The sequence below is a fragment of the Lissotriton vulgaris genome, chromosome 5 (assembly GCF_964263255.1).
Source record: "Lissotriton vulgaris chromosome 5, aLisVul1.2, whole genome shotgun sequence".
In the NCBI taxonomy this organism is placed as follows: domain Eukaryota; kingdom Metazoa; phylum Chordata; class Amphibia; order Caudata; family Salamandridae; genus Lissotriton; species Lissotriton vulgaris.
In genome coordinates this window covers 1938218443-1938506800 of record NC_141693.1, presented here as the reverse complement: position 1 = coordinate 1938506800, position 288358 = coordinate 1938218443, and the positions used below count along the sequence as shown (strand labels likewise).

The following is a 288358-nucleotide window of genomic DNA, read 5'->3' as shown; positions in this document are numbered from 1 at the left end:
TGTTCCTAAGTAGCTAATCTTAGCCGTTGGGCGATCGTACAATGAGCGAACCCATTCAAGATATTGCCCATGAATACCTTGCGTCTTCACCACCGCCCACAAGTACTCCCACCCCACTCGGTCAAATGCTTTTTCTGCATCTAACATAACCATGCCGAGTGGGGTGAGAGTAGTCGAGGCGACATCGAACGCTGTGATGGCTGTATTAATGTGTGCGGTAGTGTCTCTCCCCATCACAGACCCATGTTGTTGCATATTGACAAGTTCCGGCATTATAGAAGTCAAGCGATTTGACAACATTTTTGCGAAAATTTTAGCATCCGCATTAATCAGCGAAATTGGCCGGTATGAGCTACATTCATCAGGAGCTTTATTTTTTTTAAGAAAAAAGACGATCTTAGCTGTTTTCCATGATGTGGGGGCCTTTTCTGATTCCCCAATAATTTCTATTACTAACTCTAAAAAAAGTAGTTCTTGGGGGCATATTTTATAGAGTTCAATAGGTAGGCAATCCTCTCCGGCTGCCTTTCCCGAGGGTAGGGATAAAAAAGCAGTTTTTATTTCTGCAGCTGTTATTTTAGTATTAAGATGTTTTAAAGCTTCATTATCTCGATGGGTAGGCATGTATTTATTAGGGTTTTGGGAAATTCTATCTTTTGTGGGGGTTATTTCCGGAGTGTAAAGGTTCCGATAATATTTTGCAAATTGATCTAAAATCTGGTCTGATTGATTGTAATTGCGTAGATCTGAACCTTTAATTGTTTTAATCGTTGTTCTAGCTTTTTTGTCCGCCACTTTGTATGCTAATGCTTTGCCGATTCTATCCCCTCCTTCGTATTGTGCCAACTGATATTTGTGGATTTTGGCACTGTATCTCTCTATTAGTGTCTTTTTGACTGATGTCTGTAATTTCAGTAAATTCATTCTTATCTCATTCACATTAGCTTTCCCCTGCTTAAGGGCCTCAACTAATTGTTCTTCCGCTGATAATATGTTAGAGGTAGTTGCCTTTATATCTCTCTTAGTTTCCGCGTTCTTTCTGAATATATACTGTTGGACGAAGCCCCTTATGCTACATTTACAAGCATCCCACACTATATTAATAATTGCAGAATTAATATTCAGTTCAATGAATTCTCTGATATGTTTTTGTAGTTTCAGGACAAATTGAAGATCTGTAAATAAGTATCTGGGAAATGTAAAATGTCGAGCCATTCGCTTCTGATCCGTAATATCAAATTCTAACAATATAGGATTGTGGTCTGATGTGACTCTCGGGCAAAGTTCTATTTTACATTTGTCCAAAATTCGGTCAGCTGCCCACACCATATCAATTTGGGAACACACTTTATGAGGTGCCGAATAGGACGTGTACCCAGCAGGGCTAGGATGTTTGAAACGCCAGACATCTCTCAAATTATGTAGCATACCGAGTTCTATAATAGAAGCTCTAACTTTACGCATCCTAGTTGAGGTACCTTGCCTTGTATAGTCTACCCTATCTTCCATCACACAATTAAAATCCCCCATAACCATTAATTCCCCCTCCCAATCCAATAATTCTATATTTAGTTGTTCATACAGCTTACGTTCATCTGTGTTAGGCCCGTACACCAGACAAAATACATATTTCTTGTGTTCAATTTGCCCCTGAGCGATTGCCCACCTCCCCGTGTATCAGATGCAGTTCTAATAATTTCCATCATGAATTGTTTATGTTTTAAAATAGCTACCCCCTGAATAGATGCCCCTAGAGTTGAGCATTCAACTAACTCATAACCCATCTGGGTCAGAAGCTTCCTATCTTGATGCCCAATATGGGTTTCTGAAAGTAGTGCCAAGTGTGGTTTATACATGCTCAGTTCTTCCTGTACAAGTCTCCTCTTCTGTTTACTATTGAGACCAGCTACATTCAATATCATGCATCTAATCAAAGACATATCTTATCATCACTAATTTAGCTCTCCTCTGTACAAAAAGTTTATTGAAAAAAAATCTTAATTTTGTTGTATCGTACCATTATTTCTTCTTGAAATAAAGTTTTCCCCATTTTAAGCCCACCCCTACTCAAAACCCCCCATTTACCTACCCGGAAGCCTCCCTCTATTTTCTGCTGCCGCTGGAGGGGCAGCCAGCCAGAGAGAATTTCCCAGGAACCCCAACCCTCCGTATTTTACTCATACGCAAAGATCAGTAACCACAAAAAGAAAAAAGGAGAAAGAAGACAAGAAAGTGCCCTAATAGATTATAGAAAGCCCTATCAAATTAAACTTAATTTATTAAGTTTTTGAACCCATTTTTGCAAGACATTGCTCAGCTTCTTTTAAATCATTAAAAAAATATGTATGCCCGGATTTTATGACTTTGAGGCAAGCAGGTTCCTGAAGATAAGCAGTTGCCCCCAAAGACTTAAAGGGGTCAATCAAATTACGTAACCCCATCTCTTATCCATGGTAACCTTACTCAGGTCAGATTTTACAAAAAAGGTTAGATTATCAATTGTCACAGGATTGTTCGGTCTAGCTTTAATTGAAACTGCTTGTCTTAGCAAATAGTTGCCAAAGTAAATCAGCAAATGCCTTGGGTATTTACTCTCCTTATTTCTGGAGATCATGGGCAATCTGTGTACTCGCTGGAGTTGAGAGTCCCAGTCCCAGTCAGATAAGTCTGGGAATGCCCTTTGGAGTAGTTTGACCAAATAGGCCCTCGCATCTGAACCCTCTGAACCTTCGGGTATCCCAAAAAGTCTCAGGTTCTGCCGTCTCTGCCTATTTTCAAGGTCTTCCACTTTGTTCTGTAGGGCCCGATGTCTTCGTTGTGCTGACCTGTTGAAACCATAGTGGTCGCCAAAGTTTCCTTACTCTTCTATATCCTTTGTTACGCCGTTCAGTTTATTTGTTACTTCAGGCAAACAGCTATGTATTTTACTGTTATCCTCCCTTAACTGTAGAAAGTGTTCTTGAACCTCTTGACGGTGTACCATTAAGGTTCTTAAAATTATATCCAAGGTCGAATCATTGGTAGAATCATTGGTAGAAGCAGTGAGAGGGTTAAGGGGTGCAGTGGACACATCAAATACCACCAGTGCCATAGATATAGCCTAACCATGGGGGGAGGTAGGTAAAGAAGATTTCTCTTTCTGGCGAGGTGTGTTATCAGCAGTAGAAAATATAAGAGCAGGGGGGTAACAGGAGTGATAGCAATTGAGGACGCCACCATTGAGTCTAATTCAGGGTCAAATAGCCCCCCGTTATTCAACGTTATATTCTGAGGGTTCTGAAAGGTTTGAAAATGTTTAGAGTGATCCCCCGTTAAGCTCAGCAGCAGATTCTTAACACCCCTTTTGACTTGAATCCACTTGCGCAGCGGACTCTGGTCTTTGATTTGTTTCCCTCCAGTGAGGGTTGGTATTAATGTTGTGAGTAAAACTGAAGGATTCATATTTTTCCCCTCTTTCTTTGCTTTACTTTTTGCCTTCCCCGATTTTCTTGAGCCCGAGGATTTACTACCCTTTGTTTGTAGAGCATTATGTTCTGTATCCTCCTCTGCATCCTCTGCATCTCCCCCCTCCACATACTCCTCATATTCGTCGTTGGAGTTGTTCTCTTGTAGAAGCTACAACTATCTATTCTCTTGTCGACCGCAGTCATATCATGTACCTGTAAAGCTTGAGGAGAAGCTAGCGTCGCTGTGGGGGATGCTACATTACTGACAGACTTGACAGTGTCTATTGTAAAAAGTCCCTCTAAGTTAAGTTAATCAGCCAGCACCAGATTCACAACCGTAGAATCTTCCACAAGCGGCACATTTAACTTCTCTTTACTCACATTAGCTGCGTTAGCTGCATTGCTAGCCAGAGAGTTATTAATATCCAGCTCCCCCCCTGCTTTTACATAGACGTCGATATTGCTGGCTCCCTGTACACCTGCCTTGTTAATGGCTTTATTATTAGAACTATTAGGTTTATCATCAAGCAAGTCTTCGTCAACATCTTTATCTTTGTCTTTATTTTTATAGATTAACACAATGGATTTATCTTTTAGCATAATTGGGGGAGGATGAATTGCTTGCGGTTTACCAACTTGTTTCTCCGTAATACCAGTTTTCTCCAAGACATTCAAGTTGGAGCGCGGTATCTTTGCCACCACTGCTGGGGATATTGGTTTGAATGTCAGTACACCCCCTTCTTCGGCTCCTGCCCCAGCTCCTTCCTTCAGAGGAGTGCCTCTGGTCGTTCTGTTCTTTCTCGGCGCATTCTTAGGCGCCATTGCGCTGCTGCACTTCCTTCTTTCTTCGCGGCAATGTTACCTCTCGTGCTCCTAACGTATTTGCCGGAGCCGGGGCCAAAAGCCAAAAGCCTGAAACAGACCACCCTCAGCCGGTCAATCACTGTCTGTACACCCGCGTACACACCAAAACAAACAGCGTTACCGGCTAACAACCAATTCACTGCGGCTGCTGCTGCCGTCCTCTTTCCTCCAGCCCTCTGCGTCTCCTCTTCTCCACGCCTTTTCACAAGCCTCGAGTCCTCAAACCGGCTCCTGGCTACAGCACAACCTCCACACTGCAGGTGCGTTCCGCTTTAAAATCTTGAGAACCACCACAGCGGTAAATGTAACAGCCAGTATCAATTCGTATAGAAGAGATATTCAGTGAAGGCCATATTGCCGTCTGACTGTCTGACTTGCGAGTTGGATACAATACTTGCATACAACAAGTGACCATTGACGACCATTAACCAGATAAACATTTCCTGGCACCATTCCACAGCAGCTGTGATCATTCAACATAACGTAACTGCCATTGGATAGCTGCCTGAAAACGGGTTCTATCAGTGTGGAGGGAGTACCGTGCAGGTGGCATGAAAGGTTATTAGCAGAACCGTCACAGGCTCCGTGTAAATTAATACCCTGGCACAGAAGTGTACCACTTAGTGAATTTTTACAGTTTTTCCCACTAAGAAATACTTCTTTCCCCTTATTCCAACATGTGTGTGTATATGGTAAGGTCTATTTTGACTTAATGTATTCTTTACACAACCTTTCATACAGGCCTTCTGGTATATGCTGTAGACAATACTGAAACTGGAAAATCATCACTGGAATCATGATGGTGCCATGAATTATCCATTCTACTGCAGGTTTCTCAGAAACTGTCAATGGTAATCTTTCCAGTTTTTCAACGCTCAGCACCGTATAGTCTGCTCCTCTTTGTGCCAAAGAGATTTGTTTATCTGTAAGGTTAAACCCAGTAAACAATAACGTTGTGTTGATAAGCCTCCATAGCACGTAGCCTGAACGCAGATTTTGTAATGTCCAGCCTAGCTGCATTATAGAACGTAATTTAGACTGGCCGTGTTGTAACATTAGCAAGTCTTGTTCCATTATGTCAATTGCAGAGGATACAATGCTGTCCAATGAATATATTCTGGATGACAGAGTAGTTAACCCATTGTCCACTACAGAGAGAGCTTTCTCCAAGTTAATACCATCAATTTCTCGTATTCTTTCTGCAGTTTCTAATTGTGTTATTTTCCAAGCTTCGTTGTACGCAGCATATATACCGGTGTATATGAAACATTTTTGCCATGGTTTGCGAGGTCCCAATAAGACATCTTGCAAATCATTGCTTTCTTTAAGTAAAGTCAAGTGTTGTTTAATTTCTGGAAGTGTAGAAGTTTTCAGCCATTCAAGGCATAGTTTCCCTACACTATATGTTGTTACTATCCCTGGATGTTGTCTCTGGGAGTATCTTGGATCTGGCCTGTTAAGAATTAAACCCTGTGTTTTGTTCAAGAATCTATCTTGACAGGTATTGGTGTATGTGGGCCAGATTAACCTTTTTTTCCAATCAGGACTAGTTCTATTCAATTTGAAAACATATTGTACGTCTATCTCCCCTTCTGGTGTTTTGTTATTTTCAGGTATGGGCTTTGGTATAGACGGTTTATTTAAATCTTTTATTTTTGCTATGCCAAGACAAGAGGTTTGTTGCACAGTGTCATTTAAAAACATTATTTGTTCAGGTATAATGCAGGCTCTAAATAAAGCTTCCAAATCTTGCACCTGCCATTCTTTTGTGCCCAAGACAGTTTTTGTCTCAATGTTGTCTTTCCAGAATTCGTAACCCAATGTAGACAACTTAGCATAAAAGTTTGCAGAATAAATTTGTTTGGTATTGGTCAACATTGTTTACAAACATGTCTTATTTACATTTTTGAAATAAAAAGTTTCTGGATCTGTAACATTAAACCCTAAGAAGTAGGGAAACTTTTCATAAAATGTTTTAGAGCTGCCTTTTTGTGGTGTTGGACAGTGTTCCCATTGATTATACATAAAAACATTTCTAGGGCTTGCAGATTTGTGCAAATAGTGATGACCAAAATGGTTAAAACAATACATTTGTTCATAGTCTGATGACCATTCTAAATAGTCATGTTCAGTATATTTCGCAGACATTTCTAAATCTGACATCATATTATTAATTGTCTTAAAGTCCCAATCACCAGAGAATGTGCTGGGTGTTACAAAGTCATTCAAAGAAACCTTGAACTGATGTGGAATCCTCAGCATCTCTACCGGGCCATATATATCATAATCAATTCTATCCCATGCTATACCTCCTGGTATATGGATGGCTGTGATGTTTACTGATGACAGTTCACTTTTTTTCAACATGTGATGATTTGTGCGGTTTTAGGACCAAGTTCATTTTCTGACTTGCTTTGTCCATTGTACTGTATTTTCCATCTATCATTAGTCCCAGGCTTAAAACCAATATTAGCCAGAGCAGGAGGAAAAAATGCACCTAAACCAATCCAAAATTCAGTCTATGGTGAAACCAGATATATTATTTCAAGTTCATGAAAAAGTTCTGTCGCTTTTACTTTGAGAGTTTTCTTTGTTGTTGTATCTTCAGGTTCACTTGGATCCTCCGAAAAGTTATCAAAGTTGATGAAATATCCAGATGCAGTTCTGTCAATTGTTTGAATGGCATTGGGGTTTGTTGAAATCACTGGAACTGATTTCTCCTTTGTCATGTTAGTGTATTCAGGTGCTACATCATTGTAGACGGGTGTTTCTGGTCAAACAGATATTTGGGTCTCAAGAGGCACAAGTTCCATTGCATTGTTGCATAGTCCTTCTTTTCTTACCTCAGGTTTATCAAAGATGATAAGTCTTTCAATTTGAACCTCTTGGATTGTAGCAAGATTTTGCTGTCTGCTACATCTTGGGAGTCCACTTGGCCTACTACTTATTATTGGCCACATGTTGTGGTTTTACCAGGTCGATGAACACGACTCTGTTCTCCTTTTTACCAGCAAGGGGCAGTAGTACTAATGATCTCGTTCCTTGTATTCTCAAGACAGGTACTGCTTTTCTGTAAGAAGGCCCAAATTCCTTCTTCACTGCTATCTTTTCCCTGACTAGATTCCCAATCTTTGGAATCCAGACAGGTCTTGCTGGGACAGGGGGTTTATCTTCAGTGGCTGTTGGCTTTTGTGTTGTATTACTCAGACATCTTCTTGTTTCATTTAAGTCCTGTAAGACAGCCAAACAATCTTTGACATCAAAGGGTTTCTGTTCTACCACTGAGGTCTGACAATCGAGATCCTCGATCATCATTCTTGTACCAAATAGTAGCTTATAAGGAGTGATTCCCCCGAGAGAATTTCTTGGCAGATTGTTAAGACTACGTTTGACCATTATTAGATGTTTGACCCACCCATCACCAGAACCTAATACCTTTGCTGTTATGGATTGCTTTATGTCACAGTTTTTTCTTTCCACTACTGCATTACCCTCAGGGTGGAAGGGACTAGAATACTGCAATGCAACGCCCAAACTAACCATGGCCTCCTTGTAAGCTCAGAATGTAGCGTGCCGATTGCGTGTATGCCGATAAAGACTTGCAAATCCTTTATAACAGTTCTGGCGTCAGCCGAGCGCTGGGGCCATAACCAAATAAATCTTGTCCTAGTAGTTGTGGGACAACAATTGTCTGTAGGGACCCATGCGGGTAGATAGCCTAATGCTGTCTAACAGAGGTGTCTGTATCTGGCTGGCTACTCTATAGTCAGGTGTCTGGGGCGGTTTATTTCTGCGATCTCTGTTGCAGTCTGGGCAATTAATTGCAAAATTGTATACATGAACTCCCAGTCTCTGCCACCAGTACATCTTTTCTAACTCTATTAAAGATTTCAAGATCCCTTGATGTCTCAGACCCTCTCCCATATGTGATTCTTGAATCAAGTAAGCTCTCCGCTTCCTGTTTGGAATTACTCTGTCCCCCACTCCAGGGATTTGAGCAAAAGGAACGGAGTTTGCATCAATTATGTATGTATTACCGAGTGGATACTTTAGAGGTAACGCTGCATGATTGCCATCCATTGAGGCTTTTACTGCTAATAGCGTTTCACCATCTATCGTTCTTTTTGAGCGTTTAATTGTAGCTACGGAAGCCGCTTGCACAGCCGACTTTGCGGCTTTATCAGCCAATGAATTCCCAGCAACGTGAACGCCATCACGTTGATGACTCCGTGTATGTATCACGTGAGTATTTTGTAGTTCTTTCTGTAAAAGAACTACTTGTTCCCAAAGCAACTTATGCTTGATTGTGCCAACTTTAGCGTCTTTGAATTAGTTTTGAACCCAGTTCTGCAGATACTCATTGTAAGATTGGACGCAGTAATACGAATCGCACACTATAAGTGTGGGAAATTCGCGATCGGTATTTTCAAGGACCATCTTGAAAGCCTGTAGCTCAGCTCGCTGAGCTGTACAGTCTCCGAGTGATTGAGTTTTTGTGACAATAGGTCTAAATTTGCCTTTGCGCCTTCGCGCCAGCGACCTTTAACAATTGCGCACGCAGCACTATAGGCTTGTTTACCCCCAATTGCGGGCTGTGCTGATCCATCTATATATATTATACAGCTGTAATGTTCAAGAGGAAGAATTTCGGTCAGCAGAGGACATTCGTGTTCATATTGGAGAAATTCTTGTGTCTTTAGACTAGGGTCAAAAAAGTATTAAACGTCTGTTGCAGTAAGAGAGTTAACCCATTGTATCCATCTCGGATGTAAAGCTTTCAAATTAGTAATGCTTGCTCTTGTCACTGCCTCTAAGGCAGGTACAGGTGTAACAATCATTATGTGTTTACCCTGTGTAAGAGCTCTCTCTTTTGCTACAGCAGTTTGTACCACTGTCAGAATTTTCTCTGTAGAAGTGAACTTCATTTCTGCTTGTGTGTACAGTGTGATTTGTAAGCTATTGGTACCGTTTCTCCTTCATTAAAGGATAGGTACGTGAATCCGCATCTTCCTGGGATGATTCGGATTACAAGTTTGCACACGTTTTCGCGTGTGTCTAGTTTAGTTTTTGCTAACATGTCTGTTTGGACTGAACGCAAAATTTATGTGTGTGTTTGAGTCCAATGTGTTGGTTTAAAATCAGGTTTGATTAATTCGTAGAGAGGTTTAACCCTCTCTGCGTAATTCAGAACATAAGTTCTTTCAAAATTCAGGAAACCTAGAATTGACTGTAAGTTTTTCAGCGTCTTTGGAGGTTGGAGCAGCGCACATTTCTCTAGAAAGTTTGCTGCTAGGCTTTTGCCTCCACTTGACAACTGATAGCCCAAGAATATGACATTGAGGTGGGTAATTCTTGATTTTTTTAAATTTAATTCATACCCCTCAGAAGCGAACCCAAGTGCTTGTCCAAGTCGTCATCTGTAAGATAGATGTCAACGACATAAGATAATGCCTCATCATCGTACGTTTGGAGTACTCTTGCTGAAAATAACCCTGGGCTATTCTTGAATCCTTGGGGGAGACGACAAAATTGTCGATGTGTCCCCAAAATTGAGAAAGCGGTCAAATGCCTGCTTTCTGGTGCAATATTTTGACAGAAAAATCCATTTGAAATATCTAATGTTGTTTTATATTTTTTGCGCACAATGTTATTCATCAGTGCTGCACTGTGTGAGTTTTGCACTGAAAATGTTATGCAACAAGAGTTTAAGTGTCTGTAATCCAATACTAGACGATATGAATTGTCTGGTTTGGATACAGGAAACAAAGGTTTGTTCATAGACGAGGTGCATGTTTCAATCACCCCTTGGTATTCAAGTTGATTTAAAATCTCCCTGACCTGTTTGTTCGCTTCTTGCTTAACTGGGTACTGCCTTGATTAATTCTTGGAGGTTAGTGGAAGTATCCATGCCGTATTTGGGCAGTCTGTATAGTTTAGGCCAAATATGGTAATGATTTCTATGCCTATATAAGGAAATGTTAAAGTATACCTATATAAGGGCATGAATCGGGAAATTTATACTAGGGCACGAGATTCATTTACAACGGTGTAAAAATGACAAAATGAGGCAACACTTATCACAAAATGTGCCACATAACGCTGCAGAATTTGTTTTTTCTTGACGCATAATTTAGTCAACACTGCTGTATAATTTGGTCCTCCTCTGCCGCATAATTCCAATGGCCCTGGCTAGTAGTCAACCAAGAGGCTAGTAAATTGTCATTGTAAATTGTAAATTGTTGTGTCTTGTAAAGCGCACTGCTACCCGTAGGCCTCGTAGCGCTATAGACCGCTGGGGAACCCGTCCTGGCTTTCCCTGTGAGATAGTCCCTCCTGGGGGTCTCCAAGGTGAAACCAGGCATCCCCGGCGTTTGTGTGGGGCCGTTGTGGAGATGAGGCAAGCTAATGCCCAGAGTTGCCGAGTGTGCTCCCTGGTCGGAGTAGGCACCGATGCGAGAATTATCAGTCCGCTGATCCTGGTCCAAGACCCTGCCGCGTCGGGAATCGAACCCTGGTCCCGGGCCGTTCTCTGCACTCGGGTCTGCCGCCTCTAACCAGTGAGCCACACCTCTCCACTGTCATGTGACCCCTCTAAGATTTTTATAACATATGGAGCAACATTAAAGTGTATTAAAACATATAAAAGTGAAGTTTTTGTAAAGGGCACATCTTAAGTTGAGGCTTTTTTTAAGGTACTCTTCAAAGAGACAATAGAAGACATGGAGGCACAGTGAATTAAGGCAATTGCCTAGGGTAAAACAGTTTTTTTCTGACAGGTAAACTGTGCTTGAAACCAGGTTTCCTGGTTTTACATGTACAATTTAGCAACTAAATGAAGGGGAAGTAGGTTTGTAACTGAGGTGGCGCGAGTGGCAGAATCCACAAGAAGTGTTGACCCAAAGTTCCAAGAGGACGTTTTCCAGAACCAGAGCTCAGCATCTGGGTCTGGCCTTCAATGACTCTTCTACCTCTAGAAAAATAACTGTTGGCATTTCCAAAAGGCTGACATTTTGTTGTAGGATCAGCTTCGATAACCATCATTTAAATTACACCTGAAAACTCACTTGACAACTATCAAGGATAAGGTGAATTACTTAGTGTCCAGGGATACATTATCCTGTAATCACATAGCTCACACTACGCTCACACAGGTTCTCTAGTTATCCTCCGGTCACACAGACTCACCTTTTACTTTCCCCATTAACTCACAAGAACACATTGGTCACAGAGTTCCCACATGGGCACACCGCTCACCCAGAGTTCCCATACGGGCACACCGCTCTCCCTGCACTCACACCTCTTACCCTGCTCTAATATGGCTTATCTTATGGTCTTTTCACTGCATATATGTTTACTTGACTCCTATAAATATGCCATTTTGTGGATACTCAACAAGTGCATATTTGTGTCTCAATGTATAATCATTCTTAGACCCGGCTTCCTGGGCACCAGGGCACTCAGGAGTTACTGCACTCCAATCGCATCAATTGGAGTGTTCCCTCACTGCTGTCCTGGGGCCTCAGTACTAGTGGACCCAAAACTGGATAACCAAGTACTCCTCTCCAGCACTTGACTCTCGCAGGGTAGCGAGAGAGAGCAGTCCAAGGCTTACTCAAGGAGGTGAGGTGGGGTTAAACATTCAGAATACAGTGCGCACCCTACTACCAGATGATAAAATCAATGTTCAGTCAGTGCTTTACTTTTTATAAAGCAAAAGTACTTTAATACACACAAGAGAATTATATTACACATGAAACTACGATAAACAGTGAAAACCAGAGGCCACACAACCCTCTGGGCCAAATTTCTGACTCTAATAAGTATTATAGCACCTGGACGTCAAGCTCTATAAAACACAGTTAACATGAAGACACACAAATTGCATCTTACAGACCATGTTGCCCAGGGCTGTTCTCATTTGCTAGAGCCTTGATACCAATGTTTGAATTGAAAGGATATTGTTTCAGCATATGGTGTGAAGTTAAAGGTTGTTGCCCCATAACGCCCACCCAAAGCAACAGAAGTGCCCTCTCTTCCTGAGTGAAGACATGCTCTAATGGCATCAGGGATCTGATCACAAGTGCCTGATGTCTTGGCACGGTTTACTGGAGTCCCACTAGTCCAGAAGCCACTGGCTAGCTGTAGGAGCGTAGTGCTGGACAGAGTGCTAGTTCACCCTGGTACCCCCAGATATCACATAAAGAACGGTGGGGGCTGGCCCCTATTCCCCAGCTTCTTGTACATGCTCTCACAGCGCAGGGTAGGAGTTGAGGGAAAGCGATCTCACCTTCAAGAACTGGGATCGAACGTCCCCTTCTCTGGCACCCTTGATGCGCTGCAAGCTTCCTTTCCCGTCGGCTCCCTTGATGTGCTGCATGCTTCCTTTCCTCCTAACGCAGCTGTCTGCAATTTCCTTGTTCAAACCTCCAGCTCTTCAAGCCTTAAAGAAACAGCTGGCCTTGGCACATTCCTTTGCGGCAGAGTACATCAGTCAAAGAGTAAAGTTCCTCAAATTCCAGACGCAGTGGGCAAGTGTCTTATCTTGCCTTCACACCGCAGGTCACTGCTGGCTTCCTTTGGAGAGACATGGTGTGCCACCTCTACAGTCATAGACCAGTCTTGAGCAACAGCTGACCACTCAAGCCAGACTTCTATAAGCTCTGATTGATAGGGTGGGGTCCAATCAGAGGGTCTGCTACTTTTGCATCCTGATTACACCTCCAATCACAAACCATTCATGGCGTGTTCAATGCCTGACCAAAGCATGCACAGAATAAATAACGGGTCCCCTTATACCAACCCATGCTATTCCCTAAAGAGGAATTTTAATTAACTCCAGACCAGGAAGCACTGACTGGGTGTCCTCTTAGCACAGTAAGTGCAGCTAAACCCAGATGAGAGCTGAGGTTTTACCCCAGCCCACCAGGCCTCCCCAAGGAAACAGACCAGCTCACATTACACACAATGGCTTAACTCACCATTCTTCCCCAGTAATCCCACTGGCTCTCAAACACACGTCAGGTAGACAAAGGCAACAGGACCCCAGGCAAGGGATAGACTGCACACACTGGGCTAGTGACTCTCCTCTTCTGACTATCGATTTATTGCTGCCACCACTGTCAGTCACCCACAGCCTGGGTAGAGAGGGCAGTAGCCACTTTCTGATAAATAGAGGTGTACTAGGCATGCCCACTTGACCTCAGAACCAAGATCTGGGGTCTCAATCCAAGTAAACAGGGAGGCCCTCAGTGGGCAAGTATGATTGTCCTGCTCACTGAGGTAGGGATCTAGAAACCATACAGTAGCTTTGGAGCGACTTGCCTGGAGATTAGCATAATGCAGGGGAAGCCCTCTCTCCAGAGACATGCAGAAGACTTCCCGTCCCAACAATCATTGATATAAATATACATTATTTCCAATCATTGTCCAATTCTACACAGTGCACAGCTGCAGGAATAGCCGCTCCTCGCCCTCTAAATGGTGAGTAGCTTGGATGTTTTGTTTTGTTTTCTCCACAAGAATCATGAATTGGTAGCAAGGAAAGCTGACTGCAGCCAGTAACGTTTACTCTCCTTCTGACGTGGTGGCTGCCTTGCTCAAGGAAGACCTGCTATATATCCTGGAGATTTTACCTACAGGCTATAGAGCTGAGAGTAGCCACAAGTCCTTATCATGGGGCAGAAGATTTGAATAGAGAGAGCTGGTGAGGGGCCTTCTGACCTAAAAGAGGCCTTAAAGTGACACCGGCTCCGCTTGAACATTTCATAGGAAAAAGGGTCCGCTATCCATAATACCTGAAGTGGTAGTACCTTAGAACATCATGATTCCTTGGCAGTACAACTGACGGCCTCTTCACCACTGGCCCTTACTGTTTGGAGGGTAAACCTGCATTACGTCCCACCAACCAATTTCACTCTCTTGCATCCCTTCCCCTTGCTCAACCACATTTCCAGCAGCTCACAACAGTTTACCAGATAACAAAACAGAAAAACATCTACAGACCCTCATCTACAGACCCCCAGGATCCCGCACACAATTCAGCGAAGACATCACCGACTTCATCAGCCCACACGCCCTCCCCTCCGCCGACTACATCCTCCTCGGGGACCTCAACTTCCACCAGGAGAACAACAACGACCGCAACACCACCACCCTGCTGGACAACCTCGCCAACCTTGGGCTCAAGCAACTGGTCAACACCCCCACCCACTACGCCGGCCACATGCTTGATCCAGTCTTCTCATCCAGCAAGCACATCACCTTCAGCCACTCCACAGGACTTCACTGGACCGACCACAGCTGCGTCCACTTCAGCTTCAGAAGAACCACGACCCACCACCACCCGCAACAGGTTCCCCACAGGAGCTGGAGCAAGATCACTGCCAAACAGCTCACCACCTCCCTCAGTCAGAACCCACCCACCAGCACAACGGACCCCACCGAAGCAGCACGCAACCTCACAAAGTGGCTGTCCGACTGCGCTGACGACCTCGCGCCACTTAAGAAACCTACCAGCAGACCCAGAGGCAAGAAAGCCTCCTGGTTCACCGACGAACTCAAGGACTCCAAGAAGAACTGCTGCACCCTCAAGAAAGCCTGGCTCCTAGACCAGACCACAGACAACATGACCGCCCTCAAACACGCCACCCGCAAGCACCACCAGCTTATCCGCACTATCAAGAAGAAATCACTGAAGGAACGACTGGACAACAACACCCACGACAGCAAGGAACTCTTCAACATCGTCAAGGAGTTCTCCAACCCCAGCACCGGCAACAACGACATCACTCCTTCACAAGACCTCTGCGACTCTCTCGCCTCGTTCTTCCACCGCAAGATCGCCGACATCCACAACAGCTTCAGCGCACCATCAACGCACCCAACCGTCGAACCAACGCCCTCCACCACCACCCTCTGCACCTGGACCACGGTGACCACCGAAGACACAGCCCTCACGATGAACACCATCCACTCCGGATCTCCGACCGACCCCTGCCCCCGCCACGTCTTCAACAATGCAGACTCCATCATCGCACCCCAACTGCGGGACATCATCAACGCCTCCTTCAGCACCGCCACCTTCCCGGAGAGCTGGAAGCACGCCGAGCTCAGCGCCCTACTGAAGAAACCAACAGCGGATCCCACCGACCTCAAGAACTTTCGCCCCATCTCGCTCCTCCCCTTCCCTGCCAAAGTCATCGAGAAGACCGTCAACAGACAGCTTGCAGCCTTCCTCGAGACAAACGGATCCCTCAATCCCTCGCAGTCTGGTTTTCGAGCCAACCACAGCACCGAGACCGCCCTCATCGCAGCCACCGACGACATCAGAACCCTGCTGGACAACGGGGAAACAGCGGCCCTCATCCTCCTGGACCTCTCTGCAGCGTTCGACACCGTCTGCCACCGCACCCTAGTTCAATGCCTCAGCAACATCGGTATCCAAGAGAAGGCACTGGAGTGGATCATCTCATTCCATACCGGCAGAACTCAGAGAATGCGCCTCCCCCCGTTCCGTTCCGAGGCCACCGAAGTCATCTGCGGCGTACCGCAAGGATCTTCACTCAGCCCCACCCTCTTCAATATCTACATGAGACCTCTCGCAGCCATCGCACGCCAGCACAACCTCAACATCATCTCCTACGCCGACGACACCCAGCTGATCCTCTCCCTCACCAACGACCCTGCCACCGCCAGAACCAACCTACACGAAGGGATGAAAGAAGTAGCCGAGTGGATGAAGAACAGCCGAGACAAGACGGAAGTCCTCATCCTTGGATCATCACCCTCTGCCTGGGACGACTCCTGGTGGCCCCCGGCCCTGGGCAGTGCACCCAAACCAACGGACCACGCATGCAGCCTGGGCTTCATCCTGGACTCTTCCCTCTCGATGACCAGACAAGTCAACGCCGTCTCCTCATCGTGCTTCAACACCCTCCGCATGCTCCGCAAGATCTTCCGATGGATCCCGACCGAGACCAGGAAGACGGTCACCCAGGCACTCGTCACCAGCTGACTGGACTACGGAAACACCCTCTACGCCGGAACCACAGCCAAGATACAGAAAAGACTCCAACGCATCCAGAACGCCTCCGCCCGTCTCATCCTGAACATCCCCCGACGCAGCCACATCTCCGGCCACCTGAAGGACCTGCACTGGCTCCCCGTCAGCAAGAGGATCACGTTCAGGCTCCTCACTCACGCACACAAATCCCTCCACAACCTGGGACCCAAGTACCTCAACGACCGCCTGACCTTCTACACGCCCACCTGCCAGCTACGTTCGACAAGCCTCGCCTTCGCCGCCATACCACGCATCCAAAGAGCCACCGCTGGTGGCAGATCCTTCTCCTACCTGGCGGCCAAGACATGGAACTCCCTCCCCATCCATCTCGCCTTCAGGACACAACTCAAGAACTGGCTGTTCGAGCAATAGCAGACCCCTTCCCCCAAGCGCCTTGAGTTGAGACCCTGCCAGGTGAGTAGCGCGCTATACAAGTGTTATGATTGATTGATTGATCAAGGCTTCATCAATGTTGCAAATTCTTGTGGGCCAGCATAATTGCCCGCATACACATGTCCTCAAGACTAGCTCTGCAGTCAATCCAGTCATAACAGTCAAAAACACATTAAATATAGGTGAATTTCGGTGTTAGTACCACAGCTCAGATAGAGAATTCCTTCCCGAATATTCCTATATCTAGTTCACCCTTATCACCCTACCGGACGCCATTCTCACACATTGCTCCACAAGACTCTGGCAATCCTTATATCATTGAAATCTGGTTCCCCGTCTGACCCTTGTTTGGCCAGGCTGTTAACCTCTTTTTCCGAGGTAGTTAATCCAAAAGTTAATACTCTCATTAATATGCCTCTTCAGACTGCCACTGTTCCCCTGGATTGGAACAGGCCAAACTTCTGCCTCTGTTGAAAAAGCCATCTTTGGACCCTTCCATTACAGTTAGGTACTGCCCTGTCTCCCTTCTTCCGGACGTGGCGAAAGTTTGCGAGAAAGCTGTTAACAAACAGCTTTCCAATTTTGTTGAAACATCTGGCTTGCTCCATTCAGCCCAATCAGGGTTTAGGACCACCTATAGCATAGGGACGGCCTTGTTGAAATCTCAGAAGCTATTGGAGAGATTTGGATGCTGGTGGCAGAGTGGCGCTGATTTTATTAGACCTCTCTGCCGCCTTTGATACGTTGCCAAACTTCCAGCTACTGTCCCGTCTCTCGGACATTGGTGTCTCTGGATTAGCCTGGAATTGGTTTAAATCATCCCTTGAAGATAGATCGCAGCATTGCCTTCAATGGATCGTGTGCACGAGGGGCGATTGCCCCTCGGGAGCGAGCTGCAATAAGAAATACCATATGGTGCTGCGAGCGGCAGCCCCATATGGTAATAATTATCGCTGCTGACTCCCGCGAGGGAATCGGCAAGCCCCCTTCCCCTGCTGCCATGCAAGGAGCTCTTGCGCGCCCTTGTTTTTAGCACTAAAATGGATTCGCACTGCTTCAGGGAGCATCAGTATCCCAGTTTGGTGAGATGCAGCCAGATCAAGGTGTGCACCACCAGCCCGATTCCCTTCTGCAGCCCAGGGAGCAGTGACTGTAGCTCATCCCACCCCTCGTAGGGGAGCTGTTGCCAAGGGACGGTGCGGCGCCAGGTTTAGCTTAGTGTAGTAGCAGGTACTGCCCCGGTTACCTACCGGTAATCTTCATTACTCCGAGTCCTAGTCTTCCTCGCCACAGTAATTACTAACGAGAATCCTGCTCCCACAAAAACTCCAAGCAAAAGTTAACATACTAGTCTCCCTATCCCTCCAACATGGCCCCCAGTGGCAACCACCAATCACGTAAAAGGATACAAGATCAACATCACGACCTGTAAACCAAAGCCGCATACATGAAGCTGCAACAAAGGGCCGGGAGGGAAGGGAAACTATACTGTGGCGAGGAAGACTAGGACTCGGAGTAATGAAGATTACCGGTAAGTAACCGGGGCATTACCTCCTCGTCTGTCTTCCTCGCCACAGTAATTACTACTGAGCAGATACCAAAGCAAAATCAGCTTCATGGATAGGAAATATAGCCCACACACGGAAGGCAGTAAAACAAAAAACATCAGTGACAACAAGGAGAGACATACACCTCAAGAAACCTCTGAACACAGACCCAAAGAGGCAATGGCAACAGAAGCACCAACCACAAGCTGGTAATGAGAAACGTAGGCATCAGGGGAAGACCAAGAGGTCGACCCGCAAAACACTCATGGAAACAACCGGAAAGGCGGTCCAAGAAACCGCAACAAAACTAGTAGAACGCCCCCGAAACGAACGAGAGGAAACCACTGACTGAAACAGACACCAAAAGGAGAGCCACACAAAACCACTGAATGAGAGCGGAAGAGATGGCAACAGACCCCGATGGAGCAGTCAAAATGACAAACAAGAGGTCACCACAGAAAAGCAGCCGTGCGAGACAAGGAAAAAACCAAGGCAAGCCACCGAACTAAAAACGTGCAAAGGAGTCAACAGGAAGCATCACCTCCACCAACTGACTAATAAGAGCACAAGCAGGCACAAAAGAAGGAAGAGCATGCAAGAGCACCGAAACATTCACAACGCCAAAAACAGCAAGTCCCCCTACTCCAATTGACCAAAGGGAACCCCGTGCAATGCACCCAACATCAAAGGAAGGCCCCACAGGGAGGAGATAACTCAGGACAAGGGCGTAGAAGTGCCAGAGATGCGAAAGACGAGCCGCCAAAAGGCCCCCCATACACAAAAGGGAGACCAAGAAAAAGCTCCAAAGGTAGCCCATATGAACGTTGAGGGGAGAAAGGGCCAAGCCCAACCAACACTGACCCCCCCCAAAAATATCCAGGACCCGAGCAGGAGCCAAACCATAGTGCGACCCCAAAAGCAAAGGAGACCCAATGCGGAGTGGAAGACAACAAGCAGAGGGGCGCCTGCAACTCCAAATGAACAATCATACAGGAACAGGGAACACAGCACAAGATCCAACCCAGAAGGAACACGAACCGGAACACCGGAAGAGGAACCAGAGGGCCCAACAAATGGATATGAAAGGAACGGCAACGCCCAACCCGGACGCAACTCCGCCACCAACAACAGAGAAAAACACGGGGCGAAGCCAACCCGGAACCTCCAGAGGCACCAAAGCCCCACCACAACAAAACCTCAGCACAATCGGTGGAATCATGGGAACCAGAGGCAGGCATACAACAGGCCCCTCGGCCACCGGAAGGACATCACAACCATCCTCCAAGCCTATGGAAAAGGCATAAATGCGCAGAAACAACGCAATGTGGCATGGACCGAAGACGCAAACAAGTCCACCCAAATCACCTCCTCAACGGCTGGAATAACATCCAGAACAGAGAAAAAGAACACAAGGAGGGAAAGATCCCGTACAGACAGCCCGTCATCACACTACCCCGGCACGGGAGAGAAACCGCAGACAGGGAGGCCAAACATGACCCCGTCCAGGAACAATGGAGGCGATAGAGGAAACAGATGGAACGAACATCGCATCCCCCCAAAGGGAGAAGCAGAACACGACACATGAGAGTCCGTCCGGACACCAACACGGTGAACCTCCATCAAGGCAGTAAATGCCAAGTGACCCAACCGTACAGCCTTCAGCTCCCTGCAAACAGAGCCACCGACCGCCAGCCTTGTATCCAAGAACCGTCCAGAGTAGCCCCCCCAGGGCAACAGACAGGCACACGCAGTGACCATCCGGGAGGGAACAAACAGAAATGGACGACATTCAAACAGATGACTGAAACCCAGCCACCAACCTAGGACCCCCCAACAAGTAGGCGGACAGGAAATCCGGACCCCCAACCAAAGTCACACCGGAAGGCAAGTCCCTGACACCAGAGACTGAAAACAGACGTCAGAGGCAATGACAGTGCAAGATGCCTAAACACCAAACCCAACAGCGCCTCCAAGGGAGCCCCAATGTACATCCGATCCATAGAAGGAACCAGGAAGCAAGAGAAACCGTGACCCACGAGGACCAGGTAACTCTCACGGACATGGACCATTGCCCACTGTAAAGCAGGGTTTGAAAAAGCGCCACTGTATGACACCCTGACAGCAGTAGCAGGATTCGAACCCATGACCTGTGAGAACCTTTACCACCACAGGTACAAGACTCACCAGTGAGCTATAGCTCTTGGGTCAGAGAAAAAAGAAGCAGACCCAACCAAACAACCAGGGAAGGAAGAGCACAATCCCCCTTCCATGAAAAAGCCCAACCGGAGGTGCCAGAACCGCAGCAAAGGCACGAGGGGAGAAACACAGTCCAAAGGGCATACCAATACGAGAGGCCAAAAGGACAGGGGCATGGAGAGAAGCATCCCGCCAAACGAAGGAATCCAGAAACCCAATGAATGAGCAGAGGCAGGAACACCTGCAAGGACACCAACTGGAAGTAGACCGGGTAAAAACATCAAACCAACCAAGGCAGATCCACCACCGGACATAGGCTTCCATGAGACATCCCATCTGGGGGAGACAGCAGGATAACAAGGAGAAAACCTGTCAACACCACCAGGAGAGCCCAGTAGACTGACACAGTCTGCATCCAGTCAACCACAAAGAGAGACAGCCGACCTCCCACAGGAACCACACCTGGAGCAACCTGCGGAAGTAGAAGAGGAGGAAGAGGTGGCAGGTAACGGGGACCAGTCAGAGGAAGAAGTACCCCAGCCACGCCCAAGATCACGAAAGACAGAGGAGCCCGCCCACGACGAGCAGGAGCAAGTGCAGAATCACAGATCAGAACCACCAAGTGAGTACCAAAAAGCGAACACCAGAAAGAGAAAGGCACAGAACCAAAACTCCCAGTGCAGCAACGGCCCACCAAGACCAGAACCACAACAGGCGACAGCTCCCAGCATCTGGCATCACCAGACAGCTGCCCAACTAGGCACCAACTCAGCGCAACCGGCAACCTCCGAGAACAATTGAGAATAGGCGTGGAACAGGTCAGAACGGGCACAGGCCCAAGGCGTCAAAGGAAATGAAAGAAAGAAACTGCCCCCATCATCCCATCAGGCCGAGAGTGAGAAAACGACCACGCCCATTCAACAGAAGCAAGAAAACCAACGGGAAAATCCAGCAAGGGAGAAGGGTTCCTCAGAACCGGGGGAAAATATGTTAAACAACACCAATCCATGTAGCCTCCAACACCTTCAAAACAGAAGAGGAGAGAGGCAACGACACAGGCTCCTTACGACGCAAAGAAAGGAGAGACCACCACATCCACCACGGACACGGAAAGCAACAGTTTGGAACGAATGTGCAAAAGAAAATCACCAAGACCAGCACCCCCAAAAAAACGACCCACAAGACCCACATCCCCGCCCCAACAAGACAAAGGAGAAACCAGGGCCACAACCGGCCGTATAAGAGGGAAGAACCCAGGCCACATCATCCAAAACGGTTGGAAAAAGTGAGTTCTGATGGTTTTAACTGCTTGTTGTTTTCAGTTTCAGTTTTATTTATTTATGATTATGGAACTCACTTGAGATCCACATAAAAGATAAGATATTACATTCAAACAAATCTAAATAAAAGCTATTACATTTACATAGGGTAAGATATTAAAAAATATACAAAGTGAAACTGAACTTTGAAGTCACCACTTGATACAGATTCAAAAAGCATTAAAAAAAATTATGCAATTTAAAACAAAACATTTCATTGGGGGGGTTGTTCATAGCTACAATGAAAGCAGAAGCAGACAGAATATTCAATTGGAGACAGATGGGTCTTAACCACTTATGCTTATGCGACATTAAAGCTGGGCAAACAAAAATGACATGGAGCAAATCCTAATCTTTCATATAGCAGAAATCACATACAGCTGATGAACCATACCATTTAGATAAGAGAGATTTCAAAGGAAGTAAGTCCTGTCTTAATAAAAATAGTAGACGCCTAACACAATGAGGAATGTTTCAGTGAACATAACGTTGCGCGTACTTTACCAGACAGGAATCGATAACTGGAGTGGTACCTTTTTTCACAATACGAAACTCTCTATCCAGTCTAAACCCTAATTCCCAAGAAGCAGACTTCAGGAGGGTTTTTAGCTGATATGGCGATAAAGAAAATAAAACAGCTTTATCTAGTTGAAGTTGGCTCACAGCATATCTAAAAAAAAATTGAATTAGAGAATGATCATTAAGATTTCCCAGCAGCTCAGTTTTTATAAGATGTCTTAATGTGCCAGGCTCACCCATAACCAGGTAAAAGACCCAGCGCACACTCCCTGCTAGACCTTGAACCCAGCTACTGCGTAAACCAAATTCCAGTCTAAAAGCAGCTGTTGAACTAGCTATGTTGACAGATAAAAGGCTACGTAGGATTTTACCTTCAGAGGAGTTCAAGAAGCTCCAACTTTTTATATCAATTAACTCCATTCCGTAAAGTAAAGAGGCAGGAATTTTTGCTCTATATACATCCAGCAATATCAAAAAATGCCTTCTGCCTGTGGCCTTATATAAAGACACCAAACTCTTTCCCTGAACTATAGCTTTCCGGATGTTATTAGCTATGTGGGCTTTTTCACTTAAATTGCTCACAACAATTTTGCCAAGAAAAATATAAGATTTCACTATTTCCAATTTTTGGCCCCCCACGGTCCAATGAAAGTTCGCATATTTAAAATTCTTCCTGCCCGACAAACACATCACTTTACTTTTTGCGATATTTATCAGCAAATGATGTGTTTCTGCGTACTTGTGTAAGGCATGCAGGCGATTATTCAACCCTTTAGGCGTTAGGTCAAGAATCAAAATGTCGTCAGTATACATTAGACATACGATTGGGGAGCCCCCCAGATTCGGAGCGATACCTGTGCTTGCAGACAGAACCTGGGGTAAATCAGCAATATAAAGGGAAAACAGCAAAGGAGCCAATAGGCAACCCTGCTTTAACCCACTGGCTGTAATAATAGTTCTAGATAGTCCTCTTTCCCCACCCAACAACACTCTGCACCAGGTATCTGAATGCAAGGCACGGACTAATCTAATGAGAAAAGATGGCATCCCTAGGTCGAATAACTTTCCCCACAGCAATGTTCTATCCACTTTATCGAAAGCTGTGGAGAAATCGATAAAGGCGCCATAAACTCGCCCTCCACGAACCTTAACATATTTCTCCGTTATAACCTGGAGAGCAGTCAGATTATCTAAGGTATTTGGATATTTGGATATTTGGAGGGGTATTTATAGAGCGCAGCGTTCGCTCCGGAAGGAGCATCATGGCGCTGTAAGTCCTTGAAACCAGATCGCAGAGTGAAAGGAAGAGGGGGCTAGATGGCCGCTTTTGTCCAGTCGTCGGAGAGATTAAAAATCCACGTTTTGAGGAGCTTCCTAAAAGGCTTCTCGAGAGTCTGAAGTCTAAGATGCCTAGGCATGCTGTTCCAGGCTCTAATAGCCAGAGTGCTGAGGGTTTTTCCGCCTTTAGACTTCAGATTGAATTTGGTGGAGGTCATGAAGTTTTCTTGTGAGGATCTGAGGGAGCGACACGGATTATAATGAGGGAAGCGTCTGGACAAATAGGACGGACCAGATTTGTTAAAGGCTCAGAAAGCTACGGTGAGAATCTTGAAGAGTATTCTCTTGTGCAAGGGGAGCCAATGTAAGGTTTTAAGGGCTGCAGAAATTGAGGATTTGCGTGGAAGTTTTAAGACAAGGCGGGCAGCAGTGTGCAGAACACTTTGAAGTTTCGAGAGGGTGGACTTTTTGGTCCCTGCCAGAAGGCCATTGCAGTAGTCTACTCGTGAGAGTATAAGGGCTACCGCAACAGTCTTTCTGGAGTCGAGAGGGAGAAAGTCAAAACACTTTCTCAGGGACTTAATTATGCCGAAGCATTTTCCTGCTACGGTCGAGACGTGGAGATCGAAAGAGAGTTCGGAATCGAAGAGGACCCCGAGGTTTCTGGCCGATGAGACTGTCTGAGGAGGAGCTGCAGAGTTGTCAGGCCACCACAGGGCAGGGCAGAAAGAGGCATTCTTTCCAATGGGGAGGATCTCGGTTTTATTTGAGTTGCAGCGGAGGTGGTTAGCGTCCATCCATTGAAAGACTGCTGTTAGGCAGTGTTTAAGATTGAGCTCTGCCTTGTTGGAATTGTCGTCTAGGGGGATGATAAGCTGAGTATCGTCGGCATAGGAGGTGACGGTTATGCCGAACGATTCTATAAGGGTAAGAAGAGGGATGAGATAAATGTTGAAGAGGAGGGGACTTAGGATGGAACCTTGAGGAACTCTGGAGGACACCTTTTTCTCATTGGGTTTTTTTTTTTTTTTTTTTTTTTGTGTAAGACCTTTATTAACATAAAGTAGAATACACAGCATGAGCCTACAACCCGGAGGCCGGCTCGCCACTTTACTATGTTCGTGTAATTCAATCGTAGGTAGACATAAAATCAACATGTGACCGTCAGTTAAAACAGTTTTGTACGTTCCAAACAGGGCTCGTATTCTACAATCGACATGAGTCTTACATTTTATAATTTTATCAACCAAACTTCAACTTCCCCAACTTAAGACCACTCATTGCTCTCATACACTTCCTATACAGTGAGCAAAACAATGTTTCGGAATTTCCCCAGGCAGCCTTCGGGCGTCGCAACTATCACAGCAGTTTTTGCAATCCAGTGTCACACGTACATCAACTAATCCTCCCCATTGTCCTGTAGTGAATTCAGGTAGTCCGATAAAAAGCACCATATATCCTTAGGCCTCGATTTCGCAGGCAAGTCCTCCTCATATGTTTGAAGTTTATCCCTACAAGTCGACATGTTATGCAGCCATACTTTTGTAGTCGGCACTCTGCGGCTGTGCCAGCATTGCGCCACCTGCCTTTTGGCTAAAAGTAGTGCGATAGCACAGAATTTACGTTTCAGCGCTCTGAATTGGGGTACAATACCGAGCAGACAGATCTGTGGTGTGCAGTGTACCTCATCTTCCAACATGACTGAGAGCGCGGCAGTGACCTCCTCCCAGTAATTCGCCACTCTCTCACATTTCCATGCTAAATGTACAAAGTCTGCCCCATCCCTGTTGCAGCGCTTACATTTGTCGTCCTCTTGAAGCATATATCTGCGCATTTTCACCGGTGTGTAATAGCTTTGGTGAATGAACTTGAAATGAATAATTCTCAGGTTCCCGTTTGGTGTTAGTATCTGTGTCAGTGCGCATGAATTGTACCATTCTACCTCTGTTAGTGGAGTATATAGTAGTGCATCCCATCTTTCCTTCGCTTTAAGTGTGTGGCCTGCTATTTCGGATTGTGCAGCAGTGTACAGCCTAGATACCAAGTGAGACAGATCGCTCGTGGTGATCAGCAGTTGCAATGGTGCTAGAGTTTCCGGCTCCTCAGGGAATGAAGGGTAATGTTCTTTTAATGCCCTTGTCAATCTGTAATATGTGAAGCGGAACATAAGAGTTTGATTTTGAATATAGTCCAAGTTATCAAGTTCTATGAATGTGCCTCCCTGATATACGTCGCCCATTTTGTCGATCCCAGCTCTAGACAGCAGCGACATCCCCACCTTCTCGCTAGTGACCGATAAGGCCTGATGGTGTTGTAGTGGCATGTTCGGTGCATATAACGGGGTTTTGTGAGCCAGTCGCCCTATTGTATTCCATGCCTTGATCGTGGTGTCCACTGTGTTGATGTCCTTTGAGTGGAGCGGAGGTCTCTTGTGTGACAATATCGCAGATAGGGGTACTGGATGGGCATCTCCCTCTTCAATGGCCACGTGTGTGATGTAGGGGACCTCATGGTACCAGTATGCTGCGTACTGTGCCTGGGCACATAGGTAATATAGGAGAAAATCAGGCACCCCGAATCCGCCTTTTGCTATCGGGAGCGTTAGTGTCTGTAGTTCAATGCGCGCCTGTTTTCCCGCCCAGATCAAGGTTAGTACCAGGGATTTTATGCGTCGAAAGACCTCCCGTGTAGGCGTGATGGGTATGTTGTTGAAAAGATATAACAACTTGGGCAAGATGTTCATTTTGACGATCGCTATTCTATCAGCTATTGACAATGGCAAATGTATCCAACGACGGACCTTATCATCCAGTTTGGTGAGTACTACTCCATAATTCGCACGCATTACTTCGTCTGGGTCCCTGTGGAACATGACTCCTAGGTAGCGAATCGGTTCCTGCTGCCACGCTAGTGGATAGTCTATTGCAAAGGGATTGGTGGAATCGGTGAGGGGTATGAGTGAGGATTTCGACCAATTTATCGCCAACCCCGAGTGGCCCCCAAATCGGATGTACTCCCTGAGGAGCGGGTTCAGATGAATTTCCGGATCACGAACATAGAGCAACATGTCATCAGCGTAAAGCGAAATGTGCAGTGGTCTAGACACAAATTGCAGCGCCGATTCCTTGTAATTTTGATGCACTATGCACGCCAACGGCTCTAACGCTAGTGCAAAAAGCAGGGGGGACAGGGGGCATCCCTGTCTCGTTCCCCGCCCAATGTCAAATGGGGCTGAAACGTACCCATTGATCCGGACCCTTGCACACGGTTTGGTGTACAGTAAAGAAATCCACTGGACAAATCTTTTAGGAAAACCCATCCTATTAAGGACGGTCAACATATAACGCCATTCGATTGAATCGAACGCTTTGGCGGCGTCAAGCATGACAGCTACAGCTTTGACCGAGGGTTTTAGATAGTGCGCCAAAGCAAACAAGGACCTTGTGTTATGCGAGGTGGATCTTGTGGGAACAAACCCCGCTTGGTCCGGGAGCACTAGGCGTGTCATCAGAGGGGACAATCTGACAGCCAGCAACTTTGCAAGTATTTTCGAGTCCACGTTTATTAGGGTTAGGGGTCTGTAGGAGTCGCAGTTTTCCGGATCTTTGGCTGGTTTGAGGAGTGCAATGATCATGGCTTCCCGCAGAGTGGGGGGGAGCATTGACCCTTCAAAGGAGGTGCCATACATGTCTACCAAATATGGGGCAATGATATCCGCAAATTTCTTGTAAAATTCGGATGTGTACCCGTCCGGGCCCGGTGCCTTACCATTTGGGAGCGAGGCTATCACCTCAGTTACTTCCTCGACCGTGATGGGCCGTGCCAGATATTCCCTATGGGCATCTGATAGCCAGCCAATCGCTACATCATGAAGGTATTCATATGTTTCTTCAGTAGTAGCCGTTGGTTGAGATTGATATAGCGTGCTGTAAGAATTTACAAAACATTTGACTATGTCTGCAGAGTGCGTTTGAACTATACCCGCTTCTGACTTGATCCGGAGTATCGCTGGGTGCCCCCTCCCTTCACATATTTTCCTTGCCAATACTCGCCCTGGCCTGCCCCCTTCTCCAAAGGCCCTGGCTGCATGTTTGCGATCTAGATACTTGGTTTCCGACGTCAAGAAATCAGCATGTTCTGTGTGTAAGTCGCACAATTTGGGAAGTAACGATATGTCCTGTGTGTTTTCGTATTGTAATTCCAGGTCCCTCATCAGACTTTCGCAGCGGCGTATCTGGCTTCTGATATCTTTGAGTACCCCTATGGTAGTGCTAATGCAGACGCCCCTGACCGTGGCCTTAAAGGCTTCCCAGAGAAGACAAGGGTCGTCAGTAGTTTGAGAGTTGTTAGCGAAGTAGTCCTTGATCGCCCTCGTCAGGGTGTCGACATATATAGGGTCCGTGAGGGCCTGTGAGTTAAAGCGCCTTTTTCTCATTGGGTTGGAAGGAGCCAAGGGTGACGGTTTGGTACCTATCGCTGAGAAAAGATCTAATCCATGATAGGGCTGAGTTGGTGATGCCGATGTCCATAAGTCTATTGATCAGGATGGAGTGGGAAATGGTATCGAATGCTGCCGTGAGGTCAAGAAGGATCAGGATAGCCTTCTTCCTTTGATCTTGAAGGATTTTGATGGTATCGGTCAGTTCGATTAGGGCGGTTTCCGTTGAGTGTTTAGACCGGAACCCGGATTGCTGGGGATGAAGTAGGTTGTGGGAATCCAGAAAGGTCTTGAGCTCTTTGTGAACTAACTGTTCTGTTATTTTACCCAGAGCGGGTAGCAGGGTGATGGGACGGAGGTTGGTCAAGTCCGTTGGGGGTTTGTTCGCCTTTTTCATAAGTGGCTTAACCACGCCTTTTTTCCAAGAGAGGGGGACAAAGCCGGAATTGAGGGATAGGTTGATTATTTCATTGATGATGGGGTTGACTTCATCAATGATGAGGAGGAGAATCTTGGGGGGACAGGGGTCGGAGGGGGAGCCTGATTTGCAGGAAAGGATCGCTTCTCTGGTCTGAGTCAGAGTCACCGGGGTGAAGTTTTTGAGACTATTAGCGGTCAGGCACGGTTGGTCCGGATCCGGGATTAAGTGTGCTGGAGGGGGAGGGGGGAAGTTTTTTTGAATGGAAGTGATTTTTTCATCGAAGTAGTCGGAAATCTTGTCACATAGCTCTTGAGATGGGGGGATTTCAGGTTGGAGAGCTTTGGGGTTGGTGAAGGTTTTTACTATTGTGAAAAGGGTTTTTTGCTTTTGGCTGGCTTCTTTAATGGCGTTTACGTAATAAGTTCTCTTAGCTAATTTGATGGTGGAAAGATAGTTTTTCCTCTGTAGAATATAAGTGCTACGGTCGCTATTATCGTAGGATCTGCGCCATTTACGTTCCGCTTTCCTGCAGAGTAGATGTGCGGCTGCTAGGTCAGGCGTGTACCAGGGGGCTTTGATTTTAGTTTTCTTCAAAGTACTGTCCTGTTGATTGGGTGGGCATCGTTTAGTAATTTCTTGTGAGAGCCAGTTGTTAAGGCGAACTGCATCTCTATCGATGTTACCGGAGAGAGAGGGGGCATTGGTTGGGGAAAAGGGATGAAGAATAAGATTTTTCTGGACAGTTTTCCAATTTATGGAGTGGGCGTGTTGAAGAGTGCGTTTTTTGCTGGTAGGAGGGTGACAGCTGGAGATATGGAAGGGGATCAGACAATGATCAGTCCAAATCAGAGGTATGGGGGGCAGGGTGGTGATGGACGGGAAGTTGGAGCAAACACCGTCCAAGGTGTGGCCAAGGGAGTGGGTAGGCAGCTTGACGCTTTGTTGTAGATTAAAGATATCCAGTGTCTGCAGGAAGTTTCTAGTGTGAGAGTCGGCTGAGGTCTCGAGGTGCAGGTTGAAATCTCCCAGGAGGGTAAAGTGTGGGTAACGGAGTAAGAAGTGTCCAAGAGCGTCGTTTAGGGAGTCGAGGAATTTGGCAGCATTGCCGGGAGGGCGGTAGATCAGGCCACCGGAGAGGGAGAAAGCTTGACTGAGTTTGATGGAAAAACCTAGTCCCTCTGTATCAGTGAGGGGGTCAAGGCAGAAGGTGTGGCAGCTAAAGGTGTTCCTCAGAATAATTGCAACACCTCCTCCTCTACCTTTCTGTCTATCCTGTCTATGGAAGGAGTAACCCAGGGGGAGGGCAACGGCTATGTCGGGGTTACTGTCTTCAGTGAGCCAGGTTTCAGTGATCATGAGACAATCAAGGTCATGGTCAATGATAAGGTCGTGGATGTCCTGACTATGTTTGCACATCGACCTGGCGTTTATCAGGCCACCTATAAAGAGGGGTCGCTGAGTTTTGGGGGAGATTGGCCGCTCGGAATCGAAGTTGAGTGTCCAGCGACATTTATTGCAGCTGGTGGAGCCGAGTACTTTTGACAGATCAAACTTACAGGGGCAGCCGAATCCGCCTCAGAGTTGGCGAAGGTCGTTGGGAGCATACCTGATGATAAGAGGGATTTGGGCAGGGGTTCCTGCGCCTGGCGCGGTCTTGGCGCGGACGGGTGCAGACGGGCTTGCCTTAGGTGCGCCTTTGGCGCGCAAACGGCGCTCCCGCTGCGCTCGTCCGCTGCGCTTCCGGTGACAGCACATGATGTAGGCGGCAAAGGGGGCGTGGCCTCCTTTGGGGCGGCAAAGGTACCGTGCTTTTGCCTAAAACCAGTTTGTTCATAAGGTAAAATTTTGGCCATAGATACCCAATCGTTGATTAATTTAGAAAGACATTTTGCAAAGACCTTGCCGATAGCATCTAATAGAGCAATTTGGCGATAATTTTGCGGTAGATCTCTAGCCCCTTTTTTTAAAAAGAGGGACTAGTATGCTCCCTTACCAAGACGTAGGAACGGTTCCACTAATAAAGCAAAATTTAAACACTGGGTAAAGGATTTTACTCCATAATTCGCTCTGTTGTTTTAAAACAGAAATAGGGGTCCCGTCCGGACCCATCGCGCCAGAAGAGCGCATGCCCTTGATTGCTAATTCAATATGCTTTTCGGACGGTGAATCATATGGAAGAATGTCCCCATAAAGCGAGTCCTTATCCTGTTGCAAGCCATTACTGCTATACAATTGCTCAATATATTGAACCCAAGTCTGTTCGTCAATAGCAATAGGCGTGGGACAGGATCTAGAACTGCAACCCTCGCCAATTAATGACCAGAATGTCCTGGCTTGACCCTTATTGGAGGATTCCCGGAGTTTAATCCATAGAGAATCTTCCTTATCTCTTTTTAATCTAGCCTTCAACCTTGATCTCCTTCTTTTTAACAGGGCTAATTTATGGTGCCTTTCCTGGTTAAATAATAAATATTGACCCCTTATCAATTTATTTATTTCAATATTTAATTGCCGAAGGGTTTGGGGAGTACTGTATGTTTTTTAATAGGAGGGACTTTCTTTGCTGTTGAGGTTACTAATTCCAAAAAATCTAAAAAACCTAGGAGTTCCCTCCCGTCCCATTGGGACAAATTTGCTACGGTAGATACCAAGGTACTCAGCAAACTCTCAAAACCCCCAGAATTCCAGTAACATTTCCCTGACTTGGCTCCAAAGTACACCAGATTAGTATCCATATGCCAGGGATCCGACAAAGGATGCTTGAGAGTAACTGTGACGGTCAACACCTTATGGTCGCTCAGTTCAGAATTAACAACCAAAACATCCTTCAGAAAAGAAAAGGAGCTATCTGCTACTACATAATCAATAATTGATTCTCTATTTTTTGATTTATGTGTAAAAGCTGCAGGGATGTCAGAGGGGAGCCTACCATTTATTTCTAAACAATTTACCTTAGAAAGACCTTCCAAAATTAATTTCCCTCTTTTGTTGGACTTAATATTCGCCGGGAACTGAGCTTGAGGAATATGGAGAGATTCTTCCCTAAGCTTATTCCTGAATAAATCAAGGCCACAATTAGAAATTTTACAGTTGAAGTCCCCTAATAACAATATATGTGGAGGGGATGGAACATCCATAAGTTTGGATATAAAGGAAAAAAGCGACTTTAGGCCAACATTAAAACAAGCGTCAGGTGGAATATAAGTGTTCATTAGAATAAGCGATTTATTTGGACCATCCTTCACCAAATTTTCCAAAGTTATTGCCTGGAACAATTTATTTGGCTCTAGAAAATGAGAGAAATTCCAATTAATCTTATTGGAAAGTAAACATGCTATTCCACCCTTCGCGTGTCCTCTCCTACAGGGAGATGCACTACCATCTAAAACAAAATACTCTTTTTTGATCATTAGTTTTCCTTCCACCCAGGTCTCCTGAAGACAAATAACGTCAGCTTCTAGGGATTGTAAAAATAACAGTTTTTCCAGACTATTCTTCAAACCAGCAATATTCCAAGAAATCATTTTCAAATCTGTGTTAAAAATGTAGATGCGGTTTAAGGGAAGAGGTGGATTCGCTTGAAAGAACGCCAGGCAACTCCATTTGGATGTATCATCCATCAAAACTGGTTTAGAAGGAGGAGGGTTTTTATAAAGTACTTGTCGTTTGTTTTTTGATACACAAATTTTTAAATCCTCAGTTTTAGCTGAGGACCAATCTGTAGAAGCCGGATTTACTCCGTGGAACAATGACAAGTTATTGAACAGTTTGTCACCCTGTTCCTCAATGTAGAAAGGGGTAACATCTATCCCTCTAATTTGTAATCCTTCTGCCCAGTGAAAAATATGATTTAATACCAGTTTAGAATGAAATGTAACCCTGGCAGTTTTCCCCAAGGTGGAATTCGAAAGCGATACCAGATCGGAGGTTTGAATTAATTTTAAACTTTCGATCTCACAGAAATATTTAAGAAGTGCTGATCTATTTAAGATAAGATCGGTATCAAAAAGAGGAATAAAATCTAAAAAGGCGGCGTCTACACTTTCTTTCTCCCGAATGGACAAAATGGGGGCAGGCTCACTTACAGGAAAATTCTGAAATAGCATAGCCAAAGGATTAAGGGTTGGAGGTAAAACATTTACGGAAAAGGTCGGTTCGACAGGTCGAGGGTAACTCGAAGGTCCTGCAGAATCAATAATAATGTTCACATGATCTCCTTTGGGTACACCAGATGTGTCATCAAATGAGTTAAGAGACAACTCTTTCGGGCAGGATTGTTCTAGCGAGGCCTGTAAGTTATTTTCAAAATTAAGTTTCCTCTGTCTTTTTTTATAAAATCTTCGGACAGGTTTCCTTTTTTTTTCTCTATTCTTTTTTTGCTTTATAGGAGCTACCTTGTCATCATTATTTGGGGGATCAATACGTGCCTTTTTTTCTTTTTTTGTATGCAAGGTAAATATAGGAAATACAGGGAGCATTTCCATGTTTTGCATGTCGACTGAGTCTGTCAAGGGTTCTATCACTTCATCAAGGATGGAAATGCAATTACCTCCAAATGACACTACATTGTCGACAATGAGACCCGCCGGAATGGCCGCTAACTTATTTCCAATCCCACCTTCGGGAACGAGATTCGAGTCTAATTGAACTGGGTCTGAAATTTCCATTTCCTTTATTAGCCTCTTGTCTTTACTTAAGTTCACCAATAAGTTGTCAGACTCAAGATGCGACCCGGGAACGGACCCACCTTTGTTAAGTAATAGCACCCTAAGGATTTGGGTTACCGTATCCAGGATGCAATCAGAGCCTCCAACAAATTTTTCCAATAAGCGTAGAATGAATGAAAGCAAGTCTTCTAAGGAAGACAAGGACTTTGAAATTAAGTTATCATTGCCAATCGGAGAACTTGGAAGGATGTTATTCAAATTAGTTCCAGGGCTAGAGGTGAGGTTAAGGTGAGCTAAGGAAAAATCTAATTTATTAGAAGGAGTGCTGCTAAAGAGATGGAGGCTAGGGATTGGAGGAACTTCATTAGCATTTGTATTGACCATAGTTTTAGCATGAACGAATTCTGAGTGCCTCTTTCAGGACACTAAGTCAATATCAGGTAATGTAAAATCACCCTCCGGAATTACGGGGGTGTGAGATAAGCCAGGCGAGGCTTTGTGTTCCTCCTTAGACAAATGTGTTGGATTAAGCACTGTTGAATCAGATAATTTTAAGAAAATGTCATTAGAGGTTTTTAAATTAATACAATCAGGAGCCCCAAAAGGGAGCTCCATTTTTCCTCTGCAAATCTATCAAAACGAGAGGGAGACCTCCCACTATGTCAGAGGAGGGTTTCCCAAGATTGAGCGTTAAGGATAACATCAATCCGATTGAGGTTCCCTTATCAGGGAGAGTAACTGCCTCTGACTCTTTGCCCGTTAATTCATCTGGATTTGTGGTATCCGACACTACTCTATCCTTCCCCCTTTCCCATAAACTATATAGTTGACATTGACCTTTCAATTGCAGGGAAGAATTAATTTTATCCCGCAGGGGATTCGATTTCGTTTTAGAACCTGACCTCCCCACTAATACTCGACCTGAACAGAGATTTTTTGCAGTCATATTAAAGAAAAAGCAAAAGAGCACAACAAAACATACAAAGCAATACTATATTACTCTTAACCAGGAATAGGATAAGTTCAATGAACAGAAAAAGTAAAACAAAAGACAAAGGGACGGGGCCCAGCCCAGCCAACTTCAGCCTCTGACGGCCGCAGACGGTCCCGCCCTTGTCCTGGGCTTCTCCCGGGACGCTCCCGCACGCTCCCGCGCAGCGGAGAAGGGATTTGCTGTTTATAGAAAATTGGTTGATGGGGGTGTGGCAATCAGGGAGAGCAGCCCAGGTGTCTTCGGTCTGGTCAGCTGGGGCTCCTGGGAGATGGAGTCCCAGTACCAATCACTCGCAGCCCTGACCCTCCAAACGCCCACAGCAGTCTTTCAGAGCTTCCTTGCACCAGCAGCCAAGGTAAGCTAGCGCCACGTAGCGGAACCCGCGAAGCGGGTCCGGCGAGGTGTAGCGTTTCAAGGGAGAACGATGCACAGGATAACAGCAGTGCTCCAACAGCAGCAAGGGTCCAGTCCAAGCAGAGAACAAAATGGGGTCCCACGCAGGTAAGGAAATCCGGAGACTTTTTAGCAGTGTTGATGGGGGCGTGGTAATCAGGGAGAGCGGCCCAGGTGTCTCGGGTCTGGTCAGCTGGGGCTCCTGGGAGATGGAGTCCCAGTACCAATCACTCACAGCCCTGACGCTCAAAACGCCCACAGCAGTCTTTCAGAGCTTCCTTGCACCAGCAGCCAAAGTAAGCTTGCGCCCCGAAGCGGGTCCGGCAAGGTGTAGCGTTTCAAGGGAGAACGATTCACAGGATAACAGCGGTGCTCCAACAGCAGCAAGGGTCCAGTCCAAGCAGAGAACAAAATGGGGTCCTACGCAGGTAAGGAAATCCGGAGACTTTTTAGCAGTGTTGATGGGGGTGTGGCAATCAGGGAGAGCGGCCCAGGTGTCTCGGGTCTGGTCAGCTGGGGCTCCTGGGAGATGGAGTCCCAGTACCAATCACTCGCAGCCCTGACGCTCCAAACGCCCAGAGCAGTCTTTCAGAGCTTCCTTGCACCAGCAGCCAAAGTAAGCTAGCGCTGCGAAGCGGGACCCGCGAAGCGGGTCTGGCGAGGTGTAGCGTTTCAAGGGAGAACGATACACAGGATAACAGCGGTGCTCCAACAGCAGCAAGGGTCCAGTCCAAGCAGAAAACAAAATGGGGTCCCACGCAGGTAAGGAAATCCGGAGACTTTTTAGCAGTGTTGATGGGGGCGTGGCAATCAGGGAGAGCGGCCCAGGTGTCTCGGGTGTGGTCAGCTGGGGCTCCTGGGAGATGGAGTCCCAGTACCAATCACTCGCAGCCCTGACGCTCCAAACGCCCACAGCAGTCTTTCAGAGCTTCCTTGCACCAGCAGCCAAAGTAAGCGAGCGCGCGAAGCGGGACCCACGAAGCGGGTCCAGTGAGGTGTAGCGTTTCAAGGGAGAACGATGCACAGGATAACAGCGGTGCTCCAACAGCAGCAAGGGTCCAGTCCAAGCAGAGAACAAAATGGGGTCCCACGCAGGTAAGGAAATCCAGAGACTTTTTAGCAGTGTTGATGGGGGCGTGGCAATCAGAGAGAGCGGCCCAGGTGTCTCGGGTCTGGTCAGCTGGGGCTCCTGGGAGATGGAGTCCCAGTACCAATCACTCGCAGCCCTGACGCTCCAAACGCCCACAGCAGTCTTTCAGAGCTTCCTTGCACCAGCAGCCAAAGTAAGCTTGCGCCGCAAAGCGGGACCCGCAAAGCGGGTCCGGCGAGGTGTAGCGTTTCAAGGGAGAACGATGCACAGGATAACAGTGGTGCTCCAACAGCAGCAAGGGTCCAGTCCAAGCAGAGAACAAAATGGGTTACTGCTTGTAAATATGCCCCCTACTAGCAAGGGACGACTGTGGCCTAAGCAGAGCTTCAGACTTTCACAGATTGACACAACCCGCAGTTCACTACTATAAACTGATAGTTTCTCCACGGGACAGTGTATGTCAGGCCAGGGTTCAGTGATATTTTCCTGCGTTGCGCACGAGTCATAAAATATTCAAATAGGGCCCCTAGTCTAGTCTCTCTCTCTTTCCCCATGAGTCGAGAAACCACAGAAGACTCGGACTGGACCCACGTTCCCTTGCTGCTTGCGTGTGCTACAACCATTAAACTTCACTGCACACGTGATACACAATTATCTGCATGAAGTGGTATAAATAAATTAAAAAACACAATCTATTACATTTTAGTCCATGAACTGACATCCCGCAGCTTGGTGAGCAATGTTTACTTTTGGGGAAATAAAAGTGAAACTTCAATTCATTTGAATGTGATGTTTGGCTTTAGAAGTGAATGCTCCATCGAAAGCCACAGCTGCGCACATTTAAGACCGGGGAAGTTCGTGATTGAATGGATGACTGTCGATCAATTGTAAGAAACGCATATGACACACAAGACCAACACCACCGATTCTAGGTGTTGCCAGTCAATGGGGTGAAACCTGCAAACGACGACAATCATACATCGATCTATTGGAAGAGTATGTTAACACCCCCAAACTGCTAGCGTCAGCGAACACTCACCGTGATGTCATATACCCCTGTCTTCCTAAATCTTCATCTTAGACTGAGAATCTGACACATGCAGTGGGTGTCTAGGGGGTCCAGGGCAAGCGGGGCCTCCGTGGTGCTGCAAGCAAGTAAACAGGGTTCAGGTGGCCGATGGACTTCCGGGCGCCGGTGCCACTGCACCTGCTGTACCTGCTGCATCGCTGTTAGTCCCTGGCTAACTTGTTGATGGAAGAACTTTGTTTAGTGGGGTGAAGTTTGAGGAAAATAGGGCACAATATATTGTACGTATTTTAACTTAGCACTGACAAGGCAGTTTATGTAATTTGGCCCATCGCAGGTTTCCATTGGCAAGGATAGTAGGGAAACCCTCTTTTACAATTGTATACATTTCTGCCGTGCCCCCGACTAATTAAAACATTTTTGTTTTACAAAAAGTGGCTAAATAGCTAATAAGATATGCGCTCTATTAATACATGTATTTTGTTTCTTGGAGGCACAGTTGTGCAGCACTTGCATTCAGTTTATTGTTCAAGGCCCAGATTCCATCAGCTCCCACACACGGAAAGGATTAATTGGATCCTATGACTAATGATGCCCTTGCCTCTTGTGGATAAATGTTTGGGTGGAAATTTCTGGGCCTCGGTGCTACAATTGTCAGGGCCCAATTGTGTTGTGGCACATTCCTCACGAAAGGCATCACCCAAGAGCCATTGTATGGGTAAGTATAGAGGAAAAGTGGAGGACGTAAGGGCACAGTCCTCCACTTTTCCTCTATACTTGCCCTTGCCTCTTGGCCTTTCTTTTATCAGAACTATGCAGAGGCTCCTTTATTTTAAACTTTCAAAGAAGCTGTGTCGACCAAGCAACAGCCCGTATATTCTTCACTTGCAGGATGTATCAAATTTCTTTTTATTCTTGACCTGAAATTGAACTACAGCCCTAAAGTCCTTCTCCTGTGTCCCTCTCCCCAATGGGGTCCTACAGCTGTACAAGTCAAGATGTCACGAGACATTCAACAAGCATTTGCAATGCAATATGTCTTGCATGTACGAGAGTTTAACCCATTGGAATTGTACATGCCAATGCCTTTTATTTATGTTTTAAAAACAAAAACACAAATAAAAGGCATTGTCATTTACAATGCCAATAGCTCAAGCTCACGTAATTGCGAGACCTATTGCATTGAAAATGCTCGTGTTTTCTGTTTGTGAGACCATGATCTGCAGCATTTATGGTATGGCTGCAGTGCATCGGAAACTTAAGTGTATCAACTGCATTTAATTTGTTGTTTGGACACTAGACCATTGGTTACAAAACAAAGAACTGTATGGTATCGGTTGTGAAGGAGGCAGGTTTGCTCCATATTTCTAAGGAGTTTATGAGGTAGGGGATTCGCTCATGCTCTGAGGTGGGGGACTAGTGGTTATATTCCTAGGTTAATGGGAGTATGGTGGATGGCTCAAGGTGGTAGGGCACATGGCTTGTCTCCAGTACATCACGCCCCTTGTATATATGCGGTGACGTGGAGGGGACAACCCATGTCTGCTGGCCCAAGGAGGTGGGGGGCTGGGGGAGGACACAGGCCCTCAGGGAAACCTGTCGTCTGTGTGTGCTGTGTAGTTTTTGAGGTATGTATCCCAGGCATCCCAGACAGTGTGGTCTCTCGCCCTGTGCCAGTGGCAGCAGTGCCATGTTGAGATTTCCGCTTTTTCCCACTTAAGTAGAAGGGACTGGGTATTTTAAAGCCATTGCTATACACGATTTTACGAATATACGCCAGGTTTATGAATTTAATGACACATTTGTTCTTATATGTGCACGGTAGGATCCCCAAGACACATTGCAGAGGATCAGTGGGTACAACCCAGCCTGTGGCGTCCAGCTAAAACTGCCTGATCTCCGGGCAGACCATATGGCAAGACTGTTCCCGGGAAAATACTGTAGATACATGAGGGAGTGAGATAGGTTTGATGCGGATGGTTAAATTGAGGGAACCTCAGGTGGGGGTTCATGGACACCGTACAAACACATTCCAGGGCAACAGACCGTTAGATCATGGTCCTTGGACGGGGCCAATTTGTATTTGAGGGTAGAGAAACTTGTGATACAGTCACCCAGCAATGCTTTATATGTCGCTTTAGTTGCCCATCTATCATTAAATTGAACAAGCATTGGCATAGCCAATGGGTCTCGCCTTTGGGGCCTTATAAGTGTTTAGCCATGCAACAGTTCATGTTGTTGTACCAATGATATTGTGCTGGATAACTAAATACTTATAAGGTCCCACAGGCGAGACCTATTGGCTATGTCAATGCTTGTTTTTCTTTTACTCTCATTACAAAGGACATATAGTATATACTACTGCATTATCTTATGACAGATTACTTACCAATGTGATCAAAAATAAAGCTTGAAAAAAAACATTTAAGGGATGAGAAGCTTTCTCAATGGGCGCATGACATTTTCCAATGTCATCAGGTGGAAGATCCTTCGACTTAAGATCCGGGCTCGCACCCTCCGGAATTCCGAAGTCATTCCAATTTGAGTTCCATGTAGGTGTTTTTGCAGTATCCTCTAGAGTTGAGCTAGCCCATTATTATCAAATGTGTAATAATGTGGAGAGTTTCCTTCATCTATGTCATTTGGAACATGAAGAGCCCCTGAAGGCCCTAGTCATTCATCTTCTGAAAAAGACACATCCCCATTAGAGTGTGTGGATAGTCTGAAGGGTAAAGCATATTTGTTTAAACACTTCAGGGCCTTCCCATTTCTAACATGCCCGCATCTTTACATTACAAAGATAGCCCAGGCGCTTTAGGCTTGAGCTCTGCCATTCCTGTAGCTACATGCTGTAGTAAACTTATACTCCTCGCAACATGGCCACCTTTGGTCACTAGACCTTTCTCTATGTTCACACCTCTTAAGCTTCCCAGTATACCTATGTGCATGATGGTCTGGTCAGCTGGCGAGGTGTAGTGCTCTGCTGTATCTTAATAAACCTATCCTGTAACTTAACTAGAAGTATGCTGAGATTCATCTACAACACATGCCAATCATTCAGTCACCCCCACGCTGTCCCAACTTGCCATACTGGGTATAAAAGGAGAAAGTTGACATCTTGGAACCTCTGTAATGCATCAGCATTATCTTTGTGACATCAGGTCGCTGCTGATGCACTGTGCAGGCTCCAGCTTGCAGATATAGGGCCATATTTAGATCTCAGCGGATGGAATACTCTGTCACAAATCAGATGGATATCCCGCCCACCGTATTACGATCTCTACAGGATATAATGTGATCGCAATATGGCAGACTGGATCTCTGTCACGTTTGTTGAGGAGTATTCTCCTCTGCCAAGATCTAAATTGGGCTCTTCGGATGAAATTCGAAATGGAGCATTGAAAGCAGATGAGCTGAAGCAGGACCCGAGCGAGCAGCTGAGGGCGAGTAGAAAAAAATGTGCTTCAGTAAAAGGAGAATCTGCATGGGGTGAGTGTGTGTGTAGCAGTGAACATTAATGTGAGTATGAGTGAGTGTAAGAGTTAATGACAGTAACACAGATTGAGACAGCAAGTGAAAATGGACATATGAGACAGTGGGTGAAAATATGATTGAAACATTGTGAGAATATGAGTGAGAATGAGAATTTCAGTGACACAATATGAGGCTGTGTAAGACAGTGAGAGTATTTAAGAGTTTATGTGCATTATACTTGTAAGACAGTCACCGGCTGTGGCATACTGGAGGCAAGTTGGCTTATGTAGGCACCCATGGCAACTTGCTGGAGCTGGCTTATTGAAGGTAGAGAGTTGGTACCTGTGGCGAAATGCAAACCCTGGCATACTGGAGATAACTTTTCATATAAGGGTGTACAACCATGTCATATTGGTAGGGTTAGGAAGAGGGCAACCATGAAAAACAGCTGGCCTTAAAATTCTGGAGGTCAATTTTAGGTCGAGTTTACTCGAACCTATTACTGTTAAACCAAAAGATTCCTAACAGGCGGATTTCAAACAGTTCACGAGAAAAAAATCACGTGACAAGCTCCTCATGCACGAGCTTGCCCGAGCCTTCCCCCTGCCAGCAGCATTTCTCCTGCACTCGGCCCACCCCTCTCCCTCTCCATATGGTGCGCTCTGCCTCAGGCCAGCATCTCTCCTCCCATAATTATTCATTCACTGCAGGACCTGCATCTCCTCACCCTTCCTCCCAGTCCCCACAAGCAGGCAGCAGCTTCAAAGTGATATGCTTCCCCGCCCACTGCTTCACACTTCACGGCCTGGCGGCCGTGACTCGCATTTCTCCTTCCCGCTCCCCATAGTAATGCCAAGAGCTTGTTTTTATTTTTATTTCCCGTGCTTCCTCTGCCCTCTTTAACGTGCCATGTGAAATAATAGAGGAAGATCGGTTTTTGAAGTAATAATGTGAACTCGTGCAGTGCTTTAACCACGACACTGTTGTTATGTGCATACCCATCTTGAAATGCACAGGAATCCACTGACACCATCGTGAATATTATATTACAGGAAGCCGCCTGCTTTCAATACCCGAGGCGCCATCTGGATTGCGATCACTTTTACTTTTGTTGCTCGACTTTGTTCCCGGGCATGTCTCGTAAGTCCGCGACTGACGCATTGCACGTCCCCAGTCCGAGAGCTCGTTTGCCAGGGCTTCCCAGCAGGATCGGGTTACTGCGCCCATGGAAAGCATTACCCATGCTGACAGCCAATCGATTTGCCCATTCCCCTAAATGCCTGCGTCAAAAACGCCATCATGCACCTCAGAGTCATTGCTGCGCCGCACTCTGACAAGAGTGTTCAGACGCGCCTCGCGCTGGCTCCTGGGACCCGTGCCGGGGTCGTACCATGCTGCTCTCAACTATACTGTTACTCTGAGCTCACTACAAAACCCCACACACACAACCCCACACCACACACAACCCCACACACAACACCCCTCCACACACAACCCCTCCACACACACAACCTCTCCACACACAACACCCCTCCACACACACAACCCCACACACACAACCCCCACACACAACCCCCCAAACACACATACAACCCCACATACACAACCCCCCACACACACACACAACCCCCCACACACAACCCCACACACACACCAGATGCACACAAGCACACACAACCCCAAACACAACACACACCCACAAACACACATAACCCCAAACACAACACACACACACCATCACACACACAACCACACACACACAACCACAACCACACACACAACCACAACCACACACACAGCTATCTATCTATCTATCTATCTATCTATCTATCTATCTATCTATCTATCTATCTATCTATCTATCTATCACACTCACTCTATCTCTCTATCGCCCTCACTCTATCTATCGTCCTCACTCTATCTATCTATTGCCCTCAGTTTATCTATCTATCTATCGCCCTCACTCTATCTGTCTATATATTGCCCTCACTCTATCTATCTATCGCCCTCACTCTATCTATCTACCAATCTATCTATCTGTCTGTCTGTCTATCTATCACCCTCACTCTATCTATCGCCCTCACTCTATCTATCGCCCTCACTCTATCTATCGCCCTCACTCTATCGCCCTTCCTCTATCTATTGCCCTCACTCTATCTATCGCCCTCACTCTATCTATTGCACTCTATCTATCGCACCACCACAGCATCACTCAGCACCACCGCAGCATCACTCAGGGGCACCACAGCATCACTCAGGGGCACCACAACATCACTATGCGCTACCACAGCATCACTGAACGCCACAGCATCACTCAGCCCCACCACAGCATCAATCTGTGCAACCATTCAACAACAACTGGTTCAAATATGTTCTCTCAATGTTTCAAACTTTATTACAAATGTCACAAAAAAAGTCAATATTTAACTTCTGTTCTTGGATTTTCATCACAATAAAATACACTGAACATAATCTTTACAACAGTTATTTACAAAAGTTTAAGCTATTGCCATTATAAATTACAATAACTTTTATTTAAGTATTAATTATTAAAAAAATAATAAAAACCATTGTTATTTGCAATATCAATACATCTAAGTCACGTAAATACAACACATATTGCATTACAAATGCTATAGGTGTCACATTTGCGAAAGTTATAACTATTGGCATTGTAAATGACAAAGCTATTAATTTCGCTATTTTCAAAACCAACATATAAATAAAAAATTGTCATTTACAATACCAATAGCTCAAACTTTCCTAATGCAAGACCTATTGCATTGCAAATGCTTGTTGACATGAGTCATCCATTGTATATGGGTGGCATCAATGGCAACATCCTTGACCTGGCATGCTGCAGGAAATTCTTAGCATAAGGGGCACCTATGGCATTCAGGGGGCATACATGACAACATTCTGGCACTGAAACAAAGGAAGTAAATTGTGACATATTGGGGGAATCCATACCACATTTTTAAAAATAAATGGGGTGACCTCGTGAGCATCAGGTTTAATTTGTAAATCATGAACGCCCCTGAACATTTAATGAATGTCCTTTCAGAGGCCATGACTTCGGCAGATTTATATGAAAATTGTGCTTTAAAATGCCTTATTGAACCCATTTCCTCAAACTTTTATCAGCGTGGAAAACCCCCTTTTACACTTCTATAAGAAGTCAGGCTCTCTCACTTTGCTAGAATTCAGTAAAGTATTACACCCCACACCTTTACTAGTCACTGCTGAACTTGTAGCAGACACACATACATTATGGAAAATGTTTTCTGACTCCTAAAACGGGATTCCGAATTGATACCAATTCAGTACACAGAAGGGCTGTTTTGTATGCATCCCTCCCAAATACCAAATCGGTACCTTATATATCAATGTTTTTCTGCCATAATTCAGGGAGAAAACATTGAACATTTAGCAGGGTGGTGTGCAACTCAGCTGCAAAAGGGAATGGTCTCCCCCCTGTGAACATTAAAAAAAAAGGTTTGTTGAGGAGTAGGCAGTGGTCCCTTGCCAGCCCAAACTTTAAAAAAACATTTGCTACATTTAATTAATCAATCATAGCATTTGTAAAGCGCACTACATACCCGTGAGTGTCTCAAGGCGCTGGGGGGAGCGGGGGTGGGGGTGCTGCTACTGTTCGAAGAGCCAGGTCTTGAGGAGTCTCCTAAAGGTTAGAAGGTCTTCGGTCTGCCGTAGGTGGGAGAATAATCTGCCACCCGCGGTCATTCTTCGGATGCGGGGGACGGTGGCGAGGGCATGGTCTGCGGAGTGGAGATGGTGGGCGGGGGTGTAGAGGCTGAGTCGTCTGTTGAGGAACGCTGGTCCGGTGTTGTGGAGTGCCTTGTGTGCGTGGGTGAGGAGCTTGAAGGTTATCCTCTTGTTGATGGGGAGCCAGTGCAGGTATTTCAGGTGGGGTGTGATGTGGCTGCGGCGGGAGATGTCAAGGATCAGGCGTGCTGAAGCATTCTGGATGCGCTGGAGTCATTTCAGGAGTTGGCCGGGGCTCCTGCGTAGAGTGCGTTGCCGTAGTCCAGTCTGCTGCTGACGAGGGCCAGGGTGACCATCCTTCTACTTTAAGCCGGGATCCACTTGAAGATCCTGCGAAGCATGCGGAGGGTGTTGAAGCAGGAGGAGGAGACTGTGTTGACCTGCTTTGTCATGGAGAGTGTGGAGTCGAGGATGACCCCTAGGTTTCGTGCATGGTTGGTGGGTGTAGGGGGTGCAGCCGAGGATGAGGACCTCTGTCTTGTCCGAGTTCAGCTTCAGTCAGCTGTTCCTCATCCAGTTGGCGATAGCCTTCATTCCTTCGTGGAAGTTGGTTTTGGCGGTCCTTGGTGAGCGAGAGGATCAGCTGGGTGTTGTCGGCATAGGAGATGATGTTTAGGTCGTGCTGTTGGGCAGCGTGGGCGAGTGGTACCATGTAGACGTTGAACAACGTTGGGCTGAGAGAGGAGCCTTGGGGTACGCCGCAGATGATCTCAGTGGCTTCGGAGCGGAAGGGGGGGAGGCGGACGCTCTGGGTTCTCCCGGAGAGGAAGGAGGTGGTCCAGTCCAGGGCCTTCTCTTGGATTCCGGCATTGTGGAGGCGCGCTCTTAGTGTGCGGTGGCAGACTGTGTCGAAAGCGGCTGACAGGTCCAGGAGGATGAGGGCCGCGGTTTCTCCGTTGTCGGGCAGGTTCCTAATGTCGTCAGTGGCAGCGATGAGGGCAGTTTCGGTGCAGTGGTTGCTGCGGAACCCTTACTGGGATGGGTCCAGGATGTTGTTCTCTTCAAGGTAGCTGATCAGTTGTAGGTTGACAGCCTTTTTGATGACCTTCGCCGGGAACGGAAGCAGGGAGATGGGTCGGAAGTTCTTGAGGTCCTTGGGGTCCGCCTTGGGTTTCTTTAGTAGGGCGTTGATCTCTGCGTGCTTCCAGCTCTCCGGGAAGGTCGCTGTCTCGAAGGAGATGTTGATGGTTTTCGGGAGGTGGGGTGCAATGGTGCTGCTGGCTTTGTTGTAGATGTGATGTGGGCAGGGGTCTTCCGGGGATTCGGTGTCAGGGTTGGCTCCACAGAATACGGTTGTAGTATATAATGGTCCACCTCCAAACGTCACAAACACTCTAGTTGTAAATACACAGAGTATTTGAGCCATTATGCGAGGGAAAAAAGGGAAGGGAAAGGGAAGGGACAGCAGGGAAAAGGAGAAAACCTGAAACGACAAAGCATACACTTAGAAACAAAGCATATAATATCAGGCTACTCTCGTATGGTCTCACTAGATGATCTAATATACCTGCTAAAGAAGGAAACATAAACTTCAGTTGAAATCCTCCTCATTCACCACCAGTCTTGGCTTTGTTTCGCCTAGTGAAACATAAACAATACTCAGAATTCACACATAAACACATATGCCCTACACCTGTGTAATATGAAGACAACCCTCCAGCATACCATGACAAGAGTAAGAGTATTGCGTTGTAAAAAGGATTCTGGTAGTAGTTCCAAATAGTAAATGAAAAGCAAATTGATCCTTTTCGAGGAGAAGAAAGAAAAACAATCGTAAACACCTGGCTTTACAGAAACGGTGGTGTAGGGAGCAAGAACCACAACACTCCGCTCTGATAATGTTAGAGATAAAGACTTCTCTTATTTCAATCAGTATAAGGTTCCAGTACATATGGAAATAGAAAACCACAACGAAAGAACAGCACTATCTCAGTGCGGAACAATAGATCCTGGAATAAAGAACATGGTAATGAGGAGACCTTACCCCCAGCACTCCGCTTCCTCAAATACTGTTTAGGCAAGAATTGTACCACACTGTAGCGCGTAGTTGCGACCACTACGGCGCTCTGCTGGTATCCACAGAAATTAGAAATGCCCAGAAAAGTAGAATCCAAATATGCTCCTAAAAGTTATATTATCACTTTTAAGAACGGAGCAGAACGGCAACGCGTAGCTTACACCAATGCCAAAAGACGGAAATACTCTCCACACGGCAGCGCGCTCCGTAGCAGATGAGTCAGAAAGCGAAAGCCCCAGTCCTACCTCGAGTCGGAGAACCAGACGGCAGCTTCTCGTCATCTGAAGCCGGGAATCAAGGCGACGTGCAGGGAGCTTCCCTATGAGCAGGCAACGACTGAAGTCCCAAAGAATTACACGCAACAGGAAGCGTGTCGTGCATACCAATAATACCTCCCCTCCGCCGAGGAGTTTGGGAGATGTAGTCAATACATGTTTCCTCGCCTTTCTATAGTGCGTGGACCCATGAACTAGCACACACAGCATTGTAGGCGCAACACCTGAAATCCTTTTACAAAAGGGGGGGGGGGTGGTGATGAACAGAGTGTCTGAATTGAGCAGACCACTCTTACCCAGTCCAAAGATCAGGGCTTGATCCATCACCGTTATTTATCTCACTGCCCCATCCCAGCTCAGAACCTGGCTATATGCAAATCAGTCTGTCCCTGGCCCAGTGCATCATGGGAACAGGGCAGACTAAACTACCAAGCCAATTCTTTACCAGAAAGGAGCCAAGCTACCGGGGACCGGTTTCTGGCATTTCAGCCTCTTCGGCCCGGCTTGCTTGAATCCTGATGGAGCAGTGAGAAAGGGACTCATGTCTGAGTATACCCTGCCACACCTATAGTGGCCAAAATCGATTTACAAAAGGGGGTGGTGATGAACAGAGTGTCTGAATTGAGCAGACCACTCTTACCCAGTCCAAAGATCAGGGCTTGATCCATCACCGTTATTTATCTCACTGCCCCATCCCAGCTCAGAACCTGGCTATATGCAAATCAGTCTGTCCCTGGCCCAGTGCATCATGGGAACAGGGCAGACTAAACTACCAAGCCAATTCTTTACCAGAAAGGAGCCAAGCTACCGGGGACCGGTTTCTGGCATTTCAGCCTCTTCGGCCCGGCTTGCTTGAATCCTGATGGAGCAGTGAGAAAGGGACTCATGTCTGAGTATACCCTGCCACACCTATAGTGGCCAAAATCGATTTACAAAAGGGGGTGGTGATGAACAGAGTGTCTGAATTGAGCAGACCACTCTTACCCAGTCCAAAGATCAGGGCTTGATCCATCACCGTTATTTATCTCACTGCCCCATCCCAGCTCAGAACCTGGCTATATGCAAATCAGTCTGTCCCTGGCCCAGTGCATCATGGGAACAGGGCAGACTAAACTACCAAGCCAATTCTTTACCAGAAAGGAGCCAAGCTACCGGGGACCGGTTTCTGGCATTTCAGCCTCTTCGGCCCGGCTTGCTTGAATCCTGATGGAGCAGTGAGAAAGGGACTCATGTCTGAGTATACCCTGCCACACCTATAGTGGCCAAAATCGATTTACAAAAGGGGGTGGTGATGAACAGAGTGTCTGAATTGAGCAGACCACTCTTACCCAGTCCAAAGATCAGGGCTTGATCCATCACCGTTATTTATCTCACTGCCCCATCCCAGCTCAGAACCTGGCTATATGCAAATCAGTCTGTCCCTGGCCCAGTGCATCATGGGAACAGGGCAGACTAAACTACCAAGCCAATTCTTTACCAGAAAGGAGCCAAGCTACCGGGGACCGGTTTCTGGCATTTCAGCCTCTTCGGCCCGGCTTGCTTGAATCCTGATGGAGACGTGAAGTCATGTGAAAGTGATTGTGAAGAGTACGTATCTGCAGACCTTTTTGACGTCGATACGGCCTTCTAGGTATGCTCTCACAATGACACTTGTTTCTCACTATTTTGCACGGAATGGCTAGCATGTAGGATGAAAGAGCCGCGCACGTTTAGAACACTTTAGCCAAGATATAGAGCATGTGTCATTGCTTGCTTTAGAGATACACTACGGTTATCTCGTCCCAATACGTAATCTTCACAATCACTTTCACATGACTTCACGTCTTTACAATAAATTGGTAATATCCACCATAACTCCGACACGGATGTGTTGTGGTTGCACGAATGAGACGAATTTAATGAAATGAAACAATCACCATATGTTCACTGCAGGAGGAAGCTGTACTGCATGTGTATTACGGCCATATACTATGGTCTTGTATGTATATCCATCTGATCTAAGAACATGCTAGACGCTACCTATTTGTTTGTTTCAGCCCTGATGAATTGCAAAGGCGATGAAACACGTGTCGGCTGGCTGTAATCTCCATTAAAGACTCCAAGATTTACTCATCTTTTGGATCTCTTGTACTTCTGTCATAATTGGTGTTTGATTTATGTAAATTGTTACTGAACAATCTGTATACTCACATGAGAGTGCTTCGGCAAATTGTAAAGTATTTAGCAGTAGTTGTCTCTACTCTAGGGAGTGGTTTAGGTTTGTCCACTCGCCGAATAGCACCTAAGATACCTACAATAAACAGAATCGTATGCGTATAAACTGGCAGTGCACCCATCAGAACTGAGTTAAAAACCTTTCCTTTCTAGTCTTTGATGAACCAGCTGGCTCTCTTGCTGGTGTGGGTGTTTGGGGGTTTCTTGAGCGGGGCGTGGGTGTTGGCGCAGTCGTTGATCCATTGTTTGAGGCTGTGGGCTGCAGCATCTGGCTCGGTTGGGTCTGCTAGTGGGTTCTGGGCGAGGGCGGTGGTTAGCTGGTCCTCGGTGATCTTGCCCCAGATGCGGCGAGGCATCTGCTGGGTGGGGTGGTGTGTGGTGGGTTTCCGGAAGGTGAAGTGGATGCAGCGGTGGTCGGTCCAGTGGAGTTCGGTGGTGCGGTCAAAGAAGACGTGGCTGCTCGCTGAGAATATGGGGTCAACCATGTGGCCAACGGAGTGTGTGGGTGCTGTGACGAGTTGTCTGAGTCCGAGGTTGCCGATCAGGGTGGAGGAGTTGGCATCGTTGTTGTTATCGAGGTGGAAGTTCAGGTCCTCGAGGAGGATGTAGTCAATGGAGGTGAGGGCGTGTGTGCTGACGAGGTCGGTGATGGGGTCACAGAACTGCGGTCGGGGTCCTGGAGGTCTGTAGATGAGGGTGCCTCTGAGGGTAGTGTTGGGGTCGGTGTGGATCTGGAAGTGCAGGTGTTCGGCTGAGGGTGTCGTTGGCGTGTGTCGAGATTTTGAGAGTATTTCTGTGGACGATGGCAATTCCTCCTCCTATTCCTTTGGTGCGGTCATTGCGGGTGATCTTGTAGCCTTCTGGGATGGCTATGGCGATGTCAGGTGCTGAGGAGGGGGTCAGCCAGGTCTCAGTCAGGAAGGCGACGTCTGGGGCGTTGGTGTTGAGTAGATCCCAGAGTTCGACGGCGTGTTTGCGGGCGGAGCGGGTGTTGAGCAGGATATATCTGAGGAAGTTGGTTTCCATGTTGGGTGGGTTGGCGGGCCGGATGCTGGTGAAGCTGCAGTTCTGGCAGGAGAAGGGTACTTGGGTGCGTTTCGGGGCGGCCAGGCAGCAGGTGCGAGATCGTCCGGCGTTGAGTGCGTGTAGAGTGCTGGAGTCGTAGCGGTGGCGGGTGTCCTGGTGTGTGCGGGGTCCAGGGTTCCTGGCGCTGGGCGCGGTCCTGGCGCAGACGGGCCCAGACGGGCTTGCCTTAGGCGTGCCATCAGCGCGCCAGCGGCGCGGCCGTGCAGGGTCCGGCAAATATGGGGAGGTGGGACGGAGGAGCAGCTGGGAGGCAGGAGAAGCGTATGGGCAGTGGTCAGAGGGGCGGGCCGTAGGGGACACAGCGGCGGGGGAGACGAGTGGCACAGAAGGCAAAAATGGGGCACAGGAGGGGGAAAACAGTGGCACAGAAGGCAAAAAACGGGGCAAGAGGAGGGGGAAACAGTGGCACAGAAGGCAAAAAACGGGACACAAGAGGGGGAAAACAGTGGCACAGAAGGCAAAACACGGGGCACAACAAGGGGGTAAACAGTGGCACAGAAGGCAATAAAAATGGGGCACCAAAACGGAAGAAACACACTTACCAGCGAGACCTCAGCAGCGGCAGGGGCACACAGGCAGAGCTGTGCGGAGGGGGAGCACAGCTCCTGGAAGGGTCAAGGGTCGCTGTCCTCACTGCGCTGCGTCCGTCCTATATGGGGAGGTGGGAGGGAGCAGCGAATGGGCAGTGGGCAGTCAAGGGGGTGGGGCCGCAGGGGACACAGCGGCTGGGGAAACGAGTGGCACAGAAGGCAAAAATGTGGCACAGGAGGGGGAAAACAGTGGCACAGAAGGCAAAACAGGGGGCACAAGAGGGGGCAAAACAGTGGCACAGAAGGCAAAAAACGGGGCATAAGTGTGCGCAAAATAGTGGCACAGAAGGCAAAAAAACTGGGGACAAGGAGGGGGAAAACAGTGGCACAGAAGGCAAAAAAAAGGGAAAAAGAAGGGGGAAAACAGTGGTACAGAAGGCAGAAAACGGGGTACAAGAGGGGGCAAAACAGTGGCACAGAAGGCAAAAAAACGGGGGACAAGGAGGGGGAAAAGAGAAGCACAGAAGGCAAAAAACTGGGCACACGAGGTGGCAAAACAGTGGCATATTTAAAAGCAATTACAGACATGGTGGTCTGCTGACCCCTCCAGGCCACCATCCTTATGATGGTCTTCAATCATAGGGAGTTGCAATTTGCCACTTACCTCATTAATCATCATCATCAATGAACTATGTTGGTTTGCTGTGCAATAAAAGTGCATAATACAAGATAATAAATATACCTAAAACATTATAATATCAATTTCAACTCATTGCAGTATAAATATGTCAAATAATCATTCTACATCAATTGTTAGAATGCTACCATAATACTCAGAAAAAGAACATGAAACAAAACCACAAGAAAAGTCCTTAAAAGTGGGCTCATTGAGGGTCCACTATGTCACAAGAATTATCAGAGTCATTGCCTAGTCTGTGGAGCACAGATATACTCATTGAGATAGATAAAATAAACTGTGCACTATGATAATAAAGTATCATTTGTAAAACATAAAACCTCAATATTATTTTGCTTATGGATTTCTTCTAGCAGTACTTGCCCTATTATTGACTACTTTATTTACTATGTTCATTTCTGCATTTGAACCTTATTTAAGTTTTTAAAGACCCTAAGAGTTCATTGGAACATTAAGAAGGCATAAAACAATTACATGCAAGTTAAGATCCTTTTAGAATTTAAAAACATTTGGTAATTAAAATGTGCAGTCATAAAACGTAATCCATTACTTTCTTATCGCCCAAACATAATATCAAAATCGAAAGCCATAGCTGCATAAGGCCTGGCTTTCAATTCCTACTTCCAGAGTTCATATGAGATCTCAGTCCCTTATCCTATGAGCCTTTTCCAAAACACATCATATAGAGAAAAGAAATCGGAATACTATTGCATGATGGGAACCATATTTCAGAACTCTGAGCGCCTCGAGGTGGTTAGACATCCATATGTTCCTACAGATCTACACTATCAAAGTTTGTCTTTCCCATCTATAAACGGGACAAAAGAAAAAAGTGTGTGCCTCAGTTTCTTCTGCTGCTCCACTGGTGGGACATTTCCGATCAGTTTCCCTTGCCCAGGCACTAGTAAAGGTGTGCAAGGGAGCAAACCATGCCGGAACTGCAAATATAGCCTCCTGGCTAGTGCTGGTTGAATCTCCTCCAGAAAATTCTCATATCTATAGACATATTTAATCTGTATAAAATTCCTAGTTAGGGTGCGTGTACTTGAACTCATCGTGAAAGAGGAAAGTCTTGAGTCCCTGTAACAAGTACAACCAGTTTCTTCCTGGAGATCACAGAAGAGACTACTAAAGGGTTTTCCCATAGAGAAGACAATCCTATGCTAGTGATACTAACCCTGAGATGGGAAAACAGGGAAGACCTTTAGCCACTGCTATATCTAGAAGTTTTTCTAATGCTTGCCTATATGGGGTCAACTCAGGGGTCGACCAGATTCTCCTCCAAAAGAGGAGAAGTCTTAGGGCAATGACCTTTGAGATTTGAGTCAGCCCTAGGTCTAATTGGAGCGGAGTCAGGGAAGTACTAGGGGGAAGATTCACTAGGTCCCTAATACATTTTTTTTCTACAGATGCGATTTCTTGAGTAATTTTATGTTCCCATAGCTCTGCCTTCTAAGTAATGGCTCCCAGGGATTGGGTTTTGTAAATTTCCAACAGGGGGCTGAGAAGCTTTAAAGAAGATGACCTGTAAACCTCAGCCAGTCCACCTGTGTACGGTGCTAATTCCAACCTCTGTTTTCCTATGTGAAATCCCCAATAGATGTGCTCATTGAGAGTGATCCCCAGGTACTCAAAGATGGTGACCCTCTCCAATGGTATTCCATTCAGCACAGGAATGGTCCTGGAGGAGGGTGCAGAATTAAAAAACACAAGTTTTGTTTTAGCAGCGTTAATCTCGAGGCCCTGGCCAATACAAAAGGTATCGAAGCCATTGAGTATCCTTTGGATCCCCATGGGAGATTTTGAGAGAAGGAGGGTATCATCGGTGAACATCAGTGCTGGGATTTTGGTTGAGCAGATCTTAGGAGCGTTGTTGCCACGTACCCAGTTCAAGGTATAAACCAGCCCATTAATGTACAGACAAATGAGGGTAGGAGACACAGCTCTGTCGGACGCCTCTAGTTACTGGAAATGATTCAGAAGCTTTCCAAATTTCCCACATCGAATCTGTGCAAAGTTCTTCTCATGCAACCGCCTAAGAATATTACAGAGGTAAGTAGGGACCCCCATAATAGACATAACAGACCAGAGTTTAGTCTTGGGAACTAGGTCAAAGGCAGATTTTAGATCTACAAAGATAATGCAACAAACTACCACCTTCAAGCAGTAGAGGAGTAGGAGGCGGAATACCTGATTAATGGTGGAAGTTTGGTTTCTAAAACCTGCTTGTAAGGTACTGAGGGCATCGTGGGCTTCTATACACTCAGATCTAGGATAATCCTTGGAAAGACCTTCTGCATCACATCTATAAGGCTAATGGGCCTAGAATTTCCCGGTAAGAGCGGTGACCCTTTCTTGTGCACAGAGTTTATTTCAGCACCAGACCATGTTTCGGGGATAGGCACACCTCCCAGTCCAGCATTGAAGATAACTATAGCAAGTAGGGGCCCCACACTTCGAATTCTGAGAGATATAGATACCCAGGGATTTTTTCAATACCTTGCTGGGGGCTATCTTAGAAATGGTTTTGCATACTTCCTCAAGGGAGACAATAAGAGAGGTTTCGTTATCCCTTGTAGAATCCCAGTCCCAGTCTGATGTTTTCCGATCTGTATTTTTGTTCACCTCTTTCTCAGGGCGATCCTGGGCATCATAGTGAAAGGGGATAGGAGCACACTGCTGACACGTCTCAGCGTCATTACCTCGTTGTATCTTGGTCGATGTAGTACAATGTTTTGTGCTCAGTACAAAGTTCGAAATATTAATAAGCTAATGCCATACATTTGTAGCGAATCTCTAGACACAAGTTGCTCGACATGCTGCCACTCAATTTTTCAGGCACAATTCCACACCAGGCATGCAGAGGTTCCCAAGCTTGTCAGCTCAAGCGGCTCATGGGAGCATCTTGGTCGATGTAGTACAATGTTTCCAGGGCATCATAAAGAGAGCGGAAGTGGCCCTTCCAAACGTCGGCCACGATGTTTGGCTCTAGATTGTTTCTCCCTTTCTGGTTACCAAAGGTGACTATATTCCAAAATGCGCTAGGATCTTTGGATTTGAGTGCCTCTAAGAGAGACTCCGTTCAGCAATATCCCATTGTATTTTGGCCTGTTTAATAGCATCCTTGTACTGGCTCTAGCACTAGAAATCTGGGTTTTATCCTTAGATTTTATTGCAAGTACCAAGCTAGATTTAGCTTTTCTACAGTGCCCATTGTACCAAGTTCGAATGATCTGTTTGTGCTCTCCAGATCTTACTTCTTGATTAAAGAGGTCCCTCAGTGTGGATACGCAGCCTCAATGAGTCACACCATTTTCTTATGCCTGGTTTCTAGATTCAGTATCTCCATGCAGACACTCAAGTCTTCCTTAGTGGTCCTCATGATTTTATAAATGGTTGAAATAGAATTTGGGGACCCCTTTATTTCATCCTAGGTGATACGTCTCCATGACGTCGTCAGGCGAAGTCTAGGGTCAGATGGATCCCTTTTTTTCCATGTGTATACCCTACTTGGGATAGCAGATCTTATGCCAAGACATTATGATTGCTATCACTGCGTGTTATAATAGCAAAGTCTGAAACCAAGGCCCACATTTTTGTATCCACGAGGATATAATCAATTATGGACTCGGACCTGACCAGTTAAACTTAGGGTGGACGTGTTTGTCGGATGGTGTACGCCCATTACAAGCCTGAACTGACTGGTTCAGTGTAAGAGCATAAATCTGCAGTGCTAAAGGAGAACACGTAATGCCAAATGGTTCAAATTGGCAATTATAATCACCTCCTATAATCTTAAACTCGTGCCTAGGGAGGGAGGATAGCATGATTGATAGTCGCTCCACTACCGGGGATTCATGACCCCTACTGACAGCTCTTGAATATACATTAACCAAAGCAGATCTTTCAGAGGTGAATTCCAGAATGACACACAATAAGTCAGGGGGCCCAGTCTCAAACACCCTTGCCGAGCAACTTAGGTAGGTGACAATCCATATTGTCAAACCCCCTAAAGGTCTACCTCTCCCTCCAGTCAGAGCAGGTTTGGAGAAGGCAGCATAGCCAGAGCACCTTAATTCCTCCATAGACCAGGTTTCCTGGAATAGCACTAAGTCATAGTTGTCTATAAATGCCCCCCAGTCACAGCAATTTAACTTAGTCCTAAGCCCTACCATTTTCCAGGAATGCAATTTTAATGGTATTTGTCAGGGTTTTGACAATGTCAGAGCCCCGTCAACGTTTGGCTTTCGCTTATCTGCACAGGGCAGGCATCACTTATTCTTGGGGCCAAGGGCGCTGCTCGAGTCTGCAGCCCCCTGGTTCGCACCAGCCCTTACGGTCACCCTTCACCCCTTTTCTCTCTCTTCCATGCTAGGAAGACCCTCGTTTCAGAACAAGGTAACACAGGAGTTAGGTTAGGACTTCCATCTGGCCCTTCTCCACCCAAGATGCAACCCAACTGTGCTGCGGACAAGCTACTGACAGAAGATGCTCATTCTCAGGACAGGGTAGCACAGGAATTAGGTTAGGACGTCCGTCAGGCCCTTCTCCACCCATGATGCAACCCAGCTGTGCTACAGACAAAGCTACTATTTGTTCAACCCCGGTTTGATGACACACCCGACCTGGAGCATCAAGCTCTCTCAACAACCAATCCTGATGGAGATCTTCTTGTAGGGTCGTGAGAGTCATGGGCTCCACTGTATCCTCCACAGTATCAGGGAGTCAATCAACTTCATCTAAGGCCTCATATCTCTTGTATACAGGTACAGCATGATTGCGTGGCTCGTATGTATAAATTGGATGGGGGCGGAATTAGAAATACGGATCAAGGGGCGGACATTAGAATGATGGAATCTACCTGAAGGAAGTCTATAAAAAAGCCTAAAGGAAGAATAGACATAACTGAGTTCTGCTGCTGCTTGCATAGATCACAAGAAAATAAGTCCATTACCAATTGTGGATCCCTAAACTTGATGTCAATACAGGCCCCAAAATGGTCGTTAGGACTTTTCCCAATCCAGCAAACCCTGCGAGTTAAAATGATGTCCCCTGCTCTGGAAAGGGGAAGGTCTCTATTCCTCACGAGCCAGTCTAAACATTTATTTTTGATTTCCTCCTGTGATTCTTTTCGATTGCTATACAATTCTGGGACTCCAGTTTATACCGCAACATAGGGGCATGATGCAGGAGATAAGTTTATAATAGGTAGCTGGGGAACTGTTCGGGCACCCTGTGTAATTTACTAATAGAGCTATCAATTTGCCACTTACCTCATTAATATTCATGAGGTAGGTGGAATTGCGAAACACGACAGTTTTGAACTTTTAGAACCACATACAGTCTATTGATCTGCTCTTAAAATTCTTTACTGGGCGCAATTTGCAACCAGCTATTTGTAACTCTGGCCCTGGGACTGCAGCCTGAATGCAAAAACACACCCGAACCTCTGTCTGCAGCCTCCGTGAAAACTGTCAGGCCCTTCATCCAGAGATGTAAGCATACACAGGCAGAGCAAGACTTGCACCCATGATACCGACACACACACACATTCCCACACACACGTAAGTGAAAAAGGACATGCAACCTCCGTGCACACACGCAACCCACAGCTTGCTAACAAACAGATACGTGAATCTCAGGAAGATATATATGAATTCAAAATTTTATTTTTTTCGAGATTTTATTGTTTCATAGCAATAATTATCGTCATAATATATTATTCCAATCTTCATAAATACACATTACAAAGAAAAACCAGACAGCGCAAGAATAGACTTTGAAAGAAAAGCATAATAATGAGAATGAAGTAGAGATAAATACGTTTTCAGTCCTTGCTGTCCTTCGGAATCGATGTTTAAATACTGCTGGTTCTCAGTTTTCTTCTGAAAAGGCCCCTCTCTTTGTAGAGTTCTCTTACACTCAAGTACCGGGAGGCTGTCAGTAATAATTTGGGCACCTTGATACAGCACTTACCTTGTATCAACGCCAGACACCCAGAGGCTTCCCCTCTCCTACGCAAGAGGAAGGTGTCAACACCTCAACACTTAGAGCTCTACCTGAGCTACCATCAACACCCTGAGCTCCGGATGTCCTACCCTGGTGGAGGGTGTTAAAACCCTTGGCACTCACAGATCTCTGTGCCCTACCTACACTGGAGGAGTGTGTCTACACTAGAAGGGTGAATCAACACCCAGAGTTTCCCCTTTACTGCACAAGAGGGCTATTCCAACAACTGAACAGCCAGAGCTCTCCCTCTCCTACAATAGTACAGATCGATGTCTGTGTCTCACTTGTGTCTACGCCGGAGGAGTGTGTCTACACTGCAGAGGTGTGCCAACTCCTCTAGCATCCAGAGAGCCTTCGTCCTACAGACGTCTCTATGTCCCACACTGGGGCAGCACCTCTATCCATGTCATCTCAGAGTCTGGAAGAGGCTGTCTTTATCGCTCTCATACACCGCTCCTCTATTCCCCTGCAGAGCGTTTATTTGTTCCTCTCTATGACTGACTTTCTTCTTCCTACAAAAGCATCAGCCTAACAAAATCCAAATCCCCAGTGTAGTAGATTTACAACACAATTCTACTGATCAACAAAAAATCCACATTGTTTCAAGAAACAAGGGTACTACACTTCCTGTCCAGGCTTCCTATCGTCAAAAAAAGGATTCTGCAATAAATCATGGCCGTCCTCCATACAAGAGGGGCTTTGGCACAAGTCTTTTCAATTTCTTTGGCTAAATCCCTGGTTGGTAACAAAACTTGCGAAGTTGATTATTTGGCTACATCAGAGAGATTGCTTTGGGGAATTATGCACATATGGACATCCATCCATGCCATGAAGAACAGGATATTGAGCGAGCTGTCTGTCTCTCATGGGCCTAATAGGAAAGGGCAGATGTCAAGTTCTCAAACATGAGCGGTCCATCTATGTCATGGGGAGTTTTAAACATAGCAGACGTGTCATGGATAGTAGCGATGCTGGGAACCTCTATTTATGGGCCCGATTTAGAACATGGCTGCAAGGAAGCACCTTGGAGAAACAGCTGTTGGCCGGTGTTCCCGGACCCACAATTACACAGTCTGCAAACCCCATACCCAGTGAATCAAGGTTCTGAGACACAGGGCCCAATTTGACCAGATGAAATAAGACACCAACGGAAAGGTTGTGGCAAAGCTCCAGCTATGGGAATGAGCACAGCCCACCCACTCTAGTACCCTGCAGCAACAGCCCTGGGCATTGGCAGATCCCAGGGATGGCTTCACCCTACAACCCCTCATTCTGCAAGCAGGAACTGTAGCAGGCCTTACACAGAGCTCCGAGGCACACAGGGTCTCCAAGGGCAGGCAGGACAGGACAGAGAGTAGCCAACACCCCCAGGTGGTAACTGGGTGAGGATTTGGGCCCAGTATTCATCCGTGAAAAGTGAAAAAACAGTATGTCTGGGACAGCATACTATCCCTTATTCTTAGAGCAATAACTCAGAATACCCATATTTAGGTATTTGAAACTGGGCGGAAACAGTAATTCCATCCACACTGTATTTCTACACACAAATTTGCCTCACTTGTAATCAGGCCCTTATTTGTAAGTTGTGCTGCTGTGAGGGGTGTCCCTTCCGCTATATTTCAAGTGCTTTATAGTCAATGGCACACTAAATATTTGGACTAAGTACCCTGTCCACCAAACTCTAATAAGGCCCATAGTCATTAGAAAAGCTAACCTTTGTCTTGAGCTCTTGAGGTTTTAGGATCTTGGTGCATGTAATGGATGTCTGGAACAAGCCAGGCCAATGTAACCAGAGATAGTGGTTTAAGATGAATTCCTTTCATGTTAAAGGATGCTATGCAGGCACTGTTTATAAAACCCCTGTAATGCTCAGAAATGTATTTAATCACGTAGGCCTTGGATAGTAAGATTGTTGTATCTAGTTTAATTGAAAAATGTATCAATGTTAGGGGAACTTTGTGATCAATTTACTCTTTCTTGCCTTTAACACTGAAAGCTTTGCCTATGTCATGGTGCCCCAAGAGTGAGGAACTTAAGTCTGGCATGGGACCTAGGGCTTTGACCGGGATGTCTGTACAACGGAATTTTCCTTTGTCAACATGCTGACCACATGCAAAGAGCAAGTATGCTGGGATTTTTTTCCTGTGGCTTGGTGACCTATGTCATTAGAAGGTCTGATGTTAGCACTAATATATTCTGGGTTGTAGGAGTTGCACTTTGTCAAGGTATCATCTTACATTTGGAAGAATTATACATGCCTGGGAAAACTTTGGTCGTGCCAACAGACTGGCCTGTATAATTGACTTTGGGACCTTGCATGATTTACCTGTGCATTTGAGATTTGTGCTGTTGGGATGTCGCACTGTGTCATAATGGAGAAGTGGGATTTCAAACATTCGCAACTGGAAGGGCTTTATCTTGAGGAGTTTGCTCTGTGCCAAACTGGTTTTTAGATGGTGCGTGATATCTTTGTGTAGACATTTGTCAATGAAAGGTCATTGCAAGGCATAAAGACCTGTGACTGGCCTATTGCACGTCATTATCATGGGTCAAATCCTGTGACATAGAGGCTTGAAATGTCAGTAGCTTTATCCTGGAAGACTTGACTGTGCCACAGATACTTAGAGGAGTTTGGAGGACGTGTTGTTGAGATTCAAGTTATGTCGACATCATGGATGAGTAGTATATTTGGGGTATTCTCTGTCGTACAAACCTGATTCCTGCTGAACTCTGTCTTTCAAAGAAGCAAGAGGCTCTGGGACATTGTGGAGATCTATTCATCTCTTGGTTAGGGATGGCTGTACCAGTGCATCTCAGACCTCGACATCCTCTTTGGCCAGCTGAAAGACTACCCACAGCACATTACAGAACCACTTCCTGACGGCCATGGTGAAGAGTTGGTAGAAGGAAAATCCCGGTGTCTGTACATAAATAACTGGAATTCAAAGGCTTCTTGACACTGCTTCTTACAGAGCACAATCCATTTCTCCATGAACAGTTGCGATTACGAGGCCCAACTGCTCCAGCAAACTGGTGTGGTAACTGTAAATCCTCAATTTAGGCAAATTGTTCAAAAGTATTATTGCAGGTGGGTAGAAAATCTCTCACCCCTCAATACCTCCTGAGAATGCAAACCCAAGAAAGCAGTTCTTACTTTTTTCATTATAACATTAGAGCTCCATCAGAATTGATTTGAAGATTTTTAGCTAAACAAGTTTAAAATGTTGCTTCAAAAATACAATGTTTGGCCTTATTGTTATCAAACTGTTCTTAAGGGAATACTCCCACCAAACCCTCCAAACTAGAATCAGAATAGTGTACTTTGCTTGATTTGTGCTTTTTATATGGATTTAGGAGTTTCGATCTTCAGGCTAATCTCTTCAAATGAGCAAACTGGCCAATTAGCCAACCAATGACTTCTTCATACTGTTGTTTAGAACTCCTCACTCCTTTACTTTTTAACAGCTGTACCCTCCTCAACAGAACTTCCCAGCTCGAATTGCTGCAGTAGAGTATGGTGGGTTGTAGAACACGTACCTCGTTGTTCAGGCCAAAGGAGAAGTGATGTGAAAGGAAAAGAAGGGAGCTGGATAGGAGATCAGCTACATTTTTTCTACTCCACAGCTAGGCTGTAGGTCACTAACCTCTGCGGGCAGAGAATAAATACTTCACGTACAACCAAACAGACTGTGAGGGAAGATTATTCCGATGAGAGAAATGAACAATAGAAAATTGATTCATATTTTGAACTAAAAGGACGTATTCTTCTCTCCCCTCAGCTGTCCCCAAAACACTTAGAAATTGTCTTTTCAAGCTAATACTAAAGATATAATAATAGTAATAATTATAATATAATAATAGTAATAATAATTATAATAATAGTGATAATAATACTTCTTAATCACAGGCATCCATTGCATTGTGCCTTAAAGAAGAGGACCAAAGAGCAGAAGGGTCGAGCGTTGAGGAGAACTTAGTAAACAGGTCCATTAGAAACCATGTAGATAGTAGGAGAGTTTTGGAGGTGAGAAATTTCCCTGTGAGATTCTGGAGACAAGGGTGGGGCCCTAATGTCCCTGACATCCTGCAGCTAGGGATCAAACTCGACGTCATGGTGCTGAGCTGCAATAATGATGACCACGGCCAGTATGGTGCAAAGAACCATGGCTGCGATGCCGACGGCCAGGCTGATGAAAGAGAAGTTGCGAGCCTCACGGGAGGCAATCTCAGCGGATATGATGTCTCCACGGGCAATGGCTGTTCTCACCTACGATAAAAAAAAAACAGTTACATGATGGACTACAAACTACTATTCACTACTTACGTTCTTGTGCAGAGCCGGACAGAGCAAAGTTTCAGTTTATGGAACTCTGCTCCGCCCGATGTTTCTGCACCAAGTTTTCCTGCGAGCAAGAAAACAGGATACAATTTTATTACTAAGAAAGAAATCGCTTCAAGTTTCGGATGCAATAGCAACCAGTTCTTGTCCCCGACCCAACTTGAATCATTCCCCGTCACTGAAGTGGAAGTCCCAAAGTATAACTAGAAAGCAGTAGAGTGTAACACGTAGCCTAGAAGAGCTAGAAACATTCACATCAGTATCTTATCCACATCACATCAGTAACCTATCCACATCATTTAATAAGAACAAACTCTATCACCCTCTAGAGTCTAGAACATTCCCTTCGGATTCTTCACTCCCCCAGATTTTCAAGCACTATACTGTTGTTTTTATCACAACTAAGAATAAGGAACGCCTGACAGGGAAGAGGGCAAGTTGCATGTGAATGAATGAAAGATACCAATACTGGAGAACTACATTTACACATAACTTATTTTCTTCTCCATTATTGGATCTTTCATTAATTCACATGCGTGAATCAGAATAGCAAGCTGTTAAAACACATGCACAATAATTCTTGGGTACTCTAACTGATAGTGATACTCTTGATTCTTGTTTCTGATATATATTAATTGTTTTTACCATACTTAATTTATTTGTCTGATTCTGGCGGGCTACCTTTGTTACAGATGTCTCTTTTACAACGTATGCTTGCCTACTATATTTTGATTGTTTTATCCTATATCAATTGTATCACTGACACTTGTATTGTGTATCTTCATTTGTTTTTTCATAATAATAAAATTCTTTGAAATGAAAAAAATAAAAACACATGCACAATAATGATCACTATGACAAAATAGGGAATGGTAGAAAAATAAAATAACCAAAGGCTCAGCTTGTTGGAATAAATGCTTGACCCACAGGTGCTGACTCCAGGCAGTAGTGTTGTGTAAACATGTGTTTGTTCTTCCATGTTGCCACGCTACAGATGACTTCAAGATATACGCCAGCGAAAAGAGAGGTTGTCGTACAGTTACCTCTGGTAGAGTGTGCTACTACCTTGGCTGACAAAGGTCTTCAACTCTTTTGGCGACAAAACTGGACAGCAACTGAAATCCATCAAACTATACTTGGCTTGGAAAGTGGAAAACCCTTATGGTGGTTATCATATGCAACCAGCAACTGCTCCGATTTCCTGAATTGTCTTGTTCGGTGTAAATAGAATTTCAGGCATCTTTTAACATCGAATGTATGTAAAGATCTTTCTGTTGTATCCTGTGTATTCTGAAAGAATGTAATCAGGACAATTGGTTCATTTAACGCCTTAACCTCGGCGGCAATTCCGCTGCGGTGCGGGCGCTCAGATGAGTGGGCGGGGCTGCGTCGGCCGTTGGCAGCACTGGGAAAAGAGAGCTCCCGTCGGCCAACTGCCGACGGGAGCACGGAAGGGGTTAAATGAAAATCAGCAAGAACTTTAGAGATGAATCTAGGATTGGTTCATAAACTCACACTAGCTTTGTGAATGGGAGCCTTCTTATGTTGGGAGAGCACTGTATTGAGCTGTCAAGATGGAGGAGGCTGCTTTATTCAATCAATCAATCAATCAATCAATGATCTTGTGGGCCTCAAGGTGCTGAGGGGGGGTTGGATCTGCTGTTCAGTTGATGAGCCAGGTCTTGAGGTCCATCCTGAATTGGAGTAGCGATTGTGATTGCCTGAGGTGCAGAGGCAGTGATTTCCAGGTCTTTGCAGCGAGCTAGGAGAAGGAGCTTCCTCCAGCTGTGGTCTTGTGGATCTGTGAGATAGTGGCCAGGGCCAGTTGGGCAGAGTGGATATGTATGTATGTATGTATGTATTGGCATTTATATAGCGCACTACTTACCCGTAGGGTCCCAAGGCGCTTCGACCGCTGCGAAACCCTTCCTGGCTTCCCTGAGAGATGGTCCCTTAATGGTTATCTCCAGGGTGAGACCAGGCATCCCCGGCGGTCTGGTGGGGCCGTTAGTGAAGATGAGGCAAGCTAATGCCCAGAGTTGCCGAGTGTGATCGCTGATCAGAGTGGGCACCGAGGCGAGAGAATTATCGAGTCCGCTGACCCTGGTCCAGAAACCTGCCGCGCCGGGAATCGAACCCTGGTCCCGGGCCGTCCTCTGCTCTCGGGTCTGCCGCCTCTAACCAGTGAGCCACACTACTTCACTATGTCTGGTGGGAGTGTAGAAGGAGAGGCGGTGATTGAGGTATGCTTGTCCGCTGTTGTGCAGGGCTTTGAAGGCGTGCATGAGGAGCTTCAAGGTAATCCTTTTGTTGATAGGTAGCCAGTAGAGGTCTCTCAATTGGCTGGTGATGTGGCTGCGGCGTGGGATGTTCAGGGTGAGTCTGGCGGAGGAGCTCTGGATATTCTGCAGGTTCTTTTGAAGTTTCTGGGTGGTGCCATCGTAAAGTGAGTTGCCATAATCGAGTCTGCTGCTGACGAGCACATGGGGGAATGTTTTCCTGGTCTGAGTGGGGATCCACTTGAGGATCTTACGAAGCAGGCAGAGCATGTGGAAGCAGGAGGATGAAACGCGTTGATTTGGCGGTTCATTTAGATTGAGGAGTCCAGGATGATGTTGAGGTTCTGTGATTGGTCAGTGGGTGTGGGGAGGGAAGACTCAGGAAAGACCCATCATAAATGGTTTGGCAATCCTACTAGACCATAAATATGGTGAACCAGACAATTTTCTAAATCTTGAATTTGTAGCTCAGGGCACTTTAACTGAAGAATGAACCTAACCTAACTTTGCTAAGTGCAGTACATAGGGAATATGTTTCAGAGGAGCTGACATAAGGCACATTTTTATTTTTAGCATCACAAACAGAAACGCTTCCATTTAGGCTTTTATGTTGTGTTGGTAGAAACAGCTCTAGCTTTCACAACCATTTCTCTAGAGACGTGGAATGAACAAGCTTGGAAACTCATAGTATTCTGCATCCAGGCTGAGAAGTGCAAGGATGTCGGGTGCGTATGAAGTACCTGGTGTGGTACTTTGTCAATAAAGTGTGTACAAGTTTCAGTCGATTAAGTTTTCAGAGAACAAATGTTGTCTGGGATATTTGAGGTTGATTAAAATTATTCAGCACTGTACTTTCTTCAATCTTGCTGAGAAGTCTTGGGAGCAATGGGTTCCAGGGAATAGAGTAGGCAAAGATCCCAGACCATCTGATCGAAAAACACGTTCCCCAACGACCCAGGCTGTGGGTGCCAACTTGTGTAGAACCAGCATTTATGATTTTGCTGAGTCGTAAACAGATCTAGATTTTACCTACCCTTAAGATTGATGTGTTGCCTACAATTTCTTAATTGAGCTCCCATTCATGACAGAGGTTGTTGGTTCTGCTGCACTTATCTGCTATAACATTGCTTGTTCCTAGAACATGCTCCACTTTGATCGTTACTTTGTGCTGCAGACCCCACTTCCAAATATCTAGGAACCTCTGGGCAGAGCTTGAAATGTTGTACCTCGCCTTGCTTGTTGATATAAGCATGTGGTATTCAATGTGCGGATTAATACTGATGATCCTTTTATCCTGGGTAGAGAAGACTGCACAGTTAATGCCATAGCCCTGAGTTTCAATACATTTGTATGTAGTTTCATATGATGCAGATCCATTTCCGACAGATTCTTACATCCTGTAAGTGAGCCTTTCACCCTTCCTGGAAGCGTCTCTTTAAACAATAAAATTGGCTATCTGAGGTAGGATACTTAATCCTGTTGACATGTTTAGGTCTTTCGTCCACCACGGTAGAGAAACTCTTATGTTCGAAGTGATTTGGATTATATTGTTGAATTAGCCTTGAGTTTGAAGCCATTGTTTGTCTAACTCTTCCTGTAAAGACCGCATTCTGAGATGGCAAAATGGGACCAGAGAAATGCAAGACCTCATCATCCATATAGGCAACCTGAAACAGACTTTCTTTTCAGTAATTTTGTGCTAGGAGACTGACCCTGGATTGCCTTTCCTCTGTCAAGTATCCTTGGTTTTGAATTGTATCCAGAACTGTTCCTACGAAAATTATCTTTCTTGATGGACTGAGCAACAGCGTTTGTGGATTGAGAGTAGGGCCCACTTTGCTGAATAGTGTCAGACAGGCTCTTGTTCCCTTTCGTTGCCTGTCGATCAGTTGGCACTTTTATCAATCAATAGTCGAGGTAAGGGAATACCTGAAATCCTTTCTGTCTTAGATGAGCTGCTACTGGAGTTTGGCATTTTCTAAAAATGCAGTGAGCTGATTTCAGAACCAAAAGCGAGAACTTTGAATTGGTAATGGTGCTGGCCACCCTGAATCATACGTTCTTGCAGTGAATTTGGTGACCTGAAATATGGAATCAGAATCGTGGAGCTTCAATGTTGTCATATAATCTCCATGAATGAAAAAGTGAAGGATGTCTCGAAGAGTAACCATGGCAAATAATTGCTTTCTTTTGATTAATTTCCATGGATCCAAAATGAGTCACCATTCTCCTCTTTTCTTTCTTATCAAAAATAACCAGGAATAGAAACCCATTCCTTTCTGGCTATGGGGTACTCTTTCTATTGCTCCCTTAAGCACCATGGTTACCATTTCCCACTGAAGCAAGTGAAGATGAGGTGGAGATGCTCCCCTTAAGGTAGTCTTTGAGGTATGGCTGTAGGTGATTAGATCCAAAACCCACCTGTCTGATGTTATTGATTTCCAATAGATGTAAATAAGTTGTGATCGGACACCCACTTGGTGCTGGGACTGAGAAAGTGTAACTGGCACAATCATTTTGCCACTGTTTTCAGCTAGTGTCCTGATATGGCTATGGATGACATCCTACTCTGTAAAAGAGCAGCCCTCTTCCTTCTGTTCCTCGAAAAGGCATTCCGCTCATTTGCAATATGCCTAATGATCTTGCTGTATCCATGCCTGTCACTTTCGCCTGTAGGGCATCGGCCATGTGTTTGCCAAATAATGGTTCCCCATCATATGGCATGCTCAAGATTTTACTTTGGACTTCTGGTCTGAATGAAGTGGCTTTCAGCCATGGCTGTCTGCAGACAACAGCCACTACTGATAGCTGACGAAAACCTGTTTATGCGATGTCTATAGCACGGTCTATCATCTCAGATGAAGGGATTTCACCTTTTTGTAAGATCTTTTTTGAGTCCACTTTTGCATGCTCAGGAAAGTGATCTATGTATGTAGCAAATGTATGACACATTTGTCTGCCATATCGACGAGAATATCCAACAAATTGTCAACTCTAACAGCAGTTGCCAACATGGTGGAAAAACATTTTGTTATGTTCTCCGACCACCGGACTTCTCTATTCGGCGATGCTGAAATGGGTGTGGACGGATTTTTGGAGCGGCATTGAGCTGTTTGCGCTATTACTGAGTCTGGTTTTGGATGGACTAATAAACATGATGCTGAGGAGGCCTCATTGGTTATGTTGGAGATACAGTCTTAGCAGGTTCTGGGAATCTTTTATGGCAATCCTGCAACATACTTTGTAAATCATTTACCAAAGTTATTGACACATGAACCATGCCTTCTTGGAGCTGGTGAGGAATATAATGTTGGTATTGGTGTAAATATTGAATAGGCCTTACAACATATTGTGCTCAAGAGGAATAATAATATTCTTCAAAGTATTCCTTTTCTTCTTCTTCCTGCTATTTGATATTTAGCTCAGAAGGACTATGTGCTGCTCTAAATGGTCCTTCGTCCACTGAATCTTCCTCATCCAAAACATGGTTTGGTGGGAGTGGTGAGACTTTCCTTGGCGATGTATGTTCAGGCTTTCTGTCTCAGAGTGCATTTTATTCCTCGCCGATTGTGTGGTCGAAGATAGCATTGATTATGCCATCAACGACATAATCAGAGCTTTAACCATCGGCAGAGTTACCATTTCCATTGTTGACTGCGTTGTTGGCGGTTTCTATGTTGACAATGCTACCGGTATAATAGTAGTTATCATAGATGTTACTCACGATGTTGTTGGCGTCTGTCGACAACTTTAGAGGTGGTTTGCTAGTTGCAGTTAACCACATGCGCGCTGCTCTTATTCTGCTTGTATGCTGACTTTTTAAAAAACGCACTTTACATGACGAGCTGGGCTCGTCATCAGTGTGCGAGGAGGCTACACCATGACGAGCCCAGCTCGTCATCAGCCTCGAAGGGGTTAAGGCAAATGTTTCGGTCAACAGCACTGAGAAAGGCTTCTTAAAATGTAATGGCAGATTTGGGGAAGGAGTGGTAGGGTGAGATATTATTTTCTCTGAGGAGACTTTCCCTTTTTATGTTTCTGAGAGAATTCACCTGTTGTCCTTTGCTCTCCTGATGACCCATGATATGTCTTTTTTTAATGCCTTCTTTGCTGATTCCAGGGGCATTTGATCTTTATGAGGCCTCATTTGTGTCTTTGAGAAATCCTCACCATCCTCCTTAGAAAGTGGAGCTTTAGATTTTAGTTTTTGGAGCCAAATAAGAAGCCTCCCAGTCCTTTAACGTATGTGAAGAATGGAGACAGTATATGCATTCCATGTGAGGATCTTCTGACGGGGGACTTTCCTTTCCACATATTCCACAAGGTCTGAAAAGTCCTTTTTGTGCTGATTCGGACATCCTGAATAGTCAGGTCTTTGGTTGATGTTAGGCTACAGTTGGAATTCTTGAAGATAAGGCCTTTATTTATGAAAATCGGAAACAAACTAAGCAGAGCTCATGGAGTTTCAATTCACATGCTGTGTGGGAGAAAATATGAGGGAGTAAAGCCTCTGAAGGAAGTGTTCTAGAGGGTGCTGCCACATGATTGGCTGGAGTTTAGTTCTTATTAAAGAATGTGAATAAGTTACTACAGTGAATGTTTCTAGGCTATGTGTTACACTGTATTGCTTTCTAATTATACTGTGGGACTCACGGGGAATGATTCAAGCGTTTGAATGTATGAAAGATCCAATGGTAACCCAAGTTAGCTTCTGAAAACAAACCAGCTCTTGGTGATGAAAAGGTAAATTAGACTCTGAGTAGGATGATACAGTTTTTCTACTGTACATTATAGGAAGATACTGCTTTTCTAGTGTATCTGGTAGTGTAGATCTAACAATTACAGGCTATTGTCCCGCACTTATCAATGTTACCCAGGAGGGATAATCAGCTCCTTAAAAGCGAAACACAGTGTTTAGGTTTAAGGAAACTGCTGGAAGCCTGGATCGCTGCATACAATTGATACTGAAGGTCAAACAGGTGCTGGAATTCACAAAGAGACTTTAGATACAAATGAGACTGTGGTCTTCATGTACATGAATACTGCTGACCACTTGGCTTGAATGTTGTATACCAGAATCTACTGACTGTTGGCGGGCAAAAGGAACTTTCAGTTTCTTAGGTGAGTGGAACCCCACAATTCAAGAATGGCTGTCTCTCAACCATGCAGCGCTCCATTCTAGGCTCAATTTACTCCCATGACTGGAGATATTTTTGGGTCACCTGGCTGAGCAGAGAATGCTAAACAATTTTTTAGACACTACAATCTTTGCACAATGCTCCATCTAAGGAACTTAGACATTTACTGTGGACTCACAAGCATGCAGACAGCATTCACCTGGAGCTCAGTGAGATATAGAGAGAAACAGATACATACCAAGGGGAAAAGGCAGGCAGTGAGTGAGCATGGAAAAATGAAAAGGGTAGAGTGGGCTTGGGTGTGCTCACCTGGACAGCCTTGATGATGGCGATGATGCCAGTAGGCCAGAAGCAGCAGATGGTGGTGAGCACAGCGATGGGTAGGTAGTCGTGAGGTGCTCTCCGTGGTTCCAACACCCCAATTCCGGGGTGCATCTGGCCAGGCGCAATTCCAGGTTGGCCTGCTATGTTCCCTCCTTGGTACTGCTACCAGATCGGAAAAAGAATTACAGCTCATCAAATATTACAGAATCAGCAAGCATGCATCTGATATCAAGCTACAACTGAAGCCAACTTCCCTAGAATCCCTTGAAAAAGGAAGGATAGTAAAAAAAAAACAAGTTACTTACCTGTACACTATGGTTCTCCAGTTTTCATATCTTTTATAGATTCATATGCTTGAATCTTCCCCGTTGTCATGGTGGGACATACATGGTAACAGTAGAAATAGCAATATTAAAACATCACAATAGACCTCCATAGAACAGAAAACTTGCTTAAGTAACCTTTCAACCTTATGTTATAACATCCAAAGTTCAGCGAGTCACAGCAGAGACCTCAGAGTTCCCTTTCCCTGCAGATCCACCCTACCTAAGATTTCGAGCACAAGTGAATAGGTATACAAAACTCTGAGGTAACCGGTGAGCCTAATCGGGGAGGAGGGAGGGTTGCATGTGAATCTATAAACGATATCAATACTGAAGAACCACAGTGTACAGGTTAGTAACTTGTTTTTTCTCCAGTATTGTATCGTGCATAGATTCACATGCTTGAATCCAACCAGTAAGCAATATATATACAATAACAGAAAAAGAAAGTTGGCGGGTAGGCAAACTATCCCACCATGAAGTAAAATTGAAACATCAGAAAACCAAGAAGAGAAAGAAGAAAAATACTTAAACCGTCAGTAAAGGCATACAGTTGTACAACCACATGGAAGTATAGAAATAACAACAAGTACGTAAATAACAAAAAAGGGCTAAAAGCCACCTACCTTAAGCAAAGAGGTATCAAAGTGCAGCTTGTCCAACAGCAATATCTGCCTTCTCCCAACTATCGAGGCAGTAATGCTTCGTTAATTTTTGAGCATTCGCCCACGTTGCCGCCCTGCATATGTCAGGAAGGGATGATCTTGCAAACAGGTCCGAGGAAGTCGCCACTTTCCTAGTTGGGTGAGCTTACACTTTTGTAGAAAGTGGGTGGCCATCCTTAGAAGACAATCGTTGAAGTGACCCAACGAGCAATGCTGGCCCGTGTTAAGGCTTGGCCTTTCCTAGGTGTTGAGAAAGAGATCAGTAACTGAGAGGATTTACAGAAGAACTTTGGTCTTTGCAGATAACATTTTAAACAATGTTTAATATCCAGTGACTGCAACGCCGTTTCGACTGCTTAGGAAAGATAGTTAGTAAGACAATCGGCTCATTGAGGTGGTAAGTTATAAGCTATAAAAGAAGTGTTAGCGCGTAGGATAACCCTGTCCAGCAAAAGTGAAGATATGGTTCTTTCATAGTGAAAGCTTGGATTTCACTGATACGTCTGGCTGACGTAGTGACAAGAGTAAAGCCACCTTCCATGAAAGAAACTTCAATTTGCATTTGCTTAATGGTTCAAATGGAGGACACATCAGCTACGACAGGACTGTATTTAATTGCCACAGTGCTGGAGGAGGTTTAACAGGCAGAAAAGCTCTAGGGAGGTCTTTCATAAATTCTTTGAGCAGTCGTTTAGACCACATCAAAGCTTGATCCGAACATCTTCTATATCTAGAAATTGAACAAGATGAGCCTTTATGGAAAAGTCTTGACTTGGCTAGGTGCAGGAGATAAGGCAGCACCTGCTCCGGAGATGATGAAAAAGGATGGAATGCTTGAGAGAAACACCAAGCAAAGAATCTCTTCCATTTAGCTGTGTAATATTTCAGCGTGGAAGGAGCTCGAGACTTCTCTAGTATCGAAGAACACTCCTTAGAAAGTCTCAAATCCCCAAATTCAGCATGGTGAGGAGCCACGCCGAGAAATGAAAATAGGGAATTGGTGGATCAATCACTTGGCCCTGGTTCATTCAGAGAAGATCCTCCTTCGTAAGAGAATCAGCGCACACTCTGAAAAGTGATTTAATCGGTGTACCAGAATTGTCTTGCCCATCAGGGAGCAATAAGAATGAGCCGACACGGCTCCTACTTAATTTTCTGAAGTACTCGAGGAATGAGTGGAAACGAGGGAAAGACGTAGGTCAACGTTCCCGTCAAAGGAAACTGGAAGGCATCTCCCCACGATGATGAGGATTCCTGCTTGTGAAAAGAGGACACTTTTTGTTGAGGAACGTAGCAAACAGATCTAATGTTGGGTAACCCCAGAATTGGAAGACCACCTGCAGGTGTTGATCATTCAGCTCCCATTCGTGACATTGTTTGAAGACCCTGCTGAGAGAGTTGGCCTTCTCGCTGTGGACACCCGGCACGTGCTCCACTCGCAAGGAGATGTGGTTGGCAAGGAGCCCTTTCCATATCTGTTGAGCAAGACGGGAAAGCGCTCAAGATCTCGTGCCACCTTGCTTTCGAAGGTAAAACATTGTTGTAGTATTGTCCATCCTGACGAGTACTGACAAACTCTTGATCTGAGGCAGGAAGGCTTTCAGGTCCAGGAATACTGCCTTGAGTTTCAGAATGTGTATGTGGCACTCCGAGTCCTGTTTGGACCACTTGCTGTGAACCTGTAATTCTTGAAGGTAAGCCCCTATCCGTCCATTGACGCATCCAAGCTCATCACCAGCTGCGGAACAGTGTGAATGAAAGAGAGACCTTGCAAAAGGTTTTCCTTGACCATCCGCCAGCCATTGCGGCTCTCATTGCTGCTGAAACGTGAACCTTGACCCTGAATAAAACTTGAGACTGAATCCACTGTGCATCAAGTTGCTCCTGCAGCAGTCATATGCAGAGACAGCAATTGGGGATTTGAGGCATGCAAGAGAACATCATCCCCAGCATGGACTTGTATTGTCTCACAGAAAAACTTTTTTGTTGAAAGAAGCTTTTTCGTATTCTGAATACGCAATATTCTCTCTCGAGTGGGAAAGGCCTTGCCGAGATCCATGTCGAGACGTGCATCCAGAAAAATCAGCAATTTGGCTGGAATAATGGACTCCTGTTTTTTTTTTGATGACGAAGAAGTGAGAATAAAACACCAGATTTTGTTGGATATGGGGTACTTTCTCAATGGCCTGCTTGGGAAGAAGCAATTGTATCTCCTTTATGAGATCTGGAAGACGAAGCAGCTGAACTTTCCATTAAAGAAGTACATTTGGAGGAGGCTAAATTATTTCCAGGGGGTGACCGTGCTGGAAGATGTCTAGTACCCATTTGTCTCAAGAAATGGAGCTCCATTTCAGAAAGGATGTGGAGAAGACGGCATTGTGGCGTGACACTATGGTGGCAGGGACCTGATGAACTTCATTGCCTCCTATTGGAGTCTTGGGACTTTCCAGCAGATTGCTGCCTCATGCGTCCCTCGAATAAGACTGAGCAGAGTTGGATTGAAAAGACTGGTTGTACGGCTGGTAGGTATTCTGCGAATATGGCTGATAGCGCTGTTGAAATTGCGGACAGGGTAAGAACTGCCCCGAACATTACTCCGAAAGCACTGAAAATGGCGCTGCTGGAGACTGCCTAAGTCCTTGGACATAACTGTGCCCGTTTTCCGGATTGTAGCGTCTCGTCTATGTGCTAACCAAACAAGCACTCTCCATCAAATGTCAAGAACTTTGGCTTGAACCTCTAAACAAAAGGTGGTTGCCTTTAGCCATCCCTGGCAAAGCAGAACCACTGCTCCTGCCATTTGGCAAAATGCAGTAGAGGAAACGTCCATGGCAATTTCAATGAGCTCCGAAGATGCTCTTTCTCCTTCCAACAAAATGTCCTAAGCCTCTTTCCTTTTTATCATCCGGGAGATACTCCAACAGAGCAGAGATGTCTGTCATATCTACCTAGAATGGCCACAGCTTTAGAGGCTCTAATGGAGGTGGCCGCCAACGCAGAGAACCTCTTACCAATATTGTTGAGGCGACGCCCCTCCTTGTCAGGAGCTGTGCACGGAGACAATGGATTCTTGACTCTTCTTTGTGCTACCTGCATGATGACAGAATCTGTCCTCAGATGACAAATGAGGCATGCGGCCAGATTGGTTGTCAGGAGCCTTGAATTTTTAAGCCAGTTTTGGAATTACAGCTGGAAGGGAAGCAGGTGTTTTCAATAGTTTCAGTCCTTCTGGCCATAGAAAATGAACTTATAAGGATTGCCCTTACAGACCATTGGGTGCCTGGCTTAAGATCGTACAGGAAACATTCAGTTTGTTTAGCCAGCATTGGCAAGTCAAAATGTTTGGAGGCACGCTCCAAAAGATCATGAAATCCCCCAATATCTGCAGGAGGGGAATCCGCAGAAGGAGGGATAGGAGATGGTGGCATGGGGGCTACATAGTCATACCATTCATCATGGCCGTCTGTGTCCGTATGTATTTCTCCTTCCTCTGTCTGTTGTTGTTCAGCATCTTGGGTATCCTCTGTGATGACTATATGGGGAGGGAGAACTATTTACGTGGTGTATTTGGGAGTGCTTTGGCCAGGGAGAACACTAGGAACCTATTGAGGAGGTAAAGGCCTCTGAGGAGCATTTGCGTCCAGGAAATGTCTGTAATAATCATCAATCATATGACGGAGATCCGATACCAAAGAAACTGGAACGTTCACCGATGGCTCTCTAAAATGATGACGCTGCTACTTTCAATTATCATAAGGGTAACGCTCCTGGAATGAATCCGTACGCTGCATAGCAGAAGTATCTCTCTCCGCAAAAGAATATTCTCCTGCCAAGTAAGAAGATGCATCATTGTCCTCAATGTCGTAATCATCAAAATCTTGGCACTTGATCCTTAACTGTGAAGGACTGTACCCAGGGCCAAACAAACCTTCATTCTCTGACTCTTGGAAGCCCAAAAAGTGAGCAGGGAGCAAAGGAGACATCTTGGAGAAATCCTGAATTTCCTTGGGCTGAAGGAGGCTAATTTTTTCCTCCGTCGAGAGTCCCATCGACGGGCTTGGCGACAGTGCCATCGCCAATGTGATTGTCTGTGACACCATCAACATTGTGCAGGCAATCTTCGTCTGAGGGGCCGTCATCATCAGAATCGTCGACGGACCACTGGTGAAATTCTCATTGATGGAGAAGGCCTTGTGGACAATGACATCGTCGTTCCCGTCTGCTGTAATCCCACCGACATTACAGCCGTCGAAGTCTTGACTGTCGTTGTAGGTGCCGTCGCCGTCGAGGGCGTCAAAGGTGCTGAAACCTTAGATTTGCTTGAGGAGCCTTGAATCCTGAACGACGAGGCCATCAATGTGCGAGAATCCTGACCACTGACAAGAGTCAGAGAAGCAGAAGCTGGAGCTGAAGACGACTTTGAAGTCTCTATCTGAGGTTTTTTGTGGTGTTTCACCTCAGATTTGTCCTGGGACTTGGATCTCTTGGAGTCCCCATGATGGGAAGAGGAACTGTCTTCCTTTCTTTTCCATGAGGAAGAATGGGTCTTTTCCTCAGGTTCAGACTTCGAGTCTGAAGCAGCCTTCCTCTTCTGAAGCCAGAGTAGTAGCCTACCCTCCATGTCCTTGAGAGTTTTAGCTGAAAAAGTGTGACAATATTTGCATTCCCTAAGTTTGTGGTCAGGGTAGAGGCAATATAGGCCAGTTTGTGGGGGTCTTCAGAGAACAGCCTACACTTCCCCCAGGTCTTACAGGGGCTAAACAGCCCTTTTTAGGCTCTGACATCTCAACTAGAGGGAAAGGTAGACATATTTAAGTCCAAAAATACCCTGAAAGTGGCAAAAGGTGGGACTGGAGGGCAAATGTTGAAGATAGAATACTGTAACTGAGCAGAGCTCAGAGAGACTCCCCATCACACGACGTACTGTAAGAAATCTGAAGTATGGTGGCCCTGCAGGGGAAGGAAACGCTAAGGTCTCTGCTCGTTACCCCAGTTCTCCCTATAAAAATTGTACCTCACTTGTGTGGGTGGATCAAGTAGCAGTGACAGGCAAAGGTCCAAAACGTACTGTGGAAACTGCAAAATGACCTATCATAAAATGACCTCGTTTTGTGGGGGTGGGAACCCAGGTTTTTGGCCCGGGGCTCAAGGCCATCTAGGGAAACCTACTAAACCCACACATTTCTGAAAACTAGACACCCTGGGGGTGGGGTGGGGGGGGGGTCCTGTGAGGTATGGCCTGCTTGGGTCCCCCAATGTTTCCCTCCCCAGAATCTACTGCAGACCTCCAATTTAGCTGAAAAATCACTCTTTCCATACGTTTTTGTGTGGGATCACCATGCCGGCCCAAATGTTCTACCACCTAGCGTTCCCCCTGTTTTCCCGAGTAAAATGATACCTCACTTGTGTGGGTGGGCCATAGGCCTGTGACTGGGAAGAGCCAAAAACATAATGATTAAAAGTATAGCACCACAAATTCTAAGCATTAAAAAAAAAATTTACATCCGCTTTTAGCGGATTCTGCATTGGACAGCCACAAAAGAGAGGTATCATTTTACTCAGTAGACCAAGGGGAAGGCTACGTGGTAGGACACAGGGCTACTGCCCCCATCTGCACCGGGGTGGGAGAGGGGGGGTGGAATGGGGTGGGGGGCAGAAAGACTGAATTTGCCAAAAATGAATATGGGAGGAGTGAAGGCCCTTGCCCAAGGGGCAGCTCCCACCTTCCTGGTACTTAGTGGGTGGATGCCTGCCTGGGGATCGCCATCCTGAGGCAATCCCCAAGCAGGAACCCACTAGGGAGCGGTACCATTGGAAAAGGGAGGTTCTCTCCTTTCCAACGATACCTCTCCTGACTTTCTACATGCTCAGGTGCCTGATATAGCCCCCTGAGCACGTAGAAAGCGAAACTGATATGAACCAAGAAGAAACTGAAATGAGCCTCTTGGCTCAGTTCAGTTTCGGTTTCAATGAAATGACGTCAGCACGACATGCGCGCTGATCATCATTTCAGGAAAACAAAGCAGACAGCCTCTGGAGCAGGTGAAGCTCTACCCTAGCTCCTGAGGCTGTTTGGGGTAAAGGGAATGATTCCCTGTGCAAGGACGGCCAGGGGCGTTCAACGCACATGAGCACTGGTGCGTTGGACGGCCCCCGGCCGTCCGACGCACCAAAGGGGTTAACAACTCAGCTTTCTTCTGTTACCAATGCTCAATTGATCAATTGCTGCATTCACATGGAGAGGCCAAAATTGATTGGCATGGGTAGTGGCAGGCAATATTCTGTTGCTGGCTTTGCAATTGGTTAAGCGAGAGTGCACAAGAATGAAGTCTGGTCTATGTACCATGACCTTTGCTACTTTAATCTGATGCTCACTGGATCCAGGTTCTGTATTGGCATCATATTAATGCACTTGCCTGTTCATGGTAACATATTCTGCATTTCAGAACCCCTTCATCTCTTGTTACAAAGATGTGTTGCTGGTGACCCATTAATCCCTTTTCTGCTTCTGACGGCCAACAGCCGTTGCGCGCAATGCCTCCGTAGTACTGCGCATGTCCGTTGGCCGCCGAGGCCCGCCCACTGCGCTAAACCGCCGCACCATGGCGGTATTGCCGCCGCGGTTAAGCGGTTAACAGCAATTAATGTAAACAAAAGCATACAATATGTTGGTTCCTTCTCATCCGGTGGCTTATTTTGCCTCAGTTGCTGAAAAGTGACATATCCAAGGAAAGCATGACTGCCTACAGTGTGGTTCAGCTGGAGCGATCTGGCACTGCTAATTCTCAGTTCCAGAGAGAAGCATATACTGTGCAGCAAAGAAGGCACTGACACCATTTTCAAGTGGGGCTTGGTGCATTTAGAAGCCAAGGGGAGAATGAGCCTTGAGAGAGCACAACTGCCTTCAGGTGACCATTCACTAGAGAGCAAGCAGTTGGAATTCCCCTCCACACAATGACACTCTACTAAACGCCACACAACTCCACTTTATGCCACTCCACTTTACCCACTCCTCTCTATGCCATGATACTCTACTACACTTGTACCTACTGTACACCACTCCGCGCCACTCCACTCAGTGCCACGCTACTCTAGGCTACTTAACCCTACACCACTCCACTCCATTCCAATCTACGCCACTCCACTCTACGCCACTATGCTCTATGCCACTCCACTACCCATTCTACACCACTCTGCTCCACTCTAACGCTGCACTACTTCAGTCTACTCTAGGGCACTCTACTATACGCTACTCCACTCTCAACCTCTCAACTCCATGCTACTCTGTGCTTACCGCTGTACAACATGGCTAAAAGACATTGGCAAAACCAATAGCCCTTGCATAGGCAAAAACCTAGTTCAAACTACTAGTTGTACAAAAATAACACTTTAAATAAGTAATTCACAATGCAGTGATATAACGTGCATCTTAGCATCAAAGGTTCCACGTTAAAGAACAGTAGATGTTGTGGCACCCAGTATAATGTGTTGCATGGCTAAATGCTTATAAGGTCCCAAAAGCGAGACCTATTGGCTATGCCAATGCTTGTTCTTTTTGCATTTGGATCTGGATTTTTTTACCTGCAACAAAATTTTGTGTGAATTTGGTGTCTAAATTGCTAATTAGTCCCATTGTAGGGAACAAAGACATTAAGGATGACTTGTTAGATGTTAATTGGACTAGTGCATAATATTAAATTAAGGCATATTCACGTACTACTTGAAATTGTAGCTTTAATTGCCGATTATTTGTAAGCACAAACATAGTGGAGAAGTGTGGCTCACTGTTTAGAGGAGGCAGACCTGGAAGCAGAGATCAGCCCGGGACCAGGGTTCAATTCCCGGCTTGGCGGGGTCTTGAGTCCTAAAATGTCCATGGACTCGACAATTCTCACTCCGGTGCCTACTCGATTCACGGGTTCACACTCTGCAACTCTGGGCAATAGCTAGCTTAATCTCCACAACGGCCCCTCGCGGTGGGATGCCTGGCTTTCACCTTGCGGATACCCTGCTGGGGTTATCTCACAGGGGAATACCAGGATGGGTTCCCTAAGCAAGCGCTTAGAAACCGCTCGGTGATTTACGCTATATAAATTCCTGTACATTTACATTTACATATCCTCCTTCGCGACTAGCGTTCTTGCTGCAACCAGTAAAATCATATTGCCTCTCTGGAGATTTTCACAATTCCATAAAAAAAATCTAATAACTTTCACCTAATTCCTCTTCCCTTTGCCAGTCCTTCTTCTTTATATGTGAGCGACTTCTCTGAACGAAAAATGTGAAGTGGAGGGGGAAGGGGTCAGAAATAGAAATGATCTAGAAATATATATGAGGTGGGGAGAGAAGTGAAGTAATTAAAGCAAGATGAGATAGCCAGATGGAAAAATAAGGAGAGGTAGAAGAAAGAAGATCTGGGTAGAGAAAGACAAGTAGAGAAAAATGTATGGTTTTCAAGTGTGGTAGAGAGTAGGAAATGTAGAGAGAGAGGCAGAGAAGTGCAATACTCCAATGGTTGAGGTAGACGTAATGTAGAAAAAAGAGATTTAGAGCATGGTAAACACAGCAAGAGGTAAAGCGGGGCTAAGAGACTTGAGGAAAAAAAGAGATTAAATTAGAGAGACAGCAAAATGATAAGAAGTAATGGACAAAAAGGTAAGGTAAATTGAGAACTGGGGAAGAAGGAAAGGCGGGGAGAGGGGTTAAGGGTAGACAGATACATTTGTAGAGACAATAGGGAAATTTGAGAGACATACATGAAACAGAGAAAAAGAGGTGAGGCTTATACAGAAGTACAACATTCTGAATGAGAAAAAGAGGAAGCAATGATGAAGCAGGGAGATCTGTAAAAAAAGAGTTTGCGAGGGATAGTTGAGGAGAAAGGGGGTGTGGAATAAAGAAAGAGGCCCAGAGAGAGATGTGTGTGTGTGTGAAAATAGAGATAGAGAGGGAGAAACACACCTGTTGATGAAAGAGAAAAAGAGATGGAGAAACAAAGGCAGCCAGAAAGCTGCATGATATTCAGAGAGGTGAATGAACCAGTGGTAGAATGAGAGAAAGAGGAGGTGGAGAAGTGAGGTGAGGTAGTGAACTAACTGTGAGGAAAATTGAGAGGTCAGGTAGTGAGAGAGAGAGGCTGAGGAGGTACAAAGAAGTGAGGTAGTGGGGAAGATGTATGGTAGAGAGAGGAATGAGATGGAAAAGTCAGGTGCGGCAGAGTGGTACGGTAGATCAAGGGCTGAGAGAGAAGTAGAAAAGGGCATGGTAGCATAGACTTGGAGAGAGAGATGGGTGCGGTAAAGATAGGAATTAGGTTCTCTGAGAAGTGAAGTAGATAGAGAATACATTCAGGGAGGTCACATAGAAAATGTGCAGAAAGATAAGAGGTAGAGAGAGAGGGGTCGAGAGTGATATTGACATAGACACAGACAGTGATAGAGAGAGGCGCAATGTCCTGTAAAAGAGGTAGAGACAAATCTGACAGAGGTTTTTTGGGTATATTGACAAGTGTTAGGGAGATAAAGGTGAGGTAGAGCTGAGATAGAGAGAAAAGATGAAGGTACGTAGAGAAGTGGAGATAGACAGGGAGGTTGAGACAAAGTTGCGGTAGATGATGTGAGGTGAAGAAAGGAGAAAGAAATGCCACAAAGCCTGAGAAAAGCCACAGACTGCCTGAGAGTTTGAGGGTTAAAGCTGGGCAGGTCAGGCATGTACACAAAGGAGCAGATTCATTTTTTTAGCACAACTCAGGTCAACACCCAGCCTACTAAAAGTACCAAGGTAAAAGGTAGGCATAAATCCCGGACCATCTGTAAAAAAAGGCACTCCTCCACAATCCTGGATGAGGATGTGAACTTGAATAGGACTGGCATTTGTGGTTTCGCTTGTTGCAAAGAGATTTAGAGCTGGTTTGCCCCAGAAAGAGAAGGTTCTATTTAGTGCTGACTGATCTAACTCCTTTTCGTGGAGGATGTTTTCAATTCTGCTAACATGTCTGCTAAGAGATTGCTAATCCCGGGAACATGTTCGGCTCAAAGAGTTATTCTGTGTGTTGTACTCCGGATTGAGATTTCCTGAGCTTCCTTGAAAAGCACAAGTGATTTGGGGCCAGATGTAGGTGGCCAAATACCGGTCGGTAACGGCCGACTTCGGCCGTTACAGACCGGTATTTGGAGTTTCAGATGTAGGGGGCCTTAAAAATTACTGATTCGGTAAATTTACCGAATCGGTAAATTTACCGATTCTGTAAATTACGGAATCAGTAAATTTACCGAATCGGTAATTTGAGATGTAGGTCGCACTGAAAACAGTGCCACAGGGCCTTAAGGATTCATTATTTACCACCAACTATTAGTTGGTGGTAAATAACGAATACCTTTGTATATGCAAATCTGTGCATGTACACCTCTGCCATGTGGCCTAAGGGCATGTATGTGTGTCACATGGTACACAAGCCTGAATCAGGGGTGCAACAGGGTGTCCAAGTGACACCCTGCCACCCTTGACTATTCAGTAATTTTACCGAATCGGTATTTACCGATTCGGTAATTGCCATTGATTCCTATAGGAATCAATGGCAATTACTGAATCGGTAAATACCGATTCGGTAATTACCGAATTTTAACGATTCGGTAATGGTTACCGAATATTTACCTACATGGCATTTACCGATTTGTAAATACCGAATCGGTAAAATTCGGTATTTACGAATCAGTAAATGCCATTTACCTACATCTGGCCCCTAGTTCCTCGTTGTTCATTAGTATTTCATGCTGCAGTATTGTCTGGGAGAAATAACCCCGAAAACCCTGCTATAATTGGCAGGAAAGCTTGGAGACTGAGTTAGATTGCTTTGAGCTCCAGGCGATTGATATGTATGCCCTTTTGAAACAGAGACCACTTTCCTAGAATTTAAAGATTCTGTAGATGACTGCCCCAGCTCTCCAGGGAGCCGTCCACAGTTTTTACTAAGTGAGGTATTTGAGGTAAGAACGTGAGGCCCTCTGACAGGTTGGAGGTCAGGGACCACTAGGCAATAGCTTCCATCATACCTAGCGTGAAGTTCACCAGGTCCTTGAACGATCCTTTAGTTCGAATCTATTTTTTTTGTAGCTGTTCCTGTAAGGCTCACATTTTCAGGTGTGCAAGAGGGATCATTCTGATTGCTGAGGACATCATGCCCAGAAGCTAACTGAACAGATGCATTGAAATGTTTTTGTTTTTTTAATAGTTTAATAGCCAGTTCCTAATAGTTGAATAGCCATTACCTAGAGCCTCGTTGCTTGACCTGGGATTGAAAGGTTTTGTCTTGGGCAGTGTCTAGTGTTGCGGAGGAGTGGATGATCTTTAATAATTCACATGGAGACCTAGTTTGTGAAACAACATAAGGCAAGCTTGTGTGACCCTGGACACTTGACATGCCGTTGGTGCTTTTATCAACCACTTGTTGAGGTAGGGGAATACCTGATAACCGTCCTTCCTGAAAAAGCTGCCAGAGGTGCTAGGCAGTAGGTAAGTAAGTAAGTAAGTAGTAAGTAAATTTCTTTATTGTTCGGTTAATTAAAACCATTACAATTTGTGACATGCTACAGCATTTAAAACAGAATTCTTAAAATATTAGCGAGGAAATAAATAGGAAAAGGAAAAGGAAGGAGTTAAAAGAAGGGTTTACTTTATAAAGTAGGTAAAAATCGAGGGAGTTTATTTGAAGACAAATGGGAGAACTTTGATGTGTGGATGGAGATGCAGACATATGAAATATGAATCCTGTACATTTAGAGCTGTCATGTGGTGTAGGATAGGGTGACCATGCAAAAGTACTGTTTCCGGAACAATATTGTTTAATTTGCGGAGTGGTATGATGGATCACCACTCCCCTGTTTTCAAATCTATGAAGTAAAACAAGAATAGAAGCCCGTTGTTTGCTGAGAATGTGGGTCTTTCTCTATAGAACCGTTAGTTAGCATGGCTAGCACTTCTTTCCAAAGTAGATGGAGATGAGGTGGGTGCCCTCATTTTGGTGGAGTGGTGGGCGGAATCTGGGTGAAACCTAAAGCCTGACCATATGTGATGAGATCTTGGAATCTTGGAATTTATTTTTTTCCACATGATGGCATAAGCAGCACTAGAATGTTGTCACTGTAGATAAGCTAGCACATGAGCTGCTGAGAGGATTGATAACTCTGATACCTCTGCTATCCTCCTTGATAAGTATAAGTGTCTCTTTTGTGGGTCCCCCTGAAGGGTGTTTCTTTCGAAATTGTAATGTGCCCAAAAATCTTGTGGTGGTAGAGTCAGCCTTGACTGATTGCAAGGCGTTTTTGATGTGTCGCCATGGTAAGGTAAAACTAGTAGATATATTGGCAACTCAGGTTCTAAATGTTGTGGCCTTGAACAAACCATGATGAACCTGCCAGTTGTGGGAATCCTATCTATATCTATAGTGCAATCCATGATATTCCTATCAAGACGTTTTGCCCCCCTGCAGAAACTTGTTTTTTGTTTCTGCCCTTTTTGTCATCCGGGAGAAATTCTATGTATTTGGCAATGTCTGACCACATCTGGTGGTCATACCTACCTCATAGTGTCAGTGAATTGGCAGCCCATACAGTAGCATGGTACGTAGTTGAGAACCTCTCCCCAATGGTATCGAGGTGTCTGCTTTTCTGGTCATCGCTTTCCATAATTGTAATTCCTACCGGATATATCAACAATTGGAATACGTCTCACAGCCTATTTAAAATCATAAAGAAAACAAACTGATTGCTTGTTTGCTATTTGAAGTTGGAAGAATTTGGCCACTCGTTCCCAAGGGTATGGTAATCAGCAAAAATCATCTGATGGGGAATCCACTGGCTGTGGTACTCAATGACTACATCATATATGTTCATCAGCACCACAATACTAGTCTTCTACGATGCCTCTATTTAACGACTGGCCCATAATGGTTCATCTGCACCACAATAGTATCCTCCACACAATGGTACCTTTTGACAGTGACTGTAGTGCATCAGTCACCTGCTCCATAATATCAGCCCAACTGCCCTATAGAATGGGGCTTGCACTCAATCGCTGTGGGTTGCAGTTTAATCTGCACCAGAAAACCATCCCACTACTCCACACAACGGGGTCCAGGTTCATCTATGGCATACCATCACTCCAATATTCTGCACAAACATCTTGTAATTATGTATTGCTTACATTCATTTACAGAACTAAGTCAGTCCGCTGTACCAAGAATTGATGCCTGTGCTCAATTACCTTCCTGTGTAGGTTCATATGTGTATCAATAGCCAACCTAGTGCCCAAAGAGATAGTGCTCGTCTCTCAATTTTTTTTATTTTGTTTACTTATAAGCACCCTTCAGCTTATAATGAGACGAGAAAATGCAGATGACCATCACTGATGGTGATCGCAAAGACAGATGGTCAAGGGGCCTCAGAGCACTGCCAATGTCTGTGAGGTTGGATTTGCACAGATGTTGGGGCAGAAAAATGTCCTGCATGGTGACAGATGTGCATCCTGCCCCAAATACCCTACCTGCATGGATATCTGGACCCTTGGTAATCATTTCTGGTCGGAGGCAGACAAAGATCATGAATGTGCGCCATGACCAAGGGCTGTCTCATGGTAATGCAGCTGTGGACTGTGCACAGCTCTTGATGGTAACTGGGGAGTGAGTAGTGTTTTGTTCATGATAAAGAGACCTGGGTACGGTATATTATTTGGTTAGCAAATGGAACCCCCATCCCAGAATATTGGCGTGGTGCCGAAATCCTTCCTATCTTTAAATAAGGGGATCGTTCCTGCCCCAGCAATTATAGGCCGATTAGCCTTATTGATTCCATACAAAAGATTACCGCAAGAGTGCTGAGCAGGATACAGGAGTGGATTGAAATCAAAGATATATTATCCCCCTTCAGGCAGAATTTCGTTCTTATATAAGCACCATTGACCAAGTTTTCCGGTTTTTATTAATTTATTGGCGTATTGTTGTAATAGCAGGTGGTACCATCTATGCAGCCTTTGTTGACCTTAAGTCAGCTTTTGATATGGTCCAGCGTAAGAAGCTATGGGAAGTATTGCATCACCTAGGGATGCAAGCAGAACGTTTATCTATGGTGTGCGATTGCACAAGGACAATTTTGCAGAAGTCCGATGGGGCACCCAGGGAGATCCCCACGATTTCCGGTTTCCAAAGGGGTGCGGCAAGGGTGTGTCCTAGCGCCGAACTTATTTTCATTATTTATTAATGGGGTTGTAAATTATTTTCTCACACACCCAACAGATGCTCCATCCCCTGCAGGGCACCAAAATACAGTTACTTATGTTTGCGGACGACACCCTGATTATTTTGAAGACACAGGCAGAGCTAGTTAGGGCACTTAGGCGATTTGAGGTGTTCTGCCAAGACCACGACCAAGTGGTTAACGTAGACAAGACAAAATGTATGGTCTTACACAAGCACAATGTAGTCAAAGGGAGGGTAGCCATGAATGGGAAACAACTAGAACAAGAAACAAAACCCACAACAGTTAGAAAGAGGGTCCAAGGGATGCTTTGGATTAATAAAATCTCTGAGGAAATTCTTTGACTTCCTCCCAATAGCAGCCAGAAAGTCAGTCGCGGTAGCCCTTTTACTTTCCCGACTTGACTACTGTAACGGCCTTATGGCCGGAGTGAAAAAATCTACCCTCAGAAAGTTGCAGAGCTTACAACATGCTGCAGCCCGACTGGTTCTACAACTCCCCAGAAGGTCATCTGCGTCTGCAGCCCTGAATTCACTTCACTGGATGCCACTGCACAAAAGAATCTTTTTTAAACTGCTTCTTACAGTCCATAAAACCATGCAAAACACAGGACCCCGTTACTTTGTAAACCGTTTCCAGCGCTATAACCCTTCGCGTTGCTTGAGATCCTCTGGGACTAACCTGGTTCAGATTCCCAGATTTAAATATAAGACCAGAGGAGGAAAATCTTTCAATGTTCTAGCGGCCAAAGCCTGGAACACTCTACCCGCCGACCTTAGAGCCATAGACAATGAGAACAATTTCAGAAAACTTCTCAAGACATGGGTCTACAAATTATCAGACTCCTCTGTCCTGGCTGCCATTTAGTTCTCTCTTCCATTCATTCCACTCTCCCAGCTATTTTTCTGCTGCTTGCCCAGCGCCATGATGCTCCCTTGGGAGCGAACGCTTGCGCTATACAAATGCCCAAAAATATCAAATATATCAAATATAGTTTAAAGACCCACACCTGATTTTATCCCCAGCTCCTACTTAATGTACAAAATACGAAACACAGGGGGTCTACCAGCTAAATACTAGAGCTGCACTGTTGTGACCGAGTCCACAGGATCTCAGAGTGTATATATCACATAGACAGCGTATTTCTGAAAAGAGGAGGAAAGAAGGGTGAACACTACATGCATCGAAGAGACCGGTACATCATAGGTTATTCGTACATGGCAAACCAGTCCATAACAATTAATATAGGGTTTCCATCAAATAGACTCAATGATCAGTCCTATCATTTGGCCAAACCCTGGTGCATATAGGGCTGGTCCCCCGATCATTGGGACAAAAACACTGCACCTTATTGCTTTTTGAGGGTTTGGTCCACCAAAATAAACAAACCGTCCATGATGACAGATCTTTTGATGGTAAAGTATACAGGTGCAACAAGAAAAACAGTGACTTAAAATAGGATGGAATGTCCTCCTTCTAACAAATTTATTCAGCGGACAAGACACGCCTCATAATTAAAAAAACAGAACAGTGCAAAAAAGACAGTAACAAATATCTGCCTAAAAATGGGCCAACATGTTTCTGCCTGACGGGTGTTCAATCCCTTGGCATTCATCAGGGCCTCTGCTCTTATAATAGTTGCACTCCTAGTAGTGAAATAAAGAAATCACCACCATCACCAGAGAAATAAAGTAAAATAAAATTGGTTGAATACGGTACAACCTGTAGCAACCATGGACTTTCACCCTCCGATTCACTTTGACTACTGTGAATTCCTTAATGGTAGGAGAATGGACCTCACCTCACCTGGACTCTGCTCAGGTAATAGGAGGCCCCGCACTTTCCGTCGGTGCCTCAAGCTTCCATCTGAGGCTTGGGGAACCCAGGTTGTACCTGCACTGTTCTGGTTTTTTAATTAGGAGGCGTGTCTTGTCCGCTGAATAAATTTGTTAGAAGGAGGACATTCCATCCTATTTTAAGTCACTGTTTTTCTTGTTGCACCTGTATACTTTACCATCAAAAGATCAGTCATCATGGACGGTTTGTTTATTTTGGTGGACCAAATCCTCAAACAGCAATAAGGTGCGGTGTTGTTTGTCCCAATGATCAGGGGACCAGCCCTATATGCACCAGGGTTTGGCCAAATGATAGGACTGATCATTGAGTCTATTTGATGGAAACCCTATATAAATTGTTTTGGACTGGTCAGCCATGTACGAATAACCTATGATGTACCGGTCTCTTCGATGCATGTAGTGTTCACCCTTCTTTCCTCCTCTTTTCAGAAATACGCTGTCTATACGCTGTCTATGTGATACATACACTCTGAGATCCTGTGGACTCGGTCGCGACAGTGCAGCTCTAGTATTTAGCTGGTAGACCCCCTGTGTTTCGTATGTTGTACAAACAACTAGAACAGACAGACATGTTTGCATACTTAGGGATTACCCTGAGCAGAAAATTGGAAGCCTCACATAGATCTTAAACACAGTCAACTAGCCGGGGTCCTATTAAAATAATTCAATCTCTCCCATACCAAGCCCATAGGTCCAGCAATTAAGATTTATAACACCAAGATTAGGTCCTCTGCAATGTTTGGTGCAGAGCTTTGGGGCTTCAATGACCTCCCTCCTTTAGTACTTGGCCAGAATAAATTTATGAGAGCTCTGACTGGACTACCACAAAGCACCCCACTAATGCCTCTGCTATCCGACTTGGGCTGCAATTTGCTGGTGGAGGAAGTACGATTCAGGCCAGTAGCGTTTTGGCGCCGATTGTGGTCCACCCCAGAACCAACACATTATGCAAAGGCAGGGAAAGATGTAGTAGATGCAGGTAAATCATGTAAGGTTGTCTTGCTCAAAAGGGTTAAGACTATGCTGGTAGATATGGGCATGGGTCACCTACGGGAGGACCCGGCTGGCAACCAGCTTCCATCAAAAAAAGAATTTAAGGAGGCATATTGGTTGATGGTTAAGGCAGACCAAATACATTCCACAAAGGCAAATTCACCGGCAGGTCTGTTTCTGGAGCATAAGATTGTTCCCAAATATGAAAACTTTTGGGATTTCATAACTATACCCAGTGGTAGGAGACTATGGGCCAGATGTAGGTGAGGGACATTTACCGATTCGAAAATACCGAATTTTACCGATTCGGTATTTTAGAATCGGTAAATGCTATGTGGGGAAAAATTTGGTAAGTATTATCGAATTGTTAAGATTCGGTATACCGATTCGGTATTCCCCATTCATTCCTATGGGCCTGGAAGCCCATAGGAATGAATGGGAATTACCGAATCGGTACATACCGATTCGGTAAAAGGGGGAAAACATTGAAGGGTGGCAGGGTGTCACTTTGACACCCTGTTGCACCCCTCAATTGTGCAAATTCGGTAATTTCGGCTGTTACCGAACGGTATTAGGCTTCCTACATCTGGCCCTATATTTCCAATTTAGAGTTGGCAGCCTCCTGGTCAATTTTCATACTAGAAAATGGTCTGGTATGAGCAACAGCAAATGTTTGTGCTGTAAAAAGCAGGATGAAACGGTATCACATATCTTATTTGTTTGTCCAGTATATAAAATCCCCCGTAAAAAATGGTTAAAACTAATCTGCTTCAATATGGGCACACGGTCGAGCGCCACAGCTTTGCGCATCCTTATGATCAACACCAATGAGCCATATGTAATAGCTATTGCTAAATTTTTAAGTTGGTCTTGGAGAATTTGCGCAAAGTTTCCCAAAAAGCAGATGACCGGGCCTACAGGTAATACTGAGGAAGACTCATCCCCTGTTAGGGATTCAGCATGAAAGCCCATAAGAGATATCCTAGAAGCATCAGAGTTTGAGAAATGATAAAAAGTAACAACACATTTTTTTTTAAGAGCTTTATCAATTTTAATGGTTAATGTTTTTGCTTTTTATTAATGAATTTTAAATTGTATTGTCCATTGAAAATTTGAATAGTATTGTCAATTTATGAATTGGTATTTCATTTACTGGGAATGTTGATGACAAAAATTGTTTTAAATGTTGGTATTATTGGACATTGCATTTAATGGCAGTTGTCCTCTATGATTAATTTAATCGATATTAAGCATGAATTGATCTGAGTATTGTTGCTTCTAATGCACCATTGCATTGTTTGAAAGTTGTACTTCCAAACATCTCAGGTGTTTGTTTGACACATGAATACATGATTCTACTTGAAGACAAAGGGATAGGGTGATGACTAATAGGCAGCTGAAAGAGTGCCCATTTAGTATAAAGGCCGCTCTTTTCCTCTGTGTCTGTACGGCATGGCACCACATTAAACACAACGGTGTGCATTATTCCTTCATTGTCTACTAATAAATGCTCGATCCCTCTCTAAAAACAAGCATCACATCTACGACCTTCTCACCAATGCAAAACCAGACATACTATTCATAACCGAATCATGGTTGGGAGAGGATATGGCTCCAGTCCTGCATGAAGCCATTCCTCTAGGCTATCAAATAATCACCCAAAATCGTATAGCCAAAAAAGGAGGTGGTCTAGTTGTTGTATTCAGGCAAACAATACATATCACTAAAGTTGACAACATCTCCATAAAGAATTGTGAGGCTCTTCTAACAAGATGCAATCCTACACAGTCTTCCACCTGTAACTTCCTGCTCCTTTACAGACCTCCACCTAGCAAGGCAACATTCCCAAACGCACTTCTAGACACAGTTTCAAACCTGATAACAATACACTCCAACCTATGCGTTCTGGGTGACCTTAACATTTGGTTTGATAAAACCAATATGACATATCCAAAAACAATAATCACCGGCCTAGACCCATTGAACCTGCATCGGATTGTCCCCAATCGACACACACCGCTGGACATATCCTAGATGTCATTTTTGCTAAAACTGAACTAGTTACCTTTCAAACTATAACTCCAGTCACATGGTCTGAGCACCACTTGCTTGCTTTCCAACATAAAATAACGCTAAGCGACTCACCTAAAACTACCTTACATCCATCCACCTATCGGTCGTGGAACAAACTCAATTTGGAACACTTGGAAACACAACTAACATCCGGTATAAATCTGGAAACCATAAATTCTGTTCATAATCTATATGAGTGGCTACAGGAAGCTTTTGACATCCTGATACCACTCAAAACCACACAACAGAACAAAAGAAAAAAAGCACCTTGGAGAAACATAGAAATAAAAGACATAAAACAACAAATTAAAAAGCTGCAACGTACCTGGCTCAAAACAAACGCCAAACAAGACAAACTTCACCTACAGAAAATGAACAGATTATATAAATCGGCTATCAAAAAAGCGAAGAAAAGGTACTATTCAGACAGAATTCAAAACGCTAAATGTGCAAATAAAGAATTCTATAAAATACTCAATGAATTTCGAAAACCAAAGTGCCTTGAAGGAACTCATCCTGTTACTCAAGATTTCACAGACAAACTGGCAAATCATTACACGGACAAAGCAGACACGATGGACTCGTACTTACAACAGAAACAAAGCACCAGCACTAACCCTTGTACAAAACAACTATCCAAGAATGCTCTAATCAAGTCTCTCCGTTCCTTCCAACACATCTCACACGATGAACTTATGGACCTGGTCAAACCAAGCAGGCCTGCCGGCTGCCCTTCTGACCCCTGTCCGCCACAAACTTTCAAGACAATTATTTTAACATCTGCTGCCTTTCCAGTAAGAAGAATCATCAACGATTCCTTAACTACTGGAATATTTCCAGAAGAACTCAAAAAGTCATACATATACGCCCTCTACTGAAGAAAAGAAACTTGGACCCGCTGAACCCTGACAACTACAGACCCATTACAAATGGACCTTTCCTGGGCAAACTGATAGAAAGAGCAGCGTTCGCCCAGATGTCACAATTCATCGAAGAGAATGACATACTTTCAGATTTCCAAACATGATTCCGTCCTGGAAGAGGCACTGAATCTGCCCTCCTTGCTATCTGGGATGATCTTAAGAATACAGTTGACCGCAACAGGGTTGCTGCACTACTCCTCTTGGACCTCTAGCTGCCTTTGACACGGTTGACTATGATACTCTGAAACAAAGACTTTAAGAAGCCGGCATAGAGGGAACTGCTCTAGACTGGATCGCGTCCTACCTTCGAAACAGAGCTAATGTCATCCACACCCCACCTTTCTCGTCCAAACTGTACTCAACAAAAGCAGGGGTCCCTCAAGGTTCTATCATCTTGCCCATGCTTTTCAACATCTACATGAAGTCTTTACCAGTACTGATCAATACATTTCACCTCACGTGCTACAACTATGCAGATGACACGCAAATACTCCTTCAACTGGAATGCCCCAAAGACATTGGAAAATCACCAATTTTCAGCTGTCTCAGAGCCGTGGATTAGTGGATGACTTGGAGCCATCTAAATACTCACGTGTGGCGATTGGAAAAATTACAATCCGCTTGCCGCATGGCCTGATGAACTGGGATCACTGCCTAAAGTATCAAGGAAGTAAGAAACCTCGGAATGACCATGGACTCCAAGCTGTCGATGAATGTCCAAGTGGATAAACTAGCACGATCAAGTTTTGCTACTATAAAAATGCTGCAACAAATTTTCCCTCATTTGGGATTTCCACACAAGGTCCAAGCTACCATCTCCCTTGTTCTATCCAAACTCGATTACGCCAATAGCCTCTACCACGGATCACCTTTAACAAAAATGAAAAGACTACAACAGATTCAGAACTCGGCTGCCAGACTACTCTTGCATATCGAACCACGAGACCACATCTCCCTTGCCTTGAAAGCCCTGCATTGGTTACCGGTTACAAGAAGATCCACATTCAAGCTGCTTTGTATTACCCACAAAGCAATACATGGAATAGGACCACTCTTCATCAGGAATAAAATCACCAAACACATTCAACAAAGGAACCTCCGCTCTAAAGGAGCATCTCGACTCAAAATCCCACCATACAAGAAAGAAACCATGGGTGGCACATCCTTCTCTGTTCAAGCAGTAAAACTATGAACTCTTTACCCCCCAACGTAAGATCCACCGACAACCACTGTATCTTCAGAAAACTACTCAAGATCTGGCTCTTCCCCACATAAGCACCATACGGAAAAAGAAATTGACAGCAAAGCCCTCTGTATATAAGCATTTGTTTTCAATATAGATATGTACCTATCTTTGTGTGTTACTTTATAAAACATGTAAAATAATGATGCTGTTAAGAGAAAATAAAAAATAAAATAATAATAATAATAATAATATTCATCAATAAATAAAAATCATCTTTGGTCTACATGTACATACTTCCATTGTGCATATATGTACCTTCCGTGTACTTGGATCTGTGTGTCTGTTACTTTTCTCCTGAAAAAGCATATCCAATGCACTACCCTATATCTCATCCTGTGCCTCTATCAATATATGTAATTTAAATATACTTACTTCCTTTATGTATCTATATACTTTCAATGTACTTATGGATCTATATATTTATCACTTTCTTCTAATTTAGCATTTCCAATGCACTAGCCTATACTTCGCTCTATATATTTTCTAGCCCAACCTTCTGACTCATCTCAAACTTATTTCTACTACTCCTTCTAATGCACTACCCTATCTCTCATCCTATACATCTATCAATATATCCTCTACATCCACTCTCTCATTTATCCCAAACCCCATACCACTACTATGATCTCCAAAATAACCCTTTCTAACTCTCTCCTGCTCTACCCCTCCATGCATCATCTGTCACCTCTTTTTACTACACCGATCCCCTAAAACAAACCTTTCTAAACTCTCCCCTCTGGCTCCTTCCCTCCAAAACTCCTTTTTACTCATCCAAAAGCCTCTTCCTACTGCTAAGACCTTAAAAAAAAAATCCTTCACTCTTTTATCCCTCCACAATCTTTTTCAATCAAAATTAACAGACTAACATGTTCACTTCTCAAATTCCATATTCAACTATACTAATATACTGCCCAAATAACGGAATAACATATCTACTACTCAAATTACTTCATATTTATACTATACTAATTTTCAACACTAATCCTTTATAGGTTCTGGAGTGGCGTGCTACTCGCCAGAAAAGCGCTTCAACACCTATCATGGGTAACAAGTGCTATATGAATTATTATTATTATTATTATTTATTTTTGTAGAGCGCGTAGTCACCCTGAAGTATCCCAGCGCTAGGAACCCTATCTCTTCAGTTCAGCGGGCCGAGGGCAAAGCGAAAAGATGGGGGGGCAGAAGATCAGTGTTATGGGTAAGCATGAATCATTGGGGAAAAAGATGAGTCTTGAGCCGCTTCCTGAAGCGAAGGTATTGTGGTTCGAGTCGCAGGTCGCGGGGGAGCGAGTTCCAAAGGCGTGCAGTTTGGACTGAGAAACGTCTTCCTCCTGAGCGGGCTTTCTTGAATCTGGGGGTGGTGATGAAATTTTCTGTGTCCGAACGGAGGGATCTTGTGGATTTATAGGGTGTGATGAGTTTACTGAGAACAGGGGGGCCTTGATTTTGTAGTAGTTTTTGGGCTAGGCACAAGGCCTTGAATTTGACCCGCTCCCTTATGGGAAGCCAGTGGAGGAGTTTTAGAGCAGGTTTAGCGGAGGTTCTGGCAGGGGTATTTGTGATAATCCGGGCCGCAGTATTCTGGATTCTCTGAAGCTTGTTAAGGGTCGCTTCAGGAGCGCCTAGATAAATCACATTGCTATAATCAAGCCTCGAAAGTATTAGGCCTTGAATTAGCAATTTTTGGGAGTTAAAGGGCAAGAGGGGCAGGACTTTCCTCAGAGATTTCAGGAGCCCGAAGCAGGTCCCGGCTACTTTCTTTGCCTGCACAGTGAATGAGAGGTCAGTGTCGAGTCACACACCCAGACTTTTTACTTCTTCTTTTGGATCAGGGGGAGGGCCCAGACAAGTTGGCCAGATGTTCGGGGAGAGTGTGAGCCCTTTCGGGCCGAGGAGCAGAACTTCAGTTTTCGTCCCGTTTAGTTTTAGGGCTGAATTGTTCATCCAACAGTGGACCTGCGTAAGGCAGTTAAATAGGTCTGCTGATTGTTGTCTGGGGTGAGACAGAGACACCACTAGTTGTGTGTCGTCAGCATAGCTGACGACGCTCACTCCGAAAGGGGTGATGACCTCCTCCAATGTGGACATATAGATATTAAATAATGTGGGGCTCAGGGAGGAGCCCTGAGGCACACCACATTGGAGGGGAATTTCGGAGGAGCAGGCGTTCTTCTCCCAGATCTGATAGGTCCGTTGAGCTAGAAAGGATGAGAGCCAGGATAGGGCCGAGCCTTCCACACCAACTCTCTTAAGTCTTTTGATGAGCAGTTGGTGGTTGACGGTATCGAATGCCGCACTTAGGTCGAGGAGGATCACTGCCACTGATCCTCCCCCGTCCAATAGTGCTCTGCCTTCCTCTACCGCTGCCAGGAGGGCGATGTCAGTGCCCTGCCCTGGACGAAAGCCCGTCTGGGAACTTTTTAGCTTATTGTTGACCTCCAGGAACTGAGAGAGTTTCCTATTAACCAGTTTTTCAGCAATCTTGCTGACTCCTGGGAGTAGGGAGATGGGCCTGTAATTAGCCAGATTTTCGGGGTCGAGGGAAGGTTTCTTTAATAGAGCTTTTACGACGGCCGTCTTCCAGCTCGGGGGTACAACTCCCTGTTGGAGTGAGATGTTGATCAGATAAGTCAGAGGGGGAATAATCGTGGGGGCTACCTCCTTGAGGATCCGGAGTGGGGCGGGGTCTCTGGGCGATCCGCTCTTTATGGATTGTAGCGTGTTTCCTACTTCTTCAGTTGTAACTTGACCCCAAGAAGAGAGACAGGTAGGTGTTAGGGAGTACGGGAGATCGTTTTCTTCACACGGATTCGCGAGGGGGATTGAATCAAGAATTGTTTGAATTTTATCATGGAAGAAATTAGCCAATTGTTGGCATTTTTCCTGATCAGCTTTAGGATCAGTGGGGTGCCTCGGTCCCGGTTCTGGGGTTTTCAGAAGCTCTTTAAGGATGGTGTAAGATTCCTTACTGGAGCATCCCGCTTTCTCTATTCTCTCCTGGAAGAAAGCGCTTTTAGTTTTTCGAATAGCGGTTTTATAGATTAGAAGGGAGGTAGAATATATGTCTTTATTAGTTTCCGATTTGTTTTTTCTCCAAGAGCGTTCCGTTCTCTTGCACTCTTGGCGCAGGGCTTTAAGCTCTGGGGTGTACCATAGAGCAGAGGATAGTCTTTTGGGATGTTTAAAGGTCGCAGTTTTGGGGAGAAGTGTATCTAGAGAAGAGGTAATCCACTCATTAAACTGCTTGTCAGCCGTGGCAGGATCGGTGGAGAGCTCTGGGATGGAGTCTGCAAGGGCGGCGGCCCATTCCCCAGGTATGAGTTTACGCCACCGTCTGTCGGTTACCTGAATTTTAGTTGTTAGGGGGTTCGTGGTGGATATTTCCCAGGAGATAGGGAACAGAAAATGGTCCGTCCATGGAAGGGTCACGGGTGGTCTGGTGGAAATAGTTGCTACATTAGTGAGGATGGGATCCAATAGGTGTCCCTTCTCATGGGTAGGCTCGTTGTTGACCAGTCGGATATTGAGTGACATTAGGTCTTGCCGGAGGTCAGAGGCTATTCGGTCCGTAGGGTCCATGAAGTGGAGGTTTAGGTCACCTAGCATAAGGAAGTTGGAGGTAGAAGATGCTAGTTGTGACACTGATTCGATGACGGCATTAATGAAATTCCCAGGAGCACCTGGGGGGCGATAGATCAGTAGCCCTGACAGGGAGTGAGCTGGGGAGGTTAGTTGTGACACTGATTCGATGACGGCATTAATGAAATTCCCAGGAGCACCTGGGGGCGATAGATCAGTAGCCCTGACAGGGAGTGAGCTGGGGAGGTTTGGATGGAGAATTGACAGCTTTCGCAATCCTCGATATGGGCGTTGGAGGTTCTACAAGTAAATTGTTCCCTGAAGATTATAGCTACCCCTCCTCCCCTCCCTTTGGGTCTGTGTAAGGCTTGGCAGAGGTACCCTGGGGGAAGGGCCGTGACGATGTCCGAGTCGGAGCTATCTGATAGCCATGTTTCCGTTAAAAACAGTAGATCGAAATCCTGATCTTGGATTAACAGGTTGGTTTCGAGCGCATGTTTAGGAAGGGAGCGGCAGTTAAGAAGTCCTATCTTCAATCCGGGATTTGTTGAGCTCAAGGGAGTCGGATTGCAGCGCATACAATTAGAGAAGGGTTTACCTTCAATATGCGTGTGGTAGCAGGCAAGGACTTTCTTAGGTTGGAATGCGCGGAGCGCGTCTCCAGTATACACCATGCGGTCATGAGGGCCATCTGGCAGAGTCACTGGGCCTGGGTCCGTCTGGGCCCGGACGGGCTTGCCTTTGGCGCGCCTTCAGCGCGCCCGCTGCGCCCGTCCGCTGCGCTCCCTGAACTGACACATTATTTATGGGCGAAAAAAGGGGTGTTGGCAAGAAGTGGGCGTGGCCACCCGAAGGGGGCGTGTCCTAGTCTCCTCGCGGCCGGTGATGGCGGCGTGCGAGTGGGTTCTGTGTCACACAGCGTTCAGATCGACTGTTTCAAGTGATACAGGTCAGTGCAGGGGGAGGGCGCAAAGTGGGTTAAAAACACAAGTTTCACACAATTTTAAAAGCAAAATCAATTTCAGTGCTAAGCGTCGCTCCCGGCTTCCGCCTCAGGAGATTAGGGTAAAGTGCAGCTCTGGTAGTCAGAGCGCGCTTTTATATGTTTTGGCAAGAAGTGGGCGTGGCCACCCGAAGGGGTCGTGTCCTAGTCTCCTCGCGGCCGGTGATGGCGGCGTGCGAGTGGGTTCTGTGTCACACAGCGTTCAGATCGGCTGTTTCAAGTGATACAGGTCAGTGCAGGGGGAGGGCGCAAAGTGGGTTAAAAACACAAGTTTCACACAATTTTAAAAGCAAAATCAATTTCAGTGCTAAGCGTCGCTCCCGGCTTCCGACTCAGGAGATTAGGGTAAAGTGCAACTCTGGTAGTCAGAGCGCGCTTTTATATGTTTTGGCAAGAAGTGGGCGTGGCCACCCGAAGGGGGCGTGTCCTAGTCTCCTCGCGGCCGGTGATGGCGGCGTGCGAGTGGGTTCTGTGTCACACAGCGTTCAGATCGGCTGTTTCAAGTGATACAGGTCAGTGCAGGGGGGAGGGCGCAAAGTATGTTAAAAACACAAGTTTCACACAATTTTAAAAGCAAAATCAATTTCAGTGCTAAGCGTCGCTCCCGGCTTCCGCCTCAGGAGATTGGGGTAAAGTGCAGCTCTGGTAGTCAGAGCGCGCTTTTATATGTTTTGGCAAGAAGTGGGCGTGGCCACCCGAAGGGGGCGTGTCCTAGTCTCCTCGCGGCCGGTGATGGCGGCGTGCGAGTGGGTTCTGTGTCACACAGCGTTCAGATCGGCTGTTTCAAGTGATACAGGTCAGTGCAGGGGGGAGGGCGCAAAGTGGGTTAAAAACACAAGTTTCACACAATTTTAAAAGCAAAATCAATTTCAGTGCTAAGCGTCGCTCCCGGCTTCCGCCTCAGGAGATTAGGGTAAAAATGCACATTTTTCTTCCCCTTTTATCAATCCGCTATCCTTCTTACTCCAAGTAACAGACTAATATCCACCACTGAAATTACCTCATATTTCACCATATTAATTCACCACTAATCCTTTATAGGCTTCCTGAATAGCATGTGTCAACAAGCGAGCGATAAATAAATACAAACCTTTGTCCTCCTCTATCCTTCTGCTATCATTCCAAATCCAAATAACTGACTAACCTATCCACCACTTAAAATGTACTTGCATGTTTCACTATACTAATTCAACCCTAATCCTCTATGGGTTCCCGGAGTAGCGTGCTACCCGCCGAAAAATTGCTTTGACGCCTCGTCAGGGGTAGTAAGCGCTATATAAATGCAATTACAAAATACAATCTAAGAAGCTGTTCAGCCCATAATGTTTCAGCAAGCACATAAAACCCGAATGTAGCACTTAAGGATGATTTAACTTATCCAGGATGCTAATCATCTTAACTTGACTTCACATTATTGTATACATTTACATATCCTGTAAGTTAACACAAGCCTGCGTTCAATAAAGTTGCAAAAAACATGTATCTACCAAACAACGTGCATGCGGTCTCAATTATGAAGTGCCTGATATCGGACCAACTCAAAAGCGCATAAGTCGCTGTGCTATGCATCTATTTATGCGTTTCAGTGCTATGGCTACGCGATGAATCCATGAGTCACACATGAGCAGGGGGCTCTATGTCTCAGCAGCATCGGGCTCCAGGCCACAGGGTATAGGAAACTTCTGGCGAGGATCCCCTGGAAGCTGCTTTACTACACAATAGACCTCGGGTCGCTGACAGCTGCAGGGGCCAACCCAAAAGAGTCTGATGAGGTAGCCCTGTGTGGTAAAGGAAGATGCACAGTCCAACTGTGTAAGTAGATAATCCTTTATTGTAGGTTGCTTCTAGGATAGGTAAGTAGGAGAAGATAGGAAGTATAGATAAAACCCGCAGCTAGGGGGCTGCATCTGTATCTTCTATCTTCACCTTCTTACCTATCCTGGAACCAAGCTACAATAAAGGATTACTCAACTATTAAGCTGGACTCTGTATCACACTTTTTACCACACTCTGCTCAGTAGGACTCCCCATTCTTTGAAGCCATATTCCATACCTCTGAAGCCTTGGTTTCTCATCTTGAGCGAGTACCAACTTTAATACAATGTAAGATAGTATTATGGGCACCAGGGCCAGTCATACGACCTGCTTTCAAGATAGCATTCAGCTATTTTATTCATCAATGTCTTTACACTTCCTTCTACTAAAGACGCTCACCTGGCAAACAAGCTTAAATGTCAGGTCTATGAATGGCTTGGTCGCTAAGGGGCCGCACTTTTCAAAAGACCTTGTAAACCTCTTGGTCTCCAAAGCAAGCAGCAATCAGGATACTCTAACTGGAGATTCTGCTTGATCCCCCTCCCCCCTGTTTTTAACCTGAACTCAGCACCTATCACCGCTGAGATGCAGCTGCTAGGTGGAGGCAACCCAGACTCCTAGTTTTGCTTTACACTACTTTTCTTCTATAAAGAACTGTGTTACTGCAAAAACTGAATACAATATATAATTTTGTGGGAACGGGAGGAGATCTGGGCTGCTGATTTTAAAACAGGGGAAGTAGGTTCGAGTACCGCGTCTGCTTAACATCCCGTGATTTTGGACAAATCAATTCATCTCCCCATGCCTTAAAAAATAAAAAATACAGTCCCTGTCTAATCATATGGTGTTCATGTAAAGCGCTCCAATGCTCTTAGGCCGTGTTGGCATTATGTGAAATACACATAAATAAAGTGAGGGATGAGAGAAGGGAGACAGCGGGGATGGGGATTTGAGGGATGCTCTACGGAGCCCATCCCCAAAAGTGACAGAGAGGAAGAGAAATAACTGACGGAATCTGGCTCGGTACATCCATACAGATTGCATAAATTAAATATGGTGAGTTCCAATTAAAATAAGTGGTTTGAGCCTGGAATGGGGGTTCTTTAGCTGTATGCAAATGAGGCGGTAACTATCACTCATTGGAAATAAATCTGATGGATTGAAATGTTACATGAACAGGTAGACCTTTTATTTGGAGTGCGAATAATAGGGAGAAGATCTTATAGGTCTAAGGGGGAGGAATCATTAAGATCAATAGTGAACTAAATAGGATTGCAGGAGGTTATTGATAATAAGGAATGTGCTTGTCCTATTCTAAATATGTGGAAATTCTAAACCAAACTAACATAATAGACTATTGAGATTAGATTATAATTAGGATCCCGAGACCACCTTTCAGGGGTTACTTGTGTTTGGAATCCTCAAGAATATAGACTGTTATATGGGCAGGTGTATTGTTGCTTGTACAGATACGGTTCAGAATGGCATGTAGACAGGCTTCCCTATGTAGATTGATGATGTTTTAGTAGAGATTTATCGTGTATACCAGTTTTTTGGATTGTAATTTCAACTCTTTTTTATTTTTACAGCCCTGATGATGTCCCAGATGGGACGAAACACGTAGGTTGTGGAAAATTTGTGTTAACGTTGCAAGATTTATTTGTACAAGTATTGTGACTACCCTCATGGTGAATTTCTTCATCAAATTGAATGAAATACAATAAACAGAACTGAACAAATTCAAGAAGGAAGCTTGCTTGGAACTTTTTCTGTTCATTTCACATTTGCATGACTATATGATGCGTGATAACCTATATACTTAGACGCTCCTTCTATTTGTATTCATATTTGTATCTGAGTGGCTTTCACGGTGGGTCACTTGAAGTTGAGCGCCAGAGCAGTGATTTAATAGACTAATGGTTGATATTTGGTGTAATATCCTACTGTGCACACCTTTGTAGTACCCTCATCGTGTCATTATCTTTTTGAAACATTATATGAAATACACATAAATAAAGTGAGGGAAGAGTGAAGGGAGACAGCGGGGATGGTGATTTGAGGGATGCTCTACGGAGCCCATCCCCAAAAGTGACAGAGAGGAAGAGAAATAACTGACAGAATCTGGCTTGGTACATCCATACAGATCCATTACCACAACAGTGATGGAACGTTTCTCAAGTCTAATGACCCACACACTGTGTCTAAGGGTCTAACCACAAACCTACATTAAAGAAATAAAATAGCAACACTGGTGACACAATTAAAGCAGCACATGTTACACTCACTGCAAGGCCAGATAAGTGAAAATCCTCAATGAGTAGGTGGAGCTTAAACAGAGAAAACAAGCTCACTGTTCAGTGAATACCCATATTTCTTCATTGTTAGCTCTATACCAGGAATCCCGTCTCGGGTAAAAACTCCAAGACGACAAGTTATAAGGCAGAGGTATTTGCACTTTGAAATAGGTGCAATTTATGCACCCCCTAAAGACAGCACCCCTCGGCAGAAGGGGTGCTACAGTTTGTGCGTAACATGTGACTAGGCCCTAAAACACCCTCCTGCCTTCTGTGTGCAGTATCGTGTGCTAGAAATGTCATTAAGAATAAAATAAATGAAATGTGTTCTATCATGGGCTGGTGCTGTGCCCATCCAATCTATGAGGGGTCCCTTCACTGAATTAGGGCTCTGCCAGCAAAAGCTGGAGATCACATGTAACCAATCGAGAAGCTAAGCAGCGCCTCTTTGAGCTGCAGGTTTCCATGTGTTTGATCCGCAGCTTCATCTTCGAGATGATCAAGGGAGAAGTTTTGCTTGCCATTTCATGCAAGCTGGCAAATGCTGGTTGAGGATGTCCATTTTCCTTAGTGTGTGAAAATAGCTCAGCAGACTCGTTTAGAATGTAACTCTCCGCCGTGGCTTCCACAGATTACACACTGTAAAACTGTTCTAGTGTTTACTGTAAAGGATTGAAGAGACTGATTACTAAGTGCAGTAATCATTAATAAGTCAAAATTACAATGCCAACCAAAGGCCCAGCAAATCATTATGGGGCGAGATTCTAGAGTATAGTGAATATTATAGTATTAGCTCTCAGCTGAGCAGGAGAGCCTGCCCCTTGAGGAATGTTTTGATATTGGATACTATAGTATTCACTGCATTCTCGAAAGCGTCCCATATTGCTTTGCATGGCCTGTGGTTGGGATTGTATTTTTGCCCATAACTGTGCTTGGGGTGGTCCTAGGAGGATGGGACCACCACCGAATAATTTCAGCATGATGTGCTCTTTCTGTTGAAAGCATGTGCTTGGTTCTCTCCCTAGGTTAGAGAGAACCCCAAAATCATCACATCTCCCACTGCTTGCTACATTTTCATTTTCACCTTTGAGAGATGACTATATGCATTTTAGCATGTCAAGATATAATTATTTATTGTTTAATTAAAGGCACTCTTTGATATATTTACATTTTTGTGACATGACTATATGTATTTTAGCATTTAAAGATAGTTATTTGTGAGGGGGCGCTAGAGGTCGCCAAGCAAGACGGCCGCACTGCTGTGAGCCTCTGCGTGACCGGGAATATATCCGCCTAATATCTGCTGCATCCTGCGCCTAAACTTCCCTGAGAAGCCAGTGGGGCCTACCTGTGTGCATACTGAATGGCCTGAATTGACTTACTGTAGCGCTGGACCGCCATTTGAGGTGTGACCGGCCCCCTATGTTCCCTCGTGGCGAGGACCGAAAATGGCGACTGCTGGACACAGATGAGCTGTGGTGGATCGGAGCTCCTAGCTGCCTGCGGGATCCCGTCGAGGGCTCAGCGGGGTGGATTGTTGACCCGCCGGCGTGCGGTAGCAGCTTCGGAGAGGGAGGTGTGCCTGGAGCCCTCCCTTATACATCTTGTGCGGCGGCCCGTCGGGATCCCTGCTGCCCACTAGTGGAGCTGAGGGGGCGTCCTGGTGCTTCACTGGCCTGATTGGCGCGGAGCGGATCTCCTGGTGCCGCAGGTACGGCGGCGGGCTGCGGCGAGCCCCGCGAGGAGGCCTGGCGGAGAGGAGCCCTGAGAAGGTGTGGCGGGGAACTCAGCTCGGCTGGATGGCAGCGCCCGTCGGTGTTAAACACGTTGAGTGGGTGGGCCTGCACTCGGTTTGGGCTGCGGAGGTGGAATCGGGCCCGGTGCTAGGCCGTGTCTCACTTGCTGGGTCTGGTACGGGGTAGAGGACATTAAGGAGCTTAGGGCTTGCGGCAGCTGGGGAGGACGAGTCGGCGGGCCCACTGTGCCTTGGGCCTTTCTGCCAATAGACGCTGCAATTGTTCAAGACCTCAGTGAAGCTGGGGTGTCAGCGGAGCCCCCGAGACGGCTCTATTGTGTGTTGCAACTACGTTGGATTTGGAGGTTCCCGGCGGCTTACCTGCTTACTGCACCTTCCCCAATCACTGCACTATTCCCTTCGTGGGCGAAACCGAGGTGGTGTATCCCTGACAAACCTGTACATTGCAAACTCTGGGAGGATACAACTGGTGCCGAAATAGCGCTACAACACACCCTACTGTTGCCTGCCGGTAGGGGGGACTGTCCTTCATGAGCAAGGTGAGGCGAGCAGCACTACTAGATTGCCTCACTCCCACTTGAGCCACGGTGCTGTGAGTGCTGCCACCATCATTCTTTGTAGGTGTATGAGTCAGCGGTGAGGCCTAAGTACTAGCTAATACTACCTCCTCATTGTGAGACCCTGAAAGGTGCGCCCCGATCAAGCCCTTGTGTTAAGTTTGGTTCATATAGCGCCATCTCACTCTCTCCTAGCTCCTGTCGCTGCGTTGGCTGGCGCTTCGCGATCTGAGACAATGGGCCGATCAGATAGGACACAACCTAAACTAACATTTGAAACCCGGCGCGTCCCTAAGACCCCACAAAAACCCGCCTCGGACTCTGAGGGTGATGCGGTGTCGGATGGGCCTCCCGCCCTTGGGGCTACACTGGCTGCCATGCAGCGGACGTTACAATCCATAGAAGGCAATATGACGGCGGCCAGTCACAGACTGGATCACATGTCATCGCAGTTGGAAAAACAAAACGCGCGCATGGGCGAGGTGGAGCAGAGGGTCTCTGCTGCAGAAGATGGTCTGTCCACAGTTACAGACAAGGCCCTAAATATGGAGAAGGTCCTCTCGCTCATACAGGCAAAGAATGAGGATTTGGAGGCGCGGTCCCGACGCAATAACATCCGCGTTATGGGACTGCCGGAATCCACAAATGTGGGGAAAATGGAGACCTATAAGGATTGCCTCATTACAGATATTTTTTGGCACGGAACATCTCTCCCCTATGTTTATTGTAGAGCGCGCCCACAGTTCGCTGGCTGCCCGCCCGGGAGCACCTCCTCGTCCTATACTTGCTTGGATTTTAAACTATAGAGACAGGGACACGATTTTGCGATTGGCGAGAGAGAAGGGAGCCACAGAACATCAGAGGAACTTCCTTGCCTTTTTTCCTGATTTTACTGTGGCAGTGCAGGCTGCGCGCAGGGAGTTCGCCGCTGTGAGACAGCTTTTGCGCTCAGAGGAGGTCTCCTATGCAATGCTATACCCTGCCCGCCTGCGCATTGGCGCGGCTTCGGACAATAAGATTTTTTCTTCACCTAAGGCTGCTATGGATTATGCAAAGAAGTTGAAGCAGAGGAAGCGGGCCTCTGCGGAGGCAACGGGAGGGGAGGAACTAGAAGACGCTGAGGGCTGAGGGTTCTTCCTGGTGGGTAATTATGACGACTGCACTAGCGACTGGTAGAACTTTGGGACACTGTGCACGTCAAACTGTTTGAAAGCTTCCATTAGCTGCCCGTCCTAGATGTAGTTCTATTTCTTGCTTTCTGGGGGGTGGACTGCTACAGGCGCAGTGGCTCTGAAACTGCAATAGATGCCAGGAATGTTATATACTTGCTGTCACTGGTGCACCTTTTGGCGACTCTGACTGTTCCACCCTTTGCATATTGCCTGCTCCGCAACACAAAACCAAATGTGAAAGTTACTGAGGGATTCATGCCTGTCTAGACCTGTGTTGTTCATTATAGAGTATGAGTCTTTTGAATTATAACATGAAGCTGTGATCACAAGACACCTAATACCGAGGTGCTGGATGTGCTAAAATGTCCCCCCGGTCAACTCCTGCTACCCCTGAGAAATGCGCATCTGCGCCCCCTTCATATCGGTGTACCCCGACTTCTGTTCTCGGTTGCGGGCGCTGGGATGGGGGGTTCGGGGGGGGGGCTGCTAGGTTGGGATTGGAGGTGGCTTTGGCATAGTTGGGGTGCTGAAGTGGGAGGGGGGCGGAATGGGATGTGTTGGGGGGGATGAATGTTGGTTGATTGCTACCAGGTGTACAGTTCGGATCAGGGAACTTCGTTGCGCTCTGAGAATGTATTAAACTAGTACTCTTATCCGCCTCTTATTACGTCTACCATCGGATAATGGGTAGTTCCCTTAAATTTGCCACTTGGAATGTGCGCGGGCTGAACTCCCAGCGGAAGATCCGGATGGTGCTTGCAGGACTGGATAGAATGGGTGTTGGGATTGGAGGTGGCTTTGGCATAGTTGGGGTGCTGAAGTGGGTGGGGGGTGGGAGTGGATGCGTTGGGGGGATGATTGTTGGTTGATTGCTACCAGGTGTACAGTTCGGATCAGGGAAGTTCGTTGCGCTCTGAGAATGTATTAAACTAGTACTCTTATCCGCCTCTTATTACGTCTACCATCGGATAATGGGTAGTTCCCTTAAATTTGCCACTTGGAATGTGCGCAGGCTGAACTCCCCGCGGAAGATCCGGATGGTGCTTGCAGGACTGGATAGAATGGGTGTGCAGATGGCTTTCCTTCAAGAAACCCATTTGACCTCTGCCTCGGCACGTAATGTTGGAGCCCGGTGGGATGGTGTGCGAGCTTCATCCTCCTATTCCTCGTTTGCTAGAGGTGTACTCACATTAGTGAAGAAGGGGGTTCCCTTAATTGAAATACAGACTGAATCGGATGACTGTGGACGATGTGTGATACTTCATGGTGGACTGGGAGGCGAGATTGTGCTGTTAGTGAACATCTATGGGCTGAATGTGGATGACCCGGCCTTTTTTTCTGACGTGTGTCGTAGGATTCAGCGGTTTCCACGAGCTGAAATTATATGGGGTGGCGAGTTCAATGTGTATTTGGATGCGTTTAAGGATAGACAGGGAGAGAGTGACGTCCGACAGAAAAATGCATCCGAATTGCTGTGGCACTTGATAGATGCTGGACAAGTGCAAGATGTGTGGAGACTGCGTCATCCAGATGCGCATGAGAGTTTGTGTGTGTCTTCGGGGTGCGGGTCGTGGTCGCGCATTGACTAATGGTTGATTTCAGAGGGGGTGTATCCTTGGGTTCAGAGTGTGTGTCATGTGGCCAGGACGCTCTCCGATCATTCTCCTGTGCTTCTGGAATTGACATTGCCGGACGGTGGGGCCCTGCCGTTTGCCTGGCGCCTTCAGCCATCTGAATTGAAGGAACTGGTGTTCAAACACACTATAGAAGAAGCGATAGGCCATTACTTCATGGAGAATGAAGGCACAGTGGAAAGTGCCGGCGTCTTGTGGGAGGCCTTTAAGGTCACCATAAGGGGGGCTTGCACAGGAGCTCAGGCGGGTGTGTTGCGGGATATTAGACGCCGGATACGCAAGCTAGCAATGGAGATCAGAGAGCTGGAGCGAGCCTTTGACGCGGACCCGTCTGCAGATAAGCTTGCTCAAATTCGAGAACTTGTTTCGGAACATAATGACACTGTAGACCAGGAATTGCGGCACTGCTCTCGGCGTCAGGTGGCAAGATATTATGGGGAAGGTGGACGGCCGAGCCGTTCCCTCGCTCAGAAGCTGAGAGAGCCCCTAAGCCAGGAACCCATCCATGAGCTCATTGATGATGCGGGAACGGCACGCCACTCAGCTGACGACTTGTGCGAGGTTGTCTTGCAGTTCTACACTGATCTCTATGCTGCCCGGGAGTCTCCTTCTGATGAGGCAACACATGCTTACCTTGATGATGTGGCACTGGGTTGGTTGTCTGATGCGCATTGTGAATATTTGGTGCAACCGTTCGGGGAGGAGGATGTGCGAGACGCTTTAATGGCCCTACCTACCTGCAAGTCTGCCGGACTGGATGGGCTGCCTAGTGAATTTTATAAAAAGTTTGCAACACTTCTGGATCCCCGGCTGCTGGAGGTATTTGCGGAGGCATATGACAATGGGCATCTTCCGCCGTCACTCCGCGAGGCCTTACTGGTCACACTACTGAAACCAGACAAACCCCCTAATCAATCCGGTTCGTACAGACCACTGTCCATCATCACATAATTTACATACACTATTCTCCACACTGCACTATTTTGAGCCTGACTTCCAGGCTGTGGCTGTGTTACTCGACGCAGCTAAGGCCTTTGATTCTGTGCATTGGTCCTACATGTTCGCGGTCCTGACTCGAATGGGATTTCCCCCCTTCTTCCTCCAGTGGATTTGAGTTCTTTATAGTGGACCGGTTGCCAGTGTTAGGGCTAATGGCAGGGTCTTGCCCTTATTTCCGATTGGAAGAGGCACCCGACAAGGCTGCCCCCTATCACCGATACTCTTTGCCTTGATAATCGAGCCCCTGGCGTGCAAGCTTCGTCAAAAGCATTCGGCTGCGGCCTTGAGATTCCGGCAGCGCCCCTTGATCGTGTCACTGTATGCGGACGACATGCTTCTGTACGTTCGGGAGCCCTCCACATATCTATCTCCGCTTCTGAGGGAATATGTCCAATTTGAAAGATTTTCGGGTTTGGGCATAAACTGGTCCAAATCCGTGGTTTTTCCTCTAACGGAGCGCACAAAGGAGGTTGACATGGATTTCCCCCTGACATGGGCTACGGATCCAGTAAAGTATCTTGGGGTACTGATCCATAGAGACCCTGCAGTGGTGGTCGCAGAGAACCATGGCCGCGCCGTTATGCGCATACTGGAACAAACTGAGAGGTGGGCACGTCTTCCCTTGTCACTGGCAGATAGGATCGCGGTCGTTAAGATGGTGTTCCTGCCTAAATTACTGTATTTTTTCATCAATGTCCCCATCAGGCTGAATCTAGCTTTCTTTCAGACGCTGCAGTCAGCTCTACTTACATTTATATGGGGAGGCAAGCAAGCACGATGCCGCTGGGATCTCCTAGTGCAACCGTTCGACAGGGGAGGCTTTGAAGCCCCGGATATCTGCTTGTATTACCTTTGTGCACAGGCGCATTTTGCGCATTACTGGCATTTCCCGCAGCGCTTCCAGCCACATGTGGCGATTGAAACAGACGCGGTTTGCCCTATCCCTGCGCAAGCTATGGTTCTGTCAGGCGGGTCGGGTGGGCCTCGCAAGGAAATTAGCCCTGCCTGGTGTACATCCTGGGCGTGGAAGACTCTGGCTGCTAGGGTTCTGCTCTCAAATCTTTATGCTCCCCTCCTGCCTTTGGCTTCGCACCCGGGAATCTCGGCTGCGAGAGAGCCCACTGCCTTGAAGGAGCTCTCGGCTGCCGGTATAGTACGTATGGGTGATCTATTCGCTGGAGGTCGTTTCAAAACTTTGGAGGTAGCCCAACAAGGTGTCAATCGACCCTTTATGTTTAGATTCATGTTTATCCGCGTTCGGCAGGCAATGCTGGAGGTTTACCCGGGCTTTCCGGAGGAACCTGTAACCCTCAGGGCCTTGCAGGTGATGCTGACGGGTACGAGCCGTAAAGGGCTCATAACTCGCCTCTACCATGCATCTCAAAGAAAAACAGAGTTTGATGACCATCTGTCGCGTCAACGATGGCAAACGGCGCTGGGCTCCCCGCTCCCGATGGAAACATGGTCGGCTTGTTGTCAACTCACAGGGCGCTTGACTGCCAATTGTAATCTCAGGATTATCCACTTTAAGTTTCTCCATCAAATATATTTTACCCCACTACAATTCCATAGGTATGGTCTGCGTGAGTCTGCACGGTGTGTCAGATGTGGAGTTGAGGATGCGGATTTTCTCTACGTGGCTTGGCTGTGTGGGAAAGTGTCGGAGTTCTGGACTGCGGTGGCTCGCATATTATCAGAGGTGGTACTGGAGCGAGTTGAGTGTACCCCTGAATTGTGTCTGCTAGGTTATGTCAATGGCCTAAAGCCCGCTAACCGCCGCCTCGTGGCGATTGCCACTTTGCTGGCAAAACGTGCTGTGGCAAAGAGGTGGGAGCACGCTCGGCTCCCACGGTCAAACTGTGGCTTACTGATCTGTCATACTGTAGGCACCAGTTGCTGGCTTACAGGGAGGAAATACCTGAGGCTTCACGCCCGAAGGACTTCTGGAGCCCCTTGACGACATACATGCTTGCACACCCTGACCTGCTTGGGGGGGGGAGCGGCTCGACGCATGGGTCGCTGTGCACACTGTTTTGGCTGTATCACGGATTACAGTCATTCTACATTGTAAGCTCTGTGTGCTATACTGTGTTGGCATTAGGATACTACTCACCGTCCACTCTTTCTAATGAAAAGCGCATGCATGGACGGAACTGCCTTGAGGAGAAGGCTTTGCAGTGTTGGTACAGCCTGGTAGATGGGATGGGGGAGGGAGGGGCGGGGGGAGAGTTGGGTGTTTTCTCTGCAATTTAGTAAAGCCTGTATATGCCACAAATTGACTAACTGTGCCTCTACAATGTACGGATTTACAATGTATTGTGGAAATGATAAACATACGTTTTGTAGCTGTATGCTGTATGTTGTACTCTTGTGTTGCTAATAAAACTTTATAAATAATTTTTTTTTTAAAAGATAGTTATTTGTCGTCCCATAATGCTTTGCAGGGCCTTTGGTTGGGATTGTATTTTTGTCCATAACTGTGCTTGGGGTTGGACCACCCAGGATGGGACCACCACCAATCATTCAGCATGATGTGCTATTTGTGTTCAAAGCATCTGCATGGTTCTCTCCCTAGGTTAGTGAGGGCACCAAAATCATCACCTCTTTCACTGCTTGCTATATTTTCATTTTCACTTTTGTGAGATGACTACATGCATTTTTGCATGTAATGATAGAGATGCTTGTTGTTTTATCAAGGGTATGTGAGGTTTCTGTTTTATTAATTTGGTGAGGCGTAACAGAGTTCAGGGAGTTTTTTATCAATTCAGCAGAATTCCGTGGAGTGGTACTCCGCCAACTATGACCACCCTTAACGAACTGTCACATTCTTGCAGAGTTGCATTTGAAGGACACACTTGTGTATTACTATTCCAAAGGCTGCAACATGTATAACTAACTTTGAAGTAATTAAACTTTGAATTCGAACTTTGCTAAAAGACTGTAGAATTGCTCTTTAAATTCCAAGATTATCCTATGACAGAATAGGAAGAACTCTAAAGTCAGAGCTCAGTTTGCAGATGATATGCGTACGGTATTCAGTTTCGATACTTGTTACAAGAATGGCCCAGTGAGGAATCACAGACTTTGAATGTGTGTTAACTACTTGCAGTCGAACAGGACTCCAGTAGAAACTCCAAATCATCTGCCATAGAAAATGAATATTGACAAAGCTTGAGGTACTGATCCTACTTGGAGAAAGAAGTGTGGAGGAAGGTATTTGCAAGACACTAGTATGTCACCCAAGGACCCAAGTTACGCAGATGTCATTCCAACAAGTTAAATACAATACAGTTAAGCCAGTCAGTAAAGGTATCTCTTACTGCCTTTAGACAACTATCTACACCGAGTGGATGAGTGGTAAAGTCCAGTGTGTCTGTTTTTCCTCTTATCCCATTTCCCTTTCCTGGCTGTCTCTATTGTCCCTCATATTCCTGTAAATACTAGTAGGGGAGATGAGAGAGAAGAGTGCATATTTCAGCTAAATTTCAAGTGCAAGGTTAGTGCTTTATGACAACTGCTCTACTTTAACTGAAGACCTCTTGGGCTATTCAATTCAGTCCCCTTGACAATGGAACCCAGCTGCTTCTCCAACTGCTTACTTTCAGCCTCTTTTAGTCAGCACACCCCCAGTCCCACTGGCTTCGAAAAAGGAAAGTCAGGGGATAATCCGTCCAGTCTATTACAGGCCACTCTCCTGCCCTCAGAAACGGTTGATCCTACCCCCCCCCCCCATTCTGTCTTGTCCTGGTGAAGCCACACTCACCGTCCCTCCTGGATATACTGGCACATAGGCGGTGCAGGGCTGCAGCTGGACCTGGTAGCCGGAATGCATGTACCCGCCCCCGGGTAGCGTTCCCCCTTGGGTCTGGACAACATAGCCTTGTGGATTGCCATTAAACTGGGTCTCTTGCACGTATTCTCGGTTGTCAGGCCGGGGTAGGGTAGCAGAGCTCGACTGTTGTGGGGGGTCGTTGTAGCCTGGAATTACACCATTGCAGGGCCCCTCTGGCTGGACAGGGTTATATGGAGGAGGAGACGTGTGGGGTGCCCCTTCTGGTAATCCTAAAAAACAAAAACAAAAAAACAGAATTACAAATTAAGTCAACAAATTGCATGATCAGATAATAACATTAAGACCCATTCATATGCTTGATGTTAATCCCTGTACACAAGGGTTGGTGAAAAGAGCTAGGACCGAAATTAAACCATAGCGCAGGAGACACTGCTGAGACTGGGGTTGCTATCTACAGCAGCCCTGGTAGACTCCAAGAACAGGAGGGAAGGGCAGACAGATGCAGTTGATGTATTGACATCTAGGGAACAGTTACTCAATAAGTTGCTGGACTGGGCCTGCAGCCTGTCTCCCTGCCACATGGGTTCAAGAGTCGATCTATCTGAGGTGTCCTTAAACAGCGATTTTTAGCTGCCACCCTGAGAAATATACTAGATGAAATTAAGTTATTCCCGCTACAGAGACAAAGAGGCAGACTATACTAAAGTAACAACAGCGGAGAGTGCACTGTGCTGTCCTTGGCAGGCAGAAGCTAGGCATGGATGCTGCAGTAATTCCCAGTGGTCAGTGGTCAGAGTATGGTTCAAGGGAATGTCCCAGAGTGGCTCTGCAGCCTACCTCTCTTCCACAGGGGGAAGTCTGAGGGCCTCTGGTATTTAGCGAAATGAGTAGGCAGGCGCTACTCACAGAAGGGTGGCAAAAGCACTACACTGTACTCGACAAAACACAAAATGCTCCCCGCCTCTCCTGTGGAGTCCCTAACTGCTCTCGGAGGTACCATACAAGTGGCAATGGTCCGTAAAGACAACTTGCGGCCTGCATTTATGTAGAAAGAAAATGTGGGTGGTTATGACATCTATTAGAGAAGACTGGGAGAGGTCAGGGAAAGCTGCTTTGCTAATGCCTCCTCTTCCCTAACGTGGCCAACTTTAAACCAGCGCAGACGACGCAAGTATAGAGTGAGGGGTCTGACACTGATTCATATCTGTTAGGTCAAGAGCTGGAGGATGGCAGCATGGTGGATATAGGGTTTTTGGTTTTATTTTTTAAGACACATGTACTTCAACTTTCTGACTACAGCTGGAAAGGCAGAATAACAAGCAATAATCTGCAAATGACCTTCTTGTCCTTGCCTGCATCTAAACCCCTCTAAGGGCCTCAGTATGAGTCGTCAAGAAGGGTATCCCTGAGATTACATGGTGTAGAAACACGCGTGGTGAAACCCATGAGGCTCCGGGCCAGAGGTAAAGTGCAAAGCTAATGCCCACCCGATTCTCTTCCAGCAGTTCGGAGCATGCAAAGCTCTCCAAGGCAGCCTTGTAGCTTCAATGCCACAACCTCCCCACCCTGTTGGTGACCTGCAGTAACCTATCCTCCCTCAGATTTACCACCTGTTTAAATTAGGTGGCAAATCTGATCAGTAAAGCCACCAGCATGGACAAAACATGCTTTTTCTGAACCAGTAATTCCCGTTCCCGGAAGTAATTCCCAATTCCGGTGATTTCAACTCGAGATAAATGGAGGTTGGAGGGGTAACTCAACCCAGAAATGGTAATTCCAGTTCCGGTATCTCCCCTTTCAACCTCTACGTACTTCAAAACAGAGTTCCTAATGTTTAATAAAAGAGATCTGCTGGTGAAAAAGGACGGTGAGCACTTGAAAGATGTCAGAGAGACAAGTAGTATTGCTGCTAATAGTTACCTCGATCATGCAAGTTATATGCACATACATGACACGGTCAAAGGCTACACAGTTGAATACATAGGTGACTGGCAGTACAAAAGGCACACTAGGCAGAACAGCCAGGGCGAGTAACCACAAAACTGCACGCAGCAAAATTGAAAAAGGCAGGGGAATAAAAGCACACAGGTAAAGATGATCAAGATATGCAAACCAACAGGCCTGCCCCAGGAAACATTACGTTACAAGTCAGGAAGGCCAACCTCCCCATCCTTAAGCATGACAAAGAAGCAAAACATTAGCACCAGGTAATCCGACTCGATCATCGAAACAAACATTTGATTACTTCTTCGACGCACTGGAAGAAATGACACAAAGATAATCAAATATCTATAATACCTAGCAGGAGATGGGGTCAAAGGGGCATTCAAGAAGTACTCCCCAAGAAGTTCGATCTGACAGCCAATATGCACTATGAAAGGTACACTTATAGCAAAGCAAGCAAGACAACAGCCAGCCCCGGACAAATGATGCACAAATTCGCAAAGAGGATGGAAACCCTTAAAGACCCACAGTGACCATCTGCAGTGTCACTGTGTCTATCTGTGGTCTTTTGGTATTAATCTACGGAGTCATGATGTCCTTGTATGCAGCATCATGGCATCCATAGGCGGTGTCAGGGCGACCAATGGGAAGGCAGCTGGGCGCTGCTCTGGGGCCCGGCCAGTTCTAAAGGAACTGGAAGAGGAGTCAGTCCGAGACAGTGGGACCCTGCGGGCCCCAGGGGGGGGGGCGTCGGGTCTTTCCTTCTGTCGCTGGCTACATAGTAAATAAAAAACAACCTCTGAAGTGGCAGACAGCAAGAGCAAAGAGTGTGTGCTGTTACTAATGCATTGCGTGGCATGAGGTAGTGTGTGCAGTGCACCTGACCTGAGCGGTAATATACCCCAGGCTGTGCTGGAACACCTACATTCCTGGCTGTACTGTCACATTGCATAAACATATTCTGTGTAATCAATGCTGCGCGCTCGCTCCTCTCAGTACAACTGCACTGCAGGCCTGGGCTGGCACTGCAGCTATTTGTAAATAAATAAAAAACTAAAAATAAAGCTGCATCATCAATATTTCATTGTACTCATAGGATTCAAGAGTGTAATATAGAACAGTGAAGTGATAGGGAACTTGTTTTTATGAAAAGGGTGGTAAATGTAGGTTACAGCCTATCAGCAGGATTGGTGGCAAATATCTGCACAAAGAAACATCAGCTGTATATGAGTTGTTATTTTGCAGTTTTATATAGAACGATTTTGGGCCAAGAGCTTTAGAGCGCTTTACATGAACTCCAGATTACATTATGCAAGGTGAGATTTTTTTTTTCTTGTAGGCTAGGAGAGATTAAGTGATTTGCCCAGAAATTGCAGGATATTCAACCAATGTCAAGACACGCACCTGGGGCTAGATGTAGGTAGGAAAGATTTACCAAATTTAAATTGACGAATTTTACCGATTCGGTAATTTAAAATCGGTAAATCAATGGGTCCGACATGTAGGTATTCCAGATGTGCTGGAATACCGAATCGGATGAAGCCCATAGGAATGAATGGGCATTACCGATTCGGTATTTACCGAATCGGTAAATACCGAATTTCACAAGGGTGCAGGGGGTGTCACTTTGACACCCTCTGGCACCCTCAAAACAGGCACGGGTGCCATGTGGCAGGCATACCTGCCCTAAGGGCAGGTCTGCCTGTCACATGGCATAGGTGTGCATGCACACATGTGCATGCACACCGGAATCGGTATTTTACCATCAAATTGGATTTGATGATAAAATACTGATTCGTTAAGGCTCCTGGGACTCTGAAGAGTCCCACCTACATATGGGTGGCTCCGAATCGGTAAATTTACCGATTTTTTATTTTACCAAATCGGTAAAATTACCGATTCGGTAATTTTACCGATTCGGTAAAATAATGCCCCCTACATGCCAAATTTTGTATACCGGTCGGTAACGGCCGAAAATACCGATTTTCTGCCGTTACCGACCGACCTACATCTGGCCCCTGGTTCCCAAAATTCTAAATTGGCAGCTCTCTGAGCTCCGGCCATTAAGCTACATCTCCTCCCAATTTATAAGGCTGTTAATCTTACCTCGTTTTCCCATTACTTGGATCTGTGTAACACTGTGGCATCTAGTGTCAACCGATCTGCCCATTTCAAGTCTGTTCAAGACTCCCACACACCAGGGGCATAAAGCAAAATGACCCCCGCCCCCACCCTGCAAACTGGGCCCCGGAATCTCCAATATCTCACATATCTACATAGGCTTTTGGCTACATGGTTACCCAACGCGCCGCTGTCCCACACTCCTTAATTGCACATTTGCGTTCCTATAGCTATTCGTCTGATGATCAACATTCCTGGCTTTAAACATCACACTGTCGCATATCTGTAATAATCTGAGGCCAGCAATTGGGAACAGAAAAGATGATTCACTCAAACGGATTGTGCTTAACAGAAAGCAAATTTAAACAAGCATTTACAATGCAATGGTCTAGGCATTATTAAAGGTAGAGCTATTGCCATTGCTCATGACTTTTTTTTTATTTCTTTTTTTTAATCATAAATAAATGGTATTGTCATTTACATTGCCAATAGCTTAATCGTTAAATAAATGGCATTGTCATTTACAATGCCAATAGCTTAATCGCTCGCATATGCATGACGTATTGCATTTACACCCACAGAGCCACACACACAAAGCCACCCACACACATATACAGAGCCACCCACACAGAGTCATTCACATAGAGCCACCTACACAGAGCCACCCTCACACAGACAGAGCCACCCACACATAGAGCCACCTACAAAAAAAGCTATCCACACAGAGCCACACACACACAACCACACACACACACACACACACAGAGCCACGCAAACACACACACACAGAGCCACGCACACACACACAGAGCCACGCACACACACACACACAGAGCCACGCACACACACACAGAGCCACGCACACACAGAGCCACGCACACACACACAGAGCCACGCACACACACACACAGAGCCACGCACACATGCACAGAGCCACGCGCACACACAGAGCCACGCGCACACAAACAGAGCCACGCGCACACACTCACAGAGCCACACGCACACACACAGAGCCACGCGTGCACACACACAGAGCCACGCGCACACACACAGAGCCACGCGCACACACACAGAGCCACGCGCACACACACAGAGCCACGCGCACACACACAGCCACGCACACACACATACAGAGCCATGCACACACAGACAGCCACGCACACACAGACAGCCACGCACACACACAGAGCCACGCACACACATACAGAGCCACGCACACACATACAGAGCCCCGCACACACACACAGAGCCACGCACACACACACAGAGCCACGCACACACACACACACAGAGCCACGCACACACACACAGAGCCACGCACACACACACACAGACAGAGCCACACACAGACAGAGCCACGCACAGACAGAGCCACGCACAGACAGAGCCACGCACACACACAGACAACATAAATGCAGTGTGTATGTGTTAGCTGATCACTGCATAAGTGAGTTAAAGAATGTGTTGAGGGTTTCACTTAACTCATTCAGCTGTAGTGCTTTAGGGACTAATTCTACTTGGAAGAGGTTTGATAACGTTCTTTCGACCCCCAAAAGAAACGTTTTGCTCATTTGTGGGACCAATAAACGCTATTGCTATCTACACAATATAGATTTTTCACAAAAACTACAAAGCTGCTGGTTTTCAGTTCGTCAGAAAATGTGCAGTTCAAGTTTTGCCAGGCAGGAATGTGCTTGTGCCCTCCGTTGTGCTGTGTGACTCTAAAAGGGGACGGAAGTGGTACTCACGGTGGTTGTCGGTGTTCTCCAGGACTATTTCTGCCAGCACGAAGGCCCCTTCCTCCACGGTGTAGAGCAGCATGGTGGCGGCCCGCAGCTGGTCGCTGGTCGTCAGGTCCCTCCACGCACCCACGGCCTGCAGCTGCAGGAGGTCGTTTACCAACTCCACCATGGCTTGCGGAGCAGAGGAAACAGGATGACAAAAGTCCGGTGGGCCAGCACGGGCTGTCAGACATCTACTAAAACATACTGTGTGAAAGGCAAGAAAACGAGCCGAGAGGTGTTTCCTTACCTTCAGTTTCTCTGAGCGCTGCAGCAGAAAGAGGGGGAGGAGGAAGAAGGTAGATGGAGGGTGCGGGCTGAGCTGGCGGTCTCCGGCTCTCACGTCATGGCCATCCTGCGGCAACAACCAGTGAAGGCAGGCTCACAAGGAAGAGGGTGCGGAGGGCGGAGGGCAAATGGCACACGGCAGCTGCGGGGATCACCAGTCTACAGGCAGTTGTCTTGCATTCCCACAGGTGCCCAGCTGTCCTCTTTCTCAGGCTGTGTAGCCTTTGAATCCCAGAGGCTCTCAAATCAACTGGTCCGTGTGGCTCTCAAACCTTCCAACGCCACAGCCCGGGATCCATACAACCCCGTGAGTTATCAAACCATCAGATCCCGGAGGCTTTCAAGTCTTCCAATCAGCGTCCTCCTCACCTTCCAGTTCCTGTAGCCGTATATTTTCGAATCTCAGTAGCTCTCGAATCCTCCTGTCCCGGTCCCGTCGAGCAGTCCGACCCCGGTGACTCGGGTCTGCAGCCCGCCTGCCCTGCTGTCTATTGTTCCCGCCCTGCGCCCCTAGAATGCTAACCAGGGCACCGCCGGAGCAGGGAGAAGCCATTCTCCTTCACAGAACTGCTGAGCTCAGCGCTTTGCTTCCCGGGGTGTTTATTTTGTACAAAATCGCTGATCCTGTAAAGTGTCGAGAAACATCTGGGAATTGGCGCGAATAGAGAGATGGTGTTGTCACTTGTGCAGCTTTCTATGCCCTGGCTTCGCGCTGACTATGCAGGCTCTCTCTGGCTCACAAACACGAGCAGCTTCCGACCCGGGCAGGCTGTCACTCACTCTCTCTCACTCTAACAGAAATCTCCACGCACAGGTATTCTGAAGCTCACATACAACTCTCTAGTGCTCCCACTGGCCTCAGTCTCTCATTCTCTCACACGCAGATAATCAGACGCTGTATCTCACTCGGCTCTCCCGACAGAGGCCGTCTTTACTGTCGACCATAACTTTAACCAAAGAGGCTGCCTGCCACTTTCCAACACAATATCTACATTTGAGGAACGCAACATGAATAATTTTATAACTGGGTCCAGTGTCCCCTTCACCCTCCTGGGCTCAATGCCACTGCATCTGCAAAAAAAAAAAATGGCGGCCTCAAGCTTCCGAAATTTTCAGAATCTGGAGCGTGTTTTGGCATTCTGAGTGACGGATGACGTCACAGGCGGAAAGAACGCCAAAAACACGCCCCCGAATCCGAAAGAGGCGTTGCTTGATTGGAGTGATGCCCCTCTCCTCCAATGGCTGGCCTCTGTTTAGGAAGCCAGCCAATGGAGGAGAGGTGGAGGAAAGAGGTGGGTTCAAGCCCCGTCTCAAAAACGTTAAATCTCCGACCTAAGACTGCGCAAGCGCAGCCTTTAGGTCCTCGACCTAAAAACTCGCACTTTGATATAAGCAACAGTGAAAGAAATTAGCATGAGGCTGAATTCTAAATGAATACAAAGCTAGACAGTGTGCTTTTGCTTTCCAATGTTGTACAAGCAACAGATGAAGAACTTACAGGCTGTAGCGATGGCCAGGAAGAGCAAGAGGACAGTCTGGACAGTTATTTATTTATGCGTTTTTCTATAGCGCGGACTTTACCCGAAGGCATCAGAGCGCTTCACAATAGGAATAGAACTGATAGGAGAAAATTACAAGTGAAAAAATTACAAAAGCAGACGTTTAATTATGAGGTAAAAGTGACAATTGTGAGCAAAGCAAACAAAATACGTGAGGTAGCAAAAAAGTGTGCAGGAGGTATTAGTGTGCCATTCTTACTGCAGTCTCGTGGTTCTCTACTTCAGCTTCCTCCTGTGAGGTGCTCCTCTCCCTATTCCCGCTCGAGGAGTTCTCGCCTACCCAGCTTGCAAGCCGCCAGCCATCATCAATAAATAATCTCCCTGAACTCTTAGTGAGGCTGGGACGGCAGGGTAGGGGGCCAACAACGGTCGGAGCGAGCGACTGGACGTGACGTCACTAACGCGGCGGGCGGGACTTAGGCCGCGTTGCACTGCAGCTTGCACTCCTGACCTGTGGTAACTGCAGCATGCAGGCACAGACGCACAGTGCAAACGAGGGACTTTCAATTACATTGCCAAAAGTAAGTCCTGTGTTTGTGTGCATTGTGCATGAGGCGGGCCTACAGCCTCCAGCTACAGAAGCAAAAGCTGCTGAAGCAGGTCACCCGGTCTGGTCACGTCACAAAACTTCTAGGCGGCCGCAACGGGCCTCAAGACAGTGCCGGCCCGGGCTGCCGCTTGAAACGAGTTGGCCATGACAGTGTGAAATAAACTGATGTGATCTACCAAGCGGAGTGCCGGAGTAATCTTTTTCTCGTGTAAAATATATATATATATATATATACTACTATTATAAAGTAAGTACTGGGAACCTTTGAGGCGGGTAAACTCGGGAACCTCAGCGCCAATCCAAACACCCAATACATCATTGGAATTGGCAGGGTCTGCAGAGTGACATAGGCTATATACCCCAAAAAAATATACTTTGTTTAAAAAATATACCTTACAAAAAAAAGTAGTCCCTTGGAAGTAGCGCCGGAGGATACTACCATTGCTGTTGTTTTGTGTTGTCCTCTGGGCGCTGGGCGCTGCTTGCTGACCCCCCTCGGCGCTTTACAATGGATGTACTCTCTGTCTTGGATCCCCTGACTGGATGGAAAGTTTTACGGTAGGCGTCCACTGTCATATTCGTGTTTCTGTTTACGTGCAACCCCCTTAAAAACGGCGTTTAAGTTCCTGCTCGGACGTGAAACTGAGCGTTTGGTGCCACGGCAAACAGCTCGCCAAATACATCGCCGATGGGAGGAATGCGGGGGTTACATAGCTGCCAAGGTTTCAGATAGCCATGTGTGACATTTTTAAAATGTCAGTGAAATTATAAGTGACATTCTAACGACTATGAGTGACACTTTTCTGCGAGCAAAAATCATCCAATGAAGACTAGGGAAACTTTTAAATTCAGAAATTACAGCCATTTGAGCAACAAGAAACTGCAAGAACTTCTTGAAATTGCTTCGGAGCACCAGAAATGGAAGGACACTAACCTTAGTTGCAACGGACCCCCCCCCCTCGCCCCCACCCCCCACCAAGTGCAGAGAGAACTCAGCGAGAGCCAGCCTGGCTGGTAAAACTGACACGCACTGACCCCCAATCTGTGAAGATAAAAGTTAGTCAGGGGCACCCATGATAAGGATGAGGAGGCAGAGCAGCCCTGCAGCCAGGCCTACAGATTTACTGTGATTAAATCAGATCTGCACTTGCAGATAAACCAGGCTTACTCAGAAGGGTGGATAAGACAGAGGTGCTCTGCCTGCAGATTTTAAACAATATTGATTGTATGTGACTGAAATAATTTATTCAGAGATGATCTACTACTGTGCGTGCTGCGGCGGCAAGTAAGTTCTGTTCCGGACAGGGACTCTGAGGAATGACGCTAACCTAGTCACCCACCTCCCCCCACACCCACAGTCCTCCCCCGCACCGGGCCCCAGTGCAGACGCAGAGAGAACCCTGCCCTGCCTGGTAAAACTGTCACGTACTGAGTCAGGAAGGATGACAGGGCAGCCCTGCCTGCGGATGCTAACTCTGAACATGAGAAGGGACAGGGAGGGGGCCTCTGAGGAATCACGCTACCCCCTCCCCCGCCCTCCAAGTGTCCACGTGGGATATCTGATGAGCTCCATTTTCACCCCCCAGATCTTTTATTTAATTTTAGTTCCACAGATGCGAACGACAGGAGGGGCAGGCTGGTTATAGTCACCCCGGGGCCAACCTGGAGGAACGCATGTAAATCAGGGCAGAATGTTCTTTAAGGGCAGCCACACCCTGACCCACAAATAATCACTTACGCCCGCACACACTTTATACCCAGTGCCCAGAGCAGAGAGAGCCCTGCCTGGTAAAACTGTCACGCAGTGACCCTGCCTTTAATATAATACCTTACTGCTGCCCTAAGATCAATGATGTGAGTCAGACAGAGCAGCCCTGCGGCCCGCCTGCATTTACTGTGATAAATCACAGTGATCAGACTGCAGATAAACCAGGAGGCTCGCTGACTCAGGAAGGATTATGAGACAGATCAGCCCTGCAGATGCTACTGTGTGTTAAATCATTTTTCAGATGACTCATCGTGCAGTATAAAACACTTACTAGACGAGTTCAGAGACTCGGAAACCTGCCGCACAGCGCTGCAGCACTGTGACTGCACTGCTGCATGATGCACTCTGCAGCAGCACTTGCAGTCTTCATCTTCTTCTCCCCCCAGACACTGCAGGTTGCTGACTCACTCATCCCCCGCTTGGCCGCAGTAATTTGCGCCACCCATGATCACCGATGCCTCTTGCATGGCGGGCGGCCATGACGAGAGTCACTCACTGTCCTGTGTCGGCGGTGAGTGAAATTAATTCAATTTTTCACTGGGTCCGGTCGGTCAGTCGCTCTTACACTCGGCGAGGAGGATTCGACTGATTCAGATTGAATACCCCGCTGTTCTGCCTCACTTCCTCTTCCTCAGACGTGAGGGCACTGGGGGTCACATCCGGATTTAAAAAACCTGGGCGCCCTGGTAGGCCATAATGACTGACAACCAGTAGCATCGTGGACTGAGAGGGCAGGACCCACCTCCCCCCACCCCTGTCGGTAATTGGCAGAAGTGTGAGTCAAAGGAATGCGGCGCCAGCCAGGCGCACGCACAGGTTGGGAAGATTTGTTACTTAATTGCGCTCTCCAGAGCTGAGCGAGGAAGGATCTTTAACTATTTATTTAACGCAGCCCAGCAAGCAAGCTGCTGACAGCACGTCTCTCTGAGCACTAGAGCCGGTGCACAGGTGCCGCTGGTGGCGCGCGCTGGCCAGTGGCAAAATGCGTAACAATGCATTTCAGTGCGGTGATGCGGATCACCGCACTGAAATGCGTGAGTGTCACACCTGTTGCGTGATACTTGGCAGGACTGGGGTTATTATTTACGTCTTCCATGACAGCCCATGGGCTGCAGTCAGGGCTCGGAGCATGATGTTCTGTTGCTCCCTTGAAAACATGTTTGCAAGAAAGGGCAACTTTCCAACCTTCCGAACAGAGGAAGTGCTTAACGCAGAGCAGTCCCGCTGCCTTTGTTACAAGGTGGAAAGTTATAGTCTGTCTCTGGAGTAGCGGTGACCTCGTGCGCCCGTAAATGCCGCTCTGTTGGTTGTGTCAGTACCGTATCATGGCAGGTGTGAGTAGATTACCATTTCTGTTTGTTTCCTGACTTTCTTATACTTGTGGTTTTGCATGTCCTAATGTAAAACGGGAATGGGAACTACAACCCCCATAATACAACTTTTAACAAAATGACCGAGATACTCACGTGCGCCAGGTGAAAACATGGGCTCCGTCTGCGTAATAATTTACAGTTTGTGGTATTTTTCATTGTTTGGGACAGTTATGCTGTGCACATTGCTTTCTGTCGATGGTTCAAAGGCTGCCATCCAGAGGCGCAACTAAAGCTAAATTTCGGGGGATGGCGGGCTAAAAAAAAATTCGGGGAGGAAAAGTAACGCGCCGTTCAGCGGGAGGAGAGCGGAAGAGAGCGGCGGCGACAGTGGGTCCGTGGGGCTGAGACGGCCCCAGAGGAAGAGGCGAGGTAAGCGACGCCCCTCGTTTAAAAAGGCTATTTTGACCGAGCTACACAAACCCGACAGCAGAGACCATAAATAACTGAGTACACATATTCGAGGGCAGTTTGTCGTGTGTGGTGCACGTTTATTAATACTCCAAGTCGCCGACTGCTGCAGGCCAGAGTGGAGGATGCAGCCTCATTGGGGATTGGTAACTCCTAACGTGGTGTCAGAGAGAGTGAGGAACCAATAGTTGGCCTTCCGTTCGTGCCTTCTATGAGCCGACAAGCACACAGTAGGATGACGCGAGGTAAGGGAGTTCCTGCTACCTGGAAGCCTCATTGCCCCCGGACAACGTCGGGACGGGCTGCTAGTATATATATATATATATATATATATATATATACACACACATGTATGTTAGGGCAACTGTGTTTTTTGGGTGTAGGGTGGGACTGCGAGTTTTTGAGTGGCAAAGGTATTTTTACAGTTTACGCTGGGTATGGGCTTATGGGTGGCAAGAGTTTCTTTAGGGTGGGTAGGGTTTTTTGGGTGGTAAGGGTATTTTTATGGTGGGTATGGGTTTTTGAGTGGGAAGGGAATTTTTAGGGTGGGTATGGGTTTTTAGGTGGCAAGGGTATTTTTAGGGTTCAGGGTAAGTATGTGTTTTTGGGTGGCAAGAGTAATTTTAGGGTTTAGGTTGGGAATGGGTTTATGTGTGGAAGGGCATTTTTAGGGTTTGGGGTAGGTATGGGTTTAGGGTTGTGGGTTACTAAGGTGATATATATATATAAAGGAAACAATCTTTACAATGCAGTCATCACATCGCACTACATTTACAAGGCAGTCATTGGATTGCAACATCCTTTACAACGCATGTCACTACAACGCAACCATTACATTGAATGTAATTACAACGCATGTCACTAGAATGCAGACAATACATTGCATGTCATTACAACGAATAGTACCCTATTTTTTCACCCTCCTGGAGTTAGAATAGTAACTTTTACCCCTACACTATCCAACACTTACCCTACTGTTGCATCCCCTGGAGTTAGAATAGTAATTTTTACCCCTACACTATCCCGGTCGCCGGGCTCGCAAATCCGGCAGCCCTCCCCGCGGCGCAGCAATGTGACCCTGACCTGCCATCCTCGACTCTATCCTTGATTGACTTGCGCAGTGCCCCTGGACCCGCGGACACTCTTCGACGTGCATTCTCAGACACTGATCTCTCCAGAAGCCCGTTGCTCCGCGGCCCTGATGACGACTCAGACTCATGATCCAGGGCAACTCAGTCTTCCTGTATCTTGATTCGCGACCCGGGGCCCTGGTCCATGTCTGAAGAACCATGCACTGATTCCAGCCAGAACTTGTGACCTGCATCGGCTCCGGCTCCCCTGGCCTGGTGGCCAGGGGCATCAGCTCTTTCCTGCGACACCCTGGCGGTGCAGGCCTGTTTCTAGACATATCATCCGTCTTCCTTCTCATTTACCGTTGTGATATTCCTTGTCTGACACTGTTGTTCTGTATCCTGCACCATGGAGGGGGGTCCTCCCTATTGGTACCTTGGTCATATTTCCTGCCCCAAGCTAACCGTTTTAGCTTAGCATCCATCCCCTGAGTGGGGTGTTTTCTGTTGTGGGGTTGCTTTTAGGGCGACAGATGCTTCTTGTTTTGAAGTGTAGGGTGGGGGGTGTTGGGGGGTGTGGGTGGTCCGTTGACTCTCTTACGTTGGTTGTTTCTGTTCTATTTTTGGCCGCCCTTTGTCCTGACTATAGCTCGCCATTGTTCGGCCAGTGTTACTACCACACATGAGTGGAGGGTTGTAGCTCTCCTTCCGAATCCACTGCAGTTGTCTGCTCTCTGTCCCCATGCTCATCCTCCTCTTCACCCGCTTTGTTATTCCCTCCTCCCCCCCGCTGCTGGTCCCTGCCATTACTGCTACTATGCTGGCATTGGCCCGGTTCCCCCTGACCCTGCGCGAAGTGCCCCCTCTTCCTCTCCTGGAGCCCTCCTTTGGAGGCCCTCGGCTGGTCCCTGCCCCCGTCCCCATCGATGGCCTGCACGCTGACTAGACCCTTCCACGTTCTCTCCTGGAACGTTAATGGTCTCCTAGACCGCATTAAGCGAGCGGCCATCCTCGGGGCGGCCCGTCACTACGAGGCGGACGCCTTTCTTCTCCAGGAGACCCACCTCCTAGGCACGCAATGCGATTTCCTGGCCCGCTGTGGGTTGGCGACGGTCTGGCACTCGGGCTTCACGCGTGGGTCCCGTGGGGTGGCAATTATCCTCCGTAAAAGCTTGCCGTTCACCCTAACCCGGGCCACCACTGATCCTCAGGGCCGATTTGTGGTGGTGTCGGGCGTGTTGGAAGGCTGTCCCTTGAACATCCTGTGTCTGTATGTCCCGTCAGCTCTTCATCAACCGACGCTCCGCTGCCTTACGGGCGTTATTTCTGCCCTTCGCGAGGTTTGACGGTGGTGGGGGGAGACTTTAACGCCGACTTGAACCCTTCCTGCGATGCGACCGGGACCCCCACTGTCACCCGGGTGGCCTTGGCTTAGGCCCTATCGGGATAGGCCTCTGCCCTGGGGCTGTGCGATGCGTGGCGAGTCTGGAACCCTCGCAAGGTGCAATTCACCCACACATCGGCCGCCCACCACACTCAGTCCCGTATCGACCTTCTTTTCCTCCCGGCCACTGATTGCCACCTCGTCTCCGGAGTGACTATTTTGCCCCGAGGGCTATCCGACCACTCTCCTGTCTCCCTCCGCCTTGGCTCGCCCCAAGTGGGCCCGCAAGCGGTCTGGCGTCTCAATGCCTGGTTCCTACAGGACACTTTAATGGGGTGGGCTTGCCGAATCACCCTGACAGCTTTGAGGACTCAGTACGAGGCTCTAGGACCCTGCAGGAACTCTCAATCCATCCCCCCCCCTCTTCTCATCCACAGCAGACGGACTTTAGCGGGGGCGAATACGGGTTTGGCTCCCGCATGGAGGAAGACTGTACCTGGCCCTTTAATTCCCAGTCAGAGGATGAGTGGGCGGGATTTCAAGACGACGTGCTGCCGTCAAATACGGAAGTGCCGGAAGACCAGGTGTGCTTGTTTACCCAGTGAGGAGAGAACGTGGAGGGACGGAGAGAAGAGGAGCAGAGCGATCGGAGGAATACAGAAGCAGAGTCAAGAAGAACGGAGGGAGTTGCGAGAGGAGGAGAGGCACCTGCGACGGAGGTTACGCCAGGAGGCCAACGTCAAGTTCAAGTTCAAAGATATGTATAACGCATTACTCACCCAGACGGTCTCAAGGCGCTTGGGGGTTGGGGGGGTGAGCCGCCCTGCCACACACCGGGGGAGGTGTGTGGCTAGCCCAGGTGCGTAACAAGATCAAGGGCTGGGTGGGACGGAAGGGCGGTTCTATTGTATGATAGTGGTATCCCCTTGTCCCGGTTCCCTTTTCCCGGGCACTACGCCTCCTTGCACTTGTATATAGTTGCCGTTCACGGGTTATTGCTATTCCTCACTCCCTTCCCGTACATCAGCTCAGTAGAGAACTCTGATCTCATGAGTTGCTTTCTTTTGTCTATTTTGTCCTGAGAGCCGAAAGCAAAGACGGACCCTGACGAACGAAAGCACTGACGAAGCCCGGACGGCTACCGGAGGACTGATATAACCAAGCCCCGGAGTTGGAGGACCACCCGGAGCCGCTCCCCATGTAGAACTGTCCCTACCAGGAAAACATGTACGGACTACCTTTTTGCATCAATAAAGCCCTCATTAACTAAGACCCGACTATTGCCCATCACTCCTGTGCCCCTTGCGACTGTGCCCGTTACAGACACGGAGCTGGTGGACTCGCTGGAGCAGGAATTGTCATATTACTTTTCAACTAACAATGGATCAGTTCCGTCGCCTGGCACCCTGTGGGAAGCCGGCAAGGCCGTGATACGCGGGGTGGCGAGGGGGTTCGTGCATGCTAAGCGTGCGGACCGGCTTGCCCTCCTTGTTGACCTGGAATCCAAGGCGAGGCGAATGGAGGAGGACCAGACGCTCCTTGGTCGCGGAGACCCCACTAGGCAACTTGCGCTGATTCACTAGGAAATCCGACAGATCTCCCTGGATTCTGCCCAAATGCTGTGGCGCTCCTCGGTGGCGCGGGTTTACGGGTGGGGGATAAAAATGGGAAGCTCCTCCACAATCTTGTCTCCTACCCCAAGGTCCATCGGGTCATTCCGGAGATCCGTGCGGCGGATGGTTCCCTGCACACTAAGTCGGGGGCCATAGCAGGCGTCTTTGTCCAATTATACACGACCCTCTATGCGAGGCAGCCTGCCGGTGCCTCCTTGGCCTCCCTGCTGGAGGAGACAGGTGCCAGGCTACCCTCTCTGCCGCAGGAGTCCAGGGACTCCCTGGATCGGCCTTTTACCCTGGAGGAGGTGCTCGATGCTATTCCCCTTCTGCATTCCGGCAAGACACCTGGCCCTGACGGCTTCCAACAGGAATACTATGCCGCGTTTCGGGACACCCTTGCCCCTCATCTCTTGGCCCTTTCCGTCATGTGGCGGATACTGGCTTCTTCCCCTCCGAATCCGACCTGGCCACGATTGTGGTCATCCCCAAATCCCATCCCCCCTCGGTGGCTTGTGCGGACTACAGCCCGATCTCCCTTATCAACTCCGAAATCAAGTTGTATGCCACCATCTTGCCCGAAAACTCAAACCTCTCTTGTCGGATCTGGTCCATCCAGACCAATGTGGCTTCATGCCAGCCAGAGGCACCCGTCACTGTATCAGGCGCCTCCACTTGGCCCTGGCTCACCGTGCTCGACTCTCCCCCTATCTAGCCCTCCTCTTCTTGGATTTTGAAAAGGCCTTCGACACAGTGGGCTGGGACTACCTCCAGGAGGTTTTGGCAGAGATGGGCTTCGGCCCAGTTTTTCACCGGTTTGTCGGAGTTCTTTATGCTGCCCCCGCGCCCGGGTGCTAGTGAATGGGGTGCTCTCGGAGACCTTCCCGATTCGTCCCCTTTCGCCTCTTTTATTCGCACTAGCGATGGAGCCCCTGGCTGTCGTCATCCGTCATGACCCCCTCATCTGTGGGTGGGCATGGAATGAGAGCCACGTCGATAAAATTGCCCTGTACGCTGACGATGTGGTTTTCTACCTGGCTGATCCAGCGACCTCGGGTCCCCAGAGCCTGCTGTCCCTGGCAGCCTTTCACCGAGTCTCGGGCCTCCGACTTAACGCCACCAAGTCTACACTGGTCCCGCACCACCCATCCAGGGACTGCTTCGACTGGCAGTCTGACATTCCCCTACGGCACTATTCAGTCAAATATCTGGGGCTATGTGTAACCTTGTTGCCAGAGCTTGAATGAGGATGAGAGCAGCCTGATTTCACTAGGTGCCGCTCTCCTGTTATTTTAAACCTGTAATTTTTAAACCTGCACACTTGCACTAAAACCTAGCTACTGCGCACTTGCACTGTACCTAATATCTTGATTGTGGCTCCGAGGCCCCGGTCCAACACGGCTTGTGCCGATTGTTTGGAGGGCTACACCGGTCGTCCCAGAAACATTCTCACTTCCGGCGGATGCCGAAAGTAGCGCTCCAGTCTCTCGACTGCCCCAGTCTACAAAGGGCGGAGAGACCGGAGCAGGCAAGTGGATGAGAGCAGCCTGATTTCACTAGGTGCCGCTCTCCTGTTATTTTAAACTTGTAATTTTTAAACCTGCACACTTGCACTAAAACCTAGCTACTGCGCACTTGCACTGTACCTAATACCGTGATTGTGGCTCCGAGGCCCCGGTCCAACACGGCTTGTGCCGATTGTTTGGAGGGCTACACCAGACGTCCCAGAAACATTCTCACTTCCGGCGGATGCCGAAAGTAGCGCTCCAGTCTCTCGACTGCCCCAGTCTACAAAGGGCGGAGAGCAAGCGCAAGCGCAGCGGACACGCGCAGCAGGCGCGCCGGCGGCATGCCGAAGGCGCGTCAAAGGCAAGCCCGTCTGCGCCCGTCCGCGCCTTGACCGCCCCTAGGGCCATAAACCTTGATCCTTTGGCCCCTACTCCCATCTACACCCATCAAGCCCTTCTTGACTTACGTCCTCCATTCACTTGCTTGGATTGCATCTACAATCCACATGAGCCTCTTTACCATCTTAAAGCCTGTACTCACTGTCGATTCAAATTAGAGGCCCCTCAAGCAACACAAGCCTATACCTTGTCCCCAAAAACCAGTCCCTCAACTATTAAAGCTTCTTTTATTTATTTATTTATTTTATTTATTTTAGCAATTTTTAAAGCGCAAACAAATACCCCTGAGGGTGTCTCGGCGCTAATTCACAGAACTCACTAGAGGGTGTCAGGGGAGTCTAGACAGATGAGTAGGAGGAAGAAAATAGCCATGTCTTGAGGCTTCTCTTATAAATGCTAGATCTCTTCGTAAGCATAAAGAGGAAATTGCCGATTTCATCTGCACTGAAAAATTGGATATACTGTTTATAACAGAAACGTGGACTACTCCAGCATCCGAACCCGATCTCCTGATAGCTACACCTGAGGGTTACAATATCCATAGGCAGGACAGACTATTAAGAACTGGAGGAGGGATCGCCATAATATACCGAAGTCAGCTCAAAACCATTGTTAATCCCTTACCTCTCCCTATATGTGAGGCCCTGCAGTTCTCTATACTCCTCGGTCCGTCCCAACGTTTCAAAGGGGTTCTTCTATACCGACCCCCAGGAAGCAAAAGCCAATTTCTCGCCACTTTTCTAGAAATGATGGAATCCCTTGCCATTGAAAACACCTCCACTATTTTAGGCGATTTTAACTTTCCTTTGGAAGATGGGACAAATAATGATACCAACACCCTTTATTACCGACCTGGAATCACTCGGTCTTACTCAACGGATTACAAATAGCACACACGAAGCAGGGCATACCCTTGATGGGCTATTTACTAATGACAAGAACCTACACATTACGGAAATCATTCCATTGGGATGGACTGATCACCATGCAGTCGTATTCACTATTCCATCCTTCCCCTCGCCCCATAAGGAACTTAACTTTCGACCTATTAAAACGTTTAGATCCTGGAAGAATATTGATTATAAACAACTCCATGAATTGCTGTCTGCTTCCGTAACTAATCTGCCTCCAGATCCTAATGACGCAGGTACAGAATATACGAGTTGGCTTACTCAGACCCTAAACAAACTGGCACCTACCATAACTAGTTCAAAAAATCGGAGTACCCCATCGGCACCCTGGTACTCAGAAGAACTAAGATTGCAGAGACAACTCTGTCGTAACAAAGAAAGACATTGGAGAAAAACCTACTCCAATCAAGACAAGGAAAACTATAAGAGAGAAATGTCTATATACAAGTCCCTTATCCATCATGCCAAAACTTCTTATTATTCGTCACAAATTGAGCAGGCCAAGAATTCAAATAAAGAACTTTACAGAGTAGTAACCAGATTATCACATTTACCTCCACAAACTACTCCTAAACCGACTCAGGCATTCTGTAACAACCTAGCCACATTTTTCTATGATAAGGTAAATAACATCTATGCCAAATTTTCACAAGAAGCTCAGTCGTACCCCTGTCCTAACCCCGCCCCCACCAATCACCCCACTTTTTCACAATTTCACAAAGTCAACCCTATTCAAGTCGTCGAAACCATGAAAATCATCAAATCAGGATCAGCCAAGGACCCGTGTCCAGTCTCCATTCTCCTTCCCATTTCAGATCTTGTTGCACTCCAACTTGCTAACATGTTCAACATCATGTTTAGCACTGGAGTCTACCCCGCAATCTGGAAGGATACTATTCTCAAACCCCTTCTCAAAAAACCCCACCTTGACCAGGAGGACACCAATAACTATCATCCAATAGCCAGTCTGCCATTTCCAGCAAAATCAGTCGAAAAATTGATGAATTTCCAAATATGACAATACATAGAACAATACTCTCTAGTGGACGATAGCCAATTCAGCTTCCGCAAACTTCATAGTACTGAGACCGCACTCATCAAATCTACCGATGAGATTAGGAAAGCACTTGATCAAGGAGGAGCGGCGGTCCTTATCTTGCTGGATCTCACCGCGGCTTTTGACACGGTCGATCACAATATCTTGATGCCATTGGCATCCAAGCCAAAGCTAAAGATCTTATAAGAGCCTTCCTAACAGGCCGTACTCAGACCGTTCAGTTAGACACATTTTCATCAGAACAACTGACCTTACCCTGTGGTGTTCCTCAAGGCTCGTCCCTTAGTCCAACCCTATTTAATATCTACGTCACTGATCTGGCAAGGGTAATTAAGGACTGGGGGATGAGCCTAACATCCTATGCTGACGACACCCAGCTGGTTCTCACCATTAAGGAAGACGGAGGAAAAATAGCTGCCAGTTTCCAACAGGGCATGCTAGCCATCAGTCACTGGATGTCAGCTAACTGTCTTAAATTAAACTCTAACAAAACAGAGGTCATGACTTTTGGCAAACTCACTCCTTCATGGTCAGATGCATGGTGGCCTACTAATCTAGGCCCCCCCTCCCCCTGTCACCAAGGTTAAAAACCTTGGTATAACCTTAGATAATACGCTCTCCTATTCAGCCCATGTCAATATTACTGTGTCATCTTCCTTCTTTAAACTGAAAGCTATAAAAAAGATTCTTCCATTTCTTCCCCCCAACTCTGGTAAAACCCTGGTCACCTCATTTGTTATGTCCTCAGAGGACTATTGTAATGGACTTTTAATGAATGCCCAAAAGAAGGTCATTAAAAGGTTACAATCTATACAAAACGCCGCGGCCAGACTACTTTCCGGCACCCCCAAATTCAAATCCATTGCTAAAACTATAAAAAACTATCACTGGCTCACAGTCAACAACAGGATAAAATTCAAAGCACGTTTCATGTCCCCAATCGATCACTTCGCTCCATGAACAACTTCACCATGACAGTCCCTCGCACCAGAACAGTTGCATGGGGAGATCGCAGCTTCCACATTGCAACCGCTAAACTGGAATTCTCTTGATCTAGAGACCAGGTCTGTTCCTACTCTTATCATTTTCAGAAGAAAAATTAAAACATGGCTCTTTGATCAATAAATCAATCCTTCTCTCCTTCCTTTCTGCCTCATCCATAGCGCCGAGACGCCCTCGGGCAATTGTTCGCGCTCAACAAATTCCATAAATAAATAAATAAATGGGCACTGAACGTCGCCCCCCTGGTTCTCTGAATGAAGTCCGACCTCAAGCGATGGCAGACGCTCCCACTTAACCCCCTAGGAAGAAGTGCGTTGTTTAAAATGATTGTCCTACCGCACCTTCTCTACGTGCTGCAGAATACTTCCGTCCACATCCCCCGCGCCTGGTTCCGTGAACTGGATGGGTATCTGACCCGCTTTCTGTGGGGAAGCGGTCGATCGCGCATCTCGCTGGCACACGCCTGTGTCCCCCCATACGACGGAGGCCTAGGGGTGACTCATCTCTTCCTCTACTACATTGCCTTTAGACTCCTTGTCATCCATGACTGGTACGCAGGCGGCTGGTCCGACCCAGCTTACCGAGTGGAGCTCGAGAAGATGGACTTCCCGCAGATCCAGGCCCTCCTCTATGGCGTTCCTGTGCCACATTCCATGGCACCCATTACAAGGTCGGTCTTTATGGCGTGGCGCACCGCTCTGCGCTACACGGACTGCAACCGGAAACTCACCAGGCAAACGCCCCTGTGGCATGGCACCTGGCTCCGGGAGGTGGCGGCGCTGACTGGCTACCGCCGGTGGGACTTGGTGAGCGTATCGGTGCTGGGGGATGTTTGGGTGGGGGATCACATCCGGGCCTTTGCAGACCTACAGCGGAATCATGCCCTTTCCCACACCCAGCACTTTCGGTACCTCCATTTGCGCCACGCGCTCCAAACTCATCTCCCTTCCCCAATCTCCCTTCCGGAATTCCGTCCGCTGGAGGCCCAGGTGATGATGGGGGACCTGGGGAGGGGATCTCCTGTATCTATCGCCACTTACTTAATAATAGCCCTGCATCCCTAGACGCGCTGCGCGCTCGCTGGGAGGGATGGGTGGGACCCCTGGAGGAGGTGGACTGGAGGTATGCCCTTATGGCGCCCAGAACCCTGACTACCTCCGCAAAAATCCGGTTGGTCCAGACCTACTATCTTCACGCGGCTTACCTCTCCCCTGACCGCCTCTGCCGGGCCCGCTTGCGTCCTACCCCGGACTGCGCGAGGTGTGGTTTTGCACCAGCAGACTTCTATCATGTGGTATGGCTCTGCCCTAGGCTGGCACAATTCTGGAGGGGGGTGGAACGGGAGCTAACGCGTGCCCTGGGATGGGAGGTTCCCCACGAGCCGACTCGACTCCTCCTGGGGGTCTTCGACGGCCTAGATAGCTCCGGGGCGGACAAGCGCCTCCTTGGGGCGGCGCTGGTGGTGGCCAAAAGAGACATAGCAAGCCACTGGTCGCGGCCTGATCCGCCCACTGTGGGGAAATGGAGGAGAGGGGTCGACTGGTGCGGCACCCAGGAGGAGGCCCTGTTTGAAGCTAAAGGGGCTTCGGACCTGTTTCACAGGATCTGGGGGAAATGGTTTAATTTATTACCACCATGATTAAAGCTCTGTTGTCTGTTCTTAACCTTGTCTTAACCCTGTAACCCTGAATATGGACCGGCATGTCAAGACCCGCCTCTCAATTGCTCCCTTTGCACTTCCCACGCTACCGGTATGTGTCCTTTGATGGGGAAAAGAGAGGATTCATTGACCCACTTTGTCCATTCTAAGCTAGGGCACTTGCTCAATATATGAGTTTGGCCTACGCTTCATTAATGAAAGTTGTTCACCAGAGGAGAGCTTTAAACCGGCCTTCAATGGCAGAGGGGCAAATTCAATAATCGATTATACTCTCCTATCTTCTAGGCATCGATCACTTGCTGCCTCCTGGGAGACACTTGATGTCGCCATGAGTGACTACTATCCAATCTCTTTCTGCATTAAAATAGAGGGCCTTGAAGCTAGTAATAAAGCCTCATACCATACTCCAATTAGTTTAGCAAGCATTAATGGCTATACCATTAAATGGGCCAAAGTGGATCCTAATCTGTTCATGCAAACATTAGTCAGGAATGTGTATGACCAACTTCTAACTTGCCTTTCCCCAACAGAAGGATATTGTCAAGTTTTGGATGCATTTCGTAAAATTACAAAGGAAATAAAAAAACAGCTGACTAAACAATACAAAACCCAGAAAAATAAACCTAAGGGCTGGTTTGATAAAAATTGTACCTGGGCACATCAAAAATTGAAATCTGCATTACAGGAAGATCCTAGATCCATGGAGCAAGTTAGACTTAACCGGAGAGCATACCGGGCTGCCATAGCTAGAAGAAAAAAAGAGTTAAAAGTTGAGATATGGCAGAACCTTCACGAGGCATGCCTAGCAAACAATAACATAGCCTTTTGGAGAGCAGTGAATTCCCCGTTTTTAATGGTTAAAGAAACAGATTCCATTGACATGGATATTCCTGGTGACACCTGGGTTAAGCATTTTTCTAAAATATATAATAACAAATGCGTACCCGTGTTAAATAATTCTATTGACGACCATGTGAGGTCACAGGTAGAGACAGATCGAGGAGAAATTTTCCTCCCTAGGGGTGGTATTTGAACACATGGAGGTCATAAGGGCAAGTGAGGACAGCTCTGCAGGGAAAGCACAGGGACCAGATGGGGTACCAATTGATTTGTATAAATTTGAGCTAGCACTCTGGTCTCCGTTGCTTACAAATGTCCTAAATCATGCAAATCATTCTGGCTTTATTGCTACCTGATCGGAAGCAGTGGTAATACCCATTTTTAGGTTTTGACTAGCGATGCATGCGTACGAAGTACGCATGTGCTAGGAAAAAAACTAATGAGTATGGTATGGGGGCTGGGAATTCGCCACCGTCTTTCATTGGCTAGCTCCATAAATGGAGGCTAGCCATTGAAAGACTTCTCTGTCCGTCAATCCCCGACCAGATTCGGGGGCGTTCCCGAGAATTTTTGGCTTTTGGCGACGTCATGCTACGTCAGCCAAAAGCCGGGAACGCCCCTGGATCTGGTCCGGCATTGCCGGCACCTGCCTTCCTGCTCGGGACGATTGTACAAAAGTCGCTCGATAGCCCCTCCCTCCCGCTCCGTGGCAGCCCGTTTCCCTCCCTCTCCTCAGGCCGACCAGCCGAAGGAAGCAGCCGTCCGCCTCCAGCCAGGGCTGCGCTGGGATTGGCCCAGCCGGCCGAGCCTCCGCCACGTCATTGGGAGGAGGAGTGGAGAGCAGGAAGCAAGAGATCTGCCGGAAGATGTCCAGGTGAGTGCTTTGTTTTTTTGTTTATTGCTTTGTCCGTGTGTGTCTGTTCCCGCTGTCAGTGTGTGGCCGTTCCCGACCCCCCTCCCGCTCTCCGTGCCTTTCCGCCCCCCCCTCCGTTTACCTCGTGCCATATTCAAACAGGGTTGTTAGCCAGGTTGTGTCACCGAAACTTATTTGCTACAATGAGCGCTGCACGGAGAACCCACAAAGGGTTAATTAACTGCGTGGGCTGCGAGCCCTGCACACCAGACCCAGAAGGCATCACATAACAGCAGAAGGCACAACAAATTATTCTTATGCATCAGAAGTACCACAGGAGAAAATAGCATTTTACGGCATTGTGCCAGGACTGCTGAAAACCCCGAGTGCCAGACACGGCAGTGCGCTGCAGCGGAAAAACGCGGCCTTTGGGCTTAAAAACAGCAGCAAAAACCGGAGCCCCGGAGAGGCTGCAAGCACTGGGCTGCAAACCCGCCTGCAGACATGCAGGACACCGGAGCAATGCACGGCACCGGCTAATGCACGCAGCCATGGCGGCGAGGAATGTGCTAGAAGGACCGAGGCAGCACGGACACCGCTAGAAGGACCGAGGCTCCACGGACAGCGCTAGAAGACCGAGGCGGCACGGACAGCGCTAGAAGACCGAGGCGGCACAGACAGCGCTAGAAGGCTTGTAGGGAGGGGCGAGGCAGCTGCGAGCCTGGCCCAGGCTGTCGCTGCAGGCGAGCCTGGGAACCGCAGTACGCGGCCTACTCCACGGCTTGGCGCTGCCTACTGCACACATCTGGAAAGGATTGCAGGGTCTCCCTCCCTCCTCACGGCTCTGTCATCACAGCTAGAAGCGCTCTTCTGCAAGTGTCAGGAACTTTCTCCCACAAGCATCACCTCATACTGCGCCTCTGTCCCCACGCCCACTCCACGAAAGAACAAGCTTTTTAGCACAGCGTGCCCAAACGATGCATCGCAGACAGCTCAGCGGGGGCATGCGCCTGCTGAACACATCGGAGTGTCGCAGGCAGATCACACAACCTAATACCAGCGGGACAGACCGCTCAGTGTAGGAATGCACCCATGCACGCCGGACACCTGCAATATACAGCTGGCTACTCCACTGCCCCTCTTCACCCAACCAAGCTGTCCTACCTGTCAGCCAAGTAAGACCAGCTGTTGTCTCGATAGTCCAGTTCTGAGGACATTGATTTAATTAACGTAGGCTTTTACACACCTTGATGTTTTGAATGACACAATCCCTTTGCTGGCTGTTGAGTTCCTTTACCCTCAGAACATGAACCTCCAGCACTCCTACTTGAAGCATGCAGAGAATACAGCATACTGACAAGCTTCCTGTAACAAAAGTCCCAGCTAAAAGAAAGCCACTCATCCTGCCCAGGCTTTGAAACATCTTTAAAATCACATCAGACATACAGGTAAATATCTACTGCAGAAGGGAACTGATCTCAACAATACGTTTTAACATGTGATATTTCCATTTATTGAGCTGTATGTTCCAAATTGGGTCAATAAATAGTTGAACACTAAGCATTTTTCATTTCATGCTAAAGTACCAGAGAAGGACATATTAATCCACTGGAGAAATAGAGCTATTTATAACCAGACAAACTAGCTTCAAAGCAAAACTCCCCAACTTGACCAAATCTTTTATTCTTATCCAAATCTCCCAGCCTGCCCACTCCCAGCATGCCCACTCCCAGCCTGCCCCCTCCCTGCCCTTTCCCAGCCTGTCCTCTTCCAGCCTGCCCTCTCCCAGCCTGTCCCCTCCATGACCTTTCCCAGCCTGTCCTCTCCCAGCTTGTCCACTTCCAGCCTGCCCTCTCCCAACCTGCCCTCTCCCAGCCTGTCCCCTCCCTGCCCTCTCCCAGCCTGTCCCCTCCCTGCCCTCTCCCAGCCTGTCCTCTCCCTGCCTGTTGTCGTGCCCCGGTGGCAGCAGACAAGAGCGTGCACTGCGTCCCCGAAGTAACAGTCCTAAAGCAAGCAAGAAGTACGCCCCCCTCCCACCAATCCCTGTTAGGTAGTGGAAACTGTCCAAACTGGGGAGCAGACAGCCCCTCTCACCTTTCGGCCTGGTACCACTGCACCAGCCGCACTACTTCCCTACGGACCGTTCTCCACTTCAGCCCGGTCTAAATTACAATTCCTGCTTGTGACTCTTTTGCCTGCTTGTGCTTGTTTTTGTGACCCTGTTGCCTGCTTGTGCCTCCGTGTGCCCCTGTTGCCTGCTTGTGCCTCCGTGTGCCCCTGTTGCCTGCTTGTGCCTCCGTTTTCGTGCCCCTGTCGCCTGCTTGTGCCTCAGTTTTCGTGCCCCTGTCGCCTGCTTGTGCCTCTGTGTGCCCCTGTCGCCTGCTTGTGCCTCCGTGTGCCCCTGTTGCCTGCTTGTGCCTCCGGGTGCCCCTGTTGACTGCTTGTGCCTCCGTGTGCCCCTGTTGCCTGCTTGTGCCTCCGTTTTCGTGCCCCTGTTGCCTGCTTGTGCTTCCGTGTGCCCCTGTTGCCTGCTTCTGCCTCCGTGTGCCCCTGTTGCCTGCTTGTGCCTCCGTGTGCCCCTGTTGCCTGCTTGTGCCTCCGTGTGTCACTGTTGCCTGCTTGTGCTGTGTGGGTGTCTGTGGAAGGCTCTGTGTGGGTGTGTGTGTGGAGAGCTTTGTGTGGCTGTGTGTGTGGGGGGCTCTGTGTGGCTGTGTGTTTGTGGGGCTCTGTGTGGCTGTGTTTGTGGGGGGCGCTGTGTGTGTGGGGGGCTGTGTGTGGGTGTGTGTGTGGGGGGGCTCTGTGTGTGTTTGTGTGTGTCATTTGCGAGAGATAAAGCTAGTGGCATTGTAAATGACAATGCCATTTATGTTAAAAAAAACATAAATAAAAATAATGTCAAGAGCAATGCCAATAGCTCTAACTTTAACAAAGGCAAAACCATTGCATTGTAAATGCTTGTTAAAAATGGGAACAGGAATAACCCCGCATGTTATCGCCCAATTTCCCTCCTGGACGCCTTGCTGTAGGTGGCGGGAAGGATAATCCTTAGCAGGTTGCAGGAATGGGCAGAAGAAAAGGACATTATCACTAATCTACAATACGGCTTCCGTACCGGGAAGGGTACAATAGAACAAGGCTTAAATCTAGCACTGTTAATTGCCAAATATACAGAGGCTAAGAAGGAAAGCCTGTACATAACATTTGTGGATTTGGGTCCCGCGTTCGATTGTGTGGATCACGCCATGTTGTGGGACACGTTAAGAGACTTGGGCGTGGACCAACAGATCTTAACATTTATCAGGGAGTTGTATAGGGATGCCGAAGCCAGAGTACGCTGTGGGGTAGGGGGTGTGTGCTCTGATAAATTTAAAATCAAAAGAGGTGTGAGACAAGGCTGCATTTTAGCTCCTTTTCTCTTCACACTATATATCAATACTGTGGGTCAACACCTCAAGGAGTTTCAGTATGACTACCCAGCCGTGGGAGGGAAGTCAATCCACATCCTTCTGTATGCCGATGACGCTCCCATAATGTCAAGCACTGTCATCGGCCTACAGAGGGTTGTAACTGAATTCTCTGACTACATGGGCGCCCGCGGTTTAATAATAAATGTCTCAAAAACGTACTCCATGACATGTAGTACCCTGAAAAAAACAAGTAAAGCTATTTATTTGGGAACAAATAGGATTGAAAACACTAGCAGTTTTTCCTATTTAGGAGTAACCTTTGACAGCAGAGGGAGTTGGAAAGAGGCAGTGTGTACAAGAAAACTGGCCCTTAACAGAGCAAATGGTGCCTTGATCAACTTCTCAAGAAAATTAGGTTGGAGACCAGTGCGGGAACTTATTCAGATTTATAAAGCCAAGTGCGTTCCGACTGGTACATATGTATGTATGCATGTATGTATAACACACTTATAAAGCGCATTCTGTCACCCAACGTGCATCCTGGCGCTGAGATCAAGCAGATCCTGAAGCACGGTCAAAGAAGAGTCAAAAAGAAATTACCTTGACCTAGGAAACAGATGAGTTTTTAGTACTTTTTTAAAAGAAAGAAAGTCTCCTGAGCATCTGAGCGACAGTGGCAGATCATTCCACAGCTTAGATGCCATGAAGCCAAAGGAGCGGCCACCCATTCGCTTTCTCCGAAACTTAGGAACAACAGCCAAATAGGCAGAGGCAGATCGGAGAGATCTTGTAGGGGTGTACCAAGTAAACATCTCCTGTAAGGGCAGCGGTCCCGAACCATGCAAAGCCCGGAAAACCAGGCATAACGCCTTGAATTCGATCCGCTGAGGGATGGGGAGCCAATGCAAGTCTCTAAGAGCTGCGGAAGACGAGTCAAGACGACGACGGGAGAGTGCTAACTTAGCCGCAAAATTCTGCACTAGTTGTAGCTTACCTATCACCGTAACAGGTGCCCCCAGAAGCAGTGCGTTGCAGTAATCTAGTCTGCTTAGAATGATACTGCGCACTACTTCTGGTCTAGCATGGGCAGGGAGCAGAGGGAGAATCTTCCTAAGGGAACGCAACAAACCCATACAGGTAGATACTGTTTTGTCAACGAAACCATCCAGTTGAAGATTAGGTTCCATTGTCACTCCCAGATTCCGAACCGAAGTGGCTGCTGCTGCCGTGCCCTGAAAGGAGGGGGGCCAGAAGTCCTGTGGTAGAGGTCGAGGGACCCGGTTCACTGAGCAGTGCAGCACCTCTGTCTTTGAGCTGTTAAATTGCAGCGAGTTGTTACTCAGCCATGTTGCCGTGGAGACCATCCAATGGTAAAAGGTCTCCCGAGACACTGCGTTCTCCCCTTCGAAGGAGAAAATAAGCTGGGTGTCGTCAGCATAATTGGTGACTGAAATGCTGAACGATTTCATTAACTTGACCAGGGGGTGGAGGTAAAGATTAAAAAGAATAGGGCTGATGGCCGAGCCCTGGGGTACTCCCTGGCCGACCCTTTTGATGGTGGACTTAAAGGGGGGCAGGGCAACCACCTGATGTCTATAGGCCAAGTTTGAAACAAGCCAATCGCGGGCCAAGTCCATCACACCAACCTCCTCCAGTCTCCTGGTCAGGATGGCATGACTGACCGTATCGAACGCTGCCGACATGTCGAGCAGCACTAAAAAGGCTGCTCGTCCATGGTCGGCACGCGAACGAAGGTCACTCAAGACAGTCACCAGAGCTGATTCGGTTCCATGCGCTGGTCTGAAACCGGCTGGCTTGTGGGGATTGGTCAAAACAGACCAGATTCATTGTATCGAAAATAACTTTATACGCTACTTACTGGCTGCACCTAACTCAATGCCCAATTATTTAGGACATGAGGAAGTGGGGTTATCGTTTATTGAAGACATTATTAAATCTTCCCCACTCCTCTTATGGCACAAAATTTGGGTGACCCCTGAAACATCACTAAATAGAGATGTGGTGCGAGACTGCCTTTCGCTAGAAGGAGCAGCAAAAATCACATGGCTCAACTACATCAAAGATATGTCATCAGAGCTAGGGCATAAAGAATACTTAGAAAACCCAATCTGTTTAGAAAAAGTATCAAAACGTACCCTAAAAAGATCTATCTTGGAACGCCTAAATAAAAAAAGGTGGCATATCGAAAAAGGGAAGCAAATTGCCAAGGCGAATCAGTTACTGATCTTCCCACATAGGGATACAACCCTATCTATTGTTAGAATCCAGCCCCTACTCAAGAATGTTGCTGACCAGGTTTCGGGTGGATACCTTTTTTCGCTTGGTGACTTTTCCCAAATGTAACGACTGGTCCACGTATCTTGAGAAGTGTCCTTGTGACGAATTATCACTTCAGACTAATATCCACTGCATCTTGTTTTGTAAATTTTATGTTACCCCCAGGAAAAGGTTTTTAGTGCAAATCCTAAGGCACTGGGGTATCAGAGGGTGTAGAGCAGCTTTCTCTAGGTTGAAACAACTGGAATCGGAATTTGTGATAAAAACGGTTTCCTCTTATCTTAGGATTCTCATTGCCTTGTAAATACGGGTATTCCATGTATAGTGATTTGGATCTGTATCCTGATATAGGGGAGAGAACATGATTGATGAACTATATGAATTATTCTCTTTCTTTTCACGTCATGAACTGTGTTTGTAACTTTTAAATGTTCTTAATATTTTAAATGAATGTTTTTATATTGTGCTTTTATGATTTTATAACAAAAATCGAATAAAGGTAAATTTTGACTTTGACTTTGACTATACCCCTACACCCATACTTACCTTATCCAAACATTAAAAAATAAACATGCTTTTACCATTCATGCATTTAAAACGAAATTCGTTGTAAATGTATGCGTAAATGTAATGCCATGTGTTATAATGGCATTGCGGAGTCATGGTACTTTCGTAATGAAAGTATGCAGAGTGATGGTATGCGGAAAGAAAGTTACGGAATAATGGGTGTTTACCCTCCCCCGGTAAGTACATTGGTGGCACGGCGGCCCACATCTCCAGCAACATACTCATATTTTTTCAACACCCATTTGAAAAATGCACAGGTCTCTCTCATTGATGGCCAGCACCGACATACACTTTTAGACACACCTCCCGCCACAAGTTCTAGAATTGCGAACTTTAGAGCTGGGGAGCTACGTTCGAATCTCGGCATCAGCTCAACAGCCTGTGATTCCAGGCAAATCGCTTTGTCTCCCTGTGCCTACCACAAATGAATGTGTTCTTCTGTAATGTAAATTGTGCTCATGCCATGTTGTCGAGTTCGCGCTATATAATATTGCAAGGAAAAATAAAGTAGGGAAACTCGAGTTCAGTTCGACTTCTGCTGGTGTTCGAATTCCCTCTTGGTACTTTCTGATCCACAGCGTCTTTGGTAAGCTAATTTTTTGGTTGTATGTTTCCCTCAGCGTTTTTAGTGTGTGTGCTGTTCGGTCCCCATCTTATATCACTGTTTTTTCAGGGAGACTTCAAATATTCAATAGTTTGTCCAGCGCTCTGTCGAATATCAGCAGCCATCAATTGAGATAAGTTTTGATGCTGGTAGTTTTATGCACTCATCATTGCATCATTTTAGTTAGCATTTCCTTTTTTCGATTTTCATAGGAGTGTGGTTCCTTTGCCTGTGCCTGTGACTGAGTCCTCTCATCGTTGAGCTGCTAGTAAGATTAGTTTATTACAGTCACTCACTGTTTAATAATAGCACTCCTACGGTATGGCATTTCTGATTTTCGTCATTTGCTTTGCAGATCGATTGGCCATTTTTTTATTATTAAACTAGCCCCTCTTGCAGGCGCTTGGTGCTCTTTGTTTTAGGAAGGCTCAGCATTAGTGTCAGCGTTTTTTCCATTTTTCTTTTTTCTTTTGTGTGGTTTATGGTGGTTGGCTCTTATTTGGATGCTAGTTTGTTTTGCCTTATACTTTCTCTGTGCACTTGTCTATTCGAGTCCACACATGTCGTATGTTGTTTGCACGCGCGCTTACATGTCACGCTTTCATTTTGCTTGGGAGTTTGGTTGGCACTATCACAGTTCTTTCCTCTAAGAATTTTGAGCCCATGTACTGTGTATATATATCATTTTTGAATACCGTTACATTAATGATGACAGATTCCCCTGATGAAGGGCTAACCTGTAATGCCCGAAATGCATTGGGATTTTTAAAGACTTAGTATGCTGAATTGAAGCATTTCTCATCTTGATTTTGTGAAAATCTACATTGAAGATGGTGAATAAATTTCACTTGGAAACCTTCGCCATTTGGACATTTGAGTGCTATGTTTCTTCTGAAGCTTCGTGATTACATGGTTTACTTTTGATAATCTTGTATAAGAATGAACACTTATGTTTAAATTCATTTGTAAATATTGTTGAAACACAATTTTGCGACAACTCCTGTAGTGCATTGGGTTTCCAGATAGACATCTGGGTTCACATTTTTTGTTAATTTTCTAAAACTGGCATTTTCAGAATTGAGTTTTAAAATCCGACTTTACCATGAATTTGAATTTTAAACGCTGATTCCAGAGACACCAGACTTAAAGGGCTTAACCCTTCCCAATTGGAAATGACACATAAAATGTAACCCCAATGTTATCCTATGGGAGAGACAGGCCTTGCAGTAGTAAAAAATGACTTTGAGAGTTTTTCACTACAAGGATATGTAAACGTAAATGTACATGCCCTGCCTTTTAAGCACATTTCACCCTGCCGTCTAGATAATCCAGGGCCTACCTTAGGGGTGACGAATATGTACAAAAAGTGAAGGCTTGTGCCTGGTAAAAGGTTTATTTTGCCAGGTTGACAAGGTAGTTTTAGAAACGTGGAGTATTATGTGGTGATGCTGTTTAGGCTTCACCATGCAATGCCCGTACAATACACCAAAAATGGTCCTTGGAGTCACAATAATACATTCTTAGTTTAGTCCTGTAAAAGTGGCAAAGAGAAGTCATCCTTTAGTAGAGGAACATGTATTAAGCATTTCAGAGTTCAAACATGGACGATAAGAAATTGACACGAGTCGATAGAAATCCAACACCAATTTATAACAATAAAGCAGATTGCTATATTAATTAGGACACCAAAATTAACGAGATCAGATCCATATTACTTAATTTATTGGTTTTAGAAGAAACATAAATCACAGCAATTCACTACTGCAGAACTTTTGTAATGCGATCAATGGAACATAGTGATAGTGACAATCGGTCACTTGCAGGTTGAGTTGCATGGAACCTAAGGAGGGTAAATGTGTTGCATGTCACAGGTCCAAGAAATGACAATCAGTTCGATTTGACCTGGTTGGGGAAGCCTGGGTGCAGAGTTGTCCTGGCTGTCCTTTGTGCTGAAGTGGGAGCCACAGGAGAGCTGATTTTACCGCCTACACGGTGCTGGGGGGAATAGGGTGCAAAAAGTCAACAATGAAACTACTGCTGATGTCAGATGAAGGTTTTGCAGAATTCCCTCGAGGTGCAGCGTAGAGTAAAGGGGGTAGTGGCAACCAACAAGCCTTGGAAGTGGTAAGCACTGCAGAAGGTAAATTAGACATCAGTAGGTCCTGGGCAACACAGTAGCCCCCCAAAACTTTGTGGTGGTCAGGACTATACTTCCCACAATGCACTGGACCATCTATATGTGGGTGATTCCTCAGAGGCCCCGATGGCCAGCGATTCTTCAGTTCTGGCCAGTTGTTTTTACCTGCGGTTGCAAGAGGCTACTGCTACTAGGCCAGGGGAATCTGGTGATGCCTTTGGCTCTCAAAGGGGTCCCTCTGTCAGGGGCAACAGACCTTTGGTTCAGGGCGAGTATCATACCTTTGGTTTGTGCAGCTCCTGTCAGGAGTCAGAAACAAAGGCCTGGACAGTAAAGAGGTCACACCTCCCTCCCTGACAGGGCACTATACCAAAAAAATCATTTATCAGTCTATGGAGCACTATTTCAAAATTTCTAATGCTTAAGTGGCACGTATTGTATGAACTGAGCATCTGTTTTGTTCCCAGCATGTATTTTGTTCTGTAAGAGTATAGACATGATTTTAAAAATGTTTTATTATGCTATAAATTTATGTTACATAGTGGTATCAGCAGTAACAGGAGCTGTTTGTTACAAGTTCGTCGTTCAGTTCAGGCCAGCTGTTTTTACTTGCGGTTGCAGGAGGCTAGTTCCACTAGTCCAGGGGAATCTGGTGATGCCCTTGACTCTCAAATGGGTCCCTCTATCAGGGAGAACCGAGCTCTGGTCCAGGGCGAGTATCACATCTTTGGTTTGTGCAGCTCCTGTTGTAGCACACATAGGTCTCTTATTTTGTCCTTGTTACAAGTCAGATAGACTGTCGTTCTAGGGTCAGGTATAGCCCTTAAACCCTAGATTTACGGGTGTTAGGGGTGTGGGTGCAAGTGGCCAATGGACTACTAGCTACAGCAGGTAGGCAGCCCCTGAGGTGACAACATATGGAGGTATATGTCACCTTTTCTACCGAGTACCCACTATTCTACCACTTTTAAAAATGACAGAAGACCATGACAGAAGACTTCCTTAGCTGTACAGATCTGGCAGCCCACCCTAGAGGTGTGGCTAGCCTTCTGGGGGTTTACACCTCCTGAATATCTCTTTTTACTACCTGCCCGACTGCAAATGTGCCTGGGGACAGGGCTGTTTCCTCCTTTGGGATGCAGCCTGGTTGCATATCACAAGCAGTGTATCTTTTAAAGCTCACTGACTTGATGTGCCAATTCACTAACCATTCTGTCAGGGAGGGAGGTGTGACCTCCTTCCTGTCCGGGCCTTTGTTTCTGACTTGTGGCAGGGGTTCAGTTATATGTCTCTTGGTGGTTGCTGCCAGGGCACAGGAAAGACTGGGGCAACCTCGAAGGTAGCCACTTGGGTGCATGCCACACCGTCCTGGACATAAGGTTTGTGTCAGGGGTGATGAGGCACGTTTTTTTATAGCAAACACTGCATATTAGGCGGTGCCATAATAAAGCTGTCATCTTCAGATTTGCCTGTTTGCCAGCCCATTTTATCCTATGGACCGTCTATCACTTATAGTGTCCTTCAATGGTACAGGCCATTACAGGAATATATAAGCTTGCACTTAAATGTCCACACCTTTAATATAATGCATCCTGCCTCCTGGGCTCAGGAGGCTTTCTTTAGGGGTGACTGGCATATATTAAAAATAGTGCATTGACTACCACACATGGTGCTCCTGCAGTCTGCAATGGCAGGCCTGCTGTCTGTAGTTTACTTGTGTTACCCAGGGTGGCACAAACAGTCCTTCAGGTCCTGGTGACCCTATTAAAACAGCCATGCCCTGGTACCACTGGAACCATATACTTTGGACTTATAAGGGAGTTTATGTCCTTTGCCAATTGGAGATACCAATTCACACATATCAGTTGTAGGGAGGGAGCACTGGCACTGGGGCCTGGGCAGCAGGCTCTAGTGCACTTTCAGAGTCATAACCATCAGCATTGGGGCTACAAGAGGGGGCTGGGTGACCATACAAAAAGGTCATTTTCCTTCAGCAGTGTAAACTGAAAACACAGACTCTGCAAATGCAGGCCTGGGACTGGGATATGGTTAAACGACTACTTATGTGGGTGGCACAATCAGTGTTGCAGGCCCACTAGTAGCATTTCATTTACAGGCCCTGGGTACATGTATTACTACTTTACTAGGAACTTTTAAATAAATTAAATATGCCGATTTGGGAAGAACCAATATTACCATGTTTAGGGGTGGAGCACAAGCACTTTAGCACTGGTTAGCAGTGGTAAAGTGTGCAAAGTCCTAAAACTAGCAAAACAAGGTCAGAAAAGAGGAGGTGGAAGGCAAAAAGTTGAAGGGATGACCACCCTAAGGCTGTCAGGAATAACACTTCATATAATTTTCAACACATCACTCACAGAGAAATATCTAACATGGTTAAAAAACACAAGAGAAGAGAAACCAAGTGAACCGAGACTCTAAATAATTCAAAATAATTTTTAAACAATCCTCACATGGACAGCACCATAGTCTAGATTTTTAGAAGTATAACTAACACAAACATCTCATTAACAAGAACGGAAGGTAGCTGTCACGGAACAAAGATAAAGAACTTTAAGGAAATTAATAATCTAGATAGGCTGCTGTGTCATAAAACGCACGTGGTAGAAGAGAGATAATCTACAAAATCACAGGGGCTCCTCCAACAAATATTACAAAAATGGAAAAAACAGAAGATTAAAGAACACTTTGAAAAGCAAACACAGAGTAGAGTCAATATGCAATCACTACAATTCTTCAATAAAAGAGACGGAATCCTGGGAAATCTGTGACATTTTTAAATACTAGAGTGAAACAAGAGAGCTGCACTATACCAAATATCAGTCAATGGAGAACTATTTCAAAATGCTAATGCATAAGTGGCACGTATTATAAGAACTGGGCATGTGTTTTATTCCCAGCATGTATTTTTTTCTGTAAGAGTATGGAAGTGTTTTAAATGTTTTTATTATACTGTAAATGTATGTTACATAGTGGTAACAGCAGTAACAGGAGCTTTTTGTTACAAGTTAGTCTTTTGTGGCTGGTAAACGTTAAGTGAGGTGTCTGCCTGTAGTTTTTTTTTTGCTTTTTGAAGTTTTCTTTTTCTAACTCCGGAGATTCCTTAACAAGACATGCAAGTTGTTAGCATGTATGATTTTACCACTCATGTTTTACAATGATTATATATATATTTTATGCATGTATGATTTCTTTTTTACTTTTTTAGGATGCCCCTCACCCCTTTTCTTTTTTTGTCAAACATTTTAGGTTTTTTAGGCTAACCCACCCAAACTCCTTTTTTTAAAATCTATTGAATCCATTTGCCTGCCCTTGAAATCTAAAAAAACGTTTACTTACTATTACCCACTCTTAAATTCTAAAAAACCCTTCCTACCCCATACATAGCCCTGAACCCTAAAAACCATTTCTACTACCTCCTACCATTCCCCCTACCCAACCCCGAAGACCAAGTTACTTGCCTTCAGTAACACTTTTTCTAATAGAGACTATCTAACCGTAGGATATTGTCCAGGTGTCAGACTGGATCCGGAAATTCTTAAGCAGTACCTCTGAGTTCCACATCTGCACCCGATGGCTCTGATCCTAGTCCAAGTGGCTCACCGGTCCCAACAAGGTTCACTAGCGCTCCAGAGCCCGAGTCCACCATGAGCTGACCTCTCCTGGACTACTCAACATCACCTGCACGGAGATCCCCCCCAACCACGACCTGCTCCGGTTAGCCGTTAGCGACACCAAAAGGAACCCCTGCACCTGTCCGTCCTGGGCCTTGGTAAAGAGGACAAAAGGTGTCCCTACGTACTCGATCATCGCACCTTACCTCTGCAGCTGTAGGTTTTCTTCGACCGTCCTCCGGGTCTGAGCATGCAGCCTGTTTCCGACATTGCCTGTCTCCATTGCTTTACATTGGGCCCCTAATGCTGTATTGGCACCCTGCACCCGGGCCAACCCTGTGCCACTGGTGGTGTAGTGTTGATGCTGCTTTGGGCCCAGTCCAGTGCTTGCTTCAGCCCCCAAAGCTGCTGCTACTTGCCTGCAAGCAGCCTGTGACTGACTGCCCCAATCCCCAATGATTTTCTTTGAGCACCCAACCTCGAATGAGCACCCTGCACCTGGCCCCCCATGCGGCTGGTGGTGTACTGTTGGTGCAGAACTGAACCTTGCCCAATACTGACCTTAACATCTGAAGATTGGTCTTGTAAGTTGCTGTATGCCTATGTATGCTAAATGTTTTCTTTCTCCCATAGGTTAACATTGCAAAGTCGGAAAATTGCACTAACTGTTCATTTTTTAAACTGAAAAGTATTTTTGTTGAAAAATGTACCCACGACAAAGTTCTGTGGTTCTGCAAAATAAATATAATCAAGTATTACCTCTGCAGATGTTATCCTAGGCATTACCTTAGCAGAGAACGGACGCTGACTGCTAGAAGGAGAAATGTCAGACGGCATGTTTGTCCTGAGGATACACCCTATGAATTAACTCGAGGGTCGAAATGCCAACTGCATTTTTTAGGATTGACCGATCGTTCATATGGTGTACAGTAACCTAGGACAGTATCTGGGATAGTTTATTTATTGTAAATTCGAAGACATCCCTTTGTATATATAGATGATTATAAACAATGCACTTCACTTAACTTTTTGAGCAGAGCGCTGTATGCACTTTACTTAATTTTGATGATGTTCATATCATTGTTTAGGAATAAACAGAGCATTACCTGTGGATAATGTAGAGTGAATTTTGGTAGGGTTTACACATAGACTGAAAGAGACCCATGGAAATATTGTTGTTGTATTATATACTGTACCCCGGTTCTAAGAGGGCATAACGGGTTGGTCCAGTATATTTGTACGTCTTTAGCGTGCAGAAAATAGTTCAAGTTCAAGTTCATGGATTTATATAGCACACTACTCACCCAGAGGGTCTCAAGGCGCTTGGGGAAGGGGGGTTCAATTTTTGTCGAATAGCCAGGTTTTAAGTTCTTTTCTGAAGGAGATGTGGTTTTGAGTAAGGCGGAGGTGAGTGGGGAGTGAGTTCCAGGTCTTGGCCGCCAGGAAGGAGAAGGATCTGCCACCCATGGTGGATTTTCGGATGCGCGGGACAGCGGCGAGGGCTTGATTGGACGATCTGAGTTGGCGGGTGGGTGTGTAGAAGGACAGTCGAGTGTTGAGGCATTCGGGTCCTAGTTTGTAGAGGGCCTTGTGTGCGTGGGTGAGAAGACGGAATGTAATTCTCTTGTTGACAGGAAGCCAGTGGAGGTCTTTTAGGTGTCCGGTGATGTGATCTTGGCGAGGGATGTCCAATATGAGTCTCGCTGATGCGTGTTGGATGCGTTGGAGTTTTTTCTGTAATTTTGCTGTGATTCCGGCGTATAGTGTGTTACCATAATCCAGTCGACTCGTGACCAGTGCGTGGGTGACGGTTTTTCTTGTTTTGAGGGGGATCCAGCGGAAGATCTTTTTGAGAATACGAAGTACGTTGAAGCAGGAAGATGAGACTGCGTTGACTTGAGTGGACATCGAGAGAGAGGAGTCTAGGATGAAGCCCAGGTTGCGTGCGTGGTCTGTGGGTGTGGGTGCTGTGCCCAGAGCGGAAGGCCACCAAGAGTCGTCCCAGGCAGAGGGGGAAGATCCTAGGATGAGCACCTCCGTTTTGTCTGAGTTGAGTTTTAGGCGGCTGTGTTTCATCCATTCGGCTACTTCTTTCATGCCTTCGTGAAGATTGGTTTTGGCGGTGTTAGGGTCTTTGGTGAGGGAAAGGATCAACTGGGTGTCGTCGGCGTAAGAGATGATGTTAAGGTTGTGTTGACGCGCGATGGAGGCGAGTGGACTCATGTAAACGTTGAAGAGGGTGGGACTGAGTGATGATCCTTGTAAATGTAAATGTAAATGTGCTTCGATTTATGTAGCGCGCTTTAACCCAGGGGCCTCAAGGCGCTTGCTTAGGGAACCCGTCCTGGTATTCCCCTGTCAGATACCCCGGCCAGGTATCCACAAGGTGAAAGCCAGGCATCCCGCAGCGAGGGGCCGTTGTGGAGATTAAGCAAGCTATTGCCCAGAGTCGCAGAGTGTGACCCCGTGAGTCGAGTAGGCACCGGAGCGAGAATTGTCGACTCCGTGGAATTTTGAGCCCGAGACCCGCCGAGGCGGGGAATCGAACCCTGGTCCACGGCCGATCTCAGCTTCCGGGTCTGCCGCCTCTAACCACTGAGCCACGCTTCTCCACTCAACTCCACAGATGACTTCAGTGGCCTCTGAGTTGAATGGGGGAAGTCGGACTCTTTGAGTTCTCCCAGCGAGGAACGAGATGATCCAGTCCAAGGCTTTTCCTTGTATGCCGATGTTGCTGAGGCGTTGTATAAGGGTGCTGTGGCAGACTGTGTCGAAAGCGGCGGAGAGGTCGAGTAGAATGAGGCCACTGTTTCTCCGTTATCCAGTAGTGTTCGGATGTCGTCTGTCGCTGCAATGAGGGCGGTTTCGGTGCTGTGTTTGGCTCGAAATCCGGACTGAGAGGGATCGAGTGAGTTGTTGGATTCAAGGAAGGCGGCGAGCTGGCTGTTGATGGCTTTCTCAATGACTTTGGCGGGGAAGGGGAGGAGGGATATGGGTCGGTAGTTTTTAAGTTCAGAGGGGTCTGCTGTGGGTTTCTTCAAGAGGGCGCTGAGTTCGGCGTGTTTCCAGCTTTCTGGGAAGGTGGCAGAGTTGAACGAGCAGTTGATGACATCACGGAGATGGGGTGCGATGATGGAGTCAGCTTTGTTGAAGATGTGGTGGGGGCAGGGGTCGGTTGGCGAGCCAGAGTGGATTGAGTTCATTAGGCGGATGGTGTCTTCGGTGGTGATTGGGTTCCAGGCGCTGAGGTTGTTGGTTGGCGGTGTGGGATCTGAGGGGGGTGGGGAGGGTTGTTCGCAGGGAGTGTTCTCAAAGCTGTTGTGAATGTCGGCAATTTTGTTGTAGAAGAAGGAGGATAACGCATCGCAGAGGTCTTGGGAGGGAGTGATGTTGTTAGATGCTACGGCGGGGTTGGTGAATTCTTTGACGATGTTGAAAAGTTCCTTGCTGTTGTGGGCGTTGTTGTCGAGACGATCCTTGAATGCTGATTTCTTGGTGGATCTAAGCAGTTGGTGGTGTTTGCGGGTGGCTGCCTTGAGGGTGGCCATGTTGTCGGTGGTTGGGTTTTTTCTCCATGTTTTCTCTAGGGTGCGGCATAGCTTCTTGGATTTTTTAAGGTCATCATTGAACCAGGGAGCCTTTTTGCTGCCTGAATTGATCTGGTGCTTTTTCAGGGGTGCTAATTCGTCAGCGCTGTGGGCGATCCATTGCTTGAGTTTGGTGGCCGCTTGGTTTGGGTCCAATGAAAGGGTGCGAGGGTTTTGGTTGAGTGATGTGAGGAGTTGGTCGGAGGTGATTTTGTTCCAGTTTCTCTGAGGAATAGGTTGTGGGCGGTTGTGGGTCAAGGTGGTTTTGTAGCTGAAGTGAACACAGCTGTGGTCCGTCCAATGGAGAGCTGTGGTACGGTCGAAGGAAATGTGCTTGCTGGAGGTGAAGATAGGGTCGAGCGTTTGCCCGGCTACATGGGTGGGGGTGTCGACAAGTTGTTTGAGTCCGAGATTGGCCAGGTTGTCCAGAAGGGAGTTGGTGTTGCTGTTGTGTTTGTTTTCAAGGTGGAAGTTGAGGTCTCCTAATAGAATGTAGTTCTCGGAGGTGAGGGCATGTGGGCTGATGAAGTCAGTGATGTCATCGCTGAATTGAGTGCGGGTTACTGGAGGCCTGTAGATGAGGGTGCCTCTAAGTGTGGTCCTAGGGTCGGTGTGGATCTGGAAGTGGAGATGTTCGGCGGTTGCAAGATTATCGTCAGAGCTGGTCGTGATTTTGATGGAGTTCCTGTGGATGATGGCGATGCCTCCTCCTGATTGGTTGGTGCGGTCTTTTCGGAAGATCTTGTAAGCGTCCGGTATGGCTATAGCGATGTCGGGTGCTGATGATGTGTTCATCCATGTTTCTGTAAGGAAGGCGATGTCCGGTGACGCAGTGTCGAGTAGGTCCCAGAGTTCAGTGGCGTGTCTGTGGACCGAGCGGGTGTTCAGCAGGAAGCACTTCAGGTGGTTAGAGTCGGAGCTGTGTTTGGAGGAAGTGGATTTGGTGAGGGTCCTGAAGCAGGAGAACTTGCAGGTGTGACAGGCGAATGGGCCGTGGGTACGTCCTGGGGTGGCTTTGCAGCATTGTGGTGTGCGTCTGGGGTTGAGGGCAAGGAGAGTTGCGGCATCATATGTGAATCTAGTGGGCTGGGTACGGCGGGGGCCAGGGGGTCTGGCACTGGGCGCGGTCCAGGGGTAGACGGGCTTACTTTTGGCGCACCTTCGGCGCGACCGCTGCGCGTAGGTCCATCTGTCTTAAATGGAGAGTGGAGGGGGGCGGAGCGTGGGAGGGTCAGCTGGGAGGCGGGAGCGGGGAGGAGCCACGGGCCACGAGTGACCAAACAACAAAATGGAATGCCAGAAAGCGAAACTGGGGCACAGTTACACGACGCGACCACAATGAGGAGGCTAAAATAAACAAACAAACCAATGCAGCGCAACTTCTAATAAATGAAAAATGAAAATGCGATGCAACGATACCAGGCGCTGTATTCGCTTCGAGGCGCTAGTAGGCGAAGTCGGGAGCAATCACGATACCAGGCGCTATGATAGCTTCGAGGCGCTTGTGGGCGAAGTCAGGAGCAATCTCTGAGGCAGGTAATGGGTAGGTGAGTCAGGGATTGTGAGGAGCGACCGCTACGGAGCTAGTCCAGCTGGTCAAAATAATGAGCACTAACTGGAATTGGAACATTTAGGTTTATCTTTCAAGAATAAATTATTGCTAAAACAAAGGTGAGTGCCAGCGGATTTATGCAACTCCAGCATTTACCACATAATTATGGATTTTTACCAAATTATTTGCCCTATTTGCAGATTTCACAAAAATGCTGTTTTTAGCTTAAATGGATAACACCCAGAAAACAGTGCAGCATGATTTGCATATTTGCCACGTATTCTTTTTTTAAAAATAATTTATTTATTGGTGTTTCCAGAAAAAGGAAAGGAAAAAACACAAACAAAACAGTGACCGTCACAGGCATTATCAAATTACATAGTGTGGACATTGCGCTTATTCTTGTCTTACATTTCGTCAGCATCACGAGTTGCATGTACATGACATCAATAGCATAGCTTCCCCCGGGCCCACCCACTGAACGTATGTGGAACTGAAGTCAAGGCCAACTTCCATAGATCATAGCCCCCCTCCCCTTCCATTCTGTCAAATGAGTCCACTCACTCCCCGATTTTGCAAAATATATCATCTCAGGTTGCGTCCGAGTCAGACGCCACATCATTTATTACATCTCCCTCAATTCCCAGTGTCGTGTCTCCCTCGTCTGCGCTTTCAGCTTGTCGGGCCAGTCTGTGTTCCATAAAGCATGCCCAAAAGTTTTTAGGTCTGTTCCTGGGTGATAATAGTTCACTATAGAGTCTTGACTGCGTGCAGAAGTACAGCATTTCCCTCGACCACTGTTGTAAACTAGGGGGAGGGCCTCTCATCCATCTCATTGCAATGCACCTCTTGGCTATCAAGAAGGCCATGTCAACCAGCCGCCTATTCTCAGGGCGCAGGGGCTTGGAATATCCCAATCATGTGAATAATGGGTCAGGTGTCAGTTGCAGCCCCGTCGTGCTATTAACCTCCCCATACACTGAGCTCCAGAAAGCTTGTATCTCCGGGCAGTGCCATGTTACGTGTATGAAATCCGCCACCATCGCCCTACGTCTCTCACATGTAGGAGTGTCACGCAGCTTGTATCTGTGGAGCCGCTCTGGCGTGTAATAGACTCAGGTATTTGAAGTGGACTAGCCTGTGTCTGCCGTTCAATGAAATACGCTTGGTGCTGGAGCAACAATACCGCCATGTCTCCTCATCTAGCTCTCATTGCATATCAGCCTGCCAGGCAAGTCGCGGCTTAGCATAGTCTGCTGTTCTTTCCGCCAGTGTTATAGAATATAGCCTAGCTATCAGTTTGACAGGTGATTTGGCATCACCACATATTCGAAGACCGCAACCTTTTGTGACTCCTCCATCTCTTCTCCCAAAAGCGCCCTCAACGCGTGCCTGACTCTGTGATACTGAAATTGCCCCAGCAGGTGCCCTCTCTCTGTACCTGTCCGCACCTGCTCCCATGTGTGCGCCGTCCCGTCCTCAAACAAATCGCCCATTGTGTGTATATTCAGTTCTTTCAGCGTCTGTTTCACTGCCTTTTCCCGGCATGGGGTTAGCCAATAGGCTCACTCAATCGTTGCCGTCGGGGCGTATAGCACGCTGCACGCCTGAGCCTCCATGAGGTGAGGCCAGGCGTGCACCACTGCGTTCAGGGAGTCAAGGTACCCAGTCCTACTGTCTCTCGGAAGAGTCAGCAATGCCGGCAGCGGTGTGGGGTCAGCCACTATCGCCTCCATACGGACGTGGGGTATGTCCCTCGGGCCATGCATCCAATGGAATGCTGGTGCTGCCTGTGCCGCACTGTAGTAGAGCTCCAGGTCCAGAGCGTTCAAGCATCCTGCCCCATAGGGCCGGACGAGGATAGACCAAGCGACCCTGGGTTGCCCATGCCAGACGAACCATAAGGGTACGGAACCGTACAAAAAAGTGTTTTGAAAGTACCATGGGTATGTTAAAAAACAGAAAGAGAAGTCAAGGCAGGACCACCATCTTCATCAAGGCCACTCTCCCTAGAAGGGACAAGGGCAGCGTTATCCATCTTTCTACATCATTGGTCCATTGTATGGGGTATTCTGGGTCGAACCTCCTCGTGGCCGGGGTAACGGGAAACATCAGAGACTTTTGACGTGTATGCCGGATAGGGAACTAAACATCACTACCTCCCGCAAGACCGTCGGCAAATGAGTTTCCGGCTCTCTTACGTAGATTAGCATGTCATCCGCGTATATGGATACGTATTCGCGGAGTGCACAGGCCAAAGGTTCCGCCACCAGCGCATATAAAATGGGAAACAGCGGGCAGCCCTGCCTCGTGCCCCGCCTTATTCCTATTGGTCTGGTGACCTGCGAGTCCACCCGTATCCGAGTCGTTGGGAAGGTATATAGTGTAGTCAGGAGATCCAGGAAAAGCTGACCCACCCCCATGCGTCTCAACACTTGCTGTAAGAAGGGACACTCGACAGAGTCGAAGGCCTTCTCCATGTCCAGGAAGACCGCCACCGCGGGGACCTCCGGGCGCGTGTGTTGAAAGGCTGCAAACACCGTTCTAAGATTATATGTAAAGTTACGTTCCGGCACGAAGCCAGCCTGTTCCGGGGCTACCAGTTTAGAAACCATAGGGCGCAATCGGTTGGCTATCAGCTTAGCGAAAATCTTCGCATCTACATTCAGCAATGAGAGCGGCCGATACGAGGCGCACTCACTCGGACTCTTGCCTGGTTTAAGGATGGTCACTATTATCGCCTCGCGCATCGTGGGCGGCATGGAGCCCGTCACCGCCATGTCCTCAAAGAGGGCCAGCAGCCTGGGAAGCAGTAGGTCCAGGAAGGCCTTATAAAAGGCCACCGTGATGCCGTCACTCCCAGGTGCCTTACCAGACTGCAGGGTAGAGAGAGCGCCAATACGATCTCCTCCCTTTCTATAGGTCGCACTAGGTAAGTGCGGTCCACATCCGTGAGCCACGGCAGTTTGATGTGAGTTAAGTAATCAAGAATGCGTTCTTCAGGCGCCTGATCTCTAGAGGCGTATAGGTCAGTATAATATTTCTCGAACCGTTCCGCCACTTGCTCGTTGGTGAGCAGGTCCCCCGAGTCCCCGCACCTCATCTCCGGCACCCCCCCTGCTTTCTTACCACATTTTATCAGCTGTGCCAGCACCGCAACCGGCCGTTCACCCTCCCCATATACTCTGGCAGTGACGTATTTTCCTTAATGTTTCACCTCCCGGTCTGCTCGTTATATTCCCTCAAAGTGTCCGTGAGTTCTCTAGTTATGGTGTCGGTGTGATCGTGCAATTGTCGATTCTCAAGGTCACAAAGCTTAGCCTCAAGCGTCTGTATTCTATTCCTAATGGATTTTAAAACCCCAGAGTGTTTGGCTATGGTGACCCCCCTTATGTAGAGTTTGAACGCCTCCCAAATGTTTTGTATCGAGGGAAACTGAGCCGTCATTGGCTTAGAAAAAAGACTCAATAGCTGTAGCTAACTCCTCTTTAAAGGCGTTGTCCAACAATGAGTAGGGCGGGAAACGCCACATGAATGGCGGGATTCGCTTCTCCGGCGCTGCTATGGAGCTCAGGACTGGAGAGTGGTCTGAATACATGCGGGGTAAAACCTCACACCTTTGTATGGCCAAGGTCAGGTATTGAGTGGCAAGCCAATAGTCTATGCGCGTATGTATAGTGTATTGCGCTGAGTACTGCGTGTACCGTCCCTGTGTGGGGAATCTGTGGCGCCAGACGTCTAGCAAGCCCAGGTGCTCCATATGTGTTTCCAGTGCCCTAGCAGCAGCAGCAGGTCATTTACTGGGCCCGTCCGACCTGTCCAAGTGGGGGTCTCTTGTCATGTTGAAGTCCCCGCCCCAAATCAGTTCACCCTCAGCAAAAGACGTAATCCTAGCCGATATTTCAGAGTAAAACTCCGGGTTATCATAATTGGGCCCATACATATTAACAACGCATAGCTTCAATCCCTTTCCCCTGCAGCTTGTGATCCTGTATCTACCCTCCCCATCTGTTGCCAAGGGTTTCCAAGTTAAGCGCGCTTTTTGGTTCAACCATGTAAGTACCCCTCTAACATGTGACGTGAAACCTGCAGAGTGGATATTACCTGACAGTCCCCTGTAATGGAGCATGCGACTGTCAGTGGGTAAATGCGTCTCCTGCAGCAGGGCTATATCAACATCATGCCTATATGGAACCTCTAGAAAAGATAGTCCACCCCTTTGATGTGCGTATCGTTACCTACGCCGACGACACCCAATTGGTGGTCTCTTTGGGCCACTCTGAGGGATCGTCCACCACCTTAGGTCCCTGTCCAGAGGCTGTTGCTAGGTGGATGCAATCCTCCTGTCTTAAACTTAACGGGGAGAAGACAGAGATTATGCTGTTGGACAACCCTCCCCCGTCTGCCCAAGCATCCATCTGGCCCCCCTGTCTCGGCCCGCCTCCCCCCCCCCCCAAACCTCAGATAAAGAGCCTCGGAATCTGGCTTGACAAAGCGCTTGACTTTTCGGTCCAAGCCACCAAAACTGCCTCTACATGTATTGGGCTGATGAAAACGCTCCGCAAAGTGCTCCCTTTGCTCCCATTCCAGGCGAAGAGGATCATGGTCCAGGCCCTGATACTCTCCCGCCTGGATTATGGAAATGCCCTATACATAGGAGCCCCGGCAGCAGTGACCAATAGGCTCCAAGTCACGCAAAACTGTGCCGCCCGACTACTGTATAACATTCCCCGCTGGCAGTCAGCTAAGAAATCTCTAAAAGAACTTCACTGGCTCCCAGTACTGGCGCCAGAGTGCAGTTCAAGGCCATGTGCATTCTGCACAAACCTTTTCATCGCACTGGCCCTGTAATCCTGCACCCCATAGTTGCGCTTTATGCCCCGTCTAGAGCCCTGCGCTCTAGCTCATTACATCTAGCAACTACTACTAAAATCAACAAAGCCCGCTGGGGCGGTCGTTCCTTTTCCCATACTGCGGCCAGGCTTTGGAACTCTCTCCCGCTCTCCCTTCGAGAGAATAGTAACCATATGTCCTTCAGAAAGGCCTTAAAAACTAATTTGTTCGCAAATGCGTGTTGATCTACCCTGAGCTCGCCACAAGCAATCAGTCAAAAGTGCTGCGAGGCCTCCGGGTAGTTATGCGCTATATAAGTGCAGTTTTTCATTTCATTTCATGCCTAGCTTGGTACTGTAAAACTTTTTTGACATTCCTAAGGTCGTTTAGGCCTCTAATGTTCCACGTAGCCAGGGTCAGCTTATCTAATGGCGCTCCGTGACTACATGTGTCAGAGAAAAACCAAAGGAAATGATGGATGGAGCGTTGACAATACAAGCACTCACCCCCAGTCAACTTATCTGGGTTTAATCCATCACCGTTCTTTAGCCCACTCTGCCACCCCAGTTCAGACAAGGCCATATGCAAATCAGTCTGACCCTGTGCCTCATGGAGACAGTCCAGCCCGAACTGCCGAGCCATGCTTTCCCTGGACCGGAAACAAGCGACCGAGGACCGGTTTCTGGCATTTCAGCCGTCTTCAGCCCGGCTTGCTTGAATCCAGTGGCAAAGTGAGCAAGGGACTCACATCCGAGCATACCCTGCCAACTTATGGCGAACAAAAAAAAACTAAAGGAAATGATGGACGGAGCGTTGACAATACAAGCACTCACCCCCAGTCAACTGATCTGGGTTTAATCCATCACTGTTCTTTAGCCCACTCTGCCACCCCAGTTCAGACATGGCCATATGCAAATCAGTCTGACCCTGTGCCTCATGGGAACAGTCCAGCCCGAACTGCCAAGTCATGCCTTCCCTGGACCGGAAACAAGCTACCAAGGACCGGTTTCTGGCATTTCAGCCGTCTTCAGCCCGGCTTGCTTGAATCCAGTGGCAAAGTGAGCAAGGGACTCACTTCTGAGCATACCCTGCCAACTTATGGCGAACAAAGAAAAACCAAAGGAAAATATGGACGGAGCGTTGACAATACAAGCACTCACCCCCAGTCAACTGATCTGGGTTTAATCCATCACTGTTCTTTAGCCCACTCTGCCACCCCAGTTCAGACATGGCCATATGCAAATCAGTCTGACCCTGTGCCTCATGGGAACAGTCCAGCCCGAACTGCCAAGCCATGCCTTCCCTGGACCGGAAACAAGCTACTGAGGACCGGTTTCTGGCATTTCAGCCGTCTTCAGCCCGGCTTGCTTGAATCCAGTGGCAAAGTGAGCAAGGGACTCAAGTCTGAGCATACCCTGCCAACTTATGGCGAACAAAGAAAAACCAATGGAAATGATGGACGGAGCATTGACAATACAAGCACTCACCCCAGTCAACTGATCTGTGTCAGATGTCATCCTTCCTCTAGCTCTCGCCATAGTGCGTCATGTGTCCCTAATTCCGCTGTGACCGGCCTATGTAACGAAATACAATCAAGACATACAACACCCCAACAATCCACATGTCTCTTTCTCCATCCCCCATCGGCACAACTCCCCTCCCACCCACTCCCGCCCATGCTTGCCCAACCCCAACTAGGCCGCAAAACTACCATCCCCTCCCTTCCCTCCTGTGACCCCCACTCACAGCAATCAACAATCCCCCCCCCCACATACGCACAACACCTTCACCAACCAAGTTCTGCGGTATACACTGTTGGGCAGAGGTAGCAAGCCCAATGCAAGTTCAATATAGAAAGGTGAGAAAGCTTGCATGCAATGTGCCAAACCCCCTCCCCCCCCCCCACTCCTCCCGTCCCAATGAACTTGTGTTTTGGGCTCGCCTTCATATCAACACTCAGCGGTACTTACCCTGCCAGACACTGCAAACAATCACCCATGGTCTGCAGCCAAGCCAGCAAAGCCAACATAGCCCAATGTGAACAGTGTCCCTGAAAAAACAACATTACTGTGGCCCATGAGAATGTTTTCAGTCCTGGTCCTCGAGCACACTCTCCGCCTCCGCAGGGTCTCTGTGCGGGGAACCCCTCGACTCCTTCCTCCAATCCTTCAGTGCTCGTTGTAATGCTTTGGGATCCGTGAATATAAAGGATTTCCCTTGTCTGTTAATTCGCAGCTTCGCCGGGTACAACATAGCGTAGTCAGTTCCAATGTCCCTCAACTGCCTCTTCATCGGAAGGAATTGTCGTCGTACCTCTTGCACTCCAGCAGTGAAATATGGAAATATGGAAATGGTGGAGCCCTCATACTGCAAGGGTTTCTTCTCCCTTGCCAGGCGGAGCGCCGTGTCCCGGTCTCTATAATTTAACAATTTTGCTATTATAGGTCTTGGTGGGGCCCCTGGTTTAGGTCTTGGTCCTAAGGAGCGGTGCGCTCTCTCCACAACGAACATCTCGGAAAACGCTGTGTCACCTAACAGTGTCTTGAGAAGCTTCTCTATGTATAGTTCCAAGTTGCCCATCTGTGTGGACTCCGGCAGGCCTATAATTCGTAGGTTGCAGCGTTGAGACCTAGCCTCTAAATCTTCCGTCTTATCCATCAGTGCCTGCATGGCTTTGGCCATCTGCTTACTCTCCGAGTCCAGGGTCGTCTGGGCCTCCTCCACCTCCGTGATACGTAGCTCCGCCATGTCTACTCGCTCCGCTTGTTTGTCTAGACTCTCTGCTATGCGGTCCATACGATAAGTTAAAGCGTCCATCTTGGTACTTAACGACACTATGCTGCCCTGAAGGCCCGTTTCCATGGCAATGAGTAGCCCTCTGATGTCCTGCGGGGTAGCCTCTTCCGTCTGTTCGCTCTGTTCACCGCCGTGTCCATGCTGCTCTCTCCGGCTTAGCACTGCGTGCTGTATGCACTCATGCAAGGCCCAGCACCTCCACGGGACGTCGCAAGGCCTTCAGCGGCCCTCCACGGTCGGGCCCTGCTTCGCCGGGGGAGCGCACCTGATCCCGCTCCTCCTCCTCCTCCTTCTCCAGCATACAGTACCGCAGCCTTCTCGCGTCCCCCCAGGGCTCCGCTCCTCTCCCAGTTTCCAGCTCTGCTCCGGGCCCGCCGTCGCCCCCCGCGGGTCCCCGGTCACATTGTATCCGGCAGTCCCTGTCGGATCCGGGCTCTCACTTACTCAAGGTCGCGGATCTCTCCCACGTCCCACCGCTGTAGGCCACAAGTGTAGTTACCGGCCCCAGGAGACCAGCAGGCGGGCCGGGTTCTCGCTGTATCGTTTCCCGCTGTCTTCCGCCCACGGAATCGGTTTATGGTTTTGTTCTGCTATCAGCTTTTGCCCAGGATATTTTAACGGATAAGAGGCGAGACGGGGGAGTTCGCAGGCTATGCGGCCATCATAGTTGCTGGCTAGCTCCGCCCCCTTTGCCACGTATTCTAGACCACCTTGAGGCATCATTTATATTATCTTGTTGCTTAATCTTAGTGCTCCTGACAACGGTAAAGCAGAGTGGTCTAGGGGTTGTCATTAAGATGTAGAAAACCTTAAAAAATTTTCAGCTATTTCACAGTTACCTTTGAAATATGGACTACATTTTGTGCACCAAAAACACTCAAACATGTAATATATAGCTTCAAGGTATGTAGATGTGTATTTAAGAATAATAAATCTATACTTATATGTATTTACCTTTACAATACTGTGGAAGAATATATGCTGGCAACAATATGAATAGAACAATATTTTTGTACTCAGACTTCTGATATTCCACTGAGATTAACCAGTTTCCCCTCCCCAATATCAGTCAATAAGTGAATATGTTAGGAAAGCAACTGTGTTCATCACAATAGATCTTTTGTCGGTCTATCACCTGGCTGTATAGCATCCTTCCTCCTTCAGCTTGAAAGCATTTATTACACCAGATGGTCTACTAATTTAGGAAGATGCTTTTTGGCCTAGAGTCGGAGGCAGCTGTGTTTCAAAGGATGATGAGAGAGTTATTTGGAGAGATGGAAGGAGTGTTTCTTTCAATATTATGTTTCAGTCCATGGATGAACTGTGGAAGAACATTTAAGAAGGGTGTGGGAGGTTCTAAAAGACACAGCTTTAACTGTTAGTAGGGTAAATGCAAATGTCTGGTCACTTCAACTTAGTACTCAGGTCAGGCTATGAAACGCAAGGGTATTAAGTCTAAGGTTGATTTGATGAATGCAACAGTCAATGTGCCAAAATCTTTATAGCAAAGAAAGTCTGTATTGGCATTGCAAGATTTTATACAAAACAGTAAATATTAGGGGGGGAATGTAAGAGGTGGAGCACCTTTGAATGCAATGAGACTTATCAATTGAAGTTTGGGGAGGGAGGGGGTGCTGGAGTGCCAACTGCAAGATGGCAGGTTCTGCGGGCTGGACAAACAATCCACCAATTATCCTGCAGTCAGAACGGCCATCGCAGCAGGAAAACATGTGAGGACTCGCCTGGAAGGCTGCTGCTTCTGCTAGAGGTAAAGTTAGAGGGACACTAGTGGCGGCTGTGGAGTAGAGACACAAGCGCTGTTCACGGAGAGAAAATGGGAGTCGGAGTAACTGTGTCGGATCCGGTGTGACCACGCCGGGGGTGTGCCACGGCCTGATTGACGCGTGGCAGCAGCCGAGATGACTGGAGCAGCAGAGGAGGTGGCCAGACTTCAACGCGTGCTGTGGAATTGTGCTAAGCTGTCTGCCGGCAGTCCCTCGCTCAAGGCCCTGGAGGCCCACTGGCAGAGCCAAGAGGCCCACTGGCAGAGCAGTGATCTTCAGGCGCTGTGGTGGGCTGACACGTGCTCAGGTAGGGAGACGTCGACAGGGAGGTCACCCGGGGAAGAGTGGTGGTGGTGACCAGGTGGTTTCCCGTGGGGCGCTGCTGACCCGTAGGACTGCGGCCTAATTTGGGATATCCGACCTGGCTGGGCCCTCCTGGGCCGGAGCGACTTCCACTGGCCTGAAAGGGCGCCGACAGACAAGAGTGCGAGGCAGCGGAGCCCCAGAGAGGCGTTGCGGCTCAGCGGGCTGTGATTCCAGCGGCCATGTAGGTCGCGTGCCTTCCACCAGCCCCAGCCTTGAACCTGAAGAGGCAGCACTGGCCGGGACGGAAGGAGCTGGGCATTGCGGGGCCTTCTGGCCGCTAACTAATACTCACCAGTGCGGCGGAGCCGGCCCCCCAAGGCCCCAGTGGGACACACTTGTGCTCCGCACAGACTTGGCTGCAGGCGCTTGTGGACAGGGGGGACCGTTTCCTGGGGGACCCCGTCGACCGGCGGTGAATGGGCAATGGGGTTCCAGGGATGTGTGGCTGCTGAGCCGGGTGGAGGTGGCTGTAAGTGCAGCGGACAGGAGGGCCCCTCTCATAGACCCCAGCCCTGACCTTGGAAGGAAAGCGCTGGCAGGGACACACAATGTCACATGTTGCAGGCCTCCCAGCGGCATCGGAAGCATAGCGGCGCGGCGGAGCAAGGCCTCGACAACCTAGTGTCACAACCCAGTTTTGAGGAAGGACTGACCTTCTGAGACTGACAGGCGAGGGGGTCCGCTCCCTTGAGGGATTCACTGCCTGGTCGCAAATAAAGGTCACCAATTAAGCCCTATTTTTTGAAATCCAGAGACGGGGCTGCCTCTGTGAATCCGCCTAGACATACACACCCCTGTGATAACCTATGGACGTGAAGTGCAGCCCTCTGGCTGGGCCCTACCATTCTTGGAGGCGTTGAGGTCCCCAGGCCCCCTCAACACATGTGGGGATGATCGTGAAGCACAGGGGTGTTTGAAGGAGGAAATACGCTCAACTGCGGTTGGGGGAAGGACCCCACTGGGGTTCGCAGAGCATGAGACCATGCTGGAGGCCTGGTAAGGCGTTGAGCCGCGCTGAGCAAAAGGGCAGACAGCCACATGTCAATAGCTGGTCGTACCTTCCTCTGCTGATACCTAGATATTGTGGGGTCGAGAGGATTGCCTCCCCACAGCACAAAGCCCGGGAGTGCACCCTCACAGTGATTCAGATTGAGCCTGGGCTGGCTGAGATCGGGTGAGCCCGCCTTGGTGGAGATCCACCCCCGGTTGCATGACCAGGTAGTGCGCATTGGGCAAAGCGGATGAGAGACAATGAAAGCTTTCATTTGAACGGCGCAAAACCCCAAAGGGAAGCACCCCTACAGTGGAGGAGCAGGTAGATTCAAATATGGCGTCCGCTTCGACTACTGAGCCAAACATCCGTGCCATGTTCGTGGACCTGAAGCACTCTCTTGCAGCAATTGACTTAAAAATCGACTTGATGTCAGACTGACTAGACCGGCTCAAGGACAAGGTGATGAATCACGATGAGTGCATAGCGGAAGTCGAACAGTGCACCTCTGCGCTGGAGGATGACGGCACGACAACCTGTGAGAAACTGCTCCGCATGAAGAAGGTGCTGGAGGTCATTAGGATTAAAAATAAAGATCTTGAACCCAGGTCCCGGCGCAACAATTTGCGCATCCTCGGAATCCAAGAAACGACCACGATGACCCGCAGGGAGGACTATAATAAAGAAATGCTACAGTCCCACTTTGGTGATGCCCTATCGGCAATGTGCATCGTGGAGCGAGCCCATAGATCTCTCGGCCCGAGACCTCCCCCAGGGTGCCTCGGCCCGACCCATAGTCGCAACGCTTTTAAATTATAGGAACCAAGACACAGTGCTGTGCAAGGCCCGGAACCTACAGGACACCAAGTACCAGGGCAATATTGTTTCTTTCCTTCCGGATTTTAACCTATCTGTCCAGGCCACCCGCCAAGAATTTGTGCCGGTCAAAAGAATGCTGGAGCAGCAAGAGATCAAATACTCCTTCCTTTACCCGGCAAAACTGTGAGTCTTCCACTCCAGCAAGACATCCTACTTTATGAACCCCAAGCTCGCTGCTAAGTTCGCCCGCAGTCTCAAACGCACAAACCGGCTGCCTCTGTGGACAAAGACCAAATTGAAAAGGACCCGCTCAATGATCACAATTGTACAATCTGATGGAGCTCCACAGAGCAAGATGAACTGGGGTGCATCCCAGCGCTTGGATGGACTGAATTTTGCTGTATATCTCCCAGACAGTGTCATTCAACGGACACTTGAGACTGACGGGCACCGCTTTGATCTCGCGACTGATTTGACTATATGGACCCCACGGGTACTTCTGTCCAGCAACCCACCATTTCAAGGCTGGGACACGCCGAGCTCACTGGTGCCACCCTCTGGGATGAGTCCCATGTTGCATTCTGATATCGGCCCCCTGCGGCCTTGTTGGGATTAGGAAGATACTCCCCAGCCAAGTTGGGCGACTGTAGTGGGCGGGTTATTTGGTAGGTGGGTGAATTACCTCGGTTGCGATGATCTTTTATTCCCTGTTGCCTCCCCCTCCCTTTTTTTCTCCACTCTCTGGCTTCAAACCTAGAGGTGCTGATTTTTGCCCCACCCCTTGATGTCCATGGATATGAGAAAGTGCAGGGATGGTTGAAAATCTGAATAGCACACACACACTAAAAGCAATCAGCTGGGGTACAACTCGCCCACAGACCAGGCGAATGCCCTGGAATGCGCAGCATTGACTGGTACTCCCCTCTTACGGTTCCTTTATGCTAAACAGAAGCTTGATTTTCTACCTCACGCCAGTCAAATGACATACCGATTGTAGAGGTACTTAGTACAGCATATGGGCTGGCAGGGGCGCCTGACCCAGGCTACGCCACTGTGGCAGAGTAACTGTTTGTGCCAGGTGACAGCTTTGAGGGGGTTCCATCAGTGGGACCTCATCGGCATCTTCACCCTAGGTAAAGTCATGCGAGCCACAACGCTCAAATCTTTCCAGCAACTACAGGAGGAGTTTCAACGTAATGAAACTAAATTCTATGAATACCTTCAACTTCGCCACGCCCTCACCCTAGTGATAACACATTTAGACACTCTCACGAAATCCCACCCAATTGAGGGCCGCCTACTCATGGGGGATTAGGGCACTCACAAAATACAACAGGCTTATCAAACACTGACTACGTGTGCCACCAAGAACCTGCATAAGACCCATAGAGCATGGCAATATGATATCCCAGACCTGACCGATGACTATTGGGCAGAGGCCATAGCAAGCCCTAGGGGCGCAGCAGTGTCCTCTAGATACCGGTTGAGTCAGTTTAAATGTGTCCACAGAGTGTGTTACAGGCGCCTTCGTCTCTGGAAGATGGGAGTCATTGCATCCCTGCAGTTTCTACCTGTGACCGGGAAGAGGGGTCATATTTTCATATGGTGCGAGGTTATCCTTCCATACAGTGCTTTTGGCGTAGGGTGCAGGCCTGTCTTAAGGAAGTACTGCCATGGGACCTCCACCTGGATCCCAGATTGTTCTTTCTCCACAGTACAGAGGATATAGGGGGGAACAGGTACAATCAACATTTACATTTCCTGGCACTCACGATTGCCAATCGCGATATCGCTCAGCTTTGGAAGGGGACTTTCCTGCCGATTATGGAAAAGTGGTGTGGGTCGCTCGATGAATGCATGGGGGCAGAAATGGCAGTCTTTCAGGCACGGGGTTGTCCACAAAAACACAGAAATATTTGGTCTAGACGGGCTACATACCGGGGTATAGACCTTCCCCCGCTCCCATTGCAATCCCCTTAGAGCCTGAATTACTGGGGGTTACTGGCCATCTCGTTAGCAAGTTTGTCTGGCTTTCATATTTATTGTGTACAGATTATCAACGATATATGCCTATATGGGGGGTGGGGACAGTCTGCGTGATGTTTCTGTTGTTACAAATGTTATGTTTCTCAAATGTACCTGGTGTATGTCACTAATTATGTAGTGTGCTTGTTTTCTGTGCACAATTGATATATGTTGGTTACATACAGACGAGCTACTCTGAAACTGGTATAAAACATGTTTTAAAAATAAAAAGCAATCACCTGCAATGTGCTGATGGCAGAAAGGTGCAGCTAGTGGCAGCGCTGCTTAATATACATGGGGGGGACATCTGTTTTTTACAAGAGCTACATCTGATGAGGGACATTTGCTTGCGCTTGAGAACGGGGTGGATGGGTGAAAAATGTATAGCAGGTACTCTAAACATGCCAGGGGCACAGCCAATATTCTCAGAAAGGGCCTCCCATGGCACACACACACTGCAATCTGCAATCCTCAGGAGCGATACGTGATGGTGGCCGGGGTCTTTGGAGGTCGTCCAGTCTGACTTGTGTTGGTGACCCCAACACAGATTATCCACAGTTTTTCGGTGAAATATGGCAGCTGGCGGAATCCTTGGGTCCCGGGAGAGTGTTATGGGGAGGAGACTTTAATGTGATACTAAACCCCGACAATGTTAGGTTGGGCGGTTCTCGACAGCCTCTTCCGGGGGCAACAGCGCAATTTCAAGTGCTTAAGGAAGACCATGGCTTGATAGATGTCTGCCGTCGCCTACACCAGAATAGCCAAGAGGGGATCTGCGTCTCTGTGGAGCCCGCGTGGTCCAGAATTGATTACTGGCTCATCTCACGCAATGCAGACACCTGGGTCAGACATAGTGCCCATCTTGCCCGAACCCTCTCTGATAATGCCCCAGTATTATTGAATTCACACTGCCGGATGCGCTGAGCAGGACCTTCAGCTGGAGACTTCCAGCTGGTGCCCTTCGTGACCAGGTGTTCCGGGTGGAAATGCAGTCCTCCATAGCAGAATATTTTTAAGTAAATGTTGGCTCTCTGGACTCCCCGTCCACGCTGTCGTAGGCATTTAATTCATTGGGGGCAAGTGTATCGCCAAACAGACTGGAGTTCTGCGCTCATTGAGAAATGACCTGCGGTGGCTAGAAAGGGAGATACGCACAATTGAATCTGACTACTTCGAGTCCAACCCGCTCTTGACTCTTAGGCAGATTAAGGCGAAGATAGCGGAATTTGAGGAGACGGCACAAAGAGAAACACATTATCTGGGTAGGGAGGTGCGCACCCGTCAATATGGCGAGGAAAACCAAGCCAGAAAAACTCTTGCAGATTGGTAAAAAAGCAGTGGGCAAATGAATTCATCAGTGAGCTGCATACGAGCGAGGACAAGATCATGGTTGGGCAGGAAGCAATTCAGGACGAAATTATTTAAAAAAATTCTTCATTATATGCTGCAGGCCTGCTGGAGGTATCTCCCGATCTGTTCCCTTTTTTGACTCGATTGAGCTAGTATGGCTTAGCGATACACATCGCAAATATTTGGACAAATCGTTTTCTAAAGAGGAGGTGGTTGGAGTAATTCGGGCTATGCCCGGAGACAAAGCACCGGGGTTGGATGGACTCACCACCGCTTTTTACAAGCAATTTGCGCAACTCCTCACACCCCATCTTCTTAACATGTATGAGGACTCGCTGGAACGGGGTGTTCACCCTCCCCTCCTTCGCGAGGCACTCATTGTGACCACCCTTAAGCCTGACAAGGACCCACTTTTGTGCTACTCTTACAAGCCACTATCAATGATTAATATTGATAATAAAATCATTGCAAAACAGATGGCCTCATGCCTACTCCCACTGCTCCCCACGATACTTAGACCTGATCAATGTGGCTTCGTTCCTGGCAGAAGCACAGCTCACAACCTCCGAACCCTCTTTGCTACAATGCAGGCGGTTCACCACTCCCTCCCTGCTGTCGATGTTTTCCTTGACACAACTAAAGCGTTTGATACGGTAGAAAGGCCTTATCTATTTTTGCTCCTCGCTCATATTGGCATGAGTCCCACGTTTCCTAAAAAAATAGCATTACTTTGCACTGCTCCAACAGCCAGACTGTGGATTAACAGAGTGGTTCCCCCCACCCGTCAGGTGGCTCGCGGCACTAGACAGGGGTGCCCGCTATTGCCCCTCCTATTCGCCATCGCAATGGAGCCATTGGCGGCCAGGCAGCAACAGTACCATGGGTGAAGAGGTCTTGCTTTCATTGGATTCTCGAGTCCATGTATGGGAATGATGTGACCCTTTATGTCAAACACCCCGCAACTAATCTCGATCCCCTTATATGGGAGATCACCAGATTTGGCAGCCTCTCTGACATCACTATAAACTAGGGAAAATCAAATCTACGATTTTCCCGCTTACAGCTGCCACAGGCACATTCCAAATTTCTGTAGGAGAGTAGGGTCTGCTTTCTATAGTCACCCCCACTTTTTGCTGTGATTTTCTGGTTTTTCGACTTTAGTGTGGCTGTGGGCCTGCTAATCAGACCCACAGCCCAGCTTTTCTCTCTCTAAATTGATACCATGTACTTTAGGTACATACCTGATTGGGTATTTGGTCACCTTTGTGAGCCCCTGTATAGTGTACCTGTATAGTGTACCATAGGTACCCATGGCATAGGTGCATCCAAGGCCTACCAGGGGCTGCAGCAGGTATTATGCTACCCCGACTGGCCATCCAAACTGACAATACAGGCTGATCACTCAGCTTGGGTAAGGTGGTGTAATCACCCCTTACTTAGATATAGTATACCTATATCTACCCATATATATATAGACACATATGCACCTATAAGTCACTCCTATGGTAGGCCTCGACAATCCTGGAGGCAGAGCGCTTGGTTTTATGTGTTTAGGGTGCCCTAGCATGAGCTGAGCCCCTCTGCAGCTTTCGGAACCATATCCTTCTAGCTGTTCTATGATATAGCCATACCATATACTCTTAAGTGCATTATAATCCTCGCAGTTAATGCTAACTTTGGTTTGGCTTTATCAAAACATGTCGTGTAAGGTGTCAAACACTTTGGAATACTACCCCCCCCCGCGCCAATTCTGGTGGCGGAGGTAGCATTCCACCCTTCCAGAGGGAAAAGACATGTATGTTACTGCTTTACCCGGTTAAAGTCAAACAGAGCCCCAGCATCACAAAATGGATGCTGCTGCCACAGACACAAGTCTGACCTCCTGCTGCTGAACGTACCCGTCCTTTTCACCGACGACCCAGTTTACAAGAAAGGGTTCAGTTGCATCAGCACGAAATGCAGTAGAGATCTCATGGTCCACACCATTGAGACAGCCCACAGAATCTGCAAAAAAGAAATTGAGGAGATTGAAGAGCAGCTCCAGAACATCAAGGACAATCACACGGAGTCGGAGGCTAAACTTCTTCTCGAAAAGATAGAAAAGGAGATCACAACATTTAAAGACAATACAATAAACTTCAAAACAACGAAGTTTGAGAAAGATAAAAAGGCGTTCAATCTAGAGGTCGTGTACCCATACTTGAAAGAGGATTTCTATACCCGCTCCGAGTCCACTAGATATCTCAACTCGTACCAAGGAAGATCCAAAAAAAGATTTCTAACATTTTCCGAAACTTCATCCTCCGACTCGTCCGCGGAATCTGACCCGGGCAAAGGATCATCTAACAGGTGCCAACAGAAGAGGCCTTTTTTAGGGCAGGGCCAACCACAGCAGCGGAGCAAATTCAAACCACCACAATGGGAAATGTCAACGCGCAAGCGGAATTACAAATCTTAAAAGATTCCTCCATCATCAATATCTCCAATAAAATCCTGACCAAGGCAGAAGAGGAACTATTGCAGTTGGGACTTTCATTTGTACCAGGCACACATATTGACTTCACTAAAGTCAAATTGGAGGTGATCGAATTTTTTCGGAAAATACGCCTCAGATGGTTCTTTAAAGACTCTACCTATGAACCACAAATGGAGGTATCTGGTCTAAGAAACAAATCTCTTTTTTGTCCGCCAAATAACAACATGGCAAAGAATATTGTCACCTTCGAGCAGAAAGTGCTATCTTCCCTGAATGAGCTGGAAAAGAAAAGAAGATTCATACCTAATAATCTTTCCAAAGAGCAGAGACAGGCTATAACATCCCTGAAGAATCAGCAAGAAGCAGTGATCAGACCAGCGGACAAGGGAGGCGCAGTGGTCCTCTGGTCTAAAGATCTCTATAAAGCCGAAGGAAGGAAACACGTGTACAACACCAACTGGTACCGCCTCATTACACAGGACCCTACAGCTGAGATCACCCATGAAATCTCACGGATTGTCAAAGATGCAAGAGACAATGGGATCATTGGCCCTAAAGAAGCAGAATTTCTGGTAAAACGTTTTCCACGCACCCCACATTTGTACTTCCTTCCAAAAGTGCACAAAGATCCTAGTGCCCCACCGGGCCGCCCGATAGTATCGGGTTGTGACTCGGTGCTGGAACCAATTTCGAAGTTTGTGGATGTTTTCCTGAAGGAGTTTACCATCAAAGTACCATCCTTTCTCCGAGACACCATGGATTTTCTAACTAAAGTTGAGGGAGTTGAGTTCGATCCAAACACCCAACTTTTAGTCACAATGGATGTGTCCTCTCTATACACCCAAATTCCACAGCAGGATGGAGTTGACGTGATAGAACTGTATCTCAATTCGAGACCTCGCCCGCACAGAGTGCCCACTGAACTCATCGTCAATCTGGCATCTCTTGCCCTCAAAAAGAACTTTTTCGTATTCGAGGACGAAATGTTCCTACAGATAAAGGGATCGGCGATGGGGTGTCCCTTCGCCCCAGAAATGGCCATACTGTACATGGCGCAATATGAAGAGAGATTTGTCTATAACAACAATCCGTATGGAGCACACATTGGGCAGTGGCTCAGGTATATAGATGATGTGTGGTGCATCTGGAATGGCACATCAGAGTCCCTTGAGGAGTTCCACCAGTGGCTGAACAACCGCAGTCCAGACATAAAATTCAGTCTGGCATATGATTGCAGATCCATGCCGTTCCTCGATGTGGAGATCAAATCTACACCAGAAGGCCTGAAGTCCACACTCTTTCAGAAAAAAACGGATAGGAATAATGCGTTACACTACGCAAGTTTCCACCCCAAAAGCCTGAAGAACAACCTCCCATATGGCCAATACCTACGGGTAAGACGGAACTGCTCGAGAACAGAAGACTTTACCATCCACGGGGACGCTCTGACCAATAAACTGAGGGCACGAGGCTATCCAGCCAAACTTCTGAAACAATCCATGAAGAGGGCAAGATGGACACCCCGAGAACATCTTCTGCAAAAACAAGAAAAATCCAACGTCGAGAGAATGGTCCGTGTCTCTACCTTCGGTCCCCACACCAACCCAGTACAGAAGATAATTCGCAGTAATTGGCATCTGATTGAAGAAATCTTACCCCACATTGGCAAACCTCTGTTCGCACTTAAAAAAAACAGAAGCATTGGACAACAGATCTCGTCCACAAGAGGTGTCGCAAAAAAAGAAACACAAGTTACCCGTTTCAATATGGGCCCTGTAACGGGTCATCGTAAATGTGGGACATGCTCAGTGTGCAATCTGACGACAGAAGGAACCCTCTTCACGGATGGTCAAAAATTCTGGCGCCATAATAACTTCACAAACTGTAAGACCAAGTACGCAGTATATGCCATAACATGCCCCTGTGGAAAGGTCTACATTGGCAAAACAACCCAAGAGGTGCGCCAACGCATCATTCAGCACAGATCCAGGATAAACAACAAAGTCTTGACAGCACCCTTGGTATCCCACTTTTTGCGAAAGGAACACTCATCCAATGATCTGAAATGGACAATCCTAGCGAACATCAAGAACACCCCGGGAGCCGGCGGGGACCCAGATGCTCGCCTTGCTCAGAAAGAGGCCTACCTCATTTTGAGGTTTAACACCGCCATGGTGGGACTGAATGATCTTAACGAACTGAGTAATCTCTAGATAGCCTGCCTGCAGCGATTGTCTGCTCTTGCTGCTTGCCGCTCATGTGTCTAATAAAAAGAACATCCTCACTACCCTATGTACCTATGTACCCGTCATACCCGGGCTTGTCTCTACCTGCCTCCCTCAGTCAACATGATCAGATATGCACTAGATTTCCAATAGTACATAGTATCTCCTTCCACATACACCTCTCTAGCTGCCCCCCTTTCTAAAACCGTTATCACTAGTTTCCCAATTGTTGCTGTGGGCGCGTGTATACTAGCGGACTACATGTCCCATCATACCGCTGCTAACGCATCACGCGTTAAAAAGACTCGGACACGCCCTCTACTCACTCGCGTTGCCAGTTTCTTGCCGCTTGTGTGTCCGATGTCCAGCTCGATTGAATCGTCCAAAACGTAAGTCCTTTCTCAACAATGTCTGTAAATAGCGAGTGAACGCCTTCCCGGTCCTTTTCTAATTACCGTTCCCCTTTGATCCCACAGTTGCCGAACTGCCGCGGCGGCTGCCGCTCGAGTTCGTGCATAATCACGAATTTCTGCCGAACAAGGTAGGATTCAATTTCACCCTTGTGGTTGACATAAACTACATGTGTAAAAGCGAACTAGGGCGCTAGAAGTTGGGATTGTGATGTGTAGTGCTGTTTACTTTCCCCAGGCACATCTTCAGAACTATTGATTTTATGCGCATCGGCACCCCATACACTCTTCAGTGTTTCAAACATCAAGGTACGTGCCCTTAAACCTTTCACTGATCATATGGAGGCCCACATTGTCTTAAAAGCAACAGAGACTAACTAGGGTTTATATCATCTCACCCACAGGGAGTATCCTGATATTCCAAGCATAAGGTACTCGCATGTTTCCGTACAGTGTTTCAGTTTTAGCGAGGTGTTAGTCAGCATTTCATTGATACCATTTTTTTAAATTCACAGCAACAACGACCCCCCAATCCTTGTCCTGAGGAGAACCCTCAACCTATTTAACGGGTTCGAAACGCGTCGGCGTCCTGCTCCACCCAGATACTGAAATACCAGGGCATAATAGGAATATAACTTGCACAAATTCTACACTTCTGCTTAGTTTTGTGTGTTCCTATTTTTTTGCACCATATGTTAAATTGTAATACGTATCTAGTGGTGGTGGAAACAAGTAGGCTAGTGTTTCATTTTGCTTGTCCACTTGTTCATTTTTCATCCAGGATTGGTGCCTCAGTAAAACGTAATTATTTGAGGCATTGCACAGTTGTTTTTTGTAATCACAATTGTTATATGTGTATATTGTTACTTGATGTATTGTATTTGGTTTTTTCAATGTACTTGTGAACTTCCGTAAATGTGGTGTGTATCCCTTGATGCCAAAAATCTTTTCAAAAAAACTTTTTCATAAAATACAAGTGATTAATCACAAATGGTTTGTCAGCCTAGCAATTAATTATACTAGGTGTGCATTTGTTTTCATTAATCCAGACTGCCCGGCACTTTGTTTTGTTTGTTTCACAAGAGTGGTCCAAGCCGGTCAGAGACAGGACCCAGCCTTTCCCTCTTTTCTCTGCTGGACGAAATTCGGCAGGGGAGGCCAGGACAATAGGTTTCCTGTCCAGGGGGGTGCCAGCACCTCCCCAGACAGACAGATGTGTATTGGGACAGGGAGGGCTGCATTAGCAGATGCTTTTTGAGACACTGCCTGGGGCACTCAAGGTGCTCCTTGCATATCCCGGTTCAAACCAGTTGCTGGGGCACTCCAGCCCTGCTCTGGCTTGAAACTGGACTAAGGGAAAGGGGTGTAACCACCCCCTTCCCAGGTCCACCCATAGGAGGGACCTAGGCAGGTAATCCAGCCCCTTAGCTTAGTATAAGTATAGGAGCTGTGTCCCCAGGATTATCCTGGAACGAAACTTTGATACAGAACTCTTGAACCTTCGAAGTTCTATTCTGACTAGAAGACTGAAGACATCTCCCTTGTGGTCAAGGAGTGACCACCCTGTGCAAACAGGCACCACCAGTAACTTGCCGGTTTGCTTTGCTGAAGCTCCCGCCGGAACCCGAAGACTCAGCGACACAGGAACTAAACTTCCAGACTTCTTTGACTCCGACCCACATCCACAACAAAGCTGAGACCCGTAGCGGACACAAGAGACGTGGGACCGGACACCCTGGACATCCTGCATTTTGCTAACTGCATCGACTCCTGAGGTAACTCGCAGTTGTGCATTGGGGTACGAGAAGCCCCAGACCCGAGCACCATTTTCACCGAAGCTCAGCCCTCCACACTCCACGAGTGCCACGTGGGGCCTGCTCTTGCATTTCTCCTCGACGCGTTTTCCAGGTTGCTAGCCCGTTGGCTAGTGAGCCCCCTGAAGACAATCCTTTGAAAACCAAACTGCTTTCCTGGTTGCTCCCGCTTGCTCCAGCTTCCCTGCAAAGGAGAAGTTCCTCAGACCTTGCTGGTCGGACCCGAAGCCCATCTTCACTTCCTGCGTGGATTGCGTTTGCCAAGGCTTGTTGAGTCCAATCCGGGTATCGACACTGCAGTCAACTAGATCCTTCGTGGGACAGCTTGAATTCAGCTCCTGGTCGTCGTCGACACCTCCTGGTACTCGTGTCTGCAGAGACAAGCTTCACTTCTTCACCTGAGGTCATCGCGGCATCGCCTGGTTCCCTCCTGGTCACTGGCTAGTGACCCAGACTCTGTCCGCTCTGCTTTCAGGTTCTTCACATCTTCGATCCAACCTTGGATCCACCCGGACACTCTTCCTCTGGCTGCCTGCAGCACTTCTTTGCAGATCTCTATTGAAAGCATTGACGAACCCCGACACCAAAAGGCACCTATGCACCCGGCTTCCCTGGCTGAGGTAACACGAGTACTCCGGTGCTCCCGTGGGTCTTGACTCTCGAAGTGTCCTAGCCTAAAGGGGTTTTGTTGTAGTCCATCCGGAAGTGCCCTTAAACAATAACTTTGTAACTTTACATTCTCCATTCTAAGTCAATGGTAACTCGCGACTGTGTTTAGACACTGCAAGCGTCTCCCGTGGGCCTCCTACTTCCTAACCTTTGTTTGTTTAGTGTAGCCCCAGTGATTCCCTAGGCCTACTCACTGTTTCTTTCGTGGTTCTTATACCACTTCTTTAGTATATGGTTTGTGAGGCCCCTAGGGCATAACTGTATTTGTGTAACTTATCGTATGCTAATTGAGTAACTTGTGATGTACTTTTACCTCTGACCCCATAAAGAGCGCAGAGGGGTTGTGTTAGAAATAAATCCATATATATTTGATATATACCTTGTGTGGTGTCCTTTCATTTGGTATTCAAGAGATTATAATTGGTAAAACAGCGTGCTTCACATGCTCTCTGAAGTCTTAGCCTAAGAGTGCTGGTCCATGCTACTACTAGGATAGCTTGTCTATAAGGTTGACTTTACAACCACCAACAATAAGGGTCGATTAGACTGGTGCAAGGTGCCCACTAGAATAGTGGACATCATATGCCAGGGTAACTTCTCACAGTTTCCACTAAAATGGGCCGACTCTCCAGTGAAATACTTGGAAATTTGGGTCAGCAGGGATCACAAGGAGTTGTGGCGATATAATTAGGGCAGGCTCATGGAGTGGCTGGAAAGTGGATTACCCCGCTGGAAAATGCTCCCTCTTGCTCTGGCAGGCTGAATCACCATTGCCAAGGTGGTGAAACTGCCCAAGTTCCTATATACTTTCGTCAATCTCCAGCTTCGTCTCACGGTGGAATTCAAGAAGCGGCTTTGCTCAAATCTGATCTCTTTGGCCTGGGCAGCCTTGGGTGGCCTGGTAGACCCTCACACTGTACGAACAAGGAGACTTGGGTGCACCAGACATGGAATTGTACCATGACTGTGCACAGGCCCAATTTGAGTTTCATTGGATATACCCAACCTCGTTTATGGCGCACACTGACCCTGAGAGTGACCAGGCGGACCCAATCCCGTTGCACATGGTGCTGTTTTGGCCCCAGGGCTGCCCACGGGATTGATACAGTTGGCTGCACAGTCTGGGCGTTATACATTTGGCTGCACAGTCTGGGCGTGGCAGATGCTCCACCGCTGAGCGCGCCTGGACACTTTATTTGAGCCCTTGGTACCGCTCACTAGATACCCAGCACTGCCCTTCACTGCCGAGGCGGGGTTCTGTCAGCAACTGCGTAAGCTTCAGTTACATACGCTGGGAAGCGCGTTCCCTGATAGTGTCTTTATCAGCCTGGATGCCGCATTGGGGGACGAACACACGGGCCTCCTAGATAGGATGACATACTATCAGCTGCGGGCGGTGATGCTTGCATACTATGCTTTGTTCCCGGTAGCACCACCTACGTTCCATGTCCTGGAAGCATTTTTATGCAATCCCTCACTCCGCAAACTTATAACCTGTGTTTACTCTGGCATGCAGCATGACTCCCCAATAAGTGTACCCCCAGCCCAGCGTGAATGGAGAGGAAGTCTAGGAGCCCCCTTTGAGGAAGGTGTATGGACCTATTTCTTCACACATTCTAAGGATATGTCACCCAGTTACAGGCTGAGGCTTATTCATTTTAAATTCCTCCATAGATTATACAGGACTCCTGTGTGGCTGTGCAGAGCGGGCGGAGTGCGGACGCGCGTTGCTCCCGCTGCGTAATGCCTGAGGATGCACCTGGCATGGGAATGCTGGGAGGTGGCGAGATACTGGGGATGAGTGTTTGAAGCACTGGATGAAATGCTAGAATGTAAGTTGGAGCGCTGCCCGTTGACTGCCCTACTAGGATACATCAGGAACCTCCCGGAAGACAATAGGAGACTTGCGGCCATGATGTTGTTACTGGCGAATGAGACGGGTGGCTATCTGTTGGGGACGCAGGCACAAGCCACGTAGGGACTGGCTCAGGGATGCAGCATTCTGCCACACTCAACTATCCGAGTTTTGGGAACTAATGCCCACACTAGCTTGCCCTCAGAACATATGGGAACCATTGCAAAGCTTTCCACGCACACACCAGGTTGACTAACACGGGCCCCTGCAATAGAAGTGTAAGCGAGACTGGAGAAGTAAGTGGTGCAGAAGGGGGCTGCCTCATGCACCTGTGCACCAACTTCTTAAGCTCGGCCAGAGAGGTTCACTTCATCAACCCCCCCCCCCCGACCCTCCAGTCTTCCTATGCTCCTTCTTTCCCAGTTGCTCCCTCATTGCTGACAGGCGACTGTTGCCCTTCGGGTAGACATAGGAACTGGCTATGGAATACTTGGCTCCGTGGACAATGTATGACCAGGTATACTCCTATTTTCCGTGATATGATAGCTGTTTCTGCGAATATAGACATGCAATGTATTTCTGCCCTCGCCTTATTCAGAGGCAAAATGTTGCTGTCTGTAATTAATGAAAATCTACAAATAAAATTTCAACAACAACAAAAAAGTTTGGGGAGGTAAGAAGAAGATTATTTTAGGTTCCTATTAGGAAAGCATATAGGTCAGATGCCAGAATGATGGTCACGATTGATGCAAATGACTTAGGCCTGAGAGCAATAACCTCAAAAGTATCTAAAAAGCGTGAAGAGGTAATTGGGCTTCTGTCCATCTGTTTTGGGGAGCAGAAGTAAGCTAGGCTGTGATAGCAAATAAGTACTTGACACAAAATAGTCCATCAAGAACTTAGAGCTACTTATGTGGGATGGAAACACTACAATTAGAATGATCCACAACTCATTAATGGTTGCATTCATTATTAAAGTATGAAGGGTGTGATCTACTAGTACCCATTCACAAACCAAATTGCCTAATTTACACATTAACTGGTCTGCGATTAGGTAAGAAATTGGATGCCACCTAAACACTGATCGGTCACATAGTAAACTGTTTATTCACAGGTGGTCGCAAAACAACCTACCTAAGGAATATTAATTAGGCAGGTTGCAAGTTAGATTCCACTGTGGTTGCTTGTTAATGCAGGAACGGAGAAACCCCCAAGAGACAGCAGGCCTTGGTCACTGCTTTTCCATTCCTAAACAGGAAAGCAGTCCCTCTCTATTAAAGGAAAAGATGCTACTTGTTTGTGAAATGTTTCTGGTTTAAGAAGACTTTAGGGGGTAAAGGGGTGTTGACAAGCAAGATACAAACACAATTTAACTTTACAAAGGCTTGCAAGTGCATTCACAGTCACAAAACACTGATATATGCCTTTGTGACTCATAAATATCAAAAGACATCCCATTCACGCCCTCCTCTGTTTGAAATTTAGAGGGAAGCCAAAGCCCGTTTATGAGTTGGAAACACTTTTCTGACTCATAAAAGGACACTTGTATATTTTAAAATTTTCTTTTGTGGTTGCAAACTATGACTTAGCAAATCCCAGGGTTTGCGCCTGCCAAAGGTTTTGTACAGAAGGTCCTAAAAAAGGCATCAAGAGAAATCTAAACTGGTTCATGAGTATTCAGAATGACATATGGACATTAGAGGGTCTAGGAAGCTGGTAGCTGGAGAGTAAAAAGCATTTGCAATGCAATAGGTCTGGCATTACAGATAGTTTGAGGTATTGGCGTTGCAAATAATAATGCAACGCCAATAACTCATACTTTCAGAAAAGCAAAACCTAGTGCATTACAAATGGTTTTGTAGTGAGCCAGGAACCAGCATTGTATGTCTCAGTGCAGTACCTCAAGCTGCTCCTAGAGCTCCCTAGTAAGCAAGGCACCAGAACTTTATGTCTGGGTGCAGTACCGCAGGCTGCTCCTAGAGGTCGTAGTGAGCAAGGCACCAGCACTGCTTGTTTAGGTGCAGTACCGCAAGCTGCTCCTAGAGGTCCCTAGTCAGCATCATAAACTTTTTGTCACATATGGTACTGCACCCTGCAGAACATATGGTAAATCCACCCTACCCATAATGCATTGCATGCAAGACAGTGCCACAAGTACATTCAAATGGTTATGCCCATATATACAATTAGTAGCTTTGAAATGTGACAAAATAATTATTATATTTATTCTGGATTAGGTATGTAAAACTGATGAAGGGAAATGTATAGAAAGTCTAATATAAATGTGAGATGTGGTAGGTGCAGTACTGCAAGCTGCTCCTAAAGGCCCCTGGTGAGCATCATACACTTTTGGACACATATAGCATTGCACCCTGCAGAAGATATGGCCATCCAAGGAGGACTTCCCGTGAAAACCTTCATGCACGCAAGAGGACTCAACCGATACAAGTCCTGCCCGAGACGGTGCACTAGGGACGAGGCAACATACCATCTCTTCTGGGAGTGCTGCTGAAGGCCCTAGGCATGGCGCTTAGGGCCTGGATACCTACTCCCTGAATCACCTCAGACTCTGTGATGTATGGTTTGTTCCCAGGAACTCATGCACTGAGTGACCTCCAGAACTGCTAGAGGCTCCTGTGCTGTCTTAAAGATGTTTTTCTGATTCCAGAAACCGCCTGGTAGTAAGGAATGAGGAGATATTGACCCTTGCATGTCGTAAGATGATCCACAGCTTCCTACGCAACCACGCAACACTGAACATATTAGATGAAGACAGTGACGACGAAACCTGAGGACCCACACATGGGGGGGGCCCTGGAAGTCTCAGGCAACAAAGAAGACGACAAGAGCTGAGGACCCGAGGGGGCCCCCTGCCCTTACCTGGGGTTGGGGTCCAGGACCGGCTACTAACCTGTTTTTTGCTGTTTTCCCTTCCCCATGCCCAAGAACTGGTTGGTGACAGGGAAGAGGAGAAGGAGGATGAAGAAGGGTGGCATAGGGGGAGGAGCTAAGACACCAACCAAGATGGCCGCATAGTCTCCCGGCTCCGCTGACCTCCGTTCTTCGCTCTATTATCCTGTTGCTTATCCTGCTTACCTGCACCGGATCCGTGTGTGTGATCCGAACCGTATTCCAGTGGTGCAATCCCGGAGTTTCTCCGCCGCTGTGGAGCGGAGCTACGTCGAGTGTCGCATTGAGGCCTAACCCAGCAGGGAAGCCGGGGTCTCGAGTGCTGACTCTGCCGGGTCCGAGTTGAATAACAACGGACTGCTGAATGTGGTTGGGTCCGGTATCCGGAGCACTCGGACTTTTTTGATTGTTCTGCTACCATCAGCTGCCTGGTGCCCTACAGTAGGTGAGGTGACGAGTGACGCACGGTGCTGTGTCGCGGGGGTCCCTGACCGGGGGTTCGGCATTCACATCGCCGAAATCCCCCGGGTCGATGCCTCGCTGCGTACTACTGCTAGCTAACCGTCAGTCCCTCATGGCTTACTCCTGCTCCGCCTAATTTTGCCCCGGAGAAGGCGCCTCTCCGTGGGGATCACCATGTTGGAGGACGAAAGGCATCTAGCGGAGCAGGCTCGAACTGGCCCGTCATTGCGAACGGTGCTGGAGGCACTCATGGCACTGAAGGAGACTATTGAAGTCCAGACTTGCAGTTTGTTGTCTGCGTCGGATGGACTCACAGGCCTGAGACCGGATCCTGACTCGACACCCGCGACCCGGCGGCCAGCCCGCTTTTCAATAGATGTTTCGAAGACATGTTTTGACCCGGCGCTGGAAGCAGGGTTTGCCCCTATTGTAATGGATCTACCTGATTGTACTGTGCCTGGGCACCCAATGGAACCGTTAGAACCCCCGATTGTGTATCCCTCGGAACATTTACATGTCGTCTTCTTTTTGGAACTTTCTACTTTCTATCTTTTGCTGATTCGGTCCGTGTCGACTCCCCTCCCCTGTTGGTACATCAAGATGGCGGATGGTGTAAAGCTTGGCTTCGAAGGCAGGGAGGGGCAACGTTGGTACCAGCTATTTACATTGGGACCTGCCCTTCTTTTCTCATCTGTGTACTCCTGTTCTGCAGACTTCTACAGTATTTTGTGGAAAGGGCTTTCCTTACTTGACGACTTCAGTGAATTTGATCGACTGGGCCAGGGTTGAGATTTTTATCTGGGTTTCTCAATGTGACACCATGTTTAACAGGATTGTAGTATTGACCTACCGGAGTCCGGGGCGGCGCTGGCTGTGACGGGGGAAGGAGACCGGGAGTCCGTAGAAATAAGCCCTCCTCCGACTTCCCTCATCGAGTGGGGTTCTTTCTTCTATATTTCGGGTTCTGGTTACTGGGCGACAGGCACGCTGCGAGGGGGGTGGCGGTAGTCATCAGCAGGGGTGCAGGGTGGGGGGGTGTGGGGATGGGTGTTCGTTTTTATTTTTGTTCTATGGCCTCTTTTCTTCCTTTCTTCCCTTGTCTTTTCTTCTTTTTCCTTTTCCGGGTTAGTGTAGTGGGTTCGGCTTTCTTACAACCTTGTTTCTACATCTGTACCTTGACTTTTCAGTGGTTTTGGTGCTGTGGGGCGGACAATAATGATGGCGTAGACGAATAATAATGTGCTAGTTTATCCTGATGCCGTATGTCTTAACGCCGTAGATCTACATTATAGTGCGCTTAGTTTGGACACGTTGTTCTTTTGCTCGCCCCCCTTTGTGATCCGAGACACTGTATGACACCTGATCCCTTCTACTTACTATTGTAAAATGAAAACCTCTCATCCTGTTTCCGAATTGAACTGCCCTTGCAGCCGATGTGCTTTGTGGATGGGGTCCTATGCTCCCCAGGGAGGCGGGTTTGAAGTTGGACTGTAATACCGTAGTGAAACGCTTAGCGGCCAGCCCGGGGGGTTGTAGGCCCTTGTCTGTACTTGATTGCAAATGTTAAATAAAGGTTTTCAAAAAAAAAAAAAAGAAGGGTGGCATAAATGTAGTTATTTACTGTATGTATTTGACTAACGTGACCTTTTCCTTCACAGGTAAAAGGTCAAAGGGATAGCTTGCACTTGCTGTCAAGTTTGTTACCAATGACTTATGATTAAAATGGGGCTTTGTGGAAGGTGAAAATTGACATATCTGACCAAAAACAAGGTTCTAACAAGGGTTGGGAAAAAAAAGATATGGTATATCCACCCTGCCCATAATGTATTGCATGCAAAACAGTACCATGAGATAATAGCCCGTTGTTAAATCATTTTAATGAGATCACCCTTGAACAGTCGAGACAGGCTACCTTGACATGCAAATTCAGGCGATCCCAGCACCCCAATAATTTTACATGCATTGATTGATACTATTAATCCCATTATTAATCAGATTATCAACTCTTCACTTAGACATGCTGTAGTACCAGGCAGCTGGAAAATTGCCTTGGGTAAACCACTTCAAAAGAAACATCTCCCGGATCCAACCACCTTGACCAATCTTAGACACATCTCCTTACTGCCCTGCTTAAGCAAGATAACGGAGAAACTTGCAAACAAGCAACTAAATGATTTTCTCCTATTAAACAACCTGTTACACCACCGGCAATCAGGTTTCAGGGCTGGGTATTTAACGGAGTCAGCACTGCTAAACACTGCGGGGATGCTAAAATTCGCACTGGATCAAGGAAAGATGGTGGTGCTGATTCTGTTGGATCTCTCAGCCGCATTCGACACTGTTTCCCATGTTGTTCTGGACAAACAGCTAAGAAGAGCAGAGATTTCACAGAATGCACTGGCTTGGCTAACATCATTCCTGGGAAACAGAAGACAATCAGTAACACTCGGCAACTATACTTCAACAGAGAAGCAGCTGCTCTTGGGTGAGCCTCACACTTTTTAACATATATATTGTGCCCTTGCTAGACCTAGTATCATCTATTGACATTGAGACTGTGTCTTACGCTGATGCTACATAGCTCATCCTTACCCTGGATAAAGAATCCACAGCAGCAGAAGAACATTTCCAACAATGTCTCTCCGCTGTCTTCAAATGGATGAAGACCAATCACCTTAAGTGTAACAGCCAAAAGACGGAGATTCTGCTGCTGGGAAAATGTAATACCTTCTCACCCAAAATGTGGTGGCCAACAGACGCAGCCCCACCCCCCTAATACTGTGGAAACTGCCAGAAATCTAGGAGTCCGACTTCATACCTTCCTCTCCTTTCATCGGCAGGCTCTGTTGATAGCAGGAACTTGTTTTCATTGGATAAAAACTCTGAAAAAATTATTTGACCTCCTTCCAGCCATAGCTCGCAAGTCCGTGGCGTTGGCTTTGATCTTATCATGACTAGATTATTTTAACAGTCTCTATGCAGGAATAACGAAAAGTACTCTGAAAAAGCTGCAGACTGTACAAAATGCAGCAGCCAGAATGGTACTGAATTTACCAAAGGGGTCATTTGCCTCAGGGGCCCTCCAAATCCTCCACTGGCTACCAATACACAAGAAAATTCTCTTCAATATCCTTGTGATAACTTTCAGAGCTGTAGAACAAAGTGGCCCCAAATACCTCAGGACCAGATTAATAGCCTATGTACCTGCCCGTAATTTGAGGTCCTCCAAGGAAAATATTCTAGTACTTCACCCCTCCCCATTTCCGTTTGAAGTCCAGAGAAGGAAAATCTATGGCTGTACTAGGGACAAAAGCCTGGAACTAGTTACCCACCCAATTGAGACTTATCCACATGGAGTCCATGTTTAAGAAAAAACTGAAAACTTGGATCTTCACAGTTCCAGATAGTCTGGCCCATCCCTTATATGACCACGGTGACATTAGAGACCACACTCCCTGATACTCAGTCTATCCATTTTCAGCGCCAAGATGCTTCATTGGAGTGAAAGCCAGCGCTTTATAAATGTCATCATTCATTCATCAAAATAGCTATGTCCATATATACAATTCGTAGCTTTGAAATGTGACAAAGGAATTATTATATTAATTCCACATTAGGTTGTTCTCTATGTGGAGCTTGTGAGAAGCTGGCTTGGCATATGCTGTCCACTATTCTAGTGGGTACCTTGCACCAGTCCAAACAACCCTTATTGATGGTAGGTTTAAGACAACCTTTATCGAAAGCTATCCTAGTGGTAGCTGTGGAGAGCAGCCTTCAGGCTAAGTCTTGAAGGAATGTAAAGCAACTTGTTTTACCAGTCTATAATCTCGTGAATGACCAAATGAAAGGAGAACCATACCAGGTATATATATAAAATATATGTATTGATTCTAAACACATCCCTCTAGTCTCTTTATGAGGCTAGAGGCAAAATTACATTCAGTAAACTTAATTAGCACACAGTACATTAGCACAATATACGTTGAGTCTTAGGGGCGTACCAAACCATATATTAAGAAAGTGGTATAAGAACCACGACTGACAAAGAAGACAAGGCCTAGAGCCTGTAGAACCGCTGGGGCCACCAAGAACCACCCAAGGTAGTGACACAGGGGACCCACGGGGGACGCGTGCAGTGTCTGAACACAGCCTCAAATCACCATTAACTTCTATGGGGAAAGTCGAGGTTGGAATTTTAAAGATTAAGGACACTTAGAAGAGGACTTGGAGCAAACCCCTTTAGAACTAGGAGGTTCTAGTGTCAACACCCACAGGAGCACCGGAGTACTCCAGTTACCGCACCCAGGGAAGCCAGGTCTCTTTTCGTGTCGGGTTTTGTCATCGTTTTCAATGGCGATCTGCTGCAAAGTGCTGCTGGCTTCCAAGTGGAAAGTGTTCGGGTGGATCCAAGCCTGGATCAAGGATGAGAAGAACCTGAAAGCAGAGGGGACAGAGTCTGGGTCACTTGCCAGTGACCAGGAAGGCGATGAGCGGATGCCCATCGATGTCGGGTGCTTGCAGGTGAAGAAGGGGAAGCTTGACTCTTCAGCAAGAGGACCAGGAGGTGTTGACGACAACCAGGTTCTGGTTTCGAGCTGTCCCACAAAGGATGTCGAGTGCTGCGGCGTCGGTTTCCGGATTGGACCCAACAAGCCTTGGCAACAGCAACCCACGCAGGAAGTATAAATTGGCTACGTTGCAGACCAGCAAGGTCTGAGGGACTCACCACGCGGTGGGGAGTCAGGGCACGTCTGGAGCATTCAGGGAACCCCAAGGAAAAGTTGAGTTACATTTGAGGGGACCCACCTGTTGATGGACCAGGGATCGCGAAGGTGCCTCAAGCAGAAATGCTAGAAGTGGACTCACAGAACATTCGTGGAGTGTAGGCCCACACTCTTTGGTGCAAATGGTGCTCGGGCTTGGACTACAAGTAGCCCAATGCACAACCGCGGGAAAGCTAGGGAAGTTGATGCACTAGCAAATGTGCACAGTGTCCAGGAGTTCCAGCCCCACGTCACTCGTGAGGGCTGCAGGTCTGAGCTTTGCTGGGATCTTGTGTCGGCCTCTGAGAAGTCTAGAAGTCCATGTCCTGAGTCGCAGATACTTCGGAGTCCGGCGGGAGCTTCGGAAATGCAGACTGGCAAGGTGCCTCTTTGGTGCCTGCTTGAGCAGGGGAGTCACTCCTTGACCCCAAGAGAGATTCTTCAGTCCTCTAGTCGTTAGTAGTGTGTCGAAATTCCAGGATTCAGCTTCCGAGTTTCGTCCAGGTATAATCTAAAGTCCTGTTGCCAGGGGTCCCTTACTTATTCTGAAGAAAAGGGTTGAACATACTCTGGGGATACAACTATGGGAAGTCGGGGAAGAGGGGTGGTTACACCCCTTTTCCTTGTCCAATTTTGCGCCAGAGCTGGGGCTGAGTCCCCCTGCAACCGGTTTGAACTGGGGTATGCAGAGGGACACCAAGTGTGCCCCCAGCACTGTTTGAAAAGCACTTCTGAGTGCCCCCACCCAGCCCCAATACACTAAAGCCTGTCTAGGAGGTGGTTACACCTCCCTTTGACAGGAAACCTATTGTCCAGGCCTCCCCTGCCGGAGATTCATCCAGCAGAAGGAGGTCAGACCTGTGTCTGTGGCATCCATTTTGTGATGCCAGGGGTTTTACCGGCAGACCAGTGTGTACATGTCTTCTTCCTCTAGATAGGTGGAATTCTAGCCCTGCCGCCGAGACTGGCGGGGGGGGGATTCCAAAGTGTTTCCATGCAGCTATTCCAAAGTTAGCATTTATTGAAATGAATGAAATGAAATGAAAAGCAGTTTTGTAAAGCGCAACAGTTGCCCTGAGGCGTCCAGGCGCTAAAACCAGAATAGTGTCTTCCAGAGAGACGATCCAGGAGGGGTCCGAATTAGTTAAACAAGAAGGTCTTGAGCTGTTTACGAAAACTCGCCAAATTGGAGTTGCTTCTCAGATGACATGGAAGAGTGTTCCACAGTCTGGAAGCGTTGTAGGCAAAAGAGCGGCCTCCTGATCTAGCTCTGTGGATCCTAGGGACTTTTGCCAGAAAAGCATTTGATGAGCGGAGAGATTTATTAGGCTGATAGGGAAGAATCAGGGCATGATTAATTTCTGGGCCAGTCTTCCAAAAGGCTTGGTGGGCAATACAGAGTGTCTTAAACTTTATTCTATCCCTAACGGGAAGCCAGTGAAGAGTCCTTAGGCCATGCCTTATCGAGGTTCTGCGTGGGAGTCCCAGCAAAGTGCGGGCTGCACAATTTTGTGTCCGCTGTAGTTTTTGCAAGCTGTACTCCGGGGCCCCGAGGTACAGGGAGTTGCTGAAGTCAAGGCGAGATTGAATTAAGCCTTGAATCACTATCTGCTTGGCCTCAAAGGGGAGAAGAGGAAGGATTTTTTTGATCGTCCTAAGGAGGCCAAAGCAGACCGCAGATACCTTGGTTGCCTGGGTATTAAAAGTCAACCATTTGTCCAGCCACACTCCCAGACTTTTTATGTTATCTCTGGGAGTGGGAGGAGCACCCATGCTCAGAGGCCATAACAGCTCCAAGGTGGTGGGGGCTGCAGGGCCTAGGAGCATGAGCTCCGTTTTATCATCGTTGAGTTTCAGGCAAGACATGGTCATCCAGCTCGTGACCTCCTCCAAGCACGTCGCTAGGTTGGTTTGTGGTTGGCAGTTGTTCCCTTGCACAAGGGAGACCACTAGCTGAGTATCATCCGCATAGGTAATGATGTTAATACCATGCGGACGGACAATCCCAGCCAGTGGCCTCATATATGCATTAAAAAGCGTAGGGCTCAACGAGGAGCCCTGCGGCACCCCACATCCCAGCGGTCTGCTTGAAGAGACGGCCGAGCTTTCAAACACCTGAAAGGTGCGATCACTCAGGAAGGACTTAAACCAGCCCAGGGCTTCTCCTGAAATTCCCAGATCGGATAGACGGTTTATGAGGATTTTATGGTTAACCGTGTCAAAGGCAGCGCTCAGATCGAGGAGGATCACTGCCACTGATCCTCCTCGATCCAAGATCCGCCTTGCCTCTTCTGTCACTGCCAACAGGGCAGTCTCCGTCCCATGTTTGGGGCGGAAGCCCGTCTGGGAGATGTCAAGCAGATGGTTGTGCTCGAGAAACTCAGTCAGAAGGATGTTAATATGTTTCTCGAGAATCTTGGCAAACCAGGGAAGCAGTGATATCGGGCGGTAGTTACTCAAATTGCCTGGATCCAGAGTGGGTTTTTTCAGAAGTGCCCGCACCATGGCATGTTTCCAAGCCATTGGCACCAGCCCTGTCCTTATGGTTGGTTATAATGCACTTAAGAGTATATAGTCTGGCTGCATCTCAGAACATCTTCAAAGAATAAATTCTGAAAGCTGCAGAGGGGTCCTGCTCATGCACGGGCATCCTCTCACACAAAACCAAGCACTGTGCCTTCAGGATGATTGATAAGGCTTGCCATAGGAGTGACTGATAGGTTTATAGGTGACAGTGAATAAAGGCAAATATAGGTAACCTATATCTTAGTAAGGGGTGCATGCACCACCTTACCCAGGCTGCAGTAGCAGTCTCGTGGTGCCACTTTGGAAGGCTTCCAGGGGTGGCATAATACATGCTGCAGTCCCTGGTAGACCTCTGGGATGCCTATGCCCTTAGTACCTAGTGTACCATATACTAGGGACTCACAAGTAACCAAACTGGAGTGTACTTAAAGTACATGCAATCATTTTAGAGAGGAAGCAGCTAGGCTGGGGTCCTGGATAGCAGGGCCGCAGCCAGAATAAAGTCGAGAAACAGTGAAACACCAGCAAAAAATGGTGGTAACCATAGTAAGCAGATCCTAATCTCCTACAGAGCTGGTGAAGGGAAATTTATAGAAGGTCTAATATAAATGTGTAAAGTGCAGTACTTTAAACTGCTTCTAGAAGTCCCTAGTGAGCAAGTCACCAGCACTGCTTGTCTAGCTGCAGTACTGCAAGCTGCTCCTAGAGGTCCCTAGTGAGCAACAGAAACTTTGAAGATATAGTAAACCCACCCTACCCATAATGCATTGCATGCAAGACAGTACCACAAGTACATTCAAATAGCTATGTCCATATATACAATTAGTAGTTTTGAAATGTGACAAAAGAATGGTTATATTAATTCCAGATTAGGTTGTTCTCTATGTGGAGCTGATGAAGGGAAATTTATAGAAGGTCTAATATAAATGTGAGATGTGTTAGTAAGTAAAGTAACCACTGCCAACTTACTTTGGGACCAAGTGAGTGTCCTGTCTGAAGGCCTCTACGAAAATAGTGCCTTGAGGCTGTAATTAAAACTTAGGGCATACAACACATATAACATGGGGTGTTCTCATGGGAGGTTACCTGAAGAGACAAGGAGGTACTAAGGCGGGACTAGAAAGCCTAATGACCAATGAAAAACAAGCCACTATTTAAAAGGACAGGAGCCAATTAAAAGATGGGTGGAAAGTAGGCAGAGCTTTATGCACATATACTGAATACAGCATGTCTCGGAGAGACAGCGCAAGCTCTGCCTAGGCGAGACCTAAAAACCTGAGGAAGCGAAATATGGAAAACAAGGTTATGATTATCAGTGTTTCAGAGCTTTCTGGCACCTGCGCTAACCGCTGTTTGCACAGGAGTCCGAAATTTAAGTTGTGTGCTATTTACCTCATCTGGTAATTGCCAGGTGTGACAAAGACCTCACTCCTTTGTTAAATTGTCAAGTGACCTGATTTTTCAGTTCCAAGAAGTACCTCCATACATATATCCACTTAACAATTAATGGGAAGAGTGTGAACGTTGATTTATCAGGCAGAATTCTGCATAGATTACCCAATTCTGAGGGTTTTACCACACATATGTATTGCCTACTCTGACTGGGTGGGGGCACAGCCAGGCAGCACTGCAACGCATTACCAAGATTTTCTGTCTAGTATAATCAGGTCCAGTGTATCTGCACCTGGGAACTCCAAGTGCAGGAAATCTGGGCCACTGATAATTGGATGGAGCAGTATCCTACCGGTAATACTAATCCCTCCAACACATAATCAGTTCCTTTGTGAGGAAAAGCAAAATTATTATAGGAGCTTTCTAAGGCCTTCATTATAACTGGCATGGTGTTTAGTGCAATAAAATCCGCCCCACACTGGGGTCATATTGTCTGAAGATGCATAAACAGCATCTATTATAACTTTTTCCCCTATTATGTTTGCATCAAAGCCTGCATGTATCGATATCTACCAGGCATTTTTCCTCTGGATTCTTATGCCAGAATCCAGCACTCTACTCATCAATGAATGTTTGCAAATGTGAACACAACTGAATGCGGTTACCTCCTGGAAAACTTATGTAACTTGCGTATAATACAGATCTTGCCTTTTCATATTTTATCTACTATTAACGTATCACCAATGGTCCCAACTGAGCAAAGCGTTCTGATGCTCTTGTCCCATCTACACACTGTATAAAACTTATACTAAATACATGGATAAATTCTCCTGCAATTGCCTCACTTTGTGCATATTTCCCCAGGCATCCAAATATTCCAGAAAACGTCTTCTCGAACAGTCCTTAGCACAATGCTGATTCTGCAACAACTCTGCACGCCAGACTTGATGATACTGGAGTACAATAGGTACCAATCTGTGCGTTAATGTCAGTTCCCGTTTTTTTGCAAGTCACAGAACTTCACCGAAGAAAATTGCTCAGCTTTCACACTCTGTCAAATGCCTCCTCCAAAAGTTTCAAAGTTTAAGCCGGTTGTTTGCACTGCTGGCTGGTGATTCGGATCCACACATCTGCATGTGACGTCTTGGCTCTGACCATAACTCGGGGGCATGCAACTCATGCCAGTGATGTACCCCAAGGCCATCAGGATATAGGAGGGTCCGTTGTTTTTGCCCATGGTAACTAGGTCCACTTCCACTCAGATAAGCTTCCTTACTGGAATGTCTTCTCAGAAAAAGGGCCACAGGAAGGAGAAATTCTCTTACTCCTTAAGGAAATTATCCTATTTTCTGAACCATTCAGAAGTCTCTGCTCCATCTGCCGACCCTGAGTAGATCATTTTAGTTATCTCTGGGACAGTTTATGTACTTGAGTCACTTCCTTCACTCTTGGCAATCCGGTGCCTCTGACTCAAATGCCTCTCAACACTACACCTCTAAAGGCTTCGGCCTCGGTGCCGAGAAAAAAAATCACAGAGCCCTCCCTTATCCGTCCAGTGCCATCATCGCTGCCATACCCACAGCTGACCACTGCGCACGCTCAAAAAGATTATCACACCACACTCAAAAGTCAGGTGAAATAATGCAGATGGCCAAAGAAGAGATCAGAGCTTGCCTTGGTGAACAGTTTCACCCTCAGCCCAGAAATTTGCCCAGGTCTGACTTCAAGGCCATGGACATATCTGATATGGATTAAGGCCACAATGAAGATGAGTCTGAGAATGACAATCTGCTTCCTACTTACATCAATGAGTACCTTTATCTTGACTTACGGAATGCCAGTGATTTACACACCTCTCCTGAAGGGAAAAACCTCTTACTCGTCTGACACCAACTGAGAAAATATGCTCCTTTATCACAGTGGTCAGTAAAGCCACAGAAACGCCATAACCTACTTTACCCTCCATTTCCCGAATTTACAGGTCTTATGTCAGCTTGGCACGTACCCAGTTGATTCTGCGTGCCAAATCAGGGCTCTTCAGTTGTGCGTAGGATGATAATGGCTCCACCATCAAGGGAGCCTCGTAGTATCAGGTGCAGATATTTGGCCAGCTCGTTCCAAATTGGTAGACTGACCTCTACAATATCAAGGTGGGTCATTCATTCACACAACCGCCATAGCAGGCTCAATAGGTCACCCATTTAGATGTCATGACAGCGAGGGGTCTATGGTCCGGTGTTGAAGAAGCATCCGCACATAAATGTGCTAGAGCTATGAGATGTTTGCCTTGACATAAAGGAGTTTCCTTATTTTATATCAGCCAGTACCATTCAGACATTGTTGGACAACACCACCACCATCCATTACATAAACAGGGGTCACGGACTTTGTCCTGGGAGGCGATCTGACTATGGCCATGGATGCAGAATGGGTAATTTTCCCAGTAACATCCCATTTAGCAGGTTACCTCAACGTGAAAGTGTGCACTCTAAATCGCCTCTTGCTGCAGCACCATGAGTGGACATGCTAGATTAGTGTGTCCTTCCTTGGATCCCTCTGCCAACCCAGAACATGCCATGTCCTGAGTTGTATGTCATACACTTCCCTCTGGTTAGTTAACTCGGGACACCTTCTGGTTCAGTTTGTGTCACAGTCCTCTATATATATTTCCATCAATTCTCTTTCTGTCAAAAGTCCTGGGGAAGGTGAAGATAGTTTGGACACAGCTGATCCTGGTCAACCCAGATTCGGCAAGGAGCATCTGGTACGTCGATCTGTTGCCACTCAACATTCGCATCTCTTCCTCTCATTCAGGATGCAGCTGCTTTCACAGCAGGAGGGACTGGGCCATGCCTACTTTCACAGCTGTCACCAGAAGTATTCTGCTTACTGACATCTGCCAGGTAGCCACGTGGTCATCGCTGCTAATGCTAACCATTACTGCCTCAAAGCCCAAGCACACCTTGCCGGATACTTTGCTCAGGCTGTGCTGCATGACTTTCTTGGTTAATCAGTGCTAATCATTCTCACCTCATTGAAGTGTTGTCTTTGGACTCATTCGTAAGGCGAGGAACCTGCAGAATTATATAGCAATCAGAAGATGAAGTTACTTACCTTCTGTAACAATATTTCGGGTGCATACATAATCTTCCTGGAGGGTCCTCATAGCCCCCTTTCCTTCCCTGAAGAGTCAGTGCCATTTGTCCCAAGGTATGCAAACTTGTTATGTGCTGTTATTGCTGCTGTTATTAATAGTCTCTTAGTTCCCTTCAGCACATCTTGCTGGAGCGCAGAAAAAATATCAGGGACTGACGTCTACACAAAGGTTAGCACATATTATACACCGGTGCCATTGGGTCCAACAGGAAAGGACATGGTTGAATCTACATGGTGCTACCGGACAACGCATAAGAGCTACTGCTGGGTAAAAGGTTTTCTGGGTCTGTCTGGCCTACAATGTGGACCATTCCCGACCTGGATTCTAAAGTGCCAAGTGACCTCTGACAAGCTGAAAATGCGCAAGGTCAAAGGACAGGTGGTAAAAGTGACCGACTTCAGTTCAGCTTCAATTTTTCAGAGAGAAAACCTCAGAATGAGGTACTGTGCCTATACTGGCTCAATTCAGTAAGAAGAGCACAGAATACCCAGTGCGTTTCTTGATCTAGCAATTGGACAACTATGGCTGTACTTCAGAAAAGGTGCTTCATAATTGTTTGGTCGTTAACAAGCTTAAGTCCCTATCATTTGGGCAGAACCTCAGAAAGGACTTCATCCTTAAAGGGTGACAATCCAACGACCCTTTAGTAGCCCATCTCTTTGTAAGGGTTGGACTTTACTTTGAAACATTTGATGGAAATGTAGACAGACTTTTTAAGCAGTGAAGCCAATCCCGCAGTGCACTCTTCTGAGGAGCGGTCCTGAATAGATGTATGATATGAATGGTAGAGCTCTAAAGATGACAGCTTTTACCAGGTAGGAAGTTCCTGGTTGAAAAACGGGTGACCCCCAACCAATGTAAAACCTGTATGAAATGGGGGAATAATAATCTCCCTCCATACGGCAACAGGGTGTAGAGTACAAATGGAGGGAGAAAAGGGCCTAACCAATCCTTTCCCCACGAAGAATGGCTTGAAACAAGGATGTCTGCAAGCTCCTTTATTATTCTCCATTTATATTAGTGATTTACCAGGGCGCTTCATCCAAATTAAAAGCTATCCACCAAAATTATCTCAAATTGACATACACTGTTTAATGTATGCTGATGATATTGTGATATTCGATCGAACCCCAATAGGCTTGCAAAGAAACTTGAATGAACTAAATCAATATGTGACTGAAACTTTTCTGGTGCCAAATATTTCCAAAACTAAAGCTCTTTCTTTTAGTGGCAGAAGGAAACCTCTATCTTATGTTTGGTCATTAGGAGGCAAACCAATTGAGACAGTAAAAGAGTATGTCTATCTGGGCCGCATCTTTACATATAATCTACAAGATGCAGCCCACCTCCAACATTTAAGTCGGAAGACAGACTCCCATGTTGGAGCTTTAAAACAACTGTATCGCTCTACAGGAAATAGACATTTTATACCGATGGTGGAAGTCTATAGTATGAAAATTACATCAATTTTATCATACGCCATGGAATATACACAAATTAAAAAATGGCAAGCTCCTCCAAAAACTGACAAACGCGCCTCATTCAGTGCCAGTTCAAGCTCTTCACTTTGAGTTATCTTTAACGGGAATTTTCGCCCGTGTAATCTCCAACATCATAAGGTGGGCGTATAATCTCCTACATGCAGAACCAAATACATTAAAATTGGAAACTTTTAGAGAGGAATCATCTGGGTATACTTTTAATAGGAATTTGATAAAAGCTTTTGAGATTTCACAGTGCACGGTAGCACTGTTACAGGAGTGGTCATGAGCTCACCTGAAGCTCTTTTTAAAACATCTGGTCCCAAGAATCAGTTATGAAAGGGACTAAGAATATTGCGGGCAGTTAAAACATTACAAACTGTTCGCAGAAAATATAGAATTTAAAACGCAAGCTCCCTATCTAGGATTTTAATTCGAACATGGGGTAAGGCGCTGTAGCCTACTCTTACGTATGGGCATACTCCTGTTAGCAACTGTCTTAGCTAGTTGGTACGGTACAAATAACCCTATAGGCATATGTGAACTGTGTCACAGTGGACGACAAGATTTGCTCCATCTTTTATTAATTTGTCCTAATCCAAGTATGGTAGAGGCTCAACGACGATATATAACTCCAATTCAATTAAAGTATAATGCTATTTTATCAAATGAATTAATCTTTCTGTGTAATTCTCCAGTTGATGAATGTGTATGTTATAACCTGTTTAAGTTTTTTAAAAGTTTTTGTAAGCTGTTTTAAAGGTAAAATGCATCATTTTAATATACTTATACAATCAAATGCTGTGTAAACGGTCCGCAACACATTGTCATTTTTCCATCTTAGAAAGAGTTTTAAAAATGTTAGCTTAATTCACTAATAATAATTTTACCTTGTATTTGTTGATCTCAGTCGAGGTCTGAATGAAATAAATAAATAAATATGGAATATGGAATGGGGGAGGAGGGAAGAGAGAGAGATAGCAAGGGGGAGTGAAACAGCACAGACCAGGTGTTGGAGGTGCCAGCTAAGGAAAATGCTTGCATGTCTGTTTACCCCCTATTGACTGACAACTTCCAGAACAAAGATTGAGGCTTTAGGAAGGTGTTGACGTCAACATTCCCTGTGGAACTTGTAAAGTGTTATTTCTCAAAATGTGGGACATTCCCTGTGGTCAGAATACCTAGAAGCTGGAATAAAGCCTATCTGATGAAACCATGTCTGGGCAAACAAGCACTCCAGAATGAAGAGCTCTCCTTGGTGGGCCGTGTGGCTATCTGGGGCAACATAGGGGACCTGAGATACCAGAACCTGAAACATCTTGGCTCGCCATCACTTACTCCAAGTTTTTTGACCCCGGAATAGTTATTTAAAAGCACACTGATGGCCAGGTACAGTGTTCTTGGGCCTTGAATCTATCTCTACAATGATTAACCTGAAAATGATCTGAATGATGAAGTGCAGACACCTTTCTGAAGATATCTGTAAAAAGTATTTCCTCATCTCTACTTTTTTATTTCCCCCCAATATTATCATCGACCTAATTCAAGGCACCAAAGTATTTTAACCTTAGGCTATTCTGAGATATTATCTAGTGAACATTAATTACTCAAATGGCACCAGAAAATGGTTGGACAGTTTCAATCTGTTTGCCACCGAAGCTCATGTGGAGGCCAAAGGACGTTTCAGAAATGTTGCCTGTTAACTCAGTGTTAACAGAGACAATGGTCCCTAGACAAGAAGCAATGAATCCAAATAAATATAGACTAAATAGTTCTATATCAAATGTCCAGCCGGACAGTTTAATTTCCAATGAATAGAATACATATAAGAATCAGTGTGATACAAGTGGGACACCAGCCGGTGCCCAACTAACACACTCAAGGGAAAACGAACAAGGGGATTTATAGGCAAATTGTAGCGGTCTGAATATCATTAATCATACAAAGACAATACATATCATACACATATGCAAATAGTAAATCACAAATTAGTTATGCATTTAGTGTACTCAGGTCGACGACGTTTCGAACCCAATTAAAATACAAGGTTCCTCCTCAGGACAACAGTAAATTGCCTAATAACAACATATATAAATAGTGCCCACGCCGGGGAAGCCAAAAGTGGCTCAGTAGTGCAATAATGCAATGTGGCAATATAACATTCCCGGGAACCGCTGCTCGGTATCGCAATGTCAGGCAATTCGTATCTTGTAAGGGCACAGGTCCTCAATGGGGGTCCTTGGGAGTCGTGGGAAAACTTCACGATCCTCACAAGGACCCCCTTGAGTGTGTTAGTTGGGCACCGGCTGGTGTCCCACTTGTATCACACTGATTCTTATATGTATTCTATTCATTGGAAATTAAACTGTCCGGCTGGGCATTTGATATAGAACTATTTAGTCTATATTTATTTGGATTAATTGCTTCTTGTCTAGGGACCATTGTCTCGGTTGATACATAACTACCCAAGGTCCCTAGCTCATCGCACCTTTGGGTTCCCTTGTGTTATATATATAATATGTTAACTCAGTGTTGGTATAGAAAAGTCTTCTGCATGGTAAAGGCGTGTACCCCAGACCTGAGTGCCCAACTGTAGTGTTGACTGGATCCCTAATACTGATTGATTTTTTTGTCATAAGCATACATGGATCATGCTTGTGTGCCATGACATAGGCCTGTCTAATGGATTGCGGTGTTTTTGGACCAGGAGGGATGCCCACAGCACTACCCTCACAGTGATGGAACGCTGCCGTCTTCACCAGAAGTTAAGCAGCACGAGCGCTGTAGTGGCAGCTTACCATGTAGTGATCAGTTGTAGTGAACAGAACCTTTTTACCTTGTGTGACTGGAGTGAGAACTACAGGCTCTCTCACTTTTTTTTAAAAGTTCTGCTACTCTGTGCTTAACTCACCCTTGGCCTACATCAGGTAAGTTTTGGAGTGCTGCAAAGTGCAGGAGTAGTGACTACATTGGTTGTATGTGGGCCTTGTAAGGGTACAGTACAAGGACGGAGCAGTACTGTGCAGTGCATGTGTGGTTAGTACATGTACTGGCTCTATATATGCCAAGAGGAATAAATTGCATGAGATGTAGTGCTGTGCAGTGCACGTGTGGATAAAGCATGTACCGAATGTATGTGTGTTTGTGTGGAGTACAATATAAAAGGTAAAGTATTGCACAGTGCACACAGTTTGTGTGCTGGCAGTTCATGTGTTTTGAAATAACACACCCTAGTTAAATATAGAAAAGCGTAAGTGCTGAACTGTGCATGCAGACTGAGTATGTGTGCTGAATGCATGTGTACAAGTGAGGGTAAAATGCATAGAGGTATTAGTGCCAAACAAAAGTGTGCTAGGAGTGTAAACTGAGTAAATGTCCCTGAAATGGTACATTGTATGGAGGTCCCTGGGTTCCATTTTGGGAAGCCCAGAAATGCCTGGTAAAGACAAGAGGATAAAAATCCCTCCAGACCGATTTGTGTATTGCTGCATTCCTGTGCGCTGGATCGGGACGCACTGGAGGGAAAAGGATGAGACTCCCTTTGCATTTCAAAGAACTGCTCTCTGATTCTGTGATAGATCACAAAGAAGGGGCCTGGATACATCTCAGGGAGGGAGACGGGGCTGATTAGAGAATTATAAAGAATAGGACTGGGGCAACAGGATTAACCATTAGATGCACATATCACTGTGGCTAACATCCAGGTGTGAACTCTGTCCACAACACAATTCATGGGAGTGAACAATCATCTTCTGAGTAATGCCTGATGGAGCAAACCTCTTTCATGGAGGAAGATGAAAAAGAGAAGTGCCAACTTCAAAAGAAGCAGAACTGCAACATAAAACTGCAAATACCCAGATCATAAATCAAATTCCATGTCTGTAAAAGAACTATGAGAAAGGGAGTTGAGTCTCAAAAAATGTGTCATCTGCCAAGCAGCCAGATGAGCTGTGTAGGAGGGGAAGATCTGCAATACTTCTGTCTGTGATCAGGAGTGGGGCCCGCGACCTGCGTGTCTCTCTGCTGGGAGAGAGGACATAACCCCGGGAAACCAAGACCACCTGCCCTGGAGCCTGACGCACCAGCGCCTACCTGCTAGCAAAGACCAGCGTGCCCTGTGAGGAAGAGGAGAGAACTGAAGGGAACGAGGTCCAGTTGGGAGCCCTACTCTGAGGACTCCTTGAGTGAGGAGTAAGGATTCGGCTCTATATCAATCGGGCTGAAACCCATGTGCACGACTGCTGTCGGCGAACCCAGAATGCCAGGACAGGGCCGCCATTGACAGAGCCACGTACTGAGTCCTGTGCGGAGGGCGCTGAGCCCACATGGCCTCCTTGTTTTGACTTAAGATTTTGGCCGTGCACTACCTCTACTTTTGTTCCCCAAAGTTTTGTGGCGTGTCCGTGCTGCCTAGGAATCACTCCCCGCCTGGAGTGTGGTAATTGAATCTGGTAGGTAGCAGTCCTTTTGAATGTAGGGCTGTCTCCCAGGGCACTGGGTATGTGCTGTAGTATCCAGCTTGTGTTTCAATAAGTCAAATTATACTCAATGTTTGCTGCGAAATTTCATTTATTAGTTCGATATCTTCTTTTTAAATGTTCAAATCACATTTGCTTTTCTTGTATATCATCCTGACAAAGCTTTCTTGCTATGCATCACAAATACATTCTTCTTTCCAATGCATTTCGGCGACGTTGTCGCCTTCATCAGGGAAACATTCTAAGATATAAACATACTGTTTATGCCACTTAATATAAAGCAGTGTCCATGGTTCACTTTTATTACATTCTATGCTTTCTGGTTGTCCTAACTTCATTCGCTCATAGATATGCTCGTGATTACTAATAAGTTAATTACACGCCATGCCTTTATTTGTCCTTACATGTAGCTGTACTTCCTAATGTTAAACTGCGCTATAAACGTGCTATTAATGCCGATTGCTATCGATCAATAGCTGCGCCAATGTTTCTTGGTAGTTGATCTACGCGCCGTGCCTTATACTTTCTTTGCGTGTGGCTCGTCTTAGCAAACACTGAGTATAATTTGACTTATTGAAACATAAGCTGGATACTACAGCACATACCCAGTGCCCTGAGAGACAGCCCTACATTCGATAGGACTGCTACCTACCAGACTCCTTGTTTTGACCCCATATGCCAGAGGGGGCAACCAGTGAAAATGTTGTTTGACCAGCTTGTCAGGACTCATGAATGCCTGAGCGGCGACCCCTTATGCCAGGAGGGGCTAACGTGGTCATCGATTGCACCTGAGGAGTCTACGCTGCGCCCAGAAGGTACCACGGGAGCTCCATGTGTAGTGGCGGCTGCCAAAATAGTAAAGTGGGGGGAAGGGGTGGGAAGGGGGATTAGAGGGAATAATCGTTTTTCTCAAACTTAGCTGATGACGCTGCCGCTTCGGTCCTCTTCCCTGGCTTTTCTCCCAGCATGCACTGGGGCACAGGATCCCTACCAAATCCCGGTGCTGCTCTCATAGAATGAGAGCAGCGCCGGGATTGGTCTGAGTGGTGTGGTTTGCCGCTCATACAGGGCTTAGGAGCCTATGACGGTTCTCCAACCCGGCTGTGCAACACAGCTGGGTTGGAGAAACGTAAGTGCGCATGTCCAAGAAGGCCGGCCAAACAGACATGCGCCGGCCCCTCCCAACACTACTGGCATCGGCTCAGTCAGTCAGCGGTCATTTTATTTTTCACTTAACCACTGACTGACTGACCAGTAGTGTGAACCCCCAGTAATTAAGGAAGAGCCGCCACTGCCCATGTGCCAGACGAGGCTACCGGGACCAAATCATCAAAGACTTCGGCCATCAACCGGGACTGGTTCGAGGGTATGACCGGGAGGGTATAGCCATGCGGAAGAATCTGCCCTGTTTGGCCCCTATGGACCAGGAGAATGCCAAGGAGTATGACACATCCCCGTGGGACTTACTGCATAAGTGCAATCTGGAATTGCTCTGATCACTGAGGAGAGCAGCCGCAATACTCCGGAGAGTAAGCCTGCACCTGCCCGACGCATATGCGTGCACCATGAGCAGTCCGACTTCTCCAAGCAGGATTTGATCTTGCAAATGCCTGCACTCAGGGCACTTACTATAACGCCAAATGCTTTGATGCTGCAGGAGTGGGTAAGACTTAAAACAGGGCCTTTGGGGACATGGGGGATTCACCACTGATGCTGCAGCCCGAAGACACTTTTGACTGAAATCCTGAAGAGTCAAAGGGAACTCTTCAGTACGGCCTAATAAGTTACACAAAGGAGGGTGGGACCGGGATTCGCCTTACAACTAATGGAGTCCCAACCTCAAGGAGATTGTGTTATTGCATTTGAATGTCTAATTTCTATGCAGGTATAGATTTAAAATTAAAATACATTTTTTTCTCATAAAAGCTAGTATTTGCCTGGATATTGATTTTTTGTTTGTACTTTTTGCACTTTGAGTTATGAGTTACTTTCACTGACCTGTATCCACACACCCCACCGCCCAAACCCTGGGGGAGCCTTGGATGCTCTACCTTAGCTACCACTGACAGTCAAAGGCGGAAGGGGTACTTGGCCCAGTTTACTAGGTCTGGTCCCGGTGTGAAAGCTGACGAAATTGATGTACATAGACAGCATTCATTTCCCTTCTTCTCCCGCTCCTCTCCCTGTGGGCACCATGGATACTGTAAATTATTGACCGTATCACCCTGCCAGTAAGAACCCGTACCCCTATGCATATGTACAGCCATTCTAGGCACCATGGCCTTTTTACCCATTGGAATCCCCGGCTTCCCTCCTGCGCGTATCTTGCACCCCCTCTCTCATGTATAGACCATGAAACCCTTTCCCTTTGCGCGATCCTGATGTGAAAGACAACCCTCCTGCTTGACCCAGGCATTCCCCATTTCCCTCTCGAAGAAGCATCCTTCGCCTCAGCTGACATAGCCCCCCCAGCTGTATCTGACTGCCCCTGTTCTCTCATGTACAGGTCATAGGATCTCTCTCTCCCTCTCTCTCTGTGCGACTCTGGCCCTGCACGCACCCTGACCCCCTCCTTCTCCTCACATGAGCAAGTCATAAACCCTCTTCTTCCGCAAAGCCCTGTCCTTGAGAATCACGGCCGCGCCTGACCAGCACCTCCTTCCCTTCCATGAATGCCCCTCTATTGACAAGCCCTCCCTCCACGCTCGATTGTCCACGCAGGCATGAATACCACTCCTTTGATGACCCCTTCCCCCGAGTCCGGCTGACCACACATGTCCGAGGCCATCGCCTAAGCCAGGAGATACCATTTACTGCTCTTATTGTATGCCTAGCCACCCCACCCCCTGGGCCATGATCAGGCGTACACATCCTACGAAACACTCAGCTGCGTGATTGCCCTCCCCTCTTATCAGCAGGTCAAGGGTCCCCATTGTGAACGTATGTGGAGTAGGATCACCACGAGGATTATAGGGATGTCTTTCTTTTGCGTCATACTGTCCTGATTGTACCATCAAATGTTTTGTAAAGTATAAAAGCAAGAGTCTCAGCTCACTTGTTAGAGCACCTCCCGAAAGACACTGTGTTTCGTGTCCGAAATGACTGGCTCTCCTCATGAGAAATAAACTCTGTTCTTGATTCCTGCTTCCAGCGCCCGTCTCTTTATTTGGTAATTATTCAACATGGGAACTAAGAGGCGGTTTGCGCCAGCGGCCTGGGCATCGATAGCAATGCGGGCTCGTTTTCCACAATTGGCGTTCCAACGCGGGGTCCATCAGTGACATAAGGTTCGGTAAGAGAGATCCAGACGAAGAAGTGAACATCTAAATGATCGGGGTATGCCTGCCTTGAGAGGGCCCTCGTCCGGCTGCCGATCGACAGAGCTTCACCAATTCTGAACGGACCTCTCTTGAGTGACCTATTGTCCTGACTGGAATCCCACAGGAATGCTACATGGAGTAAGAGAACGATCGGGCGCTGGAGGAGGGAGTCGAAGAACTGTCCGTATGGTCCGGTCCGGGTAAGATTAAGTAGGGTGTTTTTACGCCTGATTGGTAGGGTGGTTCTATCCACCTGATTGATTGATTGATTGTATTGAAATCGGTATTTGTATACTGATATTGTATTGGTTGGTATTGGTTCATTTAGCCTTGAAGGCTACTTGACATATTGGTTCTCTTTTGAGAACGAGACATTCTCTGTTTGCAAACAGCGGCGAATAGGAACGTCGTCCCTCTTTGCAGATAGAGAAGGGTAGGTAATGCAGACTTTTGTCCCCGTTGTAATCCGTCATGCCTACTTTTCTCCCCACTGATTGTTTGAAGTCGATTAATAATCGATTGTTGCTCTTTGAGATCTTCCCTGTCCACAAACAGAGACGAATAGGAATATTCTGTTCCCTTTATGGATAGCGAAGGGCAGGTAATGCAGACATTTGTCCCCGTTGTAATCCGTCATGCCTGTTTTTCTCCCCATTGATTGGTTGGTTGCCTGGACATTGTTGTCCCAGGAATTGTTTCGTTTGAGGTATTTTCTATTTGCAAACAACGTGAAATAGAAATATTCTGTCTAGTCTTTGCAAGTAGAAAAGGGTAGGTTATGCCCCTTTGTGAATTCGTCAGTCCTACCCACTCCCCACTGGTTGGTTATTGGGGGGTAGCTCGCATGGTCCGCCCAGGAGACTACCCTTATGGAGGACATATGCTCCCCGCTCATGGGCCATTTAGTAGAAATAGACCGACTGGTCCGTCCAGGAGGCTACCCTAGTAAATGGAAGTACATCGCTCGGTCCGTCCAGGATGATACCCTAATGAAGGAATATATGTTCCCCTTTTGATCGATAATCTCGTTCCACCCCGGACCATTTATTGGAGGGGACTCGTCTGGTCCGTCCAGAAGTACCCCCCTAGTGAAAAGGACACATAAAAATATGAAGTGATCACCGTTCCCTACTAACAGAAAGCTTTAGCTCGAAACACGCTAAGGAAGAGAAAGAAAAATAAAAGGAAATCAGGCTAAGTCAGTAACCCCCTGATGAGCTTTTGACTTCACCAAAAATAAGAAACATTAGAAATAGTTCGTAATAAGAAATGTAAAATGGCGAAAAGGTTTGATAGCAGAACATAGCCACGAGGTAGCTAGGCTCCACTGCCTATTCCTGCTCCCAACATGTCTGCCTCATTTCCCACCACGCCCAAATAACGGTCACATGAAATAGAAAGCAAATCAATAGGTACCTACCCCCATTCCGGAAGCTCCCGAAGTGCAACGGGTCCGCGGTTACGCCCATCCGGAAGGCGAGGCCTCTTGGCACGAGGGGCTCGCCTGGCCACGGTCAGGAGGAGATGATGTTGGGCAGGCGGTCCAAAGAATGGCAGAGACCTCTCCTTCTCTCCTCTCCTGCTGCCCTGCAGGCCACGGGGGGGGCTGTCTTGCCTCAGCCACCGACCACCCCCCCCCTTCTGTCTCTCGCCTGGTCCGACCCACGAAGAAGGCCGAAGCCGGGGGCGAGAACGGCGGCAAATCAAGTAGTCCCGCCACATGCCAAATTCGCCACATGCCACCGCCTGCATAGTTACAGGTAGTCCCGCCACATTCCAAATCCCTGGAGAGTTGGAGGTAGTCCCGCCACATGTCAAAAAGGGAGGGGGGGGGGGCTGTCTTGCCTCAGCCGCCGACCACCCCCCCCCCATCTTCAATGGCTGGCACGGCCAATATCGAAGCGACGGAGCCAAGGCACGGCGCGGGGTCGCTGGAAGGGGGAGGTGGCGCGAACGAACCTCCCCCACCTCCCTCCAGGTGGAGGCTTCCAGCGACACCCCAACACTCTTTGCTCAAAGAGGGTCAACATCAAAAAGCGGTCTTCTGCCCAGGACGGGCACTCGCTCCATATCGTCTCTCCTCGACCTTGAAGATTCTATAAGAGCCGGGGGGCCCCCGACCCCCTGCATGGGTGCCCCCGCCCCCTTCGCTGGGAACCACGACATCGGAGCAACTCCTGCCGGCACCAGCCTCGGATTGGAAATGGCTAAAATGCAGCCACGGCACAGACTTGTTCAGTTCCGGAGGAACACCAGAATGACCCGGTAGGAAAATTGTTGCCGCCCTTCCCACTCTTTGACTCATGGTCCATATTTGTTAGACTGTTAACCACATAGCACAAGACTTTTTGAACGGCCAACGGAAAGTTCTGGGCCAACCATGTGAGACTAGAGACACTCTGACTGTGCTGGAACTTGTCTGACCCCACCCAAAATGGCGCCGACACAAAATGAGACGTTTTTAATGAACTTTGTTGCACCCTGATTGCGCAAGCTTTTTACCCCGAGATATATATAACGTTTTGGATAATGAAAGTAGATATGAAGGATATTGAGTATGTGCTTGGACAATGAATTGACTTAGGGTGGGTACTGATTATGAGTTGGAAAATGAATTGGTGTAATTTAGGTAATGAATGAACATTGGATAATGTATTTATGAATTTATTAAAGATGAATTACTGACATGCATCATGTTTGCTCTGTAGGGGAGTTTAATACGATTTTATTGCACTGCCGCACTTTATGCAATGAACTGCCACCAGCTTTTGCTCTTCCTATGTACAGTTCCAATCTGCTCCGTGGCTAGTCCACTGGGTTGTAGGCCTGTATTTATACGTCAACACTTTTTATTAAAAGTATTTTGAAAACGAAAGCATAGTTGTAGCGGTTGCATTAATGAGTTTTGAATGTATTACTACTGTGAGCAACGAGAAAGTATGATGAAGGTTAAAGGTTAAAAAGGACCCGATATTTAGCAGCCACACTATGTGTCACAGGCAGCCGGAAAAGTGCTTTAGAAGACCTAAAAACGACACCACAGAAATGCCACCTGACCGCCACCCTTGTACCCGATCAAAAGGGGTTACGACCAAGTAACTCATGTAGATACGCAGATCGTCAATGATTATCTGTCTGACATTTCTGGTCCATCTGGGCTTAAACGCCGTGATGGTAGGGAAATGCACTACGTGGAGATAGGTCGAGTATGTGGTAGGTAAAAACATTTCCGGATTACTGCATGTTGATGAGGTTTGAATATTGCCCCCCCCCCACCCCTTCTTTCTCCTCCCTTCTGCAGGTCACGTCGGAACCCTGGCTGATGTATGGATGGACGATGACCGAACCGCCAATGAGAAGGGGAAGAAGGGAATATGAGCATGGTCCTTATGACAAATAAAAGTTTTTAAAAGACGTAGACTTAAACATGACTGTTCCTCCTTAGAACATAGCAACGGGAGGATGGACTGACATAGAGACTGGACAAGTACTGAATGACAAAAAAAATTGACTAGAAACGACGCGTTAAATAATGTAACTGGACGTTTTGACTAGGTAGGGAAAGGACAAAGAAAAATTGTACGGGTAAGGGTTGCCACGGCACCACCCGCCTAGGAAGTTAGAAATGTTGCCGATGTTCAAAATGCACTGCCCCCTTTCTCACACTCTTACAGATATAGCCAAGCTGTCCGACTGTTTTCCCGATCAATACTTGCCGTTGCCTCAGCCTGGAGAACTTCCCACCAAAGGAGGGAACAGAAAAATGGTCTAAGATCCAACCATGGGTAACTAGCGCGACCAGGTTAATTTCTGATCAACCAACCGAGGTGTGAGTATTGGTAATTGGGAATGCTCGCAGGCGTGACAAGCGAGAAGGGAAAGGGGGGAAGGGCAGAAAGAGCTAAGCACGTAGATAAATAGGATAGTAAAGATACGTAGGATATATATAAAAACAGATCTTGTAGACTAACAATTGTTTCCTGTCTTGTTGTGAATGTCTTGTATATGTGTAATACATGTGCCGTCTTCCCTGTCTGAGTTTGTGTGTGTGTAACGTACGAATTTATGTCTCCCCTCTGTCTGTATCTGCATGTTACCTGACCTTTGCCGTTCTGTGTTGTGAGCGCACTAAATGACCTATTTTCGTACACGTCTCTCTCTCTTTACATGTCATACGTGTACCGAATGGCTCGTTTAGATTGCGGACGACTCTCACTCTCTATGAGAGTCTCCCTATTTCCTCTCCCTCTTTTTGGTAAAATTGTGCCCCACCGGCACCAGTCTGATTTGATACTCATTGAACGCGGAGGTGTTCAACGAAATTGACCGAAATAAAAATGATTGTAACTTGCCATATTACTACCTCTCCTTTCTACAAAAATAGATGAACTTGAATTGGCTGAAAAGGAAAGGACAGGTAAGACGGCTAAGGTCCCCAAATCTGGCTATTCATAGGGGAACTGTATGTCAATGGCATCCTATGTCTGTTCTTCAGAGACGAACGCCAACGTCTAGATTGACACCCAATACCCAGATTGCCCCACCCCTTCGCACCCAAGCGCGAGCGCCCGAAGTATACCCTCCCCATTTGATAGACCCCAGCTGCTGTTCCGGATATAAACATGATGACCATGAGTAGCTGTTGACCCTTGAGGAAATCTTGTTTTACCCGACTGTCGGTGATGGCACCCCCCCCCCGCCCTGTCTGAAAATGTTAGCCAGTCCTGAAGGGAAATGCTCTGTAATGTTGAATATGATGTAACGCACAGTTGATGGAAATGTCATTTATCCTCACGTGAGTTATAAACAGGACAATGAATAAACCTGCCATAAACTCAGTAGGAATGCTGACACATGCACTGCTTGGTAATAGACCTCTGACTGTGACCGATGAGCATAAAATCTCAAATGCGTAGAATTGAGGGAGGAATTCACATGCGTAGATGTCTTCTTCTGCCATTTCTCTAAAACGTTGTCTTGTACCTATTCAAAGATTCACGATCACCGAAGGAGATGGGTCAGATGTGACGTACAGCCTGACTGCAGATCTTGGGACACGTGTGACATCGACCAGAGGTGGAGCTGCAGAGCAACAAGACACGGGACGAGACCGCAATTTCAACGTGGAAAATGAAAAATGACGGGCCGCCTTGAAGCCCTCCGACTGCTAACACACGTGTGCTTGGAGTCTCCGTCCGCCTTCTTTGGGCCCGATTGATGGGCCTGCCTGCTTGTTATCCTTTGCTCCCTTGGTCCCTTTTGTGTGTCCCAGGAACTCTGACCCAACTCCGCGCTCTCTCTCTCTCTCTCCTATCGACTATTGAACCACATTCACCCTCTTTCCCACGTGACTTTTTTGCCAAAGGAAAGAACTGCAATTATATGGGAATAGGGTGTTGCCACAGAACTATAGGTGCCGAGCATAAGGCGCCGCCGAACGGATTGTTTAGGGAACAGGACTGTGGTCTAACAGCAGAGGACTGACCGCACCCTGCAACGCGTAAGGATAGAACCGAGCTGGACCTATAGCTCCACCGCCGGTGCTCAACAGCGCCAACGAAAATACTCGGATTAGAGCCTACCAGTGATGGCTCGCTGATAAAAAGACACTGTGACGAAGAGATCTTATGTATTGAACTGAATTCCGCTCTCAACTACCTGGTCAAAACTGTTCATTGGTCACATTTTTTAAGTCAGAAAGATTTATGCTATGTAGTGCGTTTAATTGCCAGGAACACAACGAAAATGTAATTTCCTATGTACTGCATTCTTCCCATCACCTTAACTGTCTATGATTGTACGCCACGTGTTAGTATCGACAAAGTGCTAATTCGTCAACGATGCTTGTCTACCTGTAATCACATCAGTTGCAAAAAAAAATGACTGCTGTTATGTAAAAAGGGGCGACTGTGAAAGCTGACGAAATTGATGTACATAGACAGCATTCATTTCCCTTCTTCTCCCGCTCCTCTCCCTGTGGGCACCATGGATACTGTAAATTATTGACCGTATCACCCTGCCAGTAAGAACCCGTACCCCTATGCATATGTACAGCCATTCTAGGCACCATGGCCTTTTTACCCATTGGAATCCCTGGCTTCCCTCCTGCGCGTATCTTGCACCCCCTCTCTCATGTATAGACCATGAAACCCTTTCCCTTTGCGCGATCCTGATGTGAAAGACAACCCTCCTGCTTGACCCAGGCATTCCCCATTTCCCTCTCGAAGAAGCATCCTTCGCCTCAGCTGACATAGCCCCCCCAGCTGTATCTGACTGCCCCTGTTCTCTCATGTACAGGTCATAGGATCTCTCTCTCCCTCTCTCTCTGTGCGACTCTGGCCCTGCACGCACCCTGACCCCCTCCTTCTCCTCACATGAGCAAGTCATAAACCCTCTTCTTCCGCAAAGCCCTGTCCTTGAGAATCACGGCCGCGCCTGACCAGCACCTCCTTCCCTTCCATGAATGCCCCTCTATTGACAAGCCCTCCCTCCACGCTCGATTGTCCACGCAGGCATGAATACCACTCCTTTGATGACCCCTTCCCCCGAGTCCGGCTGACCACACATGTCCGAGGCCATCGCCTAAGCCAGGAGATACCATTTACTGCTCTTATTGTATGCCTAGCCACCCCACCCCCTGGGCCATGATCAGGCGTACACATCCTACGAAACACTCAGCTGCGTGATTGCCCTCCCCTCTTATCAGCAGGTCAAGGGTCCCCATTGTGAACGTATGTGGAGTAGGATCACCACGAGGATTATAGGGATGTCTTTCTTTTGCGTCATACTGTCCTGATTGTACCATCAAATGTTTTGTAAAGTATAAAAGCAAGAGTCTCAGCTCACTTGTTAGAGCACCTCCCGAAAGACACTGTGTTTCGTGTCCGAAATGACTGGCTCTCCTCATGAGAAATAAACTCTGTTCTTGATTCCTGCTTCCAGCGCCCGTCTCTTTATTTGGTAATTATTCAACATGGGAACTAAGAGGCGGTTTGCGCCAGCGGCCTGGGCATTGATAGCAATGCGGGCTCGTTTTCCACACCGGGACATCACAACCAAAAGGTCTCAACCACCAAGGTTAGGCCTAGTAGTCCCTGAGTGTCCTTGGACCTCTAAAAGGGGTTCTGACACCCAATTGTTAGAGAGCCCGGGCTTCCACTCAAATGATGGCCTTTCAAACTGGGTCCCTATGTGGTCTTTTTCCAGGTGCTCAATCGCAGAAGCCGTGGATTCCTGAGCTACAATGAATTGAGACTGCTGTGCTATAACAGGCTAGCACATTTTTTGGTCTACCTCGTGATAGCTGTAGTTGCCTGACAGAACTCATCTAAACACAAAAACAAAATTACAAAGCAGCACAGATATTCTTTAAGGGCATCTGACAGGGCAGAAGAAATGCGTTACTTACCTGTAACAGCAGTTATCCAGTATTGGTATCTTTCATAGATTCACATGCCTGAATCATTCCCCGTCGTCGGGGTAGGAGTCCCCGGTAAATAACAATAGTAATGTCACATAGACATATACTTAGTACTAGGCCAGAGGCCTCACATTAGTAGCCTATCTAGGTCCTTATGTAAAAAGGACCAAACTTTGGCCAGGAGCCAATCAGCTACCATCACCCTTCTCACCTTCCTGGAAGGAGCCCTAGTCCCTCAGATTTTCGTAAGCACAGTGCTAAGTAGTACCTACTGAGAGGGAGAAGGTGAGCCCTTCCAGGGGAGGCGGGTGGGTTGCATGTGAATCTATGAAAGATACCAATACTGGATAACTGCTGTTACAGGTAAGTAACGCATTTCTTATCCAGTATTATGGGTATCTTTCATAGATTCACATGCCTGAATCAGAATAGCAAGCAATAATGAGCACATTTCGCATAATACATTCGTAAAGACATAGTAATCTTATCACAAGTTGTTACACAGTTTACATGATACTCACAACCTGATAAGAAATGTGCGATAAATTACCTGGAAGGTGGGATGATAGGAAGAAGGCTCACCACTAATGAAATAGATGACGTAGGACAGCCTGCCCCACTGCTGCATCCTTCATAAGTTCAGAGTCCAAGCAGTAGTGCTTGGTGAACGTATGTGGTGTCTTCCATGTCGCCGCTCTGCAAATGTCGACAATGGATACCCCAGCAAAGAGCGCCAAGGAGGTGGAAACCGCTCTAGTGGAGTGTGCTCGTACTTTTGAAGGCAGAGGGTGGCCCGCCTGTTGGTGACAGAAGGCGATGGCCGCTGAAATCCATCTGGAAATGCTCTGTTTTGTTAAAGCTAAGCCTTTCCTGGGTCTGCTAAATGCAACAAACAATTGGTTGGACTTTCGAAATTGCTCCGTCCTGTGAAGGTAAAATTTGAGACATCGTTTGAGGTCCAATGAGTGAAGAGATCTTTCAGCCGCAGATGATGGATTCGGGAAGAAAGATCGTAGGACAATAGGTTCGTTGAGATGGAAAGAGGACGGAACCTTCGGTATAAACTTAGGGTTAGTCCGTAGAATGACCCTGTCGTTCTTGAACTGGATGAAGGGGTCTTGCACAGAAAAAGCCTGCAGTTCACTCACTCTCCTTGCCGACGTGAGCGCCAGCAATAGAGCTGTCTTCCATGACAAATATTTTAGATCTGCTCTGTGGATTGGCTCAAACGGGTGTTTCATTAGTTGAGTTAGTACCACATTTAGTTGCCATGTAGGTGGAGGTGCTCTAACTGGAGGGAAAGATCTGAATAATCCCTTCAGAAACTGTTTGATTAGTCTGTTGGTCCATAACGAAGCTCCACACGAAGATCGTCTGAACCTGGAGATGGCCGCCAGGTGGACCTTTATTGAAGCGTGTGCCAGTCCAGAATTGGCTAAGTGGAGCAAGTAGGGCAGAATTTGTGCTGGAGTAGAAGTGAACGGATGCAAATTCTGAGCTCTACACCACAAACAGAACCTTTTCCACTTGAGGGAATACGTCTTATTAGTACTTTCAGCCCGAGCCCGGGCTAAGACGACCCTGCATTCCTGCGGAATATCTAAATCCTGGAACTCTCTGAACTCAGGAGCCAAGCTGATAATTTTAGAGATGTTGGATCCGGATGCTGGACTTGTCCCTGGTTCATTGTGAGGAGATGTGGGCATGTCCTGAATAGAATTGGAGGTTCCAGCGATAGAAGGTGTAGCTCCGTATACCAGTGTTGGCGCGGCCACGCTGGGGCTATCAGGATCATGGTACAACTCTCTGCTTTCAGTTTCCGCAGAACCCTGGGGATCAGGGGAAACGGTGGAAAAGCGTAAGCAAAGACGTTGCACCATGTCATCGAAAAGGCATTCCCTAGGGACCTTTTCTGGGGAAGCCAGCTTGCGTAATGTTGGCATTTCGCGTTCACTTTCGTCGCAAAGAGATCCAGGTGAGGTTTGCCCCAACGGGAGAACACCGAGTCGAGCGTCTGCTGGTCGAGCTCCCACTCGTGGCAAAGTGAACGCTGCCTGCTTAGCGAGTCTGCCAGGGTGTTGTCTACTCCTGGGACATACTCTGCCCGCAGAGAAATGTCGTGTTGTACCAGCCAGATCCAGATTTGCTGAGATTCTCGAGACAACGTCCTGGATCGAGTACCCCCCTGCTTGTTCAGGTAGTGCATTGTGGTGGTGTTGTCCGTCCTCACAAGCACTGGGGAGTTCCTGATACGGGGCAGAAATGCTCGGAGTGCCAGGCGCACTGCTCTCAATTCCAGCAGATTGATGTGGAGTTGTTTTTCTGCCACTGACCATTGACCGTGTACTTGCAGTTCCTGTAGGAACGCCCCCCATCCTTCCAGTGAAGCGTCTGTGGTTATCACATGAGGAGAGACTGGGAGAAGAAAAGGGAGACCCTTGTTTAAGTTGTCGCCCAGAAGCCACCATCTCAGAGCTTTCTTCATGACCTGAGTGATCCTGATCCAGTCGTCGAAAGACCCTGTAGATTGGATCCACTGATTTGTTAAGGCTTCCTGTAGAGGCCGCATGTGTAGGCGACAGTGAGGAATGAGAAAAATGTTGGAAGACATCATTCCTAGCAATGATTTGAATAGTCGAACTTTGACTCTCTGCTTGGCCTGAATGTGGACAGCCAGAGTCTTCAGCTTGACCTGACGTTCTCTGGAAGGAAAGGCTTTCTCTTGTTGTGTATCCAACGTTGCTCCCAGGAAATTGAGACGTTGTGACGGTTGGAGAGTTGACTTTTCCTGGTTGAGTGTTAAGCCCAGATTTTTGAATAGATGAAGGCAGGCCGAAGAGGACTTGGCTGCGCCTATCCGAGTCGGAGCTTTGATGAGCCAGTCGTCTAGGTAGGGAAAGACTTGGTGATGATGCTGGCGAAGGTATGCCGCTACTGGTGACAGACACTTCGTGAAGATGCGTGGAGCTGACTTCAGGCCGAATGGTAAAACCCTGAACTGGTAGTGCCTGCCTGCCACTGCAAACCTCAGAAATTGTCGATGACTCTCGTGAATGAGGACATGAAAATAGGCATCCTGGAGGTCTAAGGATACCATATAGTCTTTTGGATTGAGTAGGTGTAATACCTCCTGGAGGGTAACCATACGGAAGGACTGCTTCTTGAGGTATATATTTAGGTTTCTCAGATCCAGTATTGGTCTCCATTGCTTCTTCTCCTTTTTTCTGACCAGGAAGAATCGGGAATAGAATCCTCTCCCCTTCTGACCTCGAGGAACTCTCTCCACTGCTCTTTTCTGGAGCATTAGAGAGAGCTCCTGTTGAAGTAGGCGTAGATTCTTGTGCTGCATAGGACATGGTGGGTTCGGAGGAGGATGTTTCACAAACTCCAAAGTGTGTCCGAAGCGAACTAACTGCAGCACCCAACGATCTGTTGTAATTTGTTTCCAATTGTGAAGGAAGTTGGTAATTTTTCCTCCAACTGCGAATTGTGGAGAAGAGGTGGAGGTATGCTGGAGAAAGCAGTCATTGGCGTCTGTAATTATCCTTCTTTCCTCCTTTCCCTCGAAAGGACGACTTGTTGTAGGAAGCTCGTCCTTGTTGCTGTCTCTGCTGATATTGAGGCTTGTACTGCTGAGAAGAGTTATAAGCGGACTTGTAACCTTGATAGCTGCCCCTATTCTGCTGCCCTCTACCTCTGGATCCTCGAAAGGAATTAGTTTTGTATTGTAGGGTGCCTAAGGCTTTCGCCGTGTCGGTATCCTTCTTAATACCTTGCAGCATATCATCGATATGTTCACCGAAGAGCAGTTCGCCATCAAATGGCATGTCTAGAACTTTGGCTTGCACATCAGGCCGGAATGCTGTGGCTTTTAGCCAGCCCTGGCGTCTCAAAACCGCTGCTCCTGCCAGTTGACGAAATCCTGTGGAAGCGATATCTAAGGCCACATCGATCATCTCTGAGGCAGAGCGTTCGCCCTCCAGCAAAATTTTCTTAACCTCTTCTTTCTGGTCTTCTGGGATTGCCTCTAGATATGGAGCTATATCTGCCCATATCTGTCGATTGTAGCGACCTAGTAATGCTAGAGAATTTGCAGCCCTGACTGATAGGGCGGACATAGAAGAAAATCTTTTGCCGATGGCATCAAGTTTTCTCCCCTCTTTATCAGGAGGCGCTGTTATTGCCGCTGACGGGTTGCTAGACTTCTGCTGAGCGGCCTGTGATATAACTGAGTCCGGTTTAGTCTGGCCAGTTAAGCATGCGGGAGCAGTGTCTGGGGCTTTGTACTTCCTTTCAAGTCTAGCCGGCACTGGAATGAGTGAGGAAGGATTTTTCATAATTTTAAGTCCTTGCTCCCATATATAATCGATTACTGGGATGGATCGAACAGATCTTTTGAAGGATTCCTTAAAGTCATGGAGGAAACAGTCCTGCGTTTCCGAAGCTATTTGGATGTTGAATCTCGCAGCCGCTCTCCCTACTATATTATGGAATCCCCCTAAATCTTCAGGGGGAGAATCATCCTGTACTTGCTCTGGGGATGCCGGATCCTGGTTGTTGTTATCATCAGAATCCTCATCATGTATTTCACCTTCCTCATCTTGGACTTCATCATGTCTCACTTCTTCCTCATATTCATCCTCATCAGAAGAAATTTGAGGAGGCAATTTCTCATGCTCAGGATGCACAACCAGCGGAGGTGGTCGCTGGCGACGTTGAGGTGTTGGAGCTTCCTGCTGTGCTGGCACTCCTGAAGCAGGAGCAGAAGACGGAAATCTTTGTTTATAGTCTGAAATCAGAAACTGTAGGTCAGAGACAATTGAAGCCGGGAGGCATACCATAGGCTGAACAGTGGTATGCTGCCGAACTTCTTCTTGAATTGTCACCTCTTCGAGATCTTCACAGTCTGAACTCTCATGAACCTTAATGTTAAGATGAGAGGGACTGGATGCTATGGGAAACATGTTCTCCACGTCAGGGTCTTCTGCCTCCAGAAATTGCGTTGGCAGCAGTTGCTGGACTTTGCTAGGTGAAGTCATCTCTGGTGTCACCATGCATGATGACATCTTAAAATGGGTATAGGAATACTTCAGTGACGGAGAGCCCTTTGATTGTAGATTCATTGTAGCGTCTGATGGAGCGTCTACAATAGTTGACATGTTATCATACATTCTCATCGTCGACTGCATCGACGTCGATGATGTCCTCGTCGACGACAATGCCCTCGTCGACGGCGGCGTCGACACTGCAGAAATCAACGACGACGACGGCTTCGTCGACGGTGTCCTCGTCGACGGGCTCGACGACGATGGAGTCGTCGTCGACGGTGTCGTCGTCGACGGTGTTGTCGTCGACGGTGTCCTCGTCGACGGTGTCCTCGTCGACGGTGTCGTCGTCGACGGTGTCGTCGTCGACGGTGTTGTTGTCGTCGACGGTGCCCTCGTCGACGGAGTCCTCGTCGACGGTGTCGTCGTCGACGGTGTCCTCGTCGACGGAGCCGTCGTCGACGGTGTATTCGTCGTCGACGAGGAAGTCTTCGTCGACGGTCCCGATGTCGACGGTGTCTTCGTCGACGGTGGCTTCGACGACGACGAAGTCCTCGTCGACGATGAACTCGACGATGGTTTCTTCATAGACGCTGGAAGCCTTGTCTTCGTCGACGATGAAGCAGACGTCGACGGGAGCGTCCTCGGCGGTTTTGTGAGAGGAATAACAGAAGGTATCGACCTACCCATCGTCGACGACGTTGTGGCAGTGGAAGCCATGGAGAAAGTAGTCGCCGTGGATGTCGAAATGGAAACTGTTGACATCGTCACAGGCAGGCCAGAAGATACCACCGCAGGCTTTTTGAAGGCTGTCATCTGAAGAGAAGGCTTGACCTTAGGATGACCCTCCACAGATTTCGGCTTCTTGTGAGGAGGCACAGCAGACTGACCTGGAGATGTCTGTCGAGGCCTTTTAGGAGAGGAGTGGAAACTTCTGAAGGAACACTCACTCTCACCTGAGGAGACTTGGTCCTTGTTCCTCAGTTTCTGGAGCCACAGAAGCAGTCGCCCTTCCCTGTCTTTCAATGTCTTGACCGGGAGAGTGCGACAAATCTTACATTCCTTGGCAGAATGCTGAGGATAGAGGCAGTACAAACAGTCCTCATGCTTGTCCTCTATGTGTAACCTCATTTTACTACATGAGGCACATGGCCTAAAAAGACCTTTTTTAGGAGTAGTAGACATATTAAATACTAATACTCCTTTTCCAACTGAACTTGAAGAAAAAGTAGTCAAAAAACCAAAGATATAGGAAAAAACCTGAGCAGAGCTCAGTGGAGACTCCTCTGCACGACGTGCGGTAGAAAATCTGAGGGACTAGGGCTCCTTCCAGGAAGGTGAGAAGGGTGATGGTAGCTGATTGGCTCCTGGCCAAAGTTTGGTCCTTTTTACATAAGGACCTAGATAGGCTACTAATGTGAGGCCTCTGGCCTAGTACTAAGTATATGTCTATGTGACATTACTATTGTTATTTACCGGGGACTCCTACCCCGACGACGGGGAATGATTCAGGCATGTGAATCTATGAAAGATACCCATAATACTGGATAAGTTGTGTTATTCCTCCAGTGAAGTAGCTCTTAACTGTTCGAGACATTGTTAACACAGACAGGGTATGAAAAACAATGGGAAGTGGCTTTGCATTGTGCAGTCTTGTGACTATAACAACATCGTTGTTTTACGTTGTGAACTGTGACAAGAGCAACAGGAGGAAGTTTACCATAACGAACTCTATGACAAATACAATGAGAAAGGATTTTACATTGTGAATTGTGTGATAAATACAATAGGAAGAGGTTTTACATTGTGAACTTCATGACCAACATTGCAGAATGTGGCTTTACACTGTTTAACACTGAGAGACCTTCTTACACACGTCGAGTTCTGAAGAGGATATAGAGCCTGGCTTCCATTGTGTACATTGAGCTGTGTGTAAATTAAAGTGCTTTATATTTTCAAAAGATCACAGCTTTATTAAGATTCATTGTGTAGTTTGTGGACTCGAGCTTCTAAACCACACCACATCCAAGAGTTAGCCTTCACTGCCCTACCTCACTCCCCTGATGGCCTACTGCTAAATTAGTGTAGAGTCTGGGTCAACAAGTAACTCAGGGCACCAGAAGCAAAAGACTCCATCAGTAACCCTTGACTGCCCTGGGCACAGCCCTGTTTAAACCACTGCCACATGAACTACAATCCAGGGGTATTGGAATTTCTAATTGCCAGAGGAAACCAAGTAACTAACCCTGCTAATATCCATCTTATACAGCACTGCTTGCTTTGTGTGTCAGAGCACGCTCCAACAGTTGCAGTGTTTGTTGCTGATGAAAACCAGTAACAATGACGTAATCATTCTCGTGCTAAAAGCAGCAGCAGGGCTGATATGATGTGGCATAATGCTTTGCGAAATCCCCACTCCTAATGTGGCCGCTGATTATAAAAACTAATAACGTGGTGGCGTAACGAATGGGCTGGTTAGCGATGCCTGCTGCAATAAATAAGACGTTGTGGTGTGCTCTCTGCCTCAGTGGTAAACGTGTTATGTATTTATTTTGACTGCCGCGGGATTCCCCTACAGCCACCATCCATCCATTCTAGTTGGCGATGACAGAATGAGGAACTCCGTGCATGGACGGTGAGTGACTGAGAGCATGATCAGATAAATGAGTGACTACATGGATGGAAGCAGTCAGGAACTTCCAGCTATAAGCCAGGCCTCTTAGCTTTGCTATTTGGAGTCGAGAATCAATGGGAAATCCACCAAAAAATACAGCTGTGGATTTCCTGACAACCCATCTCTTGGTTTCACAGCCCTATTTAGAAGAAACTGTTATTTCCGCTGAGAGCAATACAAAAGGGGCCCCCTGAAAAGGTTATAGGGCAGACTACAGGGGAAAATTACCACATCAACCTTTCATCATACACATTCATCTTCTCATCCAATCACACACAAGCATCCACTTCAACATAAGACACTATATACACATTCCTCAACATAATCCCCAGAGTGACACATGAATAGGATCCTGTGGAGTCTTCTCAGCAAATTGCCAGAGAGTCCAGATCGATGTGGCAGGAATGTATGATGAGAGGTTGATGTGGGGTTTTTATATAAAATGTAGTTATTGATTTATGTATTGTTTAAATGAACTGATAAATCTATGGATCACTTTATCAATCACCTTGGATAAAATGTGTGCTAAGAAAATATAAAAAAGAAAATAAAGATTTTGTACACTTATTATTTGGAGTTGAATCTACCCTGTGGCCTACCCGTCGCATGTTGGTGAGCTCAATGTTGCGTATATAAATCTGCGGACCCTTTATGGGCCATTTTTCTATATGGGTAGAGTGGGCTTGTTCTAATGCAGTAGTGTAATTTCCGCTGAGAGCGCCTCAGCCTTCTCCACTTCTGGCCAGTAAGCAAGCCGCCAGGGATCCACCATCCGCACTGTAGTGGGAAAACACACGTTATTCAGGTCAGTCCTTCTACCGCTGATTTTTTCCCCTCGGGTCTGTTTTCCAGGCAAGGAGGTGAATAGTAGAAGAAGCACCAACCCCACTCGCTGTGTCAAGAACATGGTCTAGTTTTGTATTTTAGAGACAAACCAACACTTTAGAGACTTGTTTGTGAAAAACAAGAAAGTGATGCCCCGTCTGCCATTCCACTGCAGGTGAGCTGGCAGCGAACATTTTCACCAGAAGTGCACCCTTCTCATCATCAGGAGGACTTAGGGAAAACAAACTCCTAGCCATGTGGTTGAGGAGCTTTAAATATGGAGGTTACACTGGGATAATGGAGAAAGGGTCTACGCTGCCCATCCTACCATGGCTGAACAGAGCCCCAAGAACTGAAATTCGAAACATAAGAGTATCTTGAAGCTCAGGGTTCTCAATAGAGTGTTAGGAAAATAAGGCCCCATAAACTTGTACTCACTTACGGTTTAGCACCATAAAGTTAAGATGGAATACGTTTCGTGTCATAGATCAACAACCTAAAGTACTAGGCTCTTTGTTGCTTTTTCGTTATGTTCTACGTGAATAGCGGTATGTTTTTTAAATGTGTACTAAAGAAGTGTTCCTTAACAAAGAAATGTCGCTGGCTAGACAGTCAACTAAAAAAGTTGATAACTGCTTATATATATTTTATCTGAGATAAATAACGAACCAAACTCCCAGAGCAAGTCTTGAGTGCTTGACTACACTGGAAAATCAAAGAAACTGATGGGCTCTTTGCTCATTCATAGCAAGCAACCGGGTCCCCGACCACAGGGGAGTGAGAAACTGTGCACACACTGAAAATGTCCAGTAATTGCCAAGTCGTTGAGGCATGCACAGACACCATTTTTGTCTCTCTTTCTAGTCTCCTGGTTTTCTGTTCTCTCATTTCATACTCTTTTCAGTATCTCCATCTATTTTGTATCTCTCTAGTACTTACTATCATTCACTTGCTGCCTCTACTTCTCTCTTCTCTTCTGGCATTCACTCCTCTTTCATCCCTTTTCCCTTGTCTTCTCTCTGTAGATCCCCATTTCTCTTTCATTCTCGCCTCTTCTCCTGTCTCTTATTCCCCCCCCCCCATCTCCATCTCTTTCTTCATCCCTCACCTTCTGCATGTCTCTTCTTCCATCAACTCTTTCTCTCCCAATTTTTCTGTTCATCTGGCCTTCCCAATGGGCAACCCTTTTCTATTATTTACCTCTACTTCTTCCACCCCATCTCTTTATCCTTATTTATTTTATTTTAAAGGTTTTCTACAGCGCTGGAGAGACCCAGAGGTATCAGAGCGCTTTACAGAAATGTGAGGAGGTACAGTATACAAGAACACTTACTAATAAACATTGCAAAAAGAGTCCATATAACCAAGAAAGCAGATAAATATGAATGGTATTTACAAAAGAAATCAAATTAGTTAACTTGAGAAGTTCGAACTAAGTTTAGGGTAGGTGGGAGAGGGCGAGAGAGAAGGGATGAGAGGGAGACAGAGAGAGTAGGAAAATAGGGGGTTAGAAAATCAGTGGGAGGTCGTGCGTGTGGTTAGAGGTCGTATGTAAATACAGAGAACAGGGAGGGGTAGTGGGGAAAGAGTAGCGAGTGGTCGGGGGCGGGGTTTGGAATGAGAGGGGGGATAGAATTGGAGGGAATGTAGAGAGGACCCTGGCGGGGTGCAGAGCATTAGAACAGAGTCTGAGGTAGGAAAATTAAGGACCCCAGTATTTGTTGAGGAGGTATGTTTTGAGTTCTTTATTTTGAATTGGAGTACCGGGGGTTGCAGCGTAGGTCTTTAGGCAGGAAATTCCAGATGGCGGGAGCGTTTCGAGAGAAGGGGCAAACTTGTGTGCATTTCTTCTTTAACAGGGGGGGATAAGAATGAGGGTGTTGGTGTTTCTCGTCGGTAAGGGCGCAGCCTGCTTTGTGGAATTTGTCTGAGAGGTAGCGTGGTGTATTTTGGTGAAGGGCTATTTATCCTGATGTCTCTCTTTTCACACGTTTTGCTTTCTCTTTTTATTTATTCGAGCTGCTTACAGACGACTTCAACTTTTGGCCAAAATTCATTACCTCCTCATAACGTTTTCATCATGATTAATCACTTATTAAGGCCGCCGTGCCTCACAGATGCACTGCTTGAAGTAAAACTATACAAACAAGCACTGGCGTTGCCAATAGGTTTCGCATTTGGAAAGTTGGAGCTATTGGTTTTGTAAATTACATTTTATATTTATATATAGGTATTGGCATTGTCAATAACAATATATAAATATAAAATGTCATTTACAAAAACAATAACTCCAACTTTCCAAATGCGAAACCTATTGGCAACGCCAGTGCTTGTTTTAACACACAGTCCTTTACCACGAAAATTCGTGGTAAAAGAATGCGTGGTAAAAAAAATCGTGGTTTAGATGAGGTCGTGGTTGCGACCTTGTTGATAGGGAAGTTGTGGTTGGGGAAGTCGTTGTTTAAACATACAACCGGGAACAGCACAGGAGATTGTGAGAAATGGTGTCCAAAACATGAAGCGAAATGGGCCATGACACGCAAGCCTCAGTCAGACCCCAAGCAGTGTTGTGGGAGGGGCATGGGGACAGGAGATTAAGTGAGAAACTGCATCCCAAACAGAAAGTGCCTCTGTGAAATGGTCGCCGACACATGCCTAAGGCAGACGCTAAGCAGTGTTGTGGGATGGGCATGCGGCATGAAGGACAGCACAGGATATTAGGTGAGAAATGGTGTCCCAAACATGAAGTGCCTCTGTGAAATAGGCGCCGACACACACGCTGCAAAGAGATCTGTGTAATTAAAAGATCAGTCGAAAATGTAAGAGTGGCTGGAAAAGTAGTGGTGCTTATTATAATTCAAAGATAATTTTTGCTTTTAGAAAACTGACACAGGTAAGCTTCGCGTGGGAAAGGTTACCTTACAGCCGCGTTCCAACCCGCTAAACAATGCATTTTAAGTATGCCTGTAACTTGCTGGAGGAGAGGGCCAGAGACGCGGTGCCTGTGACTGGAAAGTGATGCCTCCTTTAACAAAGAAAAAAGGGAGTGCGACCCAAAAAAAATACATTAATTAAAGACAGCGGAAAACCATATGTTGCAGCGACAATCCTCAGGGAGGATCTAAATCAACAGAAACAGATCGCGAAATGGGCCATGACACGCAAGCCTGAGTCAGACCCCAAGCAGTGTTGTGGGAGGGGCATGGGGACGGGACAGGAGATTAACCTCATAGATGCTATTAAACATTCCTCCCCAGTGCTGCTCTGTCCATTGGAACTAGTGCTGAATGGACGTCCAATGGTCGTGCGCAGCACTGGGGAGGTAGTGCTGCCGTCGGCCAATGCACCGAGGCAGCACTTAAGGGGTTAAGTCAGAAACTGCATCCCAAACAGAAAGTGCCTCTGTGAAATGGTCGCCGACACATGCCTAAGGCAGACGCTAAGCAGTGTTGTGGGATGGGCATGTGGCATGAAGGACAGCACAGGATATTAGGTGAGAAATGGTATCCCAAACATGAAGTGCCTCTGTGAAATAGGCGCCGACACACACGCTGCAAAGAGATCAGTTTAATTAAAAGATCAGTCGAAAATGTAAGAGTGGCTGGAAAAGTAGTGGTGCTTATTATAATTCAAAGAACATTTTTGCTTTTAGAAAACTGACACAGGTAAGCTTTGCGTGGGAAAGGTTACCTTACAGCCGCGTTCTAACCCGCTAAACAATGCATTTTAAGTATGCCTGTAACTTGCTGGAGGAGAGCGCCAGAGACGCGGTGCCTATGACTGGAAAGTGATGCCTCCTTTAACAAAGAAAAAAGGGAGTGCAACCCAAAAAAAATACATCAATTAAAGACAGCGGAAAAACATATGTAGCAGGGACAGTCCTGAGGGAGGATCTAAATCAACAGAAACAGATCGAGCTAGACAGTCGCGCTGTGAGTAGAGAGAGAAAGAATGAGTGAAAAAAAGCAGGAGAGTAAATGGAAGAGACATAGGACAGGAAAAGCGAGGCATAGAGAGAAAGAGACGACGAGGGAGGGAGAAGCGGAGTGCGAGCGAGGGGAGGAGAAGTGTGGCAGGCAGATGCGCAGAGGGAAGCCGGATGGGGGCGGGAGAGCCTGGTGGGGGGGGGCGGGAATGCGAGCTAGGGGAGGAGAAGTGTGGCAGGGAGATGCGCGTGCTTGTGTGGTCACGTGACCCACTTTTGTGGTCACGTGACTCACATGCACTGTGAGAAAACCGCAGTGGTTTGACGAGTCGATCAAGCCCTTGAATTTTCTCCTATTACATTCGCAAGCGAATGATAATAGGCGAAACCTAAAAACCCTCCCACACCTTCCTGTTTTAGTTGTGTCTCTCAGACACCTAATGGGTAGCTAACAAGTAGCAACTCCAGCTTTGAGAGACGCACACACACACACACAGAGGATCCAACAAGAACCTTTCAAGACTAGTCTTCATTTCTGGTTGGGAATGATCCAGTTGGAGAAAGGCTGCTGGATTTTTGTGATGTTTGGGAGCAAACCATCAGGGACTAATGGGTATTCAGTTTAGTCAAGGGAGGATATGTGCTAGAATTAGTCAAGAAGTCTCCAGATGCTGGTGGCATTCCTACATCAATTCCCAGAGATCCTGTAAAATAAAATGATTTGCAGTCCGGTGTTAAGGCTCTTTTGAAGAAAAGACCAATTAGGTAGTTCCTCCGGCAGTAAGGGGAAAGAGGGTCTGCTTTATCCTTTTTCTAGTACAGAACACCATTGAAGAGTGCAGGCTGGTGCTCGACTTAAGGGGAGTGAATCTGGGTGAAGATCATCCACTTCATGATGCTTTTGTTGCTTTGATGGTAGAAAGCGGATTCCTCTCCGCTATAGATACCTATCTTCATGTCCCTATTTACAATCAGCATCAAAAGTTCCTGCACTTGCAGACAGTTCGCAGACAGTTCTTTACGTTTACAATTTCGGTGCTGCCTTTTGTCCTGGCACCTCAGGTGGGTATGCTGCGTCAGGAGGGCATTACCATTGTTCCGCACCTGGACGGATGCCTGGTAATCTCATCATCTCTAGTGACCAAGACTCAGGTCACAAGAATTCTTGCAGTACTGGAACATCACAGATTTCTCAGCTGTCTCATCTGACACCAGTTTAGGACCAGACTTTCTTTGAAGCAAGATTTCTCAGACTCTCTGAAAAAAAAAATCAATAATTTGACGGAAATCATGGGTCAAGACAATCCAACAGCAGTGACTTGGCTTCAGGTGCAACGCAACCTTGCAGCAGCCACCTTCCTCGTGCCTTGGGCCAGGTTTCTATAATCAAAAAGGAGTGAACCACACCTTTCTCAAAGCCAGAGTCTCACGAGTGTTATCTCTGAAACCATCAATTGCCACCAGAGGTGTATATCATCGCCACTAGGGTGACTTAGTGGGTGGCGTCATCGGGTTACGCGTATGGGTACTCGCTTCTCCAGAAGAGTTACTCCATCTGGAGGGAGAGTGCCTGGTGAAAGACACCAATGGGATCTGTGCAATTATGAAATTACCTCATATACACGAAAAGAGATCCTTTAATATAGAGAGCTGGCATGGGTGTAGGATTACAAACAAGACGTGATGTTGTTCGAACGCATTTCCAATCCTTACCATCAACAGAAGTGGTCAAAATACTTTGGCCAAATATGCCTCTATGGGTCCATTGGCTTCATTAGGACCTTTTTCGATCAGATCTCTTTTTTTTGTGAAGTTGCCAATTGTCAGTAGGGTTAGATAAGTATATTTACTCACAGTCGGTCGTTAAATATTGTATAACGGGTCGTTGTTGCAGGCGTGATAGTAGCCTGCATCTTGGGACAAACACAAGGAGATAATGTACATAAAAACAGGTACATATACTTCCTTTATCTGCAGATATCTCCATCTAATCCTGATGTGTTACTGTTTTTGCATGCAGTACCCTGGCCGTACAAGGTATGCACTGAGGTCGTCTTATGTAGTGACGCATGCATTCCTTTGTATTGAGTGGTCCAGCACCTTGGCTAAAAAATCTGATTTTTGGTACTTGTAAACCGGTTAATTAAAAGGGGTATAGCGATGGCTAAAAGAGGGGTGTTCCCCTGGTGCCTGGAAGGAGGAAGAAAACAAGTTACTTACCTGTAACTTTAGTTCTCCAGTATTGGAATCTTTCATAGATTCAAATGCCTGAATCATTCCCCGTCGTCGAGACGGGAGTCTCCGGTATATAAAAAAGCAGTGCTTAGTAGTATAGCAAACTGAAAAGAGGCCTAGGCCCATTTCCCTTTTGCAACCCATAGCCTTTGTTATGTAAAAAGGCCCAAACTTTTCCCTGAACCAATCAGAGCTCCTCACCCTCTAGAACACTCCTGAGAGAACCTTCTGCCCCTCAGATTGTTCGCACACTTGTGCATATAACACACTTCTTGTGCTGAATCCGAGGTGAGCCTCTCAGGGGAGGAGGGTGGGTGCATGTGAATCTATGAAAGATTCCAATATTGGAGAACTAAAGTTACAGGTAAGTAACTTGTTTTCTTACTCCAGTATTGGAACTTTCATAGATTCACATGCCTGAATCAGAATAGCAAGCAGTGAAAAAACAAAGCACATTTCTCTGATACATTTCATAATCATGCCATACCATTTGAAAATGAAGCATAATATCATATATATATATATATATATATATATACTTATATAAAATGTGACTTTGTAAACAAGAGAAAGTATGGATGGAGGGATGTAAAAAAGGCTCACCGTTACTGGATGATATTCCGCAGTACCGCCTCTCCCACCGCTGCATCCGATTCTGCAGCTGCCTCCAAGCAGTATTGCCTGGTGAAGGTGTGCGTAGATGCCCAGGTCGCTGCTCTGCAGATATCCTGAATTGGCACTCCTCCAAACAGCGCAGTGGATGTGGCCACCACCCTCGTGGAATGGGCACGAACTCGTGCATTCAAAGGCTTTCCAGCAGCTTGATGACAGTGGACAATCGCACTGGAAATCCATCTGGCAATTCCCCTCTTAGACAGCGGGAAACCTTTCCTGGGTGCTCTGAAAGCGACGAACAACTGAGAAGACTTGCGAAACGCCTTCGTTTCTTTCAAGTAAAATTTCATACATCTCTGTCCAGCGAGTGCAATACTCGTTCTGCTGCTGTTGACGGATGAGGAAAGAAACGTTTCAACACCAACGGTTCGTTCAAATGAAAATTAGTTGGCACCTTCGGAATGAACTTCGGGTTTGTCCTGAGAATCATTCTATCTTCCTGAAATTGTAAGAAAGGCTCCTGAATCGTGAGCGCTTGAAGTTCACCTACTCTTCTCGCTGAAGTCAATGCAATGAGAAGAGCCACTTTCCAAGACAAGAACTTCAGGTCTGCCCTGTGTATCGGTTCAAATGGTGGCTTCATCAATTGAGAGAGTACAATATTCAGATTCCATAATGGTGGTGGAGGCTTTACTGGAGGAAAGCCCCTGAATATCCCCTTCAAAAACTGTTTGATAATCCTTGATCACCACAAGGATGGGCCTGACGATGACCTCCTGTAGCGGGATAATGCAGCCAAATGCACCTTGATGGAGGCGTGTGCTAATCCTGACTTTGCCAATAGCAGAATGTAAGGAATAATTTGATGAGGTGCAGCAGTAAAAGGGTGCACATTATGCCTCTTACACCACAGACAAAACCTCTTCCATTTCATCCTGTAGGTTTTGTTGGTACTCTCGGCTCTGGCCTTGGACAGAATCTCTCTACATTCGTGGAGATGTTCAGATGGCTAAACTCACAGTGTTCAGGAGAAAGGCTGCTAATCGCAAGGATTTCGGGTCCGGATGGAGCACATGCCCCTTGGACATTGTCAGAAACTATGGAATTGGACGCAACCGAATTGGACGGTCCTCCAACAGCAGCAGCAGTTCCGTGAACCAGTGTTGTCTGGGCAACCACGGGGCTACTAGGATCAGTCTGCACGGCTCTTTCTTGATCTTCACCAGTATGCGGGGGATAAGAGGAATTGGAGGAAAACCGTAGGCAAAGATGCCGGACCATGCCATGGAAAACGCATTCCTCAAGATCCCTTCTGGGGAAGCCAGCTTGCGAAGTACTGGCTTTTTCTGTTTTCCTTTGTAGCGAAGAGGTCCACTATCAGTGTTCTCCATCTTCGAAAAACTCTGTCCAGGATCCCCTGGTCTAGCTCCCATTCGTGGCAGGACGATTTGAGCCTGCTGAGAGTATCCGCCTTGACGTTTTGATCCCCCGGGAGGTGTTCTGCTGCCAATGATATTCCTTGCTGAAGAGCCCATTCCCATATCTCCTGGGCTTCCTGAGACAGGGAGAGAGATCTCGTTCCCCCTTGCTTGTTCACATAATGCATCGCTGTAGTGTTGTCTGTTCTTACCAACACCGGCGAACCTCTTATCCTTGGTAGAAAAGCCAGCAATGCCAAGCGGATCGCTCTCAGCTCCAGCAGATTTATGTGTAATTGCTGCTCCTGCGCCTTCCAACAACCGCTGACTTGAAGGTCATGAAGGAAAGCTCCCCATCCTTCCAACAACGCATCCGTCGTTACCACTAGAGGAGCCGCTCTTGCCAGAAACGTCAATCCTTGAGACACATTTGCTTTTTGCGTCCACCACTTTGCTGCCTGTACCATCACTGGTGTCACCCCTATTGTATCGTCGAAGGATCCCTCCGCTTGACGCCATTGGAGATCGATCTGCTCTTGCCATGGTCTCATCCTTAGTCTGCAGCAAGGTACCAGGGGAATACAAGATGACATTGTGCCAGCAAGGATTTGTACCTGCAGACTGAAAGAGACTTTCTTTTTACAAAGTCTTGGAAGAGGGACACAATCCTTAGTTGCCTTTCCTCGGAGGGAAACGCCTTGTTGCATTCCGTGTCCAATTTTGCCCCCAGAAATGTGATCACTTTTGCTGGGCGGAGGTTCGACTTTCCCTCGTAGAGAGTCAATCCTAGATTGGCGAATAAGTCTATGCAAGCCTGTGTTGACGCTCTGGCCTGTACCTCTGATGGTGCCTTGACTAACCAGTCGTCGAGTTAAGGAAATATTTGATGATTTTGCTTTCTCAACACAGCCGCCACTGGAGCCAGGCATTTCGTGAAAAGTCTTGGCGCTGACTTCAAGCCGAATGGCAGTACCTTGAATTGGTAATGTCTTCCGGCTACCCAGAACAGAAGGTACTGCCTGTGTGCAGGATGTATCGGCACGTGGAAATACGCGTCTTGTAGGTCCAATGTGGTCATATGATCTCCTGGGTTTAATAACGGAAGGATGTCCTGCAGAGACACCATCCTGAAAGATTGTTTCTTGAGATAAGTGTTTAAGGATCTGAGATCCAGAATGGGGCGCCACTGGAGCTTGTTTTTCTTGATAAGAAAAAACCGGGAGTAAAACCCCTTGTTTTCCTGGGCTTTCGGTACCGGTTCTATTGCTCCCTTTCGGAGCATTTTCCGAATCTCCTGCCGGAGCTGATGCAGATGGTTGGCTCTCTGGTGCATCGGTACCGTACAAGGGGGCGCTTGAAGAAATTCTAGGGTATGTTATGTTATGTTATGTTATTGTTATTTGTTGTGCGCACAGCTACTCCAGCTAAGGAGCGTCCTGGCGCATTGACAAGGAAGGACATAACACAACAGGAACTAACAGAAAACTAGAGGGGGCAACTAAAACAGAAAGGTTTTTATGGCTTTCCGGAAAGCCGTGAGGTCCTCCAGCAGGCGAATTTCAACCGGAAGAGAGTTCCAAGTTGTTGCAGCTTTGACGCTGAAGGAACGTCCCCCCACACAGCAAAGCCTGTATCTAGGAACTACAGCAAAGGCCTGGCCTTGGGAACGGAGGGTGCGTGTAGGGACATAGAAAGAAAGAAAGCTGGACATAATTTCAGGGCCTATACCTCTCAAAATCTTAAAGGTCAGACAAAGGACCTTGAAGAGAATACGCTTCCTCACTGGAAGCCACTGTAAGGAGCGAAGGACACTTGACACCGAGCAAAATCTGGGCAGGCCGACAATCGCTCTGGCCGCAGCATTTTGTACCCGTTGCAGGCGGGTAAGCTCAGCCTGATTGGCCCCGACCAGGAGAGCTAGCGTAATCCAGGCGAGAGATGACAGTGGCCTGGATTACCAGCTGCCTGGTTGGGGCGTCAAGGTATTTGAGGACAGGTCTTAAGCCTCTCAGCAGGCCAAAACAACAAGCAGCTGTTTTTTTGGTGTGTCCTACGAAGGTAAGACCAGCATCCAGCCAGACTCCCAGATTTTTCAACTCCGACACCGGAGTCGGGGTTGGTCCCAACTCTGGCGGCCACCATTGGTCACCCCATAGTTCCACTCCCCTTCCGACAATCATAACCTCTGTCTTAGTAGCATTGAGCTGGAGACAGTTCCCCGCCAACCAGCTAGCCACCGCCTTCAGTCCATCCTGAAACCTGGGGGCATCTTGTTCCGCATCCCCGCTGAGAGTAACAGCCAGCTGTGTGTCGTCGGCATATGAGACCAAGGTTAGGCCCCACTGCCTGGCGACCTCAGCCAGCGGTCTCACGTACAGATTGAACAACGTGGGACTCAGCGAGGATCCCTGCGGAACCCCCATGGCCAGTGGCTGGAAATTGGACTTGAAGGGAGGGATGGCAACACAGAAGGAACGATTGCCGAGGAAGGAGCGGAACCACTGCAGCGCCTGGCCCCCGACACCAATCTCCTCGAGCCGATGCAGAAGGATACTGTGAGAGACCGTGTCAAAGGCGGCGCTGAGGTCTAACAATATCAGCGCCGCCGTCTGACCAGCATCCAACACCGCACGTAGATGTTCTACCATCACGAGGAGAGCGGTCTCCGAGCTGTGCCCAGCACGGAAGCCATTTTGTGTGGGATCAAGGGCGTTGGTCCGGGCGAGATGTTCTGACAGGGCCAAGTTGACATGAGCCTCTGTTATCTTCGCCGGCCAGGGTAGCAGTGAGATGGGACGGTAACTTTCGGGCTTCGATGGGTCCAAGGAGGGCTTCTTGATAATTGGGGACACCACCGCCTGCTTCCACTTAGTTGGAACCACACCCGACTCCAGTGAGAGGTTGACTAGGGAACATACAACAGAACGTCCCATAAAGGCCTGATCTCTAAAAAGAGCAGGTCTTACTGGATCTGATGGAGAATCAGATTTAACTTGCAAAGCAAGTTTGTCAAACCCCTCCGGAGAGAGAGGGGGAAATGAAAGCAGGGTAGTATGACGTAGTGCCCCATTGGAACTTCCCAGGTCAATCCCTGTGCTGGGGAATGCCCGATAGATAGCTTGGACTTTTCCCAGAAAGTAAGAAGCAGGGGATTCGCAGTGGGAAATGGAACCCACAGTCACAGAGGAAGTCCGCTTCGCCAAAAGATCTTTCACGGCCTTGAAGATGGTCTTCGACGGGTTTGAATTGTTACGAATTTCTGCAGCATAAAATGCCGCACGGGCTCGACAAATAGCCCGGTGATAGATCTTGACGGAAGCAGCATACGCAGCTTTTAAATCAGCCTCATACGTCTTCCGCCATGCTCTCTCCGCCCGTCTACAGGCTCCCTTCAAGGCACGTAAGGCGCTGTCATACCAGGGACTCGACTCTCTGGTACTGATTTTACTCGATACGATGGGGATCAGAGTGTCCAGAGCCCTGGTAATCCAAGAGCAAAAATGGTCATAGCCGACCGTATGACCGAATTTAACTATTTTGAGGACCCATTGGTCCGTAGTTATTTTCCGCCAATTGTGAAGATAGTGAGCAATCTTTCCACCCAGGGGAGCATCTAAGAGCCGGAAGATGGAGGTTGTCATTGTCGACGGGTGTTGTCCTTTCCTCGGCCACCCCGTCCTCTTGGAGTTGATTTTGTGTATCCTCCTGATTGACGCTGGCTGTACTGTTGACGGTAAGGCTGCGATGAGGACGGATAAGAAGAATATCTCCTCTGTTGGTATCCTCCTCTATACGAGGACTGTCCTCTACCCCTGGAGCCACGAAAAGGGGTTTTCCTGTATTGCAGAGTTCTTTTGCCGTATCCGTATCCTTCTTGATACTCTGCAGAGTATCATCAATATACTTTCCAAATAACTCTTCTCCATTGAAAGGGAGGTCTAAAATTTTGTTTTGCACCACCGGCCTAAACGCTGAGGCTCGCAGCCATCCCTGCCTGCGTAGGACCGCCGCTCCTCCCAAGGAACTAAACGCCGTGGTCGCTATAGCCATAGCGCAGTTTATGACTTTGGCCGAAGTCTTCTCCTTTTCCATGAGAATCTTCTTCGCCTCCTGCTTCTCTGGTTCCGGCACCTGGTTGATGTATGGAGACAGGTCACACCACATCTGCCTGTCGTACCTTCCCAAGATAGCGAGGGCATTAGCAGCTCTCACTTACAGAGCCGACATTAAGGAAAACCTTTTTCCAGCATTATCCAACCTTCTGCCCTCTTTATCTGGAGGTGCTGCAATCGGAGCAGATGGGTTCCTGGATTTCTGTTGTGCCGCCTGTGTAATAACAGAATCCGGTTTGGGATGACCCAAAAGGCAAGTAGGAGCATCAATAGGCGTCTTATAATTCTTATCTAGTCTGGCCAGAACCGGCGTTACCGTCGCTGGCGTCTCCATGACCTTTAATCCTTCCTTCCAAATATGGGACACTATAGGCAGGGATCGCACGGATTTCCGATACGAGTCCTTGAAGTCATATAAAAAACATTCCGTCTTCTCTTCTATCATGGTCAGTGCAAATCTCTTAGTGGCCCTTTCCATCAAATTATGAAATCCACCAATGTCCTCCGGTGGAGAATCTACCGGTCTCTGTGGAGGAGTAGATGGTGAGGGGGTGAAATAGTCATGCCATTCTGCACTTGTGTCCGCAATTTCCCCATCCTCATGATCGTCATCCGAGGAATCGTGGTGTGCCGTCGGTGGTGGAGACCTAGCTGTAGGTTCCGGCAAAATCTCTCTCCTACGAACCGGTGTCCCTGGTACCGATTGTGGACGTGGAGTAACCTCTGGGGCCTGTTGAGCGACTGGAGTCGCTGGTATCTCTTCCTATAATCCTCCAACATGCCCTGGAGATCCTTCAACAAAGAGGATGGCACACTTGTCATCTCCTCACGTTGCTGTTGGCGATATTGGTGCTGTTCCTTGGGTTGTTCCTGATGACCCCCATATTCCTCCTCAGAATCCTCTTCCTGGTACTTGACCTGCAATTGCGAAGGGCTACTGGCAATTCCATACTCGTAATCTTCCTCTTCTGAATCTTCCTCTTCCAGCAGGTGAGACGGCAACAATGGGGAGACCTTGCTTGGAGATGTAACCTCTGGTGCTATAGGTTTTTTCCGAGGCACCAACCTTTTTTCTGGTGTTTTTTCCCTCGTCGACGAGCCCGTCGACGAGATTCCCATCGCCGTCGTCGACCAAGTCATCGTCGTCGACGTCGACGTTGTCTTCGTCGACGTCCTCGTCCTCATCGACGCTGCCGTCGTCGACACAGTCCTCGTCGACGCCGCCGTTGACGCGACCGTCGACACGGTCTTCGTCGACGTCCTCGCTGCCGTCAACACTGCCTTCGTCTACACAGTCCTCGTCGACGCCGCCGTCGTCGACGCCGCCGTTGACGGTGAAACCGTCGACGCTGTTTTCTCACCAGCTTAAGCATTATCTTTCTTCGTCAACGACAGAGGTCTTTTTGTCGTCGTCGATGATCCCTTTTTTGTCGCTGGTCCCGCCGACGGTGCTGAAACAGTACCCTTCTCCTCAGAAGGCGTAGAAGAAGACCGTTTGATGGTAATCTTGATTTTCTGAGGTGATTGTGGTGGATCTGAGGCGGATTTCACTATTTTCACCTCACCAGCAGAACCCTTCTTCCCCTTAGCTGAGACTGAAGGGGATTTTGAGGGACTGCGCCCTGAAGACCCTGGAGTGGTCTTTTTTGGGGCCACCTCAGGTCTTTCCCCTGAGGAATGTGTCTGAGGAGATCTACTTCTCTTCTGAGATCTCTTAGACGCCACAGATTCCTCTTCACTCTCACTTGAGAGGATCTCCTTCCTGGCCTTAACCTTCTGAAGCCAGATCAGAAGCCTTCCCTCACAATCTCTCAAGGTCTTATTTGAAAAGGTACGACATACCTTACAATCTGCTGCCTTATGGTCTGGATAGAGGCAGTAGATGCAGTCCTTGTGAGGGTCATCTGTATAAAGCCTCTTCTTAGAGCAGGTGGAACAAGCTCTAAATAATCCTTTCTTCTCTTTCTCAGACATGGTAGATGAAAAACCTCAAATCTAGTCAAAATACTGTAAAAGTAAAGAGTTTGAGCAGGGATCAAAGGAGCTCAAAGGAGACGAGCGGTAGAACAATCTGAGGGGCAGAAGGTTCTCTCAGGAGTGTTCTAGAGGGTGAGGAGCTCTGATTGGTTCAGGAAAAAGTTTGGGCCTTTTTTACATAACAAAGGCTATGGGTTGCAAAAGGGAAATGGGCCTAGGCCTCTTTTCAGTTTGCTATACTACTAAGCACTGCTTTTTTATATACCGGAGACTCCCGTCTCGACGACTGGGAATGATTCAGGCATGTGAATCTATGAAAGTTCCAATACTGAAGTAAACATGGTTTAGAAGTGATGTCATCCACCGAGCTAATGTACCTTATATTATAAGTCCCCAAAAGTATTCGCGTGAAGAAGACAGGCATCCTATTTCCATGTCCAGCCGTCCATACTGTGCAAGTAAACAATAAGTATTCTGTACGTTCTTTTATATGGACATTATCTTGTGATCTCAAGCTCGAGGGGGTGTGCAGCAGTTAAAAGTTGTTCACTTTTGCCATGTGCCCTTTGTATAGCTCTTTGGAGGGTAAGTGGGCTTAGGAAGGCTCTAAGTGGCGCTATGTCATGTGCCTGCAGTAGAGTCCCAGTAAGGCTCACTGTGTCTCATTCAGGTTTAAAAGTAAATGTGACACTGTGCTTAATTTGGCTGTAATTATACTGAAACGACCTCAGTTTCTGGTCTATATACATACTTTTTTTAAGGCATAAGTAATATAAAGATAAATGGAAAGTACCTGATTGTATGGAAACTAGCGCCTCATTGGTTTCGCATGAGGGCAGAGATACTAGTAACTGCTGACTGGAATGACATACAGGAAATATTTAGGTTGTGCGATGCTGTGGCTAAGTGCATCTTACATGATCAAATAAGTTTAAAACTGTTTTTGTTTTAAAGGATGGAGCCGCATGCTCATGACTTACTTAGTGTTGTACGAGTCTCCGGGTGGTACGCCTGCGGAGTCCTTCCCGTCTTGAATGTTGGCGGCTATCTGTCTGAACCCGATACAAGTAGGTAGGTGTGTGTTGCTAATGCTTCAGTATTGGTTTCAGGTGCGTTGTATGTTTTGGGGGAAAACGGGGCAAGTCTTTTAGAGTGGGTTATAATGACGCAGATAGTGTCCGCGTTGTGTATCTGGCTAGGGAATAGACAAACCGAAAGCATGATCACAGCTGTTTTCCAACTCAGTCTTATTTATATGGCAACGTGCTGGAAAAAATCTTGATAATTAATTACGCCTAAAAAAAACACCTAATAAACAAATGTTTAATAGAAAAGATGATAACTACTTTTGCTTAATGAAAACGTGGCATCAAAAAACGGATTTCGTTATGTTTAGGAAATGTATAAAGCGCTCGTATACCAACGGTCTCTTGGGGCAACAGGTGACAGATGCATATTCATGTCAGGTTATGCATCTACTTTGAGGAGAGTAACTGGATCTATATATAAATGTGTGCCGGGGTTGATTGCATGGCGTCTGCTATTGCCTGATGCTTCTTGTTGAGATGTGAAGCATCAGGCAATAGCAGACAGGGTTCAGATTATGAGGCAGTTTTTGTGAGGCTATTATTTCAGTGCTAGCTATGGGTAACGGGATATTGTCCTATAGGCCTGTATGGAAAGTTATAAGACGATAAAACCATCTTTGTTCCGTTTGGAAGAAGACTCTCTCTTCGTTCTTGTCGGTTTCATCTAGTGTCTCCAGGACGACCCGTTCCAATTCCTTTTCTGTGTGTTCATTTGTGAGGAAGTGAGGACTTACTCGTGTTGCTATCTTACAGCACCCTGATGTTGCTGCGATGTTCCCCTATGCAGATTTTGATCTTACTACACGTCATGCCTTTGTATTTCAGGTGGCAAGGATATGTGATCATATAGAGGACATGTATTGTGTTGCAATTAGTGTGCCTCCTCAATACTCACTTTAAGCTGGTATCGAGCTTGAGGGATTTTGTTAAATTAGTCAGGTGGCACACAGAACAGGAGCCACATGGGTAATGACTGGTAACTGGCTGGAGGACCCAAGCCATAGATACAGTATTATTGATTTTTGCGCTCTGGTCGGTTGTCTATGCACTAGGTAGATTTGGATGGGCCTGGTTGCACCTGAACAAGGTTGTTATGTTACATATGTTATGTTACATAAATTTGTAATGCGCACTGCTGCCCCAGCTAAGGGGCGTCCAGGCGCACGGCAGGTAAAAATGCAACACCACAAGAAACAGAACAGAAGGGAGAAAAGTGAATTTATTAAAATAAAACGGTTTTCAAGGCTTTACGAAAGACTAGCAGATCATCTAACAGTCGCAACTCTACAGGAAGGGAGTTCCAGAGCTCGGCTGCTCTGACCCGGAAGGAACGGCCACCAACCCGACACAGCCTGTAACGGGGAACCACAGTAAGTGCCTGACCCAAGGATCTCAGGGGCCGAGTAGGCACATACCATGACAGAAGGTCCGCAAGAATGTTGTAAGGCACATTCTGGCTCAATGGCCCAGTTATCTCATGTTTTTTTTCATTGACGATTTCAATGACAGCAAACATAAAAAGGAACTTTCTTTGTGGACGCCGTCATCAGACATAAAAAGGAACTTTCTTGGTGGACGTTGTCATCAAACATCCTTAGAGGAGTTCAGCTGTTATCTCAGCCACTGCTCATACTGAAGACCAATGCCAGTGCAGCACGATGAAGGGCCTGGATAGGGTCTCAGCAGGCCCAGGGACAATGGTCAGAGATCCAGTAGTTAAAATCTTCAACATGGAGGGAACTGGAGGCGATTCACTTGGCACTTCTGGCATTTGCTCATATTTTGGTGGACAAAAATGTTCTCATTAGAATGAACAACAACATGGACAAGTCCTATCTTAACACGGAGGGGCCAGGAGGTCTCCAGCATTGTTGAGGAACTCTGTTGAGATCTTTTTGTAGGCTCAGGACAAGATCTTAGATCTGAAGGCTTTTACATTCAGGAGAAATTGAATATCAGGGCAGACAGGTTGAGCAGGGAAGTCAGGAAAGTTCTTCTTCCCAAGATTTCTGTCTAAGCACGCACGCATTTTCTAGGAACTGCTACAGGTAGGGTCTTCCAGTGGCAGATATGTTTGCATCAGGGCTGAATAGCCTGCTTCATGTATTCTGTTCAAGGGTGAGGGCGGAAAAATCTTGGGCAATGGCCTTTTGGGACGTTTGCCAGATGAAGGACTCATACCTCCCAGACACTCCTTTCACTTTTCAGATTTCTGATCAGGTTGAGGTGGGAGACGTCTGTAGTGATCCTGATCCATGGCCTTGCTCTGCTTGGTACGATCTTATCATGACAGTGAAGTCAGTGAGGAGTTTCTTCGTTCTGTAGTCCCGTCTCCCCTAGCGTTTTCCTGTCTTCAGACAAAGACCTTGAGAACATTCAGGCTGAAGGCTAGGAGGTTGAGAGGGAAAGGCTAATCTAAAAGGGGGGTTTGGAGAAGGTGGCTTCCACTGTTCATGCTCTAGGAGGGCTTACATGCTTTCTGCCTATGAAAGGCCTTGTTCCATAGATACTGTGTGTCCAAACACTTGATTCTTCTGTGGATCGAGCTGTATACAGTGTTGGATTTCCTGCAGTACACATTTGCTCTAAGGTTGACGGTTTATAGCCTTAAAACATAATGGGTTGCCATCAGGCGTTTCGAAAACCGTGGTGGAATCTTATGGATGAGGAAGGTCTCATTCAGAGGTTATTCAAAGTGTTTCTTAATCTAAGGCCTTTGTCTAGACCAGTTTATCCTTCTTGGGCTCTCTCTCTAGTCCTTAATGTATTGAAACAATCTCCCTTGTAACTTCTTGAGAAGCATAAGCTTAGGTTGCTTATCTTGAAGCTTTCTTCCTGATAGTGATTATTTCAGAGAGAAAACTAGGGAGGTTGTGCTCCTTATCAGTGAGACCAGTGATTTAAATGGGCTGGTACTGTCCGGTACGGAGTACCAGCACTTTTTTATTTTGAGAGTGAGAGTACCGGCACTTCTCAAGAGAAATGCAATACTTTTGATTGGAGATTACCGGCACTTCTCAGAAACAAGCAGGAACTCTGGTACAGAGTACCTGTACTTCTATTTTTTCATTTCAAGCACTGAGTGAGGATGTTCGAAGACAGTGTGGTACTTTGTACTGGCCCATCTTCTATGCCCAAAGTAAATTCCGTTTTTCAGAGGGAATAAGACGTGAGTCTCCCAGTATTTTAAGATAATCCTGAGGTAGCGGAGTTGCACTCGTTAGATGTAAAACGTGCAATTCTCATTTATCTTGAAAAAGTCTGAGTTGCTTCTTCTTTGTTACTTTTTGTCCAGTCAGGAAAGGATGTAAGTCTTCCATTTAGACTCTCAGTAGTGTGTCTGTTCCTTAATAACTTTGGCTTATAAAGAGGCAGGGATGCCTTGTCCAGCTGGGGTGAAAGAAGGGCTTTAAGTGGGCCGAATCTCACCGGTGCTGAGCTCTGGCAGTTTTTTAAAGTGGGCTTCGAAACGGGTCCCTATCGGGCTCTGTTTTGAGCCCAGGGCCAGGCGGTCCGTTTTTTTCCAGACTGCAGTAACAGCAGGCACATTGATGTGCGATACCCACTGCTCACTAGTGGAGAAGTTACAGCATGACGTCATGCCAGGTGAGCGTTGTAGGGGAAGTGAAATCCTTTAAAGAGAGTCATTTTCTCTCTAGATTTCTCCTTCTCTTTTTGAAGCTCAGGAGCAGCAACATTGTTGTGGTGTCACTAGGGCTTTAAGTGGAAGCTTTTTCAATATTATATTCAAGCCATAGTTGCTGCTTATTTATCTTATGCAACTAACAACTATTAACAAATCCAATTTTCCTGACTTGTTGTAAGTATGATGTTACTTGTATCATATATCTGGATAGAATGACAGACACAGCAAAATACAAGTCAGGCGGCACACTTTAATAAGCACAGGTTTTTAGCTTACGTGTTTTTAAGCCAAGCCCTTAATTATACATTGGCCAGGCCCCTTTGAGAGACCCCTCGGTTTTTCCATCCCACTTAAAGCCCTGGGTAATAGGTAGATGCACTAGGCTATGTCTACTTCCCTCGCAGAGTCACAGGGAGTGACACTGACAGTAATTTGCTGGGCTACCATGTTGTCCAATATCTCTACTTTCTTCGGACAATAGAGGGTAATGCATGAAATTGCTCCAATGGAAGTTTTGGGGGTCAAAGGTACTGTCTTCTAAGAGGCAATAGAGGAGGATCTGATTCCAAATTAATAAAACTGAGTCGTACATGAAAATTCAATTGTCTAGATCTTTGTCATTACTTTTTACATCTCAATATGTAATTAAGCATAGTGAAAATGTCAACAAAAACAGGTAGGGGTTGGGGTGGAAGGGGTTTTTGTACAGTTTTACTTCAAAAAATGTGGCTGTGAGGAGCGGCAGCTTCAATATGTAATTAATCATTGTGAAAATATACTAGCCAAATACTGGTAAATAATTGGATCATGTCCTAACATCAGAGGGAGGCTTTTAGTGTCTATTTTAGCAGTTATACAGTTTGAATTGTGTTTCTCCCAAGGTGAACACAAATAACCCCAAACCAATTTTGGCCTGGTAGGCCTCATCGATCAGGAATAGCTCAAGTCATACTGCAAGTGAGCTCGAAACCGACGCGTCTCGCTGAGGAAAACACAAAGCCAACCACAAAGATAATATGTTTGGATATACTGGGCTGATGTATAAACAAACACGCACAAATGTTCAGATAATATTTGATCCCAATCTGTGACACCTGCCTCTTTCTGGGCCCCATGTTTTTTAAAGACTGCAGTGCTTTAACAGGCCACAGAGTGACACAGCACAGTCCGAATGCATTTGTGCATGCCTGTAATTCTGTGAATTAACGCATCAAAACAAGACTTATTGGCTTTGTCAGTGCTTGTTTTCCCCCCCCTGTCAATCTTTCGCTCTCTCCTCCCTTTCTCTTTCCTCCACTCCGGTCTCATTCCAAGAGTACATCTTTAGACAACATACACAATTAAATGCGAAAACTCGCCTCTAGGGAAAGCTCGGTGAGCGGGGCCGTATTCCGCTTCCAGCCTTCTCTGAAATGCTGCTGGTCCCAGTCCCTTCCCACCTCTAGGAACTGATGTATTAGACGCGTAGTCAACATCGCATCCCTAACAGCTCTTCTCTTCCGCATGTACAGGTTATCTTTCGGGAAGGGAGTCGAACCCTCTCTACTCCCAAAACCTGGACACTGCCGGGGCGCTATTTTAATGGACATGAAGCAGAAAAGGCGTAAGGCTCTTTTAGGGGGCAGGACAGCGATACGTATCTATTGCCCACCACGAAGCAAAATCGGCTAGCCCCCTTAGAACATGAACAACGCTATATCTTAGACTCTCGAGGGGGGGATCTATGTGTGCCATCTTTACCGCGCACAACGCACCCCAATTCTAACATCATGGTGTCTCGTTACTGGCTCGACGTCGATTTGGAGAATATCTCCTAACCAAGGAACACAAAAATAATATGCAAAATGGGCATCTCTGGCCTCTCCTCCCCGCCCGGGGGATCAATAACATCCGCGAGGGGGGAAGGGGGGGCGGTGATGACGTGAGTAGAAGGAGGGCTCTGGAGTGACAAAAGGATGTGCTGTGACAATGTGTCCAATACACAGCAATTTAACTGGGCAGGACGGGTGTGTGGAGGGCTCTCGGGACCATGTCAAATGGACAGAGGACTTATATTGGGAAAGAACGGACACCCCCGTCCATGTTCCAGAGAAATAATCGACTCGACAACCGCCCCCCCCCCGCTCTCCCCCAAAATAATGTACGCGCAGGCGAAGGAACATGACGGTGGCCTCCCTGGGGATATACAGCCCTCAATTCAAACAGCAACATCGCCACCACCCCAGTGCGATGCTGTCACCACTCCCCCCTACCAGTGGCCTGCTGCGTCTTCACAATGTAACCCCTCCGATCACATCTGTACCCCCCCCCCAAATAATAATAACGGAGACTTGCGAAAGATAAGCCTGCGCCCATATGCTTTGATACCACCATCAAAGGACACCGACCCCCTCTTTCACATGCATGCCGGTAAAAATATACGCCTCCCCCCAAAGCATCGTGTGCGGGAGCACCCCTAATGCTAGGAAACACCCCCTCCAGCTCCCGAGACACCTCGATTATAACACCTCCTGATGTTATGATCGCCCCTCCCCCACTGCCGAGACACCCGAGATTTTACTCTTCTAAACGCGCAGTAGCACCTATGATGTTAAGACGCTGAGATAGCACTGACGTTAAGTCACCTTCCCCCGGTGAAGCGCCCCTGTTATTACGACCTCCACTCCATGATCCAAGATCCTTCTGCTACATTTTAAGACCCCCCCCCCCTTGATAAGATATCCCCGATCATGTTCCCCGCCTTGCCCCTAGCTCTTGAGGCTACACCCCCCCCCCCCCCCTTACCGCTGAGACACCCCTGATGTCAAAACCCACTTCTGATGTGGAGACAACCCTGATGTTAAAAGCATTCCCCCAATACCCCCGCTAAGACCTCCCTGCAAGTAAGACTCCCCCACCGCGCTCCTGAAACACCCCCGATGTGACATCCGTCTGACACCTCCCTCCCTCCCCCCGCTGCACCCCGATATTGAGACCCTTTCCCTATCTTCTGAGACCCCAGTGATGTTACGGATCTCCCACTCCGGTTAAGCTTCTGAGATGTCCCCGTTACCTGTTTTCTCCGCAGACATGGCGGGGGGAGGGCGGGTGGCGGTATCCGCGGTGGCCGGAGCGGAGCCGGGACGAGGGGAGCCAGCGTTTATCGGGGGGCGGCGACCAAGGGGGGCGTGCTCGGTGCAGCCTGCGCCGCGGCCCCCTCCAGTACCCCCGTCAGCCCCTCGCCACTCTCCACCGGCAGCAGGGTCTCTCTCCGTCCTCTCTGACAACGGTCCTTCTGGCGGTAACGTGTATCCGTTAGGGACGACGCTATCTGCGGCTCGCACTGGAAGCCCCCTCGGTCCTGCACCGTCAGTCCTGGCACGGGTGCAGTGCAGCCTTGGTCCCGTCTATCCCTCGCGCCAGCGGGGTGCCCGCAGGGTCGGGATAGGACGTACGTATCGTTTGTCGTTTGCAGGGTACACCTTGTAAGGCTGGCACCGAAAGTATCTATCGTTGGCACCGGCGGTACCCTGCAGGGTTATGATCGTTTATCGTGTAAGATACCCTCAGGCGTTGCTACCGCGGTGCCGTCTATCTTTGCACTGGGGCGCCGGAGGTATCCTCTCGCGGTAACACTCTGGCATCCTCTGGCGCGGGTACTGATAACCCGCCAGTACTTGCAGCTTCAGGTACCCTGTGTTCTTGGAATTGGAGGTAGCGCCTATTCGTGATGCTGGAGTATCATCCTCTCTCCTTACCCTCTAGCGCTAGGACTGAGGGACTATTTTTCACTAGCACCAGAAGAAGCCTCCCCTAGCGCTGGTATCTGGGTACCGAAGTCGATTCGAACTGACGATACCCTAAGAGGCAGGTTTTGCGGTACCGGTGTCGCTTGCACTGCGGGAGCCCTCAGTCGATAGTACTGAAGGACACTGACAGGTTTACGCCGTGGTAACCTCTAGCTATGCGCCTCTGGCTCTAAGCAGAGCTGGTGGCTGTGTCGCTCTTTTTCTTGGGTGTGGTACTTCTAACAGCGGTACCATCCTTCCTCAAAGTACTATGGTTTGTACCGGGGGTACTCGCTGTAGTGGGGGGATGGCGGTGTCCTCTATCATTTGAACTCTAGTTACTCTCTAATGGTCGTATTGTTTATGCCTACCTCCTTCTATACGTGGTGCCTTCAATGTTAGTATCCAAGATATCTACAGACGGTACTCCTCATTCGGTTCTTACTGATCTACCATAGTAGATGTCCCCGTGCCATAGGTAGGACCGTACCTTCTATGGTGCGTCTTACAGATACCATCTATTTATTTCATCTATCTCTATTCATGGTCCCTCAGCCTTTTGTATTGTGGTTTCTTCTGCTTGTATCCTCGTATTACAAATACCATTTATGGGTATTCATGGTGACTCTACCGTTCATACGGCAGATTTTACTGCTAGTAACCTCGTATTACAAAGATCACATCCACTTTATTCACAGTAATATACCATTTGAAGGGAAGAATTTACTGCCAATAATCTCGTATTACTAATACCATCTGCGTTTAATGACTGGACCATTTGTACAGAAGTTCTTATTGATAGTAACCTCGCATTATAAATACCATATGAGGTTAATTATGATACCCTATACCATTTGTATGGTGTTCCTTACTGCTAGTAACCTTGTATTACAGATACCATCTACTGTTTCACATGGTACCCCCTACCAATTGTATCGTAGGGCTAACTAATAGTAACCTCGTATTACAAATACCATCTAAGTTTACACATGGTACCTCAGCCATTTGCATGGCCATTCTTACAGCAAGTGTCCTTATATTACAAATACAATCTATGGTAATTAATGGCACCCTCTCCCATTTGTATTGAAGTTTTACTGCTACTAACTACCTTGAATTAAAAATACCATGTACACTTACTCATGGTATCCTCTACGTAAGGTAACAGGCCTTTAGTTGTGCGGTTTACCCAAGTAATGGGTCCACATTCACCACTTCACTAGGAACCACAATTCCCATTTCAGCATTTAACTATCTCAGGGTAGTGAGGCAGAGCAATCCAAGGCCTATTCAGCGGAGGTGGTATGGGCAGTAATCATTATTCATTGGCACATTGAATTACATTCAATACATTATTGTCCAGTCTGGTTTTTCCTTTAGAAAATGAAAAGTGGAAATACCTTTGGCAACATTATAGTTAACCCCTAAAGGGCCATAACTCCACAACATCACATACAATTATCACTGTCAGTACTACAACACCTTTAAATAAAGCATTGTGATTAACACTTAAATACCATACCTTTAAAAAAAGCAGTGATTAACACTCAAAGCATTGTTCAACCTAACATTCATTCATTCATTCATTAAATCTTTATTTCAACATTTTTCAGTCATAAAAGATTACAGTAAAAACAGTATAGATAAAAAGCATAACATTAATTAGATTAAAATGAATTTGTCATGAAATGTACACAGTCACTGTATAAAATCACCCCTGGGTGCCGCTGTAGTAAGATAGGATCTTTTGGACCACATTGCTAAAATACATTTTGAAAGTGTGAAAACTATATGTGGTGATGTATCTGTCTTAAGAACTCTCAGTGCTACAGAGCATTTATCTAAACCCAAGTTCTTGCATAGGGGTACAAGCCAGTACTTTCTAGCTTTCCTATAGGCAGGGCAAAAGAAGAGCATATGCATTTCGTCCTCCTTGGACGCACCACACCCAGGGCAAGATTTGCTCATGGAAGACGACCACTTGCCTACAAATACCCCTAACGGTAGTGATCTGTGCCTCCATTGAATGTATAGTTTCCTTTGCTCCTACTGGGTAGATAACATTCAAAAACTCCTCAAAGGCAAAAGATTGTTTGAGTGTTAGAAAGGTTATTGTCAGGGAGCCAGCTTTAGAACCTTGCAACCAATTATTTCCGTTTATAGTCCATAAAAGATTTCCAAGTATTTTGCCGGAGACCCCCCTGCATGCCTGTTCTGGATCGTACCAGAGGTCCAGTAGTCCCATTTTTCCTAGTTCATTTTTCACGAATACAAGCCAGGGGATTTTAGCTGCGCTAGCATGGCTCAGCACATCCTTCAATTTGTGCCTATAATTGGACAGTTCTGGTGTTATCCATAGCCTGCGCCAAAACCTTAAGGGTTTCAGGGCTAGCTCATCCTGGATAAAACTCAGTCTTAAGTCCAATCTCAATGGAAGGAGAGGAGTGTTTAGGGGGAGTGCAATTAACTGCCTCATAAACTTGTTCTCCACTTTGCCGATATCAGAGTTGCCCCCAGAGTTCCCCACCATGGAGTGCAGATGCCCTTGCCTTAACTTTGTAATCTCCAAAGTGGGGCTCACTGGTTTAAAAGTGGATGTATTTGCCATTTTAAGGATGCCACCAGCTAACTGGGAGAGTTTAAGTTGGGCTTTCACCTGTTGGGGACCCCAAGAAAGATTTTCATTGATCGTCACCCCCAGGTATTGGACCGTCTGTACCCTCTCCAGTCTGACACTACCAAGAAGCGGTGTTGAGCGAGTGTGTGCCGGGGGACTGAAAATCATATATTTGGTCTTATCAGCATTGATTTCCAGTCCCCGGCAACGACAGAAGTCGATAAAGCCATCCAACAATCGCTGAATCCCCATAGGGGACTTGGAAAGCAGGAGGGTGTCATCGGCAAACATTATCGCTGGCACCCTCCTGCCTGCCAGTCTCGGTGCGTCATTATTGGGAACCGCGTCTGTGGGAAATTGGCCTGATATGCAGTGATCACTATTCTAGTGATCACTATGTATCAGTCCAAATAACCCTTATTGATGATTGGTTGTAAGTCAACCGTAGACCAGCTATCCTAGTAGCATGGACAAGAGCAGTCTTTAGGCTAGACTCTAGAGGGCGTGTTAAGCCAGCTGTTATACCATCACATATACCCCTTGAACACCAAGTGAAAGGACACCACACAAGTTGTTATGAAAATAAAAGGATATTTATTTAGAACACAACAGCCCTGGACTCTTTATGAGGGACAGGGCGCTAAGCACAATACAAAGCTCTTATGAAAATACTTTAAGTCGCACAATTTACACAAATGCCCGAGGGGCACGAAAAACCATATACTCTAAAAGTGGAATGCGAAATACTAGCAGGTAAGTAACTAGTCTCAAAGGCTTTAGGATAGCTAGGACTGGACTACTGAACCTTCAGATTACCAGCAGGAGGCCTAGGGAGATCGGGTGCAGAGTGTGCACTCTCACGCGGGATGCGGGACAAAGTCTATGGATGCTAGATTTCGTAAAGTTAGTGTTATCGGACGAATCCGACTAGGTAGAGCTGAAACTAAAAAGGATCTGGACCTTTGGATAGTTAAGCTATGCTGGAGCACTGAAATGCTCAGGTTACCTAGCCCAGGGGCTGCGGCTGCATAGGTCTGAAAAGACATCGGGAATCCTCGTTGCAGTCTATGGAGCCTGAAAGAAGAAGTTGCTGGCAGACGACCAGTGATGAAGTTCGATGGGATCCAAGCCTGGATCGGTGATGGAGGATACCTGTAAGCAGAGGGGACCAAGTTCTGAATCACTAGCCAGTGATTAGATGGGCACCAGGATGGCATCGGACGAAGTCACCTTGACCAGGTGAGTGGGCGATGCTGGGCTCTGCAGTCTCTCGGACCAGGAGGCGTTGTCGGCGACCAGGATGGAGGTGCGAGCTGTCCCACGAAGGTATCTGCTGCCGACGTCGCTGGACCCAGGATTGGGGCAACAACTCTTGGCAAATGCAAGCCCACGCGGTGGACTCAAAATGGCGTCTGGAGTGGACCAGGTGGGTCCGGGGTGCTCCTCTGTTCGAGGGGAGCAAGGGCCAGTCTGGAGCAACCAGACCAGCGGTGTTGTCGTCGTGGTGCGTCGTCAGGAGGGCCACAAGCCAGCAGGCAGCAGCCGGACAACGCGGTGAGCAGCAAAGAGCAGAAGGGCCCCACGCAGATCTCGTGGATGCTGGGGGGGCTGGACTTCGGTGCTGAAGCTGCTCAGGGTTAGGGCTTCTCAAACCCCAAAGCACTCACTCGAGGATCCCTCGGCGGTCGTGCTGGGCAAGCGTCGTGCAGTCTTGAAGATGGCCGGTCCCTCGAGGTCTCGTCACACCCACGAATCTCAGCTGGGCTGATGTTGCAGGTAGAGGTCAGAGGTGCCAAGGAAGCCGGTTCTCGTCGAGCTGGGCAGTCTTGATCCGGAGGAGAGACTTACAGCAAACTGCGATGCTTGGATAGTGCCTGCGGGTGCAGGGTGGCTACTCCTTAGCCACAAGGGAGAGTCTTCTGAAAGGTTCAAGAGTTCTTTCGTGGAAAGTCATCAAGATTCGGAATTATCTAATTTGGGAAGGGGGCCCGCTCCTATCTTTATACTAAGGAAAGGGGCTGGCACGCGACTAGGTTCTGCCCATGGGTGGGACCAGGAAGGGGGGTGGTTACACCCCTCTCCCATGCCGGACTTTCCCCAGCTCAGGGGCTGGTGTGCCCCTGGAACTGGTTCTAGCCGGCCTATGCATAGTGAGCACCGGGGTGCCACTTGCAGTCACCTTCCTCTAAAGCCCTGCCTACCCAGGCTACACAAAACCCTGTCTGGGATGGTGCTAGCACTGCCCCTGACAGGAAACCCTTTGTCCAAGCTCTCCTCGGTGGAAGGACTCCCAGCAGCAGGAGGTCAGACTTGTGTTTGTGGTGGCAGCATCCGTTTTGTGATGCTGAGGCTCGAGTTAACTTTAACCGGGGTTCACAGTTACACACATGTCGTGTCCCTCTAGAAGGGTGGAATGCTAACCCCGTCGCCAGAATTGGCGAGGGGTTAGTATTCCAATTTGTATGACACCTTACTCGACATGTTTTGATAAAGCGATAGCAGAGTTGGCATATAACCGCGAGGATTATAATGCACTTAAGAGTATATGGTATGCGTTATCATGGAACAGCTACTAGGACTTAGTTCCGCAAGCTGCAAACGGGCTCAGCTCATGCCAGAGCACCATCTCACATAATTCCAAGCACTCTGCCTTCAGGATTGTCAAGGCCTGCCATAGGAGTGACTGATAGGAATACATGTGTCCATTTTAGGGTTAGATATAGGTATACTATATCTACAGCAAAGGGTGATTACACCACTTTGCCCCAGCTGTCGTGCAGCCAGTTGTGTCAGATTTAGATGGCCAGCCAGGAGAGCAGCGTTGGGGGGTACAAGGAGGTAATCTCTGGCGGATTCTATTACGAATCCATCAACCCACCCTGACGTTCTGGATATGCTCATGAAGCAGGATAATACCATAACAATGAGTCATGCAACTGCATGAACCAATACCGCTGTAGGCACACTATAGCCTCATTTCATCACTGTAAATAGTTTCACTTTTCTTTTACTTCCAAGAAAAAGTTTTTCTATAAAAACACGTGAGTAGGGTTGGGAAGTTGTGCCCCCGTCCTGAAGACGGAACACCAGTTCCGAAACATGTCGACGCACACCAGAGGTAATGTCCATAATAAAGACAATTAACCTCACTTTGCACTTCTTTTACTAGTACCAGCTTGAGGTCTCAAATAAAGTTTTTTCATAGAACCTACTAGCCAGGTACTTTTTAACTCTCACCACACCCTCCACTCACCCTCAGATACCCCACCACTTACACCTTACACACACCACACATAGTCAACTCTGACAGTGCTCCCGCGTAGTCGCTGGTCGCAGCACGCCGCATCCCTCTAGTGGGATGCGAAGACCCCGATGATGAAGCATGACACCAAGGGGCCTGTTGGTGTGTGAGGGGTATTTTTCACAACACTGAGTGTCCCCCATTTCTGGGGCCTGCACTCGGAGTAGGATTCTTTTTGTTTAATTATTGGTCCTCCCTGGCCCAGGTTTCTTGGAATGCACAAATATTGCTACTGTTCACAAAGGTACCCCACTCTGGGCAGGCCAACTTATTCGGGAGACCTGCCACATTCCATGATAGAATTGACATAATTGACGTTAATTTTTCGACCCTGGTAGTGGGTAGGGGTGAAACAGATGAGTGGACTTGAACTTCCCTATCCAAATCATACATAATAACACTCCTAGAGTTCTCTATTGGGGGGTTATGTGCTCCAGACAGCTCGTATGCCTCGTCTCTCTAAACCATAATTCGGCCAACTTCAACGTCCACTGAGAGCGACTGGGCATCATCCTGTGTGACCTGCTCGACCCTAATGAGTCAGTCGACCTGGTCCAAGCCGCTGAACCTATTATAGCATGGGATCTGATTGTGGGCAGATAGTTGGTGGCCATCCCAGCTCCTCCCACCTCTCGCTGCTCGGTGGTGGGGGACGAGGGACCAGCCCTCCTCTGGGTTTTTCAGTTGATTGCTGGGGTAAAAATGGGAGAGGGGGTCTAACTACTATCTTTGTGCCAACATTAGCTAGGTTCCAGTTGCATATGTAGTCTGTGATGTGTGGATTCCTAAAATTGACCAATACACAATCACCGTTTGAAGTTTTGGGAGTGCGCCCTACCCATCCCACCCTTCTGACCATAGATATTTCAGTACTCATGTGTGGAGGGAGGGGTCTATGCGCATTAAACCAGCAGATAACTTTGTTTTTTAAGGTTGAAAATGATTCAACATTCGTCTTGCTAATTTCTGGGACCTATTTATGCCTGCACCCACAGTACCCCGCCCATTTTGGGAAGTAGTGTCAGACTGTGCTCCACCTATACTACTGGGCACTGTCTGCTGTTCAGCCCTGGACCCTCAACCCAACGCAAATGTCTTTCTTAAACAACGTGTGCCACACAGAATGCAACCATAGACCCAGCTTCTATAGGGTGTTGCGCTCCCAATTGTATAGCTAAAACTCCAGTCTGAGGTGTATTTAAAAATGACTGTGACTTTTTCCAAGAGGAGAGCAATCGCCACAGGACGTGACCTTTACTCAGCTGATGGGTTCAATGGGCATGGTATGTGCAAATGGGAGATTGAAGCCAGATCGGCCAGCGGGACGTACTTTTCTGAGGGGCCAGCAACTCTGCCCAATAGATTTTGTGTTTTGCCAGGCTTGGTGTTTTGGGCTAATTAAAAACTTTGAGGTGGTGGAAATGGTGGGTAGGAACATAAGTTACTTACCTGTAAACTGTGGTTCTCCAGTATTGGTGTCTTTCATGGATTCACATGCTCACGGTACATAAAATAGCAGTAATATATGCATATATAGATGAAAAAATTACATAATCATACATATATACATATAGAGCAATTAGATATAAAGGAGCTACAGCCCGATTGGCTGGAATTTGGACCAAAACATAATGACACTGATATGTTACTAAGTTGAGTTTTCTCCCTTAGGCTTTCTATGGGCCTATTATTCTGTTCTATGGTACTTTTGAATTTTCTGGATACTTTACTGTATTTTATGTATGTATATATATTTATATAATTATGGTAATTTTATTTATATATGCATATATTACTGCTATTTTATGTACCAAGAGACTCCCACTTTGACGACGGGGAATATTCAAGCATGTGAATCTATGAAAGACACCCCTAATACTGGAGAAGTACAGATTTTTACAATGGAACCACTGTCAGAAGTGTAGTTTGAACTTGCATTTTCTTGGAGCAGTCACCCTAATTATAAAAGCTTTGTATTAATGAACCATAAATTCATGTTTGCCAGGCTTGGTGTTTTGGGCTAATTAAAAACTTTGAGGTGGTGGAAATGGTGGGTAGGAACATAAGTTACTTACCTGTAAACTGTGGTTCTCCAGTATTGGTGTCTTTCATAGATTCACATGCTTGAATATTCCCCGTCGTCGAAGTGGGAGTCCCACGGTACATAAAATAATAGTAATATATGCATATATAGATGAAAAAATTACATAATCATACATATATACATATAGAGCAATTAGATATAAAGATATCATAAAGTTAAGAAAGTACCATAGAACAGAATAGGCCCATAGCAGCCTAAAGGAGAATTCACTTTAGTAACATTTCAGTGTCATTTTAATGGTCCACATTCCAGCCAATCAGGCTGCAGCACCCTCTAGAACCTTCTCCTCAGAAGCTCAAGGCCTCAGATTTTCGTAGCACAAAGTGACCAAGAGTGCATGAGGAGAAGAGAGAGAGCCTCTGAGGGGAGGAAGGGTGGGTCGCATGTGAATTTATGAAAGACACCAATACTGGAGAACCACAGTTTACAGGTAAGTAACTTATGTTCTTCTCCAGTATTAGGGGTGTCTTTCATAGATTCACATGCTTGAATAAGAATAGAAAGCAGTAAAGCACAACATGAGTCATAAAGGCAGCATAAAACAAAGTACATAACACAATTCAAGGTAAAACTGTGCATACTATGATTCAAGAGAAAATACCTTTATGACTGGAGGCGGGAAGCAACAGAGGCTCACTTTATTGGAAAAGATTCCGTAGCACCGCTTGTCCCACAGCCGCGTCTGTGGTATCTGCTGATCCGAGACAGTAGTGCTTCGTAAACGTGTGTCTGCTCGACCACGTGGCAGCTCTGTAGATGTGGCGTAGAGGCACTCCTGCAAAGAGGGCTGTGGAAGTTGACACCGCTCTTGTGGAGTGAGCTCGTACAGGAGTAGAGAGGGGCTTTCCAGCCCGTTGGTGGCAAAAAGCAATGGCAGAGGAAATCCAGCTAGTGATGGATTGTTTGGTAACTGGCTGCCCTTTGCAGATTGGGCCATAGGCCACGAAGTGCTGATCTGATTTTCGAAAAGGCGCAGTGCGTTGAATGTAGAATTTCAAACAACGGTTTAAGTCCAAAGAATGCAGGGAACGTTCTGCAGGAGACTGAGGATTAGGGGAAAATGTCTAAAGGATTACAGGTTCATTAAGGTGGAAATCGCTTGGAACCTTAGGAATACATTTTGGATTGGTGCGTAGAAAACTGAAGAAAAGGAGGTTGGATCGTAAATGCTTGAATGTCACTTACTCGCCTGGAGGATGTTAGTGCAAGTAGGAGAGCAACTTTCCACGTGAGGAATTTTAAGCCCGATGAATGGATGGGCTCGAAAGGATGTAGGAGGAGCTGAGACAGGACCAAATTTAAGCGCCATGCAGGCGGAGGGCGACGAATGGGCGGAAACATTCAAAGGAGGCCCTTGAAAAACTGTTGGATAATTCGAGAGGAATATAATGACGTGGAACCATCATGAAGCAAGCGGGAGAGTGCTGCCAAGAAGACTTTAAGACTGGAATGAGAAAGTCCTGATTTTGCAAGGGACAGGAAAGAGGGCAGAATCTGTTCAGGCTTGGCAGTCATTGGATCCAAGGCTTTAGTGTGACAACAGAAACGCTTCCACTTCAGTTGATAGGTTTTAATGGTGGATGGAGCACGAGCGTGAGCCAGCACTTCTCTGCAATCTGCGTCGATGTTCAGACGTGCAAATTCATTGTGTTCAGGTTCCAGGCATGTAGCTAGAGATATGCCGGATTTGGATGGCAGATTTGCCCCTGCTTCATTGTCAGGAGGTGAGGCAGAGGATGAAGCGGAATTGGATCGCTCTGAGAAAACAGGAGGAGATCCGTGAACCATGGGCGCCGTGGCCACCTGGGTGCTATTAGATGACATGACAGGGTTGAAGCCTCATCCTGTGTAACAGGCGCGGAACTAGAGGGAGCGGAGGGAAAGCGTAGATGAATTCGTTCGACCAATTGATCAAAAATGCATTCCTGCTCGACTCTCTGTAGGGATGACGACTTGCAAAGCGTTGGCATTTCCTGTTGGTGGCAGTCGCAAAAAGATCCATCTGTGGCTGGCCCAACTGACGGAAGATGAGCTCTAGAGTTTGTTGATTGAGTTCCCACTCGTGATTTTCTGTGAGAGACCTGCTGAGTGAGTCCGCTAGGACATTGAAGACACCCGGCACATGGATCGTTGAGAGATGGACTTGATGGTGAATCGCCCAGTCCCATATTTCTTGTGCTTGTCTGGAGAGCAGAAGAGACCTCGTGCCGCCCTGTTTGTTGATGTAGTGCATGCGGGTGGTGATGTCTGTCCGCACCAGCAGCGATTGTCCCTTCACTACCCTCTAGAAAGATTTTAGGGCAAGGAAAATTGCCAGAAGTTCTAGGCGATTTATGTGGCACGTGCGCTGGGGCGCAGTCCACTTTCCTTTGACGGACATTCCTCCGAGGTGTGCTCCCCAACCCTCCAATGACGCGTCTGTCGTTAGCGTCAGTGTCGGAGTCGTCTCTTGAAAAGGTCGTCCCATGGAGATGTTTGGAGGGTGAGCCCGCCACTCCAGTGCAGATTGAATGCGGGGCGTGAGGTGAATCTTGTCGTTGAACGACCCCGAGATCTGTTTCCACTGCTTGTCTAGTTCCTCTTGTACGACTCTCATATGTAGTCTGCAATGTGGAATCAGATGTATGCAAGAGGAAGCCATGCCTAGGAATGATTTTAACATCCGGACAGAAACGTACTGTTTTGACTGCAGGGAAAGTACCCTCTTGAGTATGCGGTCCTGTCACTCCTGGGAGACAAACACCTTTGCCAGTTGAGAATCTAGCAAGGCTCCTAGAAAATCTCGCTGCTGTGATGGGTGAAAGTGTGACTTTTGGCGATTGACTGAAAGGCCCAAGGTGCGAAAAAGCAAGATGCAGACCTGAGTGTGCTGATTCGCCACCTGGTATGACGGAGCCTTTATAAGACAGTCGTCTAAGTAAGGGTAAAATTGGATGCCTTGCATGCGCAGAAAAGCAGCTACCGGAGCCATGATCTTTGTAAAGACACTCGGTGCTGAGCGAAGGCCGAATGGCAGGACTTTGAACTGGAAGTGCAGGTGTCCAACTGTGAAACGAAGATATCTTCTGTGTTTGTGGTGAATCGGCACATGAAAATATGCGTCCTGGAGGTCGATAGTGGAGAAGAATTCTCCGGGATTGAGGTAATTTAAAATTTGAAGTAGTGTTAACATTTGAAATGTTTTTGCTGTGATGAATTTGTTCAGGGCCCGCAGGTCCAAAATAGGGCGCCACTCTCCCGACTTTTTCTTGATTAAAAAGAAGCGGGAGTAAAAGCCCTTGTCCTCCTGCCCCTGCGGTACCACTTCGACAGCCCCTTTCTTGATCATCAATTTGACTTGAGTCAATAGTTCTCTGTAATGAGGTGGGGGCGGACCAGTAGGTGGGCGGTTGGGAGGAAATTTTTATAAATTCTAGAGTATGTCCCTTTGAGATCACATCCAGGACCCAATGATCGGAGGTGATGTTTGACCAATTTAAGATGGACTTGGAGATCCGACCTCCAATTTTCACAGACGGTGTGTACTTTACGCTGGGGATGTCACTATTTCTTAGCATTGGAACCACCTCTGTACGTGGTTTTTCTCTGGTATGGTTTTGAATTGGTCTAGTGATTTTGAGACTGGTAGTTACTTCTTGTCTATTGTCGTTATAGGAACGATATTGGTTAGAGCCACGAAAAGTGGAAGAGCTGCCGCCCCTACCACGAGCTCCTCGAAACGGCCGTTTCTTATATTGGAGGGTTGCTAAAGCCCGGGCCGTATCCGTATCCTTTTTGATGGATTCAAGAGTGTCATCGACATGTTTGCTGAAGAGCGATTCGCCATCATAGTGTAAATCAAGCACTTGTGCTTGAACCTCTGGACGAAATGCAGTTGACTTTAGTCATCCTTGGCGTCGCAACACAGCGGCCTCAGCCAATTGTCTGAATCCCGTAGATGAGATGTCGACGGCACAGTTGATGATCTCTGAAGAGATCTTCTCTCCCTCCTGTACAATGGCTTGGGCTTCCGCGCGGATGGCATCCAGCAATTGTGGAATTAATGCTGCAATTTCGGACCACATCTGGTGGTCATACCGTCCAAGAATTGCTAGGGAATTAGCCGCCCTAACTGTTGTGGCCGCCATAGTGGTAAACTTTTTCCCGATGGAATCCAATTTGCGTCCTTCTTGATCAGGGGGAGATGTGAGAGGTGTGGCAGGATTGCGAGACCTTTTCTGAGCCGCCTGTGTGATGACTGAATCTGCCTTCGGCTGAGAAACGAGGCATGCTGGAGAATGTGCAGGCGCTTTATACTTTTTATCAAGTTTAGGTAAAACGGCCGGGATCGAATTAGGCCTCTCCATTAATTTGAGACCTTCCTCCCAAATGTGATCGATGATCGGGATGATCCTTGAAATCATATAAAAAACAGTCTGTCTGCTGGACCTCTAAAGTCAGGCTAAACGTTTTGGCAACACGGATCATCAAGTTGTGAAAGCTGCCACTGTCCACTGGAGGTGAAGCTCTTGGCGATGTTGGTGGAGTAGAAGGTGTTTGAGCCCTGTAGTCATCCCAATCAGTGAGGACGTTGTCATCGTCATCTTGATCTGTGTTTTGAGGGTCCTGTTCCTCATTATCAGTATCCTGCTGAAGGCGTACTGGTGATCTGGGTGTTACTGTAGGTATAGGAACTTGTGTTTGTGGAGGAGGTTGCGGAGCTGGAGAATCAGGCCTAGATGGCGGAAACCTGCGATTATAATCATCCAGCATGTGCTGTAAATTAGACACAAAAGACAGTGGTATTTGTGTCATCTGTTCCATTATGGGTGTTTCAGAGTGCTGTATGGGGAAAAGATCAGCCACATGTTCGGTTTCCTCTTCCTCCTCCTCGTCATAGTCCTGACACTTGATCTTAAGTTCAGAGGGGCTAGACGCAGGTCGAAAAGCATCATCGACATATGAGCCATCATTAGAGTCCTCATCCGCGTACTGAAACAATTGTTCAGGAAGAGCAGAGCCACTCTTTACAGGACTTAAATGTAGAAGAGGTACACGTTTTTTAACCATTGAAGCAGTGACCACTGTGAAGGTGATGGCTGTGGCCAGTGGATGGTGTGAAGTTGACGAGCTCGTCAACGAAGCGGCAGAAGAATCAGAAGGAGGCTGAATCGTCAGCGATGGATCTGCTGATGAAGAATCCGTAGCAATTGACGGATGTGACTTCCCTTTATTCTTCGTCGACGAAGGTTTTTTCGCCATCGACGACGCCGTCGATGAAGAGGGTAGCGTAGACGAGGATGTCGTCGTCAGAATTTTACTCGTTTACGAAGGTGGGACCGTCGACGGAGCTGTCACCGTCGACGAAGAGGTTCCCGTCGACGGGCTGGGTCCCGTCGACAATGGTGTTGTTTTCGTCGATGAAGATGGACGCGTCGACGGAAGCTTTTTCGTCGACGATGAGGTCTTGGCAGTCGTTCAAGATCTCAATGATAAAAGTAATGGGTCTCACCGCATGGGTTGTCGTCCACGAGGTGGATGTCGTCAACGTAGTCCTTGAAGACATTGAACATGTCGTCGTCGACGTAGAGACAGCATCAATTGATTTAGCCGTCGGCGATGTTGTTGACGGACGCGTAGACGAGCCCGTCGACAAGCCAGTGCCCGTTTTTGAAGATGATGGCACAGCTTTGGACTGTGACGCCAGAGAACCAGGTCCCGTAGGCGTTAGAGGCAAGTCCTGTGGGGAGACATTCTTAGAGACTTCAGCAAGTCTTCTTTTTTCGAGGAATGGAGAGGGCATCTCCGTCTCTGACCCACGCTTCTGAGAGGCCTTGGAATGAAATGAAGAGACACTCTCAACGTCCGAGACCACTGACTCAGATGTCTTCACCTTCTGTAGCCACAGAAGGAGACGGGCCTCTCTGTCTCTTAAATTTTTAGGAGAAAAAGTACGGCAGTACTTACAGTTCTTGACTTCATGGTCCGGGTAGAGAAAGTAAAAGCATTTACTGTGTGGATCTTCATGAAACAGTCTCAGTTTGCCACAGAATGAACATTGTCTAAATAAAGATTTCCTTGAGGAAGACATTTGTCAAGTAGAAATGGTAGAAAATCTGAGGACTTGAGCTTCTGAGGTGAAGGTTCTAGAGGGTGCTGCAGCCTGATTGGCTGGAATGTGGACCATTAAAATTACACTGATACGTTACTAAAGTGAATTCTCCTTTAGGCTGCTATGGGCCTATTCTGTTCTATGGTACTTTCTTAACTTTATGATATCTTTATATCTAATTGCTCTATTTGTATATATGTATGATTATGTAATTTTCCATCTATATGTGCATATATTACTGCTATTTTATGTACCGTGGGACTCCCACTTCGACGACGGGGAATATTCAAGCATGTGAATCTATGAAAGACACCCCTAATACTGGAGAATGCCTTCTTTGCATTTGCTCCAGGGGCCATGCCACTCTGCCAGTACCCTGCAGTTAAGTCAAACGTACTTAAGTATTTGGCAGCCCACAACTTATCTATCAATTCATCAGTCCTGGCGATGGGGTGTGCATCTGTCTTAGTGACAGCATTGAGGACTCTGTAGTCCACACAAAAACTCATTTCACTCTTTCCACCCTGTGGATGAAGTTTGGGGATTAGGCCACTGGGTTGGCACACAGACTCTCAGAAAGTTCAATGACCTCTAACTCCTGCATCTTGCTGACTTCAGACTTGATGCTTTCGTTGATTTGATCAGACTGGCGATAGATTTTGGTTTTTACAGGCAAGCGGTTTCCAGTGTCCACATCATGGGTACACCAGGGTGTCTGACCAGTGGTCAAGGAAAAGAGCTGGGCAAACTGTTTCAGAACCTGTCTGCAATTAGCTTGCTGTTGGGTAGAAAGGGCGTCTGAATAGACAACTCCATCCACTAACCCATCTTGGGGGCTGTAAGAGAGGAGGTCTCACTCTCTGTCTCCTGATCCTCATCAGTAACCATCAGCATGGTTGCATCAGCCCTGTCAGAACAGAGTGTAAGGAGGTTCACATGTATCACCCTTTTGTGGGATCTGCTGGTGCCAGGTCTACCAAAAGGGTGACCGTACTCTTTTTCTCCAAGATAGGGTAAGGGCCATTCCATCTGTCCTAGAGGGTCCTTGGTGTCACTGGCTCCAAAACCCATACCTGTTGCCCAGGTTGAAATTCTTCCAGTGCAGCTTTTTGGTCATCCCAGAGCTTCGGGAGCTCCTGGCTGGCCTCAAGGTGTTTAGATGCTTTTGCAAGTACTCTGCCATCCTGGAACAACGGCCTAGTACATAGTCCACCACATCTTGCTTTGGTACATGATGGGGTCTTTCCCATCCTTCCCACACAAGTGAGAGTGGCCCCTTACAGGGTGACCAAACAGAAGTTCAAAAGGTGAAAGCCATACTTCCTTCTGAGGCACCTCTCGGTAGGCAAAAAGCAGACAGGGAAACAGAACATCCCATCCCCTTTTGAGTTTTTCAGGGAGTCCCATTATCATACCTTTCAATTTCTTGTGAAACCTCTCAACAAGGCCATTGGTGTGTGGGTACTAAGGTGCTGTAAACTTGTAGATCACTTCTCACTCATCCCACATATTTTTCAAGTATGCAGACATGAAGTTGGTACATCGGTCCCATACTACCTCCTTAGGAAACCCTACCCTTGGCTACCACAGGGGCTGTAGTAGTCCTAAGGGGAATGGCTTCAGGATAGCTAGTTTCAACAAACAAAATGCCAGTACTGCGCATTGAATTCAAGTTTAACAGTAATTGAGTTGAAATTCCTCAATTACAAAGACCACTCTTTCAGTCTGATTTATCAAACATATTTCATTTATTTTGTATTATCTTTTTTCATATTTTTTCTTTTTGATTTTTCAACTTTATCAAAAATTGTTTTTTAAGGGGGTTTTTTACCAAAAACCTAGCAACATCCAGTTAACTCAGACTGGGTCAAATGTCTTTTCCCAATTCAAAAACAATATAACCGAATTATTGCTCAAAACATTGGTGGGGGAACATACAACATTAAATGGACAAGGAGTGCACTGTTTAGACATACACAAGACAAGACTACACAATTCATTGGGTAGTAAGGGGAACGGGAAGACTAAGAACAATGTAAGAGGTATGTATATGCCCTGCGTAAATCCTATTCTTGAGAGCAGGTGCAAACACCTCCACTAAATGGGAACACACTTATGTTTTTATCAAGACACTAGACCATCAAAAAGTTCCAATTTTCATATTACAGTAACATAAGATTGGTCTATATAATCTGAAAAGGAGGTCGACGCGTTTCGAATCCCCTTTGATGGTGGGATTCTCATCAGGACAGTGTAGACTAAGTCTGAAAAAATAAATTAAAAACATACTGTCAGTCATACTACGGAGCAACTCTCGACTTAACATTCAGTCTTAAACACTCAGCTCATACCTGAACGTTTGTGAGTGATGGTCAATCTCTGGAGGTAGGAGTAGGGTATGCTGTAATTTAGAGGGAGGTTCATGAGTTTGTGCCTTGGGGAATTGTTTCAATTGTATTGCAAGCATCAGCGTGATCATGATACTCACGTAGGTGCGATGTAATAGAAATGTCCTTCAAAAGTCCTCAGTTGATTTTATTCCAACAGGTGACGAACAGATCCTTGTACATTGTTTTTTGTTCTGCAAGAGAGCAATGAAGTTGGATGGTCGGTGAGGGAGTCTAATATCTTATAAATCGTTGTATTTGGCACACAAGTTGGCCACATGGATCTATAGATATCTGAGAGTGTGCAGCTGCTATTGGCTCGTCTAAATCGTGCTCACCATATTGCATGTTAATATTTGAAATATACAACCTTCAGCTGCACCCAAGGTATATATTAAAATTAAGAAGGATGCGGTCAACGTGCACTTCTCGCGTTCCTCATGATTAGTCTAATGGTGCAGGGGGGTATACGTTCGCGCTCATAGTGCTGAATCAACGTGTGCTGTAGTTCTTTTTTAAAAAAAACTGCGTCTGCAGACATTCGGTCTTCGAGAGCACTTGCGGCCAGTACATTGAGCCTCGCTACGTGCCGTGTGCGGGCAATCTATTTACTTCAAAGTGTATCGCTTCGCATAACTTAAAAAAGTTTAAAAAGTTTCTAAACGGATGGATTTTATCGAGTAATACACATATGTTTGCCAGGTCTTACCTTCGTGATATTTTTAAAGTGTCCTCCACGGGCGTCTCAATCCTCTGTCGGAACGCCTTGTTTAGTTCTGGTTGCCCCGGTTATTGTAGGGATTGGTTCCTGATCCGCGGAATGCTGGGAAATGTAGTTCGGGCAGGTTAATTTTGTTAAGCGGTATCGAAGGCTCGCAGTTTAGCGTATCTGTTGCATTCCATTTGGAAACAGAAGTTATACAATATCCAATTATGGGGGAAACTTGATGGATTTTCAATTGGTGGAAATTCGCGATGTCCGTATTATGGTAGCTGCACAACAATGTAGTACAATTCAATGATCAACATATTTCCTTCAGGGAAAGAATTGCAATGCGGCAAATATTGAGCCTCCCTACTAGAATCCTACCTTTTGATCTATATTCATAAGTTATATAGTTCAGACATTTAATTTAAGCCACGGGTGGCAGAGTTAAATTTTAAGATAAGCATCGCTTCTCGCTGTCTTAATTTGGCCTCTAGGTCTCCGCCTCTCCGTTCATGCTCCACTTTAGAAATTACAGTCCATCTAAAGTCAAGATTGCCATGTAATTCATCAATCCAGTGTTGCACTAGGGAGGCTGTGGCAATTTTTTCTTTAGTCTTGATTTATGTTGTGATATTCTCTGTCTCACTTCCTGATTCGTTTTTCCTATGTACAATTTGTTAAATGGTCAAAGAATGGCATAGACCAGGTTTCGCCATTTACAATTTGTGAAGATGTTGTGTTTCCACGAAATTCCTTCGTGTTGGAATACATTTCCTTCTATTGTGGAGTTACAGCATAGGCAGGTGCCACATTTTTTATGCCCTATGACTGGGGGAAGATTAACATAATCTCGCAGTGTGGCTACCTTTGTTCCTGGAACTGCTGCTCGCACGATTTGGTTGGCAATGCTCTTGTCTTTCTTGAAAGCAAAAAGCGGTGTGGACCTCAACTGTACATCTATGTCTTTAATCAGATGCCAGTTCTGGTGAATGACTTTTTTGAGAAAGTTCGATGATGGGCAGAAAGTTGATACGCAAACTGTGCGCTCCAGATTTTTCTTTTCTTTCGTTTTAAGAAGTTCTTCACGTGGTGTCCACCACGCTCGTTTTATGGCTTGTTTTACCAATCTGGACGGGTACCCACGGTCGATTAGTCTCTCCATTAAACCATTCGCATGATGCATATACTCATCCTTAAATGTGCAATTTCTTCGTATTCGAAGAAATTGGCCAATGGGTAGGTGTAGGTAGATCCGATTAATTTCATTCTTCTCAGACAAAGAGATGATATCCCCAACAGAAACCACTGGATTAAAGAAAAAATCAACATTTTGCCCACCAGCTTTCAAAGTTCCAAAGGAAGTGATCTACTTTGAGAAAACAGTCTTGTCAGCAATAGCATCTCAAGAAAAAAAGAAGAATTATTATGTCAAAACTAACTTGTCTAAAAAAGAAAAAGACGTGCTCTATTCTCTCAAAAATGATGAGAATATTATAGTCAAACAAGCCGATAAAGGCGGCTCCATTGTCATCTGGGGAACAAATGAATACATAGCGGAAGCTAATAGACAATTACTTGACACTGAATGCTACCGGAAATTACGAGTTGATCCAACTATAGAACTCCAAAATGAATTAGGCAAAATCTTGAACAGAGGCTTTGAACAAGGGTTCTTAGGCAAACATGAATTTAACTATTTGGTCAACAAACATCCACGAACACCTTTGTTCTATGTACTCCCAAAGGTACATAAGAATGCCAAATCACCACCAGGCCGCCCAATTATTTCAGGGTGTGATTCGCTCTTTGAGCCAATTTCAAAGTTTATTGATTTTTTCCTAAAGCCTTTCACGGTAACAGTCAAATCCTTCCTGAGAGACACAACAGATTTTCTCAATAAATTACAGGACTTACCATTCACTGAAGACAAAGACTTTCTAGTTAGTATGGACATAGTTTCACTATATACACAAATTCCTCAAGAACAAGCACTAGAGGTTGTTGAAATCTTTTCGGATAAAAGAGACCGTCCATTCAAAATACCAACTGAATTCATACTCGAGCTAGCAAAGATGGCCTTGACTAAAAATTATTTCAAGTTCCATGATGACTTCTTCCAGATAAAAGGAGTAGCCATGGGCTGTCCTTTTGCCCCGGAGCTTGCCATCTTGTTTATGAGCGAATACGAGGATAGATATATCCACAATAACAATCCTTTCCAACAGTGGATCGGTGGCTGGGTACGTTTTATTGACGACATCTTCTTCACATGGTCTGGCACAAGCGAACAACTCTCTGATTTTCACGAATGGCTAAATAACCGAACAAGGGACATAAAATTCAGTATTCAATCATCACACACAAGACTCTCCTTTTTAGATGTTGAAGTTTACTGCACCAATGGCCAATTAGTCACTACACTTTTCAGAAAAGAAACTGATCGCAATAAAGCTCTGCATTATTCGAGCAACCATCCACGAAGTTTAAAACAAAACCTACCCATTGGCCAATTTCTTCGAATACGAAGAAATTGCACATTTAAGGATGAGTATATGCATCATTCGATTGGTTTAAATGGAGAGACTAATCGACAGTGGGTACCCGTCTAGATTGGTAAAACAAGCCATAAAACGAGCGTGGTGGACACCACGTGAAGAACTTCTTAAAACGAAAGAAAAGAAAAATCTGGAGCGCACAGTTTGCGTATCAACTTTCTGCCCATCATCGAACTTTCTCAAAAAAGTCATTCACCAGAACTGGCAACTGATTAAAGACATAGATGTACAGTTGAGGTCCACACCGCTTTTTGCTTTCAAGAAAGACAAGAGCATTGCCAACCAAATCGTGTGAGCACCAGTTCCAGGAACTAAGGTAGCCACACTGCGAGATTATGTTAATCTTCCCCCAGTCATAGGGCATAAAAAATGTGGCACCTGCCTATGCTGTAACTCCACAATAGAAGGAAATGTATTCCAACACGAAGGAATTTCGTGGAAACACAACATCTTCACAAATTGTAAATGGCGAAACCTGGTCTATGCCATTGTTTGTCCATGTAACAAATTGTACATAGGAAAAACGAATCAGGAAGTGAGACAGAGAATATCACAACATAAATCAAGACTAAAGAAAAAAATTGCCACAGCCCCTCTAGTGCAACACTGGATTGATGAATTACATGGCGATCTGGACTTTAGATGGACTGTAATTTTTTAAAGTGGAGCATGACCGGAGAGGCGGAGACCTAGAGGACAAATTAAGACAGCGAGAAGCGATGCTTATCTTAAAATTTAACTCTGCCACACGTGGCTTAAATGAAATGTCTGAACTATATAACTTATGAATATAGATCAAAAGGTAGGATTCTAGTAGGGAGGCTCAATATTTGCCGCAGTGCAATTCTTTCCCTGAAGGAAATATGTTGATCATTGAATTGTACTACATTGTTGTGCAGCTACCATAATACGGACATCGCGAATTTCCACCAATTGAAAATCCATCAAGTTTCCCCCATAATTGGATATTGTATAACTTCTGTTTCCAAATGGAATGCAACAGATACGCTAAACTGCGAGCCTTCGATACCGCTGAACAAAATTAACTTGCCCGAACTACATTTCCCAGCATTCCGCGGATCAGGAACCAATCCCTACAATAACCGGGGCAACCGGAACTAATCAAGGCGTTCCGACAGAGGATTGAGACGCCCGTGGAGGACACTTTAAAAATATCACGAAGGTAAGACCTGGCAAACATATGTGTATTACTCGATAAAATCCATCCGTTTAGAAACTTTAAAAAACTTTTTTAAGTTATGCGAAGCGATACACTTTGAAGTAAATAGATTGCCCGCACACGGCACGTAGCGAGGCTCAATGTACTGGCCGCAAGTGCTCTCGAAGACCGAATGTCTGCAGACGCAGTTTTTTTAAAAAAAGAACTACAGCACACGTTGATTCAGCACTATGAGCGCGAACGTAACCCCCCCTGAACCATTAGACTAATCATGAGGAACGCGAGAAGTGCACATTGACCGCATCCTTCTTAATTTTATTATATACCTTGGGTGCAGCTGAAGGTTGTATATTTCAAATATTAACATGCAATATGGTGAGCACGATTTAGACGAGCCAATAGCAGCCGCACACTCTCAGATATCTATAGATCCATGTGGCCAACTTGTATGCCAAATACAACGATTTATAAGATATTAGACTCCCATACCGACCATCCAACTTCATTGCTCTCTTGCAGAACAAAAAACAATGTACAAGGATCTTTTCGTCACCTGTTGGAATAAAATCAACTGAGGACTTTTGAAGGACATTTCTATTACATCGCACCTACGTGAGTATCATGATCATGCTGATGCTTGCAATACAATTGAAACAATTCCCCAAGGCACAAACTCATGAACCTCCCTCTAAATTACAGCATACCCTACTCCTACCTCCAGAGATTGACCATCACTCACAAAAGTTCAGGTATGAGCTGAGTGTTTAAGACTGAATGTTAAGTCGAGAGTTGCTTCTTAGTATGACTGACAGTATGTTTTTAATTTATTTTTTCAGACTTAGTCTACACGGTCCTGATGAGAATCCCACCATCAAAGGGGATTCGAAACGCGTCGACCTCCTTTTCAGATTATATAGACCAATCTTATGTTACTGTAATATGAAAATTGGAACTTTCTGATGGTCTAGTGACTTGATAAAAACATAAGTGTGTTCCCATTTAGTGGAGGTGTTTGCACCTGCTCTCAAGAATAGGATTTACGCAGGGCATATACATACCTCTTACATTGTTCTTAGTCTTCCCGTTCCCCTCACTACCCAATGAATTGTGTAGTCTTGTCTTGTGTATGTCTAAACAGTGCACTCCTTGTTGTCCATTTAATGTTGTATGTTCCCCCACCAATGTTTTGAGCAATAATTCGGTTATATTCTTTTTGAATTGTGAAAAGACATTTGACCCAGTCTGAGTTAACTGGATGTTGCTAGGTTTTTGGTAAAAAAAACCCTTAAAAAACAATTTTTGATAAAGTTGAAAAATCAAAAAGAAAAAATATGAAAAAAGATAATACAAAATAAATGAAATATGTTTGATAAATCAGACTGAAAGAGTAGTCTTTGTAATTGAAGAATTTCAACTCAATAACTGTTAAACTTGAATTCAATGCGCAGTGCTGGCCTTTTGTTTGTTGAATCTAGTATTGGCGCAGCCTTACTGCGCTTTAGCCAAAACCCTCATTGTTTCCCTCTTCAGGATAGCTAGTAGCATGATCCACTACTACTAGTTTCCTGAGGCTGTGGGAGGTTCAAGTGGACCCACTATATCTACTCTTAGCCTTTCAAAGGATACCCCAACCACTGGTAGTGGACTTAGGGGGGGGGAGGGGCTTTCGGTATCTTCTCGTCTTGCCACTGGCTTAACAGGTGACACTGGCACAGGAGCTTACAAACTCCTTCACTTTTTGGAACATCTGAGGCCAATAAAGTGGGTGACCAATCTTTCCCAAGTTTTGGTAAGTCCCAGATGCCCAGCTAGGGGGATGTCATGTGCTAAAGTGGAACTCCTTATACAGCTGAGGCTGGACCCAGTGTATATGAGTCCTGCCTCTCAATAGACTTTGTGGGAGCCACTGACATCTCCCTACTCCTGAGCGGCAGCTTGCCGCCTCAGGCCTTTAAGAGTGGGGCAGACCTGCTGCCCAAGGCACATCTGTTCCCTAGTAGGTCCCCCTGGTCCCAAGAGGTCTAACTCATAAGGTTCCAGCTCCATGGACTGAGTTCCCTCTGGAGCTGACAAGTCCTGAGGAGAGGGGGTCCTGATCTAGTTGCTGTATGGAAGCTGTTTCACCAGTCTCCTTACCTTTCCTCTTGGGAGGTTGAGCCATCATTTCAGGCTCTAATCCTCCTTATCACCTTGTGCTAGGTTCTGTGTGTCAGACCTTACAATCTTATTGAACGACTGTTCAAATTCTTACCTTGACTTGCACTGGAACAGAGATGCTAGGTCCAAAGCCCTCTCAGGAATATCCAAAGGTCGACATATTGAGCCTCTGAACTATTCCTTCGGGGGATGGGGGAATGGATAAAACAACAGACAAAGAAGAGACTGGTCCTGGTCTGGTTCCTCTAGTTCTTAATCTGCCCCGCAGACTCCTATTCTTCTGAGGAACCTGTGAAATGAATATACCGTTAACTTCCAGTTCTAATCTTTTCCTATCCTACTCTATTATTGTTATTTTACTTGTTTCTCACCTACCCTGTTCTTCCAAGATCTGTGCTTCCATTCTGTCTATCTTTATTATCAGATGTTGTCCAATTAGTTAAACCTGAAATTACAATTTATTTTCTACTGACACCTTCACTTACTTCACTAATTAGATGCACTCTTATTATTCTTCTTTTCTTCTCCGTGCTAGATATTCCTTTCTTATGTCCGTGTGTATTCACTTCTACCTCTAAAAAACATAAGCGCTCGTTAGTTTCTCACCTAAGCTAAACTATGTATTTATCTATTTATTAAGTATCTCACTTACTCTCTTGTTGTCTTTAGTTTCTTCTCTTAATTAAGACATCTATTCCTCCTTGCCTTCTTTTATATTTAACCTTCTGTTCTTATTTCTTAGGTTACTCTTAATTTGGCTGGCTGAAGACTTAAAGAATAAACCTCTCAAGCACATTCACAGGTAAGTATTGAATTATCTTATTACTGTCTTTTTGTGTGTTATTTATTCTAAATATCAATCTCTTATGCCACTTACCTTTGACGTCTTGAGTTTTTGTCTCTCTCTCTCTCCATAGAGAGCAGATGATGAAAGTCCATGCAATTGGTTAGATTGTCTGACACTTTCCAGGCAAGAAGGTTCAAACTCCCTGAAAGAACCAGGTGGTGATCCTCTCTGTTTGCGTTTATAAGGAGGCCTTGAGTTGCGGGAATCAGGAAGGGAACGCAAGAAAGTTCCAGAGCTGTGGGGAACCACGCTTGAGATGGCCAGAAAGGAGTTATCAGGATTAGAGAGCACTGTTCCTGCCTCACTTTCTGCAGAACTCGCTGGATCATTGCGAACGGCGGAAAGGCATAAGGGCGGTGAGCAGCCCAAGACTGGAGAAAAGCGTTCACAGCCAGAGCGCCCGGGTCTGGCATCCAACTGAAGTTGGAAGGTCAGCCGGCTGGCGAAAAGGTCCACGTCAAAAGGTCCCCAGAAATGAGCCAGGGAATTGAAAACGGTCACATCGAGTTTCCAATCGCTGAAATCTTGAAGGAATCTCGAGTTCCAATCTGCTGAGAGCTTGGATTTCCCTGGAAGATATTCTGCCCTCAAAGAAATCTTGTGTGCCAAACAGAACATCCAGAGTTTCTTTGCCAGATCTGATAAGTCTGCAGATCTCGTACCACCAAGTCGGTTGATAGAAGAGACTGCGGATACATTGTCCATTTTCAGAAGAACGGATCTGCCCTGAAGAGAGTGTCTGAAACTCATTAAGGCATAGAGACCGGCCGTCAAGTCAAGTCAAGTCAAGTTTGAATTTATATAGCGCACTACTCAGGGTCTCAAGGCGCTTGAGGGAGGGGGGGAGCTTTACTTATCAAATATCTAAGTTTTCAGTTGTTTCCTGAAGGAGAGGTGGTTCTGTGTGAGGCGGAGGTGGGTGGGGAGGGAATTCCAGGTCTTGGCCGCTAAGTAGGAGAAGGACCTTCCTCCCATGGTGGATCTTTCGATGCGTGGAATTGCGGCGAGGGCTTGATTGGACGATCTAAGTTGGCGGGTGGGGGTGTAGAAGGACAGGCGCGTGTTGAGGTATTCGGGTCCTAGGTCGTAGAGGGCTTTGTGTGCGTGGGTGAGAAGGCGGAAAGTTATTCTCTTTTTGACGGGGAGCCAGTGGAGGTCTCTCAGGTGACCGGAAATGTGAGCTTGGCGGGGGATGTCTAGGATGAGCCTGGCTGAGGCGTTTTAGATGCGTTGGAGCTTTTTCTGTAGTTTGGTTGTGGTTCCGGCGTAAAGGGTGTTGCCGTAGTCTAGTCAGCTTGTAACCAGTGCATGGGTGACCTTCTATCTTGTTTCGGTGGGGATCCAACTGAAGATTTTGTTGAGCATTCGTAGGATGTTGAAGCATGATGATAAGACGGCGTTGACTTGTCTGGTCATCGAGAGGGAGGAGTCTAGGATGAAGCCCAGGTTACGTGCGTGGTCTGTTGGTATGGGTGCGGTTCCCAGGGCCGGTGGCCACCATGAGTCGTCCCATGCGGAGGGGGATGATCCTAGGATGAGGACTTCCGTTTTGTCTGAGTTAAGTTTTAGACGGCTGTTCTTCATCCATTCGGCTACTTCTTTCATCCCTTCGTGTAGGTTGGTTTTGGCGGTGTTTGGGTCTTTGGTGAGGGATAGGATCAGCTGAGTGTCGTCTGCGTAGGAGATAATGTTGAGGTTATGTTGGCGCACAATGGATGCGAGGGGACTCATGTATACGTTGAAGAGGGTGGGACTGAAAGAGGATCCTTGGGGTACGCCGCAGAAGACTTCCGTGGCCTCTGATCTGAAAGGGGGAGGCAGACTCTCTGGGTTCTTCCGGCGAGGAACGAGATTATCTAGTCTAATGCTTTTCCTTGTATTCCGACGTTGCTGAGGCGCTGTATGAGGGGGCTATGACATACCGTGTCGAAGGCTGTGGAGAGGTCGAGTAGGATGAGGGCAGCAGTTTCTCCGTTGTCCAGTAAAGTTCGAATGTCGTCTGTTGCTGCGATGAGGGCGGTCTCGGTGCTGTGTTTGGCTCGGAAGCCGGACTTTGAAGGGTCGAGGGATTTGTTGGATTCAAGGAAGGCGGCGAGTTGATTGTTGACGGCTTTCTCAATGACTTTGGCAGGGAAAGGGAGGAGCGAGATGGGGCGGTAGTTTTTAAGTTCGGTGGGGTCCGCTGTAGGTTTCTTCAGGAGGGCGCTGAGTTCGGCGTGTTTCCAGCTTTCCGGGAAGGTGGCGGAGTTAAGGGAGCAGTTGATGACGTCTCGGAGATGGGGTGTGATAATGGTGTCTGCTTTGTTGAAAATGTGGTGGGGACATGGGTCGGTTGGCGATCCTGAGTGAATGGTGTTCATCAGGCGGATGGTGTCTTCAGTGGTGATTGGGTTCCAGGCGTAAAGGTTGTTGGAGGGGGGTTTTGGTTCGGAGGTGGGTGGGGTGGGCTGGTCTCCAAAGCTGTTATGTATGTCAGCGATTTTGTTGTGGAAGAACGAGGCAAGAGAGTCGCAGAGGTCTTGGGATGGAGTGATGTAGTTGGTGCTGGCGGAGGGGTTGGTAAACTCTTTGACGATGTTGAATAGTTCTTTGCTGTTGTGGGCGTTGTTGTCGAGTCGATTCTTGAATGCTGATTTCTTGGTGGATCGGATCAGTTGGTGGTGCTTGCGGGTGGCGTTCTTGAAGATGGTCAGGTTGCCAGTCGTTGGGTTTTTACGCCAGGCTTTTTTGAGGGTGCGACAGATCTTCTTGGATTTCTTAAGGTCATCATTAAACCAGGGGGCTTTTTTGCTGCCTTCTTCGATTTGATGGTTTTTCAGGGGTGCTAATTCGTCAGCGCTGTGGGTGATCCATTGTGTGAGTTTGGTGGCTGCTTGGTTTGGGTTTGATGATTTTGCAGGAGGGTTTTGGTGAAGCGATGTAAAGAGCTGTTCGTGGTAATTTTATTCCAGTATCTCCGGGGAATAGGTTGTGGGTGGTTGTGGGTCTTGGTCTTTTTGTAGTTGAAGTGAACGCAGCTGTGGGCAGTCAAATGGAGAGCTGTGGTGTGATTAAAGGAGATGTGCTTGCTGGAGGTGAAGATTGGGTCGAGCGTGTGCCCGGCAAGGTGGGTGGGGGTGTCGACAAGTTGTTTGAGTCCGAGATTGGCGAGGTTGTCTAGAAGGGTGGTGGTGTTGTAGTTGTTGTTCTTTTCCAGGTGGAAGTTGAGGTCTCCCAGTAGAATGTAGTCTTCGGAGGGGAGGGCGTGAGGGGTGATGAAGTCAGTGATGTCTTCGCTGAATTGTGTGCGGGGTCCGGGTGGTCTATAGATGAGGGTGCCTCTGAGAGTGGTCTTAGGGTTGGTGTGAATCTGGAAGTGAAGGTGTTCGGCGGTTGTGAGGTTGTCATCTGAACTGGTCGTGATGCGGATGGTGTTCTTATGGACGATGGCGATGCCTCCTCCTGTTTGGTTGATGCGGTCCTTTCGGATGATCTTGTAATCGTCTGGGATGGCAATGGCGATGTCGGGGGCTGAAGAGGCGTTCATCCAGGTTTCTGTAAGAAAGGCGACGTCCGGTGATGTGTTGTCGAGTAGGTTCCAGAGTTCAATGGCGTGTTTGTGGACCGAGCGGGTGTTGAGTAGGATGCACTTCAGGTGGTTGGTGTCTGAGCTCTGTTTTGAGTTTTTGGGTTTGGTGTGGGTCCTGATGCAGTCGAACTTTCAGGAGTGGCAGGTGAAGGGTCCATGGGTGTGTCCTGGGGCGGCTTGGTAGCAGTTTGGGAGTCGGCCGGGTTTGAGTGCTGAGAGGGTTGCGGCGTCGTACGTTATGCGGGTGGAGAGGATTTTGCGGGGGACAGGGGGTCTGGCGCTGGGCGCGGTCCAGGCCCGGACGGGCCTAGACGGGCTTACCTTTGGCGCACCTTCGGCGTGCGTTCGCTGCGCGCAATTGCGCCTGTCATAAGTGGATAGTGGGGGTGGCGGAGCGAGGGAGGAGCAGCTGGGAGGCGGGAGCGGGGTGGAGAGCCGGGCAGGGAGGCACAACAACAAACAACAAAATGGCAGCAAGCCAAAAGCCTAACAGGACGAGATTGGGGCAAAACTTAGATAATGGCTATGAAATGGCCAGTGGTACCGGCAGAATCGGGTACAAATGAGCAATCCAGACAAAGGCAGCAAAGCACAACCGAATGTCTATGACTGCGCACCTCAGCAACACAGCGCTACGATATAAACGCAATCAGCGCTACGATATAAATGCAATTATCAATCAGGCACAATAATGAGCAGGAGCAATGCGAGCAATGCGAGTAATGCGATATGGCTTAAGTTGCAAAGAGCGGTCTGGGAGTATAGCGCTACGATACCAAACGGAGCCTGGAGCAGCGTGAGGAGCGACCGCTTCTGATGAGCTCAGGGCGGTCACAGCGCTTGCACAAGAGGGTCGAGTCTAACCTTTCAGTGGGAGGGAGGAGCAGCTGGGAGGCGGGAGCGGGGTGGAGAGCCGGGCAGGGAGGCACAACAACAAACAACAAAATGGCAGCAAGCCAAAAGCCTAACAGAACGAGATTGGGGCAAAACTTAGATAATGGCTATGAAATGGCCAGTGGTACCGGCAGAATCGGGTACACATGAGCAATCCAGGCAAAGGCAGCAAAGCACAACCGAATGTCTATGACTGTGCACCTCAGCAACACAGCGCTACGATATTAACGCAATCAGCGCTACGATATAAATGCAATTATCAATCAGGCACAATAATGAGCAGGAGCAATGCGAGCAATGCGAGTAATACGATATGGCTTAAGTTGCAAAGAGCGGTCTGGGAGTATAGCGCTACAATACCAATCGGAGCCTGGAGCAGCATGAGGAGCGACCGCTTCTGATGAGTTTAAATGGTGGAAAGACTCTGAATGGGTCCATGCTCCGCCAGTGTCTTGGTCGAGGAAACGTGCTCCCCAACCGTGAAGGCTGGCGTCTGAGTCTAAAACAAAGTCTGGAGTCGAGCTGAAGATAGCCCTTCCATTCCAGGCATCCAAATTGTCCAGCCACCAATTGAGTTCCAGTCTCGCTTGTTGATCTAATGAAACATGGTCCCCGTACCATAGACCGGACCTGAGTGCATTGGCTTTCACTCTCTGAAGAGCACGGTAGTTCAGAGGGCCTGGGAAGATAGCTTAGATCGAAGAAGAAAGTAGACCTAGGAGTCTGGCCAATTCTTGGAGAGAGAGGGAATGCCGACTCAGAGCAAACCTGATCTCTTTCCGAATTTTTGCAATTTTCTTTTTGGGGAGTAAGAGGAGACAACTGGAGGTGTCCACAGTGAAACCTAGGAACTCTAGAGATTTGGAGGGGGAAAGAATGGATTTTTCCCTGTTTATAATGAAGCCGAGGTCCTCTATCAGGTTCATGGAGATTTTGAGATCCTCCAATATTTGGGAATGAGTTTGAGACATGATAAGGATGTCGTCTAAGTAGATAATGAGACGAATACCTCTCGCTCTCAGGATGGACACGATCGTTCTCATGACCTTGGTAAAACACCAAGGAGCGGATGAGAGAACGAAGGGGAGTGCCTGGAATTGAAAGAGGTGTCCTTCCCAAATGAATTGTAGAAAGGGTTGATGTTCTTTGGCCATTGGGATGGTAAAATAGGCGTCTTTTAAGTCCAATTTGACCAGCCAATCTCCTTGATGAGAAGGACCCTGAGAAGATGGATCCCTTCCATTTTGAAGTGACGATAAACGAGGTATTTGTTTACCTCCCGAAGGTTTATCACTGGTCTCCAACCTTTTTCCTTCTTCTCGACTAAGAAGAGGGTACTTACAAATTGTTTTGGGGACCAAGGTACTTCGATAATGGCACCTTTCGTGAGCATAGAGGAAACTTCCTCTTTGACAATTGCTAGATGTTCTAATGGAAGATCCAGAGGTCTGGGTGTAATGGTCTGGAAAGGAATGTCTACAAAGTCTATTCTGAAGCCCCGGACCCACGTGTCCTGTATAAATATTTTCCAGACGTGAAAAAAGAGTTTGAGTCTCCCCCCGACCTTGGGAGGGGAAAGAAAAGTAAAGGCACTTACTTTGAGTGTTGTTGTTTGATGCTCCACGGGAGGAGAAGCCTCTGCCACGCGAACTTCGTCCTCTCTGAGGGTACAATTGTATGTTGGAGGGGTAGAAGCCTCTACCAGTGGTACCTCTTCCTCTACCGGATGAGAAGGGCCGGAAGTTTCCACGGCCGGAAGAGCGGCCCTTTCTTCCGGCCTGTCCAAAAAGGTTTGTAGGGAAGACTCTTCTCATGTTGTTCTGGGCCTTGTCCAGAGCAGTGAAGGTGGCAACATATTTTCCGATTGTCTTGACCATATCCTCTCCGAAGAGTAGGCCTTTGGGTTTATTTGAGGGTTCTTTCTCTGCCAGGTCACCAAGTTTTGGGTTAATCCTGTTAAGAATAGTCTTTCTTCTCTCCATATTAAGCCACGATTTGCGTTGCCTAGGAGAACAATCGCCCTCTGGCTCCAGCCTCTAATTAGATTAACATCGAGGGGAGTATTGGAAATATGTGATTCTTCCGCTAGGTCGAGGATTCTGGTAAGGGGGCCGAGCACATCCAGAAGGCGATCCTGACACGTCTTAAGTGCACTTTTTAAGTCCTTTCCTGGGATCCTTTCCCAATTTAAATAAAAATGTAATTAGGTCCGCATCGAGATTAGGGGTCTGGCAGACATTATCATCGATACACGGCCTAGGGCATTCAGACCGCATGGTATTGCATGTATATCTCTCTCTCTCTCGGGAGAGAGAGAGAGAGTTCCTTAGCTATTTGGTAACAAACTTATCAACATGCTTGTGAGGGAACCATCTCGAGCTGTTAGGACGGGAAATGTTGTTAGGGGAGAACATCTCACTGCCCAGTGGATCAAGAATTGTGTCTTTTGAGGAAGGGGAGGAGTCAGCCTCAGAGAGGGCATTTAGATCCATGTCGTCTAAGTCGTTGTCATTAAGGTCAAGTACGAACTCGTCGTAAGGCTCATCATAGACTTCTTCATCAGAGCAAGAGTCTGAGTCAACAACACGTGCACTATCACCAATTGTGCCGCTGTGGGCACCCGCCAAAACTGTGCCGCTAGGGACACCCATCCTGTTTGTGCCGCGAGGGGCACCAATATCTCTTGAGGCGCTATGGGCTCCCAAACTGCGCGAGGTGCTAGGACCTCCCAAGTCAAGTGGGTTAACACCCCCAGTAGTGCCTTCGTTGTGTTTGCCCTTCTTAGGAGCTTTTGAGTATGAAGGTTCATGCTCACGAGGAGTGTCACCGTGGTTATTCAGTGCTCTTTCGTGGGACTTCACCTCCTTAAGTGTATTTAGCATGCATGACCTCATTTCTTTTTTCTGAATTTTTTTAAAAGAATCGCTATTGTGGCTAGGGGAGCTAGCGACTGCATCGTCGGACATAGTGTCGATATATGTCTGTTTAGAAAGAGGAAATGAATTAATAATTATTTCTTGTAAATAATTAAAAAAGGGAAATAAGACTGTTGATTCCCCGTCTTATAGTGTCCAGAATTCAATTAATTAATATATTCAAATGATCAATTATCAATATTTATGTGAAATATCAATTTTAAAATTAACTCCCCTTTTAAAAAATATTTTTTGATGAAGGTGACAAGAAAAAGATTCAAAAATAAAGTACGCTAGATGAGCCTACAATTCTGTCCCAGAAGTATTGTTTTGGTGATAAAAACGATACTCAAACGAAGAAAACAACTGATCGTCGCGTCCGAAATGCCCAACAGACGTGCTCGAGCTTGAAAGGATAGAGGTATGACCCTTAGAAGGCACGGCGCGTTGCGCCGCCGTTGTCGAGGGTCATTCCTCTAATGCGGGACGATTAGGAGTACAAACGAGGCGCTCGCGGTCGGAAAGGGAGCGCGTCTAAGATAAATGTTTAGGTGACGCGCTCGCAGATGTAGAGCGAGCGCGTCAAGGTAAACCAAAAGGGGAAGCTTGAAGGCTTTAGGTGCCCCAGCGCTTGGATCCCTAAGCGAGTCTGAAGATCCGAATTGAAATGTCAAAATGACGGGAAACAGAGGTGTTTCAAAATTGGACATACATTGGGTGAGGAGAAAAGGGGGGTGTGCGAAGATGTAATGTGGGTTTCTTGTAATGTAATGTGGGTTTCTTGTAAAGCGCACTGTTACTCTACCCGAGTGTCCTGGCGCTGTAGACCGCTGGGGAAGCCGTCCTAGTTTTCTCTGTGAGCTGGTCCCTTTCTGGGTATCTCCAGGGTGAGACCAGGCATCCCCGGCGTCTGTGGGGGGCCGTTGTAGAGATGAGGCAAGCTTAATGCCCAGAGTTACCGAGTGTGTTCCCTGGTTAGAGTAGGCACTGAGGCGAGAATTATCGAGTCCGTTGACCCCTGGTCCACGACCCTGCCGCGGAGGGAATTGAACCCTGGTCCCGGGCCGTTCTCTGCTTACAGGTCTGCCGCCTCTAACCAGTGAGCCACACCTCTCCACTGGGTGAAGACTACCGTAAATTGGAAGTCTTAAGGGAGGGGTTACTATAAGGGTAACCTGAAAGAAACCATTCGGAGCAAGTGGCTTGAGGTACAGACAGAAAAGGGTTGTCCCCATTGAAACAGTTTAAGTAACAATCACTTCAACAACTATGGGCCATATGTATCAACACATTTCCCCATAGACGCAGAATGGGCAAAACCCTTTGATACATCTGGCCCTATATTCTAAGTTATCAAGTATAAACAAGATAAACCGTACCAATAAAATCCGTATCAATGAGAGTATCAGAGATAGTAAGGAAGACAACTTATCTGTTTGAGAGCCGCATTTAAAAGAGGCAGATCTTCTCTGGCACATGCCTTATATTTTATATTGTTACCATGATGTCACTTTATTCTTGCTCTCACCACGACCTCGCGCTGATACCAGCCGGTATGCCAAGTCTGTGTATCTCGGGTAACACAGTGCCGCTGAATTCTCCTCTGGTTTCTTTCTTTTTCACAGGAAGACGAGTTGCGCTACCACCTACCGGAATGCCAAGTCTGCAAATCTCCAAAGTGCTGATGCTGCTAAACACTCGCCGGGTATTTCCCAGAAATATTGAGTTTTATCGTCTTACCCTTCTTCCTTATACTAAACTCAGGTGTTCACTTAAACTAAACCTTTTACTGGGGATTTGGGGAATTATTCTGACTGAAAACTAGGAACTCGCTGATATGCTGCTGAACCCGGTCATCTCGCAGATGAAGTGCGCATTTCTCCTAACGTTCGCGCTTCACCTCAATCACCGGACAGCTGCGGTCAAAAGACTAGACCGCGACTTGAGTATCGAAATCAGCGGCCATCTTGGAACGCCGAATTCGACCGCAAACCGTCCAAGAATTTCTTTCTGGCAGCTTTTCACTCATCTTAGTCCATCCAGAGTGGACTGTTGCCAAACTCTGAATTGGGGTCCTGACACTGTGCTCTGGTTTTCACACACACTATCTCAGGGATTTAAAGCATGGCTGTGTGTTTCTTTCTTTCTACCACAGCCCATGCTGAGGTCTCCAGATCATTTCCAAGCAGCCAGGCAGATGGACGTTTTGGAGAGATCACTACCTTTTTAAGGCCAGTAATCCCCCCAGTCTAGGATCACCATAGATAGCCATGGCATGGTTAGTAGTGACACTGTCAGCATTGGTAACTGGATTGGTTTTTCCAGTTAGGTATTGCTCTGGGGGAAACCAGTGTTTCTCTCACCGTAGTGACACTGGCACCTGTATTCCTCAGGGCTTCTATCTTAGTCCCATTTACTAAGGGGTACTGTAGGTATTTCTTTAAATTAGGGGGCAGACAGCCAAAGTGGCTAACCGTCCCTCACCCCTCAGAGACTAAAACAGCCTCAGTGTGAACCCTGATTTGCTCGGCGCACACTATTGATCCCAGCTGGAGTTTGACATGCCAGTAGGTACTAGTGGGGGCCTAGGAGCTGGTTTGTTGGGAAAAGATGCATCTACAATTTGGTGTCCCTTCTTTTTACAGTGGAAACACCAGGCCTATGCAGGATCCATTTTTTCCCTTGTGCCCATTAGTTGGCTGGGAAGAGTTTTTTGACCCACCCCCTGACCAGGATTTTGGGGGCCTTTAGAAGACTCTTGTGTTTGATCTTTGGGTTTCTCACCCTCTTTCCCCTGTGGAGGCTTTGTGGCCTCTTTCTTTAGGTCACCCCTCTAGTGGCTCTTCCGGTTACCTTGTCTTGACCCAATGGTCATCCTTCTTTCCCAATTCTTTGGGAGAAATTGGACCTAGGCCTACCGGATGCTGATGCAACTTTTCATTGATGCAGTTACTTAAATGATTATAAAGACCATCATAATCTTGCACTTTACTGCCAGTCAACCAGCCAACTAGTGTTTTTACTGATGAGTCTATAAATTCCACCCAGGACTGACTCTGGTATTTTTGTGCCCCCCTGAACTTCTATACTCCTCAGTAGTGAGTTCAAATCCCTCAATCAGGGTGCTCTTCATGAGTTCATATGACTCTGCTTCAGCCCCACTAAGGGTTAGAAGTTTGTCTCTGCATTTACCAGAGAAGAGTTCCCACAGGAGTGCTCCCCCAGCGAGATTTTGTCACTTTTCTGGCTTCACAAGCCCTCTCAAAGGCTGTGAACCACTTGGTGATATCATCACCAGCCCCACATTTAGCGACAATCCCTTTGGAGATTTTAGGATCATAAGATCCTTCTTTTTCTAAGCTTTTTAAATCACTGCCACCATTGATGAGTCCTAGGCCCATCTCTGCACTCTTTTGTTCTAGAGCTAGGAGCCTAGTCTCTACATCTAGTCTTTTGGTCATCCTTACTAAAAGGAGATCCTCCTCAGTAAGGTTGTCCACACTGTCTGGTATGGAGTTGGCCCTACCCTCTGTAGGTGCCAGCCCCTGTACCTCTTTGGTGTGGAGGGTAGAACACAATGTTCCCTTCCTCCCTTAGTAGTTGAGGTTGTTGGCAAAACTTCATCATCCTCACTACTTTCCCCATTCTCCTGTAGGTCTTCACCTTCTGCTGTGGGGTGGTCCCTTGCATGCCCTGCCCAGAACTCCTGGAGTTGTATCCTGGTAGGGTTGGACCCAGTTCTTATTTGTTTTGCCTTACAGAGAAGCCTTAACTCTGTAACCTATAGATTGACCTATAGATTGGAGTACGGGTGAGGTTGAGCTCCTCAGCGATATTCCCTGGATTACTCATTATATTTCTTAAGTATGGTTCTTTTCGGAAGACCTACGCTGACAGTTGTAGATACTTCCCCCCTACACTCAGTGACTTTTACTTTTTCTAAAAAAGGCTACAGGGACTTAACACAAGGCCCTAACAAGACTTTGAGAATTTTGGAAAAAATAGTCAATTCAAAAAGTTGAACTAAAAACAATTTTTAGATTCTTGTCATGTGATCAGAGGATGCCTAAGTTAGCTAGCTCTGTATATACTATACCAAAGCAAGGTATAGTGTGCAAAGAGGCTAAATTAGATAAGTACTAACAGCTCTCTTTGTGGTAGTGTGGACGAGCAGTTAGGCTTAGTCAGAGGGTGTTTTAAGCATTTATTGTATTCGCTCAATCCAGACATATGCACATACTAAGACACCAAATCCAGACCATTTGGCTAAGTATAACAAGCATTTACAATGCAATAGGTCTTGCATTAGTGAAACTCTGAGCTATTAGCGTTGCAAATGCAAATTCTTTTTTATTTTTTGTTGAAAAATATCCTAGCAGTAGCATTAGTAATAAAAAATCCATTAAGCAAGGAAATTGTGCAGTGCAACAGGCTGTTACTAGGTGTCCCTGTGGAGTTGTAAAGGGACCTCTAATAACCACATAAGGACCTGCAACCTTAATGCAATTATACATTGAAAAATTGCAGCTGAGCATATGTTTCTATTTGTTTTCATTGAAAGTGAGATATTTGTTAGCTTGTGTTTTAAAATGGAACCATTTAAATAAACAACAATGGTGCATTTTCAACAAGGAGGCAGCAAAAGTTAGGGACAGCTTCCAAAGGTGGCAGGCCTTTGAAGCTTCCCCTTCGTGGACCCAGCCCATCCTGGGGGAGGAGGCATGACACCTCTGCCCAGGATGGGCTTTGTTTCTGGACCCAGAGAGGGAAGGCTCTCTACCCAGGGGTCCAGAAACCTGTCTGGTGGTGGCAAAAAGCAGGCAGCCATTCAGGAACCACACCAGGGCCGGTCGATTTTCAGGAGGTATCTCTAAGATGGCCTGAGGGCATTTTACATGAAATCCTACCCTGGCATCAGTGTGGGTTTAATGTGCTGAGAAGCTTGCTGCCAAACTTGCAAGTTTTCAGTAAAGCCATTATGGAGCTGTGGAGTTTGTAATGACCAACTCCCAGGCCATGTATATTTATGGCTTTTACTACACTTACAATGTCTAAGAATGGACGTAGACACTGTAGGGGTACAGAGCTCATGCCACTGTACCTTAACATGAGGGCTAGTGCACCATGCTTGAGGGCTGAGCAACTTAGGCCTCAGCCAGTTGCAGGAATGGCATATAGGCATGTGTCCCATGTCGACTCTTTACTTTTCTCCGCACTAAAACACACAGCCTGCAATGGCAGTGTGTGGGTGTTCAGGTACAGGGCCTCTAAGGGTGGCACAATAGGTGCTGCAGCCGTTAGAGGCCTCCCCTGGTCACAGAGCCCTTGGTACCCATGGTACCCTTTACAAGGGGCTTACTTGTGGCTAGGCATGTGCAAATTGTGGCTACAAAGGTACAGTTTTTGGAGAGAGCACGGGCCTTGGGAACCTGATTGGCAGGGACCCAGGGCACAGCAAGTCAGGTTGCATCAGATGTCAGGTAGAAAGTGTAAGGGGTAACCATGCAAAAAAAAGGGGAACTTTCCTGCAATACGCTACCACCATCACTGCCAGACTGACTGTTTGTCTATGATGTCAACTCATTAAGGCTCCTCTAATGAGCCAACAGCTACAAAGTAATTATTTCCCCCAGGCTTGTTTTTGCTAAGGCCCCCTTATTTGTCCTTTGCTCTGCCTCCGCGGCCAACTTGTTTTTCTCTATTTTAACTGGGCCATTTGCAGCCTAAACTCTATTTCGGCCTTCCTGTCAGCTAGATACTCTAGGGACAGGCCTTGAGAAGACCCACTGCTCTCTGATTTGGCAGGGAGCTCCAATTCGGGAGGCCAATCATCCCCTCCCCTCCCAAATCCCCCCACTGACTGCTGCATCTGAGAACTGGCATCCATGTCCTCTTGATGCCTTTCCACATCATCTCCTTCTGTTGCTGTTACCAGTGACTAGCGGAGTGCTGCCAGGCCCTCTGTGCCATTTGGAGCTCCACTTTCCTGGTATTGCTTTTGGCTAAATGTCTCCTCTCCTTGAGCTGGGCCACAGTGTAGACATCCATGTTGGCCAGCTCAAACTCCATCCTTGCAGGTGTAGTTTAAGGGACAACAGTCAAGTAGAATAAGGGTAAATTTGAAAAAAGTAAAAAGGCCAATCAAGGACACATGATAGTGCAGGATAGTGGAGAAGTGTGGCTCAGGGGTTAGAGGCGGCAGACCTGGAGCTTGAGTTCGGCCCGGGACCAAAGTTCAATTCCCCGCCTCGGCGGGTCTTGGGCTCAAAAATTCCACGGACTCGTTAATTCTCGCTCCGGTGCCTTCTCGACTCACGTGTTCACACTCTGCGACTCTGGGCAATAGCTTGCTTAATCTCCACAACGGCCCCTCGCGGTGGGATGTCTGGCTTTCACCTTGTGGATACCCTGCCAGGGTATCTCACAGGGGAATACCAGGACGGGTTCCCTAAGCAAGCGCTGAGATGCCCCAGGGTAAGTTGTGCGCTATATAAATCTCATTCATTTCATTTCAAACGATCTCAGATTATTTATCTGGAATTTTCAGTGAAACACAAAATCACTGTATGGCACTGCACAAACAAAAGTCCTTAATCCTCACCACTGATGGAAGCAGTTGGGTTACTGGTAGAGGAGGGTAAAACCCTACTCAAGCACCAACCACAATCCTTATCAGGGTGAAGTCACAAGTAAACCCCAAATTAATGTATGCTCAACCCTCTGGCTAGCTTAGCACAGAGCAGTCAACCTTAATTTAGAGGCAATGTGTAAAGTATTTGTGCAACACTTTAAACAGTAATAATGTAAAAACACAACACAAGAATTCCACACCCATTAAAATAATAGAGTACATTTTAATAAATAAATCAAGACCAAAACGACAAAAATGCAATCAGTTTGATATGCATATGAATACACTACCTTAATTCTGGTTGCAAAGAGATGTCAAGTACTGCATTGAGAATGCAACACGCAGCAGTGGCAGAGCTCGAAAAATCCACTCACCCGCTTGCATTTGCGAGCCAGATTTGATTAGGGTGAGCTATTTTTAGGTCCTACTTGCCCTTTCTGGCAATTAGGAAAATAAACTGACTTTTGACCTCTGAAAGCAGAGGAAATGTGACTAGAGCAAGATTTAAAGGCATCTTTATTGCTCACAAAGTAAATTAGCAATAAATTGCCTTTAACCCCTTCACTGCGGCGGCTATTCCGCCGCAGTGCTAAGGGGGCGGGGCGGAAATGCGGCGGGCCGTGCTGGTGACGGAACCGCTCCGTCACCAGCGTCGGTTGCGCTGTGCTTATGACGGAGCGGTTCCGTCATGGCCCCGCCCGCTCAATAGAACGCTCAGCGCAGGTGCGGAATTCGCGCTGCGCATGAGCGGCGGGCGGGCCATGACGTAACCGCTCCGTCATCAGCACAGCGCCACCACAGCTGATGACGGAGCGGTTCCGTCATCAGCACTTAAGGGGTTAAATCTTGTTAACTTCTCACATTTGCTTGCTTTCACAGACAAAGGTCAAGTGCATTTCAGTTAGGTCAAGCAGATTATGTAGGTTACTACATCTGCAGGTCTAGTACAAATTACATGGGGTGGCGCCAATTGGGAGGGAAGGACTCAAAGATGGCAGAGTCCAGTTGCTGGGTTCAAGGTTGTTGGAAGCCAGCTCCGTCCCTGAGGTTTCTGATCAGGAGGCCAGCCAAATAGCACTTGGAGTCACTCTGGTGTTCTGGGTGTAGAGATGCAGGTCAAGGGGGCGTGGTCTGGCCACAAACAAAGATGGCTGCTTGAATAGGTGCTCCGTACGCCGGCAGGCCCCGCGAAGATGGGCAGACCATCAGAAGCCACGGGGGCACACCACAGTGATTGAACATTGCCTCCCTAAATGGGGAAACTGGCTGGAGGATCCGTTTCCGCAACCACTCTCGCAACAACAGGGGGGCAGATACCCAGCCTGGTATCAAAGAGAGGGGCCTTCAAGGAGAGGTGAAGTGCTGGCCTTGAGTGTGGGACGTAGGCGCCTCTCCACACCTCACCCCAGGGGCAAGGCCTGTCAGGGCACCTCCGCCCCATTGTAGAAACACAGGACACGAACACCTGGGGATCTCCAGGCCTGACCATCATCATCCTCTGGCCCACACGGTCAATGGACCTAACAGCCGTAAAATTGCAGAGGGGAGCGGCACACCCTAACAGCAAATATGCAGAGGCAGGCCAAAATGAGCCAGCTACCATCTTGGCAAAAAACCAGAGAGACCCGGTGAGGAATCAAAAGGGCAGTCACTCCTCCAACTATAGACACCAAAGGGTAGCAAACCATCGGCCCACCATCCACCCCCACACGTGGGAGAGACAAATGGGGGTCCAACGCTAGTAAGTGCTGGAGCCGGGCAAGCTCCTTCCCCACCTACGACAATGACACACTGGGCAGTTCACCTCTCCCATTAAGGGACCAGACCCCAGACTAATTGGGGACCAGGAGCCACAGCACCTGCTGCTAACTGGTGGCAGAGGCTGAGCAGGCAGTAGAGAGCCAGCTGCCATTTTGAAGCGCACCCTTGGCCTGGCTAAGGCACAGCATCGCCGTTCATACATGGATCTACTGGTATAGACAGTGTGGTTGGGAAGATCCTTGCTGCCATTTTCAGGCTGGCCGGGGGCTGTGACGAACTGCAGGAGTTCCGGGGTGCAGACTCGAAACAAGCACAGATGACAGTGAGTGAAGCATCTGGGGGCCGCTACATTTACACAAAGGAGCCTGGCAAGCACCCCCACCATACCTGAGGCCTCCCTGCTGACCCCCTCCCCACGATTGGTCCCTTAGAGGAACCCTCCCCCACCCACACCTTGCTTAGTGACAACAACACCTTGCACTCGTACGCAAACTTACCAACGGCACCCGTCGGGGGGGCCGCCTTGAAGCAGCTCAGACGCATGACTGCAGGAGGTTCACCCAGAACTGTCACATTGCCCAGAAGGGGCCACTCCTGGCCTCGGGGCTCACCACATTCATACCCACGCCTAATAGCAGGCTGGTACCGGTGATGCTTGGCTGGGGCAAGGAGGAGCCTTGCCAGCGATCTCTTAGGACCGTGCTGCCAGCCCAGGCTCTGCACACTGATCACGGGCCGTGGCTCTAGAGGAGAGGTGTGCTATTGGTGAGGGACCCACGGCTGCCACCCCCCCCCCCCGAGGGGGCAGGGGGTGATGACCAGACTGGCTGCGTGACCAACCCTAACCACACCACGCACAAGCACTGATTCTCTCCAGACAGGAGGTGTACTGCTCCTGTATCACACCTGCCATAGCACCAGCACCCACATTCCCCCCTTCCCCAGGGTGAGACATGGTCTAATGCACCGATAGCCAGGCTGCAATGCCTCGATCAGGAGTTAGAGCACTGATACCACACGACAGGTGCAGCATCGGCCAGGACCGATGGTGAGCCCTGCATCGCCCTGGGATCGTACCGCTGGCTGGTGGCCAGCTAGAACAAGCTCCAGCACCTCCCACTCACTTTCGTGGGGACCCATTACCCCTCCTACACCTTGGGCCCCTAAACTAGAGATGCGTCCTAGCAACGCCACCAGCAAAATCACTCAACAGCTGCTCTTCTCGGATGCTGTTACCCAGCACTATACCATAGCAACACCATGAGATGCACCAGCTTCTGGACCAACTGTGATCCCCACAAGCTCGCAGCAGGAGTCCAGCATGCAGCGCATCCTGCAGAAGGTCAAGGTATAAGGTCAACGCCTGGAAGAAGTGGACTCTAACATTTCTGACCTTGCAGATGAAGTCAAATGCATCCACACTGACAGAGCACGCTTCCAGAACCGGGTGGACGGGTTGGAGCAATGGCTCGTGGCTGTAGGGGATCACCTCCATACTACTCTGGAGAGGGACCAGTAGCTTTTATACCTCAGAAGCAAGATTATTGATCAGGAGGACAGAAGTCACAGGGACAACATCTGCTTCTTTGGTTTTCCGGGGTGTGCAGAGGATACAGACGTCAGAGGTTTCCTCAAGAGTCTCCTCCCCTTCCTCACAATCCTGGAACTCCAACGTGCGCACCTCATGGGCCCCATGCGCCAGGACCAATCAGGGCAGCCCGTCCTATCATAGTCTGCTTCCATTGGCACGAGCAAGTGCAGCAGCGCCTAATAACGCCCCTTTCACATGGCCCCTATGACCATGAGGGGAAAGAAATCGGCACAGCCACAGACTTCTCAAGGGAGACCAACGACCGCAAAAAGGCGTTCCAAGCCCTCTGGCCCCAGCTCCGTCAAATGGACATCAAGAATGAACTGTTTGAACCAGCCCGAATGAGAATTATGAAAGATGGGCTGTCCAAAGACTTTTTTGACCCAGGAGCTCTGTGCCTTTTCCTAGAAGGAATCACCGTTCATGTGATGGACACTGTCCTCCTGGATTTACATTCTGTCCCCTGTTCCCCATCACACCATCTCCTCCTGCTGCCTCCAGCAGTTGATGGCGCAGCACCGGGAAATGTGACAGGGACAGAGATCCAGAGAGGGTAGCACACTCACAGGACAACAGTAGTGGCAGCCATCATGCAGGACCAGGGCCGAGACAATTCCCGGTCACAGGTGAAGCCCACCATCAAAATGGCTAAGACATTCAGCGGGCTTTGCGGTCTATCTCCTCGCTGCCTAAAGCACTGATCATTAAGAATCTTTTATGGGGGAGATGACAGAGGGGCAACTTCGAGACCAGCGGAGGGGATGAAAAGTTGGAAAAGCAACCAGTTATTGGCTTGCCCCCTGCCTCCTACCCATACAAAATAGTCCTGGCAGGGGCTCCAGATTAAAAAAAAAAAAAAGGGTAAAAAAAGACCGATAAAGAACTACATGACAAAATAGTGAAATGGTTGGGCCGATATAGAAACTTTCCACCCATATTTGCCCCTAAGATATTGCTGACTGGATGTATGTCGTTACAACGCATACTTTTACTCCGCGTACCATTACAACGCGGTATTTACAACGCATACCGCTACAACGCATAGCGCTTTGGGGTGCTGGATAGTGGTAAGTATAATTTACTATTCTAACTCCAGTCCCCGTGGACCCTAGGGAAGGTGTTGGATAGTAAATTAAACTTACCTCTTATCCTAGAGCGCCCCCCAGCGCAATGCGTTGTAACGGTATGCGTTGTAATGCCCGCGTTGTAGTGGTAGTGCGGAGTAAAAAATGCGTTGTAACAGGTGAATACCTTGCTGACTAGGAGGGTGGGTTGGATTGGCCGGGCCAATTGATTTGATTTAAATTTTATAAAGCGCTTGAATACCATCTGCATCTTGGCGCTGCTTCTGATAGTGGGGTATGGAGAATATAAAAACAGTGTTAGATGCTGAAAAGCCAGGCTTTAGTGCTTTCCTAAAGGACCATAGATTAGAACTGGCTTTTAAATTGATAGGAAGCGAGTTCCACAGTTTAGCTGTTCCTGCATTGAAACGTTTTTGACCCAGGAAGCTCTTTTCGTTCTGAGGATCACTAGATGTTTGGCAGCAGTTAATCGCAGATTCCTAGATTGAATGTACCAGGTAAAGCGGTGTTTTAAGTAGTCTGGACCAACATTATGCAATGCACAATGATTTGAACATGATCCTTTTGCCAACTGAGAGCCAGTGTAATTTTAACAGACCCTGGGAGACAGATTGATATTTAGGAATGCCTGAAAGTAGGTGTGCTGAGGCATTTTGTAGCATGTGCAGTTTCTGCAGAAGTTTTATTTTAATGTTTAGGAATAGGGGATTTCCATAGTAGAGTTTAAATAGGGCCAGGTCGGTTGCAACTATCTTATGAAGATCAGGTAGAATCGGATTTAAACAATTTCAAGATAAAAGAACGATGATACCAAGGCATTAATCTGACCTTTAAAGGTCAGCTTATTATCAGTGATAATTCCCAGATTGTGTACCTTGTTTGTAGGTGAAGGAAGCATACCTATGTCCTTAGGCCAAGAAATGGGTGACCAGAAAAAGGTGTTGTGTTCTAGAAGTAGAACATGATATCCAGTATGGTTTTAGAGCAGGCCGAGGCACAGTGGAACAGAATTTGAATTTATATTTATTGATCACTAGATATACTGCTGTTAGGCAGGAGGGCATTCGTCTGGCCTTCATGGACCTCAGCACGGCATTCAACACAGTAGTTAGATCTAAACTGTGAGCTGAACTGAGGGACATGGAGGCTGGATGAGCTTTTTTGCACGATTTCCACTTAGCTATGGAACTACAGGGGAATGTGCACCGCACTATAAATAGATAGGGGGTCCGGCAGGGCTGCATTTTGGCCCTATGCTTTTTATCTTTTATATTAATTGCCTACAGCTGTTCTTATTGAAAGGTACCTATACAGACATCCCGAAGGCAGGATCGAATTTAGTATGTGCCTCACTATACGCAGATGATTCTGTTTTAATTGCGAGTGTGCAGTTTTTATTGGATTGTCCTTATGATTTTATGGATGCTTTGGGCTTGAAAATTAATTATTCTAAATCATATATGCAGTGGCAGTCGGTGGCTCAGTTGGCCGTGTTGCGTGCCCGCCGGTGAGAACCGGTGTGACCAGTGAGACCCAGGATGCCTGTAATGCAGTGACCGGCCGTCTCTGTTTTGGCTGGCAGTTGGGAGGCCCAGGGCGAAGAGGCAAAGCACTGAGTGTCCCCCCAAACCTTCCCCCGCAGGTGCGGGTCTAGCTGGGTGCTCGCTTGGCTCAATGCAACCACACCACACCACCTAGTTGGCATGAGGAAACTAGGCGGGACCCCACAGAACCCTGACAGGAAATCACTACCCCGCTGCATACTGGTGGCACACAGGAAACGACTGGAGATTATTATACCCCCGTTGAAGTGGCCTGCAACATAGCCTCAGGACGGCACGGGGCTGTGGCACTGTGGGGCCTAGTCTGGGGACCAGAGGAAACCTGCAAGCCACCCAACAGATGGAGAAGATGGGAGTGATCCCCTCATCCCCATGGTATCCCTCCTCCTTTTCTGTGGCTATCCCTGAGACCTTCGTTTGGCCTGTGGGCAGAGGGATCTCGTGGGAGCTGGTAACTGAAAACATCTACTGGTGGTCAGTAACCAACACATGTGGGAGTGCCACGCCTTCACCCTCCCCCTGGGGGCACACTTCGGACCTGTTGGAAGCCCTCCAGTAAAGCACGGTTGAGACCCAGGCCTGCAGCAAAACTAAAACCCCGGGAACCGCTGAAAAATCCCTCTTTACCTGCATTTTTTCACAACCTAACAGCGCTGACCACAACCTTGCCAACCAGTGGGGTCATGCTGCTGTGCGCCCACTTGAGCCAGCCGGGGAAATCCAGAACCAATTGATTACTGAGTCCACATACCACGGAAGAACGTACCAAGATATATCAATACATTACAGAGGTGAAGATGGACAAACCCCAGACAAACACAACCTGTGCAACAACGGGCCATGAGGATAAAGCAACAACCCAACAAACATGGGTCCCGGCAGAGTTGGACCCAGTCCAACAATAATTGGCCAAGATATTAGAGGCCATAGCAGACACAAAGTCTACCCTCCACCAGGACATTAGCATGGTATCAGTTAGCCTTGGACTGCTACGTGCAGAACAGCATAAACTGGTGGAGAGGGTGGGGACCGTGTAGACCTCCGTTGCAGAAATACATCCAGTGCAACAATCACGCACTAGAACAGTAGAAGAGCTTGCAGGTAGGGTTCACGTTCTGGAGTGCAGGGCGGAAGACACTGAAGGGCTCAATCGTAGGAACAACATCCGTGTGGTTGGGCTACCAGAGGAAGCACAAAGACTCTGACATGCTGCCATTCTTGGAAAACTGGGTCCGCACATTGGTGGCTCCGGAGAGCCTATCGGCCTTCTATACTCTTGAGAGAGCCCACAGGGCCCCTACCAGTCCCCCAGCTCTAAAACTCACGCTGCACCAGTGGTGGAGCAGCTCCTACACTTCTAGGGTAGGGATACCCTCCTGCATAAGGCTCGAACCAATGGCCCCTTTGTGATAGATAGATAACAACAAGGTATCCATCTTCCCAGATTACACCCCTGAAGTACAGCAGCTACAGGCTTCATATATGGAAGCAAAGAAGGCACTGCATGAAGAGGGCTTGCAAAACTGCTTGTTGTTTTCAGCTAGAGTTTGCATAATACTTGATGGGAAGACCCATTTTTGCGATGATCCTGGGATAGCTGTCACAATTCGCTCCCTGTGCTCTTGTGTCCACCACCAGGGGTCCACATAGTGGGATATTCCAGTCTTCTAATAAGCTTCCAGACCCTCCCCTGCATGCATATCCTGACTTCCAGCCATTTGGACACTTATTGGGAACTTACATCCATTCCCAATCCATGCCGGGTTTTGTGATAGCCAGCCTGCTTATACTTGAAGCCAGCCTACTCATGCCTCAAACTCCATTACCCAGAATTCCCTGCTCACTGCTTTGTCTCCACCCCGGCAGGCCAAGGATGGGTGGAGGAATTCAGCTCACCTGTGGCTGGCTGCTGCTAGCCTGCTCACACCTGATGCATATGATACTTTGAGCTCTTTTAAGCCCCAGCTACATTCAGGCCAAGGTTGGTCATTGTAGCTGTTTACCGGTGAGACCGATCCTTGTTTCCAGTGCCCCATGAGCTTTTGCTATCCTTGTTTCCTGAGCTTTAGTTATGCCTTGTTCCTGACCTGCTGCTGTTTTCCTTGTTCCTGAATTACCACTGCCTGCAGTGCTACCTTGACTTCTGAGCCTTAGCATTCCTTGTTCCTGAACTGCAGCAGTTTCCCTTTTCCTGAATTAGCACTGCTTGCAGTGCTACATTGTTCCTGAGTTCCTAAACTATAGCTATTCCTTGTACCTGAATTAGCACTGCCTGCAGAGCTCTTGTTTTCCGAGTTCCTGAGCTATAGTTATTCTTTGTTTCTGGGCTTCAGCTAGTTCTTGTTCCTGAACTGCACTGCTTGCAGGGCTCTCTTGACTCCTTGTTTCCTGAGCTGTAGCTATGTTCTGTTTCTTGAACTAGCACTGCCTGTAGTGCTATCTTGTTTCCTGAACTAAAGTAATTTCCCTGTTCCTGAACTAGCCCTGCCTGCAGTGCTACCTTGACTCCTTGAAGCTTTAGTAATTCCCTGTTCCTGAACCAGCACCGCCTGCAGTGCTACCTTGACTCTTGAGCCTTAGCTTAATTCTTGATCCTGCCTCAGCACTGCATTCTATGCTACTTTGTTTTCTTGATTCCCTAACCTGCACTATTCTAGTATACCCTTGTAGCCTCCCCTTCTGTATTCCCCTTTCCAATCCCTGCCTTTCTTCCCATTTCCTTGGTTCCAGTTCTAGTTTTCTGTCTTTCTATTCTGCTGTCTTATTTCTGTTACCTTGTATGCTTGTTACCTGCTTTCTGCCACGTGTGCCCTGTGATTTCCTTCCTTTACTGTTAAGCACTCCTCCTTGCTAGCTCCTTGTCTATTGTGCTTGTGTTTAGTTCTACCCCCTTGCTGTTATTGCCTTGTGTGCTCCTGTTTGATCGGCAGGATCCGTGGGCACAGCTGACTACCTAGGTGGTGTTTCTTGTTCACTGTGAGTATTGTCTTTGAGTTACATTTATAACATCACCATAGGTATAAGCTCCACAGATCCTGCCTTTGCATGCATATCCTACATGTGGGTATTTGCAGTCAGTATCTGTAACAGCAATTGTGGGTAAGAAACTTACTGAGCTTCAGTCTTACCGTGTGGAGCTCCTGAGTGCTTTACCCCACAACCCCCTTTATTGTTAATGTTGTTTCATATAGATGTCTTGCACATTTGTCTTGGGTGTAGTTATTCTGAATGCTAAATTACCTTGTGAGTGCCCTTCTATTCTGAATCTTACCCATCTTGTTCACTTGTACCGGCTTCCCCTTTGGATCCTAAGCAGCGCTGTACTCCTCTTCCTGTGTAAGTTTTCTACCCAGTGCCCAGTCCTTGCCCAAGTCCCTGACTGTGTTCCCCACATAGTCCCGGACAGTCCCTGACAACAGCGCGGGAGTGGTTTGAAACTTATAAGTCAGGGGGTACACCTCTGAAATCAGGCTACGTGGCCAGAAGCAAGGCCTCCCCGCCCGGAAAGAGGGCGCAATGGAAACTCAAAAGGAGAACATCTACTCGCTCGAACACTTCGCAAACAGAGAAGAAGAGGGAAGCTGCTCTTCAGGCAGTGGCAGAAATGATAAAACCCAGAAAGACTGTGTCAGAAGATGGCTTGCCGTCGGCAAAAGCGACTGGTGATTTCTCTCGTGCAGACAGCCCCCTGATGCCAGATATCACCCCAAGAATGGCGGATAGCCTCTGACCAGGTGGCTCCCGTGATGGATGTGCGGTACACCTGCAGATCTGAATGCTTTGCAGTAAGCATGAGTAGTATGACCAGGATTTATCACTAAGTGTGCTGGCGCAGGCCGCGACAACTGCTGTGACACATGCTGTCCGCCCCCCTTTCAGAAAACCACGTCTGTGGCTGGCCTTGTCCTTCTATCAAGACTGCACAGTTTGAAGTTTGGGTGGCTGGCCACTGCTAGGCTCTTCTGGGGAAAGGGAGTTTGGCATTGGCTGGGGGGATACTTTTTTGTTTACAGTTAGAGTTTGCTCTATTGCAGGTGTGATGATGCAGCACTCTGAGAATCCGTGGGGAGTTCAGGGGTGGGTAAGGGGGTTGGGTCTGGGACAGTATCTTCACAAATGGCGTCTACACCTAATACGCTGAAATTCATGTCTTGAAATATTAGAGGGATGGGGACATCTGCTAAGCATCACAACATACATCAATACTTGTGTAGGAGGGAGGTGCAGATTGCGCTACTGTACTGCAGGAGTCAGCAGTACCCCTGCGCGTCGGTAGGCGTCGTCGTGCGGCTCCGCGTATGTCGTTGGCATCGCAGTTGCCGAGATGACGTCGCTGGAGCTACTTAGACGCGCCCACGCGCGCTGACGTCAGTTCTGTACACAACTTTCCAAGCCAGGAACGCAGAGCCATGCACGATACTGACCACTGGTGCATTGAAACAAGGGCCCTGAAAGGGATGACCTTAACCCTAGAAATCAGTTCGCAGAACAGGGAGGATGGGTGGGGTAGTAAGGAATCTATCACTAACTAATGTTTCTTACAGATATATTGTTACTGAAGGTAAGTAACTTGTTCATCTGAAAGAAACATGTAGCAATAGATTCCTTACCTTAGAATAGATACCCCAGCAATAGCAAGCCCGGTGGTGGGTCTGCTGGAGAACAGAACGGCCAAAGAAGCCGTCTCTCTGAACTTGACTGTCAAGGCAATAATGTTTAGTAAAAGTGTGCTGCAAGGCCCATGTGGCTGCCTGACAGAGTCTTGTAGGGGGACACCATGTCCCAATGCAGTAGTAGCTGCTGTTGCCCTGGTAGAATGGAAGCGAAACCCCAAGGAGGTACCTTTTTAGCCAGAGAATAACAGGCCTTGATGCACAAGACGACCCAGCGGGAGATAGTCCTTTTGTGTACAGCCCAGCCTTTCTTGGCGCCTACGTAGCCAACAAAGAGCTGGTCATCCACCGTAACTGTTGTGTGCGATTCAGATAGAATGAGAGTGCACATTTTGGGTCCAGACGGTGGGGCCTCTCTTCTTCTCTGGAAGGGTGCGGAGGCGGAAAGAAAGTGGGCAAGGTGACAGTATGCCCGATGTCGAAGGCATGACAACCTTTGGAAAGAAGGAAGGACGAG

General features: G+C 47.0%; 1 protein-coding gene and 1 pseudogene across 2 annotated transcripts; both read right to left on the bottom strand.

The window, feature by feature from the left end:
- Positions 1 to 56383: 56383 nt before the first annotated feature.
- Positions 56384 to 239317, bottom strand: PRRT1 (proline rich transmembrane protein 1). 2 transcript variants are annotated; one of them, XM_086924595.1, is made up of 4 exons: positions 238559 to 239317; positions 109722 to 110020; positions 68804 to 68977; positions 56384 to 61005 (listed from the first exon to the last, which is right to left on the bottom strand). In XM_086924595.1, the coding sequence occupies exons 1-4, from the start codon at positions 238575 to 238577 to the stop codon at positions 60829 to 60831; spliced, it is 669 nt and encodes a 222-aa protein (XP_086780721.1). In that variant the 5' UTR covers positions 238578 to 239317; the 3' UTR covers positions 56384 to 60828. The 2 variants fall into 2 exon arrangements, with proteins under 2 accessions (XP_086780721.1, XP_086780720.1); XM_086924594.1 differs by having other exon boundaries at positions 68804 to 68980; positions 238559 to 239302.
- On the bottom strand, positions 223612 to 225612 carry LOC147717805 (uncharacterized; annotated as a pseudogene).
- Positions 239318 to 288358: the final 49041 nt, after the last annotated feature.

Bases quoted from the DNA above. Each gene is read 5' to 3' on its own strand.
- PRRT1 (XM_086924594.1), bottom strand. The intron at 68,981-109,721 runs GTGAGTGTGGCT...CCGATCTGGTAG, and splicing joins CAGTATATCCAGGAGGGACG to CAGTACCAAGGAGGGAACAT. The intron at 61,006-68,803 runs GTGAGCACACCC...TTTTTATCGTAG, and splicing joins CCATCATCAAGGCTGTCCAG to GTGAGAACAGCCATTGCCCG.